This window comes from Mus caroli, unplaced genomic scaffold (genome assembly GCF_978045245.1).
Source record: "Mus caroli unplaced genomic scaffold, Mus_caroli_1 scaffold_3, whole genome shotgun sequence".
Classification (NCBI taxonomy): Eukaryota; Metazoa; Chordata; class Mammalia; order Rodentia; family Muridae; genus Mus; species Mus caroli.
Window position 1 is genome coordinate 3,937,038 of NW_028227258.1, and position 288,358 is coordinate 4,225,395.

General features: G+C 37.6%; 1 long non-coding RNA gene and 1 pseudogene across 1 annotated transcript; both read left to right on the forward strand.

Moving 5' to 3' along the window:
- The first annotated feature begins 195,894 nt into the window (after positions 1–195,894).
- On the forward strand, positions 195,895–195,995 carry LOC115030839 (U6 spliceosomal RNA; annotated as a pseudogene).
- A 58,512-nt stretch (positions 195,996–254,507) lies between these two features.
- On the forward strand, positions 254,508–262,529 carry LOC147005424 (uncharacterized). Its single transcript, XR_015046654.1, has 2 exons — positions 254,508–254,815; positions 260,127–262,529. It is a non-coding gene; the product is annotated as an uncharacterized LOC147005424 (long non-coding RNA).
- Positions 262,530–288,358: the final 25,829 nt, after the last annotated feature.

A 288,358-nucleotide genomic window follows, 5' to 3' on the forward strand; every position in this document is an offset into this window, starting at 1 on the left:
ACTGGTAATTAATGAAGATGGCCAAGCCCATTATGGGCAATGCCACCTTCAGGGAGGTGGTCTTAGTTTGTATAAGGAAACAGGCTGAGAAAGCCCTGAGGAACAAGTCTATAAGCAATATTCTTTCATGGCCTCTGCATCAACTCCGAATTCCAGGCTTTTTCTTGAGTCCCTGCTCTGATAGTCTGTAAACCAAATAAATCCTTTCCTCCCCAAATTGCTTTTGGCCACAGAAAATTAAACAGAGAGTTAAACTATAGCAATGTGTTTGAGCTTTCAAAAGATATAATATACAATAACAATTTATAGAAGTAGAGGGATCAATGTTTATTGATTCTGTAATACACTGGGGCAGAAGCAGGGCATTTGATATGTGTTTCATGTTTATCTCATGAGAGCACAACACTGCTTTTCCTCGTGGTACTTACATTCAGTGTGCTGGAGACTCATTTTCAGAAGCGGTGTATAACATCTAGACAAACACAAGCAATAGGAAGTTTGGGACAGAGCTGAGACTCAGTGTTTCTCTGTGGAGAGTGTGGAAATGATCAGGAGACGACATGGTTAAAGCTGAGACATGGATAGAAAACCATGCCTGCAGAAGGTTCACCTTGTTTGTTCAGAGTAGGTTTTGAATTTCTGCTAAACACTGACATGTGTATGTGTGAGCATAAGCTACAAAGTTCAGACAGGCTCCACTATAAAGTAAGAAGAAGAAAAAAATACAGAACAAAATTTCACATGTGGCAAAATACTTTGTTTTTCCCATCAGATAGAGAAAAGTGAACTTCTAATCCACGGGCATGAGTTAGAGATTCTGAATGGCAGCATCACAAGTCTTTTCTGGAAGAGCCAGGGCGAGTCAGCTCTGAAGTGAAGGCTCTACTGGATGCTGGCTAAAGAATAAAGGAATAAAAGCAAAATCCTAAGGAGATCGTACTTGGAAGATACTTAACTACATGACAGAAAAGAGAAAGAAAATGTTCACACAAGGTAAAGGGATAGGACAAAGTTCAGCAATCAATAGAGCGCATGCCTTGTACCCAATTAAAAATAACCAAAATATAAAAAGGGAAACTAAAGAGCAAGAGAATGATCAGTGAACAAAAACTTCTAGACAAGCAACAACAGCAAGTGAAAAAAATCAATACACAAGGCCATTAGAAATGCTATTTTAAGCATCCCAATGCTAAGAGAATGAAGAAATATATAAGCATGCATGGAAAGGGATAATATTCTTATAAATCCACATTAAAGCAGAAGAGGTAGGAAATACAATAAAGAAAACTAAAGGCAGATTAGTGAAATGCTAGTAATTTTTAAAATCAACATAGGATATACCTTTACAAACAACGAGAATTGAATAGAGCTTCATAGACCCACAAGAAAATCTCTTCAAAACTCTTATGAACATAACTAGGACATCTCACACACACACACACACACGCATGCATAAAATAAAAATAAAAGAAGATAGAAAAATAACACATAAATGTAAATATAATGTGATATAACAAGGTCTAAGATTTCTAATCATGATTTGGCACAAAAAATATGAAAAATAACAGTGCCTTCTATGGTAACTGAAATCCTCACAACAGAATCCATTTTCTTTTTTTTTTTTTTTTTTTGGTTTTTCGAGACAGGGTTTCTCTGTGTAGCCCTGGCTGTCCTGGCACTCACTTCGTAGACCAGGCTGGCCTCGAACTCAGAAATCCTCCTGCCTCTGCCTCCCGAGTGCTGGGATTAAAGGCATGCGCCACCACGCCCGGCTCAGAATCCATTTTCAAACAAACACAATATATTGTACATATTTGTTGTGATTGTTTGAGAGAGGATTGTTGCAGGATTTTCCCTGTCCAATCACATTAGGGCAGTGGGAGGCCTGTGATTGGACAGGAAAAGGCAGGTGAAGCTAGGAGTTGGGGAGACAAAGAGGTTGCAAGAGGAAAAGAGGAGGTGACGCCAACATGGAGGCAGACTGGACAGGAAGAAGATCCTGATCCCATATGATTTTAAACAGCCTAAGTAGCTAAGATTTTCACAACGTTAGAATGATTGGGGTAAAGCTTTTATCATCATCAACTGGCTCTGAAATTATTGTATTGACATCTTGTAAATTGTGTTATTATTGATACATAAATCTGATTTGCTGATTAAGCATTAAGAGTCTTGATTCTACTGGGTAATTAGGTGTTGAGATGGCTACCAGGGTTGTGTGGGGCACTGTGTGGAAGCAAGAGAAACTCAGGGCCCCCATCCTAGAGATGGCCCAGTAGATGCCCTGTGGTCTCACAGAGCTGGAGCATGGGAAGGCCAAGAAACCAAGTGAGTGAGGTCACCTGGTGTGGAGCTAGCTGGAGAGTTGCTGCTGGTGGTGGCAGGAGCTTGAGAGTGTGGCCTGGCCCCACTGAGAGTTGGTGAGTTCATATTTTCAACATTTCCTGCAATGCAGGAATGCAGTGTAATCCAGGCTGTTCTCAAGCTGTAGCAAACCTTCTGTCTCAGACTTCCAAGGCTATAATCTGGTACCATGCACTAATGCCACATTTTCTTTAATACTTTCCCGTTAGTGAAGATATATGTTGATTACAAATGTTGTTGTGTGTGTTTGTTTACATTTTTTTTGTTAGTTGCTGAATGTCATGTTGAAGGGTTTATTACAGGTTAGGGGACAGAGAGGGGACTGAGATGGTGGTTCAGGAAGTGACGGGCTGATTCTGCAACCAGAGGACCTGAGGACTCAGCCTCCAAATCATGGAAGTAAGCAGGTTTGAGACTAATCCAATAACATCACGAGGCCATTATGAGAGGAGGACACTGGGATAGAGGAACAGTCTTGATCAATAACTCAGATACATAGTAGGCTCCAGACCACTCTAGACTACAACACTTCCTTGTTTAAAAAAAACAACAAAATAATAAAAAAGCAAAACAAAACACAACAGATATTATAAAATACAGTGTGTTATTCTCTGGTTGTTCATCCAGCCATACTCTAGGCAATTTAGTTCTCATTCTAATTGTTATTCTTCATAATTGCACACTAGATCTGTTCATTTACATGACCTTTCTACACACCCACCTCCTTGGTGAGCTTGCACCTGCTCACTCTGTCTAAAGTGACAACGCCTTACTCCTATTTCATACTCCAGCTTTTTGCATGTTTTATTTTTGTCAGTAGTTTTTTTGCTATCTATTTCTTTCAGGAGGATTAGCTAAGGGATTTGGGGCTGATCAAGAAAAAAATATGACTACCAGAGGCAATACCATATAATTGATTTATTTGAGCTGTTTACAGACATGTTTGAATGAAAAGGAAAGTTCCCAGCAACAGGAGTCTGCCTAGAGACAAAGGCTGACATCACTACAAAAAAGCAGGGAAAGGAATCTGAGGGATAGCAACCACTCAGAGCCCGGCTTTCACATCTGTGCGATGCTTTTTAGCATCTCTGGGTTAGAGGCCTCCTCTGTGGCTAGAGGTGTTTTAAGCAAAATGATTGCATATGGAAGATGTATATATAATATACATCTTTTGATATATAAATTTGAGGTTTGTGCCAGTGGGATCTTATGTTAACAAGTCCAGTCTAATTAATAACAGCAGTAGCCTAGGCACCTTTGTGAGATGTCATCCTGTCTTCATATGCAATTGATATTTCTGTACACTAAGTCCTTAGCTGCTTTCTGACAATGAGCTTAATTATAATACAAACCAAGCAGGGTTTGCTTACTTTGTACACTATTGAAATTTTGTATATTAGTATTTTACCAGGCACCCAGAAGGTATTTAATAAATAATATTTATTACTAAATAAAGAGTTTGTCTTATGATTGGGAAATGTAATTTAACCTTTACATACTGTTTAATCAAATGAGTTAAATAAGGAAATATTGATTAAAAGTTGTCTTTAAAATAACTGAAGGGATTCTGGGCAGCTAGAGCATGATGAACGTAGTTCTGGTAGGACTTGCCCTGCACCCCATTTCCTCTGCCTTGATAAAAATCATTAGATTATATTCCTACAGGTAGCCACCAAGGTCTAATCCCTTATTTGGCTGCTTCCTCCTCCTGAGAGTGACTATCCAACTATCAAAGTATTGAAGTCTAGCCATCAAATGCCTTCTTTGGCTGGCCTAATTAACCTAATAAAAATTATGCACATCATCCTATCTTGAGGTTTCCCCTTGTACATTTATAGACAGCCATTTTCCTGTGGGTCATGTTGTCTTCTCTGTATCCAGATGCAGTGTTTTGTTCCCTCCCCCTCTCTCTTCTTCCTATCCCTTTCTCTCCATTCCTGAATCTCATGTTTCTGTCTCTGATTCCTGCTCTCTGTCCCCCTGGGGTAAATTTATCTCTGTGTGTTGAGAACTTGGTCTTGGGGGTCTTGAGAAGATACTTTTTCTTTCAGTGGCATTGTAATAATGATTTATTCTTCACACTTTGCGATGTTAGAACAAGACTATTATTTAGTGCACAACTGTATTTTAATGGCTCTACTGTGACTCCAAGTAGAGAGTATTTTAAATTTGGTAGAAACTTAACCTTAGCTGTGAGGAAATACTAGGAACAAACATGTCATTTCTATCCACTTTTCTAATCTCTGAAGTCCACATTTCATTTAATAAGACAACAAGATAGTTTAGTGGAAAAATTTTAAAAGATAGTTTAATCATTTGTCTGTATCCCAGATTTTAGAACATTTAGTTATGTCTGTATAACCAGAAATCTCTTTGTTTAATAATTTATCATAAAAAATAAATATGATAAAAATTTTTCTAAGAAATTATCACAAAATAAATAAATAATATTTTTAAAACTGAAGAAAATATTCCTTGCATAAGACTGCTCAAAGTAATACATATAAGCCTATTGGTGGACACAGCTAGTAGGGGGGTCATGAGTGGGCCTAAGTCTAGCCCATTGGCCTTGAGGTACTTCAGTGTCTACTCTAGGGTAGCTGTCACGGGAATTTCCCTCCTGCTATGAACAATTGGAAAAGTAGGGCAATTTTATAAAGAAGTAATTTCAGAATGAGGATGGCATGCAGTACAGGCAGGTGGTCTGAGAAAGGATGCCAAGAGGTTGAATTTCTGATCAGCTGGCTTTTATCTTATATTAGATGTATTCAGATGGACCATATACCTGCCTAGGGCCACAAAGCACTGAAGCTATACAGAACAGAATTTAAGGAAATTGATGGCTGGAGTCTAGAGAGATGTAAGAACATGTACAAATGTGTCCAGGAAGGACTGTGTAACCAGGCAGCATATCTGGTCAAAAGCATGCATGAAAGCTGTCAGGTATGATTCAATACCAGTTTAATAGTTGTTAAAGAACTACTGTGATCCAGCTGATTAGGACTACATTGGGGTTACTCTTTCCAAGTGTGACTACTCAGAGACAGATTGAGATTGACATCATGACTCATTTGGTCCAGATCTGAGTGGTGTTTTGGTTCTCACAGTGAGGGATAACAGTGGTAATGTTGAGTAGCTCTCAGATATGCAACTGAATCTGCTATTGCACAGAGTGCTGTCCTCATTATCAAACAATCATTCAGGTCCAAATGTGAAAATTACAAAAATGGGTGGGACATCTTTGTTGGATATAAATCTGGCTATCTGGGCTGGATCTAGTTCAGAAGTGCTTGGGCAAAGATGAAGATGAGTCTCTGCAGAATGCGTTGACTTAACAATGGATCTACTATAAGTCAAACAAAACTCTACATTATTAAGAGAAGAAAATAAAATCTGAGTGCCACAAAATGTAGTAAAGACAGTGTTGATAATGCAGTAAGATAGTGATCTGTGGTGGAAAAAGATCACCAAGAATGAAGATGATGCCTAAGCCAATAACAACTTTGAAAGTACGGCTACATGTTTATTCCAAAACTGAATGTAACATAAATGTAAGCATAAGAAAACGAGGGGCATAAAATTAGAATTCCTAAAATTGAACTATGATGCCTGAAATAAAAAAAAAACTATTTAATTAAAAAAAGATATATTTCTGAACAATACTTTTGAGTTTCATACATCATTTTTATAGAGAAAAAAAAGCAAACAAGAAAAGATTATATGAACTAGCCATTTCTTACTATATGAAATCCTAGATGAGGAACCCAGCATCCACTAAGATGGACTGTTGGGGGACTGACTGTAAGTGGTGTGAGGGAGATTCTGGGTGATGGTATAGCCTCATCATGATAATCCCTATGACCCTTACACAGGGGTATATATTTCTCAAAATTCAATGAACTCCACATGGAAAATTGATTTTAGGATGTATAAATTGTTTTTTTAATGGAAAAGAGATGAAAATAAATATGAAGAAACAGAAAGAACAGAGAAGAAAAGAAAAGAGAGGTAGTAAAAGACAGACACACACAGAGGGAAGAGAGAGAACCAGAGAGAAAGAGAGAAAGAAAGAGAAAAAGAGAGACAGACAGATATAGAGAGTCAGACAGAGACACACAGAGAGAGATAGACAAAGAGACAGAGAGGAGAGAAACTTAATATTTGTCATAGACTCCTATCCCTGTTGAGTCCCAGATAGGGCATGAACTACATCAAGTATGCCAGTGAATTTATCAGGGCCACTTACATGAATAAGAGTGACTCAAATTCAGCTACACAACCAATAACTCCATCAATACATCAGTAGAGGCTCACAAATGCTGTGTCCCTGGATCTTTCTGCATCACTTGGGTGATCACACTCACTTCTCCCCAGCAACTGTTACTATGGATTTAACCATAGGGCAGGGCCTTGTGAATTTTAGCCTCTGGGGCTTGTAAATTCTATTTGCTTCCTGACTTATGAATCTCTCTTCTCTCTCCAGTAGGAAGCCTTTCAGGTCAGGAAGAATAGCTACACAATACATACAAACTTCCAGTACAGCAGAATGTGTTTCAGTCAGTTCAAATAAGGACCTGGGAAGTAACTCAAGTGATTACTGGGCTCAGAAGGTATGCCTCCAAATTGGGGTCCCCTTGAATGATAAGCAGATAAATGGACCTAGAGATACAACCCATGTCATGCTCCTTTGTCCTCACTGCCAAGCACAAGTAGGGGCTAGGGCTTTGTTGTCTGAAGTTCCTGTATCAGAAGGAAATATGTGTCTGACAAAATTCTGCAACCAACGTGGAGTTCAGCCCTAAAGTCATATTAATGAGGGCAATTTAATCTCATGGGGCATAAGTAGGAAAGAAGGCAAGTCACCCATCATACTTATTTTTTTTTTTTATCTTTATCTATGGTCTTTATTTTTTGGCTAAGGAATAATATATTTTTTTGATTTTTATTACATATTTTCCTCAATTACATTTCCAATGCTATCCCAAAAGTCCCCCATAGCGCCCCCCACTTCCCTACCCACCCATTCCCATTCTTTTGGCCCTGGCATTCCCCTATATTGGGGCATATAAAGTTTGCAAGTCCAATGGGCCTCTCTTTCCATTGATGGCCGACTAGGCCATCTTTCGATACATATGCAGCTAGAGACAAGAGCTCCAGGGTTCTGGTTAGTACATCATGTTGTTCCAACAATAGGGTTGCAGATCCCTTTAGCTCCTTGGGTACTTTCTCTAGCTTCTCCATTGGGAGCCCTGTGATACATCCAATAGCTGACTGTGAACATCCACTCCTGTGTTTGCTAGGCCCCGGCATCGTCTCACAAGAGACAGCTATATTTGGGTCCTTTCAGCAAAATCTTGCTATTGTATGCAATGGTGTCAGCGTTTAGAAGCTGATTATGGGATGGATCCCTGGATACGGCAGTCTCTAAATGGTCCATCCTTTCATCACAGCTACGAACTTTGTCTCTGTAACTCCTTCCCTGGGTGTTTTGTTCCCAATTCTAAGAAGGTGCACAGTGTCCACACTTTGGTCTTCATTCTTCTTGAGTTTCATGCGTTTATCAAATTGTATCTTATATCTTGGGTATCCTAAGTTTTGGGCTAATATCCACTTATCAATGAATACATATTGTGTGAGTTCTTTTGTGATTGTGTTACTTCACTCAAGATGATGCCCTCCAGGTCCATCCATTTGGCTAGGAATTTCATAAATTCATTCTTTTTAATAGCTGAGTAGTACTCCATTGTGTAAATGTACCTTAATTTCTGTATCCATTCCTCTGTTGAGGGACATCTGGGTTCTTTCCAGCTTCTGGCTATTATAAATAGGGCTGCTATAAACATAGTGGAGCATGTGTCCTTTTTACCGGTTGGGACATCTTCTGGATATATGCCCAGGAGAGGTATTGCTGGATCCTCCGGTAGTACTATGTCCAATTTTCTGAGGAACCGCCAGACTGATTTCCAGAGTGGTTGTACAAGCTTGCAATCCCACCAACAATGGAGGAGTGTTCCTCTTTCTCCACATCCTCGCCAGCATCTGCTGTCACCTGAATTTTTGATCTTAGCCATTCTGACTGGTGTGAGGTGGAATCTCAGGGTTGTTTTGATTTGCATTTCCCTGATGATTAAGGATGTTGAACATTTTTTCAGGTGTTTCTCTGCCATTCGGTATTCCTCAGGTGAGAATTCTTTGTTCAGTTCTGAGCCCCATTTTTTAATGGGGTTATTTGACTTTCTGGAGTCCACCTTCTTGAGTTCTTTATATATATTGGATATTAGTCCCTTATCTGATTTAGGATAGGTGAAGATCCTTTCCCAATCTGTTGGTGGTTTTTTTGTCTTATTGATGGTGTCTTTAGCCTTGCAGAAGCTTTGTAGTTTCATGAGGTCCCACTTGTCAATTCTCGATCTTACAGCACAAGCCATTACTGTTCTATTCAGGAATTTTTCCCCTGTGCCCATATCTTCAAGGCTTTTCCCCACTTTCTCCTCTATAAGTTTCAGTGTCTCTGGTTTTATGTGAAGTTCCTTGATCCACTTAGACTTGACCTTAGTACAAGGAGATAGGAATGGATCGATTCGCATTCTTCTACATGTTAACAACCAGTTGTGCCAGCACCATTTGTAGAAAATGCTGTCTTTCTTCCACTGGATGTTTTTAGCTCCCTTGTCGAAGATCAAGTGACCATAGGTGTGTGGGTTCATTTCTGGGTCTTCAATTCTATTCCATTGGTCTATTTGTCTGTCACTATACCAGTACCATGCAGTTTTTATCACAATTGCTCTGTAGTAGAGCTTTAGGTCCGGCATGGTGATTCCACCAGAGGTTCTTTTATCCTTGAGAAGAGTTTTTGCTATCCTAGGTTTTTTGTTATTCCAGATGAATTTGCAGATTGCACTTTCTAATTCGTTGAAGAATTGATTTGGAATTTTGATGGGGATTGCATTGAATCTGTAGATTGCTTTTGGCAAGATAGCCATTTTTACAATGTTGATCCTGCCAATCCATGAGCATGGGAGATCTTTCCATCTTCTGAGATCTTCTATAATTTCTTTCTTCAGAGACTTGAAGTTTTTATTATACAGATCTTTCACTTCCTTAGTTAGAGTCACGCCAAGATATTTTATATTATTTGTGACTATTGAGAAGGGTGTTGTTTCCCTAATTTCTTTCTCAGCCTGTTTATTCTTTGTGTAGAGAAAGGCCATTGATTTGTTTGAGTTAATTTTATATCCAGCTACTTCACCGAAGCTGTTTATCAGGCTTAGGAGTTCTCTGGTGGAATTTTTAGGGTCACTTATATATACTATCATATCATCTGCAAAAAGTGATATTTTGACTTCATCTTTTCCAATTTGTATCCCTTTGATCTCCTTTTGTTGTCGAATTGCTCTGGCTAGGACTTCAAGTACAATGTTGAATAGGTATGGAGAAAGTGGACAGCCTTGTCTAGTCCCTGATTTTAGAGGGATTGCTTCAAGCTTCTGACCATTTACTTTGATGTTGGCTACTGGTTTGCTGTAGATTGCTTTTATCATGTTTAGGTATGGGCCTTGAATTCCTGATCTTTCCAAGACTTTTATCATGAATGGGTGTTGGATCTTGTCAAATGCTTTTTCCGCATCTAACGAGATGACCATGTGGTTTTTGTCTTTGAGTTTGTTTATATACTGGATTACGTTGATGGATTTCCGTATATTGAACCATCCCTGCATCCCTGGGATGAAACCTACTTGGTCAGGATGGATGATTGTTTTGATGTGTTCTTGGATTCGGTTAGCAAGAACTTTATTGAGGATTTTTGCATCAATATTCATAAGGGATATTGGTCTGAAGTTTTCTATCTTTGTTGGGTCTTTTTGTGGTTTAGGTATCAGAGTAATTGTGGCTTCATAGAATGAGTTGGGTAGAGTACCTTCTGTTTCTATTTTGTGGAATATTTTGTGAAGAACTGGGATTAGATCTTCTTTGAAGGTCTGATAGAACTCTGCACTAAACCCATCTGGTCCTGGGCTTTTTTTAGTTGGGAGACTATTAATGACTGCTTCTATTTCTTTGGGGGATATAGGGCTGTTTAGATCATTAACCTGATCTTGATTCAACTTTGGTACCTGGTATCTGTCTAGGAACTTCTCCATTTCATCCAGGTTCTCCAGTTTTGTTGAGTATAGCCTTTGGTAGGAGGATCTGATGGTGTTTTGGATGTCTTCAGGATCTGTTTTTATGTCTCCTTTTTCATTTCTGATTTTGTTAATTAGGATGCTTTCCCTGTGCCCTCTAGTGAGTCTGGCTAAGGGTTTATCTATCTTGTTGATTTTCTCAAAGAACCAGCTCCTTGATTGGTTGATTCTTTGAATAGTTTTTCTTGTTTCCACTTGGTTGATTTCACCCCTGAGTTTGATTATTTCCTGCCGTCTACTCTTCTTGGGTGAATTTGCTTCCTTTTGTTCTAGTGCTTTTAGGTGTGTTGTCAAGCTGCTAATGTGTGCTCTCTCTAGTTTCCTTTTGGAGGCACTCAGAGCTATGAGTTTTCCTCTTAGAAATGCTTTCATTGCGTCCCATAAGTTTGGGTATGTTGTGGCTTCATTTTCATTGAACTCTAAAAAGTCCTTAATTTCTTTCTTTATTCCTTCCTTGACCAAGGTATCATTGAGAAGAGTGTTGTTCAGTTTCCACGTGAAGGTTGGCTTTCTATTATTTATTTTGTTATTGAAGATCAGCCTTAGTCCATGGTGATCTGATAGGATGCATGGGACAATTTCAATATTTTTGTATCTGTTGAGGCCTTTTTTGTGACCAATTATGTGGTCAATTTTGGAGAAGGTACCATGAGGTGTTGAGAAGAAGGTATATCCTTTTGTTTTAGGATAGAATGTTCTGTAGATATCTGCCAGATCCATTTGATTCATAATTTCTCTTAGTTTCACTGTGTCCCTGTTTAGTTTCTGTTTCCATGATCTGTCCATTGGTGAAAGTGGTGTGTTGAAGTCTCCCACTATTATTGTATGAGGTGCAATGTGTGCTTTGAGATTTACTAAAGTTTCTTTAATGAATGTGGCTGCCTTTGTATTTGGAGCATAGATATTCAGGATTGATAGTTCCTCTTGGAGGATTTTACCTTTGATGAGTATGAAGTGTCCCTCCCTGTCTTTTTTAATGACTTTGGGTTGGAAGTCAATCTTATCAGATATTAGAATGGCTACTCCAGCTTGTTTCTTCATGCCATTTGCTTGGAAAATTGTTTTCCAGCCTTTCATTCTGAGGTAGTGTCTATCCTTTTCTCTGAGATGAGTTTCCTGTAAGCAGCAAAATGTTGGGTCTTGTTTGTGTAGCCAGTTTGTTAGTCTATGTCTTTTTATCGGGGAGTTGAGTCCATTGATATTAAGAGATATTAAGGAAAAGTAATTGTTGTTTCCTGTTATTTTTGTTGTTAAAGTTGGCATTTTGTTCTTGTGGCTGTCTTCTTTTAGGTTTGTTGAGGGATTACCTTCTTGTTGTTTCTAGGGCGTGGTTCCTGTCCTTGTATTGGTTTTTTTCTGTTATTATCCTTTGAAGGGCTGGATTCGTGGAGAGATAATGTGTGAATTTGGTTTTGTCGTGGAATACTTTGGTTTCTCCATCTATGTTAATTGAGAGTTTGGCTGGGTATAGTAGCCTGGGCTGGAATTTGTGTTCTTTTAGTGTCTGTATAACATCCGTCCAGGATCTTCTGGCTTTCATAGTCTCTGGTGAAAAATCTGGTGTAATTCTGATAGGCTTGCCTTTATATGTTACTTGGCCTTTTTCTCTTACTGCTTTTAGTATTCTATCTTTATTTAGAGCATTTGTTGTTCTGATTATAATGTGTCGGGAGGTATTTCTTTTCTGGTCCAGTCTATTTGGAGTTCTGTAGGCTTCTTGTATGTTCATGGGCATCTCTTTCTTTAGATTTGGGAAGTTTTCTTCTATAATTTTGTTGAAGATGTTTGCTGGTCCTTTGAGTTGAAAATCTTCATTCTCATCCATTCCTATTATCCGTAGGTTTGGTCTTCTCATTGTGTCCTGTATTTCTTGGATGTTTTGAGTTAGGATATTTTTGCATTTTACATTTTCCTTGATTGTTGTGCCGATGTTCTCTATGGAATCTTCTGCACCTGAGATTCTCTCTTCCATCTCTTGTATTCTGTTGCTGATGCTCGTATCTATGGTTCCAGATTTCTTTCCTAGGGTTTCTATCTCCAGTGTTGCCTCATTTTGGGTTTTCTTTATTGTGTCTACTTCCCTTTTTAGGTCTAGTATGGTTTTGTTCATTTCCATCATCTGTTTGGATGTGTTTTCCTGTTTTTCTGTAAGGACTTCTACCTGTTTGATTATGTTATCCTGTTTTTCTTTAAGGATTTGTAACTCTTTAGCAGTGTTCTCCTGCAATTCTTTAAGGGATTTTTGTGCTTCCTCTTTATTGTCTTCTGCCTGTTTAGCAGTGTTCTCCTGCATTTCTTTAAGTGTGTTATTAAAGTCCTTCTTGAAGTCCTCTATCATCATCAGGAGATATGCTTTTAAATCCGTGTCTAGCTTTTCCGGTGTGTTGGGGTGCCCTGGACTGGGCGAAGTGGGGGTGCTGGGTTCTGATGATGGTGAGTGGTCTTGGTTTCTGTTAGTAAGATTATTACGTTTACCTTTCGCCATCTGGTAATCTCTGGGGTTAGTTGTTTTCGTTGTCACTGTTTAAAGATTGGAGCAGAAGCTGTGTTCCACTCACCAGCAGTCTCAAAATCCTGTGGTGGGGGTCGTGGGTAGCTGATGGTACCCCGGTGCTGGTCCAGCTGGAAGAGGCCTGTGGTCCTACTCAGGCCGGTTTTCTGCTTCCCTAACTAATGCAGTCTCTGGTCCCACGTGCCATTGGATTGGAGCAGAAGCTGTGTTCCACTCACCAGAAGTCCCAAAATCCTGCAGCGGGGGTCGTGGGTAGCTGGCGGGTGTCAGGCAACCCTGCTCTCCCGCTACCCCGGCGCTGATCCGGCCGGATGAGGCCTGTGGCCCTACTCAGGCTGGTTTCTGCTTCCCTAACTAATGCAGTCTCAGGTCCTGAGCACTTGGATTGGAGCAGAAGCTGTGCTCCACTGACCAGAAGTCTTAAGATCCTGTGGCGGGTGTTGTGGGTAGCTGGCAAGTGTCAGCCGACCCTGTGCCCCAGCTGCCCTGGTGCTTTTCTGACCGGAAGAGGGTTGTGGCCCTATGTAGGCCGGATTTCTCTCTCCCCAACCAGAGCAGTCTCAGGTCCCGCGTGATTGGACTGGAGCAGAAGCTGTGTTCCACTCACCAGCAGTCCCAAAATCCTGCGGTGGGGGTCGTGGGTAGCTGGCGGGTGTCAGGCAACCCTGCTCTCCCACTACCCCGGCGCTGATCCGGCCGGATGAGGCCTGTGGCCCTACTCAGGCCGGTTTCTGCTTCCCTAACTAATGCAGTCTCAGGTCCCGAGCACTTGGATTGGAGCAGAAGCTGTGCTCCACTCACCAGAAGTCTTAAGATCCTGTGGCGGGTGTTGTGGGTAGCTGGCGAGTGTCCCATACTTATCCTTTGTCACAGCCTTGGCCCTTTTGCCCATATGTATTTGAGAACCAGACTTCAAGCATGATTGTTCTTCTGATCCACTCTGTATCGCCTGCTGCCTTCCTGAACTACAAAATCTCTCCATAGCTGTCTACTCTTTGAATACTGTAGCCCATCCTTAGTTGATTTCACATATGCCTATCTATGCTACATGTTTGATAGATTTATGTGAATTTTCTTCTTGTGTTCATTTGTTGCAAAATTCCTGGATACTCATAAGAATTTTTTTTTTGCTTCCCCTTGATCAGTCATATCTTTTTTTTTTTTTTTTTTTTGTGGTTTTTCGAGACAGGGTTTCTCTGTGTAGCTCTGGCTGTCCTGGAACTCACTTTGTAGACCAAGCTGGCCTCGAACTCAGAAATCCGCCTGCCTCTGCCTCCCAAGTGCTGGGATTAAAGGCGTGCGCCACCACGCCCGGCTCAGTCATATCTTTTTACATTTCCTAAGAATACAGAGATGAAACCCAAGTTTCCATTAAAATCATGTCAAAGGTTAAATCCCAGAAAGGTAAAATGTATACAGAGTAAATAAACTATCTGGAATGTACTTCCTGTAGTTAAAGAAAATTTGCACACAAGCAGCCATACACATTCTTGTTGCTATCAGTAATATCAACACTATCAAAAAAATTGGGAGATTTGAGGAGTGTGTGTATGCATGTGCACATGTGTATGTGTATATTGTGCATGTGTGTGTGTGCGTGTATACATGTGCTTGTATTCATTCATGTGCATGTGTATGTGCATACATGCATGTGTGAGGGAGTGTGTTTGGCCCCAACCTATTAGTATAGTTGTAAATTTTCCTTGACTCAATTTTATCATAACAACATTATCAGCTTTCATTTCATGTTCTTCAAATTTATCAGCCTTAATGATGTGTTTAAAGTAAAAACGTTTATCAGGGACAGACACCATAGCAGGCCAATGTATCATTGTCAATAATACTAAATGTCTACACAAACCACTAAATTAAATGTCTGGGAATGTTACAAAGTGCCGCGTTTGCATAGGCATAAATAGAACTTAGAAAGGAGACCCAGAGGGGTTCATTTGCATATCATTTGCATTGTCACTACTGTCAATTAGCCCAGACACAAGCCAATTCAGCAGAAACATATGAGGCCAAACTGAAGAACATATGCCAACTTGGTCTATAGTCCATAGCTGGAGGTACACACAGAGTACTGGTTGGAAAATGTAGAAAAATCAACCTTGTGTTTCCAGAATATGTATTATGTGGGAGGGTTAATCATGTGTGTGTGTGTGTGTGTGTGTGTGTGTACATGCACACACGCATGTGTGCATGTATGTGCACGCATACACGTTCCTTTTCAATCTAGAGCAATGATTTGGGAAGAGTTAGATATTTTGATTATTACTACTCATTTGCAGTTTGAGGAAGAACACTTCCCTTCGAATGTTTAAAACAAAGCACTTAAGAATGGTAAAAAAGTGTAAGAGCCAGGGGAAATTTAGATACTAAGGAAACAAAGCCTTCTAAACATTACAGGGAAGTCACAGAATCTGACTACATGCACAGAGCCCGCATAGGTCTAAACCAGGTGAAGTCCAGGGGTGGGGGTTGAGGGTAGAGACAAGGCCTTTATCTAACCCAAAAGCCATCCTGATCACAAAGGAAGAATTACTGTTTTTCAATGAAGTCTCGCTGGGAATACTAACCACATTTAAGGTCAGATCCTATACCAAGTAGTAATGGACAAAACAAAATCAACTCGATGAGGTTTTTGAATTTTGTTTCATATAGCTTTAGTTGGGCATTTTTTGTCTTATTGATCTTGTGCTTGTATATTATGGATTCCAGATTTTATTTTTATATGTTTTATGTGTATGTTTCTGTGTTTTCTCTCTACTTCCCTTTATTTTGAATTATGTTCCTTTGTTTGTTTACCTGTTTATTCTTTTTTGTGTGTGTTCACATGTATTTATTAAATAGACATCTTAGACTACATTATAACTGTCTTTTTACTAAGAAAACAAGATAGATTAGCTCTTAGATGTGAATTTTTAAATGTGATAAGATCTTATTGAATGTTATTTCCTTTAGTGGGCAGCACTGTATGTCATTATCTGAAGTATTTTCTTTTTCTTTTTTTTTTCCAACTTTTTTTTTAGATATTTTCTTCATTTACATTTCAAATGCTATCCCAAAAGTCCCCTATACGCTCCCCCCACCCTGCTCCCCTACCTACCCACTCCCACTTCTTGTCCCTGGCATTCCCCTGTACTGGGGCATATAGAGTTTTCAAGACCAAGGGGCCTCTCTTCCAAATGATGGCTGAATAGGCAATCCTCGGCTCCATATGCAGCTAGAGTCACCAGCTCTGGGGGTACTGGTTGGTTCATATTGGTTTTCCACCTGTAGGGTTACAGACCCGTTCAGCTCCTTGGGTACTTTCTCTAACTCCTTCATAGGGGGCCCTTTATTCCATCCAATAGATGACAATGAGCATCCACTTCTGTATTTGCCAGGCACTGGCATAGCCTCACAAGAGACAGCTATATCAGGGTCCTTTCAGCAAAATCTTGCTGGCATATGCAATAGTATCCGTGTTTGGTGGCTGATTATGGGATGGATCTGTATGTGGGGCAGTCTCTGGATGGTCCATCCTTTCGTCTCAGCTCCAAACTTTGTCTCTGCAACTTCTTCCATGGGTATTTTGTTCCCTATTCTAAGGAGGAATTAAGTATCCCCACGTTGGTCTTCCTTCTTAATTTTCTTGTGTTTTACAAATTGTATCTTGGTTATTCTAAGTTTCTGGGCTAATATCCACTTATCAGTGAGTGTATATCAATTGAGTTCTTTTGTGATTGGGTTACCTCACTAAGGATGATATCCTCAAGATTCATCCATTAGGATTTTTACCAATCCTATATCTGATAGGGGATTAATATTCAATATATATAAAGAGCTCAAGAAGCTGGACTCCAGAAATTCAAATAACCCCATTAAAATATGGGGTACAGAGCTAAACAAAGAATTCTCACCTGAGGAATACCAAAGGGCTGAGAAACTCCTGAAAAAATGTTCAACATCCTTAATCATCAGGGAAATGCAAATCAAAACAACCCTGAGATTCCACCTCACACCAGTCAGAATGGCTAAGATCAAAAATTCAGGTGACAGCAGATGCTGGCGAGGATGTGGAGAAAGAGGAACACTCCTCCATTGCTGATGGGATTGCAAGCTGGTACAACCATTCTGGAAATCAGTCTGGTAGTTCCTCAGAAAATTAGACATAGTTCTACCAGAAGATCCAGCAATACCTCTCCTGGGCATATACCCAGAAAATGCTCCAACTGTTAATAAGGATACATGCTCCACTATGTTCATAGCAGCCTTACTTATAATAGCCAGAAGCTGGAAAGAACCCAGATGCCCCTCAACAGAGGAATGGATACAGAAAATGTGGTACATTTACACAATGGAGTACTACTCAGTAATTAAAAACGATGAATTCATGAAATTTTTCTGTTTATTCTTAAAGAAAGAAAAAAAGTTAGAGTTGGGTAGGTAAAGGAGGTGAAGATGATGTGGGGGAAGATGAGGGAGAATATCTTGTACATAAAAATATTTTCATTTTTAAAAAGGTGGGCACAAAAGTTTTCAAACAAATATTTCATCATACCTATTTATGTTTATTTTTCAATCAGGCAAATTTTCATATTAAACAAATCTTGTTCCACTTATATCATGAATCTGTGATAAATTTAGGTACTGAATTTGAGAAAACTGGTAAAAACATTTTCTTTGGTTATTGCTTGTGGATTTATTTGTATATGTGCATATGTGTATGTGTTTGTGTGTGCACATAGTGTGTGTGTGTGTGTGTGTGTGTGTGTGTGTGTGTACTACATGTGCACTAAATCCAATGAAGTTAAATGAGGACATAAAATCTTTTGCAGCAGTCTTGGGATGCCTGGAGCAAGAAGCATTTTTAGCAATAGAGACATCTCTCCCATCCCATCATTTTTAATATATAGAAGAGAAAAACAAAGTATATCACTTGAGAACAAAATCTAAGATTCTAAAATTTCTTAAGCCAGTACATCTTAAGCAATTCATCTTACAAAAATACATGAGTTAAAATAGGAACAAAGGTTATTTTAAAAAAAGATATACTATAGGTAAAAGTTAGAGAAGTTCATTGTGTCTCTGCCATTCCAAAGATATCTAGCCCGTCTTCATTCCATTTTCAGGTCATTCATTTCCTCAGTAAGTTTCACTTAGGTTTTTTTTTTTTTTTTTTTTTTTTTTTTTTTTTTTTTTTTAAATAGTGCACAGGCACCTCACTAATGGTGGTGCACTGAAGACTAGGTCTTTATGCCACCCCCAGGGCCACTTCTCTCTCAGGATAGCCAAGCCCATTGCCCATGGAGACTGGAGGGAGAGAAGCTTAGCTAGAGAAGGTGGATGCAGTGCAGGATCTTTGCTAGTGATGAGAACTCAGCAGAGAAGTTACTGATAGGAAGAGGTCAATTGAGAATGCAAATGTTCCCACATTACAAAGAGTCAGATCTGTATAGTTGAGCAAACTGGCTTAAAGACAAATACCTCACAGGGAAGCTTCCAAAAAGCCCTAGAAAGTCTTATTTCGTTCAGTAAGTAGTCAATTGGAAAAATTATGTCAATAATAATTTTAAAAACATACCAGGTGTGTAGGAAATTCCTGAAAGTGAGAGCTGATAGCATATTGTGTTTAAAGAAGGAACAAGCATGCTTTGGCTGTTGGAGAACAGAAACATAATATCTTCGGTTCAGGAAAGAATAGTCTGAGAGAAGATATTTCTGGTGTTCAATTTCCTTTCTATATGTCCAATTAACCTTTATTAACTTAGAAAATATCACATTCTAATTTGATTGGCAGCATCAGAGCTGGCGCCAGGCAGAGGAGTGGAGAAGCCCTGCTGTAAAATCATGGTTTATTAATACATCATTAAGCACTTTAAATGGGTTCCAATGGTGCATTTCTAAGGGAGAAATAATTCAGTATTTGTTAGTTATGACAGAATAGAATTGAAATTTACATTTTAAACCTTACACTAAAAATCCTAATGTGCCAGCAATTGGATTATGTTTCATGAAATGATAGTGTAAGCCACCAGCCTCTTTACCAAATAGAGCCATAAATGTTAATGATTATATACTTTTATCCAGACAAAAACATATTATCATCTAGTAATATGATCTAAAATGTTTGAGCACAAATAAAATAAGAATTGGATTTATTTTCACTGAGAATGTAATGGGACTTAATCCAATGTGATCTGACTTCAGAGAACACTAAGTAGAGTTGAAGATACAATTAAAGTTGTATGTGGTTCCTGTGAGCAGACAATCAGGAAGACTGCCATGATTTCAGGCCACCATTATGTTTTCCTCCGCATGTGAACAAAATAAATAATGCCAAAAAACCCGATATATTTTAATTTAGTCAACATTTGTACCTTTATTCTCAAATACCAAATGACACAGTAGATATTTCCACAAATGTCTTTAATTTTCTATTTTGAATTTCAATTTTTAGACAAATTCTAAAGAGTAAGGTGAATGTATGTGAACTATCTGTGAGACGGTTTCATACGTGAGCAAATTCAGCTTCTCAGAAGAAGGGTCACATGTCTTATTCACTTATTCTCTTGATATAGAATCTCTCACAAAAACTGGAGAATACCAGCTGCCCAGCAGATGCCGAAATCTTCTCTGTCTGCCTTGCGACAGTGCTGGGATTCAGGCTTGGAAGGTTCGTGTGGGTTTCTACTGTTTGCCTTCCCACAGTACAAGTGGGTAAGCATGGATGGCTTCATGTGGTTGCTTGGGATTTGAACTCTGCTCCTCAGGCTTCTGTAACAAGAACTCTTCTAGTCTACGGAGTCATCTCTCCAGGCCACATGGTCTATCATCATATGTGATTTATTTAAGAAACATTATAGGTGCAGGATTCTCATTTATTTATCATGGTACATATGGCACAAAATTATTTCCTTGGAAATATTTGACATTCCCAAATCTTAGAAAATATTAATTAGATAAAAACTAACAAATATAATTTAGTGCGTCTGCACAGTATTAATGATACATGTGTAATTTATTCTGCAGGGCAGTGCTCTGAGCCTCCCATAGCCTTAACCTCTCATTGTCAATGTGTATCTTTATATGTAAATATTTTAGATGTTTAGCTGATATGCCAAGAATACTGACAACATGACTACATTATGGCATGTAAACCCAGTCAAATGAGCCACTTTATAGACGTAATTTGTTTTCAACACACACTCATAGAAACACAGAGACACATGCATACACATGAATAAACACCCTAAACCAATAAATAAATGTAAGTTTAAAAACTGTATAGCAGTGAACACCCAGCCCTTTCTTATTCTCCCTTGCTGAAGTAGGTTATTAGGCAGAAATTGTGAATTAATTCTTGTGAGAAGTTTAACATGCAAAAATAGGAAAAACTAACTTGGAGGAAATCACAATATCAGGCTGCTTCTCTATATGTGTAGAATTGCCCTGTCTTTGTATTAAATTGCATAAATGTCTTTCCACATGACCTCTACACAAGTAACTGCAGTAAGTGGCTGTTTCTAGTGGGCTCTGGGGACATTTAAGGAAAAGTGATATAGAGGATGTTTCTGAAACAGAGAACTGCGCATCCACTTAAACTCTTGCTACAACTCCAGTTTGTGTAAATCCAGATGCATGTTCCTATGTAAGGATGTATCGATGTCATGTACACAACTCATGTCTAAGAACAAGACAATAGCGTCAGGATGAAATCTCAGGACAACAGTGTGAACTGCTTTAAATTAGAAACAAGAAAAGAGAAGCAGGAAGCATGTAATAGGTCAGGTAAGCAGGCTTCTTCTGTTAGACCTTAGGGTTGGTGTTGTGAGATTAAGTATGGCCTGCTGTATAAAAGGAAAACAGTTATTTGAAGTGTGTGTGTGAGTGTGTGTGTGTGAGTGTGTTGGTGTGTGTGTGTGTTGGTGTGTGTGTGTGTTTGTGTGTGTTTACTTTATCTTGTACAATTATTAGTTCCTTGAGAATTCCATACATTATCCATATAATCATATCCATCCTCCACCAACTCTTCTCAGATATGTCCACCCCTGCTTCCTTACCCACCCACCATTGTGTCTTTTTTTTAACCCCACCAAGTACAATTTGCATGCCCCCACTATTCTCTGGCATGTGGCTCTCTACACTGGAGCATTCCTGACTTAGCAGAGCCCACATTTTCAGGGAAATCAACCCTTCTCCCAGCATCTATTAGTTGCTGGTAGCGCCTCAGCTTGGCATGGGGCTTAAAGCCTATTGTCCATCACCATGCTGGAATCTGGTCTGGCTTAGAGCAAAAATTTCTAAACAACAACAAAAATAAAAGCATCAATATCATGAAAATAGGATCATGAAATGAATCTTATATATTCATGTATTTGCTTGAAGAAATAAAAGAAATGGGAAACCCTAAGTGTTCTTAATGTCAAAATATATACAATATATACAATATATAATGCTGGTTACGAGCTTTACTGAAAATCAAGGGATTATTTATGTGAGCAGCTAGATTTGTCAAAGAGGATGAAAGGCTATACAGTATCCTCTAAAGCAGTGGTTTTCAACCTTCCTAATGCTCTGCCTAAGGTATAGTAGCTTCTTAGCATTTGTTTTCTTTCAACTCCTGTTTGTTGCTGTAATGCAAATATCTCCTTAGGTTTGCCACCATATAGCAATGCTCTCTTTAGATCAACAGTTCTCACTGTGGATCATGACTCCTTATGCAAACTTCTATCTCCAAAGATATTTACACCATGACTCATAACAGTAAAATATATATATATATAGTTATGAAGTAAAAACAAAAATAATTTTATACTTGGGGTCACCACAACATGATGAAATAAAACTCTGTAATTTATAGATATTAATTGTGTAAGTCTGAAATTATACCTGAGGCAACTGGAAGCTATGTGTATTTATATTTCTAAAGAATGCATCTGTTGTAAATGAGCTACATTTGGAGACGGTGTGTTTGACATAACAAGAATCAATAGGGTAATTTTGTAGAGTGCCATGAATAATGAACACAAAAGCTTCAGATAGTTCAAGACACAAGAAAGCACCACTGCTAAGGTACTGGAGGAATCCTGCAGTGAAAACAAGGTCCCATCCTCAGAACTCAGTTGAGTTCAAGAAATGTTTTACTGAGTGGTTTTTAATATACCCAGTGTTTAGCTTATACTGGCCTGTAACTGGCTGAAGAACTGTATGCTCTTTTATATTTGACTTTGGTCCAAGTACTAAAGCATGTATATTTATTGTGCTAACAAGAAAGTGTCAGGCTGCATAGGATCGTGGCAATAGAAGAGGAAATCACAAAGCAGCATGAAGGAGCTCATTTCAGTGTTGAGGAAGTGTCCAGGTAGGAAGGGCCCTTTCCATGACTGAAAACAAGACTTATCCTTAGAACTGATATAAAGTTGAGAGAACCAACCATACCAAGTTATCTTCTTACCAACTGCCAAAAGTTTTCCTTAACACATGTGCCTACTCACATACCAGGTACACACACACACACACACACACACACACACACAGAGGAAAATAATAAAAAAAAAAGCTACAAAAAATGAATCTTAACATGAAAATCCAAAACAAAATCATACAGCCATGCCCCTCCTGTGGGGCTGGATACAAGTCATGGATATTTTGCTGTTGTTTATTGTTTGTTTGCTTTTATTTTGATTTTTACATAGTTGGGAAAAAAGCCTTTATTCTTGTTTTACTGGTAGCTACTCATATCTGGATCTGAATTCTTGCTTTGTACTTACTATATAAATGTACCTAAACTTTATAACTGGACAGGTAGTATCTGTCACATAGAAGACTGTCATCATTACCAGAGAAGGAGAAAAAAATTAAAATAATTGAAAACACGCCTTTGCACTCTGTAAAGGTGAAATAAGTATTCACTCCCTTCAATATTTCAAGTCATATCGGTAGCTCTAGACTTTAATTTAATGTAATATTTTTGCTATTTAAAATAACAACTAGTTTTAGCCAAAACTAACCTGTGATATTTTTAAAAATATATTGAATATAAAAACAAACAAATAATCATAAAACAAATAAGAATAGTTACTTAGAACCTACTGTTTAATTAGATATTTACAGATGATTTTACAGTAGGATTTATCTACATACAATGTGTGATATTTTCACCTCCATTACTCTTATTTTGGATATTTAAGATCTTTCTAACTATCACTAATCACTAAAGTTAGAATTCTTTAAACAGAAAGTTTGATGAGAATCCAATGTTGTGCACAGGTCAATAAAGAGACAGAAGTATTTTCATGTAAAATGCTAAAATGTAAGGATTTGAACTATAACTACATTTTCATAAATGCCCAACAGTTTTAGGGTCATAGTGTTAGAGGCTGTGTGATTTTCTGCCCTCCAGTTATTCTATAGAAATTCCAAGAGCCAGAATCTCGCTAGAAGAAACAGGTCATCTAGGGTGAATCTCTATGCTAAGTTCTCTTACCATTTCCTACTTTGCTTTTTCCCTCCTGGTCTGACATAATGGAAACATACCCCACTGCACATTCCTGCTGCCATACAAACCACTGTTCAACACCTGCTTCTGCATGATGAACTTCAGTCCCCAAAAATGTTCTTAGCCAAAATAAATATGTCTTTCTTCTCTTAAGTTTGTTTTGTTGCAATTATGGTTATTACAGGAAAACGAAAGCCATTTCCAAGACTAACCCTAACTTTATGCTTCTTCACATATTTAACATCCTTAATAAAAGGAATTGGAAGATCTTAGAGATGCAAGCTGAAGAAAATTTAGGATGTTTCAGTCAGATTTTTAAGGGGTGATTTTTGTGGAACCTCAGAAGAGCAGGGTCACAAGGTCTCACATGAGAAAAAATATTATATTGAGATAGGGAATGAAGCCATCCATGATCCTTCCTTGATAACAGCCAGAGGTCCTCCAACAGACATGTCTTACTTACTAGGGTCCACAAGTCCAGGAACTTGGAATCTGCTACAGTGCACTACCACAAGAGCCTTGCGTGTTCTGTCTGGCAGCAGAACTCAGCATTAGTCAAGTGGTTCTGGTTTTGCAGCTACTCAGAATGGAAGAGTTAAGAGGTCATGAGGGCTTCTTAAAAATTCAGTGACAATAATTTCGACTTAGGAATTTGTAGCCAGGTCATATTCCCTGCTTGGAAGACTTCAGATGAGAGAAGAGCCATGAAGCTGTGAGTAGGAAGCTGAAGCCTAAGATGAATATAGAGCCCCAAAAGCTGGGGATGCCAGGAGCATGAGCGGCAGAGCAGAAAGCTGCAAGAGCCCAGTGGGGCCAGCTAAGTCAGAAACATCCTGGATCTGAGGTTGGGGGAGCTGTAGTTTCAGATTGGTTTTGCTTAGGTCCCCTCCCTTGTTTGTATACCTCCAATCTTCCTTGAGATAGGGTGTTTATACTGTCCCTCTGTATATTGGAAGTGTGTAACATCCTCTTCTGTTTTATAGGGACATACGGCAAAGATTTAGTCTTTGTGAATACATTGTAGACTTCAGACCAGTTTGTGGACTCTTAGAAGACTTTCCCAGATGGATTAAATACACCCTGTATCATGAGATGGTCATGGTCTTATGAGGCCAGAGGAAATTGTTATAGCTTGACTCTGAAATGTCCCTTTCGATTTGCATTTTAAGTGGTTGGTCCCCAGCTGGTGCTCTTACTTTGGTAGGTTCCAGAAACTGGAAATTGAGGTATAGCTCGTGAAATAGGTCAATGTGAGTACTACATTCATGGGAGAATGTCATCCTCACCCAGTCACTGTCTGGGTTTCTGACTCCCGGTCTGCTGTGACATGAAAAGCTTCAGCAATAGTTTGATACTGCCCTGAGATGAGCTTCTCCCCTGGGGATTCCCTGACAAGACGGGCTCAAACTTTGAAAAACAGAAGCTCCATAAGCATTTCTTTCCTCAACCTGTTTCTGTCAGATAGGAAAGTAACTAATACACAATCTCTTAAACTTTTAACATTGTATCAACACCATACTATAATACAATAGGGATGGAAGTTCATGCTGTATATAAGCAACTGGAATAAATAAGTTTCCTTTTCTCATACATATTATATTACTATCTTCTTTGTAACACATGCATATTATCAGTAGCAGACAGAACTTTCTTCTTTGTAGAAGACCCATAATTCCCTTACGTTTCCTTCATTCTGTTTTAGTTTCCTTGACTCCTGACCAAGTGTTGGGAAACTTACAAATGTATCTTTGTAATAAAAGCCAATTTTAGTTAGGATAAGCTCATCAAAAAGATTGGGACAAGAATTTCAACTAATTCTCATAAGTTTCAATCTTATGATTGTGGGTTTCAGCCTGCTTGGAATCCTTCCATTCTGGGTGCTTTCCTCCATGAACTTCAAGCTCCAGAATTAGAAATAGAAGTAACAGTTTTACATGCTGTTAAGACTGCTAAAATAGCTTCCTGTAATCCAACTGCATATAGCAAATCTCTAAATGTATTTGATTGTGTAATGAACATTGTAAATTGTATATTTATGCATACGTGTATGTGTTTTCTATGCTGGTTCTGGGAATTCTGTAGCTGATTCTCTAACATAAGCTGCTTTAAATGCAACACAGATGCTACTTCTGTTAACATGAAAGACAAATGCAAGTGACAGCACAATATATGGAAAGTTAGTCATATTATCACTGATAGACATTTGTTTTATTATTTATTCTTTAATCTTTCTTTACAGTCCAGACTTTATCCACCTCCTGGTCCATCCTCCAACTGTTCCAAATCCCATACCTCCTCTCCCCTCCCCACCCCTCCATCTCCAAGAGGATGTCCCCACCCCGGACTCCCATTTGTAATTGGGCACCTAAGATGATAGGGGTGATTTTTGCCAAAGAGCTATTACTTTGAAAGATTTTAATGGAAATAAGAACATGATAGAATTTTTTTTTTTTTTGGAAATTCCTATGTTCTAAGTAATGGGATCTTAAATTCCCAGCCCAAGATCTTCATGAAAGGTTTAAAGTCTTCTATCTACTCAAAAATCACTGAATTCTATATCTTCAAGGTCAAGAATTTTTTTAAAAAGAGCTATACTTCAGCAGTATAGCTATACTTCATTACAGTACGAATGGCATTTCCAGTCTGTAGGCTCACCTCTTCATTGTTAGACCCTAGACATGAGGCTCTGGGTTCCCTCAATTGGCCTGGAGGATTGTCATGGAAAAACAGTAAGGCTGAGCCCTGCCAACATTGGTGAAGGCAGAAGATATTGGAGTCACAGATGCTGCTGGGTCTTAACCAGTAGAAGAATGTTCTATATGTTTCATTGCTGACATGATGAGAACCCTGGGCCTAAAGGAGAATCTAGAACAGAGACTCTGCCCTCTAACCCACAGCAAAATTTCTTGGGACCATCTGATTTTCCAAACCTGTAATGGAATGGATTTTAGTATTCTCTGGTGCCCCAATATATGGGTGAAATGAGGTAAAAAATACCATAGTCCTTGGAAAATAATTCACAAATTGAAATGTGGATATGGTTTTCCTTAGTAAATTTGATTGTGGTAACAAATTGCCATGACGTGATTATATATTACTAGATACAGAAACAAATTCTTCACTCCTCTGGAGGCTAGGAAGGTCAAAAACAAGACACTGGTGGACTTCATGTCTAGTTGGTCACCAGCTTCCTGAATTAGAGATTACACTGTCTTAGTTAGATTTCTGTTACTATAACAAAATACTAGAGGACATCATTTTTAAGAAAAAAATAAAAGGTTTATTTTACTTACATTTTGGAGTTTTTCATTTGTTGTTGATTTATGTCCTTTTCTCCTTGTAACAAGCTACAATATCACAGCGAGTGTAGAGACATAATCTTCACCTCATGTCTATGAGCAAAGTGAGAAAATGTGAGCCCAGTGGGCTACACACTTTCCTTCCTTTGCAAGTATGCCCACAATGACCTATGACAGCCCAGTAGAACATTTCCTATCAATAGTTTCAAGCCTAGGAATTAAGCCTTCTGCAACTCTGTAAGGAAAATACAAGAGTTAAATAGAAGAAGGTACTTTCAGGCACCTTTGTATGCTAGAATGCAGACTCTTCATGAAGATAAGGAAAGATCCCTTTCTGAAAGGAGACTCCACATTCCCAGCAGTCTCCTGTCACTTCTTCTGCCTAGCCTTAGGACTTTCAGAAGTAACTAACATTACTGAAATGCAAGCCCTATGCAGTAGAATGCAGACTCCTAATGTGGCAAGGGCCTCATGGCCACCAGTACTCTTCTCACAACAGTGATCATGGTACTCGTCTGCTTGCTGTGTGTTTCCCATTGGCTGACTAACTGTGTAGCCTTCAGAATTACATGGATGTAAAACCAGCTATATTTTACATGTGGTTTGTACTTATCATATGATATCTGATATACCAAAGTTTTCAGATTGACTTCTGAAGCACTAGCCACAGAATATATTTAGTCTATAGTCAGGATCTACTCCTAGGTGGATGTTTATATGTGGAGAAATCAGCCCTTTGTCAGATTATGTCTATCACAGTATTCTTGTTGTTGTAACAATACATATCACCTACGTATGAAAAATGCATTCATTATTTCCATCAGATATTGCACTTGCTTGCAGTAGAGTATCTTACCTCAGGTACAGAAGTCACTTCTGAGACATTCCTTGTGAAGTTTCTCAGTTTTAAGACAAGTTACTACCTGCCCACACCTTTACCATATGTGGTGACACAAGAAAAGCACGATCACAAGTGTTCTTCTTGGATAATAAAAATGGAAGCACAGGTGAAGCCAGACAGCAGTGTACTGGACACATGAGCCCACCTGGGTACACTCTCCAAGTTTCCTACACCCAGAGGTAAAGTTAAGCAGTATTCTGTATGGGAGCCCTCTCAGTGGCTCAGAGCAGTTACAAGGCTCAGTACTCTTTCCTCAGCTGTTTCACTCTGCTTTCTGGTCCAGCCTTTAATTTTTTAACAGAAAACATCTCTGTTGGTGGGTGAGTATTTTTTTTTCTGTGTGTGTGTAACTGTGTTCTGTACCAATTTCCTCTGACTTGAAATATTCCCTTGGGAAGGAAGCTAGCAAGAAGCAGGCAGCTCATGAAAGTTACAAAAGTCAGGAAGCTCACAAAACTTACAAGGTTCAGGAAACCTCTTGGGTAAATAAGTAATAAACAATTGATGGGCTGGAAGGGGTTTTATGGTGCGGTGGCTGCTTTCAAGTCATCCTGGGGAATTCAGTGATGTACCATTCCTGGGTTTTCATTTATTCTGATGGGCCGCTAGAGTAAAGCAAATGCATTGGCCTCACTATATTCCTGTAAGGAATCCTGGGGCCACACTCCTGTAACTCCTCAGGAGCAAATAGTTATAACCATCCTCGTGTGAAGAACTTCTCACTCCTCATTCTGTTAATAATCATCTAACCATTAATGTCTAATCTTTCACACATGATCCTATCAAGATCCTTGTGCTCACCAATGCTCATGTCATTATCTCCTCATCCATGTTCTCAGAATCGATGCCTTGTCCACATTCCTATGAGCAACACCTCTCCCCTAACCTGGGATCAAACTTTGATACAAGCACCAGTCAGTATCCCCACAGACATGCTCCCATGAACAACCCTTTATATATGCTCTGGGATTTAGAACAAACCCTTTGGCTCACTGAGTTAGATTGAGAAGGAATGGATTCTCTTTTTGTTGTCTCCAGTTGCTGTAGGATAAATAGATATTTATTATCATCTTCCTAGGAAAGCTCACAGCACAGTAAGCAGAAATTAAAGAGCCCAGTGTGCTCTGAGCACAACTGTGCTCTCTATCTTTCTTTAACCCAAAGGTAAACCCAATCCTTAAAATTCTTGAGGATGAGACTGGAGAGATGGCTCAATGCTTAAGAGTATTGGCTACTTGTCCAGAGACCCTTGATTCAATTCTGAGCACCCACATGGCATTTTACAACTGTCTATAACTCCAGTTACTGGAGATCAAATGCCTTCTTCTGGCCTCTGCAGGAATATCAAATTATAAACAATATTTTCTTTTGTTGAAAGTCTAAACAGAGATGTTTTGAGAAAGTCAACTGTCTTAGAAGGATTTAATAGCCAACAATTAAGAAATTAAGATTTGGGGTTTATTCTATGGTATCAGTATTTGTCTACAAAATATCATAGGATTAAGAAAATAGCTTATGGTGCATTTTGTTTCCCAACACAATATATTTTGAATTTGAAGTATTTCCTTATATTATGTTTAATTAAATATGGAGTGCTGAATATAACCCTCAAAAATTTAGAGTATTCAGTATACAGATTTGCTAACACCATTTTTAAAACATTAAATATATTATTTTGTATTCTCTGACAGATAATTTTAGATAGGTTTGCTAGGATTTGATGATCAATTATTGGATCAAAATTGCTATGTTTCCCCAGGTGATGTATTTAGGTCTAAATCACATACACACATACATAAAAAAATAAACACACACATATGTATATAATATATATGTATATATATATAATGTATATATAATAGAGCAATAACTTTGGTTATATTACTGGCCAGTGACTTCTGTAACTGCCCTCTGTGGTTTTTGTTTGTTTTGTTTTTTGTTTTTTACTCTTTGGGATACCTTTTGATGATCACTTTGATTGAATGTTGGAGCCATTTTGAAATTTCAAACCCCCAAATTTAAAGTCCCAAATATTAGTCTTTAATGACATCATCATTTATGAATAAGAGCATTCTCATTCATTTTCACTGACATTGTTTCTTTACATGCCCAAAAGAAAGCAAAGCTTCTCGGTTTTAACTGATTGGGTCAGAATCTAAATCATGGAAATATTCTATAAAGTTGATTATAGCTTTACCTCTGACATTTTTTATTTTTATGCCAATTAACATCTTTTTCAATTCTTTTCTGTTAGGAGAATTCATACTTTCTGTGTTTTCAGTCTCCTCTCATTGAGTAAAGCTAACTAGCTTTCTAAAAATGTTCAACTTCTTAAACCTAGACACCACCTTCTCTTTCAGGATCGCACACATACTCATTTGCAGCATTCCAGGAAAACTTTGCCAGGTTCTACCAGACTGTTGCCGGCCCACCACCATTAAATCATCTCTACTCATTGGAAGGACCTTATATATTGTTATATAGGTACCCTTTGAGTCCCCTAGCTTTTGAGATGCCTCGATGGGTGTTGCATGATTAAAAAACTTGGGTGAATTAATGAGCAAAAGAGCTTTCTTCAAGGGACCTAGAGATTGATACTACCAAATTTTATTTTAAATAAGATATAAAAATCAAAAACTTTAAAAGCATATTAATATTAGAATGAAACCTCTTATTTTGTTTTAGTAGTACATTGTAGCTTCATCATATTATACTATAAAATATGAAGTAAAATATTAGACTTACTTTATTAAAAATCATAAATAACTCTGTCTCTTAGAAAATTAATTGAAATTATGAGTGGTTGCACTTTTTACTTACATTCAATCTTAAGGGCAATATTTATTCTTATATAAGCTAATTTTTAATTTTTAAAAATGATTTTAAACCATCTATATTTGTTTTTAAGATTCATTTATTTATATTATGTATGTGAGTACACTGTTGCTCTCTTCAGACATACCAGAAGAGGGCATCGGATCCTGTTACAGATGGTTGTAAGCCACCACTTGGTTGCTGGGGATTGACCTCAGAACCTCTGGAAGAACAGTCAGTGCTTTTAACTGCTGAGCCATCTCACCAGCCCACATTCTTTTCTCTGAATTATATTATCTTCTTTCTCTGAGAATCACTCAGATGTTCTTGCCAGATGACCTAACTTGAGGAGCAAATTTTGCTTCTGAATAGTATACGGAAGTTATGAAAACAGATGAAAATGTTTGGGAACATTAGAAGATGTTTGCTGTTATTTTCAATTTAAATGTTATTTCACATTTAAACATTTTGTGAAATACAAAGAGCATGGGTAAATATATGATTTCAAGGGTAAACTGTAATGAAGGTAGGTATCCTATCAGCTGAGTCACTTTTGAGATCCTGCTGTGTGTGGAGCGGGTGCAGCCGCTGCCTCAAGATGGTGCCCAGGATGGCTGCCAGGTCTTATGACCTGCGCCTGACTTCCTCATTATCTCAGACTTGCCACATCCCAGCCACCGCCTGCACTGCACAGATGCCATGCCTAGTCAGCTCACCTGAGGTGTCCTCACTTGCTGTGAACCTATGGACTGCCCTTATATGACTGGGATGATTGGGAGGAGTCAGTAGGAAGGTGCTCCCAGGGGTTGTGCAAGAGATTCCTGTTCCTGCATTGCAATGCTAAGTGTTCCTGAATAAACCTGCTTGAAGAAGGACAACGTGGTGTTCCTGGTCGGGGTGGATGCTACACTGCTGAGTCATGGCTGAGGAGATCCTAGAGCCTCCAGCCCTGGATACATATGCAGTTCTCTGATGGTGGATTACACCATTGCTGTAAGACATAGCTGGGCTCTGGGAAGTGCAAAAGGTTTTCATTATTGAAACATAAGCTATAAAACTTATTTAACTTTTATAAGTATAGTTATCTGTTTTCTAGGAGACAAAAAATGCATGTGATTTTTGAATATTTTAACTGTATCAGACACATTCTCTCCAGAATTAGCCACTGTGAATAACTGTTGTTTGTTGATGCTTCAAGGGATGAACCCAAAGGCTCACTTACAGCAGGCAGTCCTCACTCTAACACTGGAGCACATATTCAGCCTGATCTCTACACTTCACACAGAGGGCAGATGGGATTCAAAGACATCTGCTCAGTTGTTCTGATTTTTTTCTGGTGAGCAGAGAAAACATAGGTGTCTTCTTTCACATAATTACTTTGTGATCTTCAAATGGAAAGTCAGACCTTCATTTCCCTTTTGCTATTGCATTTGCTTTATCATTCTATAGAAATGATCAATAGTAATTGGGTTGTACTAAAAACAGGAAGGTATCGATATTCAAAGTGCATTAATAGGGACAAGGAGTCATTCTATAATGAAGAGGTCCATGTTCCAACCTTGCATGTTGCTGTTTTTAGTGTCCTCAAACACCCAGGAGTTATGTTTCATTATTGTGGATAGATTTTCCTGTTTGCATTGGAAAGCTCCATACTGTGTTCACACTAAGTGTTTCTCATGAAAGAAAATTCTCTATATCTGAGTTATGTTCTTTCTCACAATTGTATATTTTGGTCATTGTCTCCCAGTGTTTATCTAGTATAAGTGTTGTATTATAAATTTTTTTCTTTAGAATTTTCTTTGAAAAGAATGAATGTGGTAGCCTAAAATTATATATTTCTCCTAGAATCTTAAAGCTATAGATACTGGTCCAGAAAATGAGTTGAAAGTGTTTTTAATATGGGCATAAGGGCAACTGTAAATCAACTATATATCAAGACATGTAGGGGATACATCCGTTTGCTATCACTCCATTCTATGCTGGTGACACTACTGACAGAGAAGTTTCCATAATCAATATAAAATAAAAATGTAAGGAATATCACCACTGTTGTGAAGATCAAAAATTGTCTGTGAAGGCTTTTCTCGATTAAAAAAGTAGTCTCAGATTTATCTGTATTATATAAAGAATTATGACCACAAAAAATTAGGTCTTCTAAACCATTGGGAATTGTCCCCTGTGGCCCATTTCTTGTCTTTCATTCCTGATAACGGCAGATCTTTCTTAAGACTGACTATTCATCTCTTATTCTTCACATTTAATGATGCATAAAAATGTGCAATGAAACTCACACTTGGCTGTCATTTATCCATGTTCAACACACATTCTTCTCCATTAGAAATTCATTCTTTTGTCAGACCACTTCTTCACACATTTCTTTTTATTTTCTCTGTTTGCTCTTATATTTCCATGTTATTTCCTTACTTTTTATTCTGTGTCTTTATGATCTGTTTTGCTAGTATTTCCACAAGATATATTTAATCATTCCATTTATTTATAGTGCCAGAACTTCCTCCTAAGACATCTTGCAGGTGTTGCTCATGGCATTTCTACATCAGTCATGAAGTACACACCTTTGCAACGATGAGAGGTGCATTTATTGACAGGTGAATGGACTGAAATTAGCTACTTTCCACTCATTATCATAGTGAGCTTATGGTAATTGCAGAAGAAAATACTGAATACCGAGAGGGAGAGAGAGAGAGAGAGAGAGAGAGAGAGAGAGAGAGAGAGAGAGAGAGAGAGAGAGACAGAGACAGAGACAGAGAGACAGAGAGAGAGAGACAGAGACAGAGAGAGACAGAGACAGAGACAGAGAGAGAGACAGAGGGACAGAGAGACAGAGACAGAGAGACATGAGTGTGAATGTGTCTCTCAGTGTGAATATGTGTATGAGTGTATTTATGTGTGTAATAATGTGTATGTAATTTCATGAGTCTCTATCGGTGAATGCGTGGATATGTATTTGAGAGTGTTGTTTGTGTACATGAGTAAGTATGTGAATAGTGTGTGATGGTATGATTCATAGTATATACATATATATCTCTCTATATATAGAGATATAGAGATATATAGAGAGATGATATGTGTGTATGTATATGTGTGTATGTGTGAGAGTATATATGTATATATATATATATATATATGTATATCTGAGTGTGTACATGCATGTATGCTTAAGTGTATGCATGAGGGTATATGTACTTATGTGTATGTGTGTGTGAGTGTTAAATATATATATATATATATATATATATATATATATATATATATATGTGTGTGTGTGTGTGTGTGTGTGTGTGTGTGTATGTGTGTGTCTGTGTGCGTGTACATGTACATATGTGTGTGATTTTATGTGAGTGTGAATATCTATGAGTATGTGAACTCACGTGCATATGAGTGTATACACATTTGTGCACATTAAGGTAAGTGTGGAGGCCACAGATTAATGTCCATATCTTTCTAAATCACACTCAACCTTGACTCATGAGCAGTATATTTTAATGAACCTACAGTTCCTCTAGACTTCCTGCCTAGTAGGCCCCAAGAACTATAGACACATAAAGATGGACCTGATTTTATACTAGGGTGCTGAGTACCATGTAGGTTCTCATGCATTTTTGGTGAACACTTCATAGGTTTAACCACTTTCCCAGGTCTAAAGACATTTAAAAAGTATATATTTTGTTTGTTTGTTTGTTTGTTTGTTTGTTTATTTAAATGTGTGGATTTATGTGCACAATGCTCTTGCAAGCCTACAGAAATCAGGGGGCACTGGGTCCCTTGGAGCTGGAGTTGCATAGATTTGTGAGCCATTCTGTGTGGTCATGGTGGATAATCTTTATCCCTTTTCACTTATCATCACTTCTTATTGCCATCTTTCTCCTTTAAAGCCCTTTCCAATTTTTCCCATTCCCCCCATCATAGATGCTTTGTGCTTCTATCTTTCTGTTTAGAGCTCACCTCAACACAATCCCTTTTGCCTAATGTTTTTCATGTTATATGATTACATTTAAATACTGGGAACTAGGAATGATAAAGTTAGAGGAAATGTGCAAGACTTGTCATTTTCATGTGTGTTACATCATTTACTATAAGAATTTATACTTCTAGCTGGGCGTGGTGGCGCACACCTTTAATCCCAGCACTTGGGAGGCAGAGGCAGGCAGATTTCTGAGTTCGAGGCCAGCCTGGTCTACAAAGTGAGTTCCAGGATAGCCAGGGCTATACAGAGAAACCCTGTCTCGAAAAACAACAACAACAACAACAAAAAAAAAAAAAAAAAAAAAAAAAGAATTTGTACTTCTAACCAATTACCTGCAAATTTCATCGTTTTACTTTCCTTTCTACTGAAAAGAATGAAGAACTATAGATAACTAAGACCTGATAAGAAAGTGAGAATCAGTCCTTTCCAGGGAGGAGGCCCACGATTGGTTCCCTGATCCCAAGCTAGTCAGTCTGAATCAAATACACATTTCAAGCAACATGAAATGGACTTATCAGGACACATATGAATTCAGAGAGAGTTGGTGAGCACAGTAAAATTGGAAGGAGAAAGATTAGAGTAGAAATGTTGTTTTGTTTTCTAGAAAATTGATGTATGAAATTCTCAGAAAGATAAATACAAAAATGCGTAAGAAAAACTTATGTAGATACGTAGAAATTTTAGTCTTGTTGAATATTTCTTTTATACTTTTTATATTATAGACAGAAGCAAAGAATCCATGTAGCTTGTGCTTCCCTTGGTGAGCATTTACAGAGTTCTTTTGGGTTTAGGCAATGGTTATTTTGCCTCATTACAAAAAGGAAAGTTACAAGCTTGGTTTTTTTTAAAACTGCTTTTGGTTAATATTTTGTTTCTCCAAGGAAAGATTTTTAACCACAAATAATGATCTTAAATTATTTTTTTACATCTCAGTGCTCATGACTTTCCCTGGATTTAATTATAGCCAGGACCATTTATTACATTTATTTTGTAATTACAATAATGGTACGGTGTTTACTTTTTAGCTAAACTCAGAGGAAAGCTGAAGAGAAGAGGTGTACTATGAAGCAATGGAACTTAAAACACAGAGGTCAGTATGCATTTTCCAGGTGAAACAACACATTAAGAAACTTCTCCAGTGTGGAAGCAAAGGAAAAACAAATCTTCCTAGATTTGAACTATGAAATCCTCCACAAATACTACATAGTATTAGCGAAACCATGATCTGCCTTGTAACACCATTGTTTGTATTATTTCATCAGCTTTTCCTTGGAAAACAGTGTTTGTTGGGTGTCAACATACTTGAAGCTAAGAACTAGGGTGTGCTCTTCCTGAGATGGCTACACCTCAGATAATAATCCAAGATAGATATGAAAGACAAAGGATAACTTGATTTAAGGAAAGATTTCTACTATTAATATGTTTTTCCTGATATTTATCATTTACAGGGTATTAGTGGACCCTTTTGAGCAGATCTCTGCAGACCAGTAAAGATGTACTCTCTGATAGTGAAGATATGTAGACAACTGGATGATGTCCTAATTCTTTTTATTTTTTTCATTTATACAATTTATGTCTTTTCTATTTATATGTTTTCTTTATTTACATTTCAAATGTTATACCCTTTCATGGTTTCCCCACCAAAAACCCCTTATCCTCTTCCCCCTCCCCCTGCTCACCAACCCACCCACTCCTGCTTCCTGGCCCTGGCATTCCCCTATACTGGGGCATAGAATCTTCACAGGACCAAGGACCTCTCCTCCCATTGATGACTGACTAGGCCATCCTCTGCTACATATGCAGCTAAAGCCATGAGTCCCACCATGTGTTTTCTTGGGTTGGTGGTTTAGTCCCAGGGAACTCTGGAGATACTGGTTAGTTTATATTGTTGTTCCTCCTATGGGACTGCAAACCCGTTCAGCTCCTTGGGTCCTTTCTCTAAATCCTTCATTGGGGACCCTGTGCTCTGTCCAATGGGTGGCTGTGAGGATCTACTTCTGTATTTGTCAGGCACTGGCAAAACCTCTCCAGAGACAGCTATATCAGGCTCCTGTCAACAAGTTCTTGTTGGTATCCACAATAGTGTCTGATTTTGGTGGTTGTGTATGGGATGGAGCCCATGTGGGACAGTCTCTGGTTGGTCATTCCTTCAGTTTCTGCTTCACACTTTGTTTCTGTAACTTGCTCCATGGGTATTTTCTTCCCCATTCTAAGGAGGAATGAAATATCCTCATTTTGGTGTTCATTCGTCTTGAGTTTCATGTGTTTTGCAAATTGTATCTTGGATATTCTGAGCTTCTGGGCTAATATCCACTTATCAGTGAGTACATATCATGTGTGTTCTTTGTGATTGGGTTACCCCACTCAGGATGACATCCTTCAGATCCATCCATTTCTCTAAGAATTTCATAAATTCATTGTTTTTAATAGCTGTGTAGTACTCCATTGTGTAAATGTACCATATTTTCTGTATCCATTCCTCTGTTGAGGGACATCTGGGTTCTTTCCAACTTCTAGCTATAATAAAAAAAAGACTACTATGAACATAGTGGAGCATGTGTCCTTATTGAATGTTGGAGCACCTTCTGGGTGTATGCCCAGGAGTGGTATTGCTGGATCCTTCAATAGTATAATGTCCAATTTTCTGTGGAATTGTCAAACTGATTTCCAGTGTGGTTGTACCAGCTTGCAATTGCACCAGTGATGGATGAGAGTTCCTCTTTCTCCACATCCTCACCAGCATCTGCTGTCACCTGACATTTTGATCTTAGCCATTCTGACTGGTGTGAGGTGGAATCTCAGGGTTGTTTTGATTTGCATTTCCCTCATGACTAAGGATGTTGAACATGTCTTTAGGTGCTTCTCAGCAATTCAGTATTCCTCAGTTGAGAATTCTTTGTTTAGCTCTGTACCCTATTTTTTAATAGGATTATTTGGTTTTCTGGAATCCAACTTCTTGAGTTCTTTGTATATATTAGCTACTAGCCATCTATCAGATTTAGGATTAGTAAAGATCTTTTCCCAATCTGTTGGTTGCCATTTTGTCTTATTGACAGTGTCCTTTGCTTTACAGAAGCTTTGCAATTTTATGAGGATCCTTTTGCCAATCATGATCTTACAGCACAAGCCATTGGTGTTCTGTTCAGGAGTTTTCCCCCTGTACCCATATGCTCCAGGCTCTTCCCAACTTTCTCCTCTATAAGTTTCAGTGTTTCTGTTTTTTTTTTTTTCTTTTTTTTTTGTAGAAGTCCTTGATCCAGTTGGACATGAGCTTTTTACAAGGAAATAAGAATGGATATATTCACATCCTTCTACATGCTAACCCTCAGTTGAGCCAGTACCACTTATTGAAAATGCTCTCTTTTATCCACTGGATGGTTCTAGTTCCTTTGTCAAAGATTAAGTGACCATAGATGTGGGTTCATTTCTTTTTCTTCAATTCTATTGCAAGTGATCTACCTGTCTGTCAATGTACCAGTACCATGCAGTTTTTATCACAGTTGCTCTACAGTACAGCTTGAGGTCAAGGATGATGATTCCAACAGAAGTTTTTTTATTGTTGACAATGTCCCTCAACTGAGGAATGGATACAGAAAGTATGGTACATTTACACAATGGAGTATTACCCATCTATTAAAAACAATGAATTTATGAAATTCTTAGACAAATGGATGGATCTGGAGGATATCATCCTGAGTGAGGTAACCCAGTCACAAAGTACACATATGATATGCACTCACTGATAAGTGGATTTAATCCCAGAAGCCTGGAATACCCAAGATACAATTCACAAAACACATGTAACTCAAGAAGAGATACCAAAATGTGGATACTTTAGTCCTTCTTAGAATGGGGGACAAAATACCCATTGAGCAAGTTATAGAGAAAAAGTGTGAAGCTGAGACTGAAGGAATGACCATCCAGAGACTGTCCCACATGGGGATCCATCCCATAAACAACCACCAAAACCAGACACTATTGTGGATGTCAACAAGAACTTGCTGACAGGAGCCTGATATAGCTGTCTCTGGAGAGGCTCTGCCAGTGCCTGACAAATTCAGAAGTGGTTCCTCACAGCCACCCATTGGATGGAGCACAGGGTCCCCAATGAAGGATTTAGAGAAAGGGCCCAAGGAGCTGAAGGGGTCTGCAACCCTATAGGAGGAACAACAATATGAACTAACGAGTATCTCCAGAGCTCCCTGGTACTAAACCACCAACCCAAGAAAACACATGGTGGGACTCATGGCTTTTGCTGCATATGTAGCAGAGGATGGCCTAGTCAGTCATAAATGGGAGGAGAGGCCCTTGGTCCTGTGAAGGTTCTATGCCCCAGTATAGGGGAATGCCAGGGCCAAGAAGCAGGAGTAGGTGGGTTGGTGAGCAGGGGGAGGGGGAAGAGGATAAGGGGTTTTGGTGGGGAAAACATGAAAGGGGATAACATTTGAAGTGTAAATAAAGAACATATCTAATAAAAAAAAGGAAAAATGTTTCCAATTTCTTAATTCACAGATGTAGAAGTCAAAATATCCCAAAGAGAGTGGACAGGAATAACCAATATAAATGTTCCTACTTTACATGACAGAAACTAGGGATATGCTTCAGTGAGAGTCTTTACCATGCTTGATGCCCAAGATTCAATTTGTATCACTCTTCATAGAGCTCAGTGCTACCTATTGTTCAGGAAAAGGAAACTATCACTGCTGTGGTTGATTCATAACTAGACTGTAGAGAACATAATGTTAAGCCCGTTCTTGTATTTATATCCAGATGATCTTGTAGGAAAGCTGCACTAATCAATGATTCAAGCTATGTAGTAAGGCCATGATAATCAGCTTTAGGAATTCAAGTCATGGCACCTCAAAATATCTCAAACTACATGATCTGGAAGGTGTAGAGACACAGTAGAAAGAATGAGATCATTAAATATTATTGAAGAAAATAATTTTTATTTTCCTCAAAGCAAGAAAGTGAAAATCCTACTTCTAATTCAATAATAATAATAATAATTAATAATAATAATAATAATAATAATAATGAAGGAGAAGAAGAAGAAGAAGAAGAAGAAGAAGAAGAAGAAGAAGAAGAAGAAGAAGAAGAAGAAGAAGAAGGAAATTGATGGTATCAGGTATCAGAGATTGTTTTATGACCGCTCAAACAAATGTACACACACATGTATACAATGACAATTAGAAATCAACTTTGCTAAACATCTGGCAAATGCCTTTAATGCAGATAACTTTCTTTCTAAAACTTTGGCACCCTCAGCACCATGTTTTCTTGAGTTATTCTACACTTCTCTCACTAGATGAACAGCTAGTGTAACATGTCTTGGATGATGTTTTAAGCAACTTTGTTTTATAATTTCAGATTATTCCAAAATATAAAATAGAATTAAAAAACAGACATAATGGCATTCTCTTTTAAGCCTGGTGGTGGGAAACTGATTAGGAGGTTGTTTTTAATTTCAACAAGTCTCAGAAAGGCACTGTCTTAGGAAATGATTGTCCTACCCTTTGCCTCTCAGCTATGTCCTACATTATTAGATCTATTTAGAGGAAATCTGGTTCATGAGAGAATATTCAATTCAGATAGTACTCAACAATGGGAAAATTCTAGGTGTTCCTGTGTGAAAAGTTATTTTTTAATAAGAAGGACAGATGAAAGTGAAGTTCATTTACTGACATGTCTAAAGATGAACCATGTGGTGAGAATATGTAAATGAGTTGATAAAGACACATTTTATGATACTTTAACATTTTAACTATTATGCACAAGCTATAGCTTGTAAAACTGGATGAGAAATGCAGCTTTTAAACTTGTCTATACACAATTAATTTTTTATGAATCATTATAGACAAGGGTGGAATCAATAAGCAACATTGTCAAAATGAGGCAACATTAATCTCTACAGTTCTACTAATGAGAAAAATGGGAGAGGGAGACATTGGAAAACCAGCTCAGAAAGTCAGTGAATTCTATAAAAGACCATTCAGATTATTGGCCATTTCTCCATGTTTATGCATGGCTGAATATGGGCATGATTGAATGTGATTGATGGACCTTATGAGAGACCTCAGTCTAAACATTTGCACGATGTATTCAGAAGCAAGGACAAAGCATCCCAGGTGGCCAGAGAATGGGATGCTATGAATAGTAATTATGAAAATCTGAGTAAAATGATATTGTTTCCATTTTCACTCTCAAACATCTAGTAATTGCTGTTGGAATAAAATATTTTTTAAAAAGCAAATGAATATGGATAGAGAAAGTATTATATGTAACCCACCTTTTATCAACTTATTCACTGAGGCAGTGAAAACTTACAAGTCAAGCCAAATATCTCAAATATCAATCATCTATATATTTTTTATCTACTATCTAATATTTATGTCAGTATTTGAATATATAATAGATTGATGGATAATAGATACATGCACAAATTAGATAGATAGCTAAAATCAATCTACCTATATGTGCATGCATAGTATGAATATTTGTATATATAGACATGGCAAACATAAACAAATAGACAGATAGGTGCAGTATTGGTAATAGAACTCAGTGCCTCAGGCATGCTAGGCAAATGTTTTATTACTGAACTATATTCACAGCCTCCAATATCTCTAACTGATAGCCCTGATTAATATGTTTCACAGCTGTACTCATGAAGAATGTTGTTTAAATAAAACTTGGAAACTACATTCTTTTGTGTGAGACATTCTCCTGCCACCAGACACAGATAATCACCACTTTTTACACTGTCCAGTCCTCCTTAATCGCCACTTTAGAGGAAGGAAGTTCAATGTTCTACAAAAAATGTGCATATACAAATCCCCAAAACTTCTTCGCATAGAGAATAGGGAAATTCAAGTCTCAGTTGGGGTGAAAATTGATCACTATATAAAAACTATCCAGTAAAGTCCACAAGCCACAATGGAAGCAACAATGATTTAAAGTAGAGATACTGGGACTGGGAAATAGTTCATTTAGTAAGGTGAGATCAACAGAAGAATTTCAGTACTTAAAAGCCAGTAGAAGAATTTGAGAAATTGATATATGAGGCCATCTGGGCAAGTATATGAACCTGAGATTGGATCAAAGCACATGACTAAAAGACCAAGAGGAGATGCATTCACCCATAAGCTTAGGTCTTTGGGCAGCAGTGACTAGAGCATCACTGTGACTTGCTGGCTTCTAAACTAGCTCCAGCTTCAGTCAAACGCCCTGAGCTAGATGACATGGAACATGATCAAGCAAGGCACTTGATGCTGATGCTCTCCTTAAGTATCCATGAACAATTGATAGGTTTGCACACTTACATGCATATACACATACATCATATACATACATTATGCACATGAAAGTACAAATAAAGACATAGACAAACATATAGTTAAACACACACACACAGAAAAGGAAAAAAGGCCATGAGACAGTTTAGTGTGTACAATTACTGTGTAATAAGTCTGACAATTTGCATTGTTTCACAGATCCAATAATGGAAAGATAATAGGTTAAGTTGACTTCTGACCTCCCAATACACAAAGTCTGCATGAAAATACAGGGAACTTTTTAGTTTGGCTCACGAGGTACCATATTACCATCTCAATATTCCAGAAATAGCAGAATTCCTGGAAGGGGCAAATTCTTGTAAGTACTAAAATCATGATGCTGGAAGTCTCTGAAGTCCTCTCTGCCACTGAAAGCATCAGAGATTCCTGGAGAGTATCTAGTCTTCAGTGGAAACCCTAAGATGGTTCTAGTACCGGAAAAGAATAGAGAAGCAGCAGAAACAGGGTAGATGAACTGAACACTAGGAGTAAGGCTTGCAGACCAGAGATTGCCATCCTCTGAGAAGCTTCACCCAGCAGCTGACTCAGACAGATGCAGACACCCACAGCCAAGCAGTGGATGAATCTTTGAGACTCTTACACATCGAAGAGGATAGGAACTGCAAAGGAAGATCAAATAAGCCAACTAACCTGAACCCCTGGGGCTTTCAGAGCCTGAACCACCAACAAAAGAACATATATGGACTGGATCGAGGCCTCTGCTTATAATGTAGCAGATGTGCAGCTTGGTCTTCATGTGGGTCCTGAGCAACTGGATAGGGGGCTATCCCAAAAGCTGTTGCCTATGTTTGGGATATGTTCTTCTAGATGGGCTGTCTTGTCTGGTCTCAATTGGGGCAGTCTCTGGATGGTCTTTCCTTCCGTTTCAGCTCTGAACTTTATCTCTGTAACTCCTTCCATGGGTGTTTGATCCCCATTCTAAGAAGGAGCAAAGTATCCACACTTTGATCTTCCTTGTTCTTGAGTTTCATGTGTTTTGCAAATTGTATCTTGGATATTCCAAGTTTCTAGGCTAATATCCGCTAATAAGTGAGTACATATCATGTGTGTTCTTTTGTGATTGGGTTAACTTACTCAGGATGATATCCTCCAGATGCATCCATTTTGCCTAAGAATTTCATGAATTCATTGTTTTTAATTGCTGAGTAGTACTCCATTGTGTAAATGTACCATATTTTCTGTATCCATTCCTCTGTTGAAGGACATCTGGTTCTTTCCAGCTTCTGACTATTATAAATAAGCCTGCTATGAACATAGTGGAGCATGTGTCCTTATTACTAGTTGGAACATCTTCTGGGCATATGTCCAGGAGAGGAATTGCTAGATCTTCTAGTAGTACTATGTCCAATTTTCTGAGGAACCGCCAGACAGATTTCCAGAGTGGTTGTACAAGCTTATAATCCCACCAGCAGTGGAGGAGTGTTCCTCTTTCTCCACATCCTCTCCAGCATCTGCTGTCACCTGAATTTTTTATCTTAGCCATTCTGACTGGTGTGTGGTGGAATCTCAGGGTTGTTTTGATTTGCATTTCCCTGATGATTAAGGATGCTGAACACTTTTCAAGTGCTTCTCAGCTCTTTGGTATTCCTCAGTTGAGAATTCTTTGTTTACCCATTTTTGAATAGGGTTATTTGATTTTCTGGAGTCCATCTTCTTGAATTCTTTATATATATTGGATATTAGTCCCATATCTGATTTAGGATTGGTAAAGATCCTTTCCCAATCTGTTGGTGGCCTTTTTGTCTTATTAACCTTGTATTTCGCCTTACAGAAGCTTTGCAATTTTATGAGGTCCCATTTGTCATTTCTCAATCTTACAGCATAAGTCATTGCTATTCTGTTCAGGAATTTTCCCCTGTGCCCATATCTTCGATGTTTTTACCCACTTTCTCCTCTATAAGTTTCAGTGTCTCTGGTTTTATGTGGAGTTCCTTGATCCACTTAGACTTTTGCAAATTCATCTGGAATAACAAAAACCCTAGGATAGCAAAAACTCTTCTCAGTGATAAAAGATCCTCTGCTGGAATCACCATGCCTGACCTAAAGCTGTAGTACAGAGCAATTGTGATAAAACCTGCATGGTACTGGTACAGCGACAGAAAGGTAGACCAATGTAATAGAACTGAAGAGCCAGAAATGAACTCACACACCTATTGTCACTTGATCTTTGACAAGGGAGCTAAAACCATCCAGTGGAAAAAAGACAGCATTTTCAACAAATGGTGCTGGCAAAACTGGAGGTTATCTTGTAGGAGAATGCGAACCAATCCATTCTTATCTCCTTGTACTAAGGTTCTAAACTCTTAAAGCCTATAACCAGTGAAATACTTCCTCTAGCAAGTCTCCATCTTCTAAAGATTCATTATATAACTCAAGAAGAAAAAAGCTATAAACTATAGCTGGGACCAAGAGATACAATACATGAGGTTTGCAAGGAAATTGGGGTCGAGTGGGAGGCAGTATTTCTCATTCAAACAACCAAACATGTCTTTAAAATTAGTATAGAAACACCTGTTTCAATTATCCTTAATTTTAATTTTTTAACTTCCAGAGACATATATACTGCTGCCATTAAGGATTTGGTTCCAGAGTGGAGAGTAACTGGACCAGAGATTTCACCTTTTTAACGTGTTATATGCTAGTGGAAAATTCTGTTTCAAAAGAGAAAAATAGTGGTTCCTAAAGAGCAAGGCTCATGGGAATGCTCTGCTCTGCACATGTGTACCTACACACACATATCCACACTTACACACATGTTCACATATGTGCACTTGCATACACACAAATAAAAAATGCATATAGAGACATGGATATACACAAGTATACCTGCACAAATGCAAACACACTCTTGCCTACACAGGTGTCCTTTCATACATACAAATGTACATACATTCACACACATGCATGCACACACACAATATGGAACACACTTTTTGCTGAGTTAGAGAGATGAGACAGTGGATAGATTTTCTACAAGAAGAACTGAAGCAACAATTGTTGACTCTGAAGACAGGGAGATTCCTCCCACTGAAGAATGTGAATGGCTTTTAGGAAGCATGAGACAGTAAACAAAATCTCAGTCACATGGTGTCAGCAAGTGACCCTCAAATACAATTGCTTAAATACACACTGCTCCTATATTCCCAGAATCCTTTGGGAAAAAAAGGATTCAGCAAGCTCATAACCTTTCTGAACCAAAATCTGTGTTAGACTTCAAACTCAGCACTGTAGAGGTAATTGATACTGTTTTACCTATTATACACAGTAACCTTTTATGTTATACTTTGGATTTGAAAGTATTTAATCTGTTCAATTTATATCTAAAACTTTGGTTACTTCCTGGTTCAAACTCTGAAAACATCTGTGACTCCTGTTATCCTGACTTTTCTGAGATTTTTAGCTTAGTTGTCTTTGGGCTAATTCCATTTGGTGTCAAATTGAAAGTCACCCCACCCACCAGTCCATTCCCTGTCTAAATTGACACATTTGCAAATTACCAGTCAGACTAGAGAAAGGACAAGATGTACCTATTGTTGAAATAGACTTAAACCAAGACTCCAAAAAGGAAACAAATCAACCAATAGAACATAGATGAAGAATGACTTACAGGTTCTGTAAATTTAGAACACTTGTTACCATTGATAAGAGAACAATTAAATCATGCTCAATAAAAATGCTTCTTGAGGGTGATGCATAGCCAGTACCCCAGAGCAAGCACTATTTTCTAATAATAAAAATCAATTAACAATTTAACCTTGTGATAGATTGTACATGCATGCTCCAGGGAGTGGCACTATTGGGAGGTGTGGCCTTGTTGGCATAGGTATGTTACTGTGGATGTGGGCTTGAATATTCTCTTCCTAGCTGCCTGGAAGTCAGTTTTCTCCTAGCTGACTTTGGATGAAGATGTAGCACACTCACTTCCTCCAGCCCCACATCTGCTTAGATGCTGCCATGCTCCTGCCTTGATGATAATTGAGTGAAACTCTGAACCTGTAAGCCAGCCTCAATTAAATGTTGTCCTTGCAAGAGTTTCCTTGGTCATGGTGTGTCTTCACAGCAGTAAAATTCAAACTAAGACAAATGTTAATACACACTTCCTTTAAGTGGCTTTGTTGCTATGGGCACATATCTAGTACAGTGAGCACTGAGAGAATCACAGGACTCTGGCAAGTTAAGGTACTGCTGTCCATCCATTTTAGACAGGAGATTCTGCAATGGAAAAGGGGCTCCCCTTCTTGTAAGTAGACGTTTCTCTATCACAGCGTGCTGGCTGGCAGAAGGAGAAGGGGGCCATTGTGTCTTTTATTTTTGCTGATGACATCCCACTTATTTCTCTTCTCTATTCCAAACTGCCCTGACAGTAATGGGTGTTCAGTTGGTGAAGCACAATTACCCTCTGCAAATGTCACTGAACCCATGACAAATTTGATAATGACACCAGGATCCTCATTTTGTTATGGAAATGGCTGCAAAGGGGGTTCCTAGAGCACTGGGCAAGCTCCCAGCTGCCCAATTAAGATGGCTTCTTCATTTGTCTTCTAATAAACTACCCAGAATTACTTAATTACAGTAGTAAGATTCCTACTTAACTGCTTTTTATTCCCTCCCTTCATCTTTCCCTTTTCCAGTTGATGTTTATAGATGTTCAATAATGTTTATTTTTTCAGTGGAAGGAAACTGAGAATACATGAAGGTTCCAATGACCTCCTGGGTAGCCTGTAGAAAGTGATAGTTCAAGTTTTAAATTCAGACAACTTAAAAATCATCATGCTGCTGACCAAATACAGATACCTTATTAGATTTATATATGTAAGTAGTTATTTTTATTGTGAACTTTCTGGTTTTGGTGATCTAATAATTACACTTTTATATTAGAGTTAGAGGAAAAGTCCTGTGTAGGTTGCTTAAGAAAATATCCCAAAGGTTTTTAATTAGCAGTGCAATTAAACACACTAGTATACTAGAATGAATTCTAGATTTTGAGAGTTGGGCTCCATCCCTGCTAGAGTTAGTATTCATTGCTGTGTGTATGTCATTGACTGGCTGAATTGTTGCACGCCCACCTCTATAATTCTAAAACATCTATAATAAGAAACACAAAATGGTTAATAGTATTTTATTGAAAGATAATACTAGTTTGAGTGATGGAAGGCTTACATTCAACATAAAAAATTTGAGTATCTTAAAGTATAAAGCACCCAACCGACAAACAAACAAAACTGCCTAAGAATGTGGATGTAATTTTACCCCAAATCTTTGTGTTTCTGATAATCAGATGAATGATCTTTGAAAAAAGCTGGAAAGTCAATACCATGTCCTCTATCTGTCCATTTCTAGTTCTGAGGTCAAAATTAAGGAGGCAGAGGAACTGAACCAGGCCTAAAGTCATGTAGGATCTAGAAGGCATCATTTAAAGAACCTGGGAATGGAGCACACCAGGCTGATTTAGACGGATTCTGCATTTCTGCATAGTTACTAAGTGCAGGTCACAGAAGGGCAGATCAATGTAGTAGCTCTATAGCATAGAGAGTCTCACTCAAAAGCTTCCCCTACTATGCTGAGAATGAGGGACCAGTCTCTGAGGTGCATTTCATCCTTGGAGACTGTTTATTAAGCTAATACAGGTGTCTCTTGATGTTCTACCCCTTGCTCCCAACCTGTTAGGAAGAAAACACTACATTCTAAAGACCCAGTCTACTTGTTCAGAGTGTGAGCATCACAGCTCAGTACAGTAATATTTAGCTTATTAGTTGATGCTTAGAGAGAAATGGAAGTTGTCAAAGGCATTTTTCTATTGGTACATTAGAGGTGGTTTCTCATATGATTTTGTATATTCTTTGAATTATGCTATAGGTATAGTTTCATTTTCCATTTTTTTGTCTTGTAATCCAGGCCTATTGAACTGACTCCATATCTGCCCCCAAATTTCTTCCTTCTTTTCCCCTACCCTTTCTTCCTCCCTCCTTCCCTCCCTGTGGTGGATTCAATATGCTTGGCCCAGTGAGTGGCACTATTAGGAGGTATGGCCATGTTGGAGTAGGTATCACCTTGTTAGAGGAAGTGTGTCACTTTATGGGTGGGCTATGAGACACTCTTCCTGTCTGACTTTAGGTCAAGATGTAGAAGTATCAGCTCCTCCAGCACCATGTCTGCCCATGTGCAGCCATGCTTCCTGCCATGATGATAATTGACTGAACTTCAGACCTGTAAGTCAGACCCAATTAAACACTGTCTTGAATGAGAGTTGCCTTGTCATGGTGTCCCTTCTCAACAATGGAAACTCTTACTAAAACCCTACATTCCTTTCTTCCTCTTTATTTTCTTCCTATTCCCTTCTGTCTCTTAAACAAGAGAAGAAAAGATGGAACAAAGAGACAACTGTTATTTATGATTACTCTGAAAACAGGTATGAATGTAGAAAAGCCAACTATAACAGTGACTGTTATAAGCTCCATGTGTGTTACATGTTCCATGCTTTTATTCCAGCAAGATCATGAAAATCCACATGTGTTTAGTGCACTCTAACCTCTACCATTGCTTTCCCCACTTGGATGTGTTCAGTGTCACAACCGGTTTATTTGGTGAAGATATTGATTTTGCTCTTGACTAATATTACACCTGTGTCTTTATCGGGTAATATTCATAACAGCTCACATTTGATAAAAAAAATACAAATGGAGTAAACAATTAACTGATTTACAATATGCCTTGGATAACATCTTCAATTACTAAAGTAATTAGTGAAATTGAATCATGATAAAAACTCAGCTTAATTTGAACCTGTCCTTGAAGCTACTTTCTGACCCATTTTAACACATTTGCTGATGAAACATTCATAAGTTAGGGGACATTGTAAGCTTTGTATTTAAGGTGATTTTCTTTTCAGCTAATTTACTTTTGAAAATAAGCTTCTGACTTATACTCCTTCCCCTAGATAAACTTTTTCTATCATATCAATACAGATCACTTTAGTTCATTGTGGGTTCGGAGTCGTTGTCTTTTTGTAAGATTTTTAAAGCTTCAATGTTTTTGTTTTCTACTCTACTATAATGTGAACTAGAATGTAACTTATCACTGTTATTTTGAGAATAGTAAAAAGGCAGACAGAAAGTATCTCTTTAAATTTATTTTTAGCTAAAAATAAAGTATATTTATTCATCACCATGTGAAGCATTTTAAAACTATTTTATATAGTGAAAATATAAGCAGACTTTTCAGTGTTTTTAAATGCCTGGCATGGTTTCTCTGTGAGACTAGCAGACAATAAGTTAGCATTCCTAGCAATCCTTAAACTTCCTTCTCTATCTAACATGACTTGCTTTAAACTCAAATGGTCCATGGCATGAGAGAGAGAGAGAGAAAAGGCTCTAAGCATTAAAAGATTTACTTACCATGTCAAATATTGAGACTCTCACTGTTTCAGAATTACTTTAATCATTAGCTTGGACTTTCAGATAAGAATAGGGCATTTACTGTGCTAAAGCATTAAGTAGGAATATTTGTAGTAGGTGCTATTTTCCCTTTTAACAAAGATAATTTACATGTTTGGTTGGTTGGTTCAAAGACAAGATGATTCATGCTTCACAGCCCTTCCCCAATCATCAGCTTCTCTCAAGGAAAGTCTATAATCCCTGTGGGCCTCTTTCACTCACATGCCAACATTTACTTTAGATAGAATACACTAAGTAGATAACAATTCAACCATACTCACAGGGTGAAAAGGTGTTGACTTGCAGATGTGAAGTAAGGGCAGGTACACACAGCTGCATTTTCTGCCCTAGCCACTTATGTATGTCATTTGAATTTACCATTGGAACTATAAAGAAGATTTGCATTTTAAAGTGGAGGAAAGCTGAGATTGGATATTTGTGATCTTATCCCTTGAACTTCCTATGTATTTGGCAACCATAACAAGGCCCTGGCATTCTGAATTCCAGTAGGCAATTAAAAGCTGGGCGTGGTAGTGCATGCCTTTAATCCCAGCACTTGGGAGGCAGAGGCAGGTGAATTTCTGAGTTCAAGGCCAGCCTGGTCTACAGAGCGAGTTCCAGGACAGCCAAGACTATACCTAGGAACCCTGTCTTCAAAAACAAAAACAAAAACAAAAACAAAAACAAAAACAAAAACAAACAAAAAAATTGGAACTATCAGACATGAGGGGTCAAAGCTAGGCTCAGTTGGATTGCACTGGCTCCTTTGAAAATCTTAGATACAAACTCCTGACACAGTGCCTCTACACCCATCCTTTGGCCTCAGCCTGCCTGGATATTCGGGTCACAGAACATACATGTTGAACATAGTTTAATCTAAGCAAACATCGCTGTAATAAACATCTATTATCTTTCTTTGCATTTATGAAAGATGCCATCCTTTGGTAATAAATAAATCAATAAAAATACTATCTTTTTGGCTTTGGTAAGAGAGAGTTGTCACCTCTATATTTAGCATCCTTATAGAAACAAATGTGACATGGTCATACTGAATATAACAGAGTCTCATACTGGCTTCTAAATTACTTTGCAAAATTTTATTGGATCCCATAATCTGAGTCCAACAAACCCTCAAAGGGATCCTGAAATGTAAGACTCCTTTTTAATAAAAGTTTCAGAGGTCAATTTTTAATTTATCCAAGACTCCAGTGACCTTACCACCTCAATATATAAATGTTCATCTTTCTAAAACATGTCTGTGCTTTTACCATGCAATGCCTACAGGTTATTTGAAGCAAGGCTTGTGAAGTTGAAAGCATTCTTGTATGTTGAAACTATAACAGAGTTTTAAATTTAGGTCAGCTTAACATATTTATTAGGAGCCTTCTATGCTTTAGATTCCCTGCCAGGAGCAGGGTGTGAATTTCTATCTAGGGCACAATCCTCATATTCCCCAAACTCAGTCTGGAAAAGTTACTACATAAATAAATTTTATTACAGAAGGATAAAAGTCAGAAACCAAAATGTAACACAGAATCTCTCCTTGAACCCATCTCAGTGTATAACCACAGATGTTCCTTATAAAAAATTTAATTAAAACATTCTTACATGATATTATTTTTAACTTACAATGAAACCTCTATGAATAATGTGCTTACTTACAGAAAGGAGCTCTAGGAGTCACTGGTAGCACAGAACTGTCCCCTCACCACTGTTCCTGGCTCTACTTGCCAGTTTTAATAATATGGAAATCTTTTTCCTTGCCTCTCAGTCCACAGTCTTATGAACCACTTTTTGCCCATAGCTGTCTAGATGACACCTGCAGTTAAAATGATTCCTGATGCCTCATGTAGACATTGAAGATTACCTAGGAAGGACCAGTCTTCTCCTCTCTAAAATATACTGCACCATAGTACCAGTGCCTTGGAACAAACAAACTCAAGTTATATAGAATTTATTTATTTTCAAGGGGTTATAGCTGTCTGATGTTCTTCTATCAAGCCACTGTGTATTACAGACTTCCCTGTGAGGATTTTGACTCTTAAGAGCAATAGAAAATCAAACAGTACAAAACTGAATATCTCCTCATGATACAATTATGTCATAGTGCTTAAATGCAAATTTCAAAAACCCTGTAAGTCTGAGAATCAGAGTAGTGGAACTTTAGCATAATTTTCTACAATTTTAAATGATGGAAAGAATGTCCAAATGCAATCAACACACTTGTAATTCTAGGATTTGCCAGGCAGAGGCAGGCATATCTCTGAGTTCTAGGATAGCCTGGTCTACAGAGAATTTCCAGGACAGACAGGGGTACAGAGAAAACTATTCTCTCAATAAAACCCAATAATAATAATAATAAATAGTAGTAAAGGAGTGGGAAGATACAGTTCAAATTTGAGTAGCCTTTCATTTCACCTAGGATACACACTAGAGCTGCTACAGCCTAATCACATATGACATGGAATATGAGTCTTACAAAGTCCCATAGATTTATCTGACTTAGGTCATAGCTTAATAGGCATATATGTATACAGCAAAAAAAAATAATAATAGATAAAGAAGCATTAACACACCTGGCCTAGGCATGCATCCAGTCCAGTTCTCCCATCGTGTGGCAGAGCATCTGCTTCTTTACTTCAGATCAGAGGTTAGGGTTACAGGTGCTGAAGAAAGATGTTGATGTGTAGGAAAGAGGGGAAGGCAGTCAGAACCTACATACTTTGGACAGGAAATAATCAATCCAACAATGTCTAGTGTTGTTTCCAGTGAGCTATGATAGCCCTGATACCACCATGAAGTTAAAGATTCATTGAAGATATAATAAGTTGAAAATGTCTATATTCAAGAATGCACCTTTTGGAGTACTTTTAATTGGGGACCTGCTTATTCTAAGCCAATGTATGTGAACAATGAGACATAATTCCACAGTATATGCGAAGAATGAAGTAGTGTAGAGAATTCATATCTAGCCAACTTGTTCTGCTACAGGAACTGAATCAAACACCTACAAGAAATCAGATTTTCATGTGAAAGGCAGAGGGCTTTAGAGCATCCATACTGACAGAGACACATTTTTTAGAGGCACAATGAAAATTTTCAATATTTTATTCTGTATATTTATTATCTCCTTCAACAATTTCTGTCCTCGCTAAGATACAATGATATTTTACCTGTGTTTAATTTCAGAAACAGATGGAAGTTGAGAGCCATTATTATACAGGAGAAATTCGGCCTTTGATAAATATTTTTATTGAGTTTTTAAAATCTTGAGTCATCACTTAATATGACTTCCCTAGGAGTCTAGAAATAGGGCTTTGGAATTTGGAATAAAAATTTAACATACTAACAGGATGTGAATGTAGACAGTAGGTGAACCATACTCAAGTGAGTGCCTTCTTAAATTTGTCAAGAGTTCTTCAATTTCAAGCAAACTCAACAAATTGTAACACTTAATACACAATAATGGAAAGCCCTCAAAAGAATGACAAAAGACATTCTATTTGTCCCCCAGTCTCTGAAGTCACCTGTTTTATTGCTGCCTATTTACAGTGAGCAGTGTAATCATGAAAAGATGATTGGGTCTATCTTACCAACAAAGGAGGGACTGTTTCAAACTGAATAAAAATGACTTTTTTACACTAGGTATCATAAGAATGTTTCAAATGTGCAATTCAATTTGAAAAGCAATGCTGGATGACTCTGCATCTCTGTTTTACTTGACTAGAAGATGCTGAAGATAGGATTGTGAACACATTTATTCTTTTAGTTTCTCATTACACTATAATTCAATCATTGAAACCTTCAGATTAATAATACATCTATCATCTATCTGTCTATGTACCTATTTACTTATCTACCTATCTGCCTATCAACTATCTTTGCACATATCTATTTTCACAAATTATATATATGCACAATTTGTCATCTATATATCTGTAACTCTGTCTATTAATAATATTTATCTGTGATTTATATATCACATATTTATTCATGTGTCTATCTCATATTTATATATCACTTGTCATCTATCTATTCACCTTTCATATATCTACCTATCATCTATTTGTAATCTATCTATATATCTATCATCTCTTTATATATATATTTATCATCAATCATGTATCCATTCATCTAACATCTATCAGACATGTATAATCTATTTATTTTGTGTATCATCTAACAGATTTATCCATAGTCTATCTATGTATCTACCTACCTGCCTATCAAATATCTATGCAGCTATTTATTACACATCCTACATATGCCTAAATTTATCATATATCTATGCATATCTATCTCCTTTATCTATATATGCATCGATCATATATCTATATATCACCTATTTGTATGTACCATCTATTTATCTATATCTGATCATCTATCTATATCCGTCTGTCTATGCATCCATCTATCCCTATATCTATTTCCCTGTTGTTATGAATATTCAAACAATAAAAAAGAGACAAATATGCCTGGTACAAAATTTTTCAAGTTTTTCACTATTTCTAAACACTATCTTAATATTTGAAGTTTTGTGACAAGTTATTAATTTGTTCCTCAGATTTTTTTGCTCATATTTAAATCTTATGGTATCTAAACTTTAATGTTTCCTGGGTATTCTTCTATTCAGGGTGCTGCACTGTGGCTTATATATGAACATTTTAAATTTCACATTAATAAGTACTTTGTTTCATATAACACAGGCTTATTAAATAATTTTCAAAAGTCATTCACAATTAATTGATGAGAAAATTGAGATTCAGGATGTTACTTGATGGTTCAAGGGTCATTACAACCTATCTCAGTCCATTTCCTTCTCGGTTCATTTTTCTTTCTACTGGGTCCTTCATGGCCATAGAGTGAAGATGAAGTAAATGAAGGTAGATGCAAAAAATTATCACATTCCTAAATATAAAAATAGTATGAACACAAAACCAACCTCCTCTCATTATAAAGAGTAATACCAACCATACTTCCTTCAGTTAGGTAGAAAATGCCTTGGGTGTCACACAACAAAACCAGCCTAGTTTACTTGAGTGAAGCAACAGCCTCCATTTTGTTTTGTTGTTGCTGCTGTTTTTGTTGTTGTTGTTGCTGCTGCTGTTTTTGTTGTTGTTGTTGTTTTGAGACATTAGAAAGGATGGTTGTATAGGATACAAAACCTATAAAATGCAAAATATTTTCCATGTTTATTATTTCCTGAGACTGGAATGTAAAATGTCCCGATAGGCTCAGGTGTTTAAACTCTTGGTACCTAACTATTGGCACTGTTTTGGAAGGGTGTAGAACCTTCATGAAGATCTTCCTGACAAAGTGGGTGACTGGGGTGGATCTTGGGGTTTATGAGACTGGTCTCACTCCATTTTCTCTCTGCTTCCTGACTGTAGACACAGTGTACCAAGCAGTCTCTTGTTCTTCTGTAGTTCTGTCATTACCATGAAGGACCATATTTCCTGAAACTGTAAATAAATCTACTGCTTCTTAAGTAGCTTCCTTTTTGGCATTTGATCACACAACAAATGTGGGGCCAGGGAACCACAGGACTAGGGGACTGCCCCAGGCTTTCAGTTCCCCACACTCTATCTCTAAACTCCCACCTTTCCTTCCTGGAGGAGCTCCCAAAGCACCATAACCAGGTTAAACTTCCTCACCTTTTATAAGGTAATGTCCAGCAGCACCTGGCTTTCTTTCTTATGCAAATGAACCCTCCCAGGGCCTTGACCCCAGTCAATCACATATAGTCACTGCAAAAATTCACTACCCACCTCCCAAAAGTTTAACTAGCTTATGTTTTTCCCATTAAATGAGATGACTCACTGAAGCTGTTTCCTCTCTATTCTCTATTCTCTCTCATTGTGATCACATATATGTATAGTCTGTAGCCTGACATCTCTGGGTCATCTCACCTCTCTTCCCCTCTCAGGATTCACTAGTTGTGATCTATAGCTGGCAGATTATATCACTGCAGGTCTGGAAGTAGAGCCTGCACAGAAAACATGAAAAGAAGCTAATGCCATGTTTTAGATATTTGCCCTTTCTGCTGCTGGTGCATATGATGGGCACCAATTTTGACAAACGTGAAGATATTCCATTGTATTGTTCCTAATTTGATTCCTGATTACATGAATAACCAAACAAACATGTGCAAAACACATACATAAATGTGTGTGTGTATAAAAAATGCACATATACTCATGTGTATCTATATATGTATATGTGTATTTTTCAGTCATGACTCAGTATTAAAAATACCTTTTGAGAAATATGTATTTGAAGGATTTCATAATAGAGGACACATATGCAATTAAAGGAGCTGCTATTGCTAGCTAATGTAGCCTCACGGGGCTGAAATCATTTAACACACACGTACGCGCGCAGACACACACACACACAAATGTGCACGCATGCACACGTGCACGCATGTGGTGTGCATGCGTGTGTGAGTGTATGTGTTCTGCTATTTGGAAACTCATGAGTATTTCTGGTAGGTGACCCTATCAGTCATAGTTTAGCTTCCCTGAGATAGGGCTCAGATGCATTTTCAAAAAATAATTCACATAATGTTTCACAGCTACCTATACAAACAAGGTGGTGACAGAGCAGGATACCGAAAACCAATACAGGAAAATCCCTTCCTTTCTTGACCCAGATAATATCACAATAAACTTAATTAATTGAAAAAGAACTTCAACAAGTTATTTCAACAATTTTTTGTTGAAAAATATTAATTGCATTAAAATATGAGATTTCAGTAGATATTTTTATTAAGGAAGCCATTTCAAAGTGGAGCAAGATTGTGAAGTCACACCTGCAGTGAAAGTTTCTGCCTCCTCCCTTGCCGCTGTCTGTAACAACATCATGGCACTGTCATTTGATGGCGCTGTCATTCATTCCCTTTGGCTTCGAGGAAATGAAACATAAACCATGTTTCCTCTATCTCTGGACAGATTTGAACAATGTCATTCACTGATTCATAATTTATGAGGTGTCACAATATGCTCAACATTAAAATATAGGTAAAGAGAAGAACTGATCAACATCTCTTTGGGAATGACTATCTAGGAAATCAAAGGGCATTGTGGTAAATTGGTGCCCACAAATGCTGGAACATTTATTTTGAGCCCATCAACCCTACCAGACAGGTGTGGAGTACTGACTTTTCAATTTAAGCTATGGGATTTCCCCCCACTAGGTAATATATGTCTTGAGCACAATTAGTAGTTGGGTGTAAAAAGTTTAGCTATGGTTACTCTGTACTTACAATTTTGGTTCAAATGACTATGAGATCAGTTTTGTGAGCTACAATGAGAAGAACATAGCTGAAAAGAAAACAGTTTAGAATCCATGGTCTCATTGTCCTTGTCAATAAATACATCATTTCATCTAGGTTCTGTATGATGTACAATCTTCTAGGAGATATATAATGTTTACAGATATTTTCTCTCTGATAGGTGAGCCCCTGTGAAGATGCAGGAAGCTAGAATATGAAGACCCTGTTTATGATGTAGTTCAAGATCTATTGCCATTTTTGTGACCGTCTTTCTGAAATTGATTTATTTTCATCTCGTTTCAATCATCCATGTACTAGAAACTATCCCCAGCACCCCTTGAAATGGAATTAATAATAAAGAGAATTTAGGAATGGTGCTCTCCTAAGTATAAAGAAGATTTTTGGACAATCATTAAAAGAGGTGAACAACTGTATTTGAATTTGCCAGAGATGTTCATAGACTCAAATATCAGGTTATCTATATTCTTCACCGACTCAAATACCATGTCATCTATTTTTAGTTAAGGATAATGGTTTGACACAGTTTCATTGGCAAATGTGAACTTTTAGAATATAAATAAATTCAGCAGGATAAATTGGAAATAGAAAAATAAATAAATGAGTCAATTGATTAGGGAATACAGTCTGATACATTGCATATTCTGTGTTGCAAAGGAAAACATAACAGTTTAGTGGCCTATTATATAAGCAGAGGCATCATCACAGACAGCAGGAAATTCAGTGGAATAAGTTCATGCTCTCATCACAGGGATGATTCAGGAAAATAACTCTGCACCTAAGAACTTGAGAGTAAATCTGAGGAAGGAAAGCTGTCACTCTATCTGCTCACAGTGATATCTGAGATCCCAGTGCAAAGATCACAGAAGGAGCGTGTGCTCCTAACCCACAAGGAAACAGTTTGAAATGCATTCCACACTGCCCTAGTTGCAGGTAGTGAAGAAGTTACAGAAGTGACAGATACGTATAGTTCTACAAACTATTAGTAAATCAGGAAATAATGTTTATGTGCCAATATCCAACTGTGTACTGAAAATGAACATTCTGTATGAAAATTTATGTTGTTAACTGGATGCGATATGGTAACTTACAAAAGATATACACACAAATACCCACACACAAACAGGCACATATATACAGGTATACATGCATACATATATGCACACAGAAAAATATACACACCCAAATACAAACACACACAAGCATACACACAAATATACATACATATACACACACAGGCACTTATATACAAGCATACACACATAGACATACATGTACATACCACATACATAGGCATACATACATACATACATATATACACATAAGCACACACCCATATTCATAAGGACATACACAAAGGCTCACACAGGCATACACATAAAAGCATTCACATGGACACTACACACACATTCACACAGAGACAGATATACACAGGCACACAATTCACGCATACACACACACACACACACCATACATACACAGGCACACACATATACACACAGGCTAACACACACATACACACAAAGAGGCACACACATACACAAACAAAGGGACACACACATACATACACACATACATGTAGACACTCTCCTTTTCAGTTTGATTTTTAGTTTTGTTATGGGTGTCATTCACATGCCAAAGCACATGTGACAGTCAAAGGCAACCATGGAGAACAGATTTTTCTCTAACAACTTTTGTGTGTGTTCTAAATTTATTTTCCTAGAATTGTGAGACAAACATCTCTAACCACTGAGACACCACACCAGCACCAAAATATACATTCTTAGTATCCTTGCAAAAACTGTACTCTACTCTACTGAAGTGCTTTCTAAAACATAAATATTTCCAAATACTTGGTACAGTATATAGCTTTTCAACTTCCTTTTTACAACTTTTGAGTCAGAGTCTTTGAACTATCTTCTAATGACTTGGTGTCCCTGGAATCTAAGAGGTCAACTCAGAAAAATAGCAAAACATGTGTTCAATATATTCCACATAAATGATAATCAATCGGTATAACAGTGGCTTCAGCAAAGGTCCAGCTCATGCATTCTTGTTTTACAGAAAATTGTGTTTTTTGGCTCCCTGCATATGTTGTTTTGATATGGGCAATGCTGACTGAGATTTCTTGAATGGGTGTTCTTATGATTTTGCCATAAATTCTAGTGGACCAAAATACTATAAAACTCCTGGGGCCACTTTCTTCCTGTACCTACATGTTGTCTGTCTCTCCCTCCTGCACCTCCCTTGTCATTGCAGAATTTCTTCTTCCTTCTTCCTCAGTCCCTTCCCAGGAATCCTAAAAGTCCCACCTTTATCTCCCTGCTCAGTCATTAGCTGCTGGTAATTTTCCTCACCAGTCAAAAATCAGCTGGGGACAGACTTCCTTTAGCCCTATGTGTGGGACACTGCATACAGGTTTATGGGTAGCAAAGTTAGCATGAGAACACAAGTCTCTACAATGTTGTATCCTCCACTTAACCACAGGGCCATCTTCTCTGGGTCAGTAATCATGGTTCAGGCAGGAACAACAGAGAAAAGGAATATCAACTACTTTAGGACAGTGCACCTGTCACATACATACAGAGAGGGTGTTCAATATAATAACAGCAGAATACATGTTCATATTGGAGACACAGAACATTTCATTCCATACAGCACAGGATGAATCATGAAAGTAACAACAAATTTAATATAGAAGCAGCATGAAAGACATTTTCTGAATACCACAAAAGGGAACTGGAAATCAAGACCAAACTAATTCTGGAAAATTCCTAAGTTATGGCAGATAACAGTAGGATAACAGCAAGGTCCTGATGAATAGATTAGAACACAAAGGGAGAGTGAAAGCAAAGTTAGAAAACTTGATGACAGGTAAACATGAATCATACAAGTCAACATACAAGTACACAACATCATGATGTATGTCATTGTGCAAAATTAATGTAAGAAAAAGCTAAAGGCAACATAAACTAAAACCAAGTAACAGAAACATAAACTCAAGTCAAAAGTATGGTTCAAGTAAAGGCAGTGTCACCTCTCAAGACAATGGGAAAATCATCGTGTAAGTGCAAAGTTGGAAGAAACAGAAACCACAGAGTTCACATCCCAAGGCCAGAAAGTATAATCAGTAACAATTGATGGCTCTATGAAAATTTAACAGAAACCAAGAAAATGTTAGAGTGATAAAAATAAACATAATAAAAATGTAAATGAAATGGTCAAAACTGATATCGTAGAGATATAGACAATGGCTAATTATGTGAACAATTTTAATACAAGCAATAAAATAACTTGTAAAAATGAGTACTAGAAAAATGTCACTCACCAAAACTGAAGCATTTATAAAGTATACATAGACTGATTGCAGAAATGGCAGCACAGAATTGTAGATCCAGAGGTAGAGGAACAAAGGAGAAGACCCTGAGTCATGTGCATCATTCTGTGTGACATCAAGCTCTGGTTTCCACATGGATAAACATAACTTACATGTCCATGTATATACATACAGAAGGACACACACATGTACACACATAGACACACAGAGATACATGTTGTGATGATTTGTATATGCTTGGACCAGGGAGTGGCACTATTAGAAGATGTGGTTCTGTTGAAGTAGGTAAGGTCTTGTTGGAGTAGGTGTGTCACTATAGATGTGGGCTTTAAGATCCTTATCCTAGCTGCCTAAAAGTCAGTATTCTGCTAGCAGCCTCCAGATGCCGATGTAGGACTCTCAGCTCCTCCTGCGCCATGCCTGCCTGGACACTGTTATCTTCCCACCTTGATGATAATGGACCGAATCAGTGAACCTCTGAACCTGTAAGCCAGCCCCGATTAAATGTTGTCATTATGAGAGGTGCCTTGGTCATAGTATCTGTTCACAGCAATACAATCCTAACTAAGACACATGTATATATGCTAGAATGTAAACATATGTACACATATAGAGATGCACATGTACACATGTAGGTGGTCATGCACAGGCATAAGTAGCAATTGTAGTGTATTGTAGTGGGATTGTAAATATCCACTGATGAGCCCATTTATTAGAGGATCAAGCCTTTATGTGGGTGCTGGCAATGACTGACTGTGCCATCTTTCTATCTCTGAATATCTATATTTAAGTAGACTGACAGTAGTTTCTAAAGTGATATATGCCTGAAATTCCCTGAAAGTACATCATAGTCATAATTTAAAACAAAAATATGTTTGAGGTAATGATTATATTTATTAACTTTATTTATCCACTATTCAACATGATATGTTATATATATTCAACATTTTACACACACACACACACACACACACACACACACACACACACATATATATAGTTATTATTCTAAGACAGGACTAATGGGGCCCAGGATGGCCTTACCTGACCCCATAATGAGTAGTGATTTTGATACTATGGCCTCCTTCTTGCACCTACAGCAAACCTCAATAGAATGCACAACATTCTATCTTTGGAGCATCTATAATATGGGTGTGATAAGGGTTTGCTTATACATCTATCTACTACAGGTGTCACTTGCTCCTGTGGCAAGTTTGTTTCCTTCATTCTTTTATTTACTAATTTTGGTGACATGAATATTTAATAATAATTTTAAGTCCATTTACACATATATACTATGACATATCATAAAATCTCTTGTATCTATGCCCTGCCAGAGCCAAATGTAATTTTAGTAAAGTAATTAACATCTGTTAGAAAAATTATCTTCTCATTCAGTATGAAATATTCATATGTCTGGGTTCTGTATAGTAAGAAACACCTGAATGAATATAAAACCTGAATATTAATTTTGAATGATGAAATATATGGTTCAGAATTTTCTCTATCTCATAAAGTGCATATCCAATTAGGTTTCATAGTCTGGGGGTCAAAAGAATGGGACTATAATACCGTTTTGTGCATATGCTAAAGATCTTGAAAAGAAAAAGGGTTGAAGAGATGTGATAGGAACCAGGAAGATCGCTTATGAGATAAAGAAGGCTCTCAAAAGTTACCCACACGCTTCAGATCTGTCCACCTTAGGTGCAAAATCAGCAGACAGTATCCCGGTCCCCATAGGAATCTCCATGTGTTAGGTACCCTAGCACACCCAGGATATTAGGATCACTGGTGATTCGAGTGCAACATCTGTCCCAAAACAATCGTGAGGGGTCTATGACAGCAGAAGCAAGGACACAGGAGCCCTGCCTGACTAGCAGATCAGGTTCCTTCTGGTCAATGCTGATCTACCTTGGTTTCAAACACAATAAAGAGCCCCATGGTCCCCAGAGGAGATATCAGTGCCAGATGCTGTAACATGCCCAGGATCTGAGGATACCAGGATCCTAGCACCCCAGTAGCTTGGTCAAAACCAGGATTTCAGGGTTTCAGAGGAAGCTTGACTGCCAAGAACTCTGACACATCTAGAATCTCAGGTTCACATGATCCCAGAATCACAGGATCACAGAGGAAGAGTTCTGAATCAACAGGGATTGCAGGAAGGAACGGCTCCAATCAGATATACTGAGGGCAGCGAGCAATTGAGATAATCAGATGTCAGGAGGCAAGCTTAAGAACAGAAGCAACAAAAACCAAAGTTACTTGGCATCATCAGAAACAAACTCTCCCACCATAGCAACTCCTGGATACACTATCACACCAGAAAGGGAAGATATGGATCTAAAGTAATTTCTCATGATGATGATGGAGGACTTTAGGAAGGAATTAAATAACTCCCTTGAAGAAATACAGGAGAACACATCCAATCAGGTGAAAGAATTGAACAATACCATTCAGGATCTAAAAATGGAAGTAGAAACAATAAGGAAATCACAAAGGTTTAAAGCTTAGCATTTTCTTTTTCTTTTTCTTTTTCTTTTTTTCTTTTTTTTTTTTTTTTGGTTTTTGAGACAGGGTTTCTCTGTATAACCTTGGCTGTCCTGGAACTCACTTTGTAGATCAGGTTGGCCTCGAACTCAGAAATCCGCCTGCCTCTGTCTCCCGAGTGCTGGGATTAAAGGCGTGCACCACCATGCCCTGCTAGGAAATCACAAAGGGACACCACTCTGAAAACAGAAAACCTAGGAAAGAAGTCAGGAGGCATTGATGCAAGCATAACCAATAGAATACAAGAGATAGAAGAGAGAATCTCAGATTCAGAAGATAGCATAGAAAACATTGACACAACAATGAAAGAAAATGTGAAATGAAAAAAAATCATAACCAAAAACATCCAGGAAATCCAGGACAAAATGAGAAGACGAAACCTAAGGATAATATAGGTATAGATGAGATGGAAGATTTCCAACTTAAAGGGCCAGTAAATATCTTCAACAAAATTATAGAAGAAAAGTTCCTGAAACTAAAGAAAGAGATGCCCATGAACATACAAGAAGCCTACAGAACTCCAAATAGTTTGGACCAGAAAAGAAATTCCTCCCCTAATATAATAATCAAAACACCAAATTCATAAAACAAAGAAAGAATATTAAAAGCAGTAAGGGAAAAGGTCAAGTAACATATGAAGGCAGACCTATCATAATTACACCTGACTTCTCCCAGAGACTATGAAAGCCAGAAGATCTTGGGCAGATGTCATACAGACCCTAAGAGAACACAAATGCCAGTCCAGTCTACTATACCCAGCAAAATTCTTAATTACTATAGATGGAGAAACCAAGGTATTCCATGACAAAACTAAATTTACACAATATCTTTCCATGAATCCAGCCCTTCAAAGGATAATAAAGGGAAAACTTCAACACAAAGAGGGAAACTAAGCTAGAGAAAATGCAAGAAAGTAAACTTTCAACAAACCTAAAGAAGATAGCCACAAGAACAAAATCCCAAATCTAGCAACAAAAATAATAGGAAGCAACAATGACTTTTCCTTACTATCTCTTAATATCAATGGATTTAATTCCCCAATAAAAAGACATAGACTAACAGACTGGTTACATAAACAGGACCCAACTTTGATGCATACAGGAAACCCACCTCAGGGACAAAGAAAGACACTACCTTAGAGTAAAAGGCTGGAAAACATTTTTCCAAGCAAATGGTCCCAAGAAACAATCTGAAATAGCCATTATAATATCAAATAAAAATCATTTTTAACCCAAAGTTATCAAAAAAGATAAGGAGGGACACTTTAACACATAAAAGGTAAAAATTATCAAAATGAACTCTCAGTTCTGAACATCTATGCTCCAAATGCAAGGGCATTCACGTTTATTAAAGAAACTTTGCTAAGACTCAAAGCATACACTGCACCTCACACGATAATAGTGGGAGATTTCAACACCCCACTTTCATCAATGGACAGATCCTAGAAACAGAAACTAAACAGAGACACATTGAAACTAACAGAAGTTATGAAACAAATGGATTTAATAGATACCTATAGAACATTTCATCCCAAAACAAAAGGATATACCTTCTTCTCAGCACCTTATAGTACCTTCTCCAAAATTGACCATATAATCGGTCACCAAACAGGCCTCAGCAGATACAAAAATATTGAAATAATCCCATGCACCCTATCAGATCTCCTCGGTCTAAGGCTGATCTTCAATAACAACATAAATAATAGAAAACTCACATACTCACATACATGTGGAAGCTAAACAACAATCTACTCAATGATAACTCAGTCAATGAAGAAATAAAGAAAGAAATTAAAGATTTTTTAGTTTAATGAAAATGAAGCCACAACAAAACCCAAAATTATGGGACACAATGAAAGTAGTGCTGAGAAGAAAAGTCATAGCTCTAAGTACCACCAAAAAGATGCTGGATCATCATACACTAGCCTGACAGCACACCTGAAAGCTCTAGAGCAAAAGGAAGCAAATTCACCGAAGAGGAGTAGAATGCAGGAAATAATCAAACTCAGGGCTGAAATTAACTAAGTAGAAACAAAAAGAAGTATATAAAGAATCCACCAAACCAGGAGCTGGTTCTTTGAGAAAATCAACAACATAGATAAACCCATAGCCAGACTAACTAGAGGGCACAGGAACAGTATCCTAATTTAAAAAATCAGAAACGAAAAGGGAGACATAACACCAGAATCTGAGGAAGAATCTCCAGATCCTACTACAAAAGGCTATACTCAACAAAACTAGAAAAACTGGTTGTAATGGACAATTTCCTAGACAGATACCAGGTACCAAAGTTACATCAGGATTAGATTGACGGTCTAAACAGTTTCATATCCGCTAAAGAAATAGAAACAGTCATTAATAGTCTCCCAACCAAAAAAAGCCCAGGACCCGATGGGTTTAGTGCAGAGTTCTATCAGACCTTCAAAAAAGACCTAATTCAAATTCTCCTCAAACTATTCAACAAAATAGAAACAGAAGGAACTCTACTCAATTCATTTTATGAAGCCACAATTACTCTGATACCTAAGCCACATAAGGACCCAACAAAGAAAGAGAACTTCAGACCAGTTTTCCTTATGGATATCAATGCAAAAATACTCAATAAAATCCTCGCAAACAAAATTCGAGAACATATCAAAACGATCATCCATCATGATCAAGTAGGCTTCATCCCAGGGATGCAGGGATGATTTAATATATGGAAATCCATCAACGTAATCCACTATATAAACAAACTCAAAGACAAAAACCACATGATCATCTCATTAGATGCTGAGAAAGCATTTGACAAAATCCAACACCCATTCATGATAAAAGTCTTGGAAAGATCAGGAATTCAAGACCCATACCTAAACATAAGAAAAGCAATATACAGCAAAACAGTAGCCAACATCAACTAAATGGTGAGAAGCTGGAAGCAATCCCACTAAAATCAGGGACTAGACAAGGCTGCCCACTTTCTCCCTAGCTATTCAATATAGTACTTGAAGTCCTAGCCAGAGCAATTAGACAACAAAAGGATGTCAAGCAGATACAAATTAAAAAGGAAGAAGTCAAAATATCACTATTTGCAGATGATATGATAGAATACATATATACATATTCCTAAAAATTCCACCAGAGAACTCCTAAACCTGATAACAGCTTCAGTAAAGTAGCTGGATATAAAATTACCAGTCATCTATTGGATGGAACACTAGGCCCTTAACTAAGGAGCTAGAGAAAGTACCCAAGGAGCTAAAGTTGTCTGCAACCCTATAGGAGCAACAACAATATCAACTAACCAGTACCCCTCAGAGCTGTGTCTCTAGGTTCATATGTAGCAGAAGATGGCCTAGTGAGCCATCAATGGGATGAGAGGCTCTTGGCCTTGCAAGATCATGTACCCCAGTACAGGGGAACACGAGGTCCAGGAAGTGAGAGTGGGTAGGTTGGGTAGCAGGGCAGGGGGAGGGCATAGGTGGCTTTGCGGATAACATTTGAAATGTAAATGAAGAAAATATCTAAAAAAAAATAACTCAAACAAACCAATGACTATTCTCTACACAAACGATAAACAGGATGAGAAAGAAATTAGAGCTGAGACGAAAGGATGGACCATCCAGAGACTGCCCCTCCCGGGGATCCATCCCATAATCAGCCACCAAATACATACACTATTGCATATGCCAGCAAGATTTTGCTGAAAGGACACTGATATAGCTGTCTCTTGTGAGGCTATGCCAGTGCCTGGCAAACACAGAAGTGGATGTTCACAGTCAGCTATTAAATGAAACATAGGGACCGCAGTGGAGAAGCTAGAGAAAGGAGTTGAAGGGGTCTGCAACATATAGGTGGAACAACAATATGAACTAACCAGTACCCCCAGAGCTTGTGTCTCTAGCTGCATATGTAGCAGAAGATGGTCTAGTTGGCCATCATTGGGACGAGTGGCCCCTTGGTCTTGCAAGCTTTATATGCCCCAGTACAGGGGAATACCAGGGCCAAGAATAGGGAGCTGGTAGGTAGGGGAGCAGGAGTGGGGGGTATAGGGGACTTTAGGGATAGCATTTGAAATTTAAATAAAGTAAATACCTAATAAAATTTGGGAAAAAAAAGAAATTGGAGAAACAACATCCTTCAAAATAGTCACAAATAATATTCAATACCTTGGTGTGATTCTAACTAAGGAAATGAAAGATCTGTATGATAAGACCCTTAAGTCTCTGAAGAAAGAAATCAAAGAAGATCTCAGAAGATGGAAAAACTCCCATGCTCATAGATTGGCAGGATTAATATAGTAAAAATGGCATTCTTGCTGAAAGCAATCTACAGATTCAATGCAATCCCCATCAAAATTCCAACTAAATTCTTCATAAAGTGAGAAAGGGCAATTTGCAAATTCATGTGGAGTAACAAAAATCCTAGGATAGCAAAAACTATTCTGAACAATAAAAGAAGCTCAGGGGGAGTCACCATCCCTGACCTCAAGCTGTGTTACAGAGTAACTGTGGGGAAAAAAATGCATAGCATTTTTACAGTGACAGACAGGTAGATCAATGGATCAGAATTGAAGACCCTGAAATGAACCCACATATCTATGGTAACCTGATATTTGACAAAGGAGCTAAAACCATCTAGTGGATAGAAGACAGCATCTTCAACAAATGGTGCTGGCTCAACTGGCGGTTTTCATGTAGAAGAAATCGAATTGAACCATTCTTATCTGCTTGTACACAGGTCAAGTTTAAGTGCATCAAAGAACTCCACATAAAACCAGAGACACAAAAAAAAAAAAAAAAAAAAAAAAAAGCCGGGCGTGGTGGCGCACGCCTTTAATCCCAGCACTCGGGAGGCAGAGGCAGGCGGATTTCTGAGTTCGAGGCCAGCCTGGTCTACAAAGTGAGTGCCAGGACAGCCAGGGCTACACAGAGAAACCCTGTCTCGAAAAACAAAAAAAAAACAAACAAACAAAAAAAAAAAAAAAAAAAAAAAACCAGAGACACTGAAATTTATAGAGGAGAAAGTGAGGGAAAGCCTCAAAGATATGGGCACAGGGGGGGACATTCTTGAACAGAACACCAATGACTTGTACTGTAAGATCAAGAGTCAACAAATGGGACTTCAGAAAAAGCTTCTGTAAGGCAAAAGACAATACCAATAAGACCAAAAGGCAACAAACAGATTGGGAAAAGATTTTTACCAATCCTCAATCTTGCATGGGGCTACTATCTAATATATATAAAGAACTCAAGAAGTTAGACTCCAGAAAACCAAATAACCCTATTAAAAAATGGGGTATAGAGCTAAACAAAGAATTCTCAACTGAGGAATACCAAATGGCTGAGAAGCACCTAAAGACATGTTCAACATCCTTAGTCATGAGGGAAATGCAAATCGAAACAACCCTGAGATTCTACCTCACTTCAGTCAGAATGGCTAACATCAAAAACTCAGGTGACAGCAGATGCTGGCAAGGATGTGGAGAAAGAGAAACAGTCCTCCATTGCTGGTAGAAGTACAAGCTGGTACAAACATTCTGGAAATCAGTTTGGCAGATCCTTAGAAAATTGGACATAGCTGTACTGGAAGATCCAGCAATACCACTCCTGGGTATATACCCAGAAGACATATAATAAGGACACATGCTCCACTATGTTCATAGCAGCCTCATTTATAATAGCCAGAAGCTGGAAAGAATCCAGATGTCCCTCAACAGAGGAATGGATACTGAAAATGTGGTACATTTACACAAGGAAGTACTACTCAGCTATTAAAAATATCGAATTTATGAAATTCTTAGACAAATGGATGGATCTGGAGGATATCATCTTGAATGAGGTAACTCAATGACAAAAGAAAACACATGATATGCACTCACTGATAAGTGGATATTAGCACAGAAGCTCAGAATCCTTCTTAGAAGGGGGAACAAAATACTCATAGAAGGAGTTATAGAGACAATGTAGAGACTGAAGGAATCACCATCCAGAGACTGCCCCACTTAGGGATCCATCCCATAAACAACCACCAAAACCAGACACTATGCCAACAACAGCCTGCTTACAGGATACTCATATAGCTGTCTCCTGAGAGCCTCTGCCAGTGAGTAGCAAATACAGAAGTAGATGCTCACATTCATTGGACAGACCACAAGGTCCCCAATGAAGGAGCCAGAGAAAGTGTCCAAGGAGCTGAAGGGGTCTGAAGCCCCATAGGAGGAACATCAATATGAACTAACCAGTAACCCCAGAGCTCCTTAGAACTAAACCATCAAAGAAAACACCTGGTGGGACTTGTGCCTCTAGCTGTGCATGTAAGAGAGGATGGCCCAGTTGGTCATCAATGGGAGGAGAGGCCCAAGGTCCTGTGAAGGTTCTATGCCCCAATATAGGGGAATGCCAGGACTCAGAATGGGAGTCGGTGGGTTGGGGAGCAGGGGGAGTAGGGAAGGGATAGGGATTTTGGGGGGGGGGAACTAGAAAGGGGATTAACATTTCCTAGATTAATAAATATTATAATAAAAAATTACCCAAACATACTCAATGCAAACCTGTGACTTAGAGAGCCCAGAAATTTGAATCCATCTGGGCTTCTCTCTAATAAATCGAAAGCTTCCATGAGTCTCCAACTATTTTTCTGCTACTTATATATCAGCAGTAAGATCTGCTGCTGATGAGTATCTTCAACCTTGGAACCTCCATTTTAGCCCTGTTTTTAGCCTGTGCCAAAACAGATAGACGAACTAAGGTTTCAGGTGACCCTTTTGTCCTTTTATTGTGTAAGTGTTCAACATGATTTGGTCAGTAGATACAAAGCCTTAAATAATGGATGTTTTTCTTATCTTCAAAATGACTGTCTATAAGCAATGCTATCTAAGTAGATATAAATAGCTATATAATTTCAGCAGGTAAGGAATCCAGCAGGTAAGGAAGGGCGTGGCATGCTCCTCCTTAAATCTAACTTCTGTAAGTCAAAAAAGTAGGATGTCTTCTTGCCTTTCTGCTGTATGTTCTTTCTTACAGTTACTAAGATACCAACAACATTCAAACCTTTGAATATCCTTCATGAAGTGCTGCAGATATGTATGTCCATAGTCTAGCAATCATCAAAATGTCTACAAATTAATAACATATAACAAAGTAAGGAAAGCAAAATGTAATAAACATGAGCAGATCACATGTCTTCATGAGTGAATGGCATTATTTGCCTGTTGATGTCATTAATTTACATGCCTACAGTGCCCGGTTGTAGATGAGTGTTTCTGTCAATGCCCTTGACATCAAGAGCTGGGCACAAATATAACAGAGGTGTGAAAATTTCAGTCTGTTTGCAGTATCTGCTGTGGCCCCAGGTCATAGGCACTACTCATAGGGTTCAGTTGGCTTATAAAGAAATGAAAGCAACACCTGCTCCTCTACGTGTGCAATACTGGATGGACTCATCAGACTCTAATCACTTATTATCAATTTACGTGTGTATATAGCAACACTAATTTTAGAAACAGAGGATGAGAATTTGGAGGAGCATAGAGAAGCAGGATGGTGGATTGGAAGGAAACAATGCAGTTTTATTTTGTCCAAGATAATGAAAATACCAGCTGTAACCTGCCCTGCTAAGCTCACAGGCAATGTGTGAGCATCCTCAATCAGCAGTTCACTCCAGACCCTGAGTTCAGAGGTTGGTGAAGCCTTTAGGCCAGGGGAGTCTGAATCTGAGTGTACCTCACTCTGCACAGTTCTCAGACGATAACCTCATCCTTATCACCCTCCACTGAGGCAGCAGAGGCAAGAAGCTGATTAGTGCCATATCATTTATCTCCATCCCTCATAAACACCAGCCTCTGCTCATCTGATCTGGGGTTGGAAGACCTTTGACTAAGAGGTTGAAGCTCCACAGTGGTGGAAACTGCAGCTCTTTCCAACCCAATGGCAGCAGACTAAAACGCTGAGATCTGAAGTGTTTGCTCCCTCTGAGCTTTCCCGTTTGCCCCTCTTGCTGCCTTGCACATAGATAGCCTTTGGGAAAGCTGCTTACTGCTTGAGGTTCAGTGAATTTTTTTTATTTGGTTTCCTTTTTAATTTCTTTTTGGGGTTTTCTTTTGCAGTTTCTCAGGATTTTTCTCTTGTTTCTCCTAGGAACAGAGAACACACGTGTTACTCACCATTCTAAGTCATATTGTAGCCTCACTCCATTCTCTATCATTCAAGATCCCAAATTGCATTCGACCCAGATTAAATTTCACAGTATCTGAGAAACAGTCCAGTTTGCTTATTGTGAATTCTGTGCTGTGTGAGCCACAGGACTCACCCTCCTGGCATTATTGTTAAGGTTGTTACAGGATATTGAGCTGGTGTATGTTCACCCTTCCAAAATATAATAACTCAAAGAGTAAAAGCTACATCATGTCCAGATCACCTAAAGCATCCCGCTGTGCTGCACCGGAGACAGAACTGATGAAATAGAATGGCAACTGTGATTGCCAGCACACCCCATACTCTATGGGTGTCATTAACCCTCCAACACTTTACATTCATTAACTGACTTAGCTCTCCAAACTGTTTATGAAAGAAAAGACCTCTAGTCCCTGGTTTTAAAGATAAAGCATGTCTCAAAAATGCATGGGATACACATGAAGAAAAATATACTTATCGTCTATCAGAACACCAAATTTTACCGGCTATCTTATGTTATATCTAAGAACCCTCCAGTATAAACAAATCTGTAGCCGAGAGCTAAAATCAAGGCAAGATGCTTTAAAGATATAGTGTCAGGTAGGCAAGCAAGCCTGAGTTTCTACTCTTTGTTGTCTCATGGATTCCAGATTTCCTGCTACAATATCTGCATGTCCCTTATACTTCATCAAGGGACATTAATTCCCAAAGATACAGTGTCTGTAGGTAGGAACTGTATGAGGTGGTCATTTCCCCTGTGGATCCATAGGTTGTTGCTGCTGTTATTGCACTACCAATCCCAGGAGAAGAACAGAAATTTGGGTCACTAATTCTAACAAGTCTTAAGGGTTGTGCCTACAGCCAGTAGTGGGGGGCAGGGAAAATTAAGGCATGGTAGCCATAGTCTGTGTGTGGCCAAATTAGATTAAGAGTTGACAACAGCTCTCTAACTGAACATAAGACCCTCTTAACTAGATGGAAAACATGCCTGGTACTAGAGTCCTAGCTAACTACTTTCTGATAACGAAGGCAAAGATCTTGGAGTGGAATATTCATTTACAACTTTACTAAACCATCAAAATCCCTCACTATATTCTAAATATTTGCCCTTATACCCACAGATAGGAGTTTTTCAACTCTCATCAAGGTAATTTCTCTTTGCAAAAAATTGAACAGTATTTTAGAGAACCACAACCAATCAAAAGGCCACATTGTGGTGTCCTGTCTCAAAGGATAATCTACAAAACACTCTGGCATCTAAGACTAGGCAAACATCAATTGAAAAGAATAGAAAGATTGTAACAATCAAATCAGAGAGTTTGATATGAGATTGTGTCTTGTAGTAGTTTCAGAAGCTACACCATAAAGTCTCTTGCAAATGACACAAGACAAAACTTTGCAGAATAAAGATGCCAATAAACATGCTAATCTGAAAGGGGAAAGCCCATAAGACCCAACCCTATAGACACTTAAGGAATTCTCAAAGTAGGAGAAATAGTCTTCCCCAGAGAATAGCACACCAACTGGTAATCCAATACCAAATTGTCAGCAATGAAAACACATCTGCATTTAATATTACCCAGACTGAGCAGTTTGTATTTAGATGATTAAGAAATATATATGTGTATGCATATGTGTATGTGTTTATGATACATATATGTAATCACAGCAGTAGAGAATATGACCTCTAGTAAAATTTTGAGCCAAATTTGAAGCAAGCATTAATTAAATACGACCAGGATGATGGAATCTGTCCAGGCCCATTCCTGGGTTCCCAGAAAATGGTGATACATCAAATTTTACAGCTGTTTAAAAAGGAAACCCAATAAGGGCATTGTGTTTCCCATCAGGTCCAACCAGGGCCATATATATTAATATATACTTTCTGCCCGTGCACCTCCTGCCTACATGTGATCATGCAAACTTGTTTAAGGGAGTGAAACCATAAACAACAGCCTCCAGCATTTCAGAGGAATTATCTGTCCTTTAGCAAGGACCTTACAGGGTAGAAGTATTTTTGCTTTATGAAACTCCTAGGCATAGTAATTAAAACTTTAAACATAGTGTTGGCTCTCACAATAATACATAAACATATATACCCATATGTGTATATATTTATGTACAATTAATGAAAAGACAGAGGCCATGAATTTGAAAGAGAGCAAGGAAGGGTGTATGGTATAATTGAGATGTAGAAAAGAGGTAAACTATGGAATTATATTATAATCTAAAAATAAGAAATATTTATTTGTAAATGTTGACACAAGCAAATGGAATCAAGAGTTACACAGTAATGCAAGAGATCAAGACTGGTGGACTCATTCATAAACTAAAGTGACAAAATGTGGAGAGGGGAGCAAAAGAAGAGGGGCAGCAGGGGGAGAAGGATGGAGAGGGAGGGATGAAGGTAGAGAGGGAACGAGGAAGAAAGAAGAATGGTAGATTGTCTTTGTCTTCTTTACTTCTCAATCAAGGTGCTCTATCACTCTGTAGCTCTCTCTGTCTCTGTCTCTCTGTCTCTGTCTCTGTATCTCTGTGTGTGTGTGTGTGTGTCCCTCCCTCTGCTTTCTCTACCTTCTTCGAAGAAAGTTTTGTGAACTCTAGGGTTTCCTAGAGCTTAATGGTCCTAATTAGAAACATCTTATTTTCCCATATAGAGTATATGAAGACAATGGCTTTGGGAAATGAGATTCAGAATTATTTAAGAAAGCAGGATTATTCTTGGACTGCAATGACCTGCATAAAGGCAATTAAGAGTGGCAGAAATGGTCATCTTCAGACCTTGCTAAGAGCAATGGGTTATAAGAAGAGCAGAGCTGGACATAGGTGAGGAGGTGAAAGTCAAAGATGGTGGAAATATAAGGGAAAATCAAAGGAAGAAAAGGATTGTTGAAATCAGCTCAGGAGACTTCGACCTATATCTTGACAGACTGAGAAAATAAAAGTGCATTCATATTTTGTGTACATAGGCAAATATATTTTTCACTTTTAACTAATTACAGTATGGCTTTAAAATAGTTAATTCAGAGTAAAATTTTGTGAATTCAAGTTTTCATGGAGTACTTACGAAAAATAAATGAGATGTTTATTTGAAAGTGCTTTGAAAGCTCTAAATTGCCACTCAAATATCATTGACCTTTTTTGTGGAGATCAATTTATTGGTACCCTAATGGATTTTTTTTTTCCTAAATAGAAAAGTTCTCAGCTGTTTCTAAACACGTATTTTTAAAAGAGGAATCAAGGGTCATGCTAAACTCTGACAGGGATAAAATGCAGTTCATTAGTGAGATAGATTCCATTACTCCATACCAGATGTTCACATTCCTGTCACAGAGTGTCTCTGCCTGGGCTAGAAGAAGGCCTTGTTGAACTCTGAAGTGGCTTTGGGACTTGCTTTGACTGACAGATGTAGAAGAGATGTATTCTTTTGAGGAGCACAGTTCAAGACTCTGAGGCTCTCTTCCTTCTGTCACACTGGGGAGCAATGGACAATGCAGCAGCCACTCTGTCAGGATCCAGGGTGACAATGGCAGGCAGGAAAGCAGTCAACCCAAGATGAGATGCCCAGATACCACTAAGAGAACAAAACCTTTGTTGTTGGCATGTAACCGAGAACTCTGAGCTGGCCTTAGCTCCATTAGCTAACGCTTATGTTTCCCATTTTATTCTGTCTCTTCTGCTAGATCTGCTGTTGGGCAAACATGCAACAGCTCAAGGTGTGTTTTAAAACAGTCCTGTCTGCTTGCCTCACTTGTTCTTTCCCATGCCTGTCTGATATTTTGAAAATAAAATTAAATGAAATAAAAACTCCCTAACCTATCTCTTTTCTTCTATTAAGCCTCTTGTACTCCAGCTTTTTACTCTAAACCTCTTGCTTTGGAAGTGGAAGTGGAAGAATGACAAGACTCCATCTCTCTCCCCTGGATTGTCACCCACCTGCCAACTTTTTCCAACTTGAATTCTAACTTCTTCTCTCTCCAGAAAGACTCTCTGGGTAATGACTAGTGTTTCAATACTTATGGGTAGATTTCCTCACACTTTGTTTTACAAGATGTATAGATATGATTTCAAAATAAATAAAATTCTTAAAAGAAACTTTTTTCTTTGCTTTCTGTGTGTAGATATGTGTAAGTCTGTTCATGGATGTGTGGCAAGGTCACACAAATATTCATTATGATATGAGTTCCTGTGTGTGTGTATGTGTGTGTATGTGTGTGTGTGTGTGTGTGTGTGTGTGTGTGTGTGTGTGTATACTCAGTGGTCATCCTAAGGAACTCTGAGAATAAATATCAGGTCTCTCCTTAAACTTGAAGCTGACTCAACTAAGCCATCTGGGTAATAATCCCAGGCATCTGGTTGTCTTTGCTTCTCCAAACCTACCATAATATCCAGCACTTTACATGGGTTCTGGGGTCCCAAACACAGGTCTTCATACTTATGAGGAAGGCACTCATTGGACTGGGCTGTTCCTCTATCCTAACACTGTTTTACTTTAATTACCTATGTTGCTCGTGTTCTGGAAAGTTTCCTATGTCCATGTAGTTGCTCCATGAACTTTGACACTTGGATGCCATGTCAAAGGGCAAATACATCCATCTACAGCATCTTTCATAGTTCCTTTTATAACTTTGTCTAAGATATCATCTAAAAATCTAAGTTACTAAGTTAGTCTAACCTATCTATTACCAACACATGTAACACTCAGGTCAGAAACTTTTGTTTGGATTCTGTATTCAGCTATATGTATAGATAGATGAATAAATAGATAGATGAGAGATAGCTGATGGATAGATTATAGATAGATAAAAAACATACATGTATAAATACATACTTGTATGCTACATAAGTAGTACATACATACATTAATAAGAGATAAATATAGATCATGGACAGAAGATAGGTAGAAAATAGATAGTGGCTGATAGGCAGAGAAAGTTTGTACATAATATCAGCTAGTGACTGAAATTCATTGTAGGAAACATTATTAAGAATTTAATCACAACAAGATATTTTGAAGGAGCTAAGGGGGTTTGCAGACCTGTGGGGGGAGCAACAGTGTTAACCAGACAGACTCCCCCCCCCCCCCGAGCTCCTGGGGACTAGACTACCAACTAAAGAGTACACCTGGAAGGACCCATGGCTCTGGCCACATATGTGGCAGAGGATGGCCTTGCTGGACATTAGTGGGAGGAGTAGCCCTTGGTCCTGTGGGGGTTTGATGCCCCAGTTCAGGAGAATGCCAGGGTGAGAAAGTAGAAGTGGATGGGTGGGTTGAGAAGTACCCTGTTAGAGGCAGGGGGTTGGGGAATGGAATAGGGGGTTTCTGGAGGGGAGACCTGGAAAGGGGATAACATTTGAAATGTAAATTTTAAACAGTATCCAATAAAATCAAAAAATCAAAAAAGAAGGAAAAATAATTTAGTCAGGCTGTGTTGATGCATAATGGTAGGCTATGCTGAAAACCCAGAGACAAGAGAACTATGAGTTTGCGGAAAGTCTGAGCAACATTTTTGGGGATGAAGTGATATCTCAGTGGTTAAGAGTACTTACACATATTTCAGAGGACCCAGACTTGGTTCCCAGTACCCACATGACATCTTACAACCACAAATAACTCCAGTTACAGGAAATCTAATGACCACTTCTGTCTTCTCCAGGCTCTTGCATGTATACGATGCACATACATACACTCAAACACACACACACACACACACACACACACACAATCATCAATCTATCTAGATATTTATATAGATAAAGATAGCTATAGACAGATAGATTATAGATTATATATAAATATATAGTGTGAGTATGTTTAATAATATTTTAAAATGTTCATAATTCTCATTTGTTTACTATAAAAATGGATGGATTTATCATTTGCCCATGTGCATATTACATAATATACATTTGTTCTAAGTAAATTTCATTATAAAAAAATTAAAACATCAGTACAAGAATTGATTCAGAATATGTACTAAATTCCAACAGCCAGTTAGCCATGGAAAAAACATCACCCAGTAACGATAGAATGTCAAACCCAATGTCACAGACAAGGTTCCCCAGGCAGAAATGCTGTGGAAGCAACCTCCACAGCCTCATAGTCTTCTCTCTGCCTTTCACATAGCTTTATTCCAGAGTATTTGGAACCAAACCTTATCACCAATCCTGAGTTATTCAGTTTCACAGTATTTGGGTTCCTTTTTCTCACTAATACTCAGTATGAAAACAGGCTGGGCTAGGATGGGCTCCAGGGTGAATCACACAGGTCCAGTAGAAAGGAGCCTTAGGAGATCCCAGCAAATCCAGGCCTTACTAACAATGACGACTCCTCCATTTTTATACTAAGTAAAAATAAAATTGCATGAGATTATGATGTTATCCACTCCATTACAGCCTACACTTGTGGTGACACAACTTCCTTTCCATTAACATGGCACCTCCCTGCTTGTATTTACCCTTGCAAATCGTGATGAGGAAGTAACATATGTAGGAAGTGTCATATGGTGCCCATGATTCATTATACAATCCTCTATAGTACGAACCCTAGACAGTATTATTCATATGAACACCGAGGAGCTGTTCTTGAAACCCAGAATCTTAACTGTACAGATGCTCGCTCTGGCTCTGTCTACGATGGGCAGCTGTACAGACTCCACAGCCAAACTTTCCCGACTATAGAAAAGACTTTATTCCTATACTGAGAGACATTACACTGTGCTTGCTGTGTGACAGCTTCCTCCAAGACTTGGAAACATTCTATTCTCAAGAGAAAATTCTTAAATAGCCCAAAAATATCTTCAGAAAGTCCCTAAAACTGAACAGATTCTCTAGCCCCATTGCTCCCAAGTTGTAAACAAGCCAAGCTGCTGAGAGTCACTCTCGGAAGGAAGCAAAAAGCTTCTGCGAACTCTGAGACTCGACCCAGCTCCCTGGAAGCCATTTAGACAACTGAGTTCCTTGGAAAGGACACTCTTTAAACTGTTGGGCTTTGTGAAGTCTGTGCAGTGTACACTAGGTTTCCAGGTTTTGTATCTTGTTATCTGTGCTGGTGTGAACTTTGGTGATACGGCTGTCTTTGGGTCAGTTATGGCCCTGTAAGTAACTCGTCATCCATATTACTGTAAATAAACTAAATAAAATCACTACTTCACCAGGCAAGACTTGAGCAGTGTCTAGTTTGGCCTGTCATGGGTTCCCTATCTAGAGTAAGTAGATGTGTTGTGCCTCCTGAGGGAAATTTGTGTCACACAACAGTGATCAATCACTCTTGGATCCCCAGTGTAGTGGCTTGCATGAGAAATGTTCTTAGTAGGTGCTAAGTCACAAGGCAGGTAGACTCCTCAATGTCAGCGCTGATGGCAATGACTTGACTCCCACCTGAGCTGGGAATAACTAGGAAACAGAAACCTAAATTATTTCTCAGCAGCTCTTCATGCCTGACTGAACACTGCTAACCTGTCAGCGGCTCATACGTCTGAGAAGTCTCTGTGCTAAGCACCTGGCTGCTGTAGCTTCTCAGCAGCCCATGCGCACCCCATCATCCACCCACATGAAACCCCACAAGCTTCTTGATCTTAGTGCTATCCTCTCCTGTCCAAGGCAGCTTGCCAGGATTTTATTGAACTGTTCTCTTCATGGAGTGTCTGTGTGCGGGGGTTTCTTGCTGCTGCGTCTACTTTTATTTTATGATGGAACAGGGAAGGACACCTGGGTCCTCCTTTCTGACCCACTCCTTTCTTTAAGGAACCAAAATCTGTTACTCAGTGCACTGGTGTTGTGTACCATTTGCTTCTGGCATCCATCATGTTTGACTTTACACTAAGTTCCTTGTTCTCACCACTTCTCTTCTCACAGACTGGGTCACCCCAGTCTTTCTCTCAGACATATCTAATCACTTTCACCTTTTCCTCATATCAGAAAGTCTTCCTGCATGCCAGGCAGTTTCTTATGCTCTTTGGGGAATCCATCACTTGGTTAGGGATGCCCATCTTGATCTAGGGATTCTCTTGATGAACCTCAGTCCACTTGGTAACATGCTGTGGGACACTAACCATAGCTCACTGATCCCTCCTGTATCCTTAAGACCTGTAGTGAGTTCCTACATCAGCATGCTTGTTTACCCTATGGTCTCCTCTTAATAGAGGCTCTTCTAGTTGTAACCAGTTCCCAGGATCTGGATTCGAAAGGAAAGACATTTCTTAATTGTTTGCTACTCATTTTTGGTTCTGAAACCCGTTTTTGGTTCCTTTCTGAGACCCCCTTCTCAGGACTCCTTCAACTGTTTAACCTTGGGATTTTCTTAGTTTAAGGATGGCCCCGCCAATCCTCTTCCCTGCCTTCTTAATTTCTTTTCTCTCTTGGACTCTGATACTAGTAAGATATTTGATATTGCTTTTATTGCAATAGAGCTTGGCCTTAGTAAAAACCAGTCTTAATGGTCAAAATATTCGATTTCCAGATTCTCATTCATGTTAACAGATTCTGTCAACATGGACAAATGAGCCAAATTCCTTTACCTCTAGTCTTTTCTGCTTTCCACCTTATCTCTCCCTCTGATCACTGGACTCAGTTTTACAGAGATTCAAATACATTTTGGTACGGATAACATTAAAATATTGCTATCACAAGTTGTTATAGTCTCTTAAAAAGCTGGCTCTAGAGATGGGATTTGACCTGCCCACTCTAGATGGAAGTGTGTTTGTAAAAGTTTTCCTATAAAGTCTCCATCCTGGATCAGAAGAGCCACCTAATTCTCTGACAGAGAGAAAGAGATGAAAATGAACACTCACCCCACCCCCACTGTCCAAACACATAGACAGCTTTTGCTTAAGAATAGCTAAGAGATAAACTTTCCAATGGAAGGTACTACCTCTTGTTTCAGTCCCTCTTCCTTTTGCTTTTAGTTTTGTTTGCTGTCTTTAAAATCTTTGCTGAAAAACATGCATTTTATAAAATCTGTAACAAAAAAGGTCAAAACTTGTAAAAAGATATAGAACTAATTTCCTATAACATATCACACATACACACACACACACACACACACTATTTAAGCCTCTATTATTTAGCAAAATAGTTATTCAAAAATTAGACTAGGGAAAAAACACTAGGCCTCTAAGATATTTCAGTTAAGGTTAGATTTTTATATGACTTTTTTTCTAAAAGTAAATGATCCTCATTCAAGGTATAAAATTTAAGCCTCAAATGGGGATAAAATTTACAAAATCCTAAGTTTATAAAAATTACTAACCTGTAAACTGTGAAGGACAGTTAAGACATACACGTTAATGATCAAATTTTTATTGTATGCAAAACTGTGTTTATAGACATACTAAGTATTAATATAAAATTCATTTACACCTAGAAGCTTTAAGTTCCTGTATATGGTATCAAAATTCAATCTGAAGCAAGTAACTAAAAAAGAATAAAGCTTGTTTAATATAAAATAATTTTCAAAATCGGGTGGCCCTCAGATCTCCCAGTTAGATCTGATATGGCAGTTAAGGTGTTTACTGCAAAGGAGGAGCAGGAGGAGGATTCACAAGACAGACGGAAAAACAGTTCTTGCCCTGAGGCCACACTCAAAGAAGATAGGGGACCAGCAACTTCTCCGGGGACCTGATACAAGTGAGACAACACAGACCACTGTGCAAAACTCTGCCCCTTGAAACATCTGTGGCCAGGCCCAGACTATGGCAAGATAAGACATGGGAGAGGTGACTCCCCCTCATTGCTTTGCTGAAGACTGGCACTGCCCTGGGACCTCACCATCATCCTGATTCCCAGGAAGGAGCTCTGGAAACTCTCCAGAGAGCTGATAAGTGTGGGAAGCCGTTGCAGAGTGGCAGTTACAGAGTGGCAGTTGCAGAGTGGCAGTTACAGAGTGGCAGTTGCAGAGTGGCAGTTGGCTACTGCTGGCCACCACACATACATAGGCAGTAAAGGTTCTTTTGCCAAGATGAGGTTTTGAGAATTAACCAAAGTTAACCAATCAGATGAGAGACAAGTTAACCAATCAGATGAGAGACAAGTTAACCAATCAGATGAGAGAGAACGCCTCTCCTAGGCCTATATAAGCAGCACCAGTTCTGGGCTTCGGGTCACTTCGCCTCTGCAATCAAGCTCTCCCAATAAACGTGTGCGTAAGGATCCTGTTGCAGAGTCGTTCTTCCTGGCCAGTCTGGCGCGCACAAGAGATAAGACTGCCATTTGTAATTGATACTTAGGTCATTTGCTTTTTACTTCCTGCTTAATCTCTCTGATGGGTGTTGATGGCAGCTTCAACTGCCCAAGGCCATGGGTCTCTTCTGCCTCCTACAAGCCATCTGATGACCCCTATCCTCTTCCTTATGTTTCTCTCAACTCCGGTACAGGGAAGGGATATCATGACTAAACCTTACTTCTCCTTTTCCTTTAACTCCTTGAACTTTCCTTCTCCCTAGCATTTGAGGACCAACCTCACCCTGGTTCCAGTTAAATACAAATTCAATATATTTCCCTATCTTGTAGCAAATAAGTAAATCATGATGCTTGTATGGAAAACAAAACATTGAGATTATTTGTCAGATAAAATATTTTGGTGTTTCCTCTCTTCAAAGTTAAAAAGTCTACTTTCATAGTAGAGAACATTCTGGCTTTACAATAGCTTTGGATAAAAAGGTGGACATGCTGCTTTCTGATGTAACAAATTTGAGAGCTTACAAATGGTTAAGTATCTGTGCCTGTTAAGAACTGAGGGTCAATCACCTCCCAGCCTAAACTGATTATAAAAAACAAAGCAAAACAAAACAATAGCAATAACAACCAAGTAACAAATTCTGATTAGGTCTATGAATGTTTCAAGTGTAAAAGTCAGGCATTCTTTTGTCCTAGTTAAGTCTGCCTGCTGAGATGGGTTAACTCATAAACACCTTTCAGTGAAATAAAACAAACAAACAAACAAACTCAAAACTACCATGCCTCTGCCACCAACTGAAACATTTCTAATTGTTACTTTATATGTCTATGGTGTTTAGAGACTTTTCAGTGACTGATCTCAATAATCCAGCACCTACATCTCATGGTTAATGATTAGATGTTTCCAGATGAAAAGAAAAAGTACCAGTTTACATTCCCACCAGCAATGGAGGAGTGTTCCTCTTTCTCCACTTCCTCGCCAGCATCTGCTGTCACCTGAGTCTTTGATATTAGCAAGCTGGTACAACCACTCTGGAAATCAGTTTGGCAATTCCTCAGAAAATTGGACATAGTGCTGAGGACCCAGCAATACCACTCCTGGGCATATATGCAGAAGAAGCTCCAACATGTAATAAGGACACATGCTACACTATATTCATAGCAGCCTTATTTATAATAGCCAGAAGCTGGAAAGAACCCAGATGTCCTTCAACAGAGGACTGGATACAGAAAATGTGGTTCATTTTTACAATGGAGTACTACTCTGCTATTAAAAATGATGAATTCATGAAGTTCTTAGGCAAAGGGATGTAACTAGAAAATATCATCCTGAGTGAGGAAACCCTATCACAAAAGAACACACATGGTGTGCACTCATTGATAAGTGGCTATTAGCCCAGAAGTTCAGAACACCCAAGATATAATTCACAGACCACAGGAAGCTCAAGAAGAAGGAAGACCACAGTGTGTCCCAACTGGGTATCCATCCCATATACAGTTACCAAACCCAGACACTATTGTGGATGCCAACAAGTGCTTGCTGACAGGAGTCTGATATAGCTGTCTCCTGAGAGGCTCTGCCAGTTCCTGACAAGTACAGAAGTGGAGGCTCACAACCATCCATTGGACTGAGCACAGGGTCCCCAATGGAGGAACTAGAGAAAGGACCCAAGGAACTGAAGGGGGTAGGCAGCCTCATAGGAGGAACAAAAATATGAACCAATGAGTACGCCCCAGAGCTCCCAGGGAATAAACCACCAACCAAAGAGTACACATGGAGTGACTCAAAGCTCCATCTGCATATGTAGCAGAGGATGGCCTTGTGGGACATCAATGAGAGGAGAGGCCCTTGGCCTTGTGAAGGCTCAATATCCCAGTGTAGGCGAATGCCAAACAGAGAATCAGGAGTAGGTAGGTTAGTGAGCAGGAAGCGGGGATGTGATAGTAGGGTTTTCAGAGGAAAAATGAAGAAAGGAGATAAAATTTGAAATGTAAATAAAAAAATCTAATAATAATAAAAAAGAAAAGAAAAGGTAGGAATTTGCAAAGTTATACAAGTTGTGGGGGTCTGAGAAAGTGACTTAAGATATATGAAAAAATGAGATTTAAACTTGACAATATAATAGGAAAATTTCAATGTTCAAAATTTAACACATCAATGTTAAGCCTCTATTTAATAATCAATAGAGTTGTCATAAGTGATTAATTATCTTTGGAAACAGTTATAATTACTGAACTCTAAAAGCTTTAAAAATAATTAAAGTTATCATAGTTACAGGCTCAAAAACCTTCCTTTGGTTGTTTTAAACTTGTTCATGTTTATGCTAATAGCTCTTTAAGCTTTATTTTGCTAAGGCTCAAAGTATAAGTGTGTGAGCTATTTACAGACACTTATAAACTACTTTCCCTATGATGAGAATTTCAATGCAGAGTAAAACAGACAATGGTCCTGCTGATATATCTAAAACTTTTATCTCTTTTTGTCACCTTAAAACAATTCATATAAGCTTCAAGGTGTCATGTCTTGGATGCATCTGTTATATCTCAAATGGACTCCAAGATCTCTTGTCTGATAAATCCTTCTGTCAGTCAAAGAGGCCAGTAAAGATTAAGCTTTCCTGCCTACTGACTACCCCTAAGGGTGGGCTCTTTCCTTCCTCTGGTCTTGGGGCTCCATTCCACCCTCCCAGCCACCAAGATTGCCATGATAAAAACCCTAATCGCCTTAACTTTATCAGCCTCAGCAGATTTCCACCCAGCTGGCAGATGCCATCCCAGAATCAGCCTTGGTCCTGAAACTACTACAAAACCATCTCACCTGAGCCGCCCTCGTGGTCCTACAAAACCTAAGGGCTCTGACTTGCTGACCCCAGAGAAAGAGGAGCTTAGCTCTCTCAATGAAGAATGCTGTTACACTATAACCGATCTGATGATGCAGAAGAGAGGATTAGGGACCTGTAGGAGCTGACATGAAGAATCTTACCCTTCCCAGAATACAGCATTCCTGCGATACAGGGCTCTCTATTGGGCTCTTGGTTCATATCTTCTTGGTCCTGTGATCTCTATTTTCCTCCTAGTAATGATTTCCAGGTGTCTCCCAGAGTTGTTGTTGTTGTTGTTTGTTTGTTTGTTTGTTTGTTTTAAAGAACTATTGAGCTGACCCAACATTCATTGAAACTTGTTTCTAACAGAATTCCTTCAGATCTCTTAATATCACCTGCAAGTTTGATCCCCTGTTTGGACCAACATTCCAAAGTCACTGTTTTCAATGCTACTGTTGGCCAGAAGTAGACAGAGGACCTCCATTGCCCCTTATCAGGAAAAAGCTGGGATGGTATATCATGAAGTGTAAGCCCTACATGTCAGTGTTGATAGCAAAGGCTCACTCTTACTGGAGCTGGGTTTAACTAGAAAACAGAAACCTAAAGCATTTCTCAGAAGCCCTTCATAAGTCACTGAATACTGCTAACCTGTGAGCAGCTCATCTCTCTGAGGAGCCTCCACGCTAATCACCCAGCTGTTCCAGTTTCTGAGCAGCCCCTGACTGCCTTACCTACACGAGACCCCACAAGCTTCTTCATTTCTTTATCTAGGTTCTGTCCTCCAAGGTCCCAGGGAGTTCTTCAGTTGTGTGTGTGTGTGTGTGTGTGTGTGCGTTATTAAATTTTCTCTACATACAGCATACTCATGTATTTGCATGCTTTGTCCTCCATTAGTGGTGTTCTTTCGGGACATTGTAGGATATTAAGAGGTGCAACATTGTTGAGGAAAGTATATTACTGACGGAAGGCTTTGAGGGTTTATAGACTCCTTGACTTCCTATTTGCTTGCTTTACTGTTTTTAAGAGACATGGTCTCTCAACACTCTGTCCCTATCACTTGCTGCCAGTATTCCCTGCTATGATGGGCCTTTATACCTCTGCAACTGTCAGTCAAACAAACACTTCAGTTATAAGTTGATTGATCCTTCTATTTTAGCACAATAACAAAAGTGTAACTGATACAACTAAGATTTTGAGCATTATGGAAACTCTGTAGTCATCTACTCTTGACTGTTGTAGGTGGGAAACATGCAATGAATTCAATATTTCTATAGATGTTGGTAGAATCCCTGGAGTTTGACAATTTATGTGGAACTTAACATTGATATTTGTCACTGAGATGTCAAACAGTCAAAGATGTTGATCAACACCAATGATTTTAGACCTATGTCTCATTTACCCTAAGCCCAGAGATAATACAACCAAAGCAATGAATAACAAGGTGAACAGGAAACACTTTCAGCAGAGTTTTCCTATACTTTATTCTTAGTCACTATGTTATCAAAGAACTTGAATAAGCAAGGTTACAGAAATTTACAACCTTCATCATTCACTGTCACCTTTAAATCTCAAAATAGCTGTTTGCAATGATTCAAGCAAGGTTCTCAGCCAAAGAGTTGACCATTTATTGCTCAAGAACACAATAATTGCCTCATGCCAACTCCCTCTTTTTAACTAAGTTGAAACCACTGAAAAGTCTGTCCATTGGGAAACACCACCTAACTCACTTCTAAGGTCACTGCTAGATACAGATAAAATACAGGGAGTTTTAAACTCTCATGTGTGCATGTAAGATATCAGTCTGAGATGGGTCATGTTTATGCTTTGCTGTGCTGTTTGAGGGTGCTGTGTAATATTCTGTACATGTTTCCTGTAACATTCGATGAACATGATGGGTTTCCACTAGTGTTTTTGATAATATATGATTTGTGGCAGACACCTCTGTGTAGAGAGGAATTTTATTCTTGTGGTTAGTGATGGAGGCTTCACTATACTCAAAACAACTTTGTGAATTCCCAAAAGCTTCCTGCCACAGGACCACAAGCTCTTGATCTGTCATTACAAACTTTTGACTGATCAAGATGTTCCCAAACATTCCACAGGATAAAAAATGTATAAAATAAAAGGCCAATTGTGTAGAATGTCCACTTCTACCTGCACATGAATAGGAGTTAGGAACTTTGCATAGTGTACAGGAAGAGTGTCTCTTACTACTTGCCCCGTGACTATGTCCCAGTGTCCCTTTCTTAAAAGTGCTTCATATTCTTGTAAATATATAGAAAATACCACATTTGACAGATCAATAATTCAGTTTCTTACCATGAAGCTATTGATCAAGAAGATGTATTCTCATCAATTCCTGTCATGAGTTGACATTGCCCTTGTTATCTGTTTTATATAACCAGTATTACATATTAAATACAGCCAAATCTCAAAGCTACATAAAAACTTAAGCTTATGGTGTTCCCATGCCCACCATACAGCCTATATGTAAATTAGCAGTTGCAAGAGGAACCACTAATACTTGTCTGTATTTAATTGTATGAAGCTAAGTTAATTTCCAATGTGATAAACAGAATTTTGAGAAAGGCATTTTGGACTTTTGCCAAGTGGCAGAATGCTTGTTACCATGATCTCATGTCTGTCCAGCAAGCCTGGAAGGTAACTTTTTTTCAGGGTTTTAAGGTTCCCACTCCTAGCCTGTCACTGGATGGTTGGATTCCTGTTAGTTATGTTCCACCGTGTCCATGCTGAGCAGCCTTTGAATTCCCATGATTTCTTATCAGCTTCCTCATCAGCAACCATGAGAAAGGAAGGGGAACATCAGGCAGGACTCAGGAATAATAGCCAGCCCTCCTTATACTGTCTTTTCCTCTATTTATATACTAGGCAAATTGCTAGTCTCTTTTTATTTAGGTAAAATGAGTGAAATATCCTGTTCCTGCTTTCCTTTCTAGATCACCAAAACAACTATGGTATAGTTCCTTAAAAGTCCCTCTCCATGAGGGTGGATGACTAACTACTGGTGGTCAGCAACCAACAAGGGAGATTCAAATGCAGTGGGAAATTGGCTCCAAAGAACATGTCCATTGGCTTCAATATTCAAGCATATGACAGCCACAAATAAGCAATGCATATAGTACTTATTATGAAAGGGAAGACTAAATACATTACTGCACAAGGCACCCTTTTCTATTTACCTCATTGAGCATGAAAACGTACAAATACATCCCTGTTATGGTCTTCACTAACAAGTTCATGGGCACTATCACCCAGTGGGTTTTCTTCAGTTTCAATTTTAAAAAGAAAAAGAAAAGAAAGAAAGGGTAAGAAAATAAAAAAAGAGACTAAGAAAATAAACGGAAAGGATCTACTGTCTCACAAACAGTAGGCTATTGTACAGCACTCTCACTGCTCAAAATTAGATCAGCTTTCCAATGTTAAGACTGTGTCCTATCAAGCATGAGGAGCAAATTCTGAGTCTCGCAAGGCCCCTCCTTTATCTGGCTGGCTGAGTGACCACAGCTTCGGGGTCTTTTCCCTTTGTCTCACTGCAGGTCAGTTTACCAAGTGCGCTTGAAAAGCACAGAGTCTATGACAACTCCATACCAACCACAGAAACATCTACGGATCCAAGGTATTCCTGTCCTCATCTACAACTGTCCCTGCACTGACATGGGCATCTCTAATCAAAAGCATCAACTTCACAAAGATTACTAAATTTTATAGAGGATTCATTAAATAGATAAAACTGAAGAAGCCCTTAGCCATGTTCCCGAACTTTTCTCTGTCCCCCGCTCCTTACCCTGGAGCTTAGACTGATTTCATGTGGCTCAAATACCTAACCTTATCATCTGCTACTTGAGCAATCTTTCCCCTATGGCTAGCTGAGGCTTAAATATAGTAGGGTCAGTTATGGGTCATCTTATCATAAATTCTAGCATTGTCTCAGGGATTCAGCATGAATAACAAATCTCCATTTCTTGAAAATAATCCAAATAAGTAAAAATCATGTCTCAGGAGACACAAATAATATATAAAAGCATCTTTTTATTAAACGATGGATATTTTAAATTTTGCCTCTACTCCAAAGAGTCACATTATTGGCAAATCAGCACTTGTACTGTCTGTTTGGATGAGCTGCTTGTAGTCTCTGGTAACTGAGCAGTGTCCTGAAGCTATTCGATCATTCCTGTTGCTCTGACAAAATACTGACAAAAAGGATTCAGGTGAGAGTTTATTTTTGCTCACAATCCCAAGTTACATTTCATCCCTGGAGTGGGAGTCACATCGCATCAGTAGTCGAGAGCAGGGAAAACTCTTGCTTTTGCTCAGCTCCAATCTTTACTCCTGACACCTTAGACTGCAAGCCTATGGAATGCTGCTCTTCACATTGAGTTGGCTCTTTCCTCATCAATTAACTCAAGACATACCTCCCACACACAGTCATGTCCACAGACAAACTTCATGTAGATAACTCCTCATTAAGATTCTCTTACCAGGTGATTCTAGGTTATATCAATCAACTATTAAAGTTAAGCAGGTCATTGTGTTGGGATGATACAACCAACTTCTGTAGCATGATTATCTAACACATGAGCACTAACTCATCATATCTTAAGGAAATAATGCATGGTTTTAATTTTATCTGCTCTTGTTATAGTTAATGTGTCCTAAAAGTGTTTTTCCAAGTCTTTCCAGACTTTCCATTATACCAAAATAGTTAAAAGCAAAATAGAAATAGACTTGAACAGAGAAAATTACTTTCAAATGTTTACTTGACCCTTAAAAGGTACACAGATATTATAATTTATAAGAGTGAGTAAAGGGAGGTAAAATGTCCTATAATTTTTATCTCATTGTCAAATAGAAACTAAAGCATATTTCATTTTCAAAATAATGAGGAATAGGCAATTTATCTTGTTAAAAGAATTTTAATCATGATTCTAAATTAACCTTTCATTCACAAAACCAAAAGCTATGCATTCTTTGGTGACAACTTTAAAAGGCCAAACTGAAGGCAGAACACTGCTGTTGTCTGATTTCTTTTTCCTTTTTTCTATTTTTTTGACACAAGAAACATCACAGATAAAATTTATTGTACTCCAAATCAATTTTATGCTAGCTTAATTATTCTTCTTTTTCTTTTTCCTTGGTTATTTTATTTATTTACATTTCAAATGTTATTCCCTTTCCCCATTTCCCCTCAGCAAGTGCCCTAACCCATCCTTCCTCCCTCTGCTTCTATGAGGATGTTCCCCCACCCATTCACTCCCTCCGCACCATCCTAGCATTCCCCTACACTGCAATCCTTCACAGGACCAAGGGCTTTTCCCCCAAATGATGTCAGATAAGGGAATCCTCTGCTACATATGCAGCTGGAACCATGGGTCTCTTCATGTGTACTTTTTTGTTGGAGGTTTAATCCCTGGGAGCTCTGGGTGGTCTGGTTGGTTAATAGTGTTATTCTTCCTATGGGGTTGCTGATTTCTATTTCAATGAAGAAAACTACTGTTTCACTAGCAATGTAATCCCAGGAACAGGCATGTTTTAGCAAATAAAAGCCACAGTCCTTAGTCATTACCAGGGAACACAATGTCTGCCCTAATGGGCTATAGAACATCATGCTGAACTCTTAACCTTGTGTTCTCTTATTTTTAGTAACTTTCTCTTGGGATTAGTTTCAGGATTCCTTGGATATTTTAAACATTTTTGTTTGGAAATTTCTTAGATTGCTCTGAGGTTAAAAGATAAGGAGAAATAAGCTTACCTGAAGGGCAACCTACAGGAGCAAGAATGAAACTCTTATTTGTTGTAAAGGAAGTATAATTTATAAACTTCTTGTTTCCTAGAAAAATGTGTGCCCATCATATTCCTGACAATATCCTGCTAAAATATTCTCATATTTTATTCTTCACCATACCAAATTGTGCTAAATAATGATCTTAACTTTTAAAGTATAACCAAGGGACATCTTGGGGACTAAATGTTTCCATCAAGTGTGTGTGAATCTTGCTGGCATTTGAGACTCCTACTTCAAGAAATGGATTTGCTCATGCAATTAAACTCTAGCAATTGAAACTTAAGCAGATTTCTATTACCTTTTACCAGCCATGCTCCAGTGCAGTGATGTGGAAGGGCTTTAACCTTTCAAATCATAGCTTTCTAAGATAGCCACTAAACCATTCGTGACATGGGGGTCAGGCATAAACTGAAAGATAGTGAGATTTTAAAATTCCATGCTAAATACTCTAAGAGAAATGGTTGCATAACTCATTAGCTGTGTGTACTTAAATGTACTTGTATTCTAGGGGCAGGTTACGTTATTCATCTGAGGAGAATGGTGGAGAGGATGCAAATGCAACCAAAGGGAAAGATATGCAGACTGACAACTCTAACAATGTCTATGACACACAGAGTGATGTCACTGACAATGCCTCCCCTCTGCAGACACTTATTGTGTACGCAATCTTGAACGATCTTAAATATTTGCATTGATCCTGCTTCCTTTTTTTCTACATTCTATTTATTGTCAATATATTACTTTTTACTGTGTATACTCCTCATACATGATAATGTACTCTTTAATAAATAATTTTAGAGAGATTTTAATAACATATCATACTGTGTATTTCATTGGAAATTTATTTATTATAATCATATATTTATTTATATTTATTAGCTATTTTCTTAATTTACATTTCAAATGTGTCACCTTTCCTCTTTTCCCCTCTGAAAACCCCCTCTATCATCCCTCTTCCCCCTGTTCACCAACCCACCCACTCCGCTTTCCTGTCCTGGTGTTCCCCTACACTGGGGCATTGATCCTTCACAGGACCGATGACCTCTCCTGTCATTGATGTCCCACAAGGCCATCCTGCGCTACATATGCAGCTGGAGCCATGGGTCCTTCCATGTGTCGGGAACCATGGTCTTGTGGAAATTTTCTAGGTTACATAAACAGCCCTGAGAGAACATTTGTAGTCAAAACATAAAGAATATTTGTGGGTGGAGAGGGCACTGTGATTCCAGGAACTAAAGATTGCCACATGGCCTTCAGAGAGCCCCCGGGCTCTTTCCCTCTTCCTTATGATTTATTGCCACTCCTGAATAAACTTTTTCAGAGATTAATCAGGCAACTGTCTTGCTCTCATTCTTCGTGTCCCTTGTCCTCTTAGTCTCTCTACCCTGTCCTAGGTATCTTCTGATTATCCCTGCAGGTCGGGGCATTCATGTGTACTCTTTGGTATGTGGTTTATTCCCTGGGAGCTCTGGGGGTACTGGTTGATTCATAATTTTGTTCCTCCTATGGGGTTACAAATCCCTTCAGCTCCTTGGGTCCTTTCTCTAGCTCCTCCATTGGGGACCCTGAGCTAAGTGCATTGGTTGGCTGTGAACATCCACTTCTGTTTTTGTCAGACACTGGCAAAGCCTCTCAGGAGACAGCTATATCAGGCTCCTGTCAGCAAGCACTTGTTAGCATCTGCAATAGTGTCTGGGTTTGGTAACTGTATATGGGATGGATCCCCAGGTGGGGCAGTCTCTAAATGGCATTTTCTTCAGTCTCTGCTTCATACTTTGTCTCTATAACTCTTTCCATGGGTATTTTGATCCTCTTTCTAAGAAGGACAGAGAAGTATTCACACTTTGATCTTCCATCTTCTTGAGCTTCATGTGGTCTGTGAATTATATCTTGGTGTCAGAGAATCTTAGATGGTTTTATTCTCTTTGTTTCTTCTCAGTTTTGGCCATTGCTACTTGATTAACAAAGAAATATATATATATATATTTGATTGTGCTGGTGGTTTTAGGACAATATTTGGAGAATAATACTTCAATTGATATAGCATCTTTTTAGATCATTTGATTTCCCTGATTTCCGTACTCAATCCAATCACTATCTATCTATTTTAATATCTTTTTTTTTTTTTTTTTTTTTGCTGTCCACATGACTAATTCCATCTGTACCTGTAGGATCAGGGCACCAAGATTCCATGTAATTTTACTATGATTACCAGCATAGAAATAATCATTTTCAATAACAATTACAACTTTATATATCATTTTTAAGAGAGATCAGCAGAAGAAAGACTTAGATAAGGAGAAGGTTGAAAGATGAAATGCTAGGTTACAGGCCACAGATCAGAGAGTAAAGGATCTTGAACCTACAAAAACAACAAAGGGATGGTTCCAGATGAAAACAACCACAAAAGATTCAGGAATTAAAACGACAATCCTTAGAGATGCAATATATTGAGTTAAGAATCCAGATTCTACTTATTGATGCTACTTATTGAGCAATGTTATACAACAGATTTTTTTGTTTCATATAGTTTGAAGAATCAATATATGTATTAATTAATTTATATATATATATATTAATATATATATAATGGTATTGATACATGATCAGAATTCCAACAGGCTTTTGCTTTGAAATCTGAAAAATATTATTAGTAAATTGTACCGTTATTAGAGATAATAGTGAACTTGGAAATGCCTTTACAGATTAAAGCTGATGGTAGTTTAACATGTGTATTTATAAGAGTACAACAGGCACAAAACCTGTTATAGATGAAAGTTACAACTCTACAGATCCAGCAATTATAGGGGGATCTAAGAGGACTTTAAAGCAAATGCTCTTAGAATAGGAGGGCATTATGGAATCTCCTAAAAAATAGATTAAATAATGCTTTATTGACTTCAAATTTTTAAATTGTCAATGAGACAGATAATGTGAACTGCTAAAATACACTGAGTTTTAGAAAGAGCTGCTGAATTAGATCAGCATAAATTTATAACAGCCTGAAAGACAGACAGAATGAAAGACAGAAAGATGTTGCATTGGGGAAGAGAATATGCTCTAGTGTCAACAGGAAAAAGAAAAAACTGTGGATTCCATCCAAATTGGTAAAAATCAGATATGATTTGTGGAAGACCTCCTGAAGATCTTGACAACACACAAAACATAATCATAAAGACCAGTAAAATAGGTAATTTGTGTTGTTGATCTCTCCACATGGGGAGAACTCTATGTAGGTTGAGATATGCAAAATGTCTGTCTCCAGCCAGAACCTGAGCAATGCATTCCTAGTAAATCTTATTGGCTCCAAAATTCTTAGGACTTATCATGTATGTCATCCTTTCATAGAGCATGGATAAAAATTTATATTACAGTTTGGTCATACAATCCAAATTAACTTATAAAGAAAAATAGATGCCTTGTGTTCAAACAGAGAACTGAGAATGACCCCTAACTGATTGGTGCACATTCCATTCATGTGTTAATATGACAATGTGTAATACCATTGAAAGTTTGGGTGTTCACAGAGAAAAACAACCAGAAAAGCAGCCCTAGCAAGATTCTCTCTGAGGGATGCTAAGACAACTGAGTCATGTTTATTACAACATTATACCTAATCCAAACTCAGTTTGCTTTAACATCTGTTTCATCAAATCTCCTTCCAGGAGAGCTTCAAAAATGCTGATAATTCCAACTGGTCTAACATCACAGACTCTTTCAGTCAGGACTTCTGTTAAGCCCTGAACTTTCTCAGCATGCTGAGACATGCTTCGGTCAGTTTTTTTAAGACTAACCATTATCTAAATTTTTAGCCCCTCATAAAGAAAAGGATGCCCCAAATCAGCAGTAATCAATTTTAAGAGAATTATGTCCCCATTACCCAAAGGTAGGCTAGATTGGTTTTGGTCACTCAATGGATGATGGATATTTGTCATCATTTAAGTGGGGTGGTTACAAGTTGTTATGGTCTTGGTCAGGGAAAAAGCAAATTTAAGGAGGTTAAGTTCAGAAATTCTTTTTCATTTGTTTTCCTCTATCTTTCTTTTTCTCCTATCTAGTGTTAAAGAGAAGGGGGGATAAAAAAGGACAACTATCTAAATAATACAGGAATAATAAGAATAAATGGTAAATTATTGAATCTATTCTTAAACTATAGAGCTATACCTAGGCAATAATCTTATATTGGTATAGATCTTTATATATTGATACAAAATTAAGGTCATATGTGGTTACAATATACTATGTGTCAACTGCTTTTAAGGTATTATGCCTATGTGATTCTTAAAGATACAGTGTTAAGGTCTAGTCCTTTGAAAGCTGCTATTACAACCTGTTTAGGACAATTAAAAAAAACAGAAATACAAGTTAATAGTTAATCAAACTTATGGTCATGTTAGACACTAGTCTACTTTATTACAGAAATATGTTTTCAAGGTTAAACAGATAGTGAATAATTAGAAACAAGCAATGTTTGCATATTGACCTATACTTCAGATAGATAGGTGGTCTTCAAAAATCTCAGAGATCTACAAAATATGTCACTTAAAGATATTTTATCATTAAAAGGCTTTTATGGCAATGACTTAGTTCTGCTCCTGGTAAAACACTCATTTTTCTTCAGAGAAGATGATGAACATTGAAGAAACACTTTACATAGTTTGCTTCAAATATGACAAGGTGCCATTGGGTAAGAAACTGCCATTGCTTCAACTCCTAAGAGTATGTTGTCCATAATTAACACATGGGATGGAGGGGAATCAGCTGCTAAACTTTGCCAAGACAAGGTAAGGAGAGTGTCATAATTCCTGCTTCAAAAAAATTGTCAGATATTCTGTGCCAGACGGTTGAAGATGAAGCTCGCATGACTCAGGGAAATTTTGGGTGATTTTCCAGGCAACCAGCGCCTTTGTCACTTCAGTAGATTAGGAAGCTGCTTGTTATGCACTTCCTGCATACTTAGGTAACATTTATTCCTTCTTAAGTCTTTGATGGAGTAGAAGACTACATAGTTATAGTCTCACATTAAGCTTAAGCTGTTTATGAGGTAAGAAAAGGTTTTTAGAAGAAGATATTTTATGTTGGTAATGAAAGTTATGATAAAAAAATGATTTAGAGCCGGGCGTGGTGGCGCACGCCTTTAATCCCAGCACTCGGGAGGCAGAGGCAGGTGGATTTCTGAGTTCGAGGCCAGCCTGGTCTACAAAGTGAGTTCCAGGACAGCCAGAGCTATACAGAGAAACCCTGTCTCGAAAAAACCAAAAAAAAAAAAAAATTTAGGTACAGAACTCTGAACTCACCAAGACAGAATAGATAACAGAAAACTTACTCTGAAGTTGTCAAATACAAATGGGCTAGACATTGTGAATGTAATTCTTAAGTGATTGTTTCATAGTTCTTCTCATTATATGTACATTTTTGTTCTAAAAGAAAAAGTCTTTTTACTGGACTAAAAAGACTTTCATTGGTCTTGTGTATTCAGAAGCTGAGTTCTCTCCCCCCAAGATCAGGTTGTAGTCTGGACATGGGGCTGTATTGACCCACGTGCTGTAAAAATGCCCCACAGTAATCTCTGGTTGGATAATAAAAGGCTGGAGCACGTGACTGGGCAGGAAAGAGAGGAAGGAGTAACTTGAGGTTGGGTAGGGGGCCTTTGGTAAGTACCAGAGGAGAAGGGAGAAGGTAAGGAAAGGAGATATCTAGGAGTCAGAGTGGACCATGAGGATGTACCATGAGCACGTGGCCAAGAGAAAATCTCCTTGAGGACACACATGAAGCAGAACAAGACTCAGTTGGCAAATAACTTGGGGTTATGGCTGGATGTAAGTTAAAATAGCTCAGAACATGCCCAAGAAAAAATATGAGGTTCATTTGTATTTCATTTGGGAACTAAGTGGGCTAGAGAGGGGCAGAACCTCTCCCCCTAAAATTACTACTATATGAGTTCACTGCTCTGAGACAAGTACTGATAGGTAAATAACCTTTGGTTTCCATAGCCAGGAAGATATGTGTGTTGAAGAAAAAAGTTTTTTTTTTTTTAAATCCTGAACATAATAATAAAAAGCTGTACCAAATTGCACATTTTTTCCAAGTTGGTGGAAAATATTATGCTTTTAGAAATCCTGGTTCTCCTTCATCTCTCATGCAAGATTTGCCCAATCACATCTGGAAATAAAGAGCTATCAACAAGACACCTAACACAATTATATTGGGAATGGAGCACCATGGATTGTTGCAGTGGTTATGACCATGGGAGAATGGGCTTGGCATGAGAGCTGCAGGAAACTTAGCCGTATAATTAACCAAAACCAAGGATTTTCTTGGACAAATGGATGTATCTGGAGGATATCATCCTTAGTGAGGTAACCCAATCACAAAAGAAGTCATTAGATATGCACTCACTGATAAGTGGATATTAGCCCAGAAACATAGAACACCCAAGATAGAATTTGCAAAACACAAGAAAATCAAGAAAAGGGAAGACCAATGGGTGAATACTTCATTCCTCCTTAGAATAGGGAACAAAATACCCATGAAAGGAATTACAGAGACAAAGTTTGGAGCTAAGACGTAAGGATAGACTACCCAAAGACTGCCCCACCCAGGAATCCATCCCATAATCATCCACCAAACCCAGACACTATTGCATATGCCAGAAAGATTTTGCTGAAGGGACCCTGTTATAGCTGTCTCATATGAGGCTATGCCAGTGCCTGGCAAATACAGAAGTGGATGCTCACAGTCATCTATAAGATGGAACAAAGGGCCCGCAATGGAGAAACTAGAGAAAGCACTCAAGGAGCTGAAGGGGTCTGCAACCCTATAGGTGGGACAACAATATGAACTAACCAGTACCCCAGAGCTCGTATCTCTAGGGGCATATGTAGCAGAAGATGGCCTAGTCAGCCATCACTGGGAAGAGAGGCCCCTTGGTTTTGCAAACTTTATATGCCCCAGTACAGGGGAATGCCAGGGCCAAGAAGCGGGAATGGGTGGATAGGGGAGCAGGGCAGAGGGAGGGTATAGGGAAATTTCAGCATAGCATTTGAAATGTATATAAAGAAAATATCCTATAAAAACTAAATTAATAGGAGAAAAAAAAGCACAACTTAGAAAAAAAATAATTAACCAAAATCAGCTCAGGCCTGAAGTTCCCATGCTGCTGCTTAAAGGTGACCCAGAGACTAATTTTATGTTATTTAATTGTAGTGCACTCTTGTTTCAACTTTTGTTTTAGTGTTGTGTTGATGGTGTATTTTAGGACACATTAGCACAAAAGTTGTTGCGTTAGCTTTAATGAGACTACACTGTGGCAGAGGTAACAGCAGAAAGGTATTCAATTAGCTCACATTCAATAGAACTAAATGAGTTTTAAGAGCAAAATTTACTGAATTGTTTTAGTTAGATGATCATAGCCAGGCTCCTTTTGTGTTTGACTTCCCAACATAATATATATAACAAAACACATTTTAGTTACATCATACAGCAAATTCTGCCATAATTCTAATGGCCTTGCTGATCATATATCGACTATCACTTACTAAGTGTTATATTATTAGCTCCATATTTCTGTACAATAAATAGGTCTAAAACCATAAGCCAAAGATGATATCATACACAAAGCATCAAGTTTAAGTTTTTCCACCAACCTGGATGCTAATATACATATATTTTCTCTTCCCTAAATCTTTTATGTACCATTTATCCATTATCTATTCTTATCTAACTCATATTTATTATCTAATTGTATGTATATATTTATGACTATTTTTGTATTATATTTCTTTATCATACTATCTATCTATCTATCTATCTATCTATCTATCTATCTATCTATCTATCTATGTACATATCATCTATCATATATTTATTTTTTGTTTTTCTATCTACCTATCAATTTTTTATCATAATGAATTTGTATAAGCTGTCAGTTCTGTTTCTCAAGATAAGTGCAATTCTTTATTACGAGAGAATTTACCAAATCACCAAGGAATTATTGATTTTCTTTGATAAATCAAAGTAATTGATTTCTATATTTTATAGATTCCTTGTTATATATGATGAGAACAACAATACAATATCTTTCTATAGAGTAAACTCTTCAAAAGGAGAAATAAATGAAGCTTGATATGAAATTACAAGATTCATGCTGCCCTGGAAGCCTAGCAAGTTGTAACTTTTATAACAGTATAAAGGAAATATTTCTAGTGCTGTTATTAACTAGAATATTTATTATGAGTATGTTGGTGAGACACTCCCTAGTTTTCTAATAAATGTATGAATTCAGACTCAGTTTTTGGATTTATAGTAGCAATATGGCTATGGTATTTATGAACCAGGTGCTGAGATACATGCCTCTAATTCTAGAATTTGGAACTTGTCTTAGGGTTTCTATTGCTGTGAATAGATACTATGATTTTGGCAACTCTTATAAAGGAAAATATTTAATTTGACCAAGTGTACAGTTTCAGAGGTTTAGTTCATTATTTCCTTGGCAGGAATCATTATAGGGCACAGGCAGACATGGTGCTGAGAAGGAGATAAGAGTTCTACTTCTAGATTGGCAGGCAGCTGGAGAGAGAATAGCACAAGGCATGGCTTCTGACTTCCCAATACTACCATACCCTCAGGACCCAGAAAATACCTTCTCCAACAAGGTCACATCTCCTAATAGTGCCCCTTTGTATTGGGCCATTTACAGGATCAGAGTCTAAGGTCACCCTCACAGATAAAGTCCAAGACCAGCCTTAGCTCTCAGTGACACTGCATCCAAAAATGTAAAACCATAATTTTCTCAAAGTTAAAATTTATGAATAAGTTATTTTTTAATTCATAGTTTTATTCTGTAATTGTTAAAAATGGGTTTACAAAGACTAAGAATCACCATAAGGCCCTTGATAGAACTATTGATTAGTGCCAGCAATGATATTAGGAGGATACATAGTAAAAATTTAATGAAATTAAAGATATGAAAGATCTATCTACTCTTGTGTGAAATAACTGATTGTAAAACACTTGCTGATAGGTTACTACTAGTACTGCTACTAGTATTACTAATACTACTTATAATAATATGAATGAATATTAAAATTTAAAATGAATTCAAAATAATTAATAATTTAAAAATGATACATTATATCCAAGGTCTAATTAGATTTTGTAAAGAAATTATAGAAATCAAATGTCAACAGGGCATATTAGCACCTCAGCTATGGTGTTGGCAACATAACAGAATGCATGAGTTCCTGACATGAAAGACACACAGCTCCTGTATAATGTTCAAAGGCCTCAGTATTTCCAAAGGAAGAGGGGAAGAATCCTAGTGTGGCACTACTGAAATCTCTGAAACTGTCCTAGAATCACAGAAATAGATCCAAGAAGTAAAATGAAACCTGCAAAGATTCAATGCATTCCACAGTTTAAAATCTACTCCTCAAAATAAATAAATAAATAAATAAATAAATAAATAAATAAATAAATGAATGAATAAATAAATAAATAAATAAATAAATAAATAAATAAAGTGAATAGGTGAATTTTGAGGCAACTTGGGTTTCCTTACAAAATAACAACTGCTTGGGCGTAACAAATGCACTCAGGAATTCCTGAAATAGGGTTGCATTGATCAGTATTGTACCTGATTGACATGTCACACATATTTTGGTAGCCTTGTTCATATATTGATACTGGACATAGACTCATTATGAGTTGAAAACAGCACCACTGGCATTGGTAGTGGCATAGTGAAATAAAAACAAAAACTTTGAAAATGTAAAAACATAAAACAAATACCTGACATATTATGTGTAGAGAAACAGAGACACTACCACATTTATTACAATCAATATCAGAATACAACAGACCAAAAATATATGAGTTTATGTTTTTTTCCATTGACAGAATATGGTTTTCACATATTAAAGACAACTAATTCTCCAGAAAAAGCTCAAGAAAAATAAGGAGGAGTTCACATTGAACTAGCAGAAACCCACCTCATGAGGTGTTTCAAATGGAAATCAAAACCTGTCCAAAAAATGAAAATCGAAACAACAATGCAAACACATGAATGTTTAGAAAGTCTTTCTATTCTGAGCAATGTCTTCTAAGTCAGGAAAATTTCTATTTGCAGTAGATGAGGTACAATGAATAAGTCTGGTTATTGTCAGGCCTAAAGGGGACCTGCATGCCACACTCCTCCTCCACAGTCTCAAGAATCATTAGAGAACAGAAGATAGAAAGAATTCAAGAACTAAAGGCATTGAGTCTTATCTTTCTTTCCAACTCTCCATTGCCCATCCCTAACCAAAACATCTCCCTGAAATAAAAAATGGAGAGAAAAGTAAATGAAGGTAATGACATTAAAATTGAAGCCCCAGAAATAACTCAAAAAATTGTGATGCTGCTATTAGTAATTTATATAATGTAGGATAACTGCTAATAAAGGGTATGATCAGCAAATATATAGAATTATAAATATGAGATGAAGAAGCAGAATAGATAAACAGATTACATATGGTAAACTTGATCAGCCACCAAATATCTCTCTCTGACACACATTCTTGGATCTGGCATACTCTGAAGAATTTGTAAAAAAAAAAAAAAAAAAAAAAAAAAAGAGTTCAGAAAGAATAACTCTTCCAAAAGTAAAGGGAGATGTAGGTTTTCAGCTTATTTTATGTTGTGATCATCACTCTAATACATGAGCTAGAAAAAAATGCTAATATGCTGAGGTCTGTGGATATAACAGCAGGCTCAGTGTACAAATCTCTGAAATCCTTTCGGTATTTTGGACATTTATCCATTGCTAGAAATGGCACTTAGACATTTTTTGTCTTGTTTTTATTTTCTTTTATTCTTACTTAATCTCAAGATCCAGTCGAATTTAAACCTTGGTGCAAGTGTAGCTCATGTGAAAATGATCAGTGTGACTCACAGCAAGAGGAGAACAACAACAACAACAAAAAAAATCTTTAAGAAATTAACAGCAACAGAGAGAAAAGGACACCTACATCCTTCCAAGAGGTTTTCTGGCAGGTGTGTGGTTGAAACTGAGGGAAAGTGTGAACTGATCCTGTCAGAAGAAGCCAAAGCTTAAAGTCCCCTCATTTCTGTACATAGGTAAGAAATCCGTGAAGCTGTTGTCTTATTCAAAGGACACACTTCCCAGTGCTTTCTCCTGGAACACAGTGATGATGGAGGTCTGGATACTGAAAGACAGGCAGCTCACCTGACTCTGTAGATTTCTAACACAGCTTTTTAACTCAAGTTGCCTCAAAATTTACTTATTCACTTTTATTAGAGGAATAGGTATTAAACTGTGAAATGCATTGAATCTTTGCAGGTTTCATTTTACTCTTTGGTTCTATTGCTGTGATTCTAGGACTGTTTCAGAGATTTCAGTAGTGCCACACTAAGATCCTTCCCCTCTTTCCTTTGGAAATACTAAGGCCTTTGAACATTACACAATTAATCGTGGCAATACGATTTAGCTGGGGTTGGCACATACTACTTATTAAAATAATTATTTTTTTTAATTTTATTGATTAAAACACTAAACTAATTTATTTCAATTTGCTTTTTCGTTAGCATTATTTTTTTTTATTGAAAATAGACTCTTTTCTCATATGGTTCATCCTGACCACAGTTGCCTCTCCTCCCACTCCTCCCACTTCTTCCCTTCCCTGTCCCACCATTCCCTGCTATGTTTCCTCTTCAGAACAGAGCTGGCCTCCAAGAGAAGACAGCTACACAGGAGAAGAAAAAGATACAGAGTCAAGGCAAAAGCCCTCATACTGAGTCCAGACAAGGCAACCCAATAAGGGAAAAGAGTTACAGGAGTATTTCTGGACACAGTGCCTTAGACTGCTAGGCCATCTGACAGAAGAGCATATTTCCAACAGTTGTTTTATAGGTTCAATTCTAAACTCATAATGTGTATTTATATGTAGAGATTTTCTCCAAGATTAAAATCACAAAAATTTAAATTAAAGCAACAAAACTCTCCTAGTGTTTCTGAGTCCTTTTTTGCAGTACTTTTCAGTGTCTAAGTAGTAAAACTTAAATAGGAATTTCCAAGAAAATGCTTTCTTTCTCAATTAGCCAGTGATCTCTTTTTGCAAATAGATATTTTGTGGTTATTGCTACTTTTTGTGCATTTTGTGTGTTTTGCCAAATTCTAACAAAAGTACAGAAAATTTTCAAGAAAATAGTATTTATTTAATAGCGTTTGTTCTAAGAAATCATAATATAAAACTACCACCATCACTACAAACCAGATCAGTCTGTAACGTTCCCTTGAGATGCTTGTAATCTACACAAGAGGGGAGACATGAAAATAAATCACAACAGAGCCAAGTCAGCTCCATCCTTCAAAATCAAAATGCCAGGGAAGAGAAACTGTCATCCAAAAATGCTGAATTTACTCATCGATTTATTCTTATTTGTTGAGACAAAATGTGAAGTCTGTTGCCATTAAGCATGTTCTTAGGTGGTAGGGATGGAGTCGATCTCTGTGATTGTTCAAATGACATTCAAAATACAAAGGAATGTACAGAAAGGATCCACAAAAGAGTACTTCAAAATACGCAATATTACTTCCATTGTCTATTTTGACTCATTGGAGCCTGAAAGAACTTACACTCTTTGCTGAAATATGTGCAGAATGTTAGGCTGTACCTGCTCTTTCTTCCTTTGGTGTGGATGCTTGCGCTTCTCCTGGATGTTGGAACAAATTAGAAATAGCTGAGTTGTGTGTAATTATAGATCTGCTTCCTAGAAAGTAAAATGAAAAAAAAAAAAGAATCCAGATCTGCAAAGAAGCTTGTCTGTTACTTGTTAGACATTAGCAAAGTCCATATGGATGCAAAGAGACATCCATCAGAAGCAAGTGAGAATGTGTGTGGCAAACATCTCCTGGTCCAAGTGTGCCTGCCAACGGAGAGACGGTACACCTAAAACCTGTGCAACACGGATGCCATCTGCATCGAGATTAAACACTTCAGGAAAAGCACCAGCTTCCCTAATGTGCTGACATGTGATACAAAGACAATTCACTTGTGCACAGAGGCTGCCACAACGGCCAAACTGCACATTATTCTATAGCATTTCACAGAAGCTTGTGTTTACAGCAATATCCAACGCTAGCATCTCAAAGCACTATTTGTCCTTGTCAAAACACAAACAGAACAACAAGACTTTAGTCCACATTGAGTCCTTTGGTCCTTCAAAGCTTTTTTTCTGTTTTGTGTCCAGAAATTCTTTCCTGGTTTTCATTAATTTTAAGCCTTATATTTTATGTGTGTATAAGGTACATCATTATTCACCACTGTAAATGTAAACTGTCTCTAATTTCTTGTACTTCAGAAAGAGATTTATTACAGAGGCAATTAGGTGAGCCTCATTGAAAATGCTTCCACATTTGTAAATAAAAAATTAACATGGTAAAAATGCCATGTGTAATTTTGTTCTACAGAGCATTTGACTATTCTGCTGGCAAAAGTATGTTTATACATATATAGCAAGATATAATATTTTTAATATATAAGCCCATTAATATGTATGTAGCCCTTTCCTTGTAAAATAAGTATTCAATGCAATTCATCACTATTATAAAGCAATGAACACAGCCTTGTGATCATTGAAAATTGAGTCATTTCTTGGTAGTTTATCATACTGACTTCCTCCATTAGCCAATATACAACTTAAAAAGAAAGTAGACAGATGTTTTGGTGTGTGTGAGTGTGTGAGAGTGTGTGTGTGTGTGTGTGTGTGTGTATCACATAAGGCTTGCTATGAATGAGGGCTCATCAATTCTGCTTGAGAAACTAAATTCACAAACAGAGTGCATGTATTTGCATATATTATGCTATTTTGTGCCATGGTAAAAACTTTAGGTGCTAAAGTATCATAAAGGGAGCATTGTCTTGTCAGATCTCCTTATCTATTGCTATCAGAAGATTCTCAATAAAGCAAACAATACGGATATTCATGATTTCATCTAAATAATACTAAATGTCTAGTTTCCAAATAGAAAACTTCAGCAGGGCCAGGACTTTGCCTCCAAACCTAAGTGCCTGCTAAGACTGAGTTACATAAATTAACATCACAGTACTGCTTGAAATATGGCCCTGGAGATGATCTGAAAGACAAACAATATCATTAATTTTAATTAAAAATATTGAATTTTACTTATCTTCCATCATCCTATATTCTATCTAATGAAATCTCATATGGAGCTGATGAGTGGAGGAACATGTTAGTGTTTATAATAGAGTCTTGCTGTCTTAGATGCAGTTGCTGCCTGCAATTTGGCTTTGTTAACTTTTTTTGTAACTTCTTTTCTTTCTGACATAGCAATGATCAGCCTCACATCATTCAAATTGAGGAAGATTCATATAATACTACTTTCCCTACAAAATTCTAATTGGTATTCTTTGCCTCTGATTTAATCTAGAATAAAATATTTATGAGGATAATTGGGACTGTCAAATAGCAAGGATGTTTGTAAAAGAATGAAAAGTTAGTATTGGTGGCCATGTATATGGAATAACCACATTTAAGCTTCCTTGAAACTGAAAATGGAGATGACACCTGGCCTAGCCTTGTCACTCTTGGGTGCCCATAAACCATGGAGACATCAGCATGTGCATCTTTATAGATGCTCCATACATAGAAGCCAGGAAGTGGAAACATCATAGCTGTCTTTCAGTCACTGAATGGATAAAATATGTGGTACATTACATTACATAACTTTTAACTTTTTTGATTTTTTTACTTTATGTGTGTGTTTGCTGTGCAACTATAGCTGTGCAACAAAGGCATGCAGTGTCCACAGCAACCAGAAGAGGGCATTGATAAACTGAGTTGGAGTGGTTGGGGAGGAACCATGTGGGTGCTGAGAATTGAACAAGTATTGAACCTCTGGAATAGTAGTCAGTGTTCTTAAGCAGTCTACTCAGCTCCATACACTATGGAGCTTTATGTAGCTATAGTTTTAAATTAAAATAATGACATCTGCAAAACAATGATGCAAGAGGAAAGCATTATATTGAGGAAAATAATGAATTAGAGAGTAAGGAGAGGTCTAAAGGAGGGTCTGAAAAGAGCAAAGGGACTGAAGAAATTATGTAATTGTGCTATAGCCTCAAATATTAAAAAAAGGAGGAAAGAAAGAAGAGGAAAAGGAGGAAGAGGAGGAAGAGGAGGAGGAGGAGGAAGAGGAGGAGGAAGAAGAGGAAGAGGAGGAGGAAGAGGAGGAGGAAGAGAGGATTAACCATGGAAAGGAAAAAACAAAAGAAAGAAAGAAAGAAACAAAAAAAAAAAAACAGCCAAATTGAGGCAGAAGGGAACAGATCAGAGTAGTGACCAAGTAAAATCAAAGTATGACACATATCTTAGATGATGCCATCATGAAACCAGGATTGCATGCTAACCTACAAATTAATTGAAAATATATAAAAATACGATTTTTAAGGTTCTAAATTTCCTGTGTTAATCTATTCCTGAGGCTATGAATTGTTTAGAATCTGAAATTCGAAAGAGTGTCTGGTCGTACCTAGCTAAGAAAATGGGTTTGCTTCTTGTACCTCAATATAAGTACTTTGCGATAGAATTTTTTTCCCTTTTAACACGTGAGTTAAGATAGTCCAACAAAATATATTTTCTGTGGGAGGATGTGGATATAAAAAGTGAACCAAGAGGTTCTGATGGCTCATCACTTTTTCTATATGTTGTTATAAATAATCAGATTTCATTTCATGAGGTTAGAAACCACTCAAGCTTACTGAACAAACAAACATGAATTAGAAAACTATTGGCTAAACAGGAGGAGAAGAGAGTTCAAGAAAACGGTAGGAAGCTGGGTCACTAAGCTTATGTGCTTTTATTCTCATTTTGCAATAAAGCCTATTTGGTTGCTGGTTCACTGTCTCCGTGGACACCAATCTCACATCATCTGTATGTGTAAAAATCACCTTTCTCTCACACAGCTCACTTCCTTAGAACATATGTCCATACTCTTGACAGAAAAGAGTAGAGAGACCTCTGTCAAGTAAAGTTTCAAATCACTGTCATGCTTCAAATATTTGTAACCAGAAACACAAACAAAATTATATCCACCACAGCTGACTTTTTTCTTTTTCAAGGCAGGGTTTCTTAGTGCAGTCCTGGCTGTCCTGGAACTCACTCTGTGGATCTCAATATCTTGAATACAAAGATCTACTTCTGTCTACCTTCTGGGTGTTGTGATTAAAGATGTTTGCCACCACCAGGTACAGTAGTTGTTATTTCGACATACTCATCCTAAAACTTCCCATGAGTTCATACTCCATATACATGATGTAAGTTTAACATAGAACTAATACTGACCATTCTTGCTGCTTTCCACAACATCTCTCATTCATCAATCTGACCTTCTCAGTCAAATCACACTGAGTAATCATTTCCAATATGTGCTGTGCATTTCTAATCACTTTCATATATGCCAACAAGCTGGTTCAGAAACATTTTTTAAAATGTCCCCATTATAGTTTACATATGGTATTCTTTTTTTTTTTTTTACATATCATTTTCTCCTTGAAATCTTCATTTTCAACATCAAACTACTTCCTTTGTTTCCTGTACTTTGAAGGATTCAGTTTATAGCTTTAAAACAAGCATATATTCAGTCTCCTGCTGCTCAGGAACATTTTTACAGGTGATCTGTGCTGTGTGTAACCCCATTTATTAAAATACACATGGCTTCTGTCTTTCATCTCTTTACTTGACATCCAGGGTGCAGCATAGTGTTTTATAGCCTCCATTGAAGTTAATTACTGTTTTACACACACACACACACACACACACACACACACACACACACACACACATGCTGAAGACAAGTAACAGAAAGGGAAATTATTTGAGCATATTATTTTCAAAATATAGTGAAATGAAAAATTAAGTTTTTGTTGTTACAGATACCTCCCAATTCTGACTTCTGATTAAGAGTTGGGAAGAATTAGAGTTTAGCACACCTTTATCATCTTTATACTTCAGTGAACCCTGTTAGCTCACTTTGCTTTTAGGGGAGTTTGTTACATTTTCATAATATCCACAATGTTATTAAAATAAATAAACTTAATAAATAAATAATTGTTCTTTTCTGCAAAAGTAAGAATGTAGGTGGGTTTTGTAGCGAATAGCTATGTTTTAAATTTTTTTCAGTTTTCCGTGAGTTTTGTAGAGTTAGTTTTAAATTCCAGGATGTATAAAACAGGTTGACACCATTTTGTGCATTCCACTGTTAAGAACAAGTTCTATAGTCCCCTTTACAGTTTGACTGAATAATTATTCTGCAGGAAACCACCTATTCAAAATTCACTAGAATCTATTTAGCTTCCATGTCAAATCCTCAGGAAGCAGGCTGCCTGTTTGCCTTCCATGTTCTTAGTGAACCATTCTTCAATTTGTTGTGACAATTTATTTAATGACGCAGGCTGTGAATGTTCTCTGTCTTGCTGTTAAGGTTGAAAATCCACTCAAGTGAAGAAAAATGAATATTGTCATTGATATTATGCTGCTAAATAATTATGAAAGTATTTTTGAATAGTCCTGGATTTATTTTAATGGAAAAGATATAAGAATGATAGCTGTGTGAAGAGAAGTATGAAATTTTATGAGAAAAGTGTGTTTTGGAGGGTTGCTTCTAAAGGTGGTGAGTGATCAGATTTTCAGCCATGAGTTTAATTCCCTGTAACCTGAAGAAGAAGCACACAAAACTGCCTTCCTACTGAGACCTACAGTTCTTTGCTCAAAGGCAGTGAGATTTACTCATGTATTTAACCTTGAAAAGCATTAATATAGAAGAAGCATGAAATTTCAGCTATCTTGCTTGAAGCTCAACTTTAAAGGATTTGGAGACCTACAGTGACATATCAATTATTTTGTGTGGGTGTTGATAGGATCCTGGGTCCTATCAACCTAGAGAAGCATCAACCTTGGAGATTAAGTCAAACACATGAACTTATAAGGACCTCTTCTCAATCAGTACCAAGTCAAACATGTGAAACTAATAGGGATCATTGCTCAATTGAGACCAAGTCAAACACATGAACCTATGTAGGACACTCCACAACCGAGGGGACAAAAAGATTGTAAGAGTCAAATACAGCTGTGAAGCAGTGCTTCTCAGACAAGACAGGACTCTACACAGGTAAACTCACTGGGGCAGTAAGTATGTCCACAGATTGTCACAGCTTCAGAGCAACCAAAATCGCATCATTGAATGGGTGAGGGACTCAAGGGGTTCTACTGCTAGCTAAGAGTTATTGACAACTGATGGCTACTGGAAGAAGAATGTGTCAGTTTCCTTCATGGATGTGACTCCTGATAAGCAGCCTATGCTTAATGGGTGGCTCACAACCATGTACATCTAAGCCGCAGTAAGTTGACTCAGGTTTCAAAAATATCACATTAAATTGAGAGAATAAAGAGGTAGGAGACACAGAGTTATTGAAGAGGAGAGAATAGAAGCAACTGTAGTCAAAATGTTTATGTGTGGAAATTATACTTTATATCCATGCACCCAATACATACTTGCTTCTGAAGGGAATGAAATGAAATTTTGCACTACCAGATATGTCTTCTTAATTACCTTTTTAAAGAAAAGAACAAAACAAAACAAACAAAAAAAGGAAAGGAAAAGATAAGAAAAGGCAAGAGAGAAGAGAAGAGGAGAGGTGAGACCGAGAGAGACAGAAAAACACAAAGAGACAGAAAACTGAACTCACTTGAAAACAGCCAACACAGTTGATTCTTCCTCAGTCATAGGTAGAGATGGAAGACAAGATTATTTGCTTATGGCTGCTTAGCTACCTGAATATTCCATCATTCTTCTGAGTTATTCTAGCAACATCTATCTTTTCCAAGTAACAGATTTTCATTATTAGAGAACAGAAGGTCTGTTTCATGTTTTGCCCCAATGTGCCACTTAAAAAAAGTGATATTGGATATTAAAAACACAGGCTTCCAAAGGGCCAATGAAAGAAACAGTGTCCTATGCCAAAATACAAAATACAAGAACAAAATTGGACTCCTTCTGCTACCAATTCTCGGGCACCCTCCAGCGAGCCCTTTAAGACATGCCTTCTGTTTTAGCAGCTTTGAACATTCAAATTAGGAAGCTGAACCTTCAAAGCAAATATCATCAAACATTACAAAAGCTACTCATAGATTTGTGCCTGACGAGCTCCGAACTGGAAGAGAGATATGAGTCTGCACTCAAAATTTCTTTGTTTTTTTTTTTAAGGAGTCAGAACATCTTCCTGAAAAGCATGATTAATTTTAATTTTTATTAAATGCTTCCATTTTCTAGTTTCATTTCTGTTGCTCTTAAAAATACTATAGTGAAAAAATGTAGGGAAGGAGGTTATTTAGTTCATACTTACAGGCTACAGTCAATTATCAGGGGAAGCCAAGGCAGCAAAAGGACGATCACAGCCATGTTAAGAGCAGAGAGTAACAAATACACCCATACTTCCTATTTGGATGCACAGGGCTCAACCAGTGTTTTCATTTCTATCTAGCCTAGAGGATGGTGCAACCCATGGGGGGATTGGTTATTTAATGATCTAGAGAATCCCCCACATACCATCCTGACCTAGATTATTCCTGAATTAATTCTCTTTACAGGTGTTTCTATATTGTGGTAGATTTATATGTTAAAAAAAAAGGAAAGAAAGAAAGAAAGAAAGAAAGAAAGAAAGAAAGAAAGAAAGAAAGAAAGATCGCACATGTCTTCATTCTATAATCTTTGATGCAAAACATAAATATTAAGAAATGAGTAGTTTTTAAAGTTTCATTTGACAGTTTACTATTGTGGATAGGTTATCCACTGAAGATTTACCAGGATAGTTATTTTTAAGGAAAGGACCACAAACTGACATCTTGGCAAGTGCTTATATTTGATGACATTCTTCTAACAGAACCTCTTCAACAACCTCCTACAAAAACATATATATATATATATATATATATATATATATATATATATATATTAATGTTTTGCTAATCTTTAGTGTATTTCCCATTATCATTAATTATTATGCTTTAAAATGTAGAGATGGATGAAGGTCAAAGTTACTTGTCAGAAATAAACAGTAAAGGTGTGCCTGCCATGCACCTATGTATGAACTACTAAATATTTGAGATTCGCATAGCAGTGGTGCAAAAGCAGCTCTCAGGACCCCGTAAAAGTCAGCTATTAATTTTTCAGAGGTTTTTTCATCTATTTGCAATCACATTGATACTTCAAAGTTGGTCAATGTAGAAATCTTTATACCACAAAACTGAGTGGATGACATAAAATTCCTTCAGTCACACACAATGCATACTGTTAAATATTTACAGGCAAAATCCCATGTATTGGGGCAAAGTTATCATCTTCATTTCTAAGTAAAATAAAATATTGTATATGATATCATCTTAAAAGTAAAACTGTAAAATACATATCAAGGTGAGAAAAGTTTAGTATTTCTACTCAAACCATATGATCTATCTTTTTTCTCTCTTTAAATTTTTGCATAATTTCTTTGATTCCATTTATTCTATTAAGAGAAATCAATTTTAGTTTTGGTTGAAATTGTATACCTTCTTCTTAAACCTTAAAGTTTTAAAAACTGACATCTTAGTTTTTTGAGTTTCTGCAGTTATGATGTGACAGTTGTCACCCATTCATTTCCTCATCTTTTTGTTGCATTATTCATCCCTCTGGGTCTGAGGTGGTTGTCAACCATCTCAAAAGCAGAGGCTCTGTGACTTCTCACAGAAGATCCTGAGTTTGGGGGTCACTAATGTTTCCTAGCAGAAGGCAGGGCCATGAGGTTCACAGTGTCCTAACGAGATGCTTCACAACACCAGGACATATAAGCTTTGACATTTGCTGAGGATGAGACGTGTCTGCTCAGCAGAGAAATCACACTAAGTCATACCTCAGCAACTCCAGTGATCTCATATTTGCAGAAGGTTGAATACTGGTTCAGAATTTTTTGGTGTGTCTTTTCCGTCTCTCTCTGCAGGTAAGAGAAACAGATTTCCTTGGAAAAAACCATTCATTACTCTCTACCTGTAATGAACACATGCCAATAAATCTATTAAACATCATGTATTAATCTTACCATAATGGGTGTAATTTTGTCTATATGATAGATCAAAAGACTCAAGTTAGTGTATTTCCAATATTACCGGGTTTATCTAGGATTTTCAAATTTGTTCTTAGAGTGAATCTGCTTATATTCATCAAATAAAACTGATATTTTTTCACACAAAGACAATTAAAATATTCATTCTTATTTCAATCGTAGTCACTGTTCCTTTGCTATGTAAGCACAACATGACCAATGTAACTGTTACAAAATCAAGCATTTGATTGGTATTTATTTATTTATTTATTTATTTAAGTGTCAGAGCATTAGTCCATTATCATTAGAGGGCTGTACGGTCCCCCTGGCTGAGTAGGAGTCATGGTAGCACACAGACAGTTATGGGAATAATGTCTGAGCTTTACATTCTGAGCAAAGTGAAGAAGACTGGGCCCTGCCACCAGTTTTGGAAACCTCAAAGATGATGCTCAGTGACTTTTTCTTCAAGTTCACACCCAATCTTTCTCAAATAGCACCACTCCCTGATGACTAAGCATCAAAATATATGATCTATAAAGACCAGGGAATGGAATGTGGTGCTCTGAATGAGAATGGCCCCAATAAGCTCATCTATTTGAATGTTGAATCACCAGGGAATGTAACTATTGTAGAAGAATTAGGAGGTGTGGTATTGGTATGATCTTAGAAGAAGCATCTGAAACTATAAGTAACACCCCCAGGACATGCTTTAAAACACGTCCTGCCTTCAGCCACAGAGCAGTAACCAACAGTCATCCTATGCTCTGCAGCCATCGCAAGCCTGATCGGGTGGAGAGTAGATCCCATTTTATAATCTACTCGCTACATGTCCAACGATTCTCAGCTGGAGCAGGAAGGCAGAAATTTTAGCTCACAACTGTCTTGTTATTGTTTACTCTTGTTTTGCAAGAAGATATATGTATCCATCTTTGCACTGTCGGGACACAGTTCACGGAATTAGCTTCTGTAGGTGAATCCACTGCCATTTATATACATCTTCCTGAATACCAGACCAGACTGTAGTAATAGTGAAATATCACCTCCTCCGTGAATATCAGCTGGAAAAGAAACTTGTAAATGGCAGTTCTAAATATAGTTGACTCCTTCATTGTTTTAAAACAAGAAGTATAGGTTAGATGCCAATAAAAATGAGGCATTTTGATGGATTCAGAAATAGATAATAAATAGTACAGAATTTTTTCTCTGTAAAGTACAATCTTTTTGAAAAAACAGATATGTGAATAGTTAACCTATATACCATATATACTGGGTAAGACAGGAATACACTTATGTCCTAGTTACAGCTTCCACTGCTTTGAAGAGGCATCATGACCAAGGCAACTCTTATAAAGGACAACATTTAATTAGTGATAGCTTACATCTCAGTAGTTTAGTCCATTACCATTAAGGCAGGAAGCATATCAGTATCCAGTCAGACATGGCACTGAGGAATTAAGAGTTGTACATATTGTTCCAAAGGAAACCAGAAGACTGGCTTCTATGCAGCTAGGATGAGGATCTCAAGCCCACCCCCACAGTGTCACACTTCCTCAAATGAGGTCACACCCACTCTAACAAGGCCACACCTCCTCATAGTGCCACCCCTGGGCAAAACATATTCAAACCACCATATTTACATCTTACAATACCTTTTAAAGATTTAATAACGTATTTTATTAATGCAGATTATATCCAAGCCTCTAGTTCTGACAAACTAGTCATTCTACATCATTTCATAGCCCATTACTTAAATCCTATTCCATTCTTTCTCTATGTGATAACTTTGTGCAGTTTTGTGGCATTTGATTCAATTTATTTGTTGTGGAATGCCATCCAACTTCCCACCACCACAATATCAATTTATTCATCAATCTCCTGTAAATTGATTTATTGGAAGTCACTTTTATGCATTTACATCATTCCTAGGAAACTAAAATTGATATATGAAAAATACAGACACAAGAGAAAATTCATATACAAGTAATATTTTATTGAATAGTAGTTGTACACATTCTATTATTGACATATTTTGGACTCAATAGGTAAGAGCACTTGCTCCTGACACTAATAGCTACATTTGACTTTGATTTCCAGGATTCTCCAAGGATAAGAGAATCATGTCCTTCAGGTTGTCCAAGCATTAAGTACACACAATCATACCACCACTATTACAAAATAATAAATAATTATAACAAAAGTGATATCATTACCTCTTTTTTAAAAACTATGAAAAATATTAATGAAAAATATCCAAAATACTGTGTAGAGAAGAAGCAAGAGACATCCATAAGTCCAAGAACATGATCTGAGAAAAATCTAGCAAAGAAAGGTCCTATAGTCCCTATGAAACTCAGTTTCTGGCTTTCATCTATTTCCTCTTTCTTATGGGTCCTTAATACCCTGCGCTCATAAGATTGGCGTAGCATTTGCTTTCCAATATATACCCAATTTGAGACATGATTTTGCATATGAAAATGACAGAAGGTACAGACTGTCTTGACCCTGGTTTCTCTGTGGTTTCTGTACTTTCTGACCTGAAGTGCCTGTAGATGTGATGCTTCCAATGCCTTCAGCCCTGCTGTCCATGAACGTTCTCTCATTATCTTCAAATTTGAGGATAAAAACCAACTTGTCCAAAGTAGTTACAAATATATATCTGCCCCATCTTATTTTCATTTATACACAATCTTGCATGTGCCAATATCTTTTATCTTTCTCTTGTTTTCATTTCACAGTTACTGGTGTCTTAAAATGTCAGTGTTCTGGTAGACATCTGTGGGCATAGAATTCCCCCAATTAACTTAATTAAGACATTTGTTTGATGATAGTAATTCACCTTGCTTAACCACATATTTTTTACTTATTGTAAAATTTTTGGCTTGAGTAAAACCAGTCTAGAGAATATATCCAGTTTGAATATATCCAGAAGTAGATTTTCTAGGGAATATGTTGTCTTGTTTTTCTGATACAAAGTGATGTTTCTTATGAACTGTAGTAAATTCAGGTTATAATTAATGTTCTTTAAAACAATCTTTCTTCACTACTTCAATTTCTCAATCAAAGGTTATAAATTTCATCGTTTCTGAGTTCTCCGCAGGGTTTGCATTCTGTATGCTGCTTATCGCTCTCACCCTAAGAACTGTCTAATACTCTGCCAACTGTTTTAATACAAAAGCAGCATTTTGAACTGCAAAAAAAGCATTAGGAAAACTGACATTAAGCACAGTTCGTCTTTATTAGAAGATTGCTGTTTCCCAGCATGGGTAATTTCTGATACATACATAAAATGAATTCAGCCTCACTGGCTGGCGTTTACACCCAAGTGTTAAGTTTCACCTTCATTACTATCCCCACACCTTCCATTAGAGAATACCAGGCATCAGGGTGAGGCCATGCATACATTTATGATTTTACTACTAAAAGCAGAAAGTATATCTTTTTTTTTTTTTAGTATTATGAAGAGAAACTTCTATTTGTATTCCAGGTACTAATTTATATCAAAGAGAAGTGTATACTCAGAGTTCAATTTTAATTAAAGATTATTGAATTTAAATTTCCCAATATATTTTTCCATTTGTTCTTTGAGAGTTTCATGCATGTATATAATGAATTTTAGTTGTTTCACCTTATTATCCTCTATCATGTATTACCCTTTCTGACTGAATTTTTCCTATCTTCTCAGGAAATCCTACATCTATTTTCTTAACTTATTTTGTGTGTGACCCATTGAGTTTATTTAGGATATCTTGAATAAACATTCAGTTTCAAATTGGTAAGAATTATTTTATGTATCATACTTAGTGAAGTTTTATATACCTACACATTGGACACCGACACTTACTTTATCCCTTCTTTCAAATGTATAAACCTTTCTCCAGATGAAATGAAATAATCAGTCTTGGCTTGTGTTTTACTTGAACAATCATGGAACTTAAAGTGGATTTTGGGAAAGATCAGTGAATTATTTCATCAACATATAAAATCAATGAGTGAAATATACAACTTAGCAACTGAACTGACCAAGTAAAGAGGGAAGGAGAAAATGCTGCTGTAAAGGTATCTCAGTAAAGGTATCTCAGTAGAGATTCTTTTTAATTCTGCAGGAAGGAGTTTACACAAGTAAGACATTAAACTTGGCAGCATATTTTAGTAATGAATGGAATCAAAAGCTCAGAAAACATGGTTCATTAACTGAAAATCTTGTGGCCAGTTACAGGTTGCCTCCCTTTGAGTTAATAGTCATCAAATCTCCAGAGACCCAAAGACACTATAGGTATTATCATTGTTGATGATTGCTAAACATAGCTAGATGATAAGATCCCGTTGCCACATATACCACTTACTTTGATTACAGAGCCTCAAGAAATTAGTCTTTAACTGATCAAGAATCTCTCGCAGATTACTTGCATTCATAGTCCTGGCAGGTGATGCACAGTACCCTAAGACACAAAAGATTTCAATGATTATACACAACACTGAGTCTGTGTGTTACAATACTGACCTGCAGAGTAAAGATGCATACTGGTGTAGGAGAAGCAAGAATATTTCAGGGACCATTAACCCCTCTTGTGATTGGCTGTGAGTCTTCTAAAGGAGGATTTGCTGTAAACATTGTCTAAAGCAGTGGCTTCAGAAACCATAGGCTAGGAGGGGAACCTATTGCTTTACTAAATAGTCATGTATCAAAGTGACTTCTAAATATTTGTATTTATACTCATACCACTTTTCTGCTTTCAACCTTGGTCAGAGAAACGCTGTTCCAGATCATAGTCCTCAATACAGACAAACATAATTGTTCAAAGTGCCGAGAGGCAGTGACTGAATTCTCAGGCATGAAGAGCACAGCCCTGAACTCACTGTAAGCTTTCAGATAAACAAACAGAAGAGCTTGGAAGGTGGAAGGATGCTGTGAGATGCTGGTTTTGTCCATAGCATGTCTGTGGCACTCACAGCAGCTGTGTTTACCTACACAAGACCTGCATCATATCAAGCTACTTAAAATTTCCAGCATGAAGTAAGGAGGGGTTCTGGAGACTCCAACCATAGCTGAAAGTTCCTGTTGGTTGATGGTTTCAGAGAGAGAGAGAGAGAGAGAGAGAGAGAGAGAGAGAGAGAGAGAGAGAGAGAGAGAGAGAGAGAGAAAGAGAGAGAGAGAATTTTCAGAGGAAAAATGGCCACAGTTTGGCCATGCTCAAGTTGATAACATCACATTCATACATATATGATAGCATTAATTTGTACCCAATGAGTTACTGGTAAAAACACAGAATATACAATCGAGGAAGATGTTTTGAAAAAGTCTTAAGAGATTTGAAGGGAGAAAACTCAGGTTGAATATGATAAAGACACATTGAATACCTGCATGAAATTTTCAAATAATATAATATAGTAGGAAGAAAAAAATACCCTGAAAAATCTCCACATCATATAAAAGGCTTTTTAATATCAGAAAAGTGTTCAAAAATAAATTACTATATTTTATATTTAGATGCAATATGACCCTTGCATTCTAATGAATAAGGTAGTTAGTTTTAGCTGTTTATCCTAAAATCAGTGCTTGGTTGTTTAAGTGAAGGTATATTAAAGACATAGTTAAAGCAATGTCTTGATCATCAATTTTTACTTCCTGAATTCTCAACAGAACAATTTTCTCAAACAATTGCTTTCTGTGGCTGTTTTTAAGATGTGGTAGTGAGCATGGTTATCATTTTCATAGAATTTTTTTTCACACAAAGACAGAGTAACTGACTCATTTTTGTGTGGTGATATATTCCCCATTTCTGATTTTGTTATTGTCATTTTCTGATGGTTTATTTTGTAAAGAAGGCCAAGTGCAGCTGTCTGGAATGTGAATTACAGCATAGAGACTTCATTTTGAGTGAAAATATATCTAATAAAGCCAGAGGAGATTTTGTGAGCTATCTGTTTGTGCTATGATGCCAAGGCAGAGGCCTTATTTATAATCTGAGATGGCTGTTTGATATTTTTTTCAGACAGTTTCTTATTATAACAATGGAAAAGGTATATACTGCTTTACTTCCAGCATCTTTCAAGAAAAACAGAATTAATTCATTAGGACATTTCTCTCATTCTGTCAAAAGCTTTTATATTAACTTATTTCCTTTTCATAGTTTCTAGGAAAAGAAAAGATCAAAGAAAAATATTATGGAAATAATTGACATTATTAATTTTCAGCTTATTTGGAGACTCAGTAAAACTAACCATCCTGAACTTCAAAGCTGTTATTAATTGACAGCTAATAATTTCAATCATTTTCATCTTAGGCTATATATTTGTGATTAATGTCTATGCAGAGGTAAATATTATTCATGTAAAAATAATAATTATCCATATGTTGTTTAATAAAGGGCTTATCTGAGAAACAGGTGTTAGGCTACGTCATCATAAGCGATCTCAGCATGAATACACCGTCTCCTTCCTAGACACAGAGTACATGCTATCACAAGGGAATTCCATTTTTTAAGACCTTCATTATGTGTACAGCCTAGCAGTGATGCTAATATCGCTGTGTCTCACATTATTGTGATGTGTGATATCTATATTATTTACTCTATGTGAATATATGAAATTCTGAAAATATTATCACTACCATATTTTTAACTCTATAAACTGATTTATCATATCAAACTCAATCTTTTCTCACTAAGATTATTTTCTACAATAGTGCATTCTATTTTTGTCCAGTGTTTGTATCTGATATTTGATAAATTACTGACTCACAGAGATGTTTCTAGTAATATGGATTTCTTCCCCTCCATAACCTCATAGTGTAATTCTAGATCAGAACCATATCACATCTCAACCGTGCTCAATTTTTTCTAAAATCCTTTCCAGTGGATATAATGACAGAGACTATCCAAAAGCATTGTGCTTAAGATTATTCCTTTTTAGTGTTCGTTTGTTTGGGTTTTTTGTTGTTTTTTGTTTTGTTTTTGTTTTTTGAGACAGGGTTTCTCTGTATAGCCCTGGCTGTCCTGGAACTCACTTTGTAGACCAGGCTGGCCTCAAACTCAGAAATCCACCTGCCTCTGTGTCCCGAGTACTGGGATTAAAGGCGTGCACTACCACGCCCAGTTTAAGATTATTCTTAAGATTGCTGGCCTTCATTGCTTCATGGTTATTCAAAAAATTTGTCTATTTGATTGGCAAATTAGCAAATTCAACCATCAATTTTCTTTCAATTTTTCTATTTTTTCACTATTCTGAACAAACAGTTTAATGCCTGAACACTAGTCAAGTAGACTGCCTGACCTTTGATCACAGAACTGTGTGGATATCACTGTATAATCATACAACATTACCCTACCCCAAGGTAAAGCCCTTGACAACCAGGAAGGCACCTCTCATTGATTATTTCCAGATTCTGGCAAGCACTCACAGGCTTCTAGTGGAAGGGACTCTATTCTAGATATGCTCTGTAGGCTTCTTCATACAGACTCTAAGCCTAGCCTCTTTCATTAATTCTGATGATTTATTGAATACTCTTATTATATCAGATTTAATATAATACATGTAAACAGATAACCTTTGCCACTCATTCCCATAAACAAAGTTTCTAATTGTCAGATGAGAAATCAGCTAAGCTAAGCTAGGCAATGGTGGCATACATCTTCAATCCCGTCACTAGAATGGTGGAGGCACATATATCTTTTAGTTACAAGCCAGCCTGATCTACAGAGTGAGATTCAAGACAGCCAGGGCTACATAGAGAAACTTTATCTCATGAAACCAAAACAAACAAACCAACAAAAAAAAATCATCTAATACAGATATTAAAAATATAATGCCTGTACATTTATGAATATTTACTCATATTAAATATAAGTAGATCAAGTGGCCCATTTTATAATTCCAGCACTTGGGAGGCTGAAGTAAAGAGACTAACTTAGTTTCAAGCCAATTTAAGCTACAGAGTAAATTTAGTCCATTCTGGGATACAAGCTTGAAATCTTGTTTTAAAAATCAACACACACACACACACACACACACACACACACACACACACACTCACACACACACACACACACACACACACACACACACACACACTGGAATATCTTCATGGATTCACCAGACCTTCAATATATTACCCTCTTACTTATCTATATCTTTTGACATCCTGTAGTGGGTAACTATAAAAAACAATCCACACTATGTCTGGCTATGCACAGGCAACAGCAATCAGGCCACCACCATGGGCAGCAGCAAGCCATGGCTTCCAGGTTCCTGTGGTAAGCTGCTGCCAAACTGCTTGTATCTTTTCAGGCCATTATCCCCGCTGGCTCTAATTCCCTAGTCCTATAAAACGAAAACTTCAGAGGCTTGTAATTTACCAGCCAGATTTATAACAGTAAATCTTCAACCCCCAAAGTGACCACACAAAGAACTCAAACCTCAGTTGATTCAAGATACAAACCGCACACCTACACTGGACAAATGTGCCTTATGTTATCCAATCATCTATCTAAGAAATCCCCAGTTACTTATGGCTCCTAGGACCACATGATTCCGGTTCACCATCCTCTCCTAAAGGTTCCATCTTGTCTCTTCTGTCTTCATCTGGTCTGTCTCTCTCTCTCTCTCTCTCTCTCTCTCTCTCTCTCTCTCTCTCTCTCTCCCTCTCTCTATCTCCTACCCACTTCCTTTCCCCATCTCCTTGCCCCTATCTCTTCCTCTCCCTCACCTGCATCTGGACACCTCTTTGAGGGAAAAAAAGAAAAAGAAAAAACTGACAGCAATCCACAACACCACCCAAAGATTTTAACTCCAGAGCTATGAGCCCAGGATATTTTTTGGGCAATCTGATAACTGGAGGGATAGCTAGAATCAGAAAGAGAGGTTGCTCCCAGTAGCATAAGACAGTGACTGTATGAGATAAATTCCTTTCATCTTACTCACAGTGTTTCTTGATTTGGATTATTGTGGGTTATGGGTTTAGTTGATTTGATCAATGAATTTATTCGGTATTCTTCATAGTCTACATTCTTCATCATGCCTAGCCACAGCATTCTCTAGCTTGCTTAGACAAGTGCTCAGAAAAGTACTGGACATTTTTTTTTAATTTATAGAGTCAGTGAGCCAACTGAATACATACATAGATACATCATCCATGAATCAAGCTTCAAGATAGATTATAAAGTGTCAGCATACAGACATATAGTCCAAGGATAACTTGGTGCAGTGGTAAATTTTCTCCTTGTCTATGTAAACCTTTCTCACAGTGGCTGAGAGTACAGCTGGAGTGGATCCTAATTGGAAATGCCTTGATTAGCCTCTGGAGCACTAATGAATGCAAATTTCAACACTTTCAAAATTATATCCTACTGTGTGAATCTTTTTTTATGCAATCAACAACAAAATGGAACACTGATTTACTAAGATGAAGTTAAATGTTATTATTTCATTGTTAATTTAATCAAATTTTATTTTCCATCTTCTACAAACCAGAATCTGACATGTTTCTGTTTACACAATATACTGAACTTCTTTTTGAACGTTAACTTTAAACTATTAAATTCCAAATGAATTAGAAATTATAATACACTCCTTTTTTTAAGTATGAAAAATTCCAATGTATGTTAGATATCTTAGTTATTTAAATATCTGTTGGGCTGCGTGATGTTAGTGGGAGACCCAGACCCTCTCCATAAATTTCATAACATGTAAATTTTAAGATAAAAACTGATTATCTTCAACTACTGTAGTCACTAAGGGAGATTTAGTGTCATTGGTTATCTGTCCTGGCATGCAGGATGAGATACCTAGAAGTTCCTTAACATTGTCTGACTTTGTTCCACTGCCAGAGACCAGTATTCCATCAGAATCCACTCTATACTTTATGAACATTTCAGAATGTAGAAAGCAAATCAGATTCTTGAGGGCCTGTAGAGCGATCTGTGTTGAAGCTACATCGCCAGAGAAAAGTCAGCACAAGTGCTGTGAAATCCAACCTTATGTAAAGGTTCTTTGTGCTCATAAGAACACGGATCTGCTGACTTCACAGTCACTTGTGTTTCTTTATCAGGAACACTTGGGTATTCTTTGATCTGCTATATCCTCAGTCACGTGTTTATTGGGCACTTGTGTATACTTTGGACTTGTTGGCTATACTATCTTTGTGTTTATGAGTGCTATGTATATGTGTGTTTGTGTGTATTGTTTGTGTGTGTGTTCATGAGTGCTAGTGTATGTATCTGTATGTATACATCTCAGTTCTTTGCCCATCATAACACATTGAGCAGAAATAAACCAGGTTGGTTTTTTTTTCTTTCTCAAAATCTATCAAAAGAGGGAAAGTGCTGTAGGAGCAAAGGGGTTTGCAACCTCATAGGAAGAACAACAATGTCAACCAACCAGATACCCTAAAGCAATCAGGACTAAACCACCAACAAAAGAGTACACATGGGGAGACCCATGGCTCCAACTGCATATGTAGCATAGGATTGCCCCTTGGTCCTGTGGAGGCTCAAAGACCCAGGGTAGAGGAATGCTAGGGCACCGAGGAAGGAGTGGGCGGACAGGTGCGGGAGCACCAGCATTAAACCAGGGGGGAGGGGACAGGAACTTGTGAAGGGGAAACTGGGAAAGGGGATAGCATTTGAAATGTAAATAAATAAAATAGTGAATAAAAATGAAGAAAAATCAATAAAATTGTGAGCATACAATTATGTGTTTGTGCACATAAGAAGTCTCTTAAAACCATCTATTTCATCATACTGGGATGCTCTTACATGTGTAAAAGTGTTTCTGTATTTACATGTGTTGATGTTTGTATCTTCAGTTAAAATTATAATGCAAGCTCCTGATAAGGGAATATTCCATTCCTATACATTTTTTGATGCTGTCAAATTCTACATCTTGCATACTCATACACTGAATCCCTTTGAGCTGTGATTCACTCTCTAATAGCACATACCCATGATAATGCAAATCATTCTAAACTCTCACAGTCTATTGTACTCATTCGCTTTGTTGCTCTACTGTGATAACTCCCATGAAGCACACTGTAAAGCACCAGGCTCTGTGCCCAGTAGGTTTCTGCTGAAGGCTCTTTCTTTTCGCAAAGGAGCAGATCAATCAACGAGTCAGTTGCTGTATGTGATCTCATATTTTCCTCCATCTAGTCCAATAAATGAAGTGTCCACAGTGCATTAGTTGCACAGTAATTGCTTAAGTAAAGGTATCCAGGGTTCTGGAGTCATGAAGGAGGACAGCTTGTTTTCTAATTGAGTCTGAGATGAAGGTAGTGCTTTCTTAGAGGAAAGAGAGGAATCCTTTTCTGAAACACCATTTAACAACCCCTCATCTCTGACACAGCAGCATATTTTTCCAATTAACCTTGTACATTTAGCATGGAACTTCAGTCTTCTGTCATTTTTTTGAAGGTCCAATCACAGGGTTTTCTCTCCAGTGAACAAATGAGTTTTGCCAAATGTTAGAGGAGATGAGATTAACTGTTGTGGTTCTGACTTATAGTATCCTCTGTTGCTTCTTTCATGTGCTGTGTCTGTCTACATGTCATCTGTGCACATATATGCACATGTGTCTGGGGAGACCAGAAGCAAGATGGGGGATATCACATCATTGCTTTCACTTTGTTTCCTTGTTGTTCTGGTATGTTTGTGTATATGTGGTGTGTGTTTATGTCTGTGTGCTTATGTGTATGAGTGTGCAGTTGCTGTGTGTCTATGTGTGTGTGAGCATGCTTGTGCTGTGGGGGTGTAAATGTTCAAATATGTTTGTGTTTGTATGTATGTATATGTATGTATGTACATATGTATGCGTGTATGTATGTATGCATGTATATATGTGCATATGTATGTGTTTATGAGCATGTATGTGTATGTATACGTGTGTGTATATATGTATGTAGGAATGTGTGTATATGTGTGTGTGTAGACTGATGGCATATGTATGTTTGTTCTCAAAGAGGCTTGAAGAGAAAGACACATTAATGGTGTCCAAGTGGCTTGCAAGATGAGTTTGCTATGGTGGAAAGCATGAAGCTAATATTCTCATTTCTGCTATAATTGTTTTAGGAAGAGAAAATTATCACAGATTCCACTTTGAGAGCATCTGAGAAAACCATTGTGGGTAATTTTTAACAAAATGCACAAGAGAGTACACTATAAGGTAATAATTCAGATCAGTGAACATTCTAACATTCTGGCTGCTCTATACTTCAGCACAGATCCAATCCCTTCTAGGCACAGCATAGCTGCTGTTCTCTTTAGATAGTGAGGGCAGAAAACAACTAGCAAAGCTTCCAAATCTGTAATATAAAACACAATAGAAGATTTCTGAAGCAACTTGGCTAGAAGTAGTATAAAAATAGCTCTAATGTTTTCCTCATCAACACAGGACAGAAAAGCATCAACCTTCACTGTGAGGGAAAGCAGAAAATCATGGATGGAGCCTGGTGTGATGACAATCCTTTAGCCTAGACTTGGATTTTGCGCAGAACAATGAGAGAGGAAATATGTGACAGACCGAGTAGAATTTGAGAAATAGACACAGCTTTGCATCGGCTCCTCCCCTGAGACTCCAAAGGAAGACAGCTTTACCAGTGCTTAGGCTAAATGTGGATCAGTGGCATTTGTAAATATATATATTGAGCATTTTGTTTGTTAAATTTATTTAAAATTACCCACAATGATAACAATTATATATATATATATGTATGTATATATATATATATATATATATATATATATATATACATGTACATATACATATATGAATGTGGCAAAGTAAATGGACCTTAAATGTTGAAAAAATGTATTTTTGTGTCTGGTGGTTAAGATAATAGAAATATATCCATTAGGTAGAGACCATGCCCAGGAGAATGACTAAGCATCATATCTTCAGAGTAGTATAACCAGTGCAGCCTCAGAGATTAATTCGGGCATAGTCAGCACTACACTCTTAGACAGTTAAAACTGGTCAGGGATATTTCCCTGAGACACAGTCACCCTGTGGAAGCCATAAGAGTGTCTTTCAAGGTGATATAAAAGAGGATATGCTTCAGGTCACCAAGTGATTATCCTCAGGGAAATTTAATATTAATCTAAATCAAGGGACAATATTGACAAGTTCTGTAGAGGAACTTGAGATTAAATGAGGGAAATGGGCAGAAAAACATTTTTATCAGTATGAGCAGATATCAGAGACATTCTTTCACAATGCAGCTAAATCGCCCTTGAATTCATAACTATCCTCTTATTTAAGGAATGTAGCCCATGTTACTAAGCTCAGTAAATGTTAATGGGAGACAAAGGATAAGCCTCTACAGTGGACTTTCTCTGATGGCATCCAGGTTGATTCCTTCTCTTCAAACCAGCGAGACATCAGAGCAGATGCGGAAATCAGAAGTAGAAATAAAGAACTCCCACAATCTTTATGTTACCAATTCATATGTCTCAGTTTCTGAACAAAAAGCAGTATGTTAATGAATACATTGAAATTAATAAACTCTCATTTAAGTTAAAAGATTTGCATATTAAAGGAAGGTTTCAAGAGAAGCTAGTATGAGCTCCACGGCAATAGACTTTAACACCAACCTTATTGTAGACAAAATATGTGTGTTGTATACAGAAAGCAGATTTGGAGGGCAACTCCATTAAAATTAATATGGTGAAATATAGTTATATCATTATATAATCCATAGTCTGTGTAATATACAGTTTGAATAAAACACCCTGACTTATCAGTCTAGGGAGACATATGGCTTATAGGTGAGTTGGGATATTGATGCCTTTGAATGTGAATTTTTTTCCTCTAAGGATCCAAATCAATGTATAAAGGGCCAGAAATATTAGTATAGTCTTTCCTCAACACTTTTTATTTAAGTTTTAAAATGTTAAGGACAGAGAGAGGAAATTGGAAGTTGAATCTAAATATTCAACCATTTCTATTTGCAGAACCAGTTTATCTCAACATTTTTTGTTGAACTTAAAAGAAAATAATGTTAGCCAGGCACAGAGTTATGGTGACACATACCTATAATCCCTACAGTTGTGAGGCTGTAGTTCTCTGAGGGTGATTTCAATGTCACCCTGGTCTACATAGAGTGTTCCAGGACAGCCAGAGCTACACAGTGAAACTTTGTCTCAAAATAGAAAAAAAAAAAAAAAAAAAAAGAAAGAAAGAAATGCTTAGGGTAGTTGTATAAGACTGATTATCAAATCTAGATATAACATTTCTATAACTCCTATATTATCCAATTCCTTTAATCACAAAAGACATAGGCATCTTTGAAGTCTTTAGAAAAGGTAAGAAAAAGAGAACCCAGGTCCATTGCCTAGAATGCAGATAGATTTCGTCATATCGGGGTTTCAGCAGATGCCAGGAACACTGACTTAGGGTAAGTTTTAACTTAATTCCTCTAGAGTTTCAGGATCAATAACCAGAACCTGTGGCAGTAGAGACAGCATTCTTACATCACAAATTCCCACAGACGTCAGTGCACGTGTTTGCACACATGAGAATGATTTCAAACCGTGAACAAGTATAGAACTTCATCCCTTCCTTTAAACCTTAGACACTGAAATGTCTCTGACTACTCGCATATTACACCAGCCAGTTGATTTGGGATGTGGTATAGGTATGTTTTTTTCCTATTTTTTCTTAATTTGAAATGAAGAATTTTCTGACTTCACTGAATTGGACAGTTTTAGGAATTTAAGGAACAATGTACTGACTAGAATCTAACACCATGAGGGAAAAAGTAGAACAAAGATTAAATAGAGACAGGATATTGTAAGGGTTCTAGTTGAAAATGAATGTCACTATTAAGCTCTTTAAAATGGCAGTTCCCGCATAGAAAAGAAGAAAAATATATCAAAAACAAATATCAAAACATGTCTAAGCATGTTCTAAAAATATAGAAAAATATCTTTAAATTTTTACCAATAAATAATAAAGGGCAATTATAAAAATTGTGATAGTCAATGATAAAGAGAATTTTAAGAAATATCATAGATATTTATTATAATAAATGTTTATGTATTAAACTTTAGAGTTGTAAGGAAGATACTTATAGTTTTGAAGACAATAAACACAAACAAGCCCTATAGTATGTACAGAATAAGCCTCTTTACAATGGAGTGCATGATAGGAAAGTATTTTAAAATATATAAGACAAATCTAGAAAACCATATTAGGTCTACAAATATTATAGCAAACTTAAAAGTACTTAAACATTTCTGTAATACCAGCACTTTGGAGGATGGGGCCATAAAAATGTCATAAATTCAAAGCCAGCAAGGCTACATATCAATCAATTACCACCACTGACCTGGTCTACACAGAAAGTGCCAGGACAGCATGAGCTACATCGCATGACTCTGTCTCAAAAAATAAAACAAAACAAAAAAGAAGGAGCCATAAATATTTGATTACAAAAATCTGTTGTTTAAGAGGATATTCTGATTCAACCTTTAAGTTCATCTAAGACAAGAGTGTTAGGAAACATGAGGACAGTGAATGGAATCATAAGGAAAAATGCATACTCCTGGTCTGTGTTCCCAGAACCAGGAGCCAAAGGAAATGTTTTCTTCATTAAATTCATTTTTTCATGTGCTTTGAAACTGCAACAACAAAAACAAAACCAATAATGGATGTTCAGTGTGCAGCAGAGAATTCATTTAAGCAATTTGGATCAGAACCCAGTAGCTGGTTAAATATAAAATGAGATGACCCAGAAATCTCAACTTGGTTCTGAAGGCCCTGAGGACTCCTGGAGAGTCATCAACAGCCTTCAGCCCACATCCAACAGCCAAAGGATCTGGATTCTAGGAGTAGAAAAATGGCCTCAGCTGCAGGGTCAAAAGGACAGACCCCCACACCAACTGGACAGGCAGATAGGCAGCAGGACTTTGGGCTTGTGTCTCTGGAAGCATGGGCTGCCAAGGATGGCGTTGTCAACTCAGGGAAAGGTCGTGCCCCTCAGCTACTCTTTCTTGGAAATTTCCTCTGAGTTCACACAGAGCTGTGCCTCTTGGTTGAGGTAGATCTAATCAGGTGAACAGCCCAGATTGATTCCCAACATAGTAAAGCCTCAAGGTCAGCATGCATAGTGAATCCTTATCTCTGTAAATGTTTGAGTATTATTCTTGACCAAACCAGAAAATCCTGAATTTTTCTGTGAGTTTAATCACTATACAACTGCATAGAAATGTTTTTCTTGCGTAATTTAAGAGTCAAAAAAATGAGAAGGTAATTTAACTATAGACAGGCAATAAGAAGTGCTCCTATAGAGGGAGCTGCTTAAGTCTTTTAAGGCAGGGCAGATGTGCAAATTAGGTTTGCCACTATTTTTTTTTTATTGTCTATATTGTACTGCATAAAAAAAATCTATGGAAAACACATTCTTTTGCCATTGAGATGCCAAAAGAAATCCATGTTCTATTAGTCAACTGAGCTAGGACTTGAAAAATATCCCTACCTGAATTGGACTTGAATTTAAAAATAAATCCCACTGGGGATAAGGCTTTGGCAGTGTGTAAGGCATTTACTTTCGCTGTTGGGGCTTTTAAAGATCCCTTTACTCTCTGCAGCCAATAATTCTGGAGGAAGCTGAGCATGGCTAATATGTGGAGCCCTTGATTCAGATGTCCCTGGCAGGTGACTTCCTCTGTATCAAGTGTCCCATTATGGTTAAAGAAAGAGTTCACTGACAATTAGAGTGTGTAGTTTTTCCCAATCAGTCAATTATTCAGATGCATACTAAGCTAAACTCCTTTAACTTTTCCTGACATGTATAAGGGATTGAGCTATAATTTGTTCAAAACAGCTTGGTTGCATTATTATTATTATTATTATTATTATTATTATTATTATCCTTTTGTTGAAAATAGATTTTCTCAACTAATATATTCTCATAGTTCCCTCTCCATCCACTCCTATTTCCTCTCCCCTCTGCCCACTCCTGATTCACTCCCTTTCGCTCATTAGAAAAGATCAAGTTTCCAAGAGATAAGTATCAAACATGATTAAATAAAATGTAAGATGAAGCAAAAACTGTCAGATCAAAGTTGGCCATGTCAATGCAGCAGAGGAAAAGAGTCCTAAGGGCAGGCACAAGAATCAGAGATCCACTTGTTCTCATAAACATGAGTCCCGTAAAAACAGTAAGCTGATATCTACAGTACACACACACCATCTGGTGCATGCATGTGTCAGCCTCGTGCATGCACCTTCAGGCTCTGGGAACTCAGATGCATTTTGCTTAGTTGGATCAAAGGGCCCTGTTTTCGGGGTTGTTCTCCAAGATAACAATTGCATCTGGCAAATATAAGTTACTTTTTCAGAATATATTGCAAACTACTAAATTATAAACTTTTATATGGCTTCTAAAGTTTATATAAAATAATAAAATATTGAGACAGTATGAAACTATTATAGTAAAATCTATCATAGAAGGAAAAAAAAGGTTGACTTCAGAAATATGTACTAGCTTATACTAATTCATTGAATATTTCTGTAGTCAGTTCTTTAATCTTTGCAACACTGGTTAACCAGAGAAGAAGTTGTCTAGTCTCATTGACTTATAACTTTAATTGAGAATAATAAGATAAAATGAACCTTGCAAACAATTATTTTATGCATTAATTTGAAAGAAAGCATAGTAAGACTTTAGTCAGATGCTATATATAAAATCATCTATATAATTACATCTTTTAGGTGAAACCATGCCAAATACAGTTAATAAAAGGAGCACATAAATTGTATGAAAAATGTGGTGAGGGTCTTGGGGAGGTTGGATAGAGGATAGAAGAGTGGATATGATCAAGACATTTTGTACATAAATATAAAATCTCAAAGCATAAAGTAAAATAAAATAAAATAAAATAAGAAATGCTTTGGTATCTAAACTTTTTATCTGTTAGTTGAAAATAAAAGTTTAAACAACCATTTAACACGTCAGTTCTGATCGGTAGAGAGTTAATTTTATCATTTTCCAATTTATAAATGGGGAGTAAGGCTGAAGATCAGTTATTACTATGGAGCCTGTGGAGAATGTTGTATTCCCTAAATCAAAACAACACAGAAAAAAAATGAATAAATGGACTCAGGAAGTAAGATCTGCTCACCCAATTTGTTATAGACATGAATATATATAATTATAGTCTAATTGTAGCATGAATGTAGAGTATTAACTAAGTTGAGGACCATCTTCTGAGGACTGATCCATCATGTGGTCCAGAATCTCCATAGGTCTGTCCCTTGTAAAACACAGAGTTCATTCCATAGATCTGGAAAAGTCGCCTTCATGTCTGACAGAAGGGAAAACATGCAATTTACATAAAAAACACAGAAAAAGGAGGGAGATGTAACTAAATTATAATTTGAGATCTTATTCCAATATTCTTTTATAACAGGGTTAAAAAAAGTTAAAGTATCAGGTAGTATTTGTAGGAAATTAATTCAGAAGCTCAGAGCAAGTAACGGGAATAGGAGGGAGGGGTATTGTGTCTACATGGCATCCTAGAGGATGGGTTGGACCAGAGAACAAGTCCCTCTGTGGAGAATATTTCACTGAAGAGCAGCCCCTTTCCAGGTTGAATTCTTGTGTTCATATGACTAGATTGTGATGGCTAGGATTGAAAAACATAACTCTGGGTATGTCTGTGAAGATGTGTCTAGACTGTTCTGGTAAGTGGTACAGCAATAAATGTGAGCAGTATCATCCTATAGTCAGAGTTCCAGATGGAATAAAAGAGAAAGGGAGAGTCATTTCCCCGAAATGAGAACATTGGTGGACATTCTGTAGCACACAGATATCAGTCTCCAAATTCTCCAACATTTCTAATTAGACTCTCGTTGAAATAGCAATCTCCAGGGAGCTGTCTGGAATGCATCACCAGGCTGGGGCTGTAGTGTTGCGTTGCTGGCCCCTAATTCTGGAACCTTCCAAATCTTTGGAATGAGCATGCCATGCTTCTCTAAAATGTAAGCATCCATTCTTAGATCATTAAGTCTATTTAAATATATTAAATTAAATTTAATGTACATATCTATTTGTTCTATTAGAGAGCCCTGACTGACAGTTCAGAGCCACACCTTACACCAGTAGGGCTACCATAGAGTAACAGGCTGTTAGAGTAAAAATATTGGAAGCAATAGACTTCCTGAGAAGAAATGGGCGCAGAAAAGTTTGAAAGTCAAGAGAGTATAAAATAAGAATTTAGCCGGGTGTGGTGGCTCACACCTTTAATCCCAGCACTTGGGAGGCAGAGGCAGGTGAATTTCTGAGTTGAGGGCCAGCCTGGTCTACAGAGTGAGTTCCAGGACAGCCAGGGCTACACAGAGAGACCCTGTCTCGAAAAAAAAAACCCAAATAAATAAATAAATAAATAAATAAATAAATAAGGATTTAAAAAGAAGTTAAAACCTAAGATATTTAGACAGAAAATATAAATCAGAGTTGTCCAAATTCTAGGCCAAAAAGCATGCATTCTCACATGTCATTTCTGTGTACTAAAATAAAGCCACACAACAGCTAAAACAACAACAACAACAAACCAAACAAACAAACAATCATACACTCAAAGATGCAAAGTCATCATCAGAAAAATAAAACATGATTCAGACATGAAATTATCAGATCAGACATGAGAAGAGCTTTCCATATGTTAAAGGTGTTAATAGAAAGAGTAGAGAGCAGGAAACAACAGAGCATTAATGGATGTTAAGGAAGAAATGGATGTTAAGGAATCACTTTAGTTAGAATGAAAACCACACGTTGGATTCAAAAAGAAGGGCTTCAGTGTCTCATCAGTGGGTTTTATTCAGCCAAAGATACAAACAAGGAGTGACAGATGGACAGAAAATTTAAAATTGCAAAGCAAAAATAAAAAGGCAAATATTTGAACAAATGTGACATAATATCAAATACAAATACCTGCAAAAACAAAATGGAGAATGAAACAGAAGTAACTGTAGTAATAATATTAGCAAGGCGTTCAGATCTGATGGACACCAATATCTTAAAGGACAAATCCAGATAGAGATGTGTTCTGAATGGAAAGGGATAAAAGATTCCACATGAACATATATTGTAAGAGGCCAAAGATAAAATGTCCTTAGTGTCAGGTGAGTTGACATAAAAATACAATGTGCAGGTGTCAACAGGCTTCTTCCCAGAAATAATCCAAGCAAAGGGATTGAAAGAAAATCACACAAGAATAAAAGGAAAATAGAGCTCTCCCCAAAATCCCAAAGATAGAAGATGAATTGCTGCAGATTCAACATACAATAAAAGTCTTTTCTTCTTTACATGGGCAAGTGAGAGTTAGGAAGTCCAGACCACTCCCATACAGAGGAGGACTAAAGAGGAAAGGGAGGAAGGTGAGGGAGTTCACCCTTCTTTAGAGTTGATCTATTTAAGGCATCTGCATGCTGGTAAATACTTTAATGTATCTGGTGATTTCTGCACCTGAATAACTGAGATGGATGATGTCCACTAGCAGCTGGCTGAAGGAAGAACAAAAGCTTCATCAAATGTGAAATAGACCTGTTTCTATCTTAACTTAATTTGCTTAAAACATGTGGTAATCTCTAGTGTAAGAGCTATAAATTGAGTATAATTGATGCATTAGGAGAGAGAATGAAATGCCAGCTAAAACAATTCTGTAAGTTCAGAGAAGGCAAAGGAAGAAGTATATATATATATTCGTCACTTAAAATGTGAGTACTCTAAATCAATCAGTCAGTCAATCACTTTGCATAAATTTCAGAATGCATGACAAACACAGCCAAGCACAAGTGTTTCTCCGGATCATGCAGAAATAGAATGTTTGTGCCCAGGATTGATCAGAGGAACATCAGCTATATAAGAAGATGAGATTTGCTTGCATTCTAGTGCATAGATTATAAATAATGTTTATATCACAAATTCATCAACTTACTTTAGATTATTCTTTTTTAAGACTAATTTTCAGGAATATCTTAGAGTTGATTTTAAATAATACTTTTCAATTTAAAATACAATTACATTTTCCCCTTCCCTGTCCTCCCTCCAACCCCTCCCATGTTCTCCTGCCAAACACATGCCTGTTATTTCTTAATTTGTTCTTGAATACTTTTAAGTAACTCTACAATGCACACATTTTGAAAGTATAATAACACATTTATCCTTCTATCCAAGCCCCCAAAATACACATTTTTGTCATTTTACAACTTCATGTCCTTTTAAAATAAATTTTATTGTATACATATTTGTGTATATTTAAGTGTTTTATATGGATGTGGGCATGGATATCTGTGAATATGCATATATATTCCTAAATAGAACCTACATAGTCTATATAATGTTACCTGTATATTTACTTTTTCCAAATGAACTATCAATGAGAGAAAGTGGTATATTGAAATAACCAACTATTAATAGATTAAGGCTAACTTTTGTCTTTAATACAGTTGTACATATTTTATGAAATTGAGTGCCCCAGATTTTGTTACCTATGTGTTCAGATAGTAATGTTCTCTTGGTTAAATGTTTCACTGATTAGAATAAGATTAATTTTAGTTTAAACTCTATTTTGTCAGATGTAAGAATAATGGCTCTTACTTGCTTACTGGTCCCATTTGATTAAGGCATGTTTCTCCATTCTCTTGCTCTAAGGCTATCCTATCTTTAATGCTAAGGTGTTATTTTTTGCAAATGACATAAAGATTTGGTTTCTTGATACATTCAGTCACTTGTATCTTTTGATTGGCTATTTGAGGCCATTGATATTTAAACTTATTGAAATGAGAATGTTAATTTTAATCATTGTATTGTTGCAGTTTGTTGTATCATTTTGCAGTTTTATGTTTTAGTAATACCTTGTTTTTTAATAATTATGGTTTAATGTTTGTTTTTACAGTCTCTCTTCTACAATCATTCCTCTTCAACTAGAAATACTGCTTCCTGTGTTTTATTCTTCAGGTTTTATTCATTAGAGAAATTAAATATTAGGGTGTTCATATTACGGAAATTTTTTTCTATTAAATTATGGTAGAAAGTTTGTTGGATATATGAACATCTGGCAATCATGGTCTTTCACACTTGCAATGCACTGCTCCTGGCTCTTCAGGCTTTCAAAGCTTCCACTGAGAAGTAAATCAGTCATTATTTTGATCTGTTTTCCTTTATATGTGACTTGTATTTTTTTCTCTTGTAGCTTTAGCACACTTTCTTTTTTCTGTATATTTAGTGATTTAACTGTTATTAGCTATGGGGATGTTCTTTTTTGGTATTGTGTATTGGATGTTCCCTGTGCTTCTTAAGTGTGTGTGTGTGTGTGTTTCAGTGATTCCCTCTACATCTAAGGCCTTTCTTTGAATTTTTCTAGGTAGGTTTTCATATTTTCAATTCTATCTTCATTGTAGGTGAGTCTTTTCCTTTGCTGAATTCCATTCTCAAGTCCTCAGTTGTCTTGTCATTTCCATCAGCTTTATGCTTATGTTTCCTTGGGCATCACTCAGATGTTTTCTCCCCTTAAACTCTTCCTTCATAAGTTCATTGAGTTGTTTCTTTGTATATTCTTCAAATTCCTTAAATTATTTGATGAAGTTTATGAATTCTCTTTTAAATTCTGCCTCCTAGAGTTCACCTAAGGTAGTTCTCAATTGTCAAACTTTCTACAGCACTTTAGGTTTTTGAGAGCAGATACTAGATTTTGCTTTCCCAATCTATGGGTATTTGTGATGAGGTGTGGACATCTTTTATTAGTTCTAAGTCTTATATGGGCAAAGCAAAAAGAGACAGAAGAAATCTTGTTAGGATGACTCATGCTGAGACATTGGAAATGGCTTGGATAGAATGAAATCCCAGCGACAGAGGGGACTGAGTGATGTACAGAATAGGCCTTCTGGTCCAAGCCTGGTGTATAGGGACATATCTGGCTGGGTGTAAATGCTGTTTCTGGAATGGGGTGGCTCTATGCTTGGTGAGATAAGTAAGTTGGGTCCTGAAGGAAACTTAGACATTGATTATGGCAAAAACCAGATATTGCATGGTAAGTGTCTGTGGTTGATAAGTAGAGTAGCCCTGGAAGAAGATTAGACATTGGTTTTGCCAAAGACAGTATAAACAGACTAGATCTGAACACTGGATGTATGATCTGGGCTAAATCCATCAAGTGAAAATGGAAAATTGTTAATGAAATAAATGGATCTGGGTATTTTCTGTTATTCTGAGTGATGTAACCCAAACAGGGAATATCTTCTCAATTGTGGATTCTGGCTTTGAATTTTGAGATAGAGGTACTTATTTAGAATATTTTTAGATTTCAGAAAATTTGTATGGATACAGGCCAGGGCAGTTATATGGAGGAGGAGATAGGATGCATGGTATAGAGCAAGAGTAGGAATACTTGAATAGAAGGATATATGGGGAGGGAAAACTGACTCCAAAGGCCTTTTGAAGTTATGGAAATAGAAAATAATGTATATGTATGAACATACATAGAGTTTAATTCCCCTACAAGAGAAATAAATAAAACCTCTTAGCAGACCGCACAAGTTGTCATATAAAAAGTTCAGTGTTAGAAATGACTTATTTAGCTGGGTGTGGTGGCACAAGCCTTTAATCCCAGCACTCGGGAGGCAGAGGCAGGCAAATCTCTGAGTTCGATTCCAGTCTGGACTACAGAGGGAGTTCCAAGACAGCCAGGGCTACACAGAGAAACCCTACCTCAAAAACCAAAAAAAAAAAAAATTTCTTTTAGTGCTATTGATCTTGAAAGTCCCATATTCTCCCAAACTTACAGGCTATTGCCACCGTATAAGCTTAACCTCCAGAACTTGACACTAATATCTTGGTGCTGAGGACAAAACATTCTTGACCTATAAAAATGGGGAAACACGCTGATGTAGACCTGGGATCTTCATCCTTACTATATTCACAGTGCTAGAAGGTGCTTTTTATGGATGAGAAACATCATCATCACTTTTTACTCATCTGTGAACCTTGTGAGCTATAATAATGACTGGCCTGGCAGGACATGACCAGTGATGCAATAATGTAATGATTAGGTCAGGAATAACGAGACACTCTGACTGGATTTGAGGCCAATTCTACAAGGTTGTTCATACATTACCTAATGGTCTGGGCCAATAACCTATAATTAGACAGATTAAAGATCTCAGAGAAGAACCCACTATTATTATTCTGCTAAATAGATGTAATATTAAACTGACTCCTAATGATTTACTGTTGAAAAATGAATGCATCTTTCTACTCTCTTCAGAGAAGTCTCTTTATGCAGTAGATGGGAATTATTACAGAAACATAGAACCAGTTAACAAGTGGAGAATAAAAGACTGCATAATGCAAATGGGAGTTCTGTCTCTCACTCTTCTCCCTAAGGTTTGGGATCATTGTGGAAGAGAGGAAGAAGAGAGTAGGAGTGAACTTGGTGAATGACCATACACAATGTTTCCTGGACACACTAGTGCAGTTGCACACATCAACATACTGTCATAGTGACAATATGCTCATGCTAAACAATCTGCCACATGGTCGTGGGGAGTAGACATCCTAACTAACCTAATGAGCTTTTGGCAACTAATGGCTACCAGGAGATGGAGAGTCAGTTTACTATAAGACTTGTGACACATTGTAAATTGATTATTCATACACTGATGAGTATGTGGGCAACAAATATTGAAAACAAAGGGTTTTAAAGAAAAACCTGGGTGAAAAGAGACATTTGTGTACCTGATGGTGTTGATGAAGAAGGATGAATGGGAACAAAATGTGTTGTTTTCTCAAAGATGTACTTTCTCAAAGAATTATATAACCTATAATATATATATATATTCTAAATATATATATATTCTAAATATACATATATATTCACATATATATATATTATATATATATTATATGTATATATATTATATATGTATATATATATATATATATATATATATATATATATATATATATTTTATTTTGAGACAGGGTTTCACTGTGTAGCTCTGGCTGTCCTGAAACTCACTTTGTAGACCAGGCTGGCCTCGAACTCAGAAATCTGTCTGCCTCTGCCTCCCAAGTGCTGGGATTAAAGGCATGCGCCACCATGCCACGCAAATATATATATATATATATATATATATATATATATATATATATATATATCTTAACACATAAAAATTATAACTCTTCTAAAATTTAAAAGTTATTTCCAAAATTGAGTTTTCACTGTTATAGAATGTTAACAAAATGTTTCATACAGAGTTACATAGTTTGAAAAGGCTGTTTGTAACATTTACTCTGGACAATGATTCATACTAAGTCACAGATTTTGAAAAGAATTTGCTACATTTACTATGGACAAAGATTAGTTTACAAACCATTTAAAGAAATTGTATGAACCATTAAGTTTTTAGAAGGAAATTTGAATAAGCAATTATGCCAAACAGAAGCTTTAAGACCTAATAAACATATGAAAAACGCTTAAATTCAGATAAGCTTAGAAAGGCAAGTTAAGGGGGATTCCATTATACATCCATAGGCTTAGTGATTCAAATTATCAGCAAGTGTTGATGGGAGTGGGGGAGCACTCAGCATCTGAAAATGGGAACATAAATGAATACTGTCACTGGAGAGAAGCATTTGTTGCTAAATAACAAATTAAAACTCCACATAACAGTGGCTGCAAAAGTTAAAAAGCCACTTGCTCATTCCACTTCCATTGAGCAAAGCACTGATTTTTCTTTTTTGTCTTTTTTTATTAGATATTTTCTTCATTTACATTTCTTTCTTTTTTGTCTTTTTTTTTATTAAGGCATTTTTTATTAGATAGTTTCTTCATTTACATTTCAAATGCTATCCCCAAAGCCTCCAACCCACCCACACCCACTTCCTGGCTCTGGCATTACCCTGTAATGGGGCCTATGATCTTCACAAGACCAAGGGCTCTCTTCTCATTGATGGCCAACAAGGACATCTTCTGCTACATACGCAACTAGAGACACAGCTCTGGGGGTACTGGTTAGTTCATATTGTTGTTCCTCCTATAGGGATGCAGACCACTTTAGCTCCTTGGGTACTTTCCCTAGTTCCTTCATTAGGGGCTCTGTGTTCCATCCAATAGATGACTGTGAGCATCCACTTCTGTATTTGCCAGGCATTGGCATAGCCTCACAAGAGATAGCTAAATCATGGTCCTGTCAGCAAAATATTTTTGGTATATTCAATAGTGTCTGGGGTTTGGTGGTTGTTTATGGGATGGATCCCCAGGTGGGGCAGTCTGTGGATGGTCCTTCCTTCCATCTCAGCTTTGAACTTTGTCTCTGTAACTCCTTCCATGGGTATTTTATTCCCCATTCTAAGAAGGAACAAAGTCTTCTTGAGTTTCATGTGTTTTGCAAATTGTATCTTGGATATTTTAATTTTCCAGGCTAATAACCACTTATCAGTGAGTGCATATCATGTGAGTTCTTTTGTGATTGGGTTACCTTACTCAGGATGACATCCTCCAGATCCATCCATTTGCCTAAGAATTTCATAAATTCATTGTTTTTAATTGCTGAGAAGTATTCCATTGTGTAAATGTACCACATTTTCTGTATATATTACTCTGCTGAGGGACATTTGGGTTCTTTCCAGCTTCTGGCTATTATAAATAATACTACCATGAACATAGTAGAGCATGTGTCCTTATTACAAGTTGGAACTTCTTCTGGGTATATGCCCAGGAGAGGTATTGCTGGATCTTCTGGTAGAAATATGTCCAATTTTCTGAGGAACCACCAGACTGATTTCCAGAGTGGTTATACCAGCTTGCAATCCCACCAACAATGGAGGAGTGTTCCTCTTTTTCCACAACCTCACCAGCATCTGCTGTCATCTGATTTTTTTTTATCTTAGCCATTCTGACAGAAAACACTGATTTTTCAAACATTTATTTTAAGAAAATAATGCATGAATTTTTTGTATTGTTTGGAAATAAATTGGTAATTTATTAAATTATCACTTGATTATAAAATGTAATAAATCGTTGCATAAAAACACCATTCCACTTCTCATCCCTTTTAGGTATATAAATGGGATCTGATTCCCAAAAACTTGAAAATTGATTGCTTAAGTGAATGATTATATACACACAACATTTACTAGAAATTAAATTAACACACGACAAAGACTTTATCCTACTCTGTGACCTGTCTCTGTGTTCTGCTGAGAATTTCTTTTCTGGTGCAGAAGTTGAAATTTCATGTATTCTGGTTTGTTGATTCTTGAAAATATTTCCTGGGCAATTGGAATATTTTCTATTCAGAAAGTCTTTTTGTACTTCTAACTAGAAGTGAATTCCCTATATTTCTTCTAGAAGTTCTGGCTTTTCAAGTTATAAATGGTTGGTGAAACATTTTCAATTGATTTTGTGCAGAATAAGCAACGTAGATCTAATTTGATTCTACATTATGAAGTTTTTCCAGCATCATTTACTGAAAAGAAATTACCACATACATTGTTTTGATTGTTGGTCTTTTTCTTATTTTTGCTTGTTTAGAGAGAGAGAGAGACAGAGACAGAGCAGGTAGGGAATTGGTGAGAATCTGGAAGGAGCAATGGTTAGAGACATATAAAAAGCATATGTTTTATAAAATGTTTTAATTAAAAAAGTACTACATACACAGAACCATGTAAAGTGTGGGAAGAAACAATATTAAAATTGCTGAACAAAAATGCAGACAGAAAAGTAATCAGTCAGCATTACTATGCAGTTAGAGGACACAGGTCCTTCTGAATGACATTTGAAGAGATTATTTTTAAAAATAATTACTATTATTAATATTTTTAAACCTTGACCACAGTTCCCAACCCTCCTCTCTGGTCAGTCCCTCCCATTTGGCCCCTCCTCTGTCTACTCCCTTTCTTCCCTTTAGAAAAGAGCAGGTCTCCCATAATTATCAACCAGCATGACATACTAATTTGCTCTAAGACTAGGCACTTCCCTTTGTATTAAGGCCAGGTTGTAAACCCAGCACAAGGAAATGTGTCCCAAAAGCTGGCAGAAGAGTCAGAGACAGTTCATGCTTCACAGTTAGGAGTCTCACAAGAAGAATAAGTAATACAACTGGCGCATATATTCAGAGGGCATAGTCGAGTCTCATAAAGGTTACCTGGTTGTTGTTTCTGTCTCTGTGAGTCCTTATGAGCCCATGTTAGTTGATTCTGTGTCTTTTCCTTGTAGTGACCTTGGCCCTCAATTCTTAATTCTCGGGCACTATAATTCTTCCCGCCCGTCTTCCAAAAATTCCTGAACCAGATCTGCCTAATGTTTGGCTCTTGGTCTCTGCATGTGTTCCCATCAGCTGCTGAATGAGACCTGAACTGGCTATCTCCTATAACCAGGAAATACTTAGAATTGAGGGATTAGGATGCAATCCAGACATAAAATATTTGACCTAGAATTTGTCCTGCAAGACATGTGGGTTAAGTGATTTTTAGTGATATTCTTCTATACACAGAGATGGGTGCCTAGTCCAATTGTTATCAGAGAAATGAAATTTTTTTGAAAAAGAAATCACCATCAGAATTTAAAGAATGGACAGATGGAATCAAATAGTTTATTAGACATTAAGAGAAATAAAACTGGTAAAATCTACAAGGGGGGGAGGAGTTAATGAATTTGCCAAAAACAAAAGCACAAAAAACACAAGACACAAAACTAAATGAGTAAGACTGGAGGATCTCTGCTTTAGAAATAAATTACTTTCAAAACTGATGAAGGGCATAAACTTAGAGAACGTATAGAAAACACATTGAGATAAAAAATGATATAGAAATTTTTAAAATTACTAGCCCTAGTGTGCTTAAAAAATTATTAAGGAATAATTCTTAAGGAATTAAAAGTATAAGATATATCATGTTTAAAAGAAAAAGAAAACTGGAAATTGCATCACTTATAGGAATAACAAAAACCAGAACATAATGGGAAATAGTAATTACGACTTATAATATTAACAACAAATATTATACTTATATTCTCAAGATAAGTAAGTAATTATTTATTTACTAATGAAAATGAAATAGAAAAAAAATGAAGATTAAAGGAGAACTTAGGAAACTGAATCATTGGTAGTACTACAGTAATGGATTAAACTACTGAAAAGGAACAAAATATATTTGCTAATCAAACTTAGAACTCCCCCTCTCCCCCAAAGCACACTACATACAATGAATTAATGCCTTAGTGATTTAGAACACTCAGTGCTCTCAGAGAGGGTCAGGGTTGTGTTACCAGCACCAATACTGGGGGTTCACAGTTGCTAGCTCCTGAAAGACCCCTTATCTGTGACCTCCATGGACACTGAACTCACTCAGATACCTTCATGAAAACCCATGCAAATATACCACTAAAATAATATTATTCTTTGAAAAAATAATTAATAACTAAGTCACTTGGGTTACTTTTATAAAATGTAAATAATTTTGAAATATGTATATTTATAATTGAAATAAATGATAAAAATCATCTACTTTAGTAGTATTTTAAACAATATTTTATAATAGGAACAAGATTATTACACCAAAATTGACATAACTTTAAAGAGAAAAATGAAAATAAGATGAATGAAATATAAAATCAAATACAGATTTAAAGATAGTGTTAAAGTAAGCTCAATTATTCCTAAAATAATTGCAGTCTAACTTTACCATTGTGTATTGAAAATTAGTATTCTACTGGCCTTTAAAAGTTGACTTAACTGCCTTTGCATAATGTCACAGCACCACAGATTTGTGTGAGCTCCATCATAAAGCAAAAACTCTTAATACAGGTTTATAAGACCCTGGTCTACCATTTGACACTAAATAATAGAATAGGCAAGCCCAGCTGAGAAGCTGTTTCCACCAATAACCCAATCATACTATCACTTCACAAAGTAAAGAGTAGTTGCAGATACATAAAATTTATATACTGTGTACACAGTTGAGTTAAAGTTCATTTGCTTGTATGTATTTCCAAAATTCAATAAAGAAAACAACATTGAAAGCAACAGGACATTAAATGCTGAACTTCTCTGATATGACAGTTCTATGATTAAGAAAAATAACACAAGTATTCAAGACTTAGCTTTTCTTTTTAAATGGAAAGTGTTAGGCTCAGTAAAAACTTTCATATTGATTTTCCTTTAGGGAACACACAAAAATAGTACCAGCGATAAAGGAGAAAACAATTTTCCCATCAAATTAAAGGGGACTAGATTAAACTACTTAAATTGATTGTATACTTTATTTTGTTCTAGTGAAGTATTAACAGCTAGGAAATGTGAAAAAAATGTTTCAGTATTTCACAGGCTAACCCTACTGTGAGCTTTTGTTTAATGGAGATAAATTAAAATCAGAGTAAAATTTACAGCTGACATTTCTAAATCAAAGAACATTCCCAGCATTGCACATTCGATTACAGATTAAATTGTGTTAAGTTAATTACATAGATTCTGGGCTGGAGAAGCGTTTGATTAGACTTGCCAATTTTGAAATATTTTTGGTCTAAAGGTTCAGCCTGGAATGGTGAATCTAGTATTTCCATCTACATTCTGTGTCTAGAGTAAGGACTCATACCTCTTAAAATATTTAAATAGTGAATAACACACTTTAAGATTAACTTACTGAAGAATTTGATGAAATTAGTTTGAGTAAATGAGTGACAAGCCAAATATCTAAAGGTGCCTGGTAAAGAGTGTGACCTGGTAAAGTATGTGACCTGGTAAAGTGTGAAAGAGTGTGACCTGGTAAAGTGTGAGACCCAGTAAACGGTGTGTGTCCTGGTAAAGAGTGTGACCTGGTAAAGTGATAGACTCAGTAAAGGGTGTGACCCGGTAAAGGGTATGACCTGGTAAAGTGTGTGACCTGATAAAGAGTGTGATATGGTAAAGTGTGAGACCTGGTAAAGAATCTGACATTCATGTTACAGTTGTGGCAAATGCTTTCCAGAATTTGACTGACGTTTCTACATATTATAATACCAGGAAGAGTTAGCCATGCTTCCTCCAAACCCATGTCCTGCTGGTCTCTTACTCTAGTCATCTAATTTAATAATTTTATTTCTCAGACTAGTGTATCTTTAGATGATACTTAAAATACACTTTGGACTTCAAATATATAATGGATCTAACACATCAAAAATAAAAGAGAAAAACTATAAACAAAGAAAATACCAATGAAATAAAACTAATGACACCTAATGTTTATCTGTGAAAAAAAAATACAATAGCCTTTGCCTTTCACCAACTTAGCAAAGTAAAATAATTGAACATTACACATGGACTCTCACAGTTACGTTCATAACTTAAACACCTACATTATATACATGTATACCACAGTTACTGTTTCTGTAAACTGTTATATAAAATACTTCTTTTTGATATAATCTACTATTAAAGTAAAATACAGATTATTTAATTTCATAATTTAGAGAATACAGTTCTAATGTTTTGAATTGATTCCAAAGAATAACTATATAATGGAATAACTCTATAACTATCTGTCAGTCATCCTCTAGGTTAAATCACCACATGCAGAAATCTAACATCTATTTCCCACATGTCTTTGGATTTTTCTTCACAATGGAAATATCAGGGAATCTGACATTATTTAACTTTTTAAAGAAACTCTTGGCTAACCCTTGGTCATGAATGAAGAGAAGACTCTCTGCATGTACCGGCAAACTTACTATTTTTCTTTTGATTATAGACAGCATGGAGAATATGGAGAAGGAAATCTGATTATGGATTTTATTTGGAAGATTCTCATGGCTGTAATACAATTATTTTCTACACGGCTATTTTATTTAAAGTAGCATCCATTTGCATTTTTGATGACACTAAATCAGTTATTGTTTTGCCATTGACTCATTCGATTCTGTGTGATGGTTTGAACGAAAATGGCCTGTGGGAAGTGGGTGCAGGCACATGGGCCAAGATGGCACTCTGGCCCATTGCCAGGCCCCGTGAAACCCACATGTTTACTGCCTTGCCAGAACATGTGCAGTGAAACTGCATGCATAAGTTGCCTGCTAAGTTAGATTATTCCTCATGATCCAGATCTGTCAGCCTATCTGTGACTGATCTGAGATCGTGCCTGGAGTATGTGTGATTCTGATTGGATGAGGTTGTGTGGAGCGAGATGAGGTCAGTTGCAGCTACTGTATAAATATAGCCCTTGCCCTAAGTAAATAAAGCCCCAAGTAAAGAGGAAGCTGCTTTAACCCGTCTTGGTGTCTGTGTTGCTCTTGTCTCTGCTCTTGTCTCTGCAGGTTAGAGACTGCGGCAATGCCCCACCCCCCACCCACCCCCCACCCACCACCCACCCCCCGCCACCATCCCCTAGGCAAATAGGAAACAGAAATATTAGGAGGTGGCATTGTTGGAGTAGGTGTGATCTTGTTGGAGGAATTGTGTCAATGGGAGCTGGTTTTAAGGGTTTAGAAGTCCAACCCACGTCCAGTGTCATTCTCTCTTACTGCTCCAGAAGTAAAACTCAAACTACAGCTCAAGCACCATGCCTTCCTGCATAGCATCATGCTTACCACCATAATGATAATGGACTTATCCTCTGAAGTATATCCCAGCCCAATTTATCTTCTTTCCTTATTTAGAGTTGCTATGGTCATGGTCACAGCAATAGGACCCTAACCTATTCTAGGTGAAATACTTTGAGAGATATGTGCTTTTATATCTATACTTTTATTTCATGAAGTGAATTTCTACTTTCTCAGTGGCATTCACGAGACGCAAGCCTTTCATTTTATATTGCACTTTCCTCTTCTCTCTTTTGTTATTTCAACATGGACTGTTGATTCGGATTCATTTCGAACCCAAGGTGAACATAATTTACATCAAGATTCTTCATAAATAGCTCTGAAATTTATTTGTTGGTTGTAAGATCACTGTTCACTATCGTTTTTTATTTTGTATAAAAACTCACTCTGTTATAGATTAATTTGCAAATCTTGGGCAGCTACAGTGAACTCTTAATATTATTTCATCAGAATGAAATTTGCTGGAAACAAACACTGCAGAGACAATTAGTTAATAGGTTGAAGCTGTTTCATGGAAAGAAAAGCTGTATTTGAAAACAGAGATGCAATGCATAAATGTTATGTACCCACAACAGCAATAAAACCACAGTATTGCAGTTGTAGACAAAAACACTCCATGATCACTGCCATCACCAGAGGCTCGTGAGTGAAAAAAAGGATATAAACTCATTCTGAGAGGAAACACTGATGGGCTAAAACAATGAATTACTTTTTCCATTTGTTCTGGAATTGCCCAAGGTTACACTTCTACCCCCTCCATTGTATGCTTTCTTGTTTCTTTTCTTCAGAAAAGAGATCTCTCTTACATGATCAAAGAACAATGATTCAGAGTTTTTTTGTTTTTTGTTTTGTTTTGTTTTGTTTTGTTTTGTTTTGTTTTGTTTTGTTTTACATGTAATGGAGTCTGTGGAACCCCAGTACAACATTGGTATGGCAAATGACCTAAAATGTGGAAGTTATTGTAGAAGTGGACAGCATGTACAGTTTGAAAGAATGTTTAAGTGGTTGGTACCAAAAGGTCTTAAAGGAGGCATTTGTAGAAATAAAAGTGTGAGAAGTGGCTTTGTTCGTGCCTCAGAAAGCAATAAGGAAGTAAGTAGAAAACTTCTAGCTCTGCCAAACAGGGAAACAAATGCAGGTGATGGTTCTAGGAAAAGCACAGGAAGATGCAGCCATGCTGTAAGAAACAAGAGAAATTATTATTGTAGAGTACACACAAGAATCAGATTGGTGTCCAGTAAGGTATATCTATGTAGTTATGAACCCAGATAGATAGCAGAAATTTTCCCAGCACAGCATCTCTGTTGAATCCTGCTGCTTTGTGTAAGAGCTGAAAAGAGAGCAAGCATGTAATGCTGGGAAGTTCACAAGAATCAGAGCTGCCTGTAAGCACACAGGTCTTCAGTGGCTTTCAGCCATCAGAAATAGCTTTCTGTGTATAATTCTTTCATCTTTAGATAAATTTGTGGTTCAGTATTTTATTACTTTTGTCACTAAGAATGTAATTTTCATACTTTTATTTTCTGACTGTAAAATTGCCTTACTGTAGAATTATAGTTTTGCCTTGTTTATTGTATTTTAATGTATTTTTAAGTTCACAGAAACTCTAACCAAAAATTGCATATAATTATGGTAATGCTCTTGCTCCCATCCCAGCATCTCTCCTCTCAACATCAGCATCCTCAATAGCATCCTTCCTCTTATCATGAACACCACCAATCAGCATCTCTACTATTAGTATTCCACCCCACAGTTACCTGGAAATAACCAAGTAGGCCTGACCCACTATAAAAGGGGCTGCTGCTCCCTCCTCGCTCTCTTGCCCTCTTGGTGTCTTGCTCCTCCCTTGCTCTTTCCCTGCTTCCCTTCCTCCCTTCTTTCCCCATTCCCTTTCCTGATATCTCTCCACATGCTCATGGCCAGCCTCTACTTTCTCTGTCTCTACTACCCTCCTAACTCCACTCCTCATGCCCTTAATAAACTTTATTCTATACTATACCTTTGTGTGGTGTGTGTGGATGGTCCCTCATGGGAAAGGATGTCTCATCATGGACCCACTGAGATGCCCCCTTCCCCATACCTCACCACACCTCCATAGAGCATATCCCCTCATCTCTTTATCTTTTTATAAATGCAACACCTACTATGGTGGTACACTGGCTACAATGAGTAGACCAAGCTTGATGGTTACTACTACACTTGACATTTACTTTTGCATGTTGACCCTATTCCCTTTATGACACACTGATCTCACTCATTCTGAAAGGCTTTTGTAATCTGATGGGATTTTAAAAGATTTTTTTAAACATATGAATTTAAATATTCTCTATAATGTTTAATCTTGGTTGTCAACTTGACTATGTTTGGAATCAAGTAAACCCCATGAAGCTGTCCACATCTGTAACAGTTTTTCTTGATGAGATCATTTTGAGGTCTGAAGATCTAGGGTAAATCTGGGCCACAATTTCTGGTTGCAGAGCACATTAAAGGGCAAGGAAGTTTTAGCTTTTTGCCTGCTTGCTCTCACTCTCATCAGCAAGTGAATCTGTGCTGCTGAGGATTATAAGCATTCCTTTCCTGGTGTTAGATCTTAATTCTTCAGGATTTCAAGGCAGAGTGAAGACTAGTGGCTCTTCATAACACAAGCATAACTTGGGGATTGCTCAGGCATTCAGTTGTATACACTGACCTAGATCTTTGGTCTTTCCACTGGTAGACAGCAAGTGTTGGACTCCCTAGACCCAAACCCACAAACCAGTGTAATAAATCACACATAAACACACAGATGCATGCATGCATGCACACATACACACACACACACACACACACACACACACACACACACACATACATGCCTTTTCTCTTCTTTTAGAGAATCCTAAAACCATCTAGAAAAAACAACAAACTGAAGTTTTGCTTCACTCCTGTCCTTTCCTGTCTTAATCACATCAAGTTGCCATGGATAGAGCTCCTGAAGTGAGCCAGGACATCTTGCTCTTCATTATCTTACAAGAAAACCATTATGGGTTAAATCTTTTCTCGATGTTCAATAAGCAGAAGAAATGCCCTTAGAATCTCAATTTAATCATGAGATACATTGGAATTTACCTAACAATTTTTTGAAAATTACTGAGATGAATGTGAGATGTTCATAATTCATACTAAATTCTCTTACTGTGTGGTATTACTTTGTTTTCCATTTCTATAATGAAGTACATGTCTTATGTAACTTTCCATGTAATATGGAAATTTGGTTTATACATTCAGAGTAAAGTGAGAATTTTCTAACCATGTGATTATTTTACTTGACATAAGCTTAATAGAGATTCATAGAATCAGGTTGTCTTCATCACACCTCTGTTTTTCTAAATTTGTAAATACACTTGATTTTTCACAGCATTCACTGACAACATATGGTCATACTTCTATTTCTGGGAATTCAGAAATAATTGATGATTTAATTATTGTAACTGTAGTCATAATTTCTCACTCTAGTCCCATGCTCACTGGTGGTGATCTAAAAATGTGGTTATAGTTTACTGCATTATGTAATTTGTTGACATTTATTCTTCAAAATATCATCTTTAAATTTATTTTTCTGGAAGATAGACAGTAATATTTTTTTAGATTTTCTATTTTATGTAATATTATTTCTGAAAGGGACAATTTTCATGTTGCTTCACTTACTCAGTTCTTTAACTGTATTTATTAGAAGCTTAAATAAAATATTTATTAAAAATTATCTTGGTAGACTTTTTATTTGAGGAGTATGAAGTGTCCTTTCCTACCTCATTTGAGTAATTTTGGTTTAAGGTCTATTTTGTTAGATATTTGTATAGCTACACCATTTTATTTCTTGTGTCCACTTTCTTGGAAAATAATTTTCCAACCCTTTCCTTTGAGGAAATGTCTCTCTTTGACAAAGAGATGTGTTTGTTGTATGTAGGAATTCTGTTTTATGGATTTATTCTGTTATCCTGTACCTTTTTATTGGCAAATTAAATCCACTGATATTGAGATACATTAAAGACTAACAATTGTTCATTGCTATTATTTTATTGTTGCTGTTGTTTGTAGTAATAGTAATAGTGTGTGTGGGTTTGTGTGTATATATATGTATGTGTGTGTGTGTGTGTGTGTTATATGCACACATGCATGCACACATGTGCACATGCTTCCCTTTTGTTGATTTTGCTGGTGTGAGATTATTTATTTCCTGTTTTTTATAGGTAAAATGATTCCTGATGATATTCTGCTATACTCATAGATTGGAAGGTAGCAAAATTGTCCTCACAGAGATGTTATTCAGCAACTGATAGAAGCAGATGCAGAGACCCAAAGCCAAATACTAGTTAATGTTTGGGGAATCCTAAAAAATAGAACTGTAGGAGCCAGAGGGGCCAAGGGACATCACAAGAACAAAACCCACAGAATCAAGTAACCAGGCCTCATAGAGGTTGACAGAGACTAAAGAGACAATCAGGTAGCCTACATGAATCTGACCCAGGTCATCTTTCTTTGTTATGGTTGTGTAACTTGTGGGACTCCTAACAGTGGAAGTAGGAGCTGTCTATGACTATTCCATCTCGTCTAACCTTCTAGTGGGCTGCTTCATCTAGTCTTGAAATGATGTATGTCCCTAGTATTATTGTAAGTTGTTCTGCCAAATTGGTTGATATACTCAGGAAGCCCACTCTTTTCTGAAGCGAAGTGGGGAAAGAGAGAATCTGGTGGAAAGGAGAGATTCAGGGAGAGGAAGGAGGGAAAACTCCAGTTGGGAATTAATATGTGGGAAAACTACATTAAGTAAGTAGTAGTAAGTGAGTAAGTGAGTGAGTAAGAATTCCTGTCATTTTTCTGTTTTGCTACTTTGCTCCCCTTTATTTATAAAAATTTCCCTTATTGGTTCTTTTGGTTCTGCTTCATGTGTAGACACACTTTTGTCTGAGTGTGTCTGTCTAGGCTAAGCATCTGAAGTCTTCACTTTCTGAAACACAAAACTTTAGAGCTTTAGGTTTTCTTCTCAGCAATGTCTACATGCATTTCGCAGTCCTTGAGTGAGGTTTAATTTTATTTATTTATTTATTTATTTATTTATTTATTTATTTATTTATAGTCTACTGTTGCATTACTTTTGTTTCAAGAACTATTTACAAGTACATTCTCAAGGGTGTTTTGTTGTTGCTTTTTTGGGAGTTTTCTTTGATTGTTGGGAGTTTTTGTTTTGTTTTTTTTTTTGTTTTTTGCTATTGGTCATTTTCTTAGAATATTATAGTGTTTTACAATATTTAAAACAGTTGGTTTAATGTTGAAGCTTTGTTTTATAGTTTCCAGTTTCTGAAAAGATGGTTGATGGTGGAGCTTGTGTTTTACTCTTTTGAGGAAAAGAACATTTGCCTTTCAGTTATATATGGGGACCTGCTGTACTATTATAGGGCAGGCCAAGGCTTCCCTAGCCCGGTTAGGGAATTCTGAGTAGTAATCTCCTAAATATCCCATTTACTATTGGGGCTATGATAGTTAACATTTTTGATTTTCAAGTTCTTTGCTGGTGTCAGTTTCTCTTTTGTATCATTTGAATTTCAATGTGTAGTGCATTTTATAATTCACTGCCAGGATGCAATGTTGCTGACACTCATAAATTACAAGTGTCCAGTTGAACATCACAGGGTTTCTTAAGGGAAGGACGCAAAAGGGTATGGAATCAATGATCAGGGCCAATGCTGCTTTACCTTTGGCTAGTCTTCTGTCTTCTTGAACTCTTTGCTATTCCTAGGCCCAAAGCCACTGGCTTCTGGCAATTAACTCCTGCAAGCAGCAGGAGATTAAGAAAAAAAGGATTAATTGTTAGGGCTCTTTTCTCTCTGGCTCAAAGGTCCCTTGCTAGCAAGGCCAAAGGCTTGGAGTTCTTTAACCCTAGAGAAAAGAAAGAAACAAAGAAGGAAACAAGGAAAAGAGAAAGTTCAGAAACTGCAGAAAAAAAAAATCATTCACCTTGGGTGGGGCTGAAGAAAGCTACCCCGTTTATTTTGGTACTTTCTCTAAAAAATTACATCATACGAATGCAAGGTAGAACCACTGCAGCAGGATAATCGATTTCATGATTTTAAAAATGCTTTTACATCCCAATAAGTTCATAGTAAGTTTAAGGCAGTAATTCGTGTCACAAATTGATAAGACTTAAGTAATCACGGCAGAATTGTTTACATGTCTTTCCGTTAATTGTAGAATCTCACTAAATATTCATTATCTGTTACTAGAACCAGAAGTTCTTTATAAGTTTAAAGGAATGTTTTTTATGACACAAGTTAGCATTTTTTTCTCTTCTTTTTTTTCTCAAGAGAAAAATCATCTGCCTTGTTCCTTATTAGCTTTTATTTTTGTATAGGTAAACTAGTCAATATTTTATTTTCTGTCCTTGTGCCTACAATACATTTTCCATTTCCAGTTTGTGACTGTGGACCTGAGTACTAGAGACTTTCCATGGAGATCTCTGGACAGGCCTCGTGCGAAGGTTCTGGCCAAGGGAAGGGAGTGTGGGCAGGGAGGGGAAGTCGCTTCCCTGTTTCCACTGTCATGGTCACCTCCACCTCAGTCACTGCTTTGCTCTAATTCTGTGCTGCCCTACACTGAGTCATATTGGGCTGAGCAGACAAGAAGCGAATTAGCCAATGAGGAGTGCTGCAGAGCCCTTAGGTGGAGCTTCAGGAGAGCAGATCTCTTCCCAAGTCTTGTAGCTCTTAGGACAAAAGGCTCAGACTACAGAGTAGTTCTAGCACACCCTTTATTCCCTTGATCTGATTTACCTACAGTTTTGGGGATGATTCAGGGTTTGACAGCGTTAGCTCGGACTGAGAGTTTGGGGAAACCTTATTTGCACGTGGGAGGGCTTGATGCAGCTACTATGTGATTGATGCAGCAATACTTCTCTGCAGGGGGACTGTGGGAGGCTGTAGCTACTTGACAGGAGCCAGGTGCCCGGGAGGCATGGCCGAACTCCTTCTGTCCCATGCAGGTGGAAACCACTGCCCCCAGGGGCTCTAGGGCTCTAGACCATTGCTTAAACTGGGGACCAGGCTGTCTGTGCACTGCTCACCAACACACATGTGACCTTTAGTTATTAGATAATGTTCTTACACCTAACCTAGAAGGAATGCTTTCCTTAATATATATAATTTATACAAAGAATTCTTGTCTTTCTCTGTCATCTCTTTGAATACATATTTTATACTTTTGGCTCCTACTACCCCTGAGGAAATTTTAGCTCTTAATCTTAACAAGCCTTTCTCTCTCTTTTTTTAATTGGATATTTTATCTATTTACATTTCAAATGTTATCCCCTTTTCCCGATTCCCTCACAGAAACCCCCTATCCCATTCCTCCTCCTCCTGCTTCTATGAAGGTGTGCCCCTACCTACCAACCCACTCCCACCTCCCTGCCCTAGCATTCCCCTACACTGGAGCATCAAGCCTTCACAGGACGAAAGGCCTCTTCTACCACTGATGTGCAACAAGGCCATCCTATGCTACATATATGGCTGGAGTCATGGGTCCCTTCATGGTACTCTTTGATTAGTGGTTTAGACCCTGGGAACTCTGGTTGTTTGATATTATTGTTTTTCCCATGGGGTTGCAAAGAACTTCAGTTCCTTCAGTCCTTTCTCTAACTCTCCATTGGGGACCCTGTGCTCAGTTCAATGCCTGGCTGCGAACATCTGACTCTGTATATGTCAGGCTCTGGTAGAGTCTCTCAGGAGAGAGCTATATCAGGCTCCTGTCAGCATGCACTTTTTAGCACCCACAGTAGTGTCTGTGTTTGGATACTGTATATAGGATGGATCCTCAGGTAAGACAGTCTTTAGATGGCCTTTCCTTCAGTCTGTTCCACACTTTGTCTCTGTATTTGCTCCCATGAGTAATTTGATATACCTTCTAAGAAGAACCAAAACACCCAAACTTTGGTCTTCCTTCTTCTTGAGCTTCATGTGGTCTGTGAACTATATCTTGGGTATTTCAAGCTTTTGGGCTATTACCCACTTATCAGTGAATGTATACCATGTGAGTTCTTTTGTGATTGGGTTACCTCACTCAGGACAGTATTTTCTAGTTCCATCCATTTGCCAAAGATTTTAATTAATTCATTGTTTTTAATAGCTGAGTAGTACTCCATTGTGTAAATGTACCACATTTTTTGTATGCATTCCTCTGTTGAAGGACATCTGTGATCTTTCCAGCTTCTGGCTATTATAAATAAGGCTTCTATGAACATAGTCGAGCATGTGTCCTTGTTTTATGTTGGAACATCTTTTGGCATATGCCCAGGAGTGGTATAGTTGGGTCCTCAAAGAATACTAAGTCCAGTTTTCTGAGGAACCATCAGATTGATTTCTAGAGTGGTTGTACCAGGTTGCAATCCCACCAGCAATGGAGAGAGTATTCCTCTTAGCCATTCTGACTGGTGTGAGGTGGAATCTCAGGGTTATTTTAATTTGCATTTCCGTGATGACTAAGGATGCTGAACATGTCTTTAGGTGTTTCTTGACCATTTGAGTTTCCTCAGTTGAGAATTCTTTGTTATTTGATTGTCTGGAGTCTAACTTTTTGAGTTCTTTGTATATATTGTATATACATATATATTAGCCCTCTATAGGATGTAGGGTTGGTAAGATCTTTTTCCAATCTGTTGGTTGCCGTTTTGCCCTTGTCTTAGTCAGGGTTTCTATTCCTGCACAAACATCATGACCAAGAAGCAGGTTGGGGAGGAAAGGGTTTATTCAGCTTACTCTTCCACATTGCTGTTCATCACTAAAGGAAGTCAGAACCGGAACTCAAGCAGGTCAGGAACCAGGAGCTGAGCAGAGGCCATGGAGGGGTGTTCTTTACTGGCTTGCTTCCCCTGGCTTGCTCAGCCTGCTCTCTTATAGAACCAAGACTACCAGCCCAGAGATGGTCCCACCCACAAGAGGCCTTTCCCCCTTGATCACTAATTGAGAAAATGCCTTACAGTTGGATCTCATGGAGGCATTTCCTCAACTGAAGTTCCTTTTTCTGTGATAACTCCATCTGTGTCAAGTTGACATAAAACTAGCCAGTACAGCCGTATTGGCAATGTTCTTTTCCTTACAGAAGCTTTGCAATTTTATGAGGTGCCATTCATCAATTCTTGATCTTAGAGCACAAGCCATTGGTGTTCTGTTCATGAACTTTTCCCCTGTGCCCATGTATTCAAGGATTTCCCATTAACAAGCCTTTCTTATCATTAACAAATATCTTATTGTTTTCTGTAACTCCTGAAATGTTTTATTTTTCTCTTATCATTAATAATCTTACTAAGAGAGTACTGAATATGGATATCTTAGAATACATCTTGGTGTTTTCTTATTCATTCATTTTCTTGAAAATTTATCAAATTTGTAAAATTTGGATCATGACTTCTTCTGACTTTGTATTTCTGCTTCTTCCTTTTTTTTTTTCTGATGTTCTTTTTGCATGTGTGCCAATCCTTGAAATGATATCTTAATTTTGAGTCCTTGCTCAGTTATCTTTATTTTAATTTCTCTCTGTGACAGGGAAGGGACCCACACAGAAATCTTAAGTGAAGACATGAAAACAGATAGAGAACACATCAAAACGGGGCACTCTTCATCATGTTCATAGAAATTCTTAACAGTAAAAGTATATGACCCCAGGAGGATGAGGAGGAGGAGAAGGAGGAATAGGATGAAGAGGAAGGGGAAGGAGGAATAGGATGAGGAGGAAGGGGAAGGAGGAGAAGGAGGAGGAGGAGAAGGAGGAGGAGAAGGAGGAGGAGGAGGAAGAGGAGGAGAAGGAGGAGAAGGAGAAGGAGAAGAGGAGGAGGAGGAGGAAGAAGAGGAGGAGGAGGAGGAGAAGAGGAGGAGAAGGAAGAGGAGGAAGAAGAGGAGGAGGAGGAGAAGGAGAAGAAGAAGAGGAGGAGGAGGAAGAGGAGGAAGAAGAGGAGGAGGAGAAGGAGAAGAAGAGGAGGAGGAGGAAGAAGAGGAGGAGGAGGAGGAAGAGGAGGAAGAAGAGGACGAGGAGAAGGAGAAGAAGAGGAGGAGGAGGAAGAAGAGGAGGAGGAGGAGGAAGAGGAGGAAGAGGAGGAGGAAGAGGAAAAAGAAGAAGAAGAAGAAGAGGAAGAAGAAGAAGAAGAAGAAGAAGAAGAAGAAGAAGAAGAAGAAGAAGAAGAAGAAGAAGAAGAAGAAGAAGAAGAAGAAGAAAAGGAAGGAAGGAAGGAAGGAAGGAAGAAGAAAGAAAGAAAGAAAGAAAGAAAGAAAGAAAGAAAGAAAGAAAGAAAGAAAGAAAGAAAGAAAGAAAGAAAGAAAGAAAGAACAGGAAGAAAGAAAGAAAGAACAGGAAGATGGCAACTGAAGGTGAAGGGGGGCAGGGAACTACTAGGGTGCTTCACTAAAAATGCTAAACCAACTAAATCTCATGTAAGGCTTCATTCATAAGCCAAATTCTTTAGAGCTTTTGGGAAACTAATAGTTTGTAATAAAACTTTATATAATTCTCATGTAAATGTTCACCAGGAATCCACGCAGATGTTTCTGAGTCCACAAAGTTAAAAAATACATCCAAATGAAAGACAAATAAAAATCACCCACATATTCACTTTATGAATTTTGCTGCGTTTATACAATTTTTAAAATAATCAAGTAAAGAAGTTAAAAATCATTGCTATAGAAAGTTGCACAGAATTTACTAATGACATTAGTAAGTACATGTTTAAGAAATGAACTGAGTTCACTCCTTGGCTCATCCATGGTAGCATAAGAGAACAAACTTTCATGAGATGTCCTATGACCTTAAACTGTAGTATAGACACACACACACACACACACACACAACTCCACAAATAACCATAATTTAAAAATCAAGAGTTTCTTTGATTCAGGTGATATAAATTATATAACTCATAGGTTATGTGGGGGAACATAACAGAACTCAAAACAGGTTAGTCTTCAAAATGACAATCCAGAAATCCTCTAAGGAGAAAGATCTTTTATAGCCCTAAAAGCATAAGTTAAGTGTCTTTTCCTTATGCCTATGAAGGGAGCTGTGAATACAAGTGCATGGTTCACACATGTAAAGTGCATGTAAAGTGCATGGTTCACACATGTAAAGTGACACTGGCTGACAGCCTGTGACCAAGACATCTCTACAGTGCTACACTCTCAGGAGAGAACCCTAGTCTCAAGTGACACTACATCATGAAGCTGATAGCCTACTGTATAGAAAGTAGGATATTGTAAACTTACATTGTTTGATATGAATAAATGCATGGCATCTCTGTACACAGAAACTGCACACTAAAACTGAAAATGAGACTAAGGCTTTTCTGTGTCAGAGAGGACATGTCGAAGCTGAGAGTCTTCTTGGCCTCTAAAATGCTTTGATATCTTATTCTGTGACTTTTGGCATCCTGTAAATGACATTGGATGTCAGGAAAACCTTCTAATTAGATACTTTTACATACAGGTATGATGCTATACTTAAATACATAACTTACACAGAGCATATTACATACATATACCTTCAGCACAGACTGCCCTGACTTAGGGTAGAATATATATTTGATAACTCTATGTATTTTGTTTTAATATGTCACATGTGACTGCATTTCTGGACCATTTACTAGAACCGTTTTTGTCCTGTAATAACTTCCATTTTGTTTATTTATTTAATGTTTTATTTATTGTTGTATTAACTTATATTTTACTTTCTTACAAATAGGCAGGAAGAGAAAAGACAGTAAAGCAAATGGGCCAATCTGTAAGTAAAATATTAATATCTCATTGCTTTAAAATGGAGGGTGTATAGTAAAGTACAGGATAGCATACATGAATTTCAACTTCAACTTTGCCAATAACATTAATGTTTGGACACAGAGCTTAAGGGAGCTTTCTGTTCTGAGAAGATGTGTATACTCTAGGCTCTGGATAAATTTTCTTCACTTATTTTCACTAAACATGAGCAGGTTCTCCTATTTCTAGAACCCACTGGCTACCTGTTATCATTTGGTCCAAAATATGTTGTTATATTAATTATAGACTACCAGCTAAACATTTTAACATTTTGAGGAGATATGCTAATTTCCAAACACTGAATTTTTTTCTTTCCACGTCACTAAGGTAGTAACATTCTCATGCTATCTTACATAGAGCCTCTCATCTGAAATGTGGTTAGACATTTTTAACTCTTAACTGTTCAACACATTAAATTTAAATTTAATGTGAAAAATCATCTACCTGCTTGAGTCACTTAGTCTGAACCAAAGTCTGGGCCAAATTTGTGATAAGGGATCGGCCCCCAGCTTTCAGGCCCCTCATGCAAAGACTCTTTCATCCAGTTTTACTCACACATTGGGCATGAAATAGAGTGAGTCTTATTTTAAAGCAAACCTGAAGCATGTATTAGTAGACTTCTTTATCAGATAACAGATTCCCAAGAACATATTAAAATACAAAGGACATTGATAGAAGATTCTGGTCACAGGCACATGAATGAACAAATGATAAATGGAAAACATACTAGCTCATGAAGATGAGATTACTAGTGGCCAAGTAGAAAAACCAACTCTAAAGGAAGTTGTAGATTACATGGCATTGTAACTTTGTAGCTATTAGGATCACAATCTCACACAAGTGAAATAATCAACAGCAACAATCTAGGGGATATACCTGGCATTTAGAAATTACAGGAAATTTCAACATTCTCAGAAATAAGTCCTTAATATATTTTTTTTTAAAAAATAAACTAATAAAATGATATCAAAACAGCATGTTTTATTTATAAGAACAAAATAAATTTCATATTAGAAATCATTTTGGCTTCAGGATAGAATTTGTTAGCTTTAAAAATACATGAAGAAAATATCAAAAGGAATATGTAATAATTTATTCAATTAATATTTATTAAAATCCTTTCAAGAAACAGGCATACATCCAGAAACAGAGAGGTATGTGAGAAAATGCAGCTGAAATACCCACCCATCCTTATGTATCATTAAAGAAAACTGATAGTTTCCTTCGCTTCACTGAGTGAGGAATTGCCAGTGTTTATTGCAGAGAACTTTTTGTCTTCACACATGTTTCAGTTAGTAGACCATTGTTCTCAGCAGTGCCACCCACTCTCTTCATTTGAAGTCCCACATTCAGTTAGCAAGATAATACCCTAAACAAAATGATGTATGGAAATCATGGGAAGTAACCAAATTCATTCACACAACATAGTGTAACTGTGCTGTAGATAAAAAACCTTATGCTAGTGGAGAAGGAAAGTTCTTTAGGAAGAAGAACTCAGTTGGTATCAACAAAAACTAACTGTTCTCAGCCCAACTTGAAAGGCAAGAACAACAACAGCAGCACCAACAATAACAACCACAACAACAGCAACAACAAAAATAACAACCACAACATCAGCAGCAACACAGCAATAAAAATAGTAACTACAACAGCAGCAACAGTAACAAACGCAACAGCAACAACAACAATGGAAAAATGATTTTCTTTGCTCACAATCTTTTCCACTGAATGTTCAGACCAACTAAAGTAAATACTATATATTGAAGAAAGTGCTATATAGAAAGTGTTAATGTGTAGTAATTCAGATAAATTATTTGAAGTAGCAGAATCAAAGTTAGAGAGTTAATTACAGCTAGGACCATTCAGAAGTACAAAGATGCATATTTGTTGTTACAATTGTATAGAATACAGTGAAAATATTGAACAGGTGACACTATGATGATTATGGAGAGTTTGGCAAAGAACACCTGTAAGATACTAGAGAACATTCAGGCCTAGGGAAGGAGAAGTAGAGAGACATCTCTTCCTGGTTATCGGTGGCATGATATGTGCATGTATATGCGTGGTTTTCTGTAAGTTTCCATGCTGTAAGCACTGCTGTGTGCAGCTGTGTCAGTGCACAAGTGGTTTTCAGTGGTTCAGATTAGGGGTTTTCTTGACCTCCACTTCATATAACATGGCAAGGTCTTTCACTTGGACCCAGAGCTTGAAAAAATTTGCTCATTTGGCTTGCCATCTAGTTCCAGTAATCTTGTCTCTGCTTTCAAGACAAACACACCCACTTCCTGCTTATAGGTAAAGCTCTTTATCCAAAGAGCCATCTTCTTGATCCTCTTGTTGGTATTTTAAATTGATTAAACAACAAATTTTCCTAGAAAGGTTTTATATTATACATAATTTTAAAACATAAAGTTTTAAAGTAGTTAATATTTTCTCATAGCCTTTAAAAGCTTTCTGAGGAAAAAAAAGTAAGATGGATATTACCAACGGAAATGGTGATAATAACTCTGATAAAAATGTTTTATCATCTAGAACTGAAAAGGAAAGTGCTGAAGGGATGACTCTGTGAGTAAAACCACCTGCTCTAGAAGTAGAAGGACCTGAGTTTAGATCCTCAGCACCCTGTTAAGCCCTCATGTGTAACTCTAGAGTTGGAAGGCAGAGATCAGAGTCCTTAAGACTTACTGGGGCAGCCTAGCTTCAGATGCAATGATATCTCCTCAAGAACACAATGTTCTACCAAAGTACACACACACACACACACACACACACACACACAAACACACACACATATAAACACACACACACGAAAAATAAAACAAGAAATGAATTGAGAATTTGGATAGATCATTTGATCAATTAGAGGAGTTGTGGACTTTGTTACATGCCAGGAGTGATTTGATTCAGCCCCAGCTTTTTCTGCTGTTCCTGGGTATTAGGGACTACGTTAGGGACATCATTTCCTCCATACTCCTCACTCTCACTCTTATACATCGGTTCAGGGATAAGAAGGAAGACCAACCCTATCAAACAGAGAAGATGGAAGGGCACAGTAAACAACAGCTTCCTTTCACAGGGAGAAGGTAATCACTCTGTGCTCGTCTGACTTGGCTGTTTCTACCTTACAGTCCTGGTAGCTGCACTAGGGGCTATGGAGACAGTATTGTCATGGTTTTCTTACTGATGATGTCTGCCACAGCACATTATCAAACAATGTGTCACTGGTAACAGTCACACGCCCGTGCACTCCGAGGCGCACACACTCAGTCACAGGCACACACACTCACAGGCACACACACTCATAGGCACACACACTCACAGGCAAACACACTCATAGGCACACACACTCACAGGCACACACATTCACACGCACACACACTCAGAGACACACACATTCACAGGCACACACACTCAGAGACACACACACTCACAGGAAAACACACTCACAGGCACATACACTCACAGGCACACACATTCACAGGCACACACACTCACAGGAACACACACTCACAGGCACACACATTCACAGGCACACACACTCAGAGACACACACACTCACAGGAAAACACACTCACAGGCACACACACTCACAGGCACACACACTCACAGGCACACACACACATAGGCACACACATTCACAGGCACACACACTCAGAGACACACACACTCACAGGAAAACACACTCACAGGCACATACACTCACAGGCAAACACACAGTCACAGGCACACACACTCACAGGCATACATACTCACAGGCACACATATCAGGCACACACATTCATAGGCACACATATTCACAGGCACACACATTCACAGGCACACACACTCAGAGACACACACACTCACAGGAAAACACACTCACAGGCACACACATTCACAGGCATACATACTCACAGGCACACACATTCACAGGCACACACACTCAGAGACACACACACTCACAGGAAAACACTCTCACTCACAGGCACACACATTCACAGGCACAAACACAGTCACAGGCACACACACTCATAGGCACACACACTCACAGGCATACATACTCACAGGCACACATATCAGACACACACATTCATAGGCACACATACTCACAGGCACACACATTCACAGGCACACACACTCAGAGACACACACACTCACAGGAAAACACACTCACAGGCACACACATTCACAGGCATACATACTCACAGGCACACACATTCACAGGCACAAACACAGTCACAGGCACACACACTCATAGGCACACACACTCACAGGCATACATACTCACAGGCACACATATCAGACACACACATTCATAGGCACACATACTCACAGGCACACACATTCACAGGCACACACACTCAGAGACACACACACTCACAGGAAAACACACTCACAGGCACACACATTCACAGGCATACATACTCACAGGCACACACATTCACAGGCACACACACTCAGAGACACACACACTCACAGGAAAACACTCTCACTCACAGGCACACACATTCACAGGCACAAACACAGTCACAGGCACACACACTCATAGGCACACACACTCACAGGCATACATACTCACAGGCACACATATCAGACACACACATTCATAGGCACAGGCACTCCCAGGCACACACATTCACAGGCACACATACTCACAGGCACACACACTCATATGCACAGGCACTAACAGGCACTCCCAGGCACATACACTCCCAGGCACATACACTCCCAGGCGCACACACTCCCAGGCACACACATTCACAGGCACACACACTCAGAGACACACACACTCACAGGAATACACACACATAGCCACTCACAGGCACATGCACTCACGGACACACACTCACAGGCACACATAGTCATAGGCACAGACACTAACAGGCACTCCCAGGCACATACACTTCCAGGCACACACACTCCCAGGCACACACAATCAGAGACACACACACTCACAGGCAAACACACTCATAGCCAATCACAGGCACATGCACTCACAGATACACACTCACAGGCACACATAGACATAGGCACAGGCACTCACAGGCACAGGAACTAACAGGTATACACACTCACACACCCATCCACTCACAGGTACACACACTCACAGGCACACACACTCAAAGGCACACACACTCACAGAGACACACACTCACACTCACAGGCACACACACACTCACACACACTCACAGGCACATTCTCTAAAAGAATGCAAAAAAAAATCAAGAGACTTAAATATCTACTCTCTAGTAAAAGTAAATGTAACATTTGGCAAATATGACCTAAGCACTGGTCAGTTCATATCACTCAGTCTTAAACTGATTCTGTCTTTGTATGTCACAAATAGATCACATACTTTCAATATTCATTGTTAAATAAATTTAATTGTTAAATTAAAATTTGTACATTAAATATACTTTGATGAATAAACAGATTCTATAGCTAAGTATTTGAAAAAACACACAAAGTATCCATTTTCATTATGCAGATTAAACATGCTATAGCCTTGGGACTTAGGTCAGTTAATTTTTTTCTTTTTAATTCTTTTTTAGATATTTTCTTTATTTACATTTCAAATGTTATCTGCTTTCCTAATTTCCCCTCTGAAAATCCCCTATCCCTCTCCTCCCTTCCCCTGCTCCCCAACCCACTCACTCCTATTCCTGGTCCTGGCAATCCCCTATACTGGGGCATAGAGCCTTAACAGGACCAAGGGCCTCTCCTCCCATTGCTGACTGACTAGGCCATCCTCTACTACATATATAGCTAGAGCCACAAGTTCCACCATGTGTTTTCTTTGATTGGTGGTATAGTTCCAAGGAGCTCTGGGGGTACTGGTTAATTCATATTGATGTTCCTCTTATGGGGCTTCAGACCTCTTCAGTTCCCTGGGTACTTTCTCTGGCTCCTTCATTGGGGAGCCTGTGCTCATTCCAATGGATGACTGTGAGCATCCACTTCTGTATTTGCCAGGCACTGGTAGAACCTCACAGAAGACAGCTATATCAGGTTCCTGTCAGTAGGCTCTTGTTGGCATCTACCTAGTGTCTGGGTTTAGGGGTTGTTTATGGGATGGATCCCCAGGTGGAGCAGTCTCTGGATGGTTGTTCCTTCAGGCTCTGCTCTGAACTTGTCTCTGTAACTCCTTCCATGGGTATTTTGTTCCCCATTCTAAGAAGGAACAAAGTATCCACACTTTGTTCTTCCTTCTTCTTGAGGTTCATATATTTTGCAAATTGTAATTTTTTAAAAGAATACACAAAATTTAAAAATGAATCCAGATTTCTACTCTATGCATACCATAAAATTGTACTTTTAGTAGAGTCAAGTTTTCCTGTGACATATTTCCCTACAAATATTTAGACTATTAATTTTGAAACAAAGTTGTAAGAAACACTAGAACTCTATGAATCTTTTTTTTTTTTTTTTGATTCAAGGGGGAAAAACATAATGACCAGGTTCATGTTTAATTTGTGTCTGATCTGTCAGGATAGCTTATGCCTCAATATCACCACAAAAGCAGAAGTTGTAAAGCATGAAAATTCCTCAGCAGGGTGTCAGGACTCCAAAGTTAAGAGCACTGCTGCAGAAGGTGAGAACTGGAGGCCTGAGCTCTGATTTCAGTTCTGCCTCCCACTGCGTGGACTAGGACTGAAATAACCACACTACTTTGTTCTGCCTTTCCACAAAGCCAAGCAGGGTAGGAGCAACTTTCCTCCTCAGCCATCTTCTGAACACTGTTTATTTACATTTCTGTAGAAAATGCTGAGTATAATGAAGAAGGTTTCACTCATGAACACTTGTAAAACACCCAGCACATGGCAGTCTCTGAATCAACACACAGTGTGTCATTGCCTAGAAGAAGGACAATGGGATTAGGTACCCTTTATGCTAAAGAGGGAGAGGGGTTTCTAACATGTTATATGTAAAGAAATTGAAATCCTTGTCAACTTTATTTAACGCTCGCCTAGGTAAAACACAAGGACCATGTCATTGTCCTTTGCCTGTACCATTCTTAGTCGAAGGAGATCTGTCCTTCTAATGGGCACTCACCATAAGCTAAATTACTCTGATAGTCCTTCTGCTGCACACATGGAGGATTGTAGTGTTCTGTTCTCATTTTTCTCACAATGGTGACAGAAGTAGCATGTGTAACACAGCAGCTAATGTACCATACAGATCAGAGAGCAGGGTAGATAACCAAAGGGCAAGAAAGACACCAGCATACACAAAGTGTGACCCAGTGTCACTTTACTGTGGAAATACATAAAGAAAGGCAAAGGAAATAGTTCACTCATGGAAGTTCACAAGTACTTGTGTTCGTTCCCCAAGAGTAATTTGAAGCATATATTCACTTTTCTACAATACATACCTTAATATATACATTTTAAAATTAAATTGTTCTTTCTTGCCTTTGTAGATATATTCTATAAAAATATATAAATTTTAGTTTTTATTTCTTGATACATGAACTTCTTGGGTATTAATCAGTTCTGATCATTACTGGAATTCTAAGGTCACATTCTATATATTTCTCTGATTTATTAACATATCAAAGATAGATAAAGTAATATAATAGACATATTAAAGCTCACACAAAGAGTTTTATGAGTCATTGCAGAATACAAAATAAAGAAGCAGAACCAATGCTTCAAGCTGTGCAGACTCTACAAGTGTCTGGGAAAGGGTCAAACATATTTTTGGAAGCAAATACATTTGCCACAGTAATCCCTCGACAGTAGAAACTTTGAAGGGTTTCAGTGTCCACAGAAATGATTTTAAGTAAAAAAACAAAAAAGAGAAATATTCTGAGGACACATAGAACTTTCAACTTGGAGAAGCTTGATCTTAATTTTTTACTAGTAGCAACATCATTGAATTTAAAACTATTCTATAATGATATAACAATTATGCATAAATAAGAATAAAATATTTTATAATTAAGAATACTGTAAAATATTATTTTAGATTTTATATATTATAAGTTACATATGTTTGTATTCAATTACATAACAGAAGAGAATATACATTTTTTTCTGCTTATTTTTTTTAAGAGAAAGTTTGAAAGTTGTGAACTGGACTAAGAAGGTAAAGGTGATAACAAACCTAAAAAACTTATTTCTTCCTTGAAGGATAAGAGTCACTGTAGGATACACAGTTTTCTTCAGGTGAAAACCTATAGCTTTGGACAAGGACAAGGAGGTCTCAAGTACAGAACACCAGAATGAGAATCAGATGGAGAGCCACAGAGAACAAGAAGAGGTATCTAAAACCAGAACAAGCTCCCGTCAGTACCAACTGTATACTGTCCTTTTAAAACAGAGGAAAGCAAAGGCAAGAGAGACACAGCTGATTACTAAGGTGTGAACTTGTCTAACAAAAAAATGGCAGAAAACCACAAGAACAACCTTAACAGAAGCACCATGGACAGTGCTGCAGGGACAGGCAGTGCATGCTCATGCTCTGATTTTTAACTCTAAGCTAAAAGACTTCATGATCCAAAGACCATTAAGATGGCAGACATGTAAACGGAAGAGAGGTACTGGCTTCTGATGGTGTTCAGCCCTTGAAGACTCTTGAAAATACACTTCTATTGATTTCTTTTACTCACTTTCCTGTTACCCACCACCACCCCCACTCCATGCCTTATATAGAGAGAACACCAGCCAGTTTATTGACAAGGAAGCCTGGAAGAAAAAACAGAAAGTAGGGTTCCTTGGAAACACAATCTGCTTGGAGGTAGCAGCGTTGGGTTGGCCTGTGATGAGCTCTTCATGCCCTTGGCCTCACAGAGTCAAAAAAACAGAACGAGTCTTCTGTGCTACTGAAGTCTGAACAGCGGAAAACAAACATGGGACAGAGGTGGTACCTCCAGTACTCCAGCTTTGTCTGACTTCAAAACAATAGGTACATGAAATTTTGGTGCTCATATTTTAATGTATTCTCAGTAACAAACCTGAATATAAAAAGAGGAAGTGGGCTCACAAATGTAAAGAATAGCAATTAAAAAATGAGAGAGAGACAGACAGAGAGACGAGACAGAGAGACAGAGAGACAGAGAGAGATAGAGAGAGTCAAAAGAGAAACAGAGAGAAAGACAGAGACACACACAGAGACAAAGAGGTAGAAGAGGAAGAGGGAGAAGAGAAGGAAGATGAGGAAGGAAAGAGGAACAAGAGAGGGATTTTGGAAAATGAGGCAGCAGAGGGGAAGACGCAGTCTGTGTAACTATTAATACAAGCAAGCACTTCTTAGCATTGGGTAATTTTTTTCCAGAGACAATAATAGAAAACTTGAAGAAAGAGAACAGATGCTGTCCAGATTTGGTTTTGTAAAATATGAAACACAAGTGAAAATTATTTTCAAATTAAAATATCAGTGTGAGGACAGAAGAATCAAAAGGCAAAATGAGAAGGATGTTCTGAAGAGATCTGAAGACTGATGATTTGGGTAATAAGGAGGCTCCAGAGAACTGAAGCAAGAAAAAGACAGATCCTACTTAAACAATATTAAGAAAAATCTTGATTTAGACAGAGACAAAAGTATACAGCAGGAAAGAAATTAACCACCTTCCCTGCTGCCCTGTGAGACCAAATTAACAACTCCCCCTATGAATTCACACCCCCTTAAACTTTGTTACTTTTACAACCAACAAAACATTTTCTCAGGTTTCCAGGTACAAACAACAGCTATGTCTCAGACTATAATCAACTGGCCACCTTCCCTGAACACAAAAGGACTCAAGAAGTCAACAGTCAAACAAGAACCCATCTCCTTGCTCTGGAGACAGACAGATCTTTGAGGATTTGTAAATATTCAGAAATGAACTTGTGAGGAATTTCCTACTACAGAAACTTCTCAGGGGTTCATTCAAAGATCACTCGCTTCAAAATACTTCTTACTTGAACACAAAAGCTGTTAACTAAAATATGTTTTAAAACCACTTTCCCTCATGGGTAAGAATGCTGATGGTATACTTCTAAGAATCCAACTTAGTAGGAACTTTTGTTTTGTGCATGTTTTTCTGGTTTCTGGCTTAGGATATGACCCAAGAGCGTAGAATTTTAGTAGTTGTTGGTGACCACATTTATTGTAAGCACAGTATAGGTAAATGATTAGACCCTGCTTTCTTGATCACTCGGTGGAGCTCTGCACTGAATGTTTATTGCATGAAATTCGTAAGAATATCCATTACTTAAGACACTTGCAGGGTCTTTGTTATTTGTGGACAGTCATATGACTAACTTACACCATGTGGTACATGAAAGTGGGCAGTTTTGTAAAAGAGGACCTGGAATCTGGAACCAGCTTCTTGAAGCTGGGGGTCACTTTAGAGTAGAAAGTTGGCTGGCCTTATGTTAATAATACATTCATTCTGCTTGACATACGTTGTATTTTGGGTGAAAAATCACAGACCTTATTAAGCAGTGAAATAACCTTAGGATTTGGGGATATTCTTGTGACTGGTAGGAATGGCACAATTTAAATGACCATTAAAAGACCAAATTAAATAAATATTTAACTCACTATTCATATATTGGATTGGATAAAGCATTGCACAGTTGAGAGGTTTCTCTTCTCTTTATAAGACATACTATGTCATTTCTTGCAAGATCATTTAAAATATCAGTGCTCTAAAGATGACAAAGATATGCTTTGGACATGTAGGTATAGGGATTGCTTGAGTCAATAATTTTCTGGTTGATTTTAAATAGCTTACCTCTGATAAAAAATGTTAAATTGGCAGCTATCTGAGAAGTCTGATTAAACTAGCTTGTTTGACAATGAGTGGATGCAGGGAGGTACTCTTCAGGATCCATTTCTGTTGGGGAACTATTGGTAGCTAATAACTTGTGAGGAAATAAGAACCATCCCTACATTTCTTTTTATATTTTATTATGATTATTTTTTAATTCATAGTCACTGGTAGAATTCCCATGCTCCAGCTGATAGTCTCAAACCCACATATATATAAGTAATGATTATTGCACTGAATAGGTTAACAAAACAAACAGCTGCAAAGGCAAAACAGCCCAGAAAACATGAACGGAGAAGTGAGTGAAGGTTTCTTTGGATGGGGTTGGAAGGGGTAAATGGAATGTGGATAGGATCATGTATCATTAACTATCTTCACATAATACACACCTTCTTCATTAATTGATGTAGAGGTAAGACTATGTGACAACTTCTCCAGTTCCTACTTCTGCTGTAGAAAACTAACCAGGGCCTGGTGAAATGCCTCAGTGGCTAACAATTGGGGCTATGCTACCACAGGACCTGAGTATGGATTCCAGCAACCATGTCCATTAGTTCTCAACTCCACTTCCAGGGGATCTGATTTGTTCTTCTGATCTCAGAGAGTAATTGAGTTTACATGTAGATAATCCACACACACACAAACACACACACACACAAACACATACACACAGACATATGTGTGTGTATGTGTGTGTGTGTGTATATATATTATATACATATATATGTGTATATATATTATATACATATTCTATCATATACATATAATAGAAAAAAATCTCTTAAAATAGTAACACTAAAGTCTTATGGATTACCACAATCTAAAATCTTGTTTAGAACCCAGGGTGTTCAAATCCTCTTCTGTTTTAGTGGCACTGACTTCTTCTGCCCAGTTTGCTTGCCTCTTCGAGGCTGTTAACACTTTCTGGATTGAGCCTCATGAGAACTTCTCAATCTCCTTTTTGGTGCCCACGTGTCTTTCTCAGAACCTTCCTGCTTCCCTGATGCGAAGACCTTTGTGATGACTTTGTGCTCAGCAAGACAAGAATAATAATCCATCTGTCTCTACACACTTTGTTTGATGACTCCTGAAAAGAACCTTGGCTCTGCAGTAGAGCTCATTCACAATTTCTAGGATCTGAGACATGGTGATATTCAGAACATCTCTTACCTGGGCACACACTTGTAAGTGTATATATTTTTTCTGACACTAAATACATATGGGCATACATCTACAGATATTTTTTGTAAAAATAGTATTTATGCACACAATAGTGACCACAAAACAAGGTGTACCTAGTTTAAAATGGCATCAGTTGATAACTTTACTTTTAATTGGCAGGTGAAACATGATAACTAACTCTACATGATCTCTCCATCATTTATTCATTGTCAATTAAAATTTTATAGTGTTCTGGGAAGTGTGCCTTATACATTAAAAGAACACAGTGATGTATCTTTTCTTTACAGTATGTGTGAGTCATACACTCCACGAAGGAATTTTCTCTCTAGTTACTCAACAACTTGCTGATATTGGGAAAACTGCATCCTTTCTTTAAAAAATTTCTCCTGAAATAGATTTCAGAAGACAGAGTGATTGCAGGTTTTGTTTCCATTAATGTGTGGGACTGGTCAGTTCTGATACTGTCGCCACTGTCGCCCCACCACTGCTCAGTGCCTCAAACAACAGTGCTATCAGCTGCTTTCAAGCTTGAATTGTGACAAACTTTCAAGTCCTCAATGATAGAGAAGTGAAGACATCTATGGTGGAGATACAAATTCTCACCTCCAAATTGTCAGCCTCCATAAATGTATGGTGTCAGAAAATATATGCAGTTTAGGGATGAAGCAGAAATACTGAGCTCTACTGGATGTAACTGTGTCAGGGCTGCCATTGCAAGTGCTGAATACAAAGACCTTTTTAATGCTTGTTACATGCCTATTAGTAGGACATTATCTTCATTTTAAATTCAAGGAAACTAAGAATTGAGATGCCACAATCACTTCTGTTAAGTGCCATAGCCACAAATGAGTACCCCTTAGTTGCTCTGGCTGTCACAAGGTCAGTGGGAGTACAACCAGCTCCTGTCTCACAAAGGCTTCTGAAATTTGTTGTTTTCATATCTTTCTAGTAGCGTATGCGTTAATTTGATTAAGCCAGTTGAATCTAAGGCTGAGCCCAGCAATAATTTGAAGTGAACATAATAGGAGCAAGGTCTGCTTTTCTCTTTCCTTTTCTTTTCTTTTCTTTTCTTTTCTTTTCTTTTCTTTTCTTTTCTTTTCTTTTCTTTCTTTTTTCTTGAGGCTGGAGCCAGGACTTCATCCTGAGATTCCTGAAAAATCAGTTCCATCTGCTAAAATTCCTGTGTTTTTCTCCCTTACATTGTTTTGATTTAATTTTTTCCTTTAACTTGTATTAAACCTATTTATTTTCTATGACAGCAGAAGTAAATGCATTACAGGACTGGGATGTAGCTTTATTGGTAGAGCACTTACATAAACAGCTCCTGGTGTTGCATGCCTGTGAAGGTGAAGGTGAAGCATTCAGGAGGTTAAGGCAGAAGCTCAAGGCCTTAGCACAGCTAGTTAAGGCTAGTCTAGACTATGCACAGGAGGTTTTGGCTAGTTAAGGCTAGTCTAGACTATGCACAGGAGGTTTTGTTACAAAAATTAAAAGGCCCCCAGGGTAATATATGTTTACAAACCAGTGTCTCCAATATCACTATATAAGTGAGATCTTTGATCAATTTTTGTCTGTTGAACATTCAGAGATCTAGTAGACATGAGGAAGGAGGTTTGGACCGACTTAACCTTTGAGAGATCTAGTAGAGGTGAGGAGGAAGGTGTGGACTAATTTACCCCAGAAGTTGGTTAGCTTGAGAAGACTGTAAAATAATCCTAATTCTTCTATTTTAAACTATAGTAGAACAATGGTATTTTCAACTATCACTAATGGCTATACAGTGCTAAGACCTGGATCTGATTCTACCTGATAATACCCTCTTGATAAATATTTATTGAAGTTGAGAAAATTACTGTTTGAACAATCCAAGCAGTTAAAGGCAGGGCAATAATTTACGCATTGTTATGAAAGTTATTGCTATGTATTTTGACCTTTCATCCACTTTTCTTATGGAAAATGCAAGAGTGTTTTTTAGTGTGCACTTCTCAATTTATCTCTGTGTAGAACAGTCATATTCTATTATTTAACCTTAATGATTGCTTTCAGATAATCCTTACCGAAAATAAGGAAGACTACGTTTTCTTCACAGAAAGGACAAAATAATTTTATGAATGCTGTTTGTAATTCTTAGGAAGGAATGGAAACACTGTTGAAAAAAAATGAGCATCACGTCTCCAAACTCCCCTAAAAATCATCCACAACACTGACAACATTTACATGGCTTGGCTAAGATTCAAATGTTAGGCTGTACTTGGCCTTTTACTTTTCTAACCCAAAATTGCATAATTGTATAATTTGAAATGTAAATAAAGAAAATATCCAATAAAAGGAAAGAAAAGGAAAAAAAAAGAATTTGTTAAGGAAGGAAGGCCAAGTAAGACTCAGACTCTCTGGTATGGAGCCTGGTTTTTGTTGTTGCTTTTTATTTTTTATTTAATTTTATTTTCTACTTATGTTACATCTACTCCCTGCCCCCTTCCCTGTCGGTCACACCTTCCAGAATTCTTTACTTCTCCCCCTCCTCCTTCTCCCCTGAGCAGGTGCCTTCTGCCCCCCTCCCCAGGCATCTTTCCACTGTGGTATTTCAAGTTTCAGTGAGGCTAAGTGGTGATTCCTCTCTCACTGATGCCAGACAAGGAGCTCAACTAGAGGAACACATCCCACACAGAGGCAACAGCTTTTGGGATAGCCCCCTTTCCAGTTGTTCAGGACCTTAAGGAAGACCAAACTGTACATCTGTTACATATGTTCAGGGAGGCCTAGGTCCAGTCTGGATGTTCTTTGGTTGATGGTTCAAGAGAGCCCCAGGTTAGTTGTACCTGTTGATCTTCCAGTGGAGTTCCTATCCCATTTGGGACTGCAATCCTTCCTCATATTCTTACATAAGATCTCCAAAACTCCAACCACTGTTTGGCTGTGAATTGGGTGGAGCCTCGTAGAGGACATGTTCCTGTCTGCAAGCATACCATAGTATCATTAAACTTACAGGGATTGGAGCTTCCCCATGGGATGGGTTTCAAGTTGGGCCCATTATTTGTTGGACATTCCCTCAGTCTCTGCTTCATTCCCCACACCTGCATTTCTCATAGACAGGATAAATTTTGGGTTGAAGGTTTTGTGGGTAGGTTGATGTCTCTATTACTCCCCTGGTGTTCCTGCCTGGTTACAGAATGTGGCCTCTACAGGTTCTACATTCCCACTACTGTGAGTCACAGGTAATTTCACCTCCATTGATTTTTGGACACCTTCCTTATCTCAGGTCTCTGTCTCAGCCAGGAGATGCCCCTACCTCTTCACCCTTGTCATATGAAGGTTGCCACTCATTTTTATCTCTTTCTTCACACCTGATTCTGAACCCTCCATGTCCTTCTCCATCTCCTCTCCCACTCAGTTACCCCCTTTCATATGCCTCTTATGACTATTTTATTCCCCCTTTTAAGTGAGATTCAAGCATCTTCCCTTGGTCCTTCTTTCTTTATTTTTTCACAAAAAGAATTCTTCAAGTACCATATTCACTAGATGGAAGCAATAGAGAGAGAAACCAAGGAATGTTATTCCTTCTTGTTCAGATTTGAATCAGTGGAGTGTAACATGGCACCTGTATTTTATGACTAATGCCCACATATAAAGGAGTACATCCCATTTTTGGACTGGATTACCTCATTCAGGATGACATTCTCAAGTTCTATTCTATCCATTTGCAAACAAAATCCATGATGTCTTTGTTTTAATAGCTGAATAGTATTCCATTGTGCAGCTGTACCACATTTTCTTCATCTGTTCTTCAGATGAGAGACATATTGGTTGTTTCCAGTTTCTGGATATTACAAATAAAGCTGCTATGAGCATATTTGAGCAAGTATCATTGTAGGATGTTGGGGCATCTTTTGGGTTTATATCCAGGACTAGTATATCTGTGTATTGAGATAGACCTGGTTTTCTGAGGAAATGACAAATTGGTTTCCAAAGTGGCTGTACAAGTTTGTACTTCCACCAGCAATGGAGGAGTGTCCCCCTTGCTCTACATCCTCTCTAGCATGCACAGTCTTTTGAGTCTTTTTTCTTAGCCATTTTGATAGGTATAAGATGGAAGCTCAGAGTTGCAAAGGAGGCTTCTGTGATTAGGACATGACTCATGCAAGGCTGTACCCCTTTCTGACATAAGCAAGCCTTACCCCCAACTTTGGTTTCACTGTTACCTGGAATACCAGTGAGATCAGCATGTGTCCTGGAACTTACACTTAGGTTGGTACCTCCTAGAATGTGAACCTTTAGGATGCATTTAAAGCACAGGACTCCAACGCCATCTCCTTCCTACTTGTTCAGTCACTCAAGAACAACCACTAAATTTCTCATAGCAAAAGGCAGATGACACAAAATTGCTGCTCTTAACTTAATTGTATCCACCTTTGAACACTGAATATCACCAAATGCCAATTGCTAGACTCTGAGTCTAGCCATTCACTGAAATGCACAGACCATAGATTCTCATGCCCTAGAGGGACAATCTATCATATTTACTATGATGATACACCGACATAAGCAGTTTGACTTCTCCATAGCCTTTTATTCCAACATCTGTAAAATCACTGCACTCTTAGAATGCTGTCTGTATTTATAATAGAATGCTTTCAGAAAGATATATGGTTAAAAGCACTGTATGTTTTTTCTTGTAAGGATATTTTATTTCACACCAGACTTTAGGTGTTGGACCTGATAATTGTTAAAATTGCAAACTCCCACAACACACACACACACACACACACACACACACAGACACAAAAACAGAAACAAGATTCTGAAATGTATTTGTCCATTTCTGAACTTTTCCTTCAGTGTTTTTTTTTTTTTTTTTTTTACGCTATTTTCTCTGTAGAATGAAAGCAACTCAATCCTGGTAAAGGTCATAGGAAAAGGTGATTTGGTGAGTCACTTCTTAGGTTCATAAGCTGGTAGAAAGTTCAGTAGTAGGACAACTGTCATCATGGCAGATCTGAAGTGTGTGCTGGAAGACTGTGCCCCCATACTTGTCATGGCCTTCTCTTTTGGGGATAATACTATTCATTCATCAGAGTGATTTTGTTATAATGAGACTATTCAAGTCTAGTAGTTGCTAAGGAGAAGTGAATCCTGAGGAGTAACAAAGAAATGAGGCTCTTGCTTCCCTGGAAAGACATTGAGAACATTAACCATGGGTATGTGGAGCCTAGCACACAAGGATGCTACATTCTGAATGAGCCTTCTCTCCTTATGTTCTTGTTTTTCTCTGGCATTACTCATGCACCATATTATTGGGAATCAGGTCCCTAGAAGGTTACTAACATATGGATTTACCTTTACTCTGCATAATTCTACAAATATGCTCTTTGTTGCATGAAATATCTTTCACATGCTCTAAGATGTTTCCTTGTAAGCCAAGAACACATATGAAAGACACCTTCACAAAATAGAGGACACAATCCCTTTGGCTACCATTCATCAAGCCCAGTTCTTGGTTTCTTTCCTTTTTGTCTAAAAACTATTCAAACAAGGAGAGAACATGCCTAGTCTATGAGAAACACTGCAGCATTCTAAAAGTCTAAGTTTGCACATGCTAGTTTAAGTTTAGGTGTGTTACAGGACAAACTGGTAATTTGTGTATTCTTGCAGAGTGGAAAGGACAAAAGTGTCATCACAGAGAAGATGCAGATGCAAGTGACTACAGTGTAGTCTTCCTTCCTGGGCTCCTTAGGAAGTTAAGTATGAGAAATGCTTCATTAGAGAGTCCTGCTAGCCCTCGTATTAGTTTGCAATCTTTCAATTTGCAGTTATTTGAGGATGCATCAAGTGGAATGGGCCATATTCAGCAAGCTCTCCCTCTGTGGGTTACTTTTTGCATGGTCAAGGGCAGACTAAATGTATTCTTGGAAGGATTTCCTCTTTCAATCACCATGCCAATAATCATTTAGAATATGAGTGGAATCTTTTCATTTAGAACAGCCAGGTGGCTGAAGAGAGTCAGTTAATAAGCAATCAGCAAAATCAAAAGCAATAATGAAACCCTTCAAGGCTCTGTTCAGCCAAGCTGACAGCCTTTGCTCTGAGAGTGAGTGTGTGGTATGCCTCACATAGGAATCGTTTGCTGATGCCACATTCTGCCCTTTTCGAGTTTATTCAGCTTTGAAGTTCTTTCAGGGCCAGCAGAGATCTGACATCTGTTTGAAGACTACCTTCCAATAGAGAGACTCCACTGTGCCAAAGCTGGTTTTCCACTAATGGTACGGTTTTCAGTATTGGATATCAATATCTTTTATCTACAGAAAGAAGCAAAAAAATGTTAAATATAAAAAGTCTATTGAACTTCTTCATCTAATTTGGGTATATATATAATTAGAGTTTTGATCTCAAAGCTATGTTGGAACTTGTGATGTTAGCTCACATGATTTTTCTTCCTCAGCCCAATCCACTTTGAACACAAAAAGATTATATTCTGCATTACTTTTACATAGATTGGAACATTGCTTTTCTGAGTATGTAAGTCCATTTTTTTCTTTAATTTTATTTCCTTTTTATGCTGCAAGCAATGTCAATCCAAATGAAATTCAAAGTTTAAATCAGAAAGAATTTTTTTCTAAGCCTTGAAACAACCTCTATCCCTGGATTGTATTTTAGATAATTTTTGTTTCATTAGACTATTATTGCATGCCATATTGGAAGATAGTTAATAGTTAATGGAGGAGACACAGAAGCCATATGAGTGAGATGATATCCTGAGTAATAAATGCCCACTCTCTTCTACTGTTACTTCTTCATCCTGTTCTCTAAGAGCTTTGAACTCATTCAAAAATAGAGAAAACTCTACATTCTTACCATGACCTTGTAACTTCTGAGTTCTAAATATGTTTTGTTGATGTTAATTCTAGGTCATTAGAACCATTTTAATGGCTGCATATTTCTTATGATTCATTTATTACTATAGACTTGATTATGTGCACCCTAGGAATTACTGAGTGCCACGATTTTTGCATTTAATCTCTGAAGATGTCCAAAGATGAAGTTCCTAAAGCCACAAATGGGAGGAAGAAAAGGACAGTGAAACCTGATACAAAAAGCTCTTCCTTGTTCCCAGAAGATTTCATAAACCCCAAAGGTCCAGTATATTCTCCTGACATCAGTTGCTTCGGTTATATTACATCATTTCTAAATTAGGCAGTTCGTTTCTTACTTTTGTTTTCATTACAGATGGAGAGTTCTTTATTTTGATTTGTTTTTGGTACACATCATTTATTTTACAGCTTCTTTGAATTCAAGTATGCTCATATACAAACCATATATTAAAACAAAATTCTACTTAAATGGATAATGTTGATTCCATTTTATTGATATCTCATTCCTGCTCTGTAATGGAATTTTAATCTAGAAACATGGCTACTCTGGCTAGAATACAGACATTAAAGGTTAGAACAAACCTTTGATTCCAAATAAGGTTGGTACAGTTAGTTTATAGAAGGAAGCAGCCATTTTTATAAGTGAAGCCTAATTGAGGGGCAGAGAAAGTTACAAATCAGAGAAAACCTTGATGGAAGGAATCAAGGATAGGATACACCCAACTCTTGCCTTCTCCTCTTCTTTTCCTCCTTCATCCCTTTCAATTTTTCCTCTTCCCCTTCCCTCCTCCACCACCACAGTTACTCCTCTCCTCCCCTTCTCTCCTTCCCTCCTCCTCTCTTCTCCTCCCCTCCTCCTACCCTTATCTGCTCCTCCCATCCCCTCCTTCTCCTCTACCCTCTTCCTCTTCTTCCTTCACCTCCTCTTCCCTTCTCTTCTCCTAGCTTCCTCCTCCTCCTCCCTCTTCAAGCATCTTTTAGTTGAAAGTCCCCATCAACACCTCAGTTGATATTCTAATACTAGATTTCACATCTCAGGCTTCAACTCTTTGCATATTTGTGATACCTGCTGATCTCTCTTCTAAGGTAAGCCAGTTTCACTCCTCTCTCATGGACTCTCTGCCTTAAGTTCTATGCTGAAGAGCCCTTGTCTTTCTGCTCTTTAAAAATTGGATGATTCTCAGAAATAGTCTCTGGAGTTACATTCTTCTTACTATTACTTATTCCTAAGACATTTAATGCAATATTGTGATTTTTTTTTTTTACAGAAGTCTTTAGATTGTTTTCAATACTATCTTTACGGTTAATCTCTGAAATAAAAGGCATGCTCATTGATTAATAAATTTTCAAATTTAAAACTATTTTATATCAGAAAACATCTTTTATTTGTTTGTCTGTCTGTTTTAGTTTCTCATGATAGAATTTCTCTTTTTATCCCTGGCTATCCTATAACTTACTCTGTAGACTAGGCTGGCCTTAAACTGAGACATCTGACTGCCTCTGCCTTTCAAGTGCTGGGATTCAAGGTATGAGCCACCATCACTCATCAAGAAACATCTTTAAAAGAATGGATGATGTTCTGCATGAAAGAATAAAACCAGGCACAATGGCTGAGAAACACAAGGTGACTTTGCCACTTAGATAACTTTCACTATTGTCTTATCCCAAGACAATATTTCTGCCAACTCTTAGTGACGGTTCATTAAAATACAATATTGGGGGCAGGGGGAGAGGACTGAAAATATACCAGAAATTAGTGAGAGCGTATTGCATGTTTGTGACTGGATTGATACTCTAAATTTTTAAAGAGCTTTCCATCTCAACACTAAAAATAAGAATCACTGAAAAACAGGAAAATATTTCAACAAGAGTCTTTTATGGTATCGTAAGCACATGAGATAGATGCAAGTATTTTGACCATTATTGAAAAGAGGCTCATTTACTGTGAGTTTCAAATATGGACCTGTTATAATGGGAGATTAAAAACTGGGAGCCTTTTTGTTGATTTCTACAAATAAACTTAAATAGCTGAGAACTTCATTCCTGCAGGCAGACATGTAAACTACTGTGATTCTTGAACATTTAGTGCTTTCTTAGTAAGTTAAACCATACAACACAATATTTTTCCCAAATTTTTATTAGGTATTTACTTCATTTACATTTCAAATGCTATCCTGAAAGTCTCCTAGACCCCCCTCCCCCGCTTCCCTATCCACCCACTCCCACTTCTTGGCCCTGGTATATCACAACATTGAAATATCAATTTTCTCATTAATTCATGAGAAACAAAATTTTTCTCATATAGAAATTATATATATGAAAATTTATAACAGTTTTGTTCAGATTAACAACAGCAAAGTGGAAACAGCTGAACTGTCTATAAGAAAGTTGGTGACCACACAACGCTAACCACTTCTTTGCTTTAAGATGAAATTCTTGCCCTTTATTGATTCCAACTTCACTTGATTATTACACTTTTAACTTTGGTGACTCCTTTTGCTTTGAAGTAAAAAAAAAAAAAAAAAAAAAAAAAAACTCCATGTCATTCCTCCTGCCTTATCGAGAATGTGACACATTCATGGCTCATCTGGCCAAGGGACAACTGTATTTCTAATTAACATTCATGGGCAATACATAAGAGGGCAGGCATATCAATGCTCACCTACCACATATCACATTATGCAAAACATACTAAAAGTGGTTAAAGCATGATAGTAAATGGTAAGACAAAGCCCGGCCCCAGATATGAGCCTGGCAATCCATTACCTGCCTTGCTCACTTTCTCCCTAATCCAGCTAGAGCTCATGAGTATGGAATACTATGTAAATATACACAACAAATACATTACTCAAGTTTGAACATCTGTTGTATAAGTCTTAAGAAAATAATTATTGTGTTTCTTGAGAAAACATCTACTATTGGACCTAAACACTTTTATCTCATGGGGCATGACATGCTACATCCATCTTGGTTTTGTAATTCATGTGCAGATTTTCACTACAGCAAATAATACAGTTTTCTGATAGCACCTCCTTCTTATTTCCTGCACCGTTCTTACATAAACATTTCTTATGCATTTAATTCTTTGGTTTATACTCTGTGTCTCTCTGTGTTTCTGTTTCTGAATTTATCTCTGTGTGAGTGTGTGTGTGTGTGTGTGTGGTTTGCTTGTTCTGTGTTTATGTGTGTTTGTTCAATATTTGTCCTGTCTCTGTCAATGTTTCTTTGTGTGTATGTGCTTGTGTGTGTATGTGTGTGTGTGTGTGTGTGTGTGTGTGTACATGCATGTTTATATGTACTGTATATTGGGAATTCAGAAATAAGACACAAGATGCCCTGGAGACTGATTTGCATGTTATTTTTGAATCTCATGTACATTCTGTGAATGAAATTTGGGTCCTTTAGAAAGTTAAAATATACTCTTAACCACTTGGCCATATCTTCAACCATATAGCCTTGCTATCTACTACCCATCTCTGTATGGTCTTCTTTACATTTATCGGAAGATAATTTATCTGATAAAACAAAACAAAAGCAAAAGCTAAACTCTAGCAATCTGGAAGAGTAACAAATGTTTCTCTGAGACTCTCCTTCACAGTGGAAACCCCTCAGCTAATCACCTGCGCAATATGGGAGAACAGCATAGCCTGAGGAGGGAGGGAAACAGCTTTAAACACAGAACTAGGCCAGTTACTTTTTTTTTTTTTTTTTTTTTTGGAGTACAGTCATGATCATCTTGAAAATTAAAGTGAGACCTTTTTGAATTGTTGCTTTTTCTTGTCAAATGCTTCGGTTCTCACTGGTGCACTTGGGGACTCAGGGTAGATTAGTAAAAGTAACTAAAACTAGACCTATTTACAACTGAATTATTTGTCATCATCCTTTATCACATACTATTTTAATTTTAATTTGAAGATCTGTGGTAACTGAACTATATTTTTATATTTGGTCAGGAATCCTCGGCAGATGAGGCAATAACATGTCTCTGATTTGAAGCACATATTAAAGGTTTCTAAGTCATTTACCTTTTTAAAGTAATATCAAAAAATTATCTCAATTTTATGTTTCTAAGTTGTCAGATTTGTTTTAAACTGAGACTTAGTTTGATAAATGTCCTCACATAATAAATAGGCTTCTTGTTCTGCGTAGCTAAGAGCAGCTTGTTCCCTTCCGGTTAAATTTTTATTGTGAGATGCAAATAATTTTCCATTTCTTATAATTTATGATATTATTAGCACAGCCTGCTACAGAAACTGAGGATGAGCAGGAGGGCCCCTGCTGCTCCAATATGCTCCCAGAGGCTTCTCTCTGTGTGTTGCACCCTCTCTCATTTACAAAGAAGATTGAAAGAAGTGGAGACATTATCACGGAGTTTGCTGCAAGATGTTAATTTCTGGTTCTAATAGGCAGTTACATACATAATTTGTGTTTGTGGAACCCATGTTATAAACAGGAAAAAATCTCTCTAACTAAGAACCATGGGTTTCAGGACTCATTTCTGCCTCTCAGCCTTTGTTTCTTATTATTGGCATTTATTTGCTCCTGATGTATAAATACATTCAATAAGAAATGTGGTTGCCCACAGTCAATATAATATATAGCACAACTCCAATTATAAATGCATGCAGCCTGCTCATGAACACCTCACAATTTTAAAAACTGAATCTAATTGAAAAGACAAAAAAAAAAAGTTTTAATCTGTACAATTTGGCCCCAAGCTCATGTTTCCTCAGGCATTTTAAGGCTGTGGCCTGTTGAATAATTTACACCGTCAAAAGGCAAAATTGCAACAAATTTAGCTTGAAGATGTAATTGGCCTGTATTAGCAATTCTGAAGTTGGGCTGCATCTTTTCTGCTAAACAGATGTATGTTTCTGGGAGCTGGGGAGGGTTAGATTTTTAAAATCAGAAAAACTGAAGGCAGCAGGATCAAGGAGACCCAGTAGACTTGTCAGCTCAGATTCTCTCATTGCAGGTTTGAAACAGAGGGGGACTTTTTTCTATGCAAGAAATAACTGTCATCTCAAATGGGATATGTAAGAGTTTATTCTGGAGCTGAATATGGAAAACCATAGCACAGGAACACAGCTTTAGGTTATATAACATTCTATGCTCCAGTGTGGTAATCATTTCATAAAATGTTATAAGATAAGAAAGAATGTCATAAATAAAGTGACTTTCAAGCACATCAGTGGTGGCATCAGGTAGGTAGAAAGAGCAAAGATTAGGACCTTTGGTATAGGCCTTACAAGAAAGATCTAACAGCTTTCTTGACGTTGGAGTTGCTAGAAGCTTGGGTTCTGTGCACACATCCCAAACGGAGTTACCTAATGCTCATATGACAGTTGCAAAGATGCAATAGATGGGTAAAAACTTAGTTCATTAAATGATAGAGAGGGCCCGGGACAATTTGGCTGTATGTTTGCAATATTCCAACTCCTCTACATCATCACCGTACTGTCAAAAAAAGCTTTTGTAGATGATTCAGTATAAAATGCAGCGTCTCTTCTGGGAATTTCATTCAAGTTTACTGTGCAAGCTGATGGGAATGGGAGATAAGAAACTGGGAATACCTTAGTTATCTGAAAGACTGTTCCATTTCAGTGTTCACTTTCATTCTTTGGCAAGTCATAAATGTTCTTCCATTCTGGTTTCATCTAGTCTAATGTGACCTACATCAGAAACCTATTCTAAATAAATTCCCTGTAAATTTTTTTTTCCTTTACGACTTCTCGGCCAGTCTTGGTCCATATCACATTGAATTTTGGACTTACCTCAGTATCTGGGAGAGGATTTACAACCCTGATTTTCAGGTAGCAGTGCCATACTGATAGTCCATCAAGTGTGTACAACCTACAGCCTTGGAGCATCATATAGCACAAGATGACTGTGAATGGAACCCTATAAATGTTGCTCACAATGTCAAGCCTCAAATGCCAGGAAGTTGGACATCACCAGATGTTTCTGAACACTAATTGCATCTGTGAAATCCCTCTTGCTGTATTGAAAAGAGCATTCACCAATTCAGAAAGAAGATTCTAAGTTTATATTTGGGAGACTTATTCTGCATCCTGAGGCAGCATTACTGACTTGTGTATTGGATACCATAACAGACAGTATCTGTTACTGAGACTTGAGAGAAATCAATCTTGTGTATTGCTCCAGGCTGGAGCCTGGTGGGCAATATAAAGAAGCAGGGGGTAGGAGCACTTTCTATGGAAAGACATGATGCAGTTTTAGCTCCAGGCTATAAAGGCAACAGGGCCAGTTCATTCTGTACAAGTTTTGGCTTGTTATATTTATTGTTCTTGCACCTAGGACAGACATGCACTGTTCATATATATATATATATATATATATGTATATGTATATGTATATGTATATGTATATGTATATGTATATGTATATGTATATGTATATGTATATGTATATGTATATGTATATATATGTATGTATGTATACATTTGCCCTTCAGAACCAATGTAATGCTGCCTGTATGTTTATGAGTTTAATGTGGACTGATTGATATTAGGCAACCAATCAGGGGGTCATCCTTGGAAAAGATTGATTTTTCTCTCTTTGTCAGTAGCCATTAATTGTCTGTGGCTCTTAGTCTAGGGTTGAGGATCTGTGAGATTGCTGCCACTCATGCTGTCACGTGAACTGGTGTTGTCATTGTGTTAGTGTTATTTAAATGATCATGTTGAGAATTCATGGCTGCAGCTATATGTGTCACGTATAGAATGCATAAATTCACAGTAAAGTCCTGGTCCTCTGGCCCTTCCCATGCAGTGGACTCTAGTACTGTGTCACTTTTCCATTCTAAATACTCATAATGTTCTTTATGAGTAGAACTCATACCCCTTGTCAAAGAAGCACCTTTGCACAACAGATGGAGACCATTTTAGAAACCCACAATAGGCCAAATGCAGACAACAGAATGTGGGGTGCTCAAACCCAGATAATACATCTACAACATAACCTCTACTCATAAGGCTCAGTGAGCAAGGTGGAAGGGAAGACAGAAATACTGTAGAGATATTCTTTTGGGGGCTATAATCAGTTCACGAAGAAGATTGTTCTTGCTATTGCTCAAATGTAGGTTTGAAAAGAAATGCTAAAATGAAGTCTGTGTCCATCCATTCTCTTCTTTGTTCAATTGGTAAGCAAGTACTGGGAAATTCAAGTGTGAAAAATATTACCATGGACACTGCTCATAGATAGCATGGATGCTTTTGCCTGTAATAATCTGTATGTTTTATATGTTGCATTCTCAGGTGAGAGGACCTATGGACATTGTTAATGCTTACTAAACAACTGAGCCTTAAAAGACCCATTGCTAGCCTCTCACAGCTGTTCTTCACTTTCCTCTATCCTTTATCCTCCATGCCTTAATCCTCAAATGGCTCTAATATCCTGTTCTATTTTTCATATCTTACTCAAATGTGTCAAGCAAGCCACACAGGTCTAGGTAATACAGTGAGACTGAAAGACAGAAAGGAAAGGAAACTTTGCATGAATGTTTATGATACAAATGATTACAAATATTTCTGCATTCAGATACATTGAAGAAACTAAACTGGATTCTGTGAGTTGAACACACTCATAAACACACATTGACATACATGAATATACTCTCACACATATGCCTACACCTACATGCACATGCATGTGCATATATATATATATATATATATATATATATATAGAGAGAGAGAGAGAGAGAGAGACTAAAAATAATTATTAAAAAGAAGAGGTCATAGTTTGAGAGAGATATAGATGGGAGGAGTTGGAGAAGGAAGGGAAAGGGGTCAAAATGATTGTAAATATAGTGTTCATATGTGAAATTCACAAAAATTATAGAAAAGGAACTCTTTAGACTAATATTTCCTCCTTTTAAAAGTTCATTCTTCTCTCACATACCACATCCTGACTAATGTCTACAACTTTCCCTGTCTGTCCCTCCCACATCTCCTTTCCCTAACATCTGCCCAGCCACTCATCTCATCTTAGAAAAGAACAGACCTTCCAGAGACATCAGCCAAACACAGAATAAAAAATTACAATAAAATCAGACCATGATGTTAAGGCTGGATGAGGCAACTTAGTATGAGGAAAAGTGTCCTAAAGGCAGGCAAAAGAGTCAGAGACAGCTGTTTCTCCCACCCTTTGGAATCCCACATGAACATCAAGCTACAAAGCTATAACATGCATGATGGATGGATGACAAAGTGTAGGTTAGTGATTTTGTGGCTGAGTTGGTGTCCAATCCCTCCACCTGAGGTCTTTCTGGTTACAGAGGGTAGTTGGTTCAGGCTTCATGATCTATATAATCAGAAGTGAATGCTAATCTAATACTTGTAGATTCAATGGAATTTCCATTGCTGAAGATTTCTACTTCTCTCCAGAAATGTTCCCCCTCTACAATTTCTGTTGTCTTTTGTAGAATTTCTTCCCTCTACCTGATCCCTCCTGTGGTATGTACTCACTTATAAGTGGGTATTAGCCCAAACTACAGATTACCTATGATATACCCCAATACCCTAAGAAGTTAAACAAGAAGGAAAGCCCAAGTGAGAATGCTTCCATTCCACTTAGAAAGGGGAACAAAATAATCATGGGACTAAGAGGGAGTGATCTGGGTGGGAGAGAGGAAGGGGAGGGAAAAGGAGGATAGGATTAAGTATGGGGGAAACAGGAGGAAATCTTTCCTGATCTGTAGGCTACTGTTTTGTCCTATTGACAGTGTCCTTTGTCTTACAGAAGCTTTTTAGTTACATAAGGTTCCATTTATTAATTGTTAATTTTAGTGGTCGTGCTATTAGAGTTCTGTTCAGAGAATTGTCTTCTCGGCTAATTGCTGAAGGTTATTCCCCACTTTCTCTTCTAGATTCAGTGTTTCTGTTTTTATGTTGAGGTCTTTGATCCACTTGAACTTGATATCTTCTTCAATTTCCTTCTTCACAGACTTGAAGTTTTCAATCACATATATTTTTCAATGTCTTGGTTAGACTTATCTGAAAGTATTTTATATTATTTGTGGCTATTGTGAAAGGTGTTATTTCCCTGATTTCTTTCTCAGATTCTTTTTCATTTGTATATAAGAGAAGTACTGATTTTTTCTTTTTTTGGTTAATCTTATATCCAGGCACTTCACTGAAGGTGTTTACCATATGCAGTTGTTCCCTCAATGAATTTTGGAGGTTACTTACGTATAATACGATATCATTTGTGAATAGTGATACTTTGAGTATATTCCTTTACAGTCTGTGTCCTCTTCATTTCCTTTAGTTGTCGTATATCTCTAGCTAGACCTTCAAGTATCATGTTGAATAGATATGAAGACAATGGACACCCTTCTCTTATTCCTGATTTTAGAGGAATTGTTGGAATTCTCTCTATTTAATTTGATGCTGGCTATAGGCTTTCTCTAAATTCCTTTTGTTATGTTTAGGTATGTCCCTTGTATGCCTATTCTCTCCAAGATTTTTATCCTGAGGGGGTTCTGGATTTTTTCAATGGCTTTTCAGCATCTTGTGAGATGATTATGTGGCATTTTTGCTTTCATTTTGTTTATATGGTGTATTACATTGACTGATTTTTCATATGGTGAACTATCACTGCATCTCTGCTTGCTCATGGTGGATGCTCTTTTTGATTTTTTTTGTATTTTATTGATTTATTTGCATCTATGTTAATAAGATAAATTGGTGTGTTGTTCTCTGTTACTTTGTTGAGTCCTCAGATAGTTTGGATATCAGTGTGACTGTGGCCTCATAAAATGAATTGGATAATGTTCCTTCTGCTTCTGTCTTCTTGAATAATTTGAGGAGTATTGGCAGTAGCTCTTCTTTGAAACTCAGGTAGGATTCTGTGTTAAAACCATTTGACCCTGAGCTTTGTTATGGTTAGGAGACTTTTCATGACTGCTTCTATTTTCTTGGGGATTATAGGTCTATTGAAATTGTTTATATGACCTTGGTTAAGCTTTGATAAGTGGTATCTATAGGGGAAATTGTCAACTTCTTTTAGATTTTGGAATTTAGTGAAGTACAAAAGTTGAAACATGATCCTAAAAATTCTTTGGATTTCTTAGGTGTTTGTTATTATGTCCCCTTTTTTGTTTTTAATTTTTTTAAATTTGGCTATTCTCTCTCTGTCTTTTAGTTTGGATAAGGGTTTATTTATATTGTTGCTTTTCTCAAAGAAACAAATCTTGTTTAGTTTACTCTTTGTATTGTTTTCTTGTTTCTATTTAATTAATTTAAGCCCTCAGCTTGATCATTTCCTGCTGACTCCTCTTTTTGAGTGCATTTGCTCTTTTTGTTTTAGGGTTTTCTGCTGTTGTTAAGTAGCTTCACTGAAATATCTCCTATTTCTTTATGAAGGCAGTTTGTGCTATGAACTTTCTTCTTAGCATAGCTTTCATCATGTCCCATATGTTTGGGCATGATGTGTATTTATGTTCTTTGAATTCTAGTAAGAATTCAATATCCTTCTTTATTCTGCCTTGACCTAGTAATCATTCAGTACAGATTTGTTCAGTTCAGGCTGTCTGTTGTTTCTATTGTTGAAATTAAGTTTTAATCTGTGATGGTGTGATAGAATACAGTGTGTTAGTTCAATTTTATTGTATCTGTTGAAACTATATGGTCAATTTTGTGGAAACTATATGGTCAATTTTGAAGAATATTCCATGGCATGATTTTGGAAAAGGTATAGTTTATTGTGGTTGGGTGAAACATTCTGTAGATTTCTGTTAGGTCTATTTGTTTCATACCATCTGTCAGCTCCAAGATTTTTTTGTCTATTTTATGTCTAGGCGACCTTTTCATTGGTGAGAATGGGATATCGAAGTGAGGGTAGATGTGTTATTTAAGCTTTAGTAGTGTTTTGTTTGTTTGTTTGTTTTGTTTGTTTGGTTTTTACAAATGGGCATAACCATTTTCTTTTACGAAGGGGCATAGATGTTGAGAATTAATAAGTCATCGTAGCGGATTTTTCCTTCGGTGATTATGACATACTCCCTTCTCATTTCTTTTGAATAAGTTTGGTTTGAAGTCTATTTTGTTAGATATTTAAAAAGCTACACCAGCTTTCTTCATGGTGCCATTTGCTTGGAAAATCTTTTTCCAACCTTTTACTCTGAGGTAAATATTTATCTTTGCTGCTGAGGTGTGTTTCTTATATGCAGCATACTGATGGATCTTGTTTTTTTTATCCATTTTGTTAGCCATTGGCTTTTTACTGGGGAATTGAATCCTTTATATTGAGAGATATTAATGACAAATGATTGTCAATTCCTGTTATTTTGTTTCTCTGTGTGTGTGTGTGTGTGTGTGTGTGTGTGTTTGTGTGTGTTTCCCTTCTTTGGGTTATGCTATTGTGAGATTATTTATTTCCTGTTTTTTTGCAGGGTGGAGTATAGTTAACCTTTTGGGGTTTGAATTTTCCTTCTAGTACCTTATATAGAATGGCATTTGTGGATAGATATAGTTGGATTAGACTTTATCGTGGAACATCTTGTTTTCTAAATCTATAGTGGTTGAAAATTTTGCTGATTATAGTAGTCTGGACTGGAGTCTGTGGTCTCTTAGAGTATGCCGTAGCTCTGTTCAAACCCTTCTGGCTTTTAGAGTCTCCATTGAGAAGTCAAATATAATTCTAATAGGTCTGCCTTTATGTGTTACTAGACCTTTTCACCTTGCATATTTTAATATTCTTCTTTGCTCTGTGTATTTAGTGTTTCAATTATTATGTGGAGAGGGGACTTTCTTTTCTGGCCATATCTATTTTGTGGTTGGTAAGCCTCTTGTATCTTTATAGGTATATCCTACTTTATGTTAAAATTTTTTTCTTTTATGATTTTGTTAGACATAATTTCTGGACTTTGAGATGATAATCTCCTTCTTGCACTCTTACCATTCTTAAGTGTTGTCTTCTCATAGTGTCCTAGATTTCCTGGATGTTTTGTGTCAGTAATTTTTTTTTCATTTTCCTTCACTGATATATCTATATCTATGTCTTCCATTGTGTCTTCAACACGTGATATTTTCTCTTCCATTTCTTGTTTTCTGTTGGTGATGTTCCTATTTGCTTACCTCAATTTTCCATTTCCAGAATTCCCTCAGTTTGTTTGTTTGTTTGTTTTTTCTTTTTCTTGCCTCTATTTCTACTTTCAGGTCTTAAAAAGTTTTACTTTTTTTAAAACTAGTTAGGTGTTTTGGGGGAGAGGGGAAGAGGTCTTGACATTCTTTAAGGAAGTTTTATTGTATTTCCCTCAATTTCTGTAAAGAATTTATTCACTTCCTCTTTAAGAACTTATATCTTCTTCTTAAAGTTTGTTTTAAGGTTGTTGTCCTAGCTGTTGATTGTGTTCTTCATTGATGTTTAGGCATCTGGATTTGGAATGATTATAAATCAAGTTGCCAATTTCTGGGTTTGAATTTTTCTGATTGGTGCTTTCTTCCTTAGTTTCTGTTTCTTTTCTGATCTTCTGGCTGAAGTGACCCGTGGTTGAATAGAGGTCTATATAGCATGAGCTGGAGGCTGAACTTCTAATGGCTTGAATGGCCTCTGCTCCAACAGGAGATGCCACCTAATTTGGGTGTTGAGGTTTTAGTGATATGCCTGGCCCCTGATCTGGCCAAGGTCTCTTTCAGGTCAAAGATAGTAGCCAGGCTTCTGGTAGGTAGGAAGTTTCTGCCTGGTTTTAGGAAGCTGGCTTTGTCTCTGGGATTCAGACTGCTGGGCTGGCTTCTGGTCCAGTAGGAGGTTCCCACCTGATGTGTGGGCCATAATATAGTTACAAGGAAGGGGGAACAGTTAGGATTATGATAGGCAGGCAAGTGTTGGCAGGGTGTCGGCCTCTCCTCTAGTAGAGTAGGTGACTTCTGTATGAAGTATGGACAGGAATATGCCAACAAGAACAGGAGTTATGCTAAGCTGGCAGGTAAAGAGAGGAGGAACAGTCAGAATCTTGCTGCCCTCTCCTCTGCTGGTGTAGCATGCTGAAAGTTAAAGCCACATGATTCCTACAGAGAGAAAACAAAGACTACATTACTTAATCCCCTGCTCTTAGGCTACAGATGTTAATTGCCAAAGACTGTGCATTTTAACCCTCAGAATTACCAAGAAAAAATTTCAGACTTTTTGGAAGTTATCATCAGCATTCAGTATAGTTAAAGAGCTAGAATATCTGAAGACTATCAGTATTGAATCAGCTCCAGGCCTGAAGTCTCTTGGCACAAAAATTTTCTACTTGATAATTTAATCCAGTCTAGGACCTTCTACCAAATGCCACCACCATTCTCTAGGGCATCTCCATATAGATAACAGAAAGACAAGAGATCTCATTATCTTAACTTTGTGAGCAAATATAATGGTGACTATGACACCTCTATTCATTAGGGACAAATGGTTACATGAGCTCATGGGTCTCAGACAGGCCTTTGAAGTGGAGTCCTTAGCAAAAGATAGCCTCACAGATGAAATTTTACTTATAACTCTATGGAAACCATGCAGTTTTCCAGGCTTTATGATCTTATCCCACACTTTCACATAGATTGAACATTCTCAAGAGTGTCCATATTTGAGTGATACTATGACTACCCTGCCTTTTAACAACTTCACAAAGTGCTTAACAAGGTCAATCCACAGCATTTCTCATAGCTGGATAAAAGAGAGAAATTTTTGTTAAAATTTTCTGAATGTTTTTCAGTTATATTTTAAAGTAATATTTCATGTAGATGCTATTTTCAAATTATTAAGCTTATTATATTATTATTATTATATGCTTTAGACCTGAGTAATAAAGATTTGAACAAATCCAGATATGGATTATTTGGAAAGAGTTGAATTTGTCAACATCTTAATATCTAAAGTACCAGTGAATATTTTATGAATATGTTTAAGATGATTTATATACTCATCAATTAAATATCTAAAATTATATGGTGACCTCAGAGGATCCTGCTACCTGTCTGTAAAAGAACTGGAATGCAACTGATTAATGTCCTTTCTGACCTCTTAGCATCATATTTTCCTGCCCCACAAAGTATAACTTGAATGTACTAAAATGTTCAAAATGGTACAAGAAAGCAAGCAGATATTTAGTAATAGACCTTTAAGTATGATAATGCATATTCTTCTGAATGCTAGCACTCTGTGATATCATGCGATATTTGCATATGAAATCTATCTCAGGAACAGGGCATAATATGGTTTGAGTTCTTGGAATAACATTGTGTCCTTTGAAGATAATGAAGATACACTTTTTCAAAGAATAGTTGTTAACTCAAGGGGACATTACAACTCTGCTATGTCAAAAGCACAAGCAAATAGAAAAGAACATGAATATAAAAATCTGAGGACAGCAGCATGTTTATTTAATAAGATGTCTCTTGCATGTTTTTTAGAATTGAAAATATTAAATGCCAATATGCATAAAAAAAAACAAATTTAGGGTTTTTTTCTTCGAACCTACCTTTTTACTCAATACCTTGTTGCTTCTCATCTCAACTCCAAAAGTACAGTCAACAAAACTGTCAGAGGACAACCTGCAATGAAGACTTTATAAACAATTAAGATTCTGACCTCAGTAATAGGCTGGACAAGCACATTTTGAACTGAAACCTTATGAATCTTTAAATGTGCAGCTCAACAGCACATGTTCTGAAATCTGCCCAGTGATGACTTCAGCCACAGGAGGGAAAACATGAAGAGACAATATCTCTAGGCTTTCAGGAGAAGAGGCCAGGCCTTGCTGTCTTGATGTTGTTTGACTGAACAAAATCATCTGCTATTGTTGAATATCCTAGGATTTGCACATTTTCAAATTCTATGCCTTATTATTCAGCCATTATTACTCATTATACTAAACTCTTACAAACATATCACCTGTTATCCTTCTTAATCTGAAGATGTTGATCTAAAACCTATTGGTTTCTTTAAACTTCTTGATGGTCCCATGTAGAGGTATATAATAGAGAAAATCTTAACAACCTGGAGAAGAATCTTTAGCACAAGCAAATACAAGTATTAATTTTTTTTCTTTTCCTTTTTTGAATATAATACATTATTTCTTCTTTGACCTCCCTTCCTCCAAATCATCCCATATGCCCATCCGATTTATGGTCACTTTGATTATTAATTAATGTTACATAAATACAGCTGTGTGTGTGTGCATATGTGCATATGTGTGTGTATGTGTGTGTGTGTGTGTGTGTGTGTGAGTGTGTGTGTGCATGTGCATATGTGTGCATGTGTATGTGTGTTTTCAGGACTGGATATTTGATATGTGGTATTGTATAATCAATTGGTGTGCTCTTCCCTGTGGGAGACTATTTCTCCTGCTCTTAGTATCCTTTAGTTGCCTGTAGTTCTTTCTGTAGGATTGAAGCCTCAAGTTCATTACCCCATTTGTGTGAGCATGTCTATGGTTGACTGTGTTCAGTACATGACTATGCTCTCATGTTGTTGATTATTATTGAGTATAACTGTTACTATTCCTAGGAGACACAATATCACAGAAAATTTCCTCATACTTCAGCTTTTACATCTTCATTCTCATCCATCAACAGGGAAATTTCTCTTTGCAACAGACAGACAATTACAGAAGTAGCAAACCAATCAAAATGTAGAGGTTTTGAGCCCCATTATAATACTTTCACACTTATGGCTAAGAGAACATTGTAGAAGAGGGGGCAGAAGGATTCTAAGTTTTAGCTTTTTATTTTAGGTAAGTCTCATCAAGATGAATGTGCCCTTCCAAGTCACACCCACCCTCTGTGGTAAGCTTTTGCTGAATTACACTCCTCAAATAACTTCTACTTTTTGTATATCTAGCACTTTGGATAGTTTATTTGATTTTATCCTCACACCAAACTTGCAAAGACTCAAGTTCAAATCCTGGAATCCACATAACAGAGAGGGAACAAACTTCAGAGTGTTGTCCCTTGACTTCCACACTTATGCTATGGCACCAACACATTTAAAAACATATGATAAATTTTAATAAAAATAATAGTCCTAAGCTCAATTTCAATTGAAATAAGAGTACTGGAGGAGGTATGCTCTGAAAGTAAGATAACCGTATCATGTAAATGTTCACTGAATTCAAACCATTCATTGGTACAGAACTCAGACTGATATTTCATCCCTATTAAAGGAATTATTTGATTTCTAAACCAGGTCACTGGTTCTTCAACATAATATTTTATTTAGTTCTTAATTCTATACATTTATTTTATTTAGTTTGTAAAAACTAAATAAAATTAAAAATGTTTTGAGAACATGAGACAAAAGTAACAGAGCCTTCTTTCTCTGGTAAAATTGAAAAGCAGTTATTGTTTGTAATGTAATACATTGGAAAGTATATTTTTCTCTCAAATTTGTAAACATGTTACTAATTTTGTTTTGTTTTGCTCAGTATATTGTTTAGTTCAAAAATGTATATAAATGTACATATATACACACAGATACACACAGAGAGAAAGAGAGAGAGAGAGAGCACAAGAAAGAGATAAGAGAGAAAGAAAGAGAAAGAAATATATGAAGAATATGACCTTTTTTTTTCTGAGACAGGGTTTCTCTGTATAGCCCTGGGTGTCCTGGAACTCACTTTGTAGACCAGGCTGACCTAGAACTCAGAAATCAACCTGCCTCTGCCTCCCAAGTGTTGGGATTAAACGTGTGTGCCACCACTACCCAGTTGAATCTGACATTTCTAACATGTTCATAGAAAAAAACAATTTTTAATTATGAAATTCATGTGTAGTATATATGTGCCATAGAGATAATTCAAATGATGCATCAATAATGATCAGGCCCTACATTGAAGGAGAGACCTGGGCCAGTCATAGCTATCCGTAAGCATCTATTTCCCTTCATGTCTTTTGGTTCTGAGTTGTCTACAAGTCATTTTACACATAGCCAATGATAACTTTGACCTTTTTGTTCTCCATATAGGACACCTGAGAAGAAAAAAAAATCAATGGGTATTTATCATAGTACAGATGACAGTTGGAGACAGAAGAGCAAGTGACAGTTCATTGTTTCAGAGTAAACAAAGCATTTGCATTTGTGTGCCCACATGCTTGGCTATCAGCCTAGTTCATCAAGCATTATCATGGTCTGCAGTGTTTGTTACTATGTTAACTAATCAGAATTTTTGCTATGATGGGGCTGAATGGGAATTTATACTCTGTGACTCCCAAGTCATACCTTTATTTTACTGGCCACTCATTCAAAATGCTTTATTGTTATTTTATTTGTGTGTGTGTTGAAGGGGTGGGTCATACATCCCACCTGCAAACACCAAATCCCCACACTATTGCTGATGCCAAGAAGCACTTGCTGACAGTAGCCTGATATGGCTGTTCCCTGAGAGGTTCTACTAGCACCTGACCAATACAGATGCAGATCAGGGTTACAGCTAATCATCTGAGACTCCAGTGGAAAAGCTAGGGGAAGGACTGAAGGAGCTGAAGTGGATTGTATCCCCACATGAAGAACAATATTAACTAACTGGACTACCCAGAGCTCTGAGGGACTAAACCAACAACCAAAGAGTATACATGGAGGGAGTCAGATCTCCAGAAACACATGTACCAGAGTATGGCCTTATCTGACATCAATGGGAGGGGAGGCAGACTTTATGCCCCAGCATAGGGAGATGAGGGGTGAAGTGGGAGTGGGTGAATGGGTGTACCTTCATAGAGTCAAAGGGGAAGGGGGATGGGATGGGGCAGATTGGTGGAGGGTAACTGGGAAGGGAGATATCTTTTGAAATGTAAATGAATGAAATGATTTAATAAAATTTTTTTTTAAAAGGCAAAAAAAACAAACAAAAAATAAATTGCCCAGATTTTTCCTGGTAGCATCTTCTTAAGCATACTTCTATATGAGTTTGTTGACAATTTTAACAGTAAATATTAAATTCAAACTAAAGAAAAGTAGAGCATTGATAACATATTTTAGTTAAATTATAGTTAATCCTAATCAGACACATTAGGATCAGAATCTTCATCTCTGAAACTACACAGGCTGTTTTTCACTGAACAACTTAGAAATTTTTTATATAAAAGTATTATTAGTACTCAAAATGCTATTTTAGATAAAACCCATATGGTAAGAACTAATGTGTTAAGTTGTGTGAAGATGCATTTAAAAACAAAGGAATTTTGTAGTTGGTGTGACTCTACATATAATAAATTAATTTTAAACACCAGGAGATCCAAGTTCCAGAAGCTTAATTATTTGAAGTTAGTAAAGTAGAAATCAACCACATAAAAATTCACTCTGAATAAGAGATAAAGAGAATACTTCATAAAATTAGTGTGTGAAGATAAAAAAGCAAGTAGAGTCTACTACTGTTGATGTATCCTGCAAGCAATGTTTCAAAAAACTTAGTCAGATGTCACAGAATCCCTTCACAGGGCAGAATTGTCTGGACTTCCAGACAATCTCCTCCACTCAGCAGAAAAGAGGTTTGCCACATTGGGATTGTTTCCTATTCATGCATTATATTTTTGGTTGGGTATTATAAAAGCTACTAACATAAGTTATCTTTCAACATGTTATGCATATGTACACACATAGTGCATGAGTACTGTATACAATTTCTCATAACCAAATTTGTAAACTTGCATCTATCGTGATAAGCATATTTATTTGTTGATGAAGACAGTGAATCACTGATTAATTGCGTTTATATAAGTAATAAACCCAGCTTTAAATTCCAGGGAGATATCATCTGGTAGCTGAACACCTTCTACAGTATATGTTGAAACTGATATAAAACAGATATAAAACAGGTAGTGTTTAAATACAAGTGACTCAATTGCGGGTAGCAGTGAAGCTGGGGTATGCTTAGATACATAAAAGATGATAGATACCTTTGTTTTCTATTTGTGTTTAAATGCTAGTAAGAAGGAAAACTCCCAGAAATGGTATAGCTATGTCTCGAACTATTCCTGATTTTCTGAGAAACCACCAAATTGATTTCCAAAGTAGTTATATGAGTTTGGATTCCTGCCAGGAGTGGAGGAGTGTTCCCTTGCTCCATATCCTCACCAACATGTGGCATCTCATGAGTTTTTGTTCTTAGCCATTCTGATGAGTATAAGATGAAACCTCAAAGTTGTTTTGATTTGCCTTTCCCTGATGATGAAGGACTTTGGACACTTCCTTAAGTAGTTCTCGGCCATTGGAGATTCCTCTGTTGAGAATTCTCTGAGAATCAAAGAGGAGGTCATTATCTGTGACTCACAGTATTGGGGATATGGAACCTGAAGAGGCACCTCCTGTTGCCATGCAGGAGCCTCAATGGAGCAATAGGTACTCTAACCCACCCAAAAAACTTTCCATCCAAAATGTATCCTGTCTATAAGAAATACATGGACAAGGGTCAGAATTGACTGATGCTGAGACTGAGGGAACAGTCATAACCTGACCAACTTGAGACCAATCTCATGGGCAAGCACCAATCACTGACACTATTAATGATACTGTTATGCTTGCAGACAGGAGTCTAGCATAGTTGTCCTCTGAGAAGCTCTATCCAGAAGCCGATTCAGACAGAAGCAGACACCCACAGCCACAGTGGACAGAGGTTGGGGATTCGTACAGGGGAATTGAAGGGTTGCAGACCCAGAGGGGATAGGAACTCTATAGGAAGACCAACTGAGCCAACTAACCTGGATACTTGGGGCTCTTGAAGACTGAACCACCAACCAAAGAATATACACAGCTGTACATAGACCTCCTCACACATATGTAGCAGATGTGTAGCAGATATGTAGTCTTCATGTGGGTCCTGAATAACTGGAGTGGGGTGGAGAGTGGGATATCCCAAAAGTTGTTGCATGTATGCAGGATATGTCCCTGTACCTAGACTAACTTGTCTGGCCTCAGTGGGAGAATAGCTATGCCTAGCTTCACAGAGACTTGATGTGCCAGGGTAGAGGGATGACCAGGAGGCCTTGACATGCTCAGGGAAGGAGGGTGGGAGGACAATTGTGGGTGGGGTGACTGTGAAGGAGCAGTGAGCAGGATCTAAAGTGATTAACTATAAACATACAAACAAACAAACAAACAAACAAAATGCAATCTAATGTACTTATCATGAGCTACTTTGTAAAGTCCTGTGCCACATAAAACTTTCTCTCATTTAAAGGAGTTCCTACAGCTAAGGAAGAGAGAGAGAGAGAGGAGGAAGAAGAAGGAGGAGGAGGAGGGAGGAAGGAAGGAAGGAGGGAAGGGAGGGAGAGAGGGAGGGAGGGAGGGAGGGAGGGAGGGAGGGAGGAAGGAAGGAAGGAAGGAAGGAAGGAAGGAAGGAAGGAAGGAAGGAAGGAAGGAAGGAAGGAAGGAAGGAGAAAAGAAAGAGGGAAAGGGGAGAGAGGGAGGGAGGGGAAAGGGAGGGAGGGAAAGAAGGAAGGCAGGAAGGAAGGAAGCAAGGAAGAAACTAAAACTAAGCAACCTTTTGAAAAAACACTGAATATACATTGCATACTGAGTCACAGTATTGTTTATTGGAAGAAAGTAGTCTATCTTCAGCAACTTATATAACCTTTCTCTAGTAGACAGCTTTTAATGATTAAACTCTTCACTGGATTTAAATGATCAGCACACAGAAAGGAAATGTGAAGCAGTGCTGCCTCTGGTCTGGGCATTTATTCATAAATACTCTACGTTGTTGGCATTCCCTCCCTTTGACTTCAAGGATCTCACAGTTTTAGTTTGCCATTACTGATAGCATTTCCCTTTTTAAGTTGTATTATTTAAAATCTTCGTAGTTCCAACCTCTCATATAATTAATGCTGAACCCTTTTTAAAGGTTTTTCTTGCTTTGTACAGTTTTGCTTTTTACTTTCAGCTATAAATGTTCTCTTCAGGACCTTACTGCAGCATGGCCTGAATCAGAATGTGAATCTACAGATTAATACCCACTTTAATATGGTAAGATGCTTCATGCCCATGTGAGACATGTAGGATGACCACAGGGAATCCAGACTTTCTCATGTTACTTCAACCCTCACAACATAAGCCCTTTATAAATAGGTGAGCATGTTCTTACTTCTAAGGCAGGAACTCATTTTTGAAATAATTAGATCTACAAGTATATACATATATGTACAGACACATGAAATACACATATTATAACTATATAAATAATTCATGTTTTTGAAATATGCAAATGATATGCAGTATGAAAATAAGTATTTTATAATTACTGGAATAGCTCAGTGGGGGGAAAACACTTGGTGCCATGCATGGTGATCTAGCTTTGATCCTAGGAAACCATGCTGGAAGAAGAAGACCAACTCCTCAGAACTTTCTTCTGACTCCCACAAGTCCACAAGCATGTGCACACCTGCACACACAAGCAGAAGGGCACACGCATAACACATGCACTGAGCCCAACTAAGTAAATAAATTAATGTTTTGGGTTGTTTGTACTTGGCTTGATTTTTGTCAATAGTCAACTGACCACATTCAGTAGGTTTGCTTTGTTCTCTCCTTATATAAATGTCCTTGTGAAATATTCAGGTAAAAACTCGTCCTTCTGTCAGGTTTCAGTTCTGCTGTGTCATACACAGTGATGCCATGAACATTCTAAAATATGACTTTGTGAGAGCAATGGGATGAAATGCTGACACAAATCACCAGGTCTCAGAGTCTTCACATACTTGTTACTATGAGAAACTCAGTTTTCCACTAATAAATTAGGAAGGAGTCAGTTGTTAGAGTATGCTAGATACTTCTACTCCCACCTCATCCTCTCAAGCATTGTGTACATGGCTTTATGTTGTCAACATGTCATGGGCCCCTGCTGGCACACACAAACAAGATAGTATAATATTTGTCAACCTGAAAGATGACATCACAATCTTTAAGAGAGAAAAGATTTTCTTAATAATTACTTAATTCTTTCTTTTTTCTGCATCACCTAGTACAGTAACAGGTTCTTAAACAATCAACTGATGAATTAGATGCTTAGCTGGAATGATGATGCAGGAACATTCCCTGAGTGGAGATTTGTTGTACACATGCTGCTCTCATCAGCACCACATCTTTATTTTCCTAAGTCTGTGAGAGATCATTTTTAGTGATTGCTTCTGCAGCAATATACTAAAATTGGAACAATACAGAAAAGATTAGCATGGCCCCTGTGCAAGGATGACATGCAAATTCGTGAAGTATTCCATATTTTTACCTAAAGAAAGAGATACCAATGAACATAAAAGAAGCCTACAGAATTTCAAATAGACTGGACCAGAAAAGAAATCCCTCCAGAAACATAATAATCAGAACAACAAATGTACTAAATAAGGATAGAATATTAAAAGCAGTAAGGGAAAAATGTCAAGTAACATATGAAGGCAGACCTATTAGAATTACACCAGACTTCTTACCAGAGAGTATGAAAGCCAGAAGATCCTGGACAAATGTTATACAGACACTAAGAGAACACAAATGCCAGCCCAGGCTACTATACCTAGCAAAACTCTCAGTTAACATAGATGGAGAAGTCAAAGTAGTCCAAATTCACACAATATCTTTCCACGAATCCAGTCCTTCAAAGGATAATAAAGGGAAAACTCCAAAACAAGGAGGGAAACTATGGCCTAGGAAAAGCAAGAAAGAAATATAACAAACCTAAAAGAAGACAGGTGCAAGAACAGAATCCCAAATCTAACAACAAAAATAACAGGAAGCAACAATCACTTTTACTTAATATCTCTTAATATCAATGGACTCAATTACTCAATAAAAAGACATAGACTAACAAACTGGCTACACAAAAAGGACCCAACAATTTGCTGCTTACAGGAAACCCAACTCAGGGAAAAAAAATCAGACACTATATCAGAGTGAAAGCCTGGAAAAGAGTTTTCCAAGCAAATGGTATGAAGAAACAAGCTGGAGTAGACATTCTTATATTGAAAAAACTCGACTTCCAACCCCAAGTTATCAAAAAAAGACAAAGAGGGGCACTTCATACACATCAAAGGTAAATTCTACCAAAAGGAACTCTCAGGTCTGAACATCTCCAAATGCAAGGGCATCCACATTCATTAAAGAAACTTTAGTAAAGGTCAAAGCACACATTGCACCACACACAATAATAGTGGGAGATTTCAACACCTCACTCTCATCAATAGACAGATCCAGGAAACAGAAATTAAACAGGGACAAATTGAAACCAACAGAAGTTATGAACCAAATGGATCTAACCGATATCTATTGAACATTTTATCCTAAAACAAAAGCATATACCTTCTTCTCAGCACCTTATGGTTCCTTCACCAAAACTGACCATATAATTGGTCACAAAACAGGCCTCAACAGATACAAAAATATTGAAATTATCCCAAGCATCCTAACAGATCATCATGGAATAAGGCTTATGTTTAATAACAACATGAGTAATAGAAAGCCAAAATACATGTGGAAGCTTAACAATACTCTACTCAATGATAATTGGTCAAGGAAGAAATAAAGAAAGAAATTAAACACTTTTTAGAGTTTAATGAAAATGAAGCCACATTATACCCAAACTTATGGGACACAATGAAAGCAGTCATAAGAGGAAAACTAATAGTTGATTGCCTCCAAAAAGAAACTAGAGAGAACACACACTAGCATCTTGAAATTCTAAAAATTCTAGAACAAAAGGAAGCAAATTCACCAAAGAGGAGTAGACTGCAGAAAATAATCAAACTCAGGGCAGAAATCAACCAAGTGGAAACAAAAACAAACAAACAAACAAAACAGCTATATAAAGAATCAACCAAACCAGTAGCTGGTTCTTTGAGAAAATTAACAAGATAGATAAGCCCTTAGCCATACTAACTGGAGGACACAGGGACAGTATCCTAATTAACAAATTCAGAAATGAAAAGGGAGACATAACAACAGAATCTGAGGAAATCCAAAACATCATATGATCTGACAACAAAAGCCTATCTATACTCAACAAAACTGGAAAACCTGGATGACATGGATAATTTTCTAGACAGATACCAGGTACCAAAGTTACATCAGCTTCAGATTAAAGATATAAACAGTCCAATATCCCCTAAAGAAATAGAAGCAGTCATTAATAGTCTCCCAGCCAAAAAAAGCCCAGGACCAGATGAGTTTAGTGCAGAATTCTATCAGACCTTCCAAGAAGACCTAATTCCAATTCTCCTCTAACTATTTCAGAAAATAGAAACAGAAGGCACTCTACTCAATTCATTCTATGAAGCCACAATTACTCTGATACCTAAACCACACAAAGACCCAACAAAGATAGAGAACTTCAGACAATTTTTTGTTATGAATATCAATGCAATAATACTCAATAAAATTCTCGCTAACCGAATCCAAAAACACCTCAAAATGATCATCCATCATGATCAGGTATGCTTAATCCCAGGGATGCAGGGATGGTTTAATATATGGAAATCCATCAACATAATCCACTATATAAACAAACTCAAACACAAAAACCACATGATCCTCTCCTTAGATGCTGAGAAAGCATTTGACAAAGTCCAACACCCATTCATGATAGAAGCCTTGGAAAGATCAGGAATTCAGGGCTCATACCTAAATAAGTAAAACATTATACAGCAAACCAGTAGCCAACATCAAACTAAATGGAGAGAAACTTGAAGTAATTCCACTAAAATCAGGGACTAGACAAGGCTGCCTACTTTCCCTCTACCTACTAAATATAGTACTTGAAGTCCTAGCCAGAGCAAATGGACAACAAAAGGATATCAAGGGGATACAAATTGGAAAGGAAGAAGTCAAAATATCACTATTTTCAGATGATATGATAGTATATATAAGTGACTCTAAAAATTCCACCAGAAAACTCCTAAACCTGATAAACACCTTCAATGAAGTAGCTGGATATAAAATTAACTCAAACAAATCAGTGGCCTTTCTCTACACAAAGGATAAGCAGGCTGAGAAAGAAATTAGGGAAACAACACCTTTCAATATAGGCACAAATAATATAAAATACCTTGGTGTGACTCTAACAAATTGAAAGTTTTGTATGATAAGAACTTCAAGTCTAAAGAAATCCATCAAAGAATATCTCAGAAGATTGAAAGATCTTCCATACTCATGGATTGACAGGCTTAATATAGTTAAAAATGGCTATCTTCCTGAAAGCAATCTATAGATTCAATGCAATCCCCATAAAAATTCCAATTCAATTCTTCACAGAGTTAGAAAGAGTAATTTGCAAATTCATCTGGAATAACAAAATACTTAGTATAGCAATAACTATTCTCAAAAATAAAAGAACCTCTGGTGAAATAACCACCCCTTACCTCAAGTTATACTACAGAGCAATTGTGACAGAAACTACATGGTACTGGTACAGCAACAGACAGGTAGATCAATGGAATAGAATTGAAGACCCAGCAATTAACCCACACACCTATGGCCACTTGATCTTTGAAAAAGGAGTTAAAACCATCCAGTAGAAAAAAAGACAGCATTTTCACCTAATGATGCTGGCTCAACTGGCAGTTATCATGTAGAAGAATGAGAATTGATCCATTCTTATCTCCTTGTACAAAGCTCAAGCCTAAATGGATTAAGGAACTCCACATAAAGCCAGAGACACTGAAACTTACATAAGAGAAAGTGGGGAAGAGCCTGGAAGCTATGGGCACAGGAGAAAATTTCCTGAACAGAACATCAATTCCTTGTGCTGAAAGATCAAGAATTGATAAATGGAACCTCATAAAATTGCAAAGGTTCTGTAAGACAAAAACACTATCAATAAGACAAAAAGACCATCAATAGATTAGGAAAAGATCTTTACCAGGCCTAAATCTGATAGGGGAATAATATCTAATACATATAAAGATCTCAAAAAGTTGGATTCCAGGAAACCAAATAATCTTATTAAAAATGGGGTACAGAGCTAAACAAATAATTCTCAACAGAGGAATACCAAATGGCTGAAAAGCAACTGAAAAAAAAATGTTCAACCTCCTTAATCATCAGGGAAATGCAATCAGAACAACCCTGGGATTCGACCTCACACCAGTCAGAATGGCTAAGTTCAAAAATTTAGGTGACAGTAAATGCTGGCGAGGATGTAGAGAAAGAGGAACACTTCTCCATTGCTGGTGGGATTGCGAGCTGTTATAACCACTCAGTAAATCAGTTTGGTGGTTCCTCAGAAATTTGGACATAGTTCTACTGGAAGATCCAGCAATACCACTCACTCCTGGGCATATTCCCAGAAGATGTTCCAACTTGTAATAAGGACACGTGCTCCACTATATTCATAGTAGCCTTATTTATAATAGCCTTATTTATAATAGCCAGAAGCTAGAAAAAACCCAGTTGTCCTTCAACAGAAGAATGAATACAGAAAATGTGGTATGATTGCACAATGGAGTACTACTCATTTTTTACAAACAATGATTTTGTGAAATTCTTAGGCAAATAGATGGATCTGGAAGATATCATCCTGAGTGAGGTAACCCATTCAGAAAAGAACACTCATGATATTCACTCACTAATAAGTGGCTATCAGACCAGAAACTTAGAATACCCAAGATGCAATTTGCAAAACTCATGAAACTCAAGAAAGCAGACCAATGTGTGGATACTTCGTTCCTTCTTTGAAGGGGGAACAAAATACCCATGGAAGGAGTTACAGAGACAAGGTTCAGGGCAGAGACTGAAGGAAAGACCACCCAGAGACTGCCCCACCTGGGTACACATCCCACAAGCAACCACCAAACACAGACACTATTGCATATACCAACAAAATTTTGCTGACAGGACCCTGATATACTTGTCTCTTTTGAGGCTATGCCATTGCCTGGCAAATACAGAAGTGAATGCTCACAGTCATCTATTGGATGGAACATAGGGTCCCCAATGAAGAAGGTAGAGAAAGTACCTAAGGATCAGAAGTGTCTGCAGCCGTATAGGAGGAGCAACAATATAAACTAACGAGTACACCCAAAATTCATGTCTTTAGCTGCATATTTAACAGAGGATGGCCTAGTTGGCCATCAATGGGAGGAGAGACCCTTGGTCTTGTGATGATTCTGTGCCCCAGTATAGGGAATGCCTGGGCCAGGAAGTGTTAGTGGGTGGTTTGGGGAGCAGAGGGAAAGGGGAGGGTATAGCATTTGAAATGTAAATGAAAAAAACATCTAATATTAATATATATAATATATATATTATATATAATATATAATAAATATATAATATATATAATAAAATATAATATATATATATATATATATATATATATATATATATATATATATAAAAGAGGTCATTTTTAGAATAGTGAATTTCCAACCTCTTTGGTCTCTGAGATAACTGATTTCCATCCCTTGACTCTACCTGCATTAAGAGTTGCTTCTCATGGCACTCAAAGCAAAATTAAAAGTTCAGTAGTTTCATATTATTTTCTCCTCAGTCTGGAGGACTCCTCATTATAGATGTGTAGAAAACTGTCAAGAGTCAGGAAAGGTTGCTGTGACAAATCACACAGGTATTTTTTTCAGTAGCTATGTTTCTCATAGTGCTGAAGCCAGCAAGTCCAGGGTCAGAGTGACAGCTAACACTTTCTTTCAGGCTTGCAGGTGATCATCTTCATGCTGTGTCCTTACACTGTTACAAAACAATCCTGCCCTTTATTTCTTTTCTTCTCAGAATGTTGACACCATTTTACAATACTTAGTTTGACGTAACTATTTGCCAATGCATGTACCTATCAACAAATACCACAAAATAGCATATAGATGGGTTTTGTAGCAATCTTTAGGTACAAAGCTTTCAGTTAATAAGAAGATAATCAGAAAATGCAACCTGTTGTATATTCCTTAGCTATTCTTTCTGCACCACATATTGCTCACCTTTTTTTGGCCTCTTAGGGCCGTTATTCCTGCTTAAACATAGTCTACTTTCCCGTTTTGCATATTTGTATGAGCCTATGCTGCACCAGGAAATGTGTTCATGTAAATATTCACATTCGTTTCCTTCCCTTCCAAAGTTACCTCCTGATTTCTCTCTAACTTATCTCTTTGTGAACTTCCAGGAACATGAAGTTATTTTTGTCAGTTTGGATTATCTTTTGTGCAAACTAAATAATAGCTTATTCAGTGTGCAGTGTGTGTTTGTTTTTCTCATGCAGCCCAGCACCTCCAGGCTAGAATATTTAATTGTTTGGTAAGTATTTGTTACAGGAGATAATGAATATTTATTATTACATATATTATAACATCAACTTTTTATTGTGCTATAGTTGTCTCACATATTTGCAAAATAATATTAATTCGATGTCATAGAAAGTGGAATCACGAAGTTAAGAACATTGCTCATGGCTACACTAAAAATTAATACTAGTCATGCTAATTAGCAAGTTTGGGCTTCACACCAGGGTCTTTTCCTTTCAAAAGCTCAACTGTTTTCCTTTGTATCATGCTGAGATATGAATAGAATGAAAATAATTTAACAATTTTCTAACAATTTTACAATCAAAATTGATGTTAGCTTATGGTCTGCATTTGTCTTTGAAATAAAGAAGGAAACCTCAGGCTAAAACTCTTTAAAGTCACACAGTGCATTAGAGTATGTTTAGTTTGCTTAATTCAAGGGCTAAAAACTTTGCAACTCAGTCTGATTCTCTGACCCTTTGAGGTACAAATATCCTACCAAAAGGAAACCATTATACTTTGAGTTGCAGGTAGTGTCAACCTTGACATTTGGTGTGTACTGAGGAAAGCGTAACCTTCAAAGATCCATGTTCTGAAGCTTGTTTGTTGTTCTTTCCATATGCCTCTATTCTGAGTATATCAACCAATCTCTGTAGTGTTAAAATTCACTTGAAATATCTCAGAAGTGTAGATGGGACTTCCGGCCTAGAAGTTGAAATTCAGTTGCTCTAACATTTGCCATGTCCTGAATAGTTTGTTGTTTCCAATCTAGTGGACCTCATCAACTCCACTCTTTCTGTCCTTTTTCCCCCTAAAGATAACTAATAAATTCTACCTTAGTGCTGGATTCAGTTTCCAAGTTCTTCATTTTTTGTTAACTGGCCAAAGAATGGTTTAAAAGAAGAGAAGGGGAGATAACTCAGTAGATAAAACATATGCCTCACACTCATGAGGCCCTGAGATTAGATCTACGGATTCTGGTTAAATCCAGATAGAATGGAAGGATCCCCAGAGTCTGTGCCTGCTAGGCTAGTCCATGTAGTGGTGGACAACTTCATAACCTTTCTCAAACAAAGTCGAAGAGAAGGGCCAGGACCTTGAGGTTTCCTTGTGAATTTAACATCCACATGTCTGTACACACACATGCACACACACACAGACACATGTGTGCACACAGATACCAGATCTTAAAAATGGGATGTTTGTCTTTCTTTAGATGATAATGTCAGTAATTAATGACCTGGAGAGCTCTGCCTTTGACTGAATATATGAGCACTTAGGAGTACTCATGATCTATTACATGTTTGTTTTTGTAACTACAGAATAATGGCAAATATGTCTCAGATTCAAAATTGAATACAGCAGTTAACTAATACAATTCAAGCACTGGCAAGACACTCTTAGTTAACTAATATGTGTCAAGCATTGGTAAGACGCTCTTAGAATTATGTGGTGATAGACAGTAGTGAAGTTCAATATCTCACTGCAATGACAGAACACTTGACAACTTCAGAAAGGGGAAATTTGTTTGAGCTAATAATGTTAGGGGTAGATATCACGATAGCCAGGAAGGCCTGACACTAAGAGAAGAAGCAGGTGGTTCCATACAGGTAAGATGAAGAGCCAAGTGAAGTATGAATGTTGGTGCTAACTGACTTTCTTCTTGTTTATTACAGGACCCAAGATTGTGGCTTATGTCCAGACCACAGCTGGGGTGAACTTTCCCTAATCAGTTAAACCTTCCAGGAAACATTACTACAGATATGTCAGATCTGTCCAGAGATTTGTTTCCATGGCAAATTCTAAATTCAGTGAAGGTGACTGTGAAGGTTAATAGTTACAAGAGGAAAGAAAATTTGAGTGATCCATGCAAAATTCGAACCATTTCCTCAAATTTCAATTTGTGTTCACATGGAAATTAATAAAAATCAAAAATAGTGAATTAACAAAGCTTTGTAGTAAATGTAGAAGATGGCACAGACTACTCTACACATCCTGATTTAGGGGTTTAACCTTATGTAAAATTTTAATAGCTATCAATAACTTCAGATAATTAGCATTAATCTGGAGGAATATTCAAATATTGAAGTTCAACTTTACAGTTCAGTTTGACAATGGTGAAGTATGGTTATTTTGAATTCTGTCATTAAAGCTGTATTTCCACAAGGTGTTTTGTATCTTTCCACTTAATTTGACTTGCTTTTACTGAGATTAGCTTCTTGATTGATTTCACAACCTCCAGGGAGGTACAGAGCATTGGGCAAGCACAATGAACAACTCAATCACGGCTCTGCTAAATTCATCTTCAATTTGACATTTATCCTCATCTGATTTTTTTCTTCCAGTTTGAGGATCAATTAATGATTATTTTTTCATTTTCTAAGTCTCCATGATCATCTTTTACTGCTCAAAAAACACATTTAGAAAAGTTTTTGTCAGCAGAGATTGTCTCTAGCAAGTCAGCCTCTGATATTCTCTGTCTGTCTATCTGTTTCTCTCTCTCTCTCTCTCTCTCTCTCTCTCTCTCTCTCTCTCTCTCTCTCTGTCTCTCTCTCTCAATGTGGCTGTCCACTTTCTCCATACCTATTCAACATTGTACTTGAAGTCCTAGCCAGAGCAATTCGACAACAAAAGGAGATCAAAGGGATACAAATTGGAAAAGATGAAGTCAAAATATCACTTTTTGCAGATGATATGATAGTATATATAAGTGACCCTAAAAATTCCACCAGAGAACTCCTAAACCTGATAAACAGCTTCGGTGAAGTAGCTGGATATAAAATTAACTCAAACAAATCAATGGCCTTTCTCTACACAAAGAATAAACAGGCTGAGAAAGAAATTAGGGAAATAACACCTTTCTCAATAGTCACAAATAATATAAAATATCTTGGCGTGACTCTAACTAAGGAAGTGAAAGATCTGTATAATAAAAACTTCAAGTCTCTGAAGAAAGAAATTAAAGAAGATCTCAGGAGATGGAAAGATCTCCCATGCTCATGGATTGGCAGGATCAACATTGTAAAAATGGCTATCTTGCCAAAAGCAATCTACAGATTCAATGCAATCCCCATCAAAATTCCAACTCAATTCTTCAACGAATTAGAAAGTGCAATCTGCAAATTCATCTGGAATAACAAAAAACCTAGGATAGCAAAAACTCTTCTCAAGGATAAAAGAACCTCTGGTGGAATCACCATGCCTGACCTAAAGCTTTACTACAGAGCAATTGTGATAAAAACTGCATGGTGCTGGTATAGTGACAGACAAATAGACCAATGGAATAGAATTGAAGACCCAGAAATGAACCCACACACCTACGGTCACATGATCTTCAACAAGGGAGCTAAAACCATCCAGTGGAAGAAAGACAGCATTTTCAACAAATGGTGCTGGCACAACTGGTTGTTAACATGTAGAAGAATGCGAATCGATCCATTCCTATCTCTTTGTACTAAGGTCAAGTCTAAGTGGATCAAGGAACTTCACATAAAACCAGAGACACTGAAACTTATAGAAGAGAAAGTGGGGAAAAGCCTTGAAGATATGGGCACAGGGGAAAAATTCTTGAATAGAACAGCAATGGCTTGTGCTGTAAGATCGAGAATTGACAAGTGGGACCTCATGAAACTACAAAGCTTCTGCAAGGCAAAAGACACCATCAATAAGACAAAAAACCACCAACAGATTGGGAAAGGATCTTTACCTATCCTAAATCAGATAAGGGACTAATATCCAATATATATAAAGAACTCAAGAAGGTGGACTCCAGAAAGACAAATAACCCCATTAAAAAATGGGGCTCAGAACTGAACAAAGAATTCTCACCTGAGGAATACCGAATGGCAGAGAAGCACCTGAAAAAAATGTTCAACATCCTTAATCATCAGGGAAATGCAAATCAAAACAACCCTGAGATTCCACCTCACACCAGTCAGAATGGCTAAGATCAAAAATTCAGGTGACAGCAGATGCTGGCGAGGATGTGGAGAAAGAGGAACACTCCTCCATTGTTGGTGGGATTGCAAGCTTGTACAACCACTCTGGAAATCAGTCTGGCGGTTCCTCAGAAAATTGGACATAGTACTACCGGAGGATCCAGCAATACCTCTCCTGGGCATATATCCAGAAGATGTCCCAACCGGTAAGAAGGACACATGCTCCACTATGTTCATAGAAGCACTATTTATAATAGCCAGAAGCTGGAAAGAACCCAGATGCCCCTCAACAGAGGAATGGATACAGAAATTATGGTACATTTACACAATGGAGTACTACTCAGCTATTAAAAAGAATGAATTTATGAAATTCCTAGCCAAATGGATGGATCTGGAGGGCATTATCTTGAGTGAGGTAACACAATCACAAAGGAACTCACACAATATGTATTAACTGATAAGTGTATATTAGCCCAAAACTTAGGATACCCAAGATATAAGATACAATTTGATAAACGCATGAAACTCAAGAAGAATGAAGACCAAAGTGTGGACACTGTGCACCTTCTTAGAATTGGGAACAAAACACCCAGGGAAGGAGTTACAGAGACAAAGTTCGTAGCTGTGATGAAAGGATGGACCATTTAGAGACTGCTGTATCCAGGGATCCATCCCATAATCAGCTTCTAAACGCTGACACCATTGCATACACTAGCAAGATTTTGCTGAAAGGACCCAAATATAGCTGTCTCTTGTGAGACGATGCCGGGGCCTAGCAAACACAGGAGTGGATGTTCACAGTCAGCTATTGAATGTATCACAGGGCTCCCAATGGAGAAGCTGGAGAAAGTACCCAAGGAGCTAAAGGGATCTGCAACCCTATAGTTGGAACAACATGATGAACTAACCAGTATCCCGGAACTCTTGTCTCTAGCTGCATAATTATTGAAAGATGGCCTAGTCGGCCATCACTGGAAAGAGAGGCCCATTGGACTTGCAAACTTTATATGCCCCAATATAGGGGAATGCCAGGGCCAAAAGAATGGGAATGGGTGGGTAGGGAAGTGTGGGGCGGTATGGGGGACTTTTGGGATGGCATTGGAAATGTAATTGAGGAAAATATGTAATAAAAAATATTAAAAAAATGTAAGTGAAAAAATTATCTAATAAAAAAATAAAAATAAAGATGCATAAAAAGAAAAAAAAATTATTGGATGGAACACAGGACCCCCAGTGGAGGAGCTAGAGAAAGTACCCGAGGAGCTAAAGGAGTCTGCAACCCTATAGGTGGACCAATAATATGAACTAACCAGTACCTCCGGAGGTCATGTCTCTATCTGCATATGTATCAGAAGATGGCCTAGTAGGCCATCATTCGAAGACAAGCCCCTTGGTCTTGCAAACTTTATATGTCTCAGTACAGGGGAACGCCAGGGCCAAGAAGTGGAACTGGGTGGGCCAGGGGAGTAGCGGGGGAGGGTATGGGGGACTTTTGGGATAGCATTTGAAATTTAATGAAGAAAATACCTAATTAAAATAAATAAATTTAAAAAAATAAGAAAAAGATAACCTTCATTATATTGAATACTAAACAAAGAAAGAATAGATTTTCTAGACTTTTTAAATTAGATATTTTCTTTATTTACTTTTCAAATGTTATCCCCTTTCCCAGTTTCCCCTCTAAAATCCCCCTCTCACCTCCTACCTCCCCCTGCTTACCACTCCCACTTCCCTGCACTGACATTTCCCTATACTGGGGCATAGAACCTTCACAGGACCAAAGGCCTTTCCTCCCATTGATGATCAGCTAGACCATCCTATGCTACATTTGCAGCTAGAGCCATGAGTCCCACCATGTAGTGTTTTTATTTTTATTTTATTTTATTTTATTTTATTTTAGTATTTTTTTGGTGGTTGTTTAGTCCCAGGGAGCTCTGGGTGTACTGGTTCTTTCATATTGTTTTTCCTCCTATGGGCCTGTAAACCCCTTCAGCTCCTGGGGTACTTTCTCTAGCTCCTTCATTGGGGATCCTGTGCTCTGACCCATGGATGACTGTGACACAGTACTACTGGAATATCCAGCAATATCACTCCTGGGTGATGTTGGAGCATCTTCTAGGTAAATGAAGATGCTCCAACATGTAATAAGGACACATGCTCCACTATGCTCATAGCAGCCTTACTTATAATAGCCACAAGCTGGAATGAGCCCAGATGTTCCTGAACAGAGGAATGGATACAGAAAAGGTGGTACATTTACACAATGGAGTACTACACAGCTGTTAAAAACAATGAATTTATGAAATTCTTAGGCAAACGGATGGATCTGGAGGATATCATCCTAAGTGAGGTAACACAATCACAAAAGAACACACATGATATCCACTCACTAATAAGTGCATGTTAGCCTAGAAGCTCAGAATACCCAAGATACAATTTGCAAAACACATGAAATGCAAGAATAAAAAAGACTAAAGTGTGGATACTTTGATCCTTCTTAGAAGGGGAAACAAAATACCCACGGAAAGATTTACAGAGACAAAGTGTGGAGCAGAGAGCGAAGGAATGGCCATCCAAAGACTGCCCCACCTGGGGATTCATTCCATAAACAATCCCCAAACACTATTGTGGATGCCAAGAAGAACTTGCTGACAGGAGCCTGATAATGATGTCTCCTGAGAGGCTCAGCCAGTGTCTGACAAATATAGAAGTGGAAAGAATAGTTTTATAAGAAATAAAAATACCCACTATTCATAATGAGTCTTAACTTTAATCCTAGCACACAGAAGGCAAGGGGATCTCTGTGAGCTGCAGACCAGTAACCAGGCTTCCATAAGAACTTGTCTCAAATATGTGTGTGTGTGTGTGTGTGTGTGTGTTTGTGTGTGTGTATGTACACAATGTGTGTGTGTATGTACACAATGTGTGTGTATGTACACAATGTGTGTATATATATATATTTTATATGTAAATTTATTTTCATGGATAGAAGTTAATCTTTTAATATTTACATAGTCCTAATAATTATAAGAATACATGATTAAAGAGTTTTTCAAAATATATACTCATTTTTGTTTTAAATATGGGAGTGTTTTGATAACATGTAGCTACATATTACATGTTTGTAGCTACATATTACATGTTTTTACCTGCTACCTAAAGATGCAAGAAGAGGGCATCACATCCCCTAAAACTGGAGTAAAATATAATTATGATCCACTGTGTAGGTGCTGAGAACAGACTTCAAGTCCTCTAGTATGATGTGCTCTCAGTCACTGATATGTCCCTAATACCCTAATTAAATGGTATTAAAATAGATATTTTCCTCTACTTTGAGTAGAAAAATTAATTAGTGGAGAAATATCAAGGATCAGAAGCTGAACCATAAGAATAAAGTAATTTACAGACAGCCAAGGATTATTGGTTGTAAAATAGCTTGCCATGTTATTTATTAATGTGGTTTTTATCCATGCATCCAACCACCTACCTATTTACAGAAAAATGATTTATTAAACACAAACCAGGAATAGTGGCCTAAAGTCCAAGAGTCATGAGTTTCAGGTCAACGTGATCTTTATAGTGGAAGTTCTATCAGTCAACCAAGTCCTTCACTCTAAATAACTGAGTGGATTGAAAAATACAGCCTACATTTTAATGTTCTAATAAAAACTCTTCACAGAAGACACTATGTGCTACTGAAGTTCAGCTGTGTATTAAAAAATATATATGTTGAGGTTCTAAAACAGGCAAATAAGACCACTGAAGAAGCCCAGATCCCTGTAGGGAGTATAATATAAGCATGGTAGTTCTACCTGGCTAATATAAGGTTATTATGTCATTGAGTTAATGATTGCACAGGATTTATATCCACAAGTCTATATTCTTTAATGAAAGGCAGGATTGCCATTCAGTGAACTTGGAAAACCTCAAGAAATACTGGGTTGTAAATCATTATCTTTTTTCGTAATGCCAGTGCAAAGCACCATGATTATCTATGAAGATTAATAACATAAGTGACTCTAGCTTCAGACCAAAATCTAGTAATGCATGTAAGTTATTATTGAGCAGAGTCTGATAAATGATAGATGCAGTTTCAGAAGCTTGAGAGGTCAAAGCTCTTTCAACAGAAGGAAGCCATCTTCTAGAAGAGAGTTTCAAATACACTTTTCTGTTCATGCTGTCCTACTTTTAATTTGCAATTAATTTGATGGGGGTAAGATTGTATTGTGGCATTTACTCAATAAAAATTGATTGAGTGTCTACCATTACAGAAACCCTATTTTAATCAGTAGGGCTATCACAAGAAAAGACAGACTGCAGCCTAAAATCTTAGTACTGCAAGGAGATCAGAAAAGAAATAAATGAACTCAGCATGAACCAAATAATTTAAAAATCATACAATTGAACTATGACATATTTATAGCTAATAAAGCATTTGCGGTGTTACAGAGTCTTCAGCCCATAAAGTCACAAAATAAACACAAAATTCCTTTCATTTAGATACATGTTATGTTCTAATCATGTGAAGAAACAAACAGTCATGAACATGGACCACAGAGCTTCTTATAACTGTAAAAATATTGGAAGGGATCATAAAAGTGTTCATGAGCTTCTAAGGAATCAGTATGCATGACATGCTGAATGGATAGTGCTATCCTCTGTCATCCATTTTCTTCACAGCTAGTGGTGATGTATTGTGGGAAGGATAAGGCTCTGGAAAAACTTAGAACTAACTGCATGATTCCTAAAGCCATGATGTATCAGAGGCAACACCATGCCTTGCTCTACCAAGGATCTGCCTAGCATTGAAGGCCACAGTGCAACTCAAGATACAAAAAGAGGAAGTGGTACAAGCAGTCACTGAATTATGGGCACAGCATAGGTCACCTGCTACAGTGGCCTAGACCATGACACATACGATTCCTGCAACAGGATATGTGAGTTTTAATTGACTATGTAGAAAATGAAGACTAAGCACATAAAGTGTGATATAACATGTAGTTGACAATGATAATTTATTGAATGAAATCAAACATAAGTTGAAGGTAATGTTTTCAGGTTAAAACTAAAATATCTGTACATTTATGATTCATAAAATTATTAAATATGAGCCTGGACAAGATGAATACAATTGTGAGGAAATACATTAGGGTTTACAGAGTAAAATAATAAGTTATAGATAAAAAGGAAGTACTGTCACATAGTATTGCTGTTAGGAATTTTCAGAGACAAACTATTCATCATATCCAAACACATACAAACACATACATGTCGTTCATATTAGGCTGAAGTATTTCTAGCACATAGAAACTAACGTAGGCCCAAATTATTATTAGGAAATTAAAATTTTATCATGTGGGTCAACAGTGAGACCACTGTGGGTTCAGCTTTTATTTTTCTCATAATTAATAGTCACTTATGTTGATAAAATCACTGTGCTGTGTTGGGTTTTTTTTTTTTTTCTCCTTGAAATGGGCTCAGAAGGTAGAAGCTCCCATTAGTAGGAAAACTTCTTGTCTCAGTCAATGATTTTAGTATGTAATCACTTTGCCTTTCTTCACAAGACTCTTGTCAGGAAAGTGAAGGATTTAATTCAGCCCAGAGTTTCAGAGGGCTTATACCATGTTTCTGTGGATTCACTTCTTTGGGGAGAGTTATTATGATTTAACATTATTCTAGAGGAGGCTGCTCTTCTGGTATCCATCATGATGATATATGAAACCGCTTAGCAAAGTCATCAAGCTAAGAATGCATCAGTGGACACGTTTTGATTTTGTCAGAGTTCTTAGGCCTAGATATCTCTGGGATATATGGGACCAAGTCTCCAACACAGAATACTAATGGGAGACATATTTACACTACACTAAATTCAGAAACTATAAATGAAACTTTGTCTTGTTTTAGTCTACATACATATATATTCAAATTTTTCACTATAGTCATCTAAATAAGAATCCCATATGTGGTATTTGATCTAAATTCTAGACAGTTGCTTTTATATTGATACAAATTAATAGCATTAAGACACCATGACTTTTGTGTCTGTTTTTATTCTTTATTTGGTTATGAAACCTAAAAAGCCAAAAGCACGTTAAACTTCTTTCTGCACCCTTTATACTTTAAAGGTAAATAATTTTATCTAGATCAATAATATTATATATGGTTCTTCAGATATTTTTCTCAGAAAAGCAAAATGAAACAGATTTAAAAGCTAATAATTGGTAAAGTTTTTCTCTTATTTTTATAGAAATCTAGAAATATATAAATTTTATGCCTTCCTGGATTTAAAATTCACACACATCATGTTCTTGTCATATGAGCTTTGAATATTTTATGTATAATTATGAACACATCAAAGTAGAATCTTGAACACTATTTAAATTTGTGGCCGAATTCTTGTTCTTGTTGTGTGTCTTCAAGTTTCTCATTAATGGCATTTACCTCTCCATATTGCATTTGAATGAGGGCTTAGTCAGGCAAAAGTTTATCTTTTGTTGTAAGAAGAGAGACTAGAAGAAAGTATATCCACTCTATATGTGTATGCAAGGTAGGTTTACACATTTCAAAAGAAGATAAGATTTAAAAGGATTAATTGTGTGCCCCCAAACACAATTAAATTTGTAACATGCATAGTACTTTAGTCTGTGTTACTACTCTAGACTATATTAACAAAATTCAATAGCTGAAGATAGGTTTCAATACATATTGGATCTGAAAATTATGTAGTTTGTTATAAAAAAATATAATAAAATAATCTGGCAAGCAAAGGTAGAGGATGGAACTCCACTTCAATATAAACTGCTTTCTTAACAGGCATGGGTTTCCCACAAAGAAAATTGTCTAAATTCAAACAAGAAGATAACATTTCCTTTGTTTTATTTCAGAGTTCTCTACACCCATATGATACATGGTCTCATTCATGTTTCCTTAAAGTAATAATGTATGCATTAGGTGAACAAATTGAGAACTTGTCTTGACTGCTAATGAATGTATAAGTGAATTCAAGCAACGAAGGAAAAAGAAGATTTATTCTGTACAATGGTGAGATAAGTCAAAGAGTTATTTGTTTTAGAACAAAGCCTAAAATAGAGCAAAACACCAATTCCAGACACAATCATAATGAGCATCACTAATTATAACACAATCATCCTGAGAAAAAAATCAAAGGGCAGAAATCAACAAACGGGGAAAGTGGATGCATCTTATCCACCAGTGCCCTTCCCATGTATGTTCAGAATTCAACCCTACCTCTGTGCACCAGTTTTGCCTGTCACTGTGAGGTGAGACTGAGGTTCTAGGTCTTCATGGCTTGGATTCCTGCATCTCTGACCTCCTTGTGAGTCTCTATACAGAAAGAGAACCAAAACAACAAGGTGCTGTGAAAGGAATGGATTCCAGCTACATCTCCACACCATCCTCTGCTGGATCGCCATGTTGTGCCAGTAGCAACATCTCACTTCCTGACTCATAAGTTGTCTCTCTGTGTGTGATGAGATGTACGGAAGCAGAGCCTTCTGAGTTTCTACTGAGACTGTACACTTTAAAAAATGCAATGTTTTCATGAAAATGTTCTTATTAATTAATGCAAACAACCATGAATAGATGTAAATATGAATGTGGTATTACTCTGCCATTGAATCATCTGCCATCCTATAGAAACACATGATTTAACTATGCAAACATATATAGTATATGTGCTGATAAATTTTATCCAGAAGAAAAGGGTACATGATATAGTTAAGAGACCAAACAAAGACACTGCATGGAAAGAGAGACAGATACAGTTAATGGTAGCACTAGATAGAGAATTAACATCTAACATCATGACATATAGAATTTCTGGCAGGTTAGGAACAGTGGCATGAGCACACCTGTATGCAAACATGAACACAAATAAACAAATATGTTGGCAGTAATGATATATTGGCAGCAATGAAAACTGTTCAAACTACTGTAAGCTAGATTTTTAATTCCTTTTTAATGTCTTTGAAAGAGACATTGTATATTTACTAATAAAGTTAACAAGCATATTAACCTAAAGGAAGCCAGATATTAGGCACTGATAATAACCATAGACAGGAATCTTTGTGCTACACATATTGGGCTTGCTATTTATTTTACACTACCACAGGGAATATGTACATATAAACAGGTCCCAAAATTAGTGTTAAATTCAGTGAAGAAGTCAAGCCTTTAGAAATTAGATGGCTTGACTAATAATACTTTTGGAGTTGATGTCTGAGCCTCTGAATTACAGTTCTAAAATCTGCAAATCAAGCTTTATATTTACTTCAGTGTGTTAAAAAAAATGGCCTTCTTTGTAAGGTTTGAATAGAGATGAAGCCCTACTATGATTTTCATTCATCACTGAATCATTTTTACATGGTTATTACATATTAAGAGCATTTCAAAATTATTTATATTTTATCCAGTCACATCTAACAAAGTTTTGCAAGCAAAAAGAATCCGTGTCCATCTCCTTTTAAGTATCAGTAGATAGCTGAATAATCACGGCAACCTTCTCCAGCTCACCATCCTCTTGATTTCACATATTCATCCAGTGTAGGAAGGCAAGAGATTTGAATTAATTAATGTGGATTTATTTTATGTTTGCAAGTATCTCATTCATCTTTTGTCACAGCTCATAGGCTGGTGTCCCTCCTAGACATAACTCCTTTGCATGTTACAGGACTTTAGTGACCAAGTATATTTATTTAATCTATCTGATATAGTATTTTCCTTCTCCTTTTTCTAACTTAATGTGTTATTTTATCTAAATTCTAAATCATGTGTGTAAAACAGTTATTGGCTTGAAAGATCTATGCACAGATACAAATATAATAAGACAAATGAGAACATGAAAAGAAATAAAGCCAGCTCATTTGCAATGCCAAATAATGGCTCATTGTTTTATTATATAACATGGAAGTAGAACCATTTTGACTGAATAACTTCACCTCAAAAGTAGCATTCAACTTGTTTTTAGTACACACATCAAAGAATAGTTAAACGATAAAAGGTTAATGGAATCTGGGTGCCAAGAAAAATTGAACATTTTTCTCCTTAAGAAAGAAGAAAAGACACTCTTGTCCAATCCTTGCACATTTTTAATTAATGAACTGTGGAAATATGGTACGAAACTCTAGAATTCAGGAAATTAAAAATATAATTAAGAGTGCATATCGTCACGCTGCAGAACAACAATACTTCTGTCACCAAAAAGTCATTTGGTTTTTAGGTCTTGACTCATCCGCACCCAAACAAACTTTAACAGAGGCAAGACCTGCCTTGGAAGGGCAAGACTGCTGAAACCCCGGCAGTATGTTACATGCAATCTCACATATGTACACACACGCACACACATACACAGACACATATACCCTCACATGTATACTCACACACAAACACTTTTCTACAGGTGCATCATCAAACTCTAAAGAAGATTTTGCTTCAATAAAATTTAGCTTCCATGTGGTCTTTGTTTCAGGTAAAGAGCATTGAGTTGGAAAACAAAAACAAAACAAAACAAAAACCAGTTTTTAGAATTTCTAACCATAATATCAGCAGAAGTGCAAGGGAAGCCAAAGTCCACCAGAGAGTTCTAATATCCAAGGTTCAATGACATAACACCAAGAGTCATCTGAGAGTTGCAGAGTGTCACCATGAGGTAAGAGCAATAGATGCAATAGCCCTTGGCAATGACACCAAGGTACAGATGTACAGTCCCAGACAGCAGGAGAAGGAAGAATCTGCAAAATGCTAAAAAAACACAAGAGTCCCCACACCGTAAAATCTTCCACTACAAGCTGCTGACACTCCAAAGTTATGGCCTACAAGATTCTGCCTTCAACATGCACATCAGTAAGTCCCAGCTTGGAAAGCTTGTCGATGAACATCATTGCTTCCCATGACATTGGACTATGATGTTTTGTGCTTGGAAAGCCAGACTGTGAGTTGCTGGAACTCACAGCCACCAACACAAAGAGAGATTTTTCTAGTTTGCTCCTTAGTTACTGTGATAAAAACCCTCTCACCAAAAGAAGCCAGTCTGTTAGAGGAAAGGGTTATTTTGTTGAGACTTCCATGTCACAGTCCAACGCATAAGGCAGTCAGGACAGGAATTCAACAGGAACTGACACAGAAACTTGGAGGAATGTTGCCTCCCAGCACATTTGCTGGCTGCTGGCTTACTTTCTGTTTTGCTTTCTAGCTGTTTTATTCAACCTGGGTCCACATGCTCGAGGAATTGCTTTGATTGCATATTAAGCTTCATTTGTTTGCTTGAATATTTTACTTTTCTATTTAATGGATGAGTTGCTTTACTTGAGGTGAAACCCTGAAAATATATATGTTACCAAACTAGTACTTAATAATTTTTCAAAATTACACTCATCAGATAGGCTTATCTGCCAATGTTAATATCAAAGATGAGCTGAGACTTTTTAATTTCTTTGTTTTCAAGGTGTATTCACTCAGTCTTGTGAGTTGCCTCCACTGTCATGAGACACTCAAGAAATGCAAACATACTGTGCTCATACTGACTTTGGGTTAATAGTAATTCCAGTGATGTGAGTTGACCTCCATATTAAACACAGAGGCAACTTGCGGTTGCTCTACAATATGATAGAAGGAAAATTTTGAATTTGAAATTTCATCCTGTCTTTATGAGCATAGCATTAGAAGCATAATCATCCTATTACCAAGACCTATGTATAAAGTAATTATATAACCAGAAAGTTTAAAGAACGGTGTAAAAACTGAAGCAGAAATAGCCTGCAAAGGAGGGTAACTTCAGAAGTAGAAAGCTTCAACTGCAACAAAAGAATAGGTTCAAATTCATCAGATAAATGTAGGAGCTGTGAGACCCTATCTATCGTTCTTCATCTGCTTCCACTAAGGTGTTCCTGGCACAGTTTAGTAGAAATAGAACCAAATCCAAAGGTCATAGAAAGAACACTTTACACTCAGACGTTGGTGTCAGAAGGAATTCTTCAGTAAATAGAAGCACAGATTCTTTAAGGAATACCTTGTTCTGGGGCTAAGATGAAAAATGTACTGAGTGAGTTGAGAACATTTCAGAAGGGTAGAAGCAATCTGTACAAAGAAAAATATGCAACATTGTTTTAAGAGTTATGAATAATTATTGAGATACAAACATTAACAGACTGACATATAAGGAGAAGAGGGAGCACAACTTGACTGAGGCAATGAAGTACTGGATTATAAGCAAAAATATACGTCTCTAAATCCATCTTGATATAAATAAATGATCTACCTCATAAATTTGAGCAAAGAAACAATTTTTCTATTCAGAAGAATTGCAAAGAATGCTATCCATTTGTTCTAATGACCCTGAGGGTGTTAGCAAGTAACCCCTAACTTCCTGAGTGCACTTTCGTTATAATAACTCTTCTTCAAAGAGTAGAAGGAGAATGATGGAGTTGTATACATTTAGAGGTGAGATATATTACACACACTACATATACCAGTACACCAGTTGATCAAGTTCATCATCCAAAAAAAAAAAATCAAATCAAATCAAATAAATAAAATAAAGCCACCTTGACAGAGAAGTACCTTGGCTATGAAACAGTTAGATGTGGTTAGATGATGCTTTGCATGTCTAAAATGATGCTCAAAATACTCATAATCCCAGTCTGAGAATGATACACATTAGATAGATCTATACATCTGAAGGCTCAGTGACATACTCAAAAGGTCATATTCATCAAAGGCAAGGTGACCAAAAGATGCAAGAGTTTGAAGAGGCTATGACGAAATGAAAATTAAATGTAATGTTCTGTCTTTCAGGTGGATTCTAGAAGAAAGGACTGTCATGCAGACAAAACTCTAGAATGCTAATCAAGTATAGAGTGAATTCCTAGGTCAGTGCTGCCTTGAATGCACCACAATAAAAATATATATCAATAACAGGCACAAGTCATGTGCCCTCTGCTCACCCACTTCTAAATATTATTGTAAATCAGAAACATTTGAGAAACAGGCTTCCTCAGTTGCACCTTCCTTCTTGTTTAGGCTCTTAGGGTCTGTGGACTGCAGGATGGTACCTGTATTTTATGACTAGCATCCATGTATTAGTGAATGCATAGCATGCTTATCCTTCTGGAACTCAGTTACCTCACTCAGAATGATATTCTCAAGAATCTTTACAATTCCAGAGTGGACAAGTCCCAGTTTCCATTTCTGCTCTTTGGCCCCTAAAAGATTAAAATATTTTCTTTATCTATTTTTATACATATGTCAGTCAAAACTATAATCCCAGTTATAAAATATACACAGTCTTCATGAGGCACAAAGGAAATATGTCATGAGGAATAAATGTCCATCTTCTAGATGCTTCTGCTGAAGCAGCACTTACCCCAGACTCTAACTCGGGGAACTAGGGTATTAAAGAGGCAATTAGGTGAGTCTACAATTTGGCTACCTGCCTTTTTAACAGGAAAGAGGAATGTCCCCATTTTATCAGGAAAAATCATATTAACGGAATAAACAATTTGTACTAGCAGAAGTTTTACTCATGTGATGGAATCTCAGAAAACAAGAGAAGGAAGATATTGAAAACAGCTCCCAGTTTTGGTGTTTAAGGTACCGCTGTGGCAGGGAGAGTGACAGAGCACAGCCTTTATTATGAGCCAGAGCTAACGGGTGTTTCTGTGTTTTGTCTCCACTTTTATTCAGTAACCATGTTTCCCCTTGCCCTGTCACCCATGGTTTCCTTTGAGTTTGGGGGAAAAGCAGCTTTCCTGGCTTCCTTTTCATTGTTGGGAATCTCTCCAGAATAAAACCTTCCTTGTCTTCAACTGTCCACAGACGTCCCTAACCCAAACTGCGTTTTTCCATGTTTTCTTTACTCACTATGTCCATATCTCACTATACCAGTGGCTAAAGTCACCAGTGATGATCAGGAAGCGTTAATATTACTGCCCCTTCTTCCCACAAAAATCAACTCTATGGTGTTTGTTTGTTTGTTTTGGTTTTTCAAGACAGGTTTTCTCTGTATAGAACTCACTCTGTAGACCAGGCTGGTCTCAAACTCAGAAATCCACCTCCCTCTGCTTCCAAGTGATGATATTAAAGGTGTGTGCCACCACTGCCCAGCTTCTACCTTTTTAAAATACAACTTCATGCAAATTCTGAAGACACAGACAAAATGTAGGGAGATTCTTTGATACATCAGAACATGAATGAACTCTAGTCTAATGATTAGTGGAGTTCTCATTTCTGTGTGAGATCTCATGAGTATGGTCTTTTGACTTTTCTACTCTATGTTGCAAATATATATTATTAAGGTCTTATTACAGTATGCTATCTATCCTATTTATCATCCCCTTTTCTCTCTTTTTTCTTGTCTTAGACATTTCCCAAGGATTTAATAACAAGATAGTGAAGTTTAGTCAAAACAATGACCACACTCCTGATACTAATTTTTGTGTTAGAGACATTATCATTGTGTTGAGAATGTGAATAAGCCTAAGAAATTTAGCCCATAGAAGTGGAAAAATATGACAGAACAGCTAACTCCACAAAGTCAATAAAGCAGAAAGAAACAATATCTGGGCCATAGAATTGCTTCTTTATTTCATGTCTGTCTGTGAAATGATAAAACCTGCATTTAATATGATCACTCTTTCTTAGTTAATCTTTCCTTTACATGTCTTATAGATAGACTAGAGATGTCACTAATCTCCAAGGCAGGTAGAATATTAAATAGACATACATATAGGCAAATACAGACAAGTAGATACAGTTAATATATAAACAATAAATATATAGACAGATGATTAATACAGTATAAATATATATAGTATATATCATATATGACATAGAATAGATAGATGACAGATAGACAGATAGACAGATAGACAGATAGACAGATAGACAGATAGACAGATAGACAGATAGACAGATAGACAGATAGACAGATAGACAGATAGATAGATAGATAGATAGATAGATAGATAGATAGATAGATAGATAGACCTCAAGACATATGGAATATCTCTCATCCTTCAATGTACCCGACCCTCAAAGTGGAAAGAGAATTTCAACAGAGTGTCACCAAGCCACAAAATCCTAAAATCATGTGGTATAGGTATAATATGGTTAATGTTTGCTTTTCAAATTCTCATATTCTAGAATTATGGTCACTGTTATGCTACTGTTGAAATACTCTAAGTCTCTCTCTCTGAGAGGGAGAATATATATGGAGAGAGAGAGAGAGAGAGAGAGAGAGAGAGAGAGAGAGAGAGAGAGTCATGGGGCTCTACCCAAACAATGGATTAAATCTGTTCTATGGAGTTGATTGGTTCTCTTTCTTGATATTTTACAAGAACCTATATCCCTGTGTTTCCCTACCATTGTACAGCTAACTTCCTTGAGACAAGAGCCAAGCAAACCTTTGGGTAATCCGTTGCAGCCTCTGGAACTTTGAGATAAACCAATTGGTTTGGTCATTGGTTTGTTTGTTTTGGGTTTTGGGGATTTTTTATGTTTCTAGTCACAGCCATTTTGTTATTACAATAGACTCAGAATCAGCCATTACCATCTATGTGTATTTTAACTAGATTTGGTGATGAACCTCTAAAAAAACAGTATGCTTGCATTTGGAATTCATCCAATTTTTGTATGGTGCTGGATACTTTTGCCATATTCCTGAACTTATATGAAACATGCTGAGAAAAAAATATTTCTACAATTGTTCCTTCCCTTGGGACATATAAATGGTTTAAATTCCATTTAGATATTGGTCCTTCAGAAGCACCATAATTACTGAAGATAAATGCCTCATCTACTTTCAAATCTTCATTAAAATTAGCTTTGTTATTTTTGTGGTGCCCAATAGCATAGCTATTAGAGTTAAGAGTCTGTCAGCACTTCCATTTACTAACTCTGGGTTTTTTAGGGTTCATTATCTTTTCTGTTTTGAATTGCATTAGCCTGAAAATTAGCTGTCAGCATGAATATGTATTATATTACCCAAACTCCATGCACACATCAGTTAGGCAACAGAGAAGGTAGAGATCGGTCACCTCTTCCTTCCTTCTTCATGAAATTCTAAAGGTGTGTTGACTGCTTCATTATCTCACAGCCAGCCACAGGGTGAGCATTTTAATCATGGACTTTCTCAGAGAATGGGTCCTAAGCCTGACCTAATCATTTTGATATTTAAAAATGTATGAAGAAGCCAAATTGAAAATGTACTGTACTTGGTTTTCAATATTCAATACATTTTAAGGCTTCTGGACAAAATTACAGACCCACATAATTAGAGATCTAGAAATTAAAAAAAAAAATAGAGACCTATGATTTGTGCCAATTCAACCAAAGAAGAAAAGCAGAATAAATCACAGTGAGTGCCTTTGCTCATTTTACCAGACCCATTTCTGTGCTTGCAGGTGGGTAGTAACAGGAGGTACCAATCACCGAAGCAGGAGTGTAACACCATGTAAAAGCATGAAAGCTTGTGTCCTCTACTGTGCAGAGTAGAAACCATGAGACATTTGTTGTTTTCTCGAAAATTCAGCAACTCACCCCTCTATTTGTTATTTCAGTTTCAACACTAAGGCTTTTTTCCGTTTCTCCATGTCTCCTAGAAAACAATTGGAAACCTCCAGTCTGCACCTTTTTTGAGTTACAGTGGGAAGAGAGGGGAGGGAAGATTGCACTGCACTGAGAGATAGAGTCCTTCTTCTATTCCAAGAGAATGCACAGTTTTTCAGAAATAAATTATGCTCTGACATGTACAGCATGGCCAAGTGATCCTAATAGGAGATGATGCTGTGAAGAGACAAGAATTCTGCAATTAAGCTGCCATCTCACCTGTTTGTAAGGTGACTGAAAGTTATGGAAAGACAGAGAAGAATACAGGAGTTCTCATATCTAAAATACACATTTCCACATCTAGTTTAGGATCAATGATAAACAGTGGCTAAAAATATTCTTTGTACTATTTAAACCTGGAAAAATACAATATAAAATGCTTTCATGATGGCATAACAGGACATTATAAACAGATTTGCCTAGTCACTGCTGAATATATTTATGCAAATTATAATATCTTATTAAAATATTAAAATTAATGATGAAATTGCATCAGTTAAACTATAGAGCTGCCCACTAGGGCTCAGAACCCTTTGTGGTGGATGATGAGTGCTGTTTCTGGATGATGTAATGCACAGTGCATGCTGAGGTCTTCATTACCCTAATCTTCACCTGCATTAGACAGTTACAAGATAATCCAAACAGCTTGAAACACATGTTCCATCTTGCTCACACTCAAATGAGCAGCATTTGTTTGGTAAGTAGCGCAAGATGATGCACACATACATTAAGCCATCAGTTTAAATACTGAGCCCCATAAATTTATTTTCCCAATTGTACTTTCAAGGCTCTGCACACAAAAATGGTGAAAATAATTGATATAAAAGAACTATAGTCAATTATCAAATTTATTAATCACATTGCTACTTTGGTAGGGTATTCTACTTCTTATCCAAAATTCAGATTTACTTAGCTTTTCTGCAACCATTGTTTTGTTCTTTTTTTTTTTTTTTTACTTTTTAGGAAAACATATTAATTTTTAATTATGCACTTTTTAGTAATTTCAATATTCTAATGAGTTCATTATTTACAGACTCTTCTAATGATCTTAATAATAAAAAGAATATTTATTATTATTATTATTTTGGTTTTTTGAGACAGGTTTTCTCTGTGTAGCTCTGGGTGTCCTGGAATGCACTCTGTAGACCAGGTTGGCCTCAAACTCAGAGATCTGCCTGCCTCTGACTCCCAAGTGCTGGGATTAAAAGCATGCATCACTACTGCCTGGCAAAAGAGTGGTTCTAAAACTATTTCATGAAATGATATTTTTTTTTACAAAAAGTGCAAAATTATTTCATGTCCCAGAAGGCCTTCAACCAATGGACTGAGCACAGAGTCCCTAATGGAGTAGCTAGAGAAAGGACCCAAGGAGCTGAAGGGATTTGCAGCCCCATAGGAAGAACAACAATATCAACCAACCAGTATGCCCAGAGCTCCCAGGGAATAAACCACCAACCAAATAGTACACATGTAGGGACCCATGGCTGCAGCCGCATATGTAGCAGAGGATGTCCTTGTTGGGCATCAATGAGAGGAGAGGCCCTAGGTCCTGTGAAGGCTCAATGCCCCAATGTAGGGGAATGCTAAGACAGGAAAGTGGGAGTGGGTAGGTTGGTGAGCGGGGAGGGGAATTTTGGAGGGGGAACAAGAAAAAGGGATAACATTTGAAATGTAAATAAAGAAAACATCTAATAAATAATAAAAAATATATATGCATAGACAAAAACACAACATGCATATATATATATATATTTTTTTTTTTAACAATCATTTGTGGCTCAGTTTGTACTGTGTTAATTAAAATTCTATTTTAATTAAAATTATCGCATCTATGTTCTTCAAGAAGTTAAGTTTGTAAATTTCATATTTGTACATGATTTTACTGTCTCATTTTGATATCAGGATAGGATGTACTTCATTAAAATTTTGTCCTTTCTGTTCTTTTATATTTTATAGAATTATTTGGATAATATTAATTAATTGTTTTGAAATTTGGTTAGAAATCTTCAGAGAATCCATATGGTCTTGGGTTCTTTTTAACTGGCGTGGTTTTATTACTATTTTGATGTTTATCTGTTGTTCAGATGACCTGTCAATAGATGAGAGAAAAAAGAAAAAGAAAGAAATCCTTGTGGTTGTTCTCATGAGCATCCCTCCAGGGGCATCAGCTCTTCTCAAGCTATGCACTGTAACTAAACCACAGATTAGGATTGGCTAATGTGCCCACCCAAACTCATATTTTTGGAGTTTTCTACAATGTAGAGATCTTTTAGTCGACTCTTATTTAATAAATCTACACTGTCATTTAGTCTATACTGAGTTCCTATTTGCCCCAGCCTGTGTGGTGTTTGTCTGGCTTTCTCTCGTTAACACTTTCAAAAGTCCCACCTTACATTTGATGAAAAGCTAAAGCATACCGTGTCAGTTAGATTTCATATCTACATCATTTAAATGCATGGATGAAAACCACCATTTTGGACTGTATGTGCTACTTGATATACATGTGATATATGTCAATTAAACCAACATAAGTACCCAGAACACAAGTTGGCTGAGCAAATTGAATGACAGAAGGAAAGAAGAGAGAATGACAGCAGGGATTTGTTAGTACACAGTGTGATCAACTTTTAAAGTTCCTTTTACAAAATTCATCATGCCTGTCATAAAAATATTGACAAGTTAAGATGTCTCCATGCCTAGCATCTGCAGTAGTCAACTGCAGCTGAAAATATGGCATCACCGAGGGGGCTCCTTATTTGTTTTCTTCTGAAATGGAACTGTGGTTCCTGATGATGCTGCCATCTCAGATATAAGGAAATCTTGAAAATTAAGGCAAAGCACAAAGAACAGAGAATAACTGTGGGGCAGTCCCTAGGGATTCAGCTTCTCTGACCCATTGAGTGAGACAGAAATTAATGTCATTTGATTTAATCTAATATTATTTTTTTAGTGTTTTGTATTAAGCCCACACCACAGTCTGCACATCCTAGGAAAGGGCTCTGCTGCTGGGTAACATTGGGACCATAATCCAATGTAGTTTAACTCATATTGTGACCCACAAAAGCATGGGTTTTTTTTTCCAAAAAGAGTAAAAACAGATTTTTCATTGAGAGTCTACCTTTAAACTGACAGATTTTAAAAAGCAGATGTTGTATAAGTTTAAGGGGTCTGGCTAATAAAATAAGCAAGGACTTAACAAAAAAATCTTTTGGGTACAATAGAATTTTCCCCAGAAAACCAGCTTTTAATATACCTTACACAAGATACATTTTCTGTGTCCTAACTACAGTCATACTGTTTATAAAAGGTGAAGTATTTTCTGTCTTCTCCCATAAAGTTTTAGAGAAATAATATATGAATCATTCTGTTAAAAATCCATGCTAGAGCCGGGCGTGGGGGCGCTCGCATGCCTTTAGTCCCAGCACTTGGGAGGCAGAGGCAGGCGATTTCTGAGTTTGAGGCCAGCCTGGTCTACAGAGTGAGTTCCAGGAGAGCCAGGGCTATACAGAGAAACCCTGTCTCAGAAAAAAAAAAATCCATGCTATAAGTTGAACGTCACTTGCAATAAAGGATGAGTTGGTTACCACATTTTCTACCATTTATTTTATTCCTTATAAAATATCATTCACTCATTGCAAGATAAACAGAGAGGGAAGGTCATTTCTAAGTAATTTCATAATTTTTTTTAAAATACCCATGGAACTTGCAGCAATCTACAACAAACTCATGAAACATCCAGACAACAATTCTTTTTCTCCCTGTTTTGGTGTCTCTCCTGTGTTCTTGTCACAGGTTGACTGATTTCTTAGTCACCTTATTGAATGTACCAGCCCATCATGTCCTTCCAGGTCACATCAATCATCTTTACAAGTACCATCCAGGAAGAAGTAAGTTATGACAGTGTATTAAAGGCAGTCCAATACCTAAAGAACAGGAGTGTGTGTGTGTGTGTGTGTGTGTGTGTGTGTGTGTGTGTGTGAGTGTGCTAGTGTTTGTAGGAGTGTATGTGTGTGAGTGTTTGTGAGTGTGTATGTTTGTACTTGTAGTGTGTGAGTGTGTGTTTATAAGTGTTTGTGAGTGTGTGTGCCGGTGTGTGTATGTATGTAAGAGTGTGTATGTGAGTATGAGCATGTGCAAATTTCTGTGGGTGCATATGAGTAAGTGTGTGAGAAAAAGAGTGTGGATGTATGTGTGAGTACGTATGGGTGTGTGAGTGAGTGTGAAAGTGTATGAGTATATGACTGTGTGTGCCAGGTTGTGAGTATGTGTGTGTGTTTCTGTGGGAGCCTGTGTATGTACTTGTCTGTAGTAAGTGTGTGAGAAAAAGAGTGTGGATGTATGTGTGAGTACGTATGGGTGTGTGAGTGAGTGTGAAAGTGTATGAGTATATGACTGTGTGTGCCAGGTTGTGAGTATGTGTGTGTGTTTCTGTGGGAGCCTGTGTATGTACTTGTCTGTATTTGTCTGAGAGTATGTTTGTGAGTATGTGTGTGTGTGTGCATATGTATGTGTGTTTAGAAAAGGTTAACATCAATATTTTCCACCCAAAATCAATTTAACACATTTCAGTTCTCAGAATTTATTGTTCTCATTCAAATGAAAATCCCTTAGTATGTGCATTTTCATTAGCAAAATGGGTCTTTCAGGAAGGAATGTAATATATCTATTAATACACAACATGTATTTTGAATTTCAAGACATATCAGTGAGGAAGCATTTGTTTGCTTCCTTTGGTAAATTACTTTAAAGCTTAAATCAAGTTGTAACTATCAGCATCTTACTTAGTTCTTATAGTCATTTTACTTTCTAACAAATTCTGCTGCCTGAATTTTTCTCCAAATTATTTTTAATAAGTATGGAATGAATCATATGCATGCACTGTTGCTGTCAGAATGAGTTTGCATAAAAAGAATACAGATTAATATTGCATGGAAAGACCTTTAGGATACAAAGAAAGAGTTTATCATGTTTATGAGAAGAATAACTCTAAGAATTAAAAAGAATAGAAGTGGTTTAATATCTTTCAACTTTCTTTTCTTCAATAATAATAGTAAAATTTAAAAAGAAATGGGAAGGACCAGGTAACTTGAGGTAAAAGACGCTTGTGACCAAACCTGACTCTTAATTACATTCCTCTGAAGTACACATAGTGGAAGGAGCCTGGATGCCTGATAGAAGGAGAGCCCAGAGATCTGAAAAAAGAAGAGCCCAGGAACCTGATAGAAGGAGAACCTGGGCACCTGTCCTTTCATTCCTGCATTCTCACCATGGCACATACAGAATGCGCAAAACCAAAAAGAATTCCAAAATGAAAAATTTAAAGAGTACACAAATCCCCTCTGGTGAACAACCAGTCCCTCTTCTATCTCTTCCTCCTTTTCTTCTGTTTCTACTGAATCAAATGGGATCTAACCTCCTTGAGACTTTCCCAGTCTTTTGGGTTCATATGTGCTTGTAACTTGGGAGAATCCATGCTGCACGTCTGTGAAAGATCAGAAAAGATTCCAGGTCACATAAGCTGTTTTCCTCGTTAAGTCCTTGTGGCCACTTCTCAAGCTTTACAAACTTCAGTTTGCTTCAGTTACATCACTACCATGACAATGGATCCACTCACACATCTGAAAGAATCAAGGAGACAGAATTTAGAAGTCCTGCCAAGTTTCCACTAAAAACCGGACAAGCAGTTCTGTGTGTGCAGAGCAGTGTACAGCAGTTGAGTTGCCAGGATCCATCAAGGAAAATCTAAAAACTAGCAGGTAATTGTCCTGCCATAGATTGCCAAAGTTAATGACAGATTTACTTTTCTAGGCAAGGCCGAGAAAACTATGTTTTATAGAATATTCCTGCTATTAATTTGCTTTAGGTGTTATTATTAAACTTATATAACAATCACTAGGCATTAGCCCACCCTTTTTAAAAGATCTCTGAAGAACAACAAAGATGCACTGCCTTTTAGTGATGAAATATAGACAAATAGATGATTTCTTAATTATTAATGATCATTTTATAATTCCTAAAATTATATTGGTAATTATTAAGATATTTTATAATAGGGCTGCTATTAAGTGCTTTCTGATGCCAAAACTGCATTTGAGAGCTCTGCCAGTCTTCAAGTGTCACTAGTTAATTGCTTCTGAGATAGCAAATAGGCATCTACAACTTATAGCACATTCGAAGAGGATGAGAAATAATTAACCAAAGGTCATAAAAAGGGAACTAAGGATTTCCTATAGGTGCAAGGACAGAAGATAAAATATTGACTTGGTTTATTTGTATGGAACTGCACTAACACCTTAGTCACAGTGATTTTTAGCTTTCTATGAACCTGTTGAGATAGTGACAGATGAAGAATGTTTAGTCAGATAATTACTTTTGATTTTAGTGCATGTAAACATTGTCTGTTGTGAACTTCTTATTCAATTTATTATTTTAATTTATGTTTGAACTTCTAGTGAACTTTTGTTTAAAAATAGGGAAAGGGATTCTTGGATAAACCATGGGATCTCTTCTTCTAGGAAATGTACAAAACAAAATTACATCGCATGGCATTGGGAGCAAGGGCATTGTTACACTGGACTAGGAGGAGAGAACAAGATTAGAAGGAGAATGCAAAATAAAATAACTTAAAAATTATAAGGCAACTTAAAACAATTAAGCAAGCAATTTGAACAATGTAGAGGAAAGAAAGAAAAATGAAGAAGCTGCAGAAAGAGAAGAAAGAGCAGACAGGCTTCTCCTTACCATGGGGCAATACAGGTCTTTTCTTAATAGATCAAGGCAGGTTTAGTCTTCTAAAAAGGACAAAGCATTTTACTTACAGACTTAGGTACAATTCTTTATCTAATAAAAGGGTAGAAGATTGGGAGAAGAAGAGGACATTTTAGAGAGAACCTTTTAGAAGAACTTCCATAGAAAACTTTTAAGAGAGAACTTTGAAAAAAAAAAAACGATTAAAAGTCACTTTTCAAAATTTCTCTCCTTTCTTCAGACTAGCAGTCTGGAAGTTAGAATCAACCAGTTCCTGTAGAGATAGAACAAAGGCTACTTTACTTAATCCCCTGCTGCTTTATGATGAAGTGCTAAATGCCAGACACTATAGTTTCTGGCCTCAGGGGAACTCAGAGAGGTAGGTCAGCTAGAGAGAGAAAGAAAGAAAGAAAGAAAGAAAGAGAGAGAGAGAGAGAGAGAGAGAGAGAGAGAGAGAGAGAGAGAGAGAGAGAGAGAGGAGGGAGGGAGGGAGGGAAGGAAGGAAGGAAGGAAGGAAGGAAGGAAGGAAGGAAGGAAGGAAGGAAGGAAAGAAAGAAAGAAAGAAAGAAAGAAAGAAAGAAAGAAAGAAAGAAAGAAAGAAAGAAAGAAAGAAAGAAAGAGTGATGTGACGACTTAGACTTAAGATAGGTAAAGGTTTTACTATTAAACAGCAACCCTAAGTATCATTCAAGACCATGTACTCCCACCAATGATCTTCCCTCTCCACTTCCTCAAGAGAAAACCAAGAAGTAAGAAGAACCAGGGCTGGCACAGATACTGAGTGGCAAGGGTGAGTCCTAGTTCACAACACCGAACCAACAAAAGATGAGGAAGTAAAAAGGATGAGAAAGGAGAATGTCAAAGTGGAGGAAGGGGGAGAGGGAGAAAGAGAACAGGAATGAAGGAGCAGTGAGAGAAACATACTCCATGGTAAAAGTAAACATTCTATCCAGTTGTCTGAAATTATTTAGCTGAGATGGCAGAGACATATTCTAAGAAGTAATACTTTATTCAAAACTGCAACCAACCTATGGAGAGCAATACTATTTGGTAACACTGGAAACTGAGTTACACTTGCAAAACTTAGAAGCGAATCGAATGCAGGAAGAGTCCAATGCTCATGGTCCAGTTTGTAGCAGGGTAGGAGCTAAGATGAGGCTCTTGTAAGTCAGTGGTGAACTGGTTCAACTGCAAGGAACATAACTTGTAACATCACCCCCTCCTGTTTTCATGTCTGTCTCTTTTTCATTTGTGGACCACTGCACTTAATTAATTGCCTATATGAACCTGGGTGTAAAATTCTTTGCTTGAATTCAGACCACTAAGGACTATGACCCCTTCATCCATCAGTTATTAACTACCTCTATCTCCTCAGAAGTTTAGAAGAGGAGGAAGAGGTAAGCAAAGACACAGAGAGAATATGATTACAATGCATTCTTTAGAAAGAAGAAAAATGAAAAAGAAATATCGAGGAAATGTATGCAGATACTTATCATTAGTTTTCCTAAGAGAAATTATGTTTAAATTATAAATTTAACATTATTTTTACAAGTAAAAAATTAATATATATATAGAAGAAAATATGCATATGCTAATTCAAAGTTTTTGTGTGAGAACACACCAATATCCCTATAATTATCTGAATTTCATTCATAAACACATGTGTTTATGTGCAAAAATGGAGATAGAATGAACACATGTAAACTATCTACTTATCATTAGTGAAACTAGAAATACTTTATAATGAACCTTTCTGGTTTCCCTGAGAGAAAATAATTATTAAGACATTATCAGTGTGAACTTAAACACAGATTTCTTTCATCTGATAGTGGTAAAATAGTTTGTGTCAATGTTCCTGCTGAATGATAGTAAAATTTGTCGACAAAATATTAAAGTTATTTTGCTGAATGTTTTTCAGGATTAACAATAGTATGTAGAAATCAAATGGCTGGAAATGGAAGAACAAAGGGAAGAGCTTACAAGTACAGACTCTTCACATGTATTTGGTACTAGTTATACTCAAGCAGCAAGCTTTTATTTGTATCGTGAAGACCTGAGAATAATGTAGAGACACAGAAGAGAGGCTGGGAGTTAAGCACCATAAACAATGGAGAACAACGCCCCAAACTTCCTCCACACAGTAATAAATTATTGCAAGGTCTAAGAAACCACAGGGAGCAAATGGTAGGAGTCTAAGCAGAGCTGTCAGCCATTTGAAGTCAGGCCTATATAATCATAGAGAGTTAGAACACTGGATTTCTAACCTAATCCCCAGGTTTCCATCTTAGTGAGAACCAAGCCCTGGACTGAGAAGTCCACACCATACCTAAAAACTTGATAGGATCTTGATACTAAAAACCAACAATAGATCAAGAAAACTTGAACAAAGACAAGAAGTTATTGGTAAAATGAAAAACATATCTGGGCACATTTTCAAGCACATTATAATTCAAAAGTGTGTGCCACAATTGAAGGAGCAGCAATTAAAAATGAACAGACAGCAGAAACAGCTATGGCTATCTAGTCATAACAAAGGAAAAATGTCACAAGAAACCAAATGACATAAGTCAGGTCAGAATACTGGAAGCATAGAATGTAGATGACAAAAATAAAAGTAGAAAACCAAGAGCTGGGCATGTTCATAGATGGCGTGCTCTCCTTTACAGGCACAGATGCTCACGGTGCTGCAGTGGAAGACAAGGAAGTGACAAGGAAAGTGAGAGAGGATGAGAACACTAAGCTCAAGTGTTTACTCTGGTTTCCAGTTAGACACTTCAGTCGCTGAGCTTGCTTCAGAGGGTAAACTGCTTGCTCCTTGCTCATTAATGAGGACCTGAGTTCTCATGCCCAGAACCCATGTAAACACTGGGTATGTGTGATAGATGCCTACACTGTGAGTATAGATGTGGAGTTGAAAGACAGGTCAATACAGAGGCTCTCTCTAAACAAAGTGGTAAGTGTCAGGTTTTGTGGTACTAGCCCCACAAAAGTATGATGGAGAGCAAACAGGCAACACCCAGAGTGGCCCTTTAGCATCCACACCTGCACTTACAGGGTAGAACATACCATGCTTTGACCACTCGAGCGCGCGTGCATGCGGGCGCACACAGACACACCCACACATACACACAAACACACTCAGACTCACTTATATACACATGCACAGTTAAGTAGGAATAAATTAACACAATTGTCAATGTCAACTGTGAGTGACAGTTGGGTATACATGGGATAAACCAATCTTAAGTATGTGGCAATAATGATTGAAAATTTAAACATATGGAACATAAAGTCATGCTGACACTATAACTGCACATCTTAGCAGATTGTAGCCCTTTCATTGCATAGGCATACAATCATAAAGAAAAAATATTGTAAATATTTGGAAGATTTTTTTCTGTGCTATTATTAAATGTGACCTGACAGAGAAGAAGGGAAAATCATGTCTAATTATCCAATTATAAGAAAATGCACAGGAAACTTTCACCTGGAAATCCTACTCCAGGCTATTAAATGGGCTTCAAAAGTTTTACAGTTTGAAGCTTTCCCTAATATGTTCTGTAGGCTCAGCATGTTAGGTTGAAAATGAGCCGTGTGTAACTAAAGATGGCTAGTAACCCAAATTTTAGTAACACACTTTCAGTGAACAGTTTTCTTTTTAATCAAGAAATCATTTATTAAATTATATATGGCACACTTTTAAAATAACACATGTATGTATAGGTTTTATATTTGGCAATAAAGTAAAGATTTGTATGATAAGAAACAAATTGTGAAACAATGAAGGAAGAAATGCTCAAAATCTGTTTCTGTGTGACTCTGGGCATTTCAAATAAAAGTTAACAAGAATTAACTTTTAAATCACAGAATGTTCCTCTCAAACAATTTCCTTTTTGAATGCATGCTTCACACATGTAAACAGTCTTTGACACAAGATGATTCAGAGTGCCTATCTGTGTGGATGTGGGTGACTGGGCTGTGTGTGCTGGTGAGTGTATGATTTATACCAGTGATAATGAGAGCGTTCATCAGAATTTGTGGTATTCAGCCAGAGAAGTGCTTAGAGTGAAGCCATGTTGTTAATTGCCAATTAAAAAAAAAGAGAGAGAAAGTCTTAAAATCAATAATCTAAAAAGACATAAATGAATGTTGAGTCATAATGTGATTATAGATTGGCAATTTCACTATTAAGGGAGCTATTTTACCCAAATTAACCTATAAATTCCATTTAGTATCAATCAAAATTATATCTCCTTTTCTGTAGAAATTAACAAATTGACTCTAAAATCCATGTGGAAAATCAATGTACATAATATAATCAAACTTATTTTAAGAGAGAACAGGCAGAATTTGTCTAAGCTAGAGACTCACTATGAAGCCATATTGTCAAGGTTTTGTTTTCAGGGAAAAATACATAAAAGAATGAAAGGAGTCCAAGATGATGTGTGTAAACACACTCATGGGTGTTTGCAAGTGCAAGGCAATACAGAATAGAACTTTATTTTTTTCAAAAAATGGTGTCTCATATAGCAAGTCTGACTCCAGTTTCTGATGTTGGACAACCAGGAACTCTGCTTTACTGCTGGCTCCATACTCTGCTGAGATCCTGGAGCTTTTGTCCTCAAGAAAGGGAACCTTTACTCTTCTTCAATCCTTAATCCCAAACTTGAAAATCCGTTGTTGTCTTTCCCTATCTTAAAAGATGCTGTAAAGTCACATCAGGGATTTGGCTCTGTTCTACAGGAAACCTCCTTTAACTCTGTAATAAAGTGTTTTCCAACCTCTCAGTAGAAGATCATGGCATCATCTTATTTATATCTGTCCTAGTTACCTTCAGGACCAACTTGAAACAGTCTAGATTCCCTGAGAATAGGAGCCTAATTTGAGGAATTGACTAGATTAGATTGGTCTGCGGGCATGTCTTTGAGATGCTGTCTTGATGCTTAATCCATGTAAGAGGCTCATGTCCACTATGGGTGGCACCATGCATATGTAAGTGCGACTGAGCTGTATATGAAAGCCAGTTTAGCACAAGGTTGTGCTAGCAAGCAGAATGCCTGTATAGTTACTGCTTCAAGCTTATGCTTGAATTCCCTCCCTGACTTCTCTCAACAATGGGTTGTCACCAAATAAATTTCTCCCTCTTCAAGTTGTTTTTGATAACTTTGATTTTTCAGGGGCAGAATGGAACTAAAATACCACTTGAATTTAGGCTCCTGTGTGTGTGTGGTATGCTTCTGTGTGAAAGCTGTAACAGAAAATGACCAGATGTTCACACAAAAATATGAAGCTAAGCATACATCATGTACTCAATCAATATGAGAAGAATCTGGGTATATAATAAAAGCTATAATCATAAAATGTCTATAATAAAATTTGACACAGGCATCTTCCTCAGAGAACAGAAAAAGAGTGTAAAGCTGAACTTTAATATACTTTTCTAAAATAAATAATAATTAAACATATAGATTGGGAAGAAATATTCAAACAATGTTCTGAGAGATACATACGTAAATTCTACAATTCAATTTAAAAGACAAACAAAATTTAAGTGGCAATAAAAGTAGAATATAAACCTCCATGAAAAGAAAATGTAAATGAGACTCACTGTTGTAGCATCATTAAAATCCATGTGAAAGTAACACTTCAAAGCCTCACAGAGCTGTGTGATGAAACTATAGCTTGACTATCCAGGTAAGACCTCTTCCCAGCACACTGCAGACAAAGCCTATAAAATTAAATACAACTTATCCTTAGACTCCACCTCTAGAGTTTTATCAAAGTGGAATGAAATTGAAATAAAAAATATTCATAATAGATTATGAATCTATTATCAGTCATTAATAGCTAAGAAGAATAGATAAATCTAGACACTGGAAGCCCTCAATGGACAGCCTGTTCATAGTATGAACTGTGTACTTTCACTTCTGTGGATATAGAAAGGAAGAAAAATGAACTTCTGGTGGCAGAAATCACAAGCGTTACCACTTTTTGAAGGGGAAAGAATCAGCATCAAATGATCACAAGTGTGTGCATGATACTTATGTAAAGATACTCTCATGAAAATAAAACAAAAAATCCGTAAAGGAAAATAAAGGATAAGAATTTGGAAATGAACATGAAATATGGTTTGACAGACTTTCCTCCTAAAAGCATCTTTGGATCTACAATTCAATCCCTATAGGTATGGGATTTTTTTCTCTCTTGAAAAAAAAAATCACAAAATAAGGAATGGAAAGATTCTAAAAGCCAGAGGACCAGGCTATCTGTAATAAGATAGTGTCTTCTAAACAAGACAGGAAAACCACACATGTGATATCTCAACCATCTTGTTGCCTAAATAGATCTAGGGTCACAGCAATGAACTTTAAGAGAGCCCCACAAAGCCCCATCCCTACATAATGAGCTATCAGCAGTTAAAGGCTACTGAAAGAGAGCAATTCAGACTTTTCTAATGATCAGACCACTGAGAGAATATCAATTTCCAGTAGTCTGCCCTAAGCACATACACATATACATATGTGTATACAAATATGTATACACATTTGAGCTGAAAAGGTATAATTTTATGGCATAGATGTTGTATTAGATATCACATATAAATAAATAAATATATGTGAGCTTATATAACAATAATAGTTAAAAGGAGACATGCTGAATTTGAGCAGGGGTTCTGGGAAAACCAGATCAGTTTGATTGGGATATGAAGAGGTAAAATAGTATAAAAACAATCCACATGTGAAAAAATGGAAAAAAAAAAAGAAACCTTAAAACACATTGGTGGTACCATTCAAGGGCTGAAGTATTCAGGGATGCTAATGCTGTGAGCACTGAATCTTCTACTTGGAATCTTTACAGGAAGTCCATCATCTATGTGCAGAGATTGATTCCAAATTCACCACTGAGCGCTCTCCATGCAGCGCAGATCCACTGTGTCTTCTGTCTTTACTTACTACATACTTTATAAAAAGCCATCTGCAGGCACATTAATATTTCCCAGCCTAAGGTATACATGGTGGGACAAATGTAAAATGATGTAATGGTCTTCTGAGACCCCAGATTCCTGAATCTGAATCTACACATCAGAAAGAACATAACTGAGTTATAGTCCCTTAGGCTTTTTAGACCACAGCATCCCTTTCCTGAAATATTGTTTGTATATATGCAATACTCAGTTTCCATCATTTTGGAATTTCCAAATATTCCCATTTCCACTTGGGGGTGGGAATTAAAATTTCATGTTCAGGAAAGCTACCTGTTCACATTCAGAAAAAGGTCGTTGATTGCCACTCCAGGAGGGAGAGACAGTCAGACCAATCTCTTCTTGTAACTGTGGCATGTGCATTTACCAAACAGATCCTGTACATTATCAGGAAGCTACCATTAAGGGCTCATGTATTATCTGTCATGCCTGTCACTGCTGGGGTGTGCCATTTCTGCTTGTTTAAAACGGACTCTAAGATGGCATGCCATATTATATGGCCAGCAGTCTTCAGCATCTCATTTGTGCAACTGGGCCTTTTGATTTCAGTGCTTTCTCTTGGGTGTCTTTGAATCCCTGAGCTTCTCATGACCTTAGAAGTGAGTGAAGTGTCCCTTATTCTAAAAGCCATGGTTTGTACCATAGGGCACAGGTATAATGAGAATTTTAATTTCTTTAAAAGAAAAAACACAGATAAGACTATGTTTTCACTTCAATAGCAGGTGTTGGCTATGGGAATATTTCAGACTGTCCTCAGAAGCTGGCTATGTTTGGGATGTGATTTTGCCAGCTGCAGATTATTTCTGAAATGCTGTGATATTTGGAATTCTGGGGGGGGGGTGAAGTTTAAATAAATGCTAGGGGCCTGAATGAACGATGTGTTGTTGGTGGATTGTTAGTCATGGTTTGTTCAGTGGTTGTGTACAAAAAGGAAACAACATCAGGAAGAAGAAATTAAATAATCTGATGGTGAAGATTTGAACTTGCCCCAAAGAACTGATTGCTCCTAATCAGCAGGAAGTAGTTTAATGATAATGTTACCCCTTTCTAATCCCTGACTTTATTCAGGGATCTCTTTCCTGCATCTTTATTCTTTTTCTTTTTTTTTTCTTTCTTGTATTTGGTGATAGAGGCTTGAAAGAATAGAAGGGATGCAAAAAGGTGTAAAAAAAGAAGAACCCAGAATGTAGCAAATCCCAGCTACTTCCAGGTGTGTAATACAGAGGGCCAGGCTCCTGGGATGAAGGTCTGTGATGCTCTCTTGATGATGAAATTAAATCTGCTCAACACATTTATCTGGATAGTGGTTGTCTCATGTTTTCTGAAGTTTCCAAACATGTAATGGATATGACATCACCATGCAGTGTTCAGTGTAGCCCCTTTATAACAACAAATGATAATCTAACTAGATTCTTAGGACAGTGTTCAAATATAGAAATCTAATGTAACTCTACACATAAATTGAAATTAATAAGATATTTTCTGTGACTGTTAAATACATTGTATATGAGGAAAAACAAAATTGCATCAATCATGGTACTTGCGCCTTCAATTGCAGCTCTGTTACTCTACTGGGGAGTGGAGTGTGAGGAGGTAAAACCCAACCCTTCGAGCCTTTATAGTTTGGGGAGTGCTTGGGCACACAAAGCCTTTTATCCAATCAATCAATCAATCAATCAATCAATAAATAAATAAATAAATACACATGCAGGCTTAATCAGAAAAATAATTATTGTATACAACCATGTAACTGTATTGATAGAAAATTTTTGAAGTATGGGAAACTTAGCTTATTCTAGAACTTCTAACAGTTTCCTAGGGAGTTTGAAGGAGGACATTCTAGTTTATGGTGTAATCTCATTTTCATCCTACACTGATCTCCCTAATCTAAAGTCCCACAAAACCATTTCTGAAGTGACTCAAATATACATCACATTAACTGATAGCTTGAATAGAAAATTATTTAACTTTGAAATAACTTAGGAAATTAGTTGGCTCAGAGAACTCAGGGTAGCATTGTTAAGAGGGACATCATTCTACTTTGATATTAAATTGGAATTGGACCTAGCAAGAGACATTCATTTTATTATGAAGGCTACAAGAAAAATGAAGAGAAGTTTTATTATATTTACGTCAAAGCACTTCAGCATTCAGAGATTAATGGGCAGTCATCTGAAGGGAGAGGAATATCCATATTGGTTTGACTAGTATAATATTTGCTGTATGAAATACAGCATTAGTGGGGAGATTGGTGGTGGGGCCAAAAACCACAGGAAAATGACTGCATTTAAATAGATGAATTGTATATGTTATGGATGAAAAGAGAATCCAATCAGGATTTTATTTCTTTTCATATTTTAATGGAATTTGATTTTTTTAAAGGGGATAGACACCAGTGAATGTGATGTTAGTCTCCGCTGTCCTGAAGTCCCGCTTATCATTCATACTTTCATGTTTTGCAAATCATGATCTGTATGAATACCTACTTTAAATAGAGGTGCATATATAGTGGTTGAATTTAAATTACCTTGATTTGACAACACAAAATAAGACGAAAAAGGACTTATATTCACTCTTATATTCACTTTGCTAGTTAATTACCTAAAAGCAAAGAAACATCTCATCTTCTGGAAATACTGACAGCATTTTATTATAAAAGTTCACATAAGTAATGTATGTTTTCAAATTACATTACTCTCTTCTAATCTTGTCCACAAAATGAAATTCATTTAGGTCTCGCATCACCATAATGCAGACTAATGTCTCTTCTCTACTAAAAAGTGAGTGTGGAGTCAATGAATTATTTCCTCGCCGGTGGACCTTCTTTTGGTTCAGCAACGTAGACAGAGCAATTTTTTCTCTGAGTTTATTGATGAATACTCTAAACAATTTTTACCAAAGGAAGAACTCTTTCAAAGTGTGGCTTCAACAAACTCTACATTCTCTTAAATTTTCCCAAGTGTTCTCTCATTCATTCTCACCCTTGCTGTGACCTGTGCACTGTTTGTCCTGAATTATTAGACAAGAGATTATGGATATGATGTTTTGGGAATTCCTTAGGAGAGATATTTCATTTTTAAAAAGGCAAAACAAAACAGAACAAAACAAGCAAATAAAAAACCTTTGATGTGTCCTATATCCTGCTTCCTTTTAAGCTAGTTTTTAGTTTTATTTGGATATTATTTCTATAGATAGAACAAAAATTAAATCCCATAATCAAAACTCTGTCTTTGAGAAAGTTTGCAGCAACACTGGATGTGACCTCTCAAAAATAAATCTTTGATGTGGTTTAGAAACTGGTTTATATGAAAGCAATCCATATACCAAAATAAGTATCCATGTAAGAACTAATTACTGCAAAAGTTTCAGAGAACTGAGGACTAACTAGAAAACCAACTGTATTGAGCCCCAGAGAAAAAGGTTTTGTCTCTTAAAAAAAAAAAAAAATATATATATATATATATATATATATATATATATATATACATATATATATATATATATCATCTGTATCACCTCTATCTCTATCATCTCTATCTCTATCTCTATCATCTCTATCTCTATCTCTATCATCTCTATCTCTATCTCTATCATCTCTATCTCTATCTCTATCTCTATCTCTATCTCTATCTCTCTCTCTCTCTCTCTCTCTGTCTCTGTCTCTATCTCTGTCTCTATCTCTATCTACATATTGATTGGTAGTTTTATTTCTCTCTCTTTCTGTGTGCATGTGTGTATGTGTGTGTGCGTGTGTGTGTGTGTACATGAATATGTAGGATGCATACAGAGGCCAGGAGAAGATACTGGGTCCCCTTTAGCCATAGTTACAGAGTTTTAACCCACACCTGATATAAGTGGTGGGAATGGAACCCATATACTCTGTAAGAAAAGTGTGTTCTTTTAACTGGTGAGCCATTGCTTCAGATCCAAACTAGATTTTAACATTTTAACTTTTGTTTGTAATCAATTTGGACACCTTTTTGTTCTATTTATTTATTTATTTATTTAAAACTCCTATTACAGGTGATTCTCAATTCAGTAGGAAATTACAGCCTAGACTTTCAGATTTACACTCTCAAGTGCCAGCCAGGTATCAGAGGTTCATTAACTGGTTGTTATTCAGATCACCCTGGCTTATTTTGAGTGAGTGGACACATGGCTTATGATGAAAATGAGTCCTGAACGAGGCCAATATTTCAAACACATCATAAAAGCAACTGTGTACACGCAACATTTTTCATTTCCCACATTTATGACTCATTCAGTAGAAATAGTTCAAACTTAAAGAATATAATTGTAGCTGTCATTATGATTGAGTAGAGAACTTTCCTTTAGTGAAAGGCATTTTCAAGAAAGATACACTAGTCTACACTTGTTAACCGACAATAATTAGCCTTTCTTTATTTAACAGATATCTTGTAAAATCAATTAGTAATGTATCAAGACATGCTACTGATGCCCAGGACCAGATGGGTTTAGTGCAGAGTTCTATCAGACCTTCAAAGAAGATCTAATCCCAGTTCTTCACAAACTATTCCACAAAATAGAAACAGAAGGTACTCTACCCAACTCATTCTATGAAGCCACAATTACTCTGATACCTAAACCACAAAAAGACCCAACAAAGATAGAAAACTTCAGACCAATATCCCTTATGAATATTGATGCAAAAATCCTCAATAAAGTTCTTGCTAACCGAATCCAAGAACACATCAAAACAATCATCCATCCTGACCAAGTAGGTTTCATCCCAGGGATGCAGGGATGGTTCAATATACGGAAATCCATCAACGTAATCCAGTATATAAACAAACTCAAAGACAAAAACCACATGGTCATCTCGTTAGATGCGGAAAAAGCATTTGACAAGATCCAACACCCATTCATGATAAAAGTCTTGGAAAGATCAGGAATTCAAGGCCCATACCTAAACATGATAAAAGCAATCTACAGCAAACCAGTAGCCAACATCAAAGTAAATGGTGAGAAGCTTGAAGCAATCCCTCTAAAATCAGGGACTAGACAAGGCTGTCCACTTTCTCCATACCTATTCAACATTGTACTTGAAGTCCTAGCCAGAGCAATTCGACAACAAAAGGAAATCAAAGGGATACAAATTGGAAAAGATGAAGTCAAAATATCACTTTTTGCAGATGATATGATAGTATATCTAAGTGACCCTAAAAATTGCACCAGAGAACTCCTAAGCCTGATAAACAGCTTCGGTGAAGTAGCTGGATATAAAATTAACTCAAACAAATCAATGGCCTTTCTCTACACAAAGAATAAACAGGCTGAGAAAGAAATTAGGGAAACAACACCCTTCTCAATAGTCACAAATAATATAAAATATCTTGGCGTGACTCTAACTAAGGAAGTGAAAGATCTGTATAATAAAAACTTCAAGTCTCTGAAGAAAGAAATTATAGAAGATCTCAGAAGATGGAAAGATCTCCCATGCTCATGGATTGGCAGGATCAACATTGTAAAAATGGCTATCTTGCCAAAAGCAATCTACAGATTCAATGCAATCCCCATCAAAATTCCAACTCAATTCTTCAACGAATTAGAAAGTGCAATCTGCAAATTCATCTGGAATAACAAAAAACCTAGGATAGCAAAAACTCTTCTCAAGGATAAAAGAACCTCTGGTGGAATCACCATGCCGGACCTAAAGCTCTACTACAGAGCAATTGTGATAAAAACTGCATGGTACTGGTATAGTGACAGACAAATAGACCAATGGAATAGAATTGAAGACCCAGAAATGAACCCACACACCTATGGTCACTTGATCTTCGACAAGGGAGCTAAAAACATCCAGTGGAAGAAAGACAGCATTTTCAGCAAATGGTGCTGGCACAACTGGTTGTTAACATGTAGAAGAATGCGAATCGATCCATTCTTATCTCCTTGTACTAAGGTCAAGTCTAAGTGGATCAAGGAACTTCACATAAAACCAGAGACACTGAAACTTATAGAGGAGAAAGTGGGGAAAAGCCTTGAAGATATGGGCACAGGGGAAAAATTCCTGAATAGAACAGTAATGGCTTGTGCTGTAAGATCGAGAATTGACAAGTGGGACCTCATGAAACTACAAAGCTTCTGCAAGGCTAAAGACACCATCAATAAGACAAAAAAACCACCAACAGATTGGGAAAGGATCTTCACCTATCCTAAATCAGATAAGGGACTAATATCCAATATATATAAAGAACTCAAGAAGGTGGACTCCAGAAAGTCAAATAACCCCATTAAAAAATGGGGCTCAGAACTGAACAAAGAACTCTCACCTGAGGAATACCGAATGGCAGAGAAGCACCTGAAAAAATGTTCAACATCCTTAATCATCAGGGAAATGCAAATCAAAACAACCCTGAGATTCCACCTCACACCAGTCAGAATGGCTAAGATCAAAAATTCAGGTGACAGCAGATGCTGGCGAGGATGTGGAGAAAGAGGAACACTCCTCCATTGTTGGTGGGATTGCAAGCTTGTACAACCACTCTGGAAATCAGTCTGGCGGTTCCTCAGAAAATTGGACATAGTACTACCGGAGGATCCAGCAATACCTCTCCTGGGCATATATCCAGAAGATGTCCCAACCGGTAAGAAGGACACATGCTCCACTATGTTCATAGCAGCCCTATTTATAATAGCCAGAAGCTGGAAAGAACCCAGATGTCCCTCAACAGAGGAATGGATACAGAAATTATGGTACATTTACACAATGGAGTACTACTCAGCTATTAAAAAGAATGAATTTATGAAATTCCTAGCCAAATGGATGGACCTGGAGGGCATCATCTTGAGTGAAGTAACACAATCACAAAAGAACTCACACAATATGTATTCATTGATAAGTGGATATTAGCCCAAAACTTAGGATACCCAAGATATAAGATACAATTTGATAAACGCATGAAACTCAAGAAGAATGAAGACCAAAGTGTGGACACTGTGCACCTTCTTAGAATTGGGAACAAAACACCCAGGGAAGGAGTTACAGAGATAAAGTTCGTAGCTGTGATGAAAGGATGGACCATTTAGAGACTGATGTATCCAGGGATCCGTCCCATAATCAGCTTCTAAACGCTGACACCATTGCATACACTAGCAAGATTTTGCTGAAAGGACCCAAATATAGCTGTCTCTTGTGAGACGATGCCGGGGCCTAGCAAACACAGGAGTGGATGTTCACAGTCAGCTATTGGATGTATCACAGGGCTCCCAATGGAGAAGCTAGAGAAAGTACCCAAGGAGCTAAAGGGATCTGCAACCCTATTGTTGGAACAACATGATGTACTAACCAGAACCCTGGAGCTCTTGTCTCTAGCTGCATATGTATCGAAAGATGGCCTATTCGGCCATCAATGGAAAGAGAGGCCCATTGGACTTGCAAACTTTATATGCCCCAATATAGGGGAATGCCAGGGCCAAAAGAATGGGAATGGGTGGGTAGGGAAGGGGGGGGGCGCTATGGGGGACTTTTGGGATAGTATTGGAAATGTAATTGAGGAAAATATGTAATAAAAATATTTAAAAAAAAAAAAAAAAGACATGCTACTGATATTAAAACTATGATGTATGTTATTCTAAGTTTTTTGTGTGTATGAATGTTTGTCTAGTTTTAGGACTATAAAGTTCATTTTGATGGGTTGTGAAATATATATTCAGTTTTGAGTTCATATGATATGAATACATGGAATATCTAATGTGTATTCAGTTGTTATCTTCTACACAGATCCCAGTGGTATCTCCTCATTTACTATTGTTAGGCTTGCTTGTCAGTTGACAGAGTCTGTGTAAAGAAATACATACACTACACACCAATCTGTGGCAGCAGTATGTAGACATTACAGCAGAATAACGTAGTTTCTGAACATATTATCATCTAACTGAACATTGTGGGAATTAAATCTAAATACAGATATTATATTTTACACAAAATAAATAAATAATCATAGACCAAAATTGGGATTCAAAACTGTAAAATTTCTAGAAGACTTCATTAAAAAAAAAAAACCCAGACTATTTTAATTTTTGGAAATTACCTTTTTCATCAAAGACCAAACCATTCATCTATGAATGAATGACTATTCTGACTTCAATAATATTTGGATTAAAGAGTCTGTTGTGGAAAACATTCATAATAAACAGAATGAAGGTCAGCTACAGAAAAGAGAGTAACTATAATACATACAGGCAATTGGGGTGTTAATTAAAAAAGCAAAGGATTAAAACCCAAACACTATTAAATGATTCACCACTAACCAAAGACCAACCATAGGATATGTCTCACCACAAAATGCATGCAGACACCAAGTATATACACGAAAAGATGTTCTATGTTATATTTTGTCAGTAAATTTTAAATTAAACTAGCAATGAGATCCTGTTGCAGAAATACTACAATATTCAAACTCTAAAAAAATGAATGGAAAAAGTATTATTCTATAAGAGACTGAAGAAATGGAGCAAGTGAAAACTATTGTTCTCTGAGGGCAGAGCATAATGTATGAATGCTTGAGAAGACCTATTGGAAACTTCTTATAAAACTAAATACACCTTTACTATATGATGTAACAAGTTCATTGACATTCACTTTATTCCATTGGGGGGAATATATATATATATATATATATATATATATATATATATATATATATACATATACACATATACATGCACACACATACACTCTCTCACACACACACAGGCAGACACACACACTCACACACACACAGGCACAAACATGCACACACATGCAGACACAGGAACACAAACACATGTTTGTACATGTGTGTTAGTAGCTGTTTATAGAGTTACCCTTGAAGCCAGTAAGTTGATATCAAGAAGGTTACTGATTAAACTGTGTATACCCAGATATATAAACCTTATCAGTTCTGAAAAGTGAGCATCAATACATATAAGGGCATGGGGAAGTCTAAATAAACATTAGCAAATTAAAACTATCAATGCACTAGCAAGATGGGCAGCATATGAAAGAACTTGCTACTACACCTGGTAACATCAGGTTCTCACTTGGTGACCTAGGAAACACTTGGTATAATGAAAGATGTGGTTCTCAAAAGTTGTCCTCTGATTTTTCCTCATGTTCACCATATCAGATGAGCACACACACACACACACATAAGCAAAAGATAATTTAAAAAAACATTATAAAGTGAACACATGCTGCAGCTACATGTCAGTCTGGAAATGGATAAGGCTGAGAGAACGGTCGAAAGATCAATGGCAGCCTTTAGTGAGAAGGATAAGCACAGAGAATTTGGGGATTGGAGATCACTTGTTCAGTTCTACTGTGGATGACTGAAACCTATACAATAGCAAGAGCTGCTTCTGGGAACTGTGAGGGCAGTGAGAGTATGACATCACTGTAAATAGGTCACTGTGATCATGTCACTGTGAACATGTCACTGTAAACATGTCACTGGGAACACATAATTGTGAAAATGTCGCTGTAAAGACATCACTGTGAATGCATCATTGAGAACATGTTCCTGTGAACACATCACGGTAAACATGTCACTGTGATCATGTCACTGGGAATATGTCTCTGTAAACACATTGCTGTGAACACATTATTGTGAGCATGTTGCTGTGAACAACTTATTCAACATGTCACTGGGAACATGTCAGTTGGAACATGTCACTATGAATACATCACTGAGAACATGTGTATTACTATAGCAGTGATGGGCTGTGTGGACAACAGCTGAGGCTGCTTCTGAGAGAAAGAAGTGTTGTAGGATTTTCCCTGTCCAATCACATTAGGACAGTGGGAGACCGGTGATTGGACAGGAAAAGGGAGGCGGAGCTAGGGTTTGGGGACACAGAGAGGTAGCAGGAGAGAAGGAGGAGAAGCCAACATGGAAGCAGATAGACAGGACGAAGATCCTGATCCCACATGGTTTTAAACAGCCACAAGTAGCTAGGAGTTTCACAAGGTTAGAATAATTGGGGTAAAGCTTTTATCATTATCAGTTGGCTCTGAAATTATTGTATTGGTAGCTTGTAACGTGTGATCTTATTATTATTATATAAATCTGATTGGATAATAAAGCTTTAAGAATCATGTTTCTACCGGGTAATTAGGTGTTGAGATGGCTGATCGTGGGGTGTGAGGGGCATTGCAGGGAAGTGAGAAGCCCTGCGGGAGCTCTGTAGCCTCCTGGGGCCAGAGAGTTGGTGGGTAGAGGCCAAGCAAGAGAGGTCACCGTGAGTGGGGGCTAGCCCCAGAGAGCTGGCTGAGGTGGCAGGAGCATGGGAGACTGACCTGGCCTGGCTAAGAGAGTTGGCTGGTCGATTTTGTTTCTTGCAACAAGGGAGCATATGTGATCTTTCTGTTTCCATGTAGCAATTTCATGATGAACCTAAAACTAATCTTTAAGACAATTTGTTCTCTTCTAATTCTACAGGAATGTCTTCAGAAGTGTACTTGTAGACATGATCTTTCATTTCTTATGGATAAGAAAGAGATGGGAATTTTAAACTCCAAGTGTTGTCGTTGTGCTTTTAAGTAACTTCTGGAGCAATGCATCTCATAGGTTTCCAGTTCCCTAAATCTCCACCATCACGTTTCTGCTGTCACCTCAGGGATATATCTCTAAGCCCTCCCATGTTAAATTGTATTTTTAGTGACTGATGGTGCTGAGCATCTCTTCATGGCATTAATCATTATCTAACTATCTTGTCTGGAGAAGAGCTTGTCAATTCTATTTTGCTCATTTATTATTTAGTTACATGCCTTATTATTTATGACTAATAAATTTTTATATTTTCTGAACACAAGCTTCTATTGCTGCTGTGGATTCAGTAAGAGACTTCCATGTCTCATGCTGTGAACACTATCTCCAGCTGGTGGCAATCAAAACTTTAAGAGAGGGAGCTTAGGATGGTGGTCACTGGGGTTATACATGGTCTGTGGTCCCTTTGCCTATCTCTATCCTATGACTCTGAGGAGTGTAGCCTCAGACATGCCAGATGACAGAGCTCAGTCATCTTTATATACACTAGTAAAAGCTAAAAGCAGTTCCTACACTAGACCCTGCACCTTTATAAACACATAGTCTGTTACCATACTTGCTATAAGCAGCCACACCAATTGATAATACTATGTGATGCTTAAGTTTTCCACCCGATGAACTGTTTGAGAATGCTTCATAGGGCCCAGCAGTGTAGGGGACTTGAGCATGTCTCTTCCTTTGATTGGCTCCTGTTGAAGAAGAGCTGACAGGCACCTGTGTCCATATCCCAAAGGAAACCATGTTGTGAAGAGCACCATCCTCTTTGTCTCATTAGCCGAGGGTGGCTCAGCTGCCTCTGCTGTTGAATATAGTTAAACTCTAACGTTCTCAGACTTCAGCCATAGAGATAGGAATGAAAATGCAGGGTCTTCACTAGACAATGCTCTTGGCATAAAGGCTCATAGCCAGGATGGAAAGGAAGGAGGCAGAGCATAGTGAACGGAGCCTGCATAACAGGGATATTAAAGCATCAAGCATCTTGGAAGCCTTGTGACCATTTAAGTATTCCAACCAAGAGTCGAAGGTCTGGATTTCCCCCTATTTTGGCTGATAAAGCATCCAATGAAAACCCCTTGGGAGAAGAAGCTATGCTCCTCAAAGAAAATTGACGATTGTGGACTGTCTCTGGAAATATGTCTAGCATCTTTGAAAGTCATTCTAAACTGTGTATTACCTAAGGAAAACTGACAATTAATGGAATGATTATAAATGGAAGAGTCTTCAGTGTGGACACTGTGCCCCTCCTTAGAACTGGGAACAAAACACCCATGGAAGGAGTTACAGAGACAAACTTTGGAGCTATGACGAAAGGATGGACCATCTAGAGACTGCCATATCCAGGAATCCACCCCATAATCAGCTTCCAAACGCCGACACCAGCGCATACACTAGCAAGATTTTGCTGAAAGGACCCAGATATAGCTGTCTCTTGTGAGACTATGCCGGGGCCTACCAAACACAGAAGTGAATGCTCACAGACAGCTATTGGATGGATCACAGGGCTCCCAATGGACGAGCTAGAGAAAGTACCCAAGGAGCTTAAGGGATCTGCAACCCTATAGGTAGAACAACATTATGCACTAACCAGTACCCCGGAGCTCTTGACTCTAACTTTATATGTATCAAAAGATGGCCTAGTCGGCCATCACTGGAAAGAGAGGCCCATTGGACACACAAACTTTATATGCCCCAGTACAGGGGAACGCCAGGGCCAAAAAAAATGGGAATGGGTGGGTAGGGAAGGGGGGGAGGGTATGAGGGACTTTGGGATAGCATTGGAAATGTAATTGAGGAAAATATGTAATAAAAAAATTAAAAATTAAAAAAAAATGGAAGAGTATATTTCCAGTGTGTGCTGCAGACTAGATAGTGAATGTTTTTTTGCTGCAAACTCCAAATATTTTTGGCAAGTAGAAAGAGGGGTTTATTTTGAGTAGACAGCAGCAAGCAGCCTTTCCCCACCCCCATCTCTTCAGCTTGTCCTCACTCTTTCTCTTCCCTCCCCACACTCAACAGGTACCTATTACACTGATATATAAAAACAACAGCAGCATTTGTCCATAGAATAAAATTTTCCAGGCGTCTCTGTAGATGAAGCCACAGATTTTTATGATGAATGTTGTCTGGGAGAAAATCAGCCCAGCATTCTAAGTAACTTCTGATCTCCACTCACTGCAAGAAAAAAAAAAAAATTATCATATGAAAAGTATTATGTGCTAGCCTCATCACAGAAGCTTGTCAGACGTTTGAACTTTGGCAAGTTATTGTACATCTTTGAATCTTGATTTCTTTCTTCCTAGTAAAAAACTATAACATCAAAAAACCAATTTGTAGTATTGGGGATATTGTAATTGCTAGTACCTCAAATAGTTTCAATTACAAACATTAATAACTCATAAATTAGTTATTTTATGTGAAAGTGTTTGGTACAGTCTTCATTTTCAGCACTGTAATTGAGCAAATTTCAGAAGAAAATGAATTTAAAATTATATTTAGATGATAATAACTGATTTGTTTTATATCACTTTAAATGTGCCCTTTATTTTCTACAATTGATACTTTTAAAACTTGTGCAACAGGCACTTTGAGAGCTAGAGATTCAGACACATGTAATTTTAACTGATGTTTACATTTTTCACACATATATCCATATGTTTGAAACCCGTGAGGAACCCCAGTTCAGCGGTTCTCCTGTAGCTCTGTATTGCTCTGAGGGGTTTGCAATGGACCTTACAGTAGCTTGTGTTTTCTTCAAGTCCATGTTTAAATGCAAAATTACCAGAGGAGGCATGGAGAAGGGCACAAAGAGGAAGATGGGAGAGACAAAAGAAACAATTTCACTGATAAAATAGTATAACAAATTAAAATTTTGTAACTTGTTATTTTACAACATAATTTTAAAACATCTAGGATTTAACTATGCCATCCATTTTAAAATAATAAGGATTGAAATTTTTCATCTGAAGACATTTAAAATAATCTATTTTAATGCAATTGTGTTGGTTTTACCATTCATATTGTCCATTCTATAGTATTGCTTGCATTATGGTAAGCAAGTGATAAAAGTGTGCAGATGGACATTGTCACAGTCCAATGCTGTGTCCTTTGTTAGCTTCACCTTCATCATCTGCTCATCCTTTGCAGTGTAACTTTCAAGAGCACCCTGATGCACCCTCTTCCTACACACTGCACTCTGCCTGACTGTCTCCCTTCCTCATCTATAGTAACTGCATTTCTGTTACACTGCCAACTATATATAACAGTGGCTATGAGTCTGGATGTCTAAGAGCATTTTAGGGACCTGCCACTGTTTACCACTCGGCAAACTTCTTGAAATAGTTAGACTTCTTCTTTGGTTGAAGTTAGAAGTAGTGATGCTGACTGTGCCATATTTAGCCTCCTGCTATAATTCAAACCATTTCAACTTAATTTCTGGGGCAAATCATGAATCTATTTATTTGAATCCACTTTAAATTTGAGAAAGATTATATCTCAAATACAACTAATTTTATTATAAGTGCTAAACTTTCATATTAAAAAAAAGATTGTGTAACATAAAAGTGACAAAAGACACTGGACCTATTTGTGCAGGGTCATGTGGTGTTCTCCACAGTAGTCACATATAATTGATTGCCTCAGTCAATAACCCATCTTGTAAGAACACATAAATTCAAATACCAGCAAATTCCCAGCATATAACATAGTATCTTACCCTGGCCTTATCCATCCATCCACCTGCACATCTATTCTTACAAAATAATTTCTATTGTTTAATTCACATTCCATCTCAAACCCCTCTTCTTACCCATGTACCATTTCCACTCTTTAGTCTGTGGACTTGAACTGCTGATTATTTTTGGTTCCACATAAACAAAGTCTGAATCTTCATATGAATCTTAAATACCCTCTATGTATTAAGTCCCAGGAGGCAGCCCGTGCTTTGAAAATGAGGAAATCTAGTCATTTATGTGCTTAAATATCACCGGTCCAATGACCTTGCAAAGGCACACTTCCTATCTGCTTTGTTACAAGAAAAAATTGTGTACATTTTTTTGAGTTTTTCGAGACAACTATTTTAATTTTTATTTATATTCCTTTCTTATAAAAGTATACATGTGGAAACCAAATATATTACCCACACAGGAGACCCTATTTTCTCTTCTTTTGTCAATAAAACTAAAACCCTCGAGATTCAGAAACAGTAAGTTGTATTGTACAGAAAATCATACCTTGGAAAAAATGAAAAACACTATCACCTGTCTTATAAATCCACTTTTCATGAATTGCTATGTAAAATGTAATTCTCTAAACCCAAATTATGAAAAGATTGTAGTCCCAGTACAACTAAAGGTAACTGAGACTGTTGTATAATTGTAAAGCAATTTCACAGCTAAATTTTAAGGACCGTGTGCCTGTTGACCTTGGAACAGGAAGAACATTCTCTTTCCTGTGAAGATGGCATTCCTGGCTATTAATCATGTAGAGCTCACTTTCTTAGGTTGTTCTGTCTTCTTGGGAAAGAGTTGCCATGCCTATGTCTCCTGTAATTATATGCTTTTATGTAGAGATCTGTATTTCATCAGATGCAATATTCCAAAGCATGCTATAAGATGAGTCTCAGGATTGGCTTTGCTGATCACTAATGAACCGAGTGAACACTACTTTTCTCTACGCTGCCCTGTAATAGTCTTCAGTAGCCCTATCTACCTACCTCGGGCAAGAGGTCAAACAAATCAATGGCTCATTCCTTCATCTCCTTTTAAATGTAGATACGAGAAGAAATAAGGCAGAGAAAATACTTATTGTGGACCCTTAGGTCTGAATTGCCTTCTTTCCCTAGAGGCTGTGACCTACTCATGAATCTTGTTAGACAGCAGCTCCAGTTACGACAACCCAGGAAAGTTTACGGAGTGTCTCTTTATGATGTTCCCTTGTTGGATCTCTTGTCTGTATTTACTGTTAAATGTTCAGTATGTTTCATGCCATAACTCTCTTTCATTGTCAGTACAAAAAGGCAGAGGAATTAACTCTGCTCACACACAACTTTTCTTCCCTTATGCTGAAGCCAGGGAGTTGTAGGGAGGGTGACGGACAGGTCATCTTAAAACTCAGCATCCTGACTCTCTGGCTCAAAGATATCACATAAACCACAGTTAAGAGCAGAGTGACCTTAGAGCATAAGCAATTGGGGTTCTGTTCAGAAAAATTTCCCCTGTGCCCATATGTTTGAGGCGCATACCAAATTTCTCTCATATCAGTGTATCTGATTTTATGTGAAGGTCCTTAATCCACTTGGACTTGAACTTTGTTCAAGGAGTGAGAATGGCTTGATTTGCATTCTTCTTACATGGTGATCTCCAGTTGATCCAGCACAATTTGTTGAAAATGCTGTCTTTTGCCCACTAGATGGTTTTAGCTTCTTTGTCAAAAACCAAACGACCATTTCTGGGTCTTCTATTCTATTCCATTGATCTACCAGCCTGTCTCTGTACCGATACCATGAAGTTTTAATCATGATTTCTCTGTAATATAGCTTGAGGTCAGGGATGTTAATGCCCCCCAGAAGTTCTTTTATTGTTGAGAATATTTTTTGTTACCCTGGGTTTTTGGCTATTCCAAATGAATTTGAGAACTCTTTCTAACTCTATGAAGGTTCAGTTGAAATTTTGATGGATATTGCATTGACTCTATAGATTGTTTTTGGCAAGATAGCCAAAATTACTATATTAATCCTGCCGATTTATGAGCTTGGAAGAACTTTCTATCTTCTGAGATCTTCTGAGAAGTCTTTCTTCAGAGATTTGAAGTTCTTGTCATACACATCTTTGACTTGCTTGGTTAGAGTTGCACCAAGATATTTTATATTATTTGTGACTATTGTGAAAGGTGTCTTGCCCTAATTTCTTTTTCAGTCTCTTTATCCTTTGAGTAGAGGAAGGCTAATGCTTTGTTTGAGTTAATTTTATATCCAGCCACTGTGCTGAAGTTGCTTATCAGGATAAAGAGTTCTCTGGTGGAATTTTTTGCGTCACTTAAGTATACTATCCTATCATCTGCAAATAGTAATATTTTGTCTTCTTCCTTTCCAATTTGTATCCCTTTGACAGCTTTCTGCTCTGGCCAGGACTTTGAGTACTATATTGAATAGATAGAGAGAAAGTGAGTAACCTTTTCTAGTCCCTGATTTTAGTGAGTTGGGGAACTGGGTCTAGCCACTAGAAAGTCACAGATGCCCAGAAAGCAAGTGGCTCCCAGCACACAATGGGGATGAGACTAGCTGAAATGCTGAATAAGGGGGAGGAAGAACCTTTAGAGAAAATACTGAGAGGTTAGGAAAGCCCTCCTGTTGGGGGAATGGGTCTACACACTTATCTCCAAATTTTTAACCCAGAATTGCTCCTGTCTAAAGAAAATACAGGGACAAAGTGTGGAGCAGAGACTGAAGCAAAAGCTATCCCAAGACTTCCCCAACCACATATCCACCACAGATATAGACACCAAACCTAGACACTATTGCAGACACCAAGAAGTTCTTGCTGACATGAGCCTCATATAGCTGTCTCCTGAGAGGATCTGCCGGAGCCTAAAAAATACAAAGGTGGATGCTTGCAACCAACCATTGGATGGAGCATGGTTACCCAATGGAGGAGTTAGAGAAAGAACTGAAGGATCTGAAGGGGCTTGCAATCCCGTAGGAAGAACAACAATATCAATCAACCAGATGCCCCAGAGCTCCCAGGGACAAAACCACCAAAGAGTACACATGGAGGGACCCAAGATTCCAGCTGCATATGTAGCAGAGGATGGCATTGTCTGACTCAATGGGAGGAGAGGGACTTGGTCCTATGAAGGCCCAATGCCCCAGTGTAGCAGAATGCCAGGGCGGTGAGGTGGGAATGGGTGAGTGCATGGGTTGGGGAGCACCCTCATAGAAGCAAGGGGAGGGAGGATGGGACAGGGGTTTTCCTGAGTGGAAACCAAGAAAGAGGTTAACATGTAAAATGTAAATAAATAAAATATACAATAAAAATATTAAAAAATAAAAGAATAGCATGTAAAAATGTGACCATGCAATGAGAGATTTTAAGAAGAGCAGATGGCAGCAAGACCACATGGCCTGTGTATACAAACCATGTGAAAGCATTTACTGAGGCAGTCAGAATAAACATTCTCTAAATACAGTTATTCTGTCTTTTTGTACAAGTTTATGTTTTTTTTTCTTTTTTTTTTTATTACGTATTTTCCTCAATTACATTTCCAATGCTATCCCAAAAAACCCCCATACCCTCCCCCCAACTTCCCTACCCACCCATTCCCATTTTTTTTTTTGGCCCTGGCATTCCCCTGTACTGGGGCATATAAAGTTTGCAAGTCCAATGGGCCTCTCTTTCCAGTGATGGCCGACTAGGCCATCTTTTGATACATATGCAGCTAGAGACATAGCTCTGGGGTACTAGTTAGTTCATAGTTAGTCCCTTTAGCTCCTTGGGTACTTTCTCTAGCTCCTCCACTGGGAGCCCTGTGATCCATCCACTAGCTGACTGTGAGCATCCACTTCTGTGTTTGCTAGGCCCCGGCATAGTCTCACAAGAGACAGCTATATCTGGGTCCTTTCAGCAAAATCTTGCTAGTGTATGCAATGGTGTCAGTGTTTGGAAGCTGATTATGGGGTGGATCCCTGGATATGGCAGTCTCTAGATGGTCCATCCTTTCCTCATAGCTCCAAACTTTGTAACTCCTTCCATGGGTGTTTTGTTCCCAATTCTAAGAAGGGGCACAGTGTCCACACTTTGGTCTTCATTCTTCTTGAGTTTCATGCATTTATCAAATTGTATCTTATATCTTGGGTATCCTAAGTTTTGGGATAATATCCACTTATCAGTGAGTACATATTGTGTGAGTTCCTTTGTGATTGGGTTACCTCACTCAGGATGTCTTTTTAAATATCACTGCCCTCCTGTTTTCCTGCAGAGAAATGGAGTTAAATTCTAACCCATGTGCTTTACATGGGTCTATTGCAATCTACCCACATAACATTAGTTCCTACATGCAAAAGCCTTGCTGGCAGGATCTCTCTATCATCTAACTCTCAATAATTATAAATACTTATCTTTGATCTTAGTAGTTTATAGGGCTCAAATAATATAATGGTCTCTATTTTGTCTTTTGTGAATACAAATATTTATATTTTTCTTCCAGCAACATCTCATTTGGAGTTTGTTAGGGCAAAAAAAAAAAAAAAAAAATCCCCAAAAAACAAAAACAGCAACAACAACAAAAACAGACTGGGAGATCACAGATACCACTCCATACTAAATGCCATCACACTGAAGGTATATTTAAACATTAACAAAACTTCACCAAGACTAAAACCCTCCTATGATATTGCAGTACAGGCTTTGAGAGACATAAAATCATTCTCACACATTTTTAAATGGAAGTTTTTGTGTATGATCGTTTTTCTATGTTAGGAATAGAAGATATTTTTTGTCATCTTAATTTTCTTCTCAGACAGGCTCTTACTTGTGGAAAGCCGTGCAGCGAGCAATCGCTGTGGAGAGCCATGCGCGTGCTGCGAGCAATCACCATTATAAGATGGCGCTGGCCTCCGCTGTGACAAACTAGTAAACAAGCCTTGTGCGCAAGTGCGAGAGTGAACTCACTCCTAGTCACTGCCCATTCTCTCGGGGTGTAATAGTGGTGTGATGGGCGAGCAATGAATCAAGAGCTGTCACGCCACATCAGGTGCTGAAACGTCATGGCTGAGCACTATATAAGGGACTCCATTTTCTGGGGTCGGGATCTTCCTGAGAAGTAAGCAATAAAGCTTTGCCGCAGAAGATTCCCGTTGTCCTGAGTGTGTTCTTGCCGGCAGGGACAAAAGCTCGGGATACGTGGCGCTGAAGACCCGGGGACTTTAAACCATCACACTGGCGCAAGGAAGATCCCTCGTTCGCGGGGCGGAACCAGAACTGCGGGACACTACAGCTCTGCAAGGTAAGTATAGTCTTGAAATTTCTCCAGAGTTAGGTGCCCTTTTGATTGTTTGCACGGCGATTGCACTTTCCCTTTTGGTTTCATTTTGCTTCCACCGCTGGAACTGCTGACTGGTTCCCAGTCGCAGTCAGGCTCGGACAGCACCTGGACAGTGCCTGGACAGTGACCAGTTTCAGTCACCGTCAGGACTGGATAGTGGCAGTATGGGAATTTCTCACTCTGTAGTAGTGGCGTTAAGGTCGGTCCTGAAGCAGTGTGGCCTAAAAATCGCCACTAAGAGTATAGAGGCATTTGTCAGGGAGGTAGACCGTGTGGCACCATGGTATGCTTGCTCAGGTTCGTTAACTGTCACTTCTTGGGACAAACTGAAAGGAGATCTAGTTAGGGAACAGCAGAACGGCAAACTTAAAGCAGGGATCATGCCGTTATGGAAATTGGTCAGATCGTGCTTAACAGATGAGGATTGTGAGCAAATGGTAGAAGCAGGGCAGAAGATTTTGGACGAAATTCAAGACAGTCTATCAGAGGCAGAGTGGGGAGAGAGATTGAAAGTTGGGACGAAACAAGGTGCACCGAAGAATTTAGGCCTTTCCACGGGCCTTGAGCCCGAGGAAAAGAGATATAAAGGAAAGAATGCCTTGGGAGAGATTAGAAAAAGGGATGGAAAGGGAGAGAAGAAGAGAGAAAGAACTGGAGAGGCACATAAGGAAAGAAGCCTCTACCCGCCATTAGATGAGTTTAAGGCACTAGCTGTCAGTAGCTCAGAATAGGATAAGGAACTTAGCTCCTCTGAGGAAACAGACTTAGAGGAAGAAAGATACCAGCCAGATGAAAGACGAGCTAATCAGTCACAGAATAACATAAAGAAAGCAAAAGTAGCTAGAGACAAATGTCAAATCACTATGCAATCTTCAGATCCGCAACCTCTGGGTCCTAGTACACCTCTGCCCTACGTGCAGAGGTATCAATCAGACTCATTCATTTCAAAAGAGGAACAGAGAAAAGTGCAGCAAGCGTTCCCAGTCTTCGAAGGAGCAGAGGGCGGACGCGTTCATGCCCCAGTGGAGTATATACAGATTAAAGAACTAGCAGAGTCAGTTCGTAACTATGGAGTCAATGCCAACTTTACTGTAGCCCAAGTCGAAAGGCTTGTGACTCTGGCAATGACCCCCGGCGATTGGATGACCGTAGTAAAAGCCGCATCTCCTAACATGGGAATGTATTTAGAATGGAAAGCTTTGTGGCAAGACTCCTGCCAAGCACAGGCAAGGGCCAATGCCAATGTTGAAGGGGACCAAGGAACATGGACTTTTGAGTTGCTTACAGGTCAGGGACAACACGCTAATAACCAGACAAATTACCATTGGGGAGCTTATGCTCAGATCTCAGCTGCTGCAGTTAAGGCATGGAAGGCACTCTCTAAGAAGGGAGAGGCAAGTGGGCATTTGACCAAGATCACCCAGGGCGCACAGGAGTCATTCTCAGATTTTGTGGCTAGAATGACAGAAGCGGCAGGGAGAATTTTTGGGGACCCAGAGACAGCTATGCCTTTAATTGAACAGTTGATCTATGAACAGGCTACCCAGGAATGCAGGGCGGCTATTACACCTAGAAAGAGCAGGGGACTGCAGGATTGGTTGAAGGTTTGCCGTGAGCTTGGAGGGCCACTCACTAATGCAGGTTTAGCAGCTGCCATTCTACAAGGGCAAAAACGCCCTGACATGGCTGAGCTCAAACTCTGCTATAATTGTGGCAAACCGGGACACTTAAAAAAGGACTGTAGAGCCCTTGTCAAAAGGAGAGCACCAGGACTGTGTACTAAGTGTGGAAAAGGATATCTTTGGGCTAGAGATTGTCATTCAGTCAGGGACATTTGAGGCAGGCCCCTGCAGCCAGGATTCCCTCAAGCAGTAGATAATGAGACCATTCCAAAAAACCAGTACAGGGCCCTCAGGTCTCAGGGCCCAAAAACATATGGGACCTCGACAGGCAAAAGGTGGACCCCACAGTCCGCAGGGCAACAGAAGGATCAGCTGGGTTGGACCTCCATACCACCACCCGATTCATGCTAATGCCCCAAATGGGGGTACAGCCTATTCCTACTGACTATAAAGGACCTCTGCCATCCAGGAGTGTTGGCCTAATATTGGGTCGGGCCTCCCTTACCTTACAAGGTCTTATTGTTCACCCTGGAGTCGTAGATCAAGACTATGAAGGGGAACTTCAAGTTCTCTGTTCCTGTCCTCAGGGTGTCTTTTCTATTTCATAAGGGGATAGAATAGCTCAGTTAATAATTTTGCCAAGCCTACATGGCTGTTTTCCTTCCTCTGGTGTCCCTCGAGCTACCAGAGGAATTGGTTCTACTGGAAATGATTCTACTTACTTAGTGATGCCTCTTGACTCCAGGCCATTCTTAGAATTAGTTATAGAAGGAAAACAATTTAAAGGGATTTTAGACACAGGAGCAGATAAAAGTATCCTTTCTTCCCAATGGTGGCCAAAAACTTGGCTCGTTACTCAGTCATCACGTTCTTTGCAAGGTTTAGGTTATCAGTCCTGTCCCACTATTAGTTCCCGTTCTTTGAGCTGGACAGCTCCTGAAGGTCAAACAGGACGATTCACTCCCTATGTTTTACCACTCCCAGTAAATCTCTGGGGAAGAGACATCTTACAGGCACTAGGACTGACCTTGACTAATGAATACTCGCCACAAGCTGTTCAAATAATGAAGAAAATGGGCTATAAAGAAGGAAGGGGATTAGGGAAAGGAGAGCAGGGTAAACTTGAACCTATCCCTCAAAAAGGTAATAATGGGAGACAAGGTTTGGGTTTTTTCTAGGGGCCGTTGAGGGCTCCATGCCCATACCATGGCTTATAGAGGAAGTTGTATGGGTTCCTCAATGGCCTCTCTCCTCTGAAAAGTTAGAAGCAGCTACAAAACTAATTTCTGAACAGCTACACTTGGGTCATTTAGAGCCCTCTACCTCACCCTGGAATACACCTATTTTCGTAATTAAGAAAAAATCTGGCAAATGGCACTTATTACATGATCTTAGAGCTATTAATGCACAAATGCGTCTATTTGGACCAGTTCAGCGAGGGCTACCATTGCTTTCTGCCTTACCCAAAAATTGGGAAATCATAATTATAGATATTAAAGATTGCTTTTTCTCTATACCTTTATGCCCTCAAGATAGGCAAAGATTTGCATTTACCATCCCAGCCATTAATCATTTAGAACCAGATCAAAGATACCAATGGAAGGTCCTACCTCAGGGGATGGCGAATAGTCCCACCATGTGTCAACTGTATGTGCAATTGGCACTTAAGTCAGTTAGAGAGCATTTTCCATCATTACAGGTGATAATTTATATGGATGACATTTTGATTTGCCATAAAAATTCACAGTTATTGCAAGATGCATACCCTATATTAATAAAAACGTTAGGGCAATGGGGATTGCAGGTGGCCACTGAACAGGTGCAAGTTGCTCAAATGGGAGCCTTCCTATGGTCACTCATTTATCCTGACAAAATTGTTCCTCAAAAATTAGAGATTCGCAAAGATCAACTACATACCTTGAATGATTTCCAAAAATTGCTAGGAGATATTAATTGGCTAAGACCATTTTTGAAAATTCCATCAGCAGAATTAAAGCCCTTATTTGACATATTAGAGGGAGATACCCACATCTCCTCCCACAGAGCACTTACCCCAGCTGCATGTCAAGCTTTACAAACGATAGAAAAGGCCTTACAAGATGCTCAATTACAACGCATTGAGGAGTCAAAGTCATTTGAATTGTGCATATTAAAAACTGCACAGTTACCAACAGCAGTCTTATGGCAAAAAGGACCCTTATTGTGGGTCCATCCTAATGCTTCCCCTGCAAAAATTATTGAGTGGTATCCTAATGCAATTGCTCAACTTGCACTTAGGGGGATAAAAGCAGCTATTACTTATTTTGGGAAAGAACCTCATATGCTAATCGTACCTTATACTTCTGCTCAAGTTCAAACCCTGGCAGCAACAACTAACGATTGGGCAGTCTTGGTTGCCTCTTACTCAGGACAAATTGATAATCATTATCCAAAACATCCAATTTTACAATTTGCCTTAAGCCAAGCCATAGTGTTTCCAGTAATAACAGCCAAACACCCACTTCCGGATGGGGTAGTAGTGTATACAGATGGATCCAAATCTGGCATAGGTGCATATGTAGTAAATGGCCAAGTAACATCTAAACAATATAATGAGACATCACCCCAGGTTGTAGAGTGTTTGGTAGTTCTAGAAGTCCTTGAAACTTTTCCGGGACCACTCAATATTGTATCTGATTCCTCATATGTGGTCAATGCAGTTAATATGCTTGAAGTTGCTGGCTTAATTAGACCCTCTAGCAAGCTTGCTCACATTTTTCAGCAAATTCAGTCAGCCTTGTTACATAGAAAACATCTTGTGTATATTACTCATGTTAGGGCTCATTCTGGCCTTCCTGGCCCCATGTCTCATGGAAATGACTTGGCAGACAAAGCTACTAGAATCGTGGCTGCTGCTCTGTCCTCGCAGTCAGAGGCTGCAAGGGAGTTTCATAAACGCTTCCACATGACGGCTGAAACATTACGCCGCCGTTTCACTTTAACTAGGAAAGAAGCTCGTGACATTGTCACCCAATGTCAAAACTGTTGTCAATTTCTGCCTACTCCTCATGTAGGGGTAAATCCCCGAGGCATCAGACCATTACAGGTCTGGCAAATGGATGTCACTCATATTTCCTCCTTTGGAAGAAATCAATATTTACATGTTTCCATTGACACCTGCTCTGGTGTTATGTTTGCTACACCTTTAACAGGTGAGAAAGCCTCTCATGTTATACAGCACTGTTTAGAAGGGTGGAGTGCTTGGGGCAAGCCCACAATTCTTAAAACTGATAATGGGCAATACCTCTACAAAATTTCAGCAATTTTGTCATCAAATGGATGTCACTCACTTGACTGGCCTTCCTTATAATCCTCAAGGACAAGGCATTGTGGAACGTGCTCACCGTACACTTAAGTCTTATCTTATAAAACAAAAAGGGGGAGTTTATGAGACTCTGCCCTCAGTGCCAAGAGTAGCTGTATCTATGGCACTCTTTACACTTAATTTTTTGAATCTTGATGAACAAGGTCGCTCTGCAGCTGATCGACATAGCTCAGACCCTGATAGACCAAAAGAAATGGTCAAATGGAAGGATGTCTTAACTGGTCTGTGGAAAGGCCTGGATCCTATTTGGATAAGATCCAGGGGAGCTGTTTGTGTTTTACCACAGAGTGAAGACAACCCATTTTGGCTGCCAGAACGACTCACCCGCAAGATATTCATCAAGGTTGGTGCAGAAGATGCAGACCTCCCGAGGACTGCTCCTGATCCTGACAATGCTGAACTTGTCTCAGGTTCCTAGTATGAGGGGCGAACAGAGATGGGCCATTCTCTCGACTTTCCCTAAACCAATGCCAGTTCGCCATAATGCTATAGTTTTTCCAAAATTCTTTACTACTAATAAAACATTAGATTTGCCATATCTACCCTATGATCCCACCCGAGCACCATTAGGGGAAAATTGCTCTTTATTAGAACAGGGTTCTTTATGTTTTCAAATTAATGGACCAGGAAAATGTATCAACCTCACAGCTCGAGCTTTGGGGAAGTTTAATGAGCACCGAGGAGGTTGGGTAAGCACAACCCAAGATACTTCCAACACAGATATAACCTTTACAAATCGGACCTTTTGGCAGGAGGCAATTTGGGTTAATGGTACATTTCTACCACCTAACTTTTCAGACAAAGAACGTCCCCACCAACCAAAAATAGCCCCTCATTGTAGCTTGGAAGATGAAGGGCTGATACTGCCTTGGTCTGATTGTCAATCCTCCATCACTCATTGGGCAGATCAGAGTAAAACCTTTTCCTTTTCTCCCAACATGATAGATGACCCAGAGAAGGAATTTGTTATGAAAAAGGGACTTTTCATACAGGACTTTAGAATGCATCCCTTTCACAAGTGGGTGCTTTGTGGAGTCAATGGCAGTTGTACAGAACTCAATCCTTTTATCTTTATCCAGGGAGGAGCAGTTGGAAAGGCTTCTTTTACTGGCATCTCAAGATTTGCTCAGTATTGGGGAATAGATGCTGCCTCCCAGGACTCTTATTGATATACTAATACCAGTGTAGAGATCACTGGGTTCAATAAAACTTTGGTAAACCAGATTAATTATCCATCTACCCCAGTCTGTGTTTACCCCCCTTTCTTGTTTATTCTTTCAAATGATTCATTTGAAGTCTGTTCCAATGATTCTTGTTGGATTTCTCAATGTTGGGACATAACAAAGAACACCCGTGCCATGGTAGCACAGATCCCACGTTGGATCCCTGTTCCGGTGGAAACACCCTCCACCTTATCCCTGTTTCGACAAAAAAAGAGATTTTGGAATTACTGCTGCCGTGATCATAGCAATTTCAGCCAGTGCAGCTGCTGCTACAGCTGCAGGGCATGCTATGGCTAGTACGGTTCAATCAGGCACAAAATTAAATCAGCTTTCAGCAGATCTGGCTGATGCCATCACTGTCCAAACTTCTGCTAGTACCAAGTTAAAGGGAGGGCTGATGATATTGAATCAGTGCCTTGACCTGGCAGAAGAACAGATAGGAGTTCTATACCAGATGGCCCAGTTGGGTTGTGAAAGAAAACTGGAAGCCCTCTGTATTACCAGTGTCCAATATGAAAATTTTACTTATGCAGCTAATCTGTCTAGACAGCTTTCCTTGTATCTTGCAGGAAATTGGTCTGAGGGATTCAATGAGACTCTTGAGGCCCTGAGGGTGGCAGTTTTAAAGATCAACTCAACGCGAGTGGACCTGTCATTGACAGAGGGCCGCTCCTCCTGGATTTCATCTGCATTTTCTTATTTTAAGGAATGGGTGGGGGTGGGTTTATTTGGTGTTGCCACCTGCTGTGGACTTGTGTTCATGCTCTGGTTGGTTTGCAAGCTCAGAACCCAACAAACACGTGACAAGGTTGTGATAGCTCAAGCACTTGCTGCCATTGAGCAAGGCGCCTCCCCCGAAATCTGGCTATCTATGCTCAAAAATTAGTTGACATTGGTGGCTGGCCTCTTTTGTAGAGTTCGCCATAGGTCATTTAGTAGTTACTGTCACATAGCACTGCGGTATCCAGGGATGGGCAACTTTCCTCATGCACAGATCATCCTAAGACATGGGGCCCAGTGGTGATAGGGTTACCCTATGACAGGAAAGGCTGTGACATTGGAGGAACGACCTAAGACAGGAGTCACAGCGGATGGGAATAACTACACAGACCTAGTCCAGCCTCAATTTAATAAAATAAAAAGGGGGAGATGTGGAAAGCCGTGCAGCGAGCAATCGCTGTGGAGAGCCGTGCGCGTGCTGCGAGCAATCACCATTATAAGATGGCGCTGGCCTCCGCTGTGACAAACTAGTAAACAAGCCTTGTGCGCAAGTGTGAGAGTGAACTCACTCCTAGTCACTGCCCATTCTCGGGGTGTAATAGTGGTGTGATGGGCGAGCAATGAATCAAGAGCTGTCACGCCACATCAGGTGCTGAAACGTCATGGCTGAGCACTATATAAGGGACTCAATTTTCTGGGGTCGGGATCTTCCTGAGAAGTAAGCAATAAAGCTTTGCCGCAGAAGATTCCCGTTGTCCTGAGTGTGTTCTTGCCGGCGGGGACAAAAGCTCGGGATACTTACTCTTGTGTTTTGTCTTTGAAGACGTCCTTTCTTGAAATCAATGATCTGTGTGTACCTGCTGATTCTACCTTACAACTGTTGTGAGACAGGATGCTGAAATCCAAAAGAACACTTTCTGCTTTCCTGTGAAGAACTTGCCACTAAGTGTTTTGAAATTCCATATCCATGCACATATGAAAGTCATTTTATGTCAATGAGATTTCATATATTTCCAGAATAAGTTTGGATTATATTCATAGATTTTCTCATTCAATAAGTACTATGAGGAATCTTATGTTTAACAAGTGTGGAGCACTCTTGGCTCCACTTCAAGATTATTGGCAAGAATTTTACATTGGGCTAGGACAACAAATTAGGCACAAGATCTCAATCATCTTGAAAATTCCCTGAACACTTTGGGACCTTTGTTTATGCTTTGTTTATATATATATATTGACTACTTTATTTATGCTTTGTTTGTTTCTTGGCTTATTTGTTTATGCCTTAAATTAATCGTATTGTTTGCATGTACCTAGCATGATATATAAGCATACTGGGAAAAATTAAACTTCTACAACACTTGCTGGAGTCATACTACAATGTTGTTTAAATGTCTTTTCTTTCTTCAATCCTCATTCTCTCCCTGGAAACCCTGATTTCTGACTGATCAGGCTTGGTCAGACAATAATGTTTACTAAGATACTGGACAGACAGACAGACAACCTGCAAGCTCAACGCTGCATCCAAGCATCTTGGGAGGGCTTAAGAAAGAGATAAAATGAACTAAAGAATATTGCACAGCAGAATAGTAGTTTACTGTGTGACAAACAGGGACATGTAATTGGGAGGATGGTCTTGAAACATGTGATGGACTTTTCATGCCCTAGCCCACCTGATTGTTGATTAGGATACATTATATATTTATTGAAAAAATCTTCTGAGTAGTCTTTGGAAACAGATTCCTTACTAAATACACTCACTGCTACTAGATCCTTAACACATTCTCTTCATAAATGAAGCCATCAATAATTGTAAGTTTTATCAGTTATATCATTTTAACTGTGATTAGGCAATGCTTTCTGATTTCCAAAATAATGAGAATGTGCATTAAGATAGAATATAACCCACAAGATAATTACTCAGCCATATTTATGTTTTCCTTTATTTATATTATAATTAATATAATTTATACTGTATGTTTTTGCTTATATTTCTCTATGCATACATTTAAATCATGAATGAATTCTTTTACTTGCTAAGCACTCATGCCTTTTATTTATTAAGCCATTGTAAACATCATTACACAATGATTAATATTCACTAATATCACTTTTCTTGATGGTTCGGGGAATTATGTTGACTAAGTGGCCTGTTATTTTCCAAGCTAATCCTCCGTTATAGGACACTTACGTTGATTATTTTTTTCATTCACACATAAAATTCTATGATGAATGTCTTTGTAATTCCATTTTAATATAGTAAACTACTGCCTTAGGATTCATTCCTGGAGTTGGAATCACTGTCAAATGCATTGTGCTTTACAAAGCAGAAGAATATAAAGTTAGCCGTGAATTAAACTCTACTATAAAAAAAATTGCTCAAATACCACAACTAAAAGCTTGTTACAGATGATAGTCTGAGAACTTAAGATGCTGATGATAAAGTATGCAAAGACTTTTCATATTTGTCATGTAGATGGGGTGAGTCAACTGCATATACACTGTATCTTACAGACAAAACAGCTAGAAAAACAATGGAAAGTACAACTCTCATTTCATTCCTATGTAAAACAAGTACACTTGGGCAAAGCCATTTGTCTCTGCATAATTTTTTATAGAATTTAAAGTTGAAGCATTTTGATGGGAGTTTGATGGAGGCAGCAATGAGGAGCAGATTTCTGATGACAGAAGCAAGATTTATTCCTTGGTAGAAAGTGGGAACTGAGGATTTGGTTTCTTCTGTTATGAACAGAGAGAAGTAAAATTTGACTTGGTCTTTAACATTTAGAGCCTTACACATAATATAAATGTAAAAATCTATAATATTATATAATATATATTAATGTGGTTGGTAACTACAGTATTTGAGTTGGTATTCCGAATACTTAAATGCTTAGAGAATGTCTGAAGAATAACATCATTTCTGAAACACTAAACACAGTGACACACTCTCTCTGGAATGCTGAGCATGACAACAAGTCCTTTGTCTCTTTGAACATCCTAGTTCTGTCTGGGAACCAGGACAGTGTATGTAGTCATGAAGACGTCACAGATACCTATAGGAGGTCCTTTCGCAAGATGAAGCCTTGGCACTCAACCACACTGTTGTTGAAAGCTACATGCAATTACTTTCATCACACCTGTGTGATTTCAGACATCATCTCTATTTTTCATATGACAAAAAATACAGATCAGAGAACTGGGTTAGAATTGGGACATTTTTGTCTCTTAAAGGGAAAGACTACATTTCTGTCTCCTGCTGTCTCTTATGTTTTTCCTTTACTTAGTTCCATGGCATTCTTTCAGATCTTAGTAACCCATTTACCAGCCATGCACACAATTCTCCTTAACAGCCTCTGCATCCTATGCTTCTGCAGGCCCATGGAGCCAGCCTATTCATTTTAGACTTCATATTACTTAGAGGCTGTGGCTATTCAACTTTAGTTTTATACCCAAAGACTACAATATACTTGCAGCCTATTACTATTCAGATATTTACAGTTTTTCATATATCATCAGAAATGATCATTATTAAAATACAATCAAATATGCTTGTACAAATGCTTTTGGTTTTGCATGTTACCAATATTCTAAAAAGTAAACTACCAATCGGGCCCAACAATCTCATGCTTTGAAATTTAACTCAATATTAGGGTCTAGCAAGTTATAACAAATCCACTAATCAAATAATATATAATAGCATCTAAATTTCAATTGCTTTTGAAACTAGAAATGATTAACTTTTTAAAATTTCAAACCTAATGAGTAAAATCCCTCCTTTATGTTTGAATGTTTTCACTCAAAATTAAATAGGCCTCTTCCATTTGACCTTTGAGGATATGTGTCCTGATTTACTGAGCAGCCTAGCTATACTTTGCCTGGTGCATCTTTTCTGTTCTTTTGATTGGCTTGTAGGAACCTATCAATCATATAGGCTATATTAAGAACACAGTTTTTAAATGTTCTATGTAACTATATTTTCCATTTATACATTTACTAGGCAGACTAAAATTTAATGTGTGGGTCATCAAATGTGACACTTTTTAAAAGGTTTGCAGATATTTTGTCTTGCTCATAACAATATCTGCTAGCAAGTTCAAGTGAAATATTCCATGTTCATTTTGTATTCTCACTGCTTCTGTTTTAACTTCCAAATGTAATCAGCATACTGTCCACACTACAACAGGCAGATTTTAGTCACACCTCATTAAAATACAACTCTGACAAATATCATTTCCTATTTAGCCCTGGACTAATTGGGATCTAGAATGTTCACTAGAGGCTGATATGTTGAAGCTTTAAACTTCTGCATCTAGCTACTTGTATGAGATGGAACTCTAGGCTATTAGGCCTACTGGAGGATCTTCCTTTCATTGGATGCATGCCATAAAAAGTAAATCTGTGTGTCTTATCTTTTGTTCCCAGCCACTAGAAGTTCATCTTTCCTACAAGGCAGTCTGATGATAATATGCTGTCCTGTCACAAGCACCTAGTCCTGGGAAAGAACCTAGAATATTGTCACCCAAAACTAAGAAAACCTTTCTTATTGTTAACTTTGTTAGCTCAGTATATTCTGATACAAGAATGGAAAACTGACTATTTCTGTCTGGGATACTACTCTTTTGGAGCATGCTTTCCCAAATTTCCTTGGTTTCATGAATAAAATCTCATTACTGAGATATAGGATGGTTTTAGTTAGGGACAGGAAAGATGAACATAGAAGAAGCACAGACGAGGGCAAGCAGTAAGGGTGTCTGAAAATGTTATCAGGCATTATGTTCTTATATATTTACCTGAAGTTACATATAGTAACTATAAATCTGTGTATGCATATACATATAGAGTTGAAATGGAAATTTCCCATCTTAGATTTAACTTTTCCTTCCATGAGTCAAGAACTGTGTAACAAAACCTCCAACATAAGGCATGTGAAGGTCACTTGTGAGTTGTTGATCAGGATTGTCCCTGAGGCTCCCAAAACCATTTGAGCTATTGCTATTGCATGTGGTTATATTGCAGAAATAGAAGATAAGCTCCTATGTCAAAAACACCATGTTCTTCAAACACAAGACTCAGATGACCTAAATTGGATCTAACTTGAAAGTCCCTTCCTTGGGGACTAGCTTTTATCATACCAATATAAATGCCATTCAGTTTTCCAGAGGAAGGAAGCAACCAATAAGTAATCCTATCTAGATATGATAAACCTATGAAACACATGAGTGCAACTCTAAGAGTACAATACAGGTATAGATATTTAAGAGTAGACAACAGATCCTTGATCAAATTTAAGGCTTGCTCAACAATAGTGAAACCATTGATTTTGTAGAACATACAACTGTCACCATTGTAAACCAGAATCACTCCTAACTGAATTCTATTTTTTTTTTTTTTTTTTTTTTTGGTTTTTTGAGACAGGGTTTCTCTGTGTAGCCCTGGCTGTCCTGGAACTCACTTTGTAGACCAGGCTGGCCTCGAACTCAGAAATCCGCCTGCCTCTGCCTCCCAAGTGCTGGGATTAAAGGCATGTGCCACCACGCCCGGCTCCTAACTGAATTCTAAATATTAAACGTATACCTATAGATCTTTGAAATATTACCCCATTCAAAAAACTACTCTTTGCAACACACAGACAAATCTTAGAAATCCACAAACAATCAAAAGACAGACCATGTAGTACCCAATCCTAACTGGTATATCTCCAACACAATCCATGAACGTAAGGCTCTGTGATCACAGAGAAGAAGGTCCATTAATATTGTAAGACCCAGAATACAAGATTTGTGCTGTGAAATTATGTGTCCTGTACCTGTTAGAGAAGCTACTTCTATGAAGTCTTATTAGCACAACTGCCTAAATAAGACCTAAACATTGATAATACCAATGGACATATTAACATGGAAGAGGAAAACCTCATGGGAAAAGGGTGAACAACAACAACAACAAAATCTATAGGCAACTTGGGGATAGCTAAGTGCTCTCTTTGAGAGAAAGAGAAGCAAAATAGTGGAAAAGTAAGCAGATTATGTATGACAGCAGGATGGGGTTTTTGTTGTGCTAAAAGCTTTTCAGACTGACAGGAAACTAGATGCCCTTGACCTTAGTTGTTGACTTTGAAGAAGATCAAGGGACAACTCTGACTGAATAAGAAAGGTTATTGGCAGATTAAGGGAGGTTCCTGCTAAACAGAAACCCACCTTGGAGGTTCCAACTTTCTGGCAAACATTAGGCTCTGTTTGCTTTAGAAAAAGCCTGTTTAGGACATTTTCATCATCCTTGCCATTTTGGTGGTCATTTTGAACCTAAAATTTATGTTATAAATTTTTTACTTAAAATAATGATTAAAAATGGTGCTTTAAACAGTGTCATGATCCAGAAAAGACGTAACATATACCTATGAGACTAAAAAACAAACAAACAAGCAAAACTGTTTTCTTCATGTGTAAATAAATACTGTTTTCTTTCTTTAGCACTCTAGCTATAGAGGCAAAGAGAAAGGCATGAAAACAAATGATGGAGGAGGCTGGCTGGGTCCCAAGTTCTGTGTGATAATACAACATGTGTTAAAAAGAAGGAGCTTCTCCCTAGGGTATTGCTGTAGTAAGAGATAAATTTGAATTTGAAACAACTCCCAGAATTTATTCAGCATTTACTCAATGCCCCTCACACTTATATTTATAACTCTTAATCACAGCAATCATCTGAAATGGTAGATGCTATAGAAGCATCACTACTGTTCAAAATGAAGAGGAAGTTTAATTTCATGAAAGGCACAATTAGTAAGCGTGAAGGCAGGATGGAAAGTGAAGCAGCCTAACCCTGGAATCGCACATCACTCAGCATACAAGAGACTTTGAAAGACTGAGTCTTCCATTAATAAAAGCAGATTTGTTGTCTGTGGGACATGACTGTAAGGGCTGAGTTGTTCATGTGACAGTGTGTAGATCTCACTGTGAGCAGCATTTCAAGGGCCCACCTCCATGGTCACCATTCCTCCTCTTACGATATCCATGGTCCTCCTCTTACAATCTATCTGGTTTCACTTAATTCACATTTCTTGCCTTGTAATTTGTGTTCAGTAATAGAAACACATACTTTAGCTAGTTGTGTGAGCTAATGATTATATGAATACAGTGACATGCTAGCAGATACAGCATGTGTAATGTTTACAAGAAGGAGAAATGGAAGACCTTAGCAACTGGAGGATGACCTTATCTGCTAGCAGCTACCCTAGTCTAATGGAATCTGTTCTTTTCTCATGGAAACTGACCTAATGTCTTTGAATCAGCCCTTAGCTGCTGGAGGTTGACCTCATCTCTTGAAGTCTGCTCTTATCCTCCAGACTCTGACCTGATCTGATAGATAATGCACATATATGATACCAGTTGTCTTCTGGAGGCCAACCTTATGATCTGCTGTTATCTGCCCTAATCTTCTGGAGTCTGAACCTATTTTCTGGAGGACTTATCTATTGGAGTGAGCCTTTATCACTTGAAGACCTGGCAATCTTCCTAGACCTTATTTTCTGGAATTTGACCTTATCTGCTGGAGTCTCTTATCTCCTACTGGATGCCATTAGACCTAGAAGCTACTCTTATCTCCTTGAGACTGACATTATCTCCTGGAGACTGACCTTATCTTCTGGAGACTAACTCTATCTCATAGAGGCTGACCTTTTATGCCCTGGACCTTAAACTCTACCCTCTTCAAGTTGGAAGATCAATTTGATATTGGTGAAGGAACTTCAGTGGAAAGAATGGTGACTTTATGAAAAAGTAGAGATATTAAAGGTGGACAACAATATTAATGCAAAAGAATAGAACGTCTAGGCCCCAGGAGACCATGTGGAGGGGAGGTTTCTACCCACTGTGAATCACCTGACTGTGTCTCTGACTGAAAGAAAATTATATCTCAGTGAACTTTTAATGTGGATAGCACTCTCTGAGAAGCTATTCTTTACCCTCAAGGATACATTCCTTTAAAAATCATTCACTGAAGAGCAGACAGAATGAGTTTGAAAATACCTCTATGCTTGTTTAATATCACACAAGCTTTTAAAGTGCTTGATTTGAAGTGCATCACAAGTATTTTCTGAAGACAAAGCCTTTAGGAATCTGAAATGCCTTCCCTTCCTGCCTCTTTTCTTTCTCTCTCTGCAACTCTGGGCATAGTGGAACTTTTCCTGATCTGTGAAAGCTTGGTCTGACCTTTGGTGCTTGGTATTCTGTGCTCCCTCAGTTAGGAACTTGTTTTCTGAAGTTTGAAGTATGAGGATTACAATTGAATTGCTTGATTTGATCAATGAAATCACTCCCATAGTCACTCATTATTGGAGACAGTTAAGATTTATGATTTTTCCAATATTTTATTTCTATAAATATTCTGTGTTCTTACTTGATGTGACCTTACTTTCTTTGCCATTGAGAAGGCATGAACCTCTCATTTTGTGCTGATATTTTTTATCCCATAAACCATGCCTGCCTTCTTCTAAATACTTAGTAAAATAAAAAAAAAAAATTAAGTCTCTACAGTGAAATAATGCATTAGATGAGAAACCAATGAGTTTCCATGAGGGCAAATTTATGTTTGTCCATCCTGTGCCATTTTCAACTTCTGATTCTGCATTAGGATTCTATAATTTATTTAAAAGGATTGCAATGCATAGTATTAATCAGATGTACTTAAAACATATAGAAAACTTGGTTGCCAAGTGTACTGGTTAGTTTTGTGTCAACTTGACACAGCTGGAGTTATCACAGAGAAAGGAGCTTCAGTTGAGGAAATGCCTCCATGAGATCCAACTGTAAGGCATTTTCTCAATTAGTGATCAAGGAGGGAAGGGTCCCTTGTAGGGGGGACCATCTCTGGGCTGGTAGTCTTGAGTTCTATAAGAGAGTAGGCTGAGCAAGCCAGGGGAAGCAAGCCAGTAAAGAATATCCCTCCGTGGCCTCTGCTCAGCTCCTGCTTCCTGACCTGCTTGAGTTCCAGTCCTGACTTCCTTTGGTGATGAACAGCAGCATGGAAATGTAAGCCGAATAAACCCTTTCCTCCCCAAGTTGCTTCTTGGTCATGATATTTGTGCAGGAATAGAAACCCTAAGACACCAAGTGAGGTTCAAATATTTATATCTTGATTTTAATTGTATATTCAGTGGATATAAACTCATAAGGAAATTAATTTTATTAATGCAATTGTATTAAATCAATTTTACTGATGCAATCATTAACCTACTTTCTTACAATTTAGGGAGATAGAAATATTTAATCATGTGGCCCAAGTCAGAATGCAAGAATAGTGTGGGAGGAGGGGGTCATTTAGTCTTGATGGTGTTAGCAAATCAGCTAGCCTGGTAAATATCTGGACTGTGGGCCTAAGGGAAACAAAGGATGTGGGTGTCCCAGTGAATGAAGTCAGCTTTGAGAGCACCCTCATTTGTTGTTCCTTGCTCATTTGAGGTCTTCCCTGAGTCTGTGTACTATCATCAGACCCATCAAGCAATCAGTATTCTCAATATACATTCATACTACCCAACCAAGTTCTAAGTCAATTCCTACTTTAAATGTGGGCCTTGCTTATGCAAGTCATTCCCATCCAAACTCCCTTCATCCCCACCATTGAAAAATGAAAAAGAAAAGAAAGCAAAGACGCTTTCTACCCCTAGTACAGTTTGGTCTATTTCAGAGCCCTGTATGCTACAGGGAACCCCTTTTTATACCTTGCAAAAAAAAAAAAGTCATACTTATCTCTTGTCTCGTCCTTACTTATCCTTCAGGCACATGAGGCAGCTGAGCAGCGAAGCCCTGGCTCAGGGAGGCTTTGGGGGTCATACAATTTGTTAGGACTGCACAGACCACATGGGACCCCCAAGAACTGATGCATATGCTGCTGATGCAGAACAGCATGGAACTTTGGGCTTTTGCTTCCTTCTTTTTAAAAAAATTGCGTAAAACTATTGGTAACTTTGTAACCATTAATTTTTTTTTTCATTTTAAGAAATAATTTTTACCTATAGGTGTTTATTTAACTTTGTTTCTTTAAGAAAGTGTAAATTCCACATGTGCCATCCATTTGCAAAAGAAGAAGAAGAAAGGAGAAGAGAGAAGAAGGAGGAGGAGGAGAGAATGGAAGAAGGGAAGGGAAGGGAAGGGAAGGGAAGGGAAGGGAAGGGAAGGGAAGGGAAGGGAAGGGAAGGGAAGGGAAGGGAAGGGAAGGGAAGGGAAGGGAAGGGAAGGGAAGGGAAGGGAAGGGAAGGAAAGGGAAGGGAAGGGAAGGGAAGGGAAAGTGGGAGGGAAGGGAGGGAGGGAGGGAGAGAGGGAGGGAGGGAGGGAGGGAGGGAGGGAGGGAGGGAGAGAGAGAGAGAGAGAGAGAGAGAGAGAGAGAGAGAGAGAGAGAGAGAGAGAGAGAGAGAGAGAAACTTTCTAGCTCATTTGAGAGCTACAAAGATGCAACTACAAGCAGTGTAGTCTGATATTAATTGGACAGGTTTTTATTAGACAAGATAAATTCCTTCATTTCCTATCTAAAAGTAAGACAGCTTTTAGACATCTTTAGTGGGGATGTGAGACAATGGTGACTAGTGTGTCCATCCCATCCTCAAATACTATAATATTTTACCTCTCTAACACCACACATCTGTTCTTCATAGCACTTTCAGGAAGCCTTGCATATAATAGGTGCTAAAATTTTGGCTTGAATAAGTTATCACCAAGAAACAAAGATTACACTTAATGTATATTTTCCAGGCTCTCTATATAAAAAATAAACATCTTAGTGGAAAGAACCTAAACATCTACTTCTTCAGACATTGGTGTTCAAATCAATACAGCTATTGTTGCTGTGGAATTATGGGATGTGTGTGTGTGTATGTGTCTGCACATTTGCTTAATGTGTTAAATTCACATGACTTTAATTTTGTGAATTTTATTAAAGAAAAGCAACCATGCTTGAAGCAAATATTATAAATTCATAATCCAATATTTCAGATGTTTAATTAGCTATCTCAGCATGATCCCTTCCAGGTAAAAGATTTCTTAATTTACTGGTTACATACAGCTTTATTCTTTTCCCTTTATGGTATTAAGATTTTTATTGAAATATTTGACTACTTTTCCCATAGGAAACCAAAGAAAGGGTCAAGAACAGTCTTTGAGCGTCTTTGCCAACATTTTAAGAGAAAATGAAATAAAAACTCACATTTAACTTTTCTTTTGAGTAACAGTTTCTGCTTAGAAGAGGCTATTCTAATATTTTATTTTAATGATAATGCTCACAATTGCATAATGGTGAAGACAGTTACACTGCTATGGTAGCTTCCTGTACCCTTGAGAGAGGTGGGTGTACAGGCTATAATGTAGTTTCTGGAGATCTATGTCCATGGGATTCATACATAGAATAAACAAAATAGAATAATGGTACAAAAAGGTTAAAACATGCATCAAGAGATACATCAAGACTACGTCTTGCAGACTCAGGACTGTCCAATGCCCAGTTATGTTGGGACAAAACAGAGCATTGTACCTAAGGATACACCACATGCTGTAGTTGGCCAAGGAGGAAAGGAGTCTTAGCATCTTACAAGATACAATAGGCTTCTAGTATCTAAAGGAAGATCTCATTCCCAAATGGATAATGTTATAATTTCATACTCACACATCACATCAAACCACAAGAAGTTCTCCAAATGGGAGGCATTCAAGACAAAAGAGATAGAGAAATTAATAACCTGGATATGGTTTATCTTATAGACCTTTCATATATTTATTCCTGTCTCTTCAAAGTGCCATATTTAATGGGAAACACACAGAATGTGTAGGAGGGAATTTGTTAATAAACGGAATCTTTTAAGATTTCTTTTAGTTAAGATGAAGCAATTAATTTGGGTTTGCACCCATGATTGTTAACGTTACAGCTCTGGTCTCCTGGGCTTTGCGTGCCTATGGTATACATGAACTAACACAGGAACTCACAACCATAAATATAAACAAAAAATTAAATAAACCTTATAAAGTAAGTAATGACAAACATACTAGAGAACACACAAAAGGGATAAACTTCTACCCTGCACAACTTCTTTTATGCTTACCGCTCTTCTCAGGTTCACTCCCTTAATGGTTCATTGTAGGTTGCATGAGTTCAGAATTGACATCTCAGCAATGCACTAAATGGTGATAGAAATGACACTGCCACATATAGGATGGAACTCAGAATCTCTCAGCTGATCTTTCTTCTCATTAAGGTCTCAGAGAATTTACACATTTGTCCTGTTGAGGCACAATATTCTAGGTTTAGAAACAACTATGTTAAGTAGCCTGCCAGCACCCAGTGATGTATATAATATGTTTTTCTGTGTTTCACTGTCTGTTCATTATATTTCTGAAGGTGTTTGTTATATTGATTCATCTAAAACAAGATAACATCTTTCTATATGTTGTTGATAAAGAGGTATGAGATAAAATGGACAGAACTGACTACGCCGGGGCCAAGCAAACACATAAGTGGATGCTCACAGTCAGTTATTGGATGGATCACAGGGCCCCCAATGGAGGAGCTAGAGAAAATACCCAAGGAGCTAAAGGGAACTGCAACCCTATAGGTGAAACAACATTATGAACTAACCAGTACCCCAGAGCTCTTGACTCTAGATGCATATGTATCAAAAGATGACCTAGTAGGCCATCACTGGAAAGAGAGGCCCATTGGACTTGCAAACTTTATATGCCACAGTACAGGGGAACACCAGGGCCAAAAAGTGGGAATGGGTGGGTAGGGGAGTGGGGTGGAGGGTATGGGGGACTTTTGGGATAGCATTGGAAATGTAATTGAGGAAAATACATAATAAAAAAAGATATTTAAAAAAAAACATCTTATTAATCAAAGTATTTCAGAATCAGAAAAACAAATATTAACTTTATATAGAGGTCCTAGATTTTGTGTATGTGGTGTTCTGGAAAATTTTATGCCAAGTTGATAAAAGCTTGTTACTTCAAAGGAAGGAAACTTAATTAAGAAAATGCCTCCATAAAATTAAAGTATAGGAAAGCCTGTAGGTCATTTTTTAAATTAGTGATTAATGAGTAAGAACCCAGTTTATTGTGGATGGTGGCATCCCTGAACTAGTGGTTTGGGGCTATATAAGAATGAAGAAGCCAGGGGCAGCAGTCAGAGATGGCCATGGAGAGAAAACCAGTAAGCAGAACCCCTGCAGATACTCTGAATGAGCTTCTGTTTCCAGGGCCCTGCTCTGAGTTTCTGTCTCAAATTTCTTCAGTAATGGACTACAGTGTGGAAATTTAGGCCATATAAAAAGTTCTTTCTCAAACTTGCTTTTTGGTTATGGTATTTCATTGCAACAATAGAAACCCTAACAAAGACATGTTGGTACCAGAAGTGGGATGTTGATATGACAGATATAAGCATATTTTGGGGGAGAATTTTAGAAGGACTTTAGAATTTTGGACTAGAAAAGACATTGAGTGTTGAGATCTCAGTTCTATAAGAGTTTGGAAGATATGAATGTTAAGGGCAATGCAGACAATGTTGGCTTGGTTTGAGAAGTTTCAGAAGGAAAATTAGATACTTTACCAGGGAAATTTATTTTGAAATAAAAGTCTGTGTTAGCTGGGGCTAAATAATCAGATATTAACAGTAAGACACAAGAACTACTAAAGTTAAACCTTTGATTTGCTAGGATGCTTCACATTGGTTACTGAAGCTAAGAAATTTGTGTTCACTAAGAAGAGACCAGCTGCCATATCCAGGGATCCATCCCATAATCAGCTTCCAAATGCTGACACCATTGCATACACTAGCAAGATTTTGCTGAAAGGACCCAGATATAGCTGTCTCTTGTGAGACTATGCCAGGGCCTAGCAAACACAGAAGTGGATGTTCACAGTCAGCTATTGGATGGATCATAGGGCTCCCAATGGAGGAGCTAGAGAAAGTACCCAAGGAGCTAAAGGGTTCTGCAACCCTATAGGTGGAACAACATTATGAACTAACCAATACCCCGGAGCTCTTGACTCTAGCTGCATATGTATCAAAAGATGGCCTAGTCGGCCATCAGTGGAAAGAGAGGCCCATTGGACATGCAAACTTTATATGCCCCAGTACAGGGGAACGCCAGGGCCAAAAAAAATGGGAATGGGTGGGTAGGGAAGTGGGGGGGAGGGTATGGGGGACTTTTGGGATAGCATTGGAAATGTAATTGAGGAAAATACGTAATAAAAAAAATTAAAAATTAAAAAAAAAAGAAGAGACCAGTAGCTGGGCGGTGGTGGCGCACGCCTTTAATCCCAGCACTTGGGAGGCAGAGACAGGCGGATTCCTGAGTTTGAGGCCAGCCTGGGCTACAAAGTGAGTTTCAGGACAGCCAGGGCTATACAGAGAAACCCTGTCTTGAAAAACCAAAAAAAAAAAAAAAAAAAAGAAGAGAGCAGCATCAATGAAGTGAAATCTTTATGACAGTAATTCCTGAGAATGAGCCCAAAGAAGGTATATTCCTGAGCTAAGGTTGAAACTTGTACTAAATCCAAACATGGGTGTGTAACAGTCACCCAGGTTGTACCAGTTTTGAAGGCATGCAAGAGTCCTGAGAATGCTGAGGCTGTCACCGTGAGAGGCCAGAAGAGTTCTCAGGTAAAGGTGCAGTCTCAGGAACATTTGAAGGTCCAGGGTTGAAGAATTCATGCAAACAGTTTGAGGTTTGGTGCCACAAAGGGTTAAATTCTTGCCCAACTGCAGAATACCCCAGCATAGAATGACTGCCAAGAGCAGCAGCAGTGGTAGAGTAGAGCCTGACTGAGGTTAGAAAACAAACTGGGTGTGCTGCAGAGGGCAGAACTGAAGCAGTGACCCAAGTGCCTTAGAGAATCCCAAATGATCATAACTGGATCCCAGATATTGGGCATTATATTATTTACACTGTTGGGAGTTTGATTTTTGCCTACATATTTTTGTGACTGATCACTAGATCTTCATTCTTGAAGTAAGAAAATAACTAAATTTTGCTTCTTATATGGGCCAACAGTTGAGAGATTTTAAACTTTTAAAAGAGATATTGAATTTAAAAAAAAAAAAAAAACCCTGGATGTATTAAAGAGACTGAACTTTTAATGTGTTTCAATTTGTAAAGACTATGTGGCTTTTAATGTGAAATCTTGAGATGAATGAGAAAATAAGGATTGTGGCTTGATTGTAGTGTGTGTGTGTGTGTGTGTGTGTGTGTGTGCCCGTGTGCACGCGAGCCTGTGTGTGTGGTACACTGACAAGTTGCCAGTTGTGCTGGATAGTTTGGAATCAACTTGACCCAAACTAAAATCTTCTGAGAGAAGGGAAACTGAACTAAGGTAATGCCTTCATATCATCAAGATATAGGCATGCTTGTAGGGCATTTTCTTAATTAGGGATTGATAGCAAGGGCCCAGCTCATTGTGCGTAATGCCACCTGTAGATTGGTAGTCCTAGGTTCTATAAGAAAGAAGGCTGAGCATGCCATAGGAGTGATCCAATAGAGGCATCCCTCCATGCATTTGATCATAGTGTTATATTACAGTAAGAGAAACCCTAACTAAGACAATGGCCATGTGTATATATTCACATGTATGTGTGGATATATATATGCTCAGAGACCAGAGGCAGGCATCAGTTTTCCAGAGCTACCACCCCTTTACCCATTCCCTGGAAACATGGTCTTTCATTGAACCTGAGGTTTGTTGTTTTTGGCAGAAGGCAGCTGTCCCAAATTTTCCAACAATTCTCTTGTCTCAGGTTGAAGATACAGGCCTACACAAAAGCATTGGACTTTTATGTGGATTACAGGGCTATTTATTCTTTCCTAGAAAAAGGTCATGCCCATTGCACATTGTTTCAGATCATATCCTGGAGTATCTACATGCATAAAAGGAGGGGAGGGAGCAAGCGGAGGTTGACTGAGAAGCAGGAGGATAAGAGGGTTAGTGTGATCCAAGTTCCTGGTGCACTGGAAGGAAAACACACCTATGGGATACATCATATACAGTTAAGGCACTCAGCAATGTTTTCAGATGTCACCTTAGTCTTGCTAACCTCTGTGTCCTTTTCTGTCTTTTCTTTTCCTTGGAGGAAAATGATTCTTGAGACCACCATTAACTGTCATATGAGAAAAGTACTTGTGTCTGGAATTCAACAAAACAAAACTGAAGCAGGTCGTAACTGTATAAAGTAAGAGTTTGGCCTTGATAAATCTCTCTCTCTCTCTCTCTCTCTCTCTCTCTCTCTCTCTCTCTCTCTCTCTCTCTCTCTCTCTCTTTATTAAGTTTGGAAGAAGTAGAACATGTAGCCCACTGGAGGCTATATGAATCTTCAAATGTTTTCGCTTCCTGATCCTTAATGTGCATTTTGAACATGCCCCACTCCCTACTCAAGGAATACTCATTTTTCACCAAAATGCCCTAGAAAACCAATAGTACTTCAAAACACTTCAAAATTATTCTATTCTTCAACTGTATGAAAGCACCATTGTGTCTAGGTTTCACATGCTGCAAGAACAGGAACTGTGTACAACTACAAAGAAGAGGTTGTAGATATTGAATTGAGATATTGAATTATTTTTTTAAAAAACCCTGGATGTATTAAAGAGACTGAACTTTTAATGTGTTTCAATTTGTAAAGACTATGTGGCTTTTAATGTGAAATCTTGAGATGAATGAGAAAATAAGGATTGTGGCTTGATTGTAGTGTGTGTGTGTGTGTGTGTGTGTGTGTGTGTGTGTGTGTGCCCCCGTGTGCACGCGAGCCTGTGTGTGTGGTACACTGACAAGTTGCCAGTTGTGCTGGATAGTTTGGAATCAACTTGACCCAAACTAAAATCTTCTGAGAGAAGGGAAACTGAACTAAGGTAATGCCTCATATCATCAAGATATAGGCATGCTTGTAGGGCATTTTCTTAATTAGTGATTGATAGCAAGGGTCTTTCAAGACCCAGACAACCTGCCGTGCTCTGAAAAGCTGAAATTTCATATTAGAAAGACAGTCTCAGGTGGGAGAATAAATATATTGTTTTTGTACATTACTTGGGTGACAAAAGACACCAAATTTAGTTCATAGAAGCTTGAATAAATATCAAGGATAGATGATTTTAAGATATGTGTCTGCAGTAGAGCATGGTCCCTGTTCCATAGAGGTGGTATTTCTCTGGGTGAGATTTTTTTTTCTTTTTCTTTTAAGGCATTTTTATTAGATATTTTCTTCATTTACATTTCAAATGCTATCCCCAAATACCCTATTCCCTTCCTCACCCTGCTCGACAACCTACTCACTCCTGTTTCCTGGCCCTGGCATTCCCCTGTACTGGGGCATATGCTCTTCGCAATACCTAGGGCCTCTCCTCCCATTGATGGCCAACTAGGTCATCTTCTGCTACATATGCAACTAGAGATACAGCTGGGGGCGGGGTACTGGTTAGTTCATATTGTAGAAAGTATTAGAATAGGGCAAATGCCATGAATAATGAGAATAAAATTAAATATATATTTAACAGTCTATATTCCTTTCTCTATTCTGGATGTGCCGCAGACTTATAAACTCATGTAATCATAATGTAATAAAAGGCCTCGGTAAGTTTCACAGGTACTAGATAAGTGAACAGAGGAAAAGAATGACATCATAAAATACTAAGATCACATGGCTCACATATCAGTTCATTGTCTCAGAGATGCAGAAACTGTAGGTTTATTTGAAGAAAATAGATTAGGCAATTATGGAGTTTAGATTGTAAGCATCTATGAAGTAGGCAGATAGACACAGGGACAATAATGTCTGTGGCTTAAATGCTAAGATATTCTTGGGGCAAAGCTATTCCTTGAAAGGCCTCTGTCATTGAATATTAACCTGATTGGATTGAGTACAGCTGGAGTATAAGAAAAATATAATGTGTATCAGGGCCAGTGAAATACCTCAGCATTTGAAAATGCTTGCTGTATAATCCAGAAAAACCTAATCCTACTGAAAGAACACAAGGTATAAGAAAGAGGAATCTTCTGAAACTTCTCTCCTTATCTCCAAACATAATTGTAGTATGCACACTCATGTATACACACACACACACACACATACACATCCCCACAACATACACATAAAAAGATATTCCCACAACATATACAAACACAACCCACACACTCATGCACCCATAATACACAGATACACACAGACATGCACACATACAAATACATATACAACCCAAATACATATGCACAAACTTATATCCCCACAACATATGCACATATAATTCATACACTCACAAATAGACATACACATAACACATGTACACACACCCCAAATACATATATACAACACAAACACACATACACATATGCCACATACATACATACAACCCACACACATAAATAAACACACACCAAAACCTAATTACATATATATATACTTAGATACACACACACACACACACACACACACACACACACACACACAATACTTCTCCCCACATACCACAATAAAAATGATAATTGTATTTTTTTTTTCCAGAGCTGAGGACCGAACCCAGGGCCTGGCGCTTGCTAGGCAAGCGCTCTACCACTGAGCTAAATCCCCAACCCCGATAATTGTATTTTTTATTCATTGTTTTAATTAGCTATTTTCTTCATTTACATTATCAATGCTATCCCAAAAGTCCCCCATATCATCCCTCCTGCCACTCCTGGACCCACCCACTCCCACTACTTGGCCCTGGCATTCCCCTGTACTGAGGCATATAAAGTGTGCAAGACCAATGGGCCTCTCTTTCCACTGATGGCCAAGTAGGCCATCTTCTGATACATATACAGCTAGAGACACAAGCTCCGGGGTACTGGTTAGTTCATAATGTTGTTCCACCTATAGGGTTGCAGATCCTTTTAGCTCATTGGGTACTTTCTCTAGCTCCTCCATTCGGGGCCCTGTGATCCATCCAATAGCTGACTATGAGCCTCCACTTCTGTGTTTGCTAGGCCCGGGCATAGCCTCACATGAGACAGCTATATCAGGGTCCTTTCAGCAAAACCTTGCTAGTGTATGTAATGGTGTCAGCGTTTAGAGGCTGATAATGGGATGGATCCCCGGTGATGGTAGTCTCTACATGGTCCATCCTTTTGTCTCAGCTCCAAACTTTGTCTCTGGAACTCTTTCCATGGGTGTTTTGTTCCCAATTCTAAGAAGGGGCAAAGTGTCCAATTTTGGTCTTCGTTCTTCTTGAGTTTCATGTGTTTCACAAATTGTGTCTTCTATTTTGGGTATTCCAAGTTTCTGGGCTAATATCCACTTATCAGTGAGTACATATCATATGAGTTCTTTTGTGATTGGGTTACCTCACTCAGGATGATGCCCTCGAGGTCCATCCATTTGCCTAGAAATTTCATAAATCCATTCTTTTTAGTAGCTGAGTAGTACTCCATTGTGTAGATGTACCACATTTTCTGTATCCGTTCCTCTGTTGAGGGACATCTGGGTTCTTTCCAGCTTCTGGCTATTATAAATAAGGTTGCTATAAACATAGTGGAGCATGTGTCCTTCTTACCAGTTGGAACATCTTCTGGATATATGTCCAGGAGAGGTATTGTGGGATCCTCCAGTAGTACTATGTCCAATTTTCTGAAGAACCACCAGACTGATTTCTAGAGTGGTTGTACAAGCTTGCAATCCCACCAACAATGGAGGAGTGTTCCTCTTTCTCCACATCCTTGCCAGCATCTGCTGTCACCTGAATTTTTTATATTAGCCATTCTGACTGGTGTGAGATGGAATCTCAGGGTTATTTTGATTTGAATTTCCCTGATAATTAAGGATGCTGAACATTTTTTCAGGTGCTTCTCAGCCATTCGGTATTTCTCAGGTGAGAATTCTTTGTTTAGCACTGAGCCACATTTTTTAATGGGGTTATTTGATTTTCTGGAGTCCACCTTCTTGAGTTCTTTATATATATTGGCTATTAGTCCCCTATCTGATTTAGGATAGGTAAAGATCCTTTCCCAATCTGTTGGTGGTCTTTTTGTCTAATTGACAGTGTCTTTGGCCTTACAGAAGCTTTGCAATTTTATGAGATCCCATTTGTCAATTCTCATTCTTACAGCACAAGCCATTGCTGTTCTATTCAGGAATTTCCCCCCTGTGCCTATATCTTCAAGGCTTTTCCCCACTTTCTCCTCTATAAGTTTCACTCTCTCTGGTTCTATGTGGAATTCCTTGATTCACTTAGATTTGACCTTAGTACAGGAGATAAGAATGGATCAATTCACATTCTTCTACATGATAACCATGATTTGTGCCAGCACCATTTGTTGAAAATGCTGTCTTTTTTCCACTGGATGGTTTTAGCTCCCTTGTCAAAGATCAAGTGACCTTAGGTGTGTGGGTTCATTTCTGGGTCTTCAATTCTATTCCATTGGTCTACTTGTCAATCACTATACCAGTACCATGCAGTTTTTATCACAATTGCTATGTAGTACAGCTTTAGGTCAGGCATGGTGATTTCACCAGAGGTTCTTTTATCCTTGATAAGAGTTTTTGCAATCCTAGGTTTTTTGTTATTCCAGATGAATTTGCAGATTGCTGTTTCTAATTCATTGAAGAATTGAGTTGGAATTTTGATGGGGATTGCATTGAATCTGTAGATTGTTTTGGCAAGATAGCCATTTTTACTATATTGATCCTGCCAACCCATGAGCATGGGAGATCTTTCCATCTTCTGAGATCTTCTTTAATTTCTTTCTTCAGAGACTTGAAGTTCTTTTCATACAGATCTTTCTCTTCCTTAGTTAGAGTCATGCCAAGGTATTTTATATTATTTGTGACTATGGAGAAGGGTGTTGTTTCACTAATTTCTTTCTCAGCCTGTTTATCCTTTGTGTAGAGAAAGGCTATTGATTTATTTAAGTTAATTTTATATCCAGCTACTTCACTGAAGCTGTTTATCAGGTTTAGGAGTTCTCTGGTGGAATTTTTAGGGTTACTTATATATACTATCATATCATCTGCAAAAAGTGATATTTTGACTTCTTCCTTTCCAATTTTTATCCCCTTGATCTCCTTTTGTTGTTGAATTGCTCTGGCTAGGACTTTAAGTACAATGTTGAATAGGTAGGGAGAAAGTGGGCATCCTTGTCTAGTCCCTGATTCTAGTGGGATTGCTTCCAGCTTCTCACCGCTCACTTTGATGTTGGCTACTGATTTGCTGTAGATTGATTTTATCATGTTTAGGTATGGGCCTCGAATTCCTTATCTTTCCAAGTCTTTTATCATGAATGGGTGTTGGATTTTGTCAAATGCTTTCTCTGCATCTAACAAGATGATCACGTCGTTTTTGTCTTTGTGTTTGTTTATATAGTGGATTATGTTGATGGATTTCCGTATATTAAACCATCCCTACATCCATGGAATGAAACCTACTTGGTCAGGATGGGTGATTGTTTTGATGTGTTCTTGGATTTGGTTAGCGAGAATTTTATTGAGGATTTTTGCATCGATATTCATAAGCGAAATTGGTGTGAAGTTCTCTACCTTGTTGGGGCTTTCTGTGGTTTAGGTATCAGTGTAATTGTGACTTCATAGAATGAATTGGGTAGAGTACCTTCTGCTTCTATTTTATGAAATAGTTCATGAAGAACTGGAATTAGATCTTCTTTGAAGGTCTGATAGAACTCTGCACTATACCCATCGGTCCTGGGCTTTTTTTTTTTTTGTTGTTGGGAGACTATTAATGACTGCTTCTGTTTCTTTAGGGGATATAAGACTGTTTAGATCATTAACCTGATCCTGATTTAACTTTGTTACCTGGAATCTGTCTAGGAATTTGTCCATTTCATCCAGGTTTTCCAGTTTTGTTGAGTATAGCCTTTTGTAGAAGGATCTGATGATGTTTTGGATTTCTTCAGGATCTGTTGTTATGTCTCCCTTTTCATTTCCGATTTTGTTACTTAGGATGCTGTCCCTGTGCCCTCTAGTGAATCTGGCTAAGGGTTTATTTAACCAGCTCTTCATTTAATGGATTCTTTGAGTAGTTCTTGTTTCCACTCAGTTGATTTCGCCCCTGAATTTGCTTATTTCCTGCTGTCAACTCCTCTTGGGTGAATTTGTTTCCTTTTGTTCTAGAGCTTTTAGGTGGGTTGTCAATCTGCTAGTGTGTGCTCTCTCTAGTTTCTTTTTGGAGGCACTCTGAGATAATGAGTTTTCCTCTTAGAAATGCTTTCATTGTGTCCCATAAGTTTGGGTATATTGTGGCTTCATTTTCATTAAACTCTAAAAAGTCTTTAATTTCTTTCTTTATTCCTTCCTTGACCAAGGTATCATTGAGAAGAGTGTTTTTCAGTTTCCACGTGAATGTTGGCTTTCTATTATTTATGTTGTTATTGAAGATCAGCCTTAGTCCATGGTGATCTGATAGGATGCATTGGACAATTTCAATATTTTTTATCTGTTGAGGCCTGTTTTGTGACCAATTATATGGTCAATTTTGGAGAAGGTACCATGAGGTGCTGAGAAGAAGGTATGTCCTTTTGTTTTAGGATAAAATATTCTGTAGATATTTGTTAAATCCTTTTGTTTCATAACTTCTGTTGGTTTCAATGTGTCCCTGTTTAGTTTCTGTTTTCATGATCTGTCCATTAATGAAAGTGGTATGTTGAAGTCTCCCACTAATATTGTGTGAGGTGCAATGTGTGCTTTGAGCTTTACTAAAGTTTCTTTAATGAATGTGACTGCCATTGCATTTGGAACATAGATATGCAGAATTCAACGTTCCTCTTGGAAGATTTTACCTTTCATAAGTATGAAGTGCCACTCCTTGTCTTTTTTGATAATTGGGTTGGAAGTCGATTTTATTAGATAATAGAATGGCTATTCCAGTTTGTTTCTTTATACCATTTGCCTGGAAAATTGTTTTCCAGCCTTTCACTCTGAGGTAGCGTCTGTCTTTTTCCTTGAGATGGGTTTCCTGTAAGCAGCAAAATGTTGGGTCCTGTTTGTGTACCCAATCTCTTAGTCTATATCTTTTTATTGGGGAATTGAGTCCATTGATATTAAGAGATATTAAGGAAAAGTAATTGTTGCTTCCTATTATTTTTGTTGTTAAAGTTGGGATTCTGTTCTTGTGGCTGTCTTCTTTTAGGTTTGTTGAAGGATTACTTTTTGCTTTTACTAGGGCATATTTTCCCTCCTTGTATTGTTTTTTGTTTGTTTGTTTTGTTTTTTTCTGTTATTATCCTTTGAAGGGCTGGATTCATGGAAAGGTATTGCATGTCTGTCCCAGTAGCAGTTAGCTTCTGTAGTCCACACTCTCACCTGTGCAGACTAGTCTCGGCGGGATATGGGAACCAAGATGGCTCCCCCAGGTGCTCCTGATAATTGTATTTTTTAATGAAATAAAAATAAGGTAACCTGCTTAATCTAAGTCTATAATCTGAATATTAATAATATTTAAATTACGGTAATTGTAATATTCAGGCTGACATTAGACTGCTTTGGCCAATTCAGGTTTATACATTTTGACAGAGCTAATTATCATAACCATAAATGTGTCATCAACATTAAAAATCTAAAGAATATTCATTCAAACTTAAAAAGACTCCATTTCAGAAGCTAGAAAAAACTTTATTTTCTTTATCATGGGTTTTTCTTCTTTATCATAGCTTTTTCTTTTTCTTCATCATTAAAAACATAGAATTTTCAAAACAAGTGAGCATGAAGATACTTTATATTGAAGATATACATTCCCAAATGATCCATGGTTTCAGAATGACCATACTCACTGTGTAGAAGTTTACAAGTATGTAAAAAGTCAGGAACTGGTCAAATGTTTGAGTAGCTTCTTTACACTGGCTGTATAATTTTTCCATTTATTAGTCAATTAGAGTAAAGTGTTAGTAAATGAAATGAAAAGAAATTTGTAAGAAGAAAAACTATTTACCTAAATAAAAGCATCCCAGCAGACTAGGAAGAACGACTTATGTCGTTGAAATCCTTCTTGATTTCTATTCTCTTTCCTTCAAATTAGCAGCACTTGTGTATGATATTAGGATATATGCAATTCTATCTTGGAACTTTTTAAATGTATAAGCTTTATAATAACAACTATCTGAGAAGAAATCTAGTAATATACCCAATTCAGTACATGCTATTCAAACAGCCAGCCAGAAGAACATACATAACTGTCTAAATTTTTCCAAAACTCAAAAATTGTAATATATATTAGATTTTATAATGACAAAATATGGGGAAGTTTTTGAGGAAGGAATATTTACTGGCAGAACCTTGCCATTAGGAATAAAGATTTCAGGAGACGAATCACTGGAATAGGAGTAGGCAGGACTTCCAGGTCAGGGAGAGGAAGAGGGAAGGCAGGAAAGAGATACAGGTTTAGATTCGCCACTGGAGGATTTATATTTAACATGAATTACAAGTTTAGGATGCTAGTTGTTATGCCCAGTGATTGAGTTACCTGTTGACTCTGAACTAAGTTTGTGTGGTGTTTTCCCTCATGCAATGACTCGACTGGGTTTCAGAGAGAAAGGTATGGTGGCAAAGCATGGATTTGCAAGAAGTGTACCCCAAAAGGCAGTGGGAATTTAGAAGTCTGGGGCTGGTGTGGTAGTGACCTGACACTGGGAACTTAGTGGGTGAGGTGGAGATATTTTGGAGCTCTGGGTCAGAGTCTGCCAAAGATGAGAGTAGTCCAGCCAGGCACTGCCACATAACATGGATTGCATTTTTACATTTCCTGCTATAATCTACTTTTAGAGTCCTTTCTCAGAACACTATTTTATCAATCTATATATCAGATAATTCTCCTTAATTACATTCTCTACATGGAAAGGAAAATTAACTATTTTCCTACAGTACAGACATTATGTAAGAACACTCTGTAAGGAAAATGTATACTTAATAATATATAAAATGTTTTCTTTGGGAATTTAACCAACATTTACTACCTGTCAAGAACAGTAGACACCCATAGTGAGTACCCATATATTTGCACTTTGTATTATGAAGCAGATACATGTTTTATCTATGTTCATAGCTATGACATAGTGATGATGGTCCAAGTCCATCCCAGTGCCTTTGCTTTCCTCACTGCAGTTTCCACCGGCAATGACCCAATATGCATTAGAGCAAAGGCTCCAGGATGGATAATGCCAGCAGCACTGTTGGTCTGCTCTGTCCCTACACAGGCTTTCTCTGGTTTTCATATTTATTGGTTTGGTTGTTTCACTATAATCATTAGAATAGTGCTGTTCAGAGTGCCTGGCTCTTAAAATTCGTTCAAATCATATTCTGAGCACAAATTGAGCTGCTCTTCAGCAGCCTCGCTGCTGGGATAAGAGTGGGGATAATTGTTGTTACCTGGTGTACTAGCCATGAAACTAATTAAAGAAAACCTCCCAGTGGTCCAGGCCATTAATACTGAATAACTCATGTTTGAGCAGATGGATCACATTTGGCAGTTTTCCTCCCAATCTTAAAAAATAAATATATCCTGCCAGAATTTAGACAACATTTTAATATTGCATTTTATGCAAGCTTGTTTTAGCTAGTTAAATCTTCCAAAAATTAATTGGGTTACTTAGAACTTAGAGAAAACATATTATTTTTGTACAAGTGACATGCATATTAACTAATGACCCGTGCATTTATTTCATACTTACATCCAGAAGAGAACACAGTTCTAGTCTGACTGCAGCTTGATGTGAAACTAAAGTTGTCACTATGGATGTTCAGTGATCCTAAACATAAAATTTGCTATTAGTAACTAAATATGTGGACTAAGAGGTAGGTGGATACTTTGAACACTAAATGCAAACATCATCTTACGTCATGGGGATGTTTCTAAGCTTTCCTGTGAGGGGACTCTTGATGACTGGGAATGTACAATAAGTTCTGTGTAGTGTGCACTACGCAATAGAATGTAAAGGTGTAAGAAATGCCCAAGATTATGACGCATTTGACGGGAGCTCCAGTTGATAGAGCAGTTGTAGGAAGTGTAGGCGTCTCTGGCATGATGTAGGAAGCATGCCACTGGTGTGCAGGCTTTGAGGTTACACTGTTTTGGGTTCACTCTGTCTGGTTCCTGTTTGCACTTGAGGATCTGAACTCTCAGCTCGCCTGACACTAGGCCATGCTTCCTTTCAGTGATGGAGCATAAGTCAACAGCAACCCTTTCTTTCTTAAGTTGCCTCCCTCAGAGCATTTTATTTCAGCAGCAGAGAAGTAATTACTCAAACAATTAGAGCTTAAAAGAAAAAACAAAACAAAACAAAACAACAACAAACCCATAAACTCTTGACAGCTGCTGGGAGGAGGGAGAAGATAAAAAGAAATAGAAAAGGTGGTGGTGACATGAGGGTTAGTCCAGTATAGAGATCAGCTGCAAGGCAGACAACAACCTCTTGGCAGAATTGGAGCAGTAGAGAGTGAAGCCCAGAGAAATTAGTGATGGCCTGGATTTCTAACTGTGCTGATGTGGCCCTTCCTGACTTGGCATCTGTGACTCTGGAAACTAATTATGTCTACTCCACCTGTTCTTCACTGGAGAGACTTGAAATAGTGGTACAAC